Source organism: Tubulanus polymorphus, chromosome 3, assembly GCF_964204645.1.
Source record: "Tubulanus polymorphus chromosome 3, tnTubPoly1.2, whole genome shotgun sequence".
Taxonomy (NCBI): Eukaryota; Metazoa; Nemertea; class Palaeonemertea; order Tubulaniformes; family Tubulanidae; genus Tubulanus; species Tubulanus polymorphus.
The window spans coordinates 13296087-13584444 of NC_134027.1; the positions used below are offsets into that span (position 1 = coordinate 13296087).

At 30.8% G+C, this 288358-nt stretch overlaps 3 protein-coding genes and 4 long non-coding RNA genes across 17 annotated transcripts; 6 read left to right on the plus strand and 1 right to left on the minus strand.

The window, feature by feature from the left end:
• Positions 1-9638: 9638 nt before the first annotated feature.
• LOC141902649 (uncharacterized) lies at positions 9639-25965 on the plus strand. 5 transcript variants are annotated; one of them, XM_074790480.1, is made up of 12 exons: positions 9682-9699; positions 12933-13433; positions 13672-13898; positions 13995-14108; positions 14414-14455; positions 15366-15983; positions 16128-16294; positions 16367-16431; positions 17031-17125; positions 17258-17365; positions 23902-24001; positions 24908-25965. In XM_074790480.1, exons 3-11 carry the CDS (start codon positions 13676-13678, stop codon positions 23967-23969), a joined length of 1500 nt encoding a protein of 499 aa, XP_074646581.1. In that variant the 5' UTR covers positions 9682-9699; positions 12933-13433; positions 13672-13675; the 3' UTR covers positions 23970-24001; positions 24908-25965. The 5 variants fall into 5 exon arrangements, with proteins under 5 accessions (XP_074646579.1, XP_074646581.1, XP_074646577.1 ...); XM_074790478.1 differs by lacking the exon at positions 12933-13433 and having other exon boundaries at positions 9639-9699; XM_074790476.1 differs by lacking the exons at positions 9682-9699; positions 12933-13433 and having other exon boundaries at positions 13541-13898.
• Positions 25966-32377: 6412 nt separating this feature from the next.
• Positions 32378-33461, plus strand: LOC141902782 (uncharacterized). The gene is made up of 3 exons (XR_012618942.1): positions 32378-32517; positions 32663-32695; positions 32805-33461. It is a non-coding gene; the product is annotated as an uncharacterized LOC141902782 (long non-coding RNA).
• A 9160-nt stretch (positions 33462-42621) lies between these two features.
• Positions 42622-227044, plus strand: LOC141902693 (zinc metalloproteinase nas-30-like). 6 transcript variants are annotated; one of them, XR_012618918.1, is made up of 13 exons: positions 42622-42756; positions 42853-42922; positions 43039-43257; positions 52462-52600; positions 71616-71679; positions 71768-71853; positions 138085-138132; positions 140481-140602; positions 140716-140823; positions 203896-204090; positions 204173-204427; positions 225227-225344; positions 225704-225830. XR_012618918.1 is itself a non-coding variant. In XM_074790529.1 (12 exons), the coding sequence occupies exons 1-12, from the start codon at positions 42700-42702 to the stop codon at positions 225970-225972; spliced, it is 1632 nt and encodes a 543-aa protein (XP_074646630.1). In that variant the 5' UTR covers positions 42622-42699; the 3' UTR covers positions 225973-227044. The 6 variants fall into 6 exon arrangements, 4 of the variants coding, with proteins under 4 accessions (XP_074646630.1, XP_074646632.1, XP_074646631.1 ...); XR_012618919.1 differs by having other exon boundaries at positions 225227-225355; positions 225704-225798; XM_074790529.1 differs by lacking the exon at positions 225227-225344 and having other exon boundaries at positions 225704-227044.
• On the plus strand, positions 155808-160615 carry LOC141902694 (uncharacterized). 2 transcript variants are annotated; one of them, XR_012618921.1, is made up of 6 exons: positions 155808-157366; positions 157476-158060; positions 158647-158859; positions 158937-159398; positions 159630-159743; positions 159903-160615. It is a non-coding gene; the product is annotated as an uncharacterized LOC141902694 (long non-coding RNA). The 2 variants fall into 2 exon arrangements; XR_012618920.1 differs by having other exon boundaries at positions 155812-158060; positions 159903-160610.
• On the minus strand, positions 179594-179951 carry LOC141902696 (uncharacterized). The gene is made up of 3 exons (XR_012618922.1): positions 179918-179951; positions 179758-179842; positions 179594-179678 (listed from the first exon to the last, which is right to left on the minus strand). It is a non-coding gene; the product is annotated as an uncharacterized LOC141902696 (long non-coding RNA).
• Positions 227045-234990: 7946 nt separating the features above from the next.
• Positions 234991-235999, plus strand: LOC141902104 (uncharacterized). Its single transcript, XM_074789746.1, has 3 exons — positions 234991-235234; positions 235496-235639; positions 235796-235999. Exons 1-3 carry the CDS (start codon positions 235175-235177, stop codon positions 235997-235999), a joined length of 408 nt encoding a protein of 135 aa, XP_074645847.1. The 5' UTR covers positions 234991-235174.
• Positions 236000-236144: 145 nt separating this feature from the next.
• LOC141902816 (uncharacterized) lies at positions 236145-237471 on the plus strand. The gene is made up of 3 exons (XR_012618947.1): positions 236145-236412; positions 236500-236642; positions 237242-237471. It is a non-coding gene; the product is annotated as an uncharacterized LOC141902816 (long non-coding RNA).
• Positions 237472-288358: the final 50887 nt, after the last annotated feature.

Genomic DNA, 288358 nt, shown 5'->3' on the forward strand with positions numbered 1-288358 from the left:
TAAAGAGTATAATATAATGGCGACAGGTCTGCATTAAAACTGATATAGATAGAAAAAAAACTTCATGCTTTAAATTGATGAGTTGATTTAAAATCAGTCTCAATAAAATCAGTCTCTATAGTGCATTCGGCTCTTTTACATGTACATCATAAAGACAATGAATGTAAATAGTGAGACTTCAGGGGCTGGTTCCTCAGTTGAGATTTAAGTCAAAAAATGGTCTCAAATTTTAAGACTGGTCTTAAGTTGTTAGATTGGTTATAGTACTAAGATGGTCTTAGATTGGTCTTAAGTCTAAGCCATGACTATGGAACTGGGCCCAGGACTTCAGGACAGTGAGGAGTGTTGCCGAGCTGTGATAGTGAGCAGATAATTTTCAGTGTCTTATTGCGGAAACGAAATATCAAGACCTCGATTCATCTAGCGAAAATATTCTCTTATAATGTGCTCTTACTTCTACATTAATCAATTCATCTATGCCTGAAACTTATTTTTTCCCTTTAATACAGAAATAAGTCATAGTTTACACATAAATATTTTCTTCTTATAAATCAACCTTTCAAATGAATTATTTGTCAGAACATTTTCCTTATCGTTATTGTTGAATCATTTTCGATATTAACGACGGGTCAGAATATTCATTCAACTCAAAATGTTCTTCCATTCGTCTAGCACATGCCTAGATATTTCGCCGTTTCGTCAAATACTGTCATGAGTTTGGGTTTTTTCGGGACCTGACATGACAGGTTCTGGAAACTCTGCAGACAGACATCAATCAAATTTCGTTGGTAGGCCTGATCGCAGGTTGGTTAGAAGTGTCTCTTCTTATTCATCTAATGTAAAAACGTCTTTCATCCGAACCGGTGCTCCGTGGTACCTTGAGAAAGCAATTATTCCCCATTTAGGGCCGAATTCGCCGAGGCCTTTTAAAATTTTTGGTTAGAGAAGAAGAATTATTATTATTATATTAATACTAAACTTATTAGTAATGTCTGTATATATTTATTATTTGCGCACACCTATACACTGTGTTTCATCAACCAGTTGATGTTGACAGATATCGGAAGAAGAAGAAGAAAAAGAGATTATCTTCATTCGATTCAATCTAGTAAAGTAGCCTAGAGAATAGTTAGTTACCTAATCGTTGGTGGTAAGCTTTTTATAATCGGATGGGCATATACCAACGTTAGGGATGACAAGGACCAAAACACGGTTGAAAAAAGTAACACTTCAAAAATATACTTTATATTCACTTCAGTCCAAAATTAATGGCTTAATTCACAATCTAACACAGGTACCTTTCGAAATAATCCAATTTTATGTATGTTTCGAGTGGTTAATCAACATTATTTTGAGAAATTAATTAATTTCTCCAATTTCGCCATTGGCCGCCATTTCTCTGTATTGCACATGTGGCATGATAAGACAAGGGGACCTACAAGGATTTATATAAAACTTCCAAGACGAAACGACAATTTTTATTTTTGATGGTTTTCCAACTTATATTTCAAATCGTCAGGTTTTCCATATTAAATTATGAAATAATAAATTCTGGTAAAAGAAAAATGTGAATAAGTGTTGATTTCTTAATTTTTTTCAATTTCGTCGTTTCGCTTCGTTAGTTTGTGCTGTTGTCCTGGCCTCAGTCCACAGGTGCCAGCACCTCCAGTAATTTTCAAAATGGCAGCTGTTGACCCGACGGAAATTTACTCTCACTTTACGGCCGATTTGCACATGGATTAAGATCGTCAGGTGATGTGTTATAGGTATCAGACAAACTACGAATCTGTTGTGCGTCGATTACAACAAAAATTAGACGGATATCTTAAGAGGCAATGAAATGCCAGGCAAATTACTCGTCAGTCAAATTGGCTGACGAAGATTTCATACAAAAATGACCTTCCCATTCCTGACTGTGGTTTGTGAAAATATCCGATTGTGAAACTAAACCACAGACAGGTTACTGACTACCTAGAGAAGAGAGTGAGAGAGTGAGTATCGGCTACCGAGTAGGCTAAGCCGCAATGTTGCTTGCTGCATCGGATCCCATTATTGTGACCTAAAGTTTGTAAAGACCTATTTGTTTTCGATTGGCAGTGATCTTATTGGGATATAGGCCTATCACTTAATTTTCTTGGTAGGCATAAGCATCGGAATACAGGCGAAATCAAGTCTATCTTAAATAGGCCTAGCCCTAGGCCTAGTTCTAAAATCATGTTTGTCGGCTGATCGTTCTTGTCTATTCATTAATCTGATTGGTGAATGATTGTACTCGACGAAAAAGTCTACAATCCTGATTGACGACCAATTCTACTCGTCGACAATGTTTACAACCCTGATTGTGAAAATCAACTGATGGATGTAGGTGACCCTCGATCCCAGCCACTTCATAGACCCTATAAGGTTAATCCACACACACACACACGCAGAAATTGATTTACAGTCAGGATTGCAGACAGTGTCGACGAGAAGAATTGGTCGACAATCAGGATTGTAGACATTGTCGACGAGTAGAATCGGCCAAAATTTAGGATTGTAGACATTGTCGAGAAGTAAAATCGGTTGATGATTAGAATCAGTTCAATAGGCCTATAGTTCAGGCGGATTAATTTCAAATATCAGTCTATCAGTCTGATGTGATTAGATTCTGCACATAGGCCTATCTACTATTACCTGTTCTGGAGTTGAGCTATTGGACTAATTCTAATCGTCGACCGATTTTAATCCTAAATTTTGGCTGATTTTACTCATCGACAATGTCTACAATCCTGATTGTCAACCAATTCTACTCGTCAACACTGTCTGCAATCATTTGATTAACAGTCAATCAGGATTGTTGACATTGTCGATGAGTAGAATCGGTCGACAATCAGATTGTAGACATTGTCGATGGTAGAATCGGTCGAAAATTAGATTGTAGACATTGTCGAGGAGTAGAATCGGTAGAAAATCAGGAACCGAACCACTCACTTCATAAAAGAAAACCCACCATGACAGAACTAGGCTATATTGACCTATTCCGGAGTTGAACCGACACCATCTGCAGCCTAAAAACTGGCCCGATCATATTCAAGATGGGCGACTGGCAGCCATTGTTGTTTGCCGAAATCCGCAGTTTTCAGTAGTTTTTAAACCACTTGGACTTGAGGCTATCGCGTTCACCTAAAGTTTTCGTTTGTGCTTAGGCCTATGCGGGTCAGTAGTTGGACTCCAGCTATTTAAGAATTGGAAGAAGTTTCAATTGATCGTTTAGGAATTGAAATTCAACATGCATCTAGGCCTACCGTAGGTACATCTTCAGCCGAAAAAATTGGCACGGTCAGAAACAAGATGGCCAACTGGTGGCCATTTTGTTCACTGAAATCAGCACTTTTTAAACATTTTTGATGTTTTCAAGGCAAATGTTGCAATCGATTCATCGATTGTCTTAATCTTTCAGCGATAATTGTATCCCCCCAAGGCCCATCAGCATAAGGCAAATTGAGACGAGTGGATGTGTGGTGGTGGTCATTTGCCCAAAAAGGTCATTTTTGCTCTGAATGCTGAGACAGCAGCTTCCTAGTGGTTTTGCATTTTTTATTAGAATCTTTACCGTAATGGATATTCTTTGAGAAGAGATCATATTAGAGCTTTTTTGCAATCAGTCAATTATCGTGCAATTGGCCACCATCTTAAGTGTCATCAGTCTTGAAAATGACATCTGTTGAATTTCGATCACAATTTTGTTTCTGCAATCAATTGTTAAATTGTAAGCTTGTGACATGTTCTGAGATTATGGTTTCAATTAAGCACAGTATCTGCTCTCATGGCTCTGGCAGTTTGATAAGTAACTATGAGGAAGTCTCATTTGATTTCCTTCTGTATGAACAATGTTGTGCACCTCGGCCTATATTGGTACATGTAGGGCTATATGATGATTGACCATCATGAAGAGATCAAAAAGATCGGAAGGGAAAAGGTCTTGTCACCTCTCCCAAAACACAATTTCGACGTGAAAGTTGTCAGCCATGAAATAGGTAAGTCGTTACTGAGTCCTAGTTATACGCATTTTATACTAGTATAGAAATGACTCCTAGTATTTCCATAGTAGATTGGTAATGTGGCTTATTTTGTTATCACAATCAATTACAAAATCGTAGATGGCCACTCACACCATAATTCTACCAATTTCGCTTCTAGATCTTCAGTCGAGTCATCTGCCGTGCTGAAACTTTGGTGAACGTTTCGAAATACTTGAATTTGAAAGTTTATGACTAATAACGAATGACGCTAACTAGCGGTCATAATTTGTACTATGTATATGCGGCCTCTTATTGGCTGGAACCCTTGCGCTCAGTTCCGTCGCGTCGCAGATGAGCTTATGTCGGTTGTGATCGAAAGCAACTGTCCGCCTACCGTAGGCCTGAGTAGAACATGGGCAACTAGCCGGATATGGCTTGCGACGAGTCGGTAGGCGTCGGGTTGCCGTCACAAGCCGGCTTATGTCGAACCGATAGAGCAGCAACTGGCGGCCTCTCGTAGGCCGTTAGTTGCCGCTAATCGGCGATAAACCCAGTTGCGTCGGTAGGCGTCGCTTTGCTTGTCGACATAAGTCAGCCTTTATGAAATCACAATTGAATAGTGTAAATTATTAGCCTGGGATTGACTAGTCTATGAGCTGGGAGTGTATTTGGACAAATTTAACCCACAAAATGAATCATCATTTGCCATTTTATGAAAAGTTGACAGGCTGGCCATAGTGCCCCTTGGGGCTCTTGGAATTGTGTATAAATATTAGTTATCAAAAAACAAAGTCAGTTTATTTGAGATAGCCTAAGTATAGAAACAACTCCTAATATAGATTAAGTCTTTTAATAGTGTATATGTATTAATTATCAAACACCAAAGTCAGTTTACTTGAGATGAGTATAGAAACAACTCCTACTATAGATTAAGTCTTTTTATAGTGTATAAGTATTAATTATCAAAAACCAAAGTCTGTTTATTTGAGATACGTATAGAAACAACTCCTTGATTATCAAAAAACCAACAGTCAGTTTATTTGAGATGAGTATAGAAACAACTCCCTATTTGTTATAAAAAACCAAATAAGTCTATTTGACATGAGTAGAGTAACGGCTCATACTATAGATTATGCTTTTTATAGTGTATAACTATAGGCCTAAGTCATCAAAAATGAAAATCAGTCTATGTGAGATGAGTATAGAAACCATTTGAGATGAGTATATAAAAATGGTCTTTTTCATAGTGCATAATTATTAACCATGAAACACCAAAGTCAGTCTAGTTGAGATATGTATAGAAACGACTCCTACTATAGAGTAAACTTTTTCATTGTGTCTATTAGTCATCAAAAACTAAAGTCAGTTTATTTGAGATGAGTATAGAAACAACTACAACTTTAGATTAAGCCTCTTTATTGTGTCTATTAGTCATCAAAAACTAAAGTCATTTTATTTGAGATAAGTATAGAAACAACTCCTACTATTGAGTAAGCTTTTTCATTGTGTCTATTAGTCATCAAAAACTAAAGTCAGTTTATTTGAGATGAGTATAGAAACAACTACAACTATAGATTAAGCCTCATTATTGTGTCTATTAGTCATCAAAAACCAAAAGTCAGTTTATTTGAGATTAGTATAGAAGCTTTTTTATAGTGAATAAATATTAGTTATCAAAATCAGCAGTGAGTTTATTTGAGATATGTATAGAAACAACTCCTACGATAGATTAAGTCTTTTTATAGTGTATAAGTATTAATTATAAAAAGCCATAGTCAGTTTATTTGAGATGAGTATAGAAACAACTCCTACTATAGATTAAGCCTTTTTATAGTGTATAACTATTTGTCATCAAAAACCAAATCAGTGTATTTGACATGAGTATAGGAACGACTCTTTCTATAGATTAAGCTTTATTTATAGTGTATAAATATTAATTATCGAAAACCAACAGTTAGTTTATTTGAGATGAGAATAGAAACAGATACTCCTATAGATTAAGCCTCTTTATTGTGTCTATTAGAATCAAAAAACCAAAAGTCAGTTTATTTTAGATTAGTATAGGCCTAGAAACAATTCCTACTATAGAGTAAGCTTTTCATTGTGTCTATAAGTCGTCAAAAACTTAAGTCAGTTTATTTGAGATGAGTATAGAAACAACTCCTATAGATTAAGCTTGATTATAGTGTTGAATATTAGTTATCAAAAACCAACAGTCAGTTTATTTAAGATGAGTATAGAAACAACTCCTACTATAGATTAAGTCTTTTTATGGTGTATAAGTATTAATTATCAAAAACCAAAATCAGTCTATTTGAGATGAGTATAGAAACGACTCCTACTATAGATTAAGCTTTTTTATAGTGTATAAATATTAGTTATCAAAACCAGCAGTCAGTTTATTTGAGATATGTATAGAAACCACTCCTACTATAGATTAAGCCTTTTTATAGTGTATAAGTATTAATTATAAAAAGCCATAGTCAGTTTATTTGAGATGAGTATAGAAACAACTCCTACTATAGATTAAGCTTGATTATCGTGTTGAATATTAATTATCAAAAACCAACAGTCAGTTTATTTAAGATGAGTATAGAAACAACTCCTACTATAGATTAAGTCTTTTTATGGTGTATAAGTATTAATTATCAAAAACCAAAATCAGTCTATTTGAGATGAGTATAGAAACGACTCCTACTATAGATTAAGCTTTTTTATAGTGTATAAATATTAGTTATCAAAACCAGCAGTCAGTTTATTTGAGATATGTATAGAAACAACTCCTACTATAATAAATTTTCAAAAACCAAAAGTCAGTTTATTTTAGATTAGTATAGAAACAACACCTACTATAGATTAAGCTTTTTATAATGAATAAATTTTAGTTATCAAAACCAGCAGTCAGTTTATTTGAGATATGTATAGAAACAACTCCTACTATAGATTAAGCCTTTTCATAGTGTATAACTATTTGTCATCAAAAACCAAATCAGTGTATTTGACATGAGTATAGGAATGACTCTTTCTATAGATTAAGCTTTTTTTGTAGCGTATAAATATAAATTATCGAAAACCAACAGTTAGTTTATTTGAGATGAGAATAGAAACAAATACTCCTATAGATTAAGCCTCTTTTTTGTGTCTATTAGACATCAAAAAACCAAAAGTCAGTTTATTTTAGATTAGTGTAGAAACAACTCCTACTATAGAGTAAGCTTTTTCATTGTGTCTATAAGTCATCAAAAACTAAAGTCAGTTTATTTGAGATGAGTATAGAAACAACTACTTCTATAGATTAAGCTTGATTATAGTGTTGAATATTAATTTTCAAAAACCAGCAGTCAGTTTATTTGAGATATATATAGAAACAACTCCTACTATAGATTAAGCCTTTTTAAAGTGTATAAGTATTAATTATAAAAAGCCATAGTCAGTTTATTTGAGATGAGTATAGAAACAACTCCTATTATAGATTAAGTCTTTTTATGGTGTATAAGTACTAATTATCAAAAACCAAAATCAGTCTATTTGAGATGAGTATAGAAACGACTCCTACTATAGATTAAGCTTTTTTATAGTGTATAAATATTAGTTATCAAAACCAGCAGTCAGTTTATTTGAGATGAGTATAGAAACAATTCCTACTATAGAGTAAGCTTTTTCATTGTGTCTATAAGTCATCAAAAACTAAAGTCAGTTTATTTGAGATGAGTATAGAAACAACTCCTATAGATTAAGCTCGATTATAGTGTTGAATATTAATTATCAAAAACAAACAGTCAGTTTATTTGAGATGAGTATAAAAACAACTCCTACTATAGATTAAGTCTTTTATGGTGTATAAGTATTAATTATCAAAAACCAAAATCAGTCTATTTGAGATGAGTATAGAAACGACTCCTACTATAGATTAAGCTTTTTTATAGTGTATAAATATTAGTTATCAAAACCAGCAGTCAGTTTATTTGAGATGAGTATAGAAACGACTCCTTCTATAGATTAAGCTTGATTATTGATTATAGTGTTGAATATTAATTATCAAAAACCAACAGTCAGTTTATTTAAGATGAGTATAGAAACAACTCCTACTATAGATTAAGTCTTTATGGTGTATAAGTATTAATTATCAAAAACCAAAATCAGTCTATGTGAGATGAGTATAGAAACGACTCCTACTATAGATTCAACTTTTTTTATAGTGTATAAATATTAGTTATCAAAACCAGCAGTCAGTTTATTTGAGATATGTATAGAAACAACTCCTACTATAGATAAAGCCTTTTTATAGTGTATATGTATTAATTCTAAAAAGCCATAGTCAGTTTATTTAAGATGAGTATAGAAACAACTCCTACTATAGATTAAGTCTTTATGGTGTATAAGTATTAATTATCAAAAACCAAAATCAGTCTATGTGAGATGAGTATTGAAACGACTCCTATTGTAGATTCAGCTTTTTTATAGTGTATAAATATTAGTTATCAAAACCAGCAGTCAGTTTATTTGAGATATGTATAGAAACAACTCCTACTATAGATAAAGCCTTTTTATAGTGTATAAGTATTAATTCTAAAAAGCCATAGTCAGTTTATTTGAGATGAGTATAGAAACAACTCCTACTATAGATTAAGTCTTTTTATGGTGTATAAGTATTAATTATCAAAAACCAAAATCAGTCTATTTGAGATGAGTATAGAAACGACTCCTACTATAGATTCAGCTTTTTTATAGTGTATAAATATTAGTTATCAAAACCAGCAGTCAGTTTATTTGAGATGAGTATAGAAACGACTCCTTCTATAGATTAAGCTTGATTATAGTCTTGAATATTAATTATCAAAAACCAACAGTCAGTTTGTTTAAGATGAGTATAGAAACAACTCCTACTATAGATTAAGTCTTTTTATGGTGTATAAGTATTAATTATCAAAACCAAAATCAGTCTATTTGAGATGAGCATAGAAACGACTCCTACTATAGATTTAGCTTTTTTATAGTGTATAAATATTAGTTATCAAAACCAGCAGTCAGTTTATTTGAGATATGTATAGAAACAACTCCTACTATAGATAAAGCCTTTTTATAGTGTATAAGTATTAATTATAAAAAGCCATAGTCAGTTTATTTGAGATGAGTATAGAAACAACTATAGATTAATTCTTTTTATGGTGTATAAGTATTAATTATCAAAAACCAAAATCAGTCTATTTGAGATGAGTATAGAAACGACTCCTACTATAGATTAAGCTTTTTTATAGTGTATAAATATTAGTTCCCAGCTGGCAAATTACCGACAAACAACGTCGGATTTTGGTTGATGTTTGATTATGTTAGTAACATGACATTTATCTTACGTCGGATTGACGTCGCACAGTTCGACCAGGATAATTGGTTGTGACGTGACATCAATTCGACGTCGGTTCTTTGACGTATCAAGTATTGTGTAAGAAGAGTATTAATACGTCAATACAATAATGAATATTTGTAATTTTTAAGATGTCTTTCTATGGAATAACGATTCTGACCTCGAAATTGTATTGAAGAATAATAATGTATTCGGGATTCGAACCGCCTCGAACTCCGTGCATACTCTGCTGTCTGACGTCTAACCAGTGCTCGTACCAGTTGTCGTCTGCCATTTTATTTTCCTCGCTGCGTGACGCTCGCTCGCTGTTTCTTCAGCAGATTTATCATTCAGGTACGTGAGTTCTACATTGTGTTTACTTCCATTACTTGCAATTTAATATGTTCTTCAGTATAACAGTCCACTGTGCACGAGTAAGGAAACTACAATTGCCCCCAGCCAAATTACGGCTCTCGGTGTCCACTGCGCATGTGCAATTGATATGTCTATTATTTGTAAACATAAGCACATGGCTAACAGTGTTGACATTTCAATGTTTGCACGTGCTTTTCTGGCGTTTTACACTTTTAATTTCTTGGACGAATCCAGGAATTAAGAAAGGGAATTTAGACAGAGGCCCAGTGGCACTTCCCAAGAATGTTTGAAAACAATTCTGTAGGCCTATTGACATTGTTCATAAAACATAATTACCATGCAATAATGTTAGAAAAAAGTAGGGGGAACCCCTTCGCCCCTTATTAATCTGTCACTGGCAGCACTCGTTATATAGGCCTATTACATATGCCTACCAACAAGTAGTCTAGAAAACGGACAATTTCCAAATCAATTTTTTTAATTATTTTCCGAACTGTGTAAAAGATTTCCCAAAACTAGTACGATAAAAGTTGTAAATAATAATAACAAATTTTTTTAAAACTCAACCCATATCAATCTTTACGGGTATCCCATAAAAAACTATCAAGACCTCATCTTAGGCCTACCCGCGGTACTCTCGTAGGCCCATTGGCAGGTTGTCATAATTTTTTTAGAAACCATGGCTCGAATGCCGTCAAATTCCATTATTTTCCCGAAGATCTTTGCAAATTTTCATGAATTTTCTTTTCAAAATTTTCCTAACCACCCCCGCTTCACGACCTTCGGTCACAAAGGCTTCGCTGGTCTAGGCCTATGGGTCACGGGCTTGTTTCTTGTCAGCCACTCTCCTTTGGAAATTCCTAGCTAGGATCCACACCCCTGTTTAGGTAGGTCTTCCTGAAAATAGCATTAGATAGGCAGCTGCACAATTCTAAAACATTGATTAATATTTCATTTTACACTAAGTATTGAAAGTTTTATTTGAATGGAGTTGCATCATAGAAAAAGACATGGGTCTTAAATAGGCCTAATCAAGTTTAACAATATGTTTCCGTGCCTTCCGACTGAAATAAAATGTGCTGAAAACTAAAATAATGGCATGGAAACACAGGAAACATAGGCCTATTGTTAAACATTCAAAATTATGGTAGGCTATCTTATTTCAACTCCATTTAAAGAAAGACTTGCAATCCTTGAATACAGTGTAAAATAGATGATGTAGTTCAGCTGCCCATTTTTGCTGATCATATTAAATTACGTAGGCCCTATCTACAAAAACTGAGCTAGGCCACCTGATGTCAAGCAAAGTTGAAATAAATATCACATTTGAAAACGCCCTTTCAAGCCAAGTTGAAAACAAATAGTTGAGACTATTTCTATCTATTGTTTTATTTCTAACGTTTCGGGTGGAATACTTCAGAGATTGATATGAAATTGATGGTCACAATACCTAGCAACTGTAGTTTAATATTGTAGCCTACCTAATTTCATCTCTAAAGATTGGTGAAAGTATTTTTTAGATTTGGCCACCAGGGGGTGCCCCTGGGTGTGGGGCTTTAAATCAGATCATACATTACCAATTGGCAGTACCAGGTAATATTTTCTTGGGGAGAGTTTTTTTCTGTATTTTATATAGTCATTTAACACACAGCAGAGCTATTAGCCGATAGGCTCCTTGTTTACGTTGATGATTTAGAATTTGTCTTCAAATCCGTCCTCATTTTCAAATTTAATTAGGAAAATGAATAACTATAGAAGGAACTGGCGTAAACGTCAGGCAGATGTCAAGGAGTTGGTAAACATGCCCATCGAAAATAATCTAAATATAAGACATATATTTAGTGATGATGAGAACTTGGAAGTTCCTCATTTTAATGAAAATAACCTTGATGAGGCTGACACAGATGAAGAAAGTAATGTCGATGATGAAAATGATTATTTCCTATCAGATTCCTTCTCAAGTGTATCCGACTCTGATGTTGTTGCAGATTCCAGTGATTCGGATAGTATTCCTGAACCAGATTTGCGACAGGAGTTGAGTACGTGGGCCTGTGAAGCAAATATAAGTAGATCTACATGTGATAAATTGTTAAATATACTTCGAAAACATGGTCACGAAGAACTCCCTATAGATTCTAGAACACTCCTACAAACGCCGGTAGATGTATCAACAACTAATAAATGCGGTGGAAATTATTTGTATCTTGGCATAAGAAAATCAGTGTTGCAGCTTTTATCTTTGTGTAAAGGGCATTATGACTATGGAAATTCTCTTAATTTGACTATAAATGTGGATGGTCTACCTCTTTTCAAGTCCAGTGGATCTCAGCTATGGCCAATATCGTGTGGATTATTGCCTTACCCATCTGGAATTCAGCCAAGTGTGATAGCTCTGTACTGTAGTAATAAAAAGCCAAATTCAATTGATGAGTTTCTGTCAGACTTTTTACAAGAATATGAAATTCTCAAAGAAAATGGCATTTGGTATGCTGGGAAATTATACAGTATATATATTAAGGCTTTTATATGTGATACACCAGCGAGAGCTCTCTTAAAATCAACGATCGGACATACAGGATATTTTGCATGTGAGAGATGCACTGAAAAGGGTGAACATGTTAATCGTAGATGTGTTTTTAGAAGGAATGTTATGCCATTGCGTCATGATAATGATTTTAGTAGACTGCAATATGTCGGCACTCATCAGAAAGGTAGATCACCATTAATAGATGCAGGTATATTGTGCATTCGTCAATTTTCACTGGACTATATGCACCTTGTTTGTTTGGGTGTTACGCGGCGCCTATTATTTTTCCTCACAAAGGGACCACGGATATGTAAACTTTCCAATCAGCAATGTCAACAAGTATCTGATGCTCTAGTAAATTTAAGAGGTAAATTGCCTTCTGAGTTTTCAAGGCAACCAAGGAGTCTGCTTGAGCTCAAACATTGGAAAGCCACTGAATACAGGCAGTTTTTGCTTTACACAGGTCCACTCGTCTTAAAAGGAGTGCTGTCAGATAATGCCTATACTCATTTCATGTCATTGTCTATCGCAATTTCTATTATGTTAGATGAAAATCATGATTATAGAACTGGATACTTGGAGTATTCACGTCAGCTCTTAGAATTCTTCGTCTTCAATGCTGCAGCACATTATGGGAATTATTTTACTGTTTTTAATGTACATTCATTGATCCATTTGCATCAAGATGTTGAATACTTTGGTTCATCGCTCCATGCTGTGTCTGGATTTCCATTTGAAAACTTTCTTCAGATATTGAAACGAAAAGTAAAGAATGCAAAAAATCCAATCGCACAAATAGCAAAAAGACTTAGCGAGGAAGAAAAGTCATCAGCATCAGTCGTATCACGAGGCCGCTCCACCATTTATTCTGCCGCTAAAAAAGAGATAACTGTTTTTTGTTGTGTAATGGAGATGTTGGATTCATCCAAGAAGTGCGCGAGAACACGTTAGTTTGTGATATCTTGAAAAAGAGAAATGCTCAAGACTTCTTCATTCGACCATGTGAATCAAAGCAATTCGGGATTTTATATATATCACAATTTCAAATGCTTCATATGCACCGACGAGAGCTCCAGCTTAATCATCTTTTACGAAAAATGGCATGTTTGCCTTATAAAGAAGGAAACATTTTGATACCTCTACTCCAAGATGTAAATTTCAATTAAGGAATAACAATTGCGCTCAGGTAAAATATCAATCCAAAGGATCCTGCTAGATAATTTTAACTGTATATTTACTTTACAATGATTTCAACGTCAATTCACAGTTCAAGTTTACTATTGCAGGAAAACATTGGATAAAACAATTTATTTTTATTTTTTGATAGATGTGATAACTAGAAAATATCAATTACAATGTAACATACCCTGGTATACCTTGTGTTGATGTATGCAAATAATCTACCTAATTGTTATTTTTTTCAGTAACATGGACGATCAAAACCAAATGTGGGCGCGTGTCGTTTGGTTGGAAAATAACAATGGAACTGAAAAAGAGTTTGAAGATACGGTTCCGCACTCATGGATTGAAAAAGAAAAAGATGTTCTGCGATGGCCACCTGGCATTGATGCATCTAAATATCTCAATAAAATGGTCGTTCCAGGCAATAATTGGCGTGATTTCAAGTTGGTTAAAATAAAACACGTTTCCGGTCAGTATTTTAAAGATATTAATATACAGGTGCATGTACTTATGGTTTCATGATCTTCCTATTTAGTAACTCTGTTCCTTTTTCTTGTTATTGGAGTTGATCGTTCAGAGTGTGATAAATGTGAAGAAACTGATGTTACAACCGATCATTGTAAGAAAACCCTATCTGGACGTCATAGTAAGAAAAGAAAAAGGCACGAGTATTTATATGGTAAGAAATATTGTTTTTTTCTGCTTCAAAATTTAAAGGGTTCTCACTTCGATCAACAAGATCAATATTTCCTACATGTTAAAATAAGCGATTTAGAAATACGTGTAAATTGTCTGATTAAGAAATAGGTTTGAATGTTTCAAAATTAGAATTACTGTATATGAATATTATACAAATGCATTGATACAAATTTTGGATCAGGGGAGCCAGACACCTCCATTCTGATACCTGTGATTGGTGTGGAATCGGATGACTGGATTTTGTAAGGCCTTTATGTTGCTTTTAATGAGTTTGTTTTCATTTAGAGTCAGAGTCCGATCAAGATTCAGAAATTGATAGTTTAATGGGTATGTGGATATGTTACGTGTCTGGTTAGCCAATTTGGGACTTTAAGCAGCGTTCACACGACAACTAGTTAGACCAGTCTAAATTGGTCCGCACCAGTCCTATTCAAATCTGGTTCGCTCCTTTAGGTCGGCCCCAATTAGACCGGTCTTGAGCCGAACCAATTTGGAACATAATTTCTGTCCACGGTGAACGCTTGGTCCGGTCTAAATAAGGTTTTGTGAACGTGCCTTGTCTTAGCAGGCTATTGTTGTGTTCACTTTTTGTCCATTGGTTCGTCACCAATCCATAGTCGGATTCCAGTTAGTTTGGGAAATTTTGAAAATGCTTTCATCAATTTTCTGAAAGTTTGGTATGGGATCATTCATTTATTACGTACGCATAGAATTTAAATTTTGTGCACTTTACTTTCTATATACATTAAGCATTACTTACAGTTCGCATCAGGGGAAGATCCAGGATTTTGGATATGGGGGCGGGAGGCATCGGGCTTAGAATACCCGAAATACAGGATGCTGTATATGCGATTTCCAGGCAATTAGAGACACCTGTTGTCTTTTTCAAAGCCTATCTCAGTGATAATAGGGGCGGGGGGGCGTACACCACTTCCGCCCCTGCCCATCCCCCTCCCCTAATGCGTACGGAATAAATGAATGACCCCCTATATCGTAGCTCCGACATCTTTGGCCTTTGGATCAGTCGACAGAGCCAGCGGTCATATTGTTTTTTTCAATGTTTTTTTGTTGTTTTTTTTTAAATGAAAATATCCACATGTTTAGTTAAGTTAATTGTTTTGATATTAGATATTTTTTGTTAGCACTGTCACTGAGGGAATTTAAATTTTGAAGTTGTCAAGCATTTCACCAACTGGGCATAGTGTCTCTCGACTCCTAGTTTAATTTATACTTGTAGGGTATAAACCATTACCACTAGTACCCCCCGTGCCACCAATGAATCGGTTTGTTTCATCACCTCGTGATCAATTGCAATCAACAGATATGAAGCGTCACACAGCAACATATTCAGAAATGCGGCCTTCGCAAGAAAGTGTAAATGAGTACATTCTATCACCTCGTCCAGTCAGTGTAAATCAGGACATTCTATCACCTCGTCCAGTCAGTCTCAATCGTACGTTCGATCACTTCTCTGAACAATCGCAATCGAGGGATATTCCCCTGTTTAAGCGTCACACAGCAACGTATTCAGAAATGCGGCCTTCGCAAGAAAGTGTAAATGAGTACATTCTATCACCTCGTCCAGTCAGTCTCAATCGTACGTTCGATCACTTGTCTGATCAATCGCAATCAAGGGATATTCCCTTGTTCAAACGCCACGCAGCTACATATTCAGAAATGCGGCCTTCGCAATACAAAAAGGATAGGAAGAGTACTTCATCAACGTTAGATCGTTCATTTTCTCAGCAGTCCGATCAATCAATTGAATTAGCAGTCAATGTAGGCCAACTAGCAGGTGAAAGTATGGATGATGTTTCTTCAAAAACAACCCAAATATTTCCCATACCAGAAGGAAGTAAGTACAATGTGGAATTTAAAATATTGTGCATATATATTCAATAGTATGTTCATTGATACCTATAATGATTGTATAATACAAAGATATATTCCAAAGAATATTCAGTTAGTAAAAGTTCACATCTAATATTGTGTTTTCCAGAGTTTCAGAAGAAAGTGTTTTTCTTACTCGCTGAAATTCGAAGCTCGTTGCAGCGGTTTGAAAGAGAGAGAAATACTGAGGAATACAAGGTTGAGCAAGTGAAGGGTATGAATGAGTTTAATGAATTGGAGGAATTCATCCAAAACCCGGAGAATAGAAAATTATTGGTGAGTTGCTCTGATCTGAAATAAACCACGTTTTTTTTTCAATCTTAATGGGATTTATAATTTTTTCCTTAGGTTTTGCGATTGGAAAAGATAGGAGGTGAGACTGTCGCTAATAGTGTCTTAAAAACCATGCAGAGGTAAGCCACACAAATGATTTCTCAAATTAATTTAGTTATTTTTTAGATATAAGTCCTAAAGTTGGCTCTTGTGTTTACTTTTCAGCCATTGAAATTGTTTTTCGCCAAAATCTGCTCTTTTTGCACATTTTTGAAGTAATCAAGAGAAATTTGATGAGGGTCATTCATCTATTACGTACGGATTAGACGAGGGGGACGGGTAATGCTTAATATGAAAAAATGGCCGATTTTGCCTGTTGAAGTATTCAAATTCTATGCATACGTAATAAATGATTGATTCCAGAGGCTTGAACCCATTATCTCGATCTTTTATATATGTTTGGTCTATCAACATAAGAAACATTGAGTTTATTGATCACAAGATGGCGGTCCAGTTAGTTCAATTTTGGCATGAATTCCTGAGAACTGTAATTTTCCAATGGTTTGCCAATTTAAATTGAATCTTTCTATAATGGGTATTTTTTGTGAACTTTATCATTCATGTGTAGTAAGCGAGGGGATGTAGAATATTGAAATCGTCAGGTTTTTGTGCATTTAAGAAATCTTCCCTAATGGGTGTGGACCTCTAGTTGTTCTTATTTTGTCATTCTGTATTTTAGAGTTATGACCAATGATGTAATGTCAAAATTCAACATGAAAGGAAATCGTGGTAAGAGAGCTTTTGAAAAGACAAATATGTGCCTTGCAATAACAGGTAATAAAACACAGTATTTTACTGCTTAAATAGTGGATCCTGGAATTACATGTATTGCCATTTTAAATTGATCATGACGATTCAGAAGTCATAGCTCAATAACCTCAACTGCTTTGTTCGTATATTTTCCAGAAAGTGTTATGAAACTCTTTTCAACGGCGACAGAGGGTATGGTTTTAAAATCGATCGGTACAACTTTGAAGTATGCTCCAGATAGAAAGGGCGGACCAGGGCGAAAAGGTGATTAGAACTCTCGTCAACATTGTAAAGAATGCTAGGGACCAAAGCAAGTAATACTTGCAAAGCAGATTATAACGAATATAAAATTTTACACAAGTTTAAATGCTACTCAGCTGATAGTGATATTATTATATCATTATTAACTGAGTTTCCATCCCCGCTTGCCAGGGTCTGATTGGCTCCCGCTGATGATCACGCCAATACACACCCTGACTGCAGACTCTTCATTGGTCTATTACACCCTCAAGATTTCTTGTGCGGACTGGTGACCACTGGGCGGCAACCCGTCCACCCGAGATTGGACGTTGCAATAGCCCAATCACGGGTTTGTGGCCAGGGTTTGTGCTGGCGTGAGCTTCAGCGAGAGGCAATCAAACCCTGGTAAGCGGGGATGGAAACTCGACTGGAATGAAATAATATTATCACTATCAGCTGAGTAGCATTTAAGCTCGTGTAAAATTTGGTATTCCTTATAATTTATAGTTTTATTTGGTTGTCCACATTGTTTGATTTATGATTAGTTAAGTTAAGAAGTTTAAGTTACAAATTTTTTAAGGACAAAAACTTATGAGGGTGCATATTGGAAATTCTCTCTAGAGGGTTACTCTGTTTAGTTTTCTATTCAAGTCACATTTTCTATGACTATAACGTTTTGAAAAAAATGAAGTTATTCGTGAGTTTCGAATTATTTTTTAAACATTAAACCTTGCTAAACGTTGGCAAAATGGACTGGAAAAATAATATGAGTTAAGTTATTGTTTCCTTAAAAAGAAAACAAAATATATTGTTCAAAGTCCAAGTAAGCTGAGGTTTACTGTCAATGTGATTTATTGAGAATTATGTGTTAAAATCGGTATTGATCAAATCCTTGTGTGACAATTAGAATTTGTTTTTTAAGTTGTATGTAACAAGCGATGGTTGTAAGATGTTATTAACCTGCTTACTTTTTAGCCCATTTGGGACTTATGTCCCAGCGGGCTATTGCGTTCATTTTTTCGTCCTTCATAGCGTTCGTCCGTCCGTAGACGGAATCCAGTTATTTTGGGAACTTTTGATATTTGGTTTATACATGTATCTACTCTAGGTACATCTTCAGCCCAAAAACTTTTGTACCAAAAAGGATAATTTTGGTTTGAAATTCCGAGACCTGTAGCTTTTTACTGGTTTATAATTTTTCGTTGAAATTTGTGATGGGTATTGTATGAGGGGGATCTGTAAATATTTAGATCGGTTTTGCAATCAGTAAAATATCATGCACTTGGCGGCCATCTTAGTCCTCATTCGTTAGTTGTGAAAAGGTTTTTTGAGGAAAATGAAAACTGGTTTTAAATTGTAGTAATGATATTTGGAATTAGGATTACCCAGTTTTTAGTTCTCGCCACCAGGGGGAGTTAAATATTGAATCATAAAGTTGTAGCTCACGACATGTTATAATATGATTGTGGTAAGGTTCAATTTTGAATAGCGGAATAACTTTATTTCCTTATAAAATTGGCACCTTTTGATATTTTGTTACTACAATCAGTTGCGAAATTGTAGCTCATGACATGTTCTATGATTGTGGTGAGTTGCAAGTTCTCAACGTGGTTTCAGTCTTAAGTTCACCAGGGAATATTGAAATTGTTACATTGTTGAGCATTTCAAAGCACCCAAGTGGGCATGGTGTTCCTGGACCCTTAGTTAAAGCTTGCAATGTATTTTGTGCGCTCAGGACAATTTTTTAGATAAAGACCGTTATATTAGCAAGAGCTAATTTGTTGTATTTATGTAAATAAAGTTTATTTGAATATTTTAATTTCTAATCTCTTGAGTTAGTTGTGGTGAAACCGTAATTTAAACGTCTATGCGACATTGTAAAGTGGTTGGTATATTGATGTCTCGGATGAGTTGTAAAAATTACGTCGAAAAAACTTCCATTTTCGACCTGTTTTCCAACCAAAATCCAACGTCATATGCGTCATATTTTTACGTTTTTTCAACGTTGATAACACGTTGGAATGCCAGCTGGGTTATCAAAACCAGCAGTCAGTTTATTTGAGATATGTATAGAAACAACTCCTACTATAGATAAAGCCTTTTTATAGTGTATAATTATTAATTATAAAAAGCCATAGTCAGTTTATTTGAGATGAGTATAGAAACAACTAGGCCTATAGATTAATTCTTTTTATGGTGTATAAGTATTAATTATCAAAAACCAAAATCAGTCTATTTGAGATGAGTATAGAAACGACTCCTACTATAGATTAAGCTTTTTTATAGTGTATAAACATTAGTTATCAAAACCAGCAGTCAGTTTATTTGAGATATGTATAGAAACAACTCCTACTGTAATAAATTTTCAAAAACCAAAAGTCAGTTTATTTTAGATTAGTATAGAAACAACACCTACTATAGATTAAGCTTTTTATAGTGAATAAATATTAGTTATCAAAACCAGCAGTCAGTTTATTTGAGATATGTATAGAAACAACTCCTACTATAGATTAAGCCTTTTCATAGTGTGTAACTATTTGTCATCAAAAACCAAATCAGTGTATTTGACATGAGTATAGGAACGACTCTTTCTATAGATTAAAGCTTTTTCTGTAGCGTATAAATATAAATTATCGAAAACCAACAGTTAGTTTATTTGAGATGAGAATAGAAACAAATACTCTTATAGATTAAGCCTCTTTATTGTGTCTATTAGACATCAAAAAACCAAAAGTCAGTTTATTTTAGATTAGTGTAGAAACAACTCCTACTATAGAGTAAGCGTTTTCATTGTGCCTATAAGTCATCAAAAACTAAAGTCAGTTTATTTGAGATGAGTATAGAAACAACTCCTACTATAGATTAAGCTTGATTATAGTGTATAAATATTAGTTATCAAAACCAGCAGTCAGTTTATTTGAGATATGTATAGAAACAACTGCTACTATAATAAATTTTCAAAAACCAAAAGTCAGTTTATTTTAGATTAGTATAGAAACAACTCCTACTATGGAGTACGCTTTTTCACTGTGTCTATAAATCATCAAAAACTAAAGTCAGTTTATTTGAGATGAGTATAGCAACAACTCCTATACATTAAGTCTTTTTATGGTGTTTAAGTATTCATTATCAAAAACCTAAATCAGTCAATTTGAGATGAGTATAGAAACGACTCCTACTATAGATTCAGCATTTTTATAGTGTATAAATATTAGTTATCAAAACCAGCAGTCAGTTTATTTGAGATATGTATAGAAACAACTCCTACTATAGATTAAGCCTTTTTATAGTGTATAAGTATTAATTATAAAAAGCCATAGTCAGTTTATTTGAGATATGTAAAGAAACAACCCCTACTATAGATTAAGCCTTTTTATAGTGTATAACTATTTGTCATCAAAAACCAAATCAATGTATTTGACATGAGCATAGGAATGATTCTTTCTATGGATTAAGCTTTTTTTATAGCATATAAATATTAATTATCGAAAACCAACAGTCAGTTTATTTGAGAAGAGAATAGAAACAACTATTCCTATAGATGAAGCCTCTTTATTGTGTCCATTAGTCATCAAAAAACCAAAAGTCAGTGTATTTGTGATGAGTATAGAAACGACTCCTTCTATAGATTAAGCTTGATTATAGTGTATAAATATTAGTTTTCAAAACCAGCAGTCAGTTTATTTGAGATATGTATAGAAACAACTCCTACTATAGATTAAGCCTTTTTATAGTGTATAACTATTTGTCATCAAAAACCAAATCAGTGTATTTGACATGAGTATAGGAACGATTCTTTCTATAGATTAAGCTTTTTTATAGCATATAAATATTAATTATCGAAAACCAACAGTCTGTTTATTTGAGATGAGAATAGAAACAACTATTCCTATAGATGAAGCCTCTTTATTGTGTCCATTAGTCATCAAAAATATTAGTTATCAAAACCAGCAGTCAGTTTATTTGAGATATGTATAGAAACAACTCCTACTATAGATTAAGCCTTTTTATAGTGCATAACTATTTGTCATCAAAAACCAAATCAGTGTATTTGACATGAGTATAGGAACGACTCTTTCTATAGATTAAGCTTTTTTTATTGTGTATAAATATTAATTATCGAAAACCAACAGTCAGTTTATTTGAGATGAGTATAGAAACTACTACTACTATAGATTAAGCGTCTTTATTGTGTCTATTAGTCATCAAAAAACCAAAAGTCAGTTTATTTGAGATGAGTATAGAAACTGCTACTACTATAGATTAAGCCTCTTTATTGTGTCTATTAGTCATCAAAAACCAAAAGTCAGTTTATTTGAGATTAGTATAGAAATGACTCCTACTATAGAGTAAGCTTTTTCATTGTGTCTATTAGTCATCAAAAACTAAAATCAGTTTATTTTAGATGAGTATAGAAACAACTCCTTCTATAGATTAAGCTTGATTATAGTATTGAATTTTAACTATCAAAAACCAACACTCAGTTTATTAGAGATGAGTATAGAAACAACTCCTACTATAGATTAAGCCTTTTTATAGTGTATAAGTATTAGTTATCAAAATCCATCCTCCCCCGGCAGGGATTCGAACCTGATGGCATCGAGATTGCCACGGCACGAAACCCTGCCATAATCGACCGTATGCGCAGATACATGCGCAGTTCAGATGATGTGATTTTTAGCCAATCAGAAATCCCGTTTTATTTTAGCCTGGGTTTTCCCATTTATAGTTCTTCTATAGTTATAGTTGAAATTTGCCTCAACGATTATACAACGGGCAATCTGATTGGTGCCGCCAGTTTTCGTTCGGAAAGCTGCGCATGTACATGCGCACCCGGTCTACTGATGCAGGGGTTCGTGCCGTGGCTGAGTGTAGCGATGCCATCAGGTTCGAGTCCCTGCAGAGGGAGGATGTCAAAAACCAACAGTCAGTTTATTTGAGATAAGTATAGAAACGACTCCTTCCATAGTCTTTTGTATAGTGTATGAATACTAATTATCAAAAACCAAAGACAGTTTATTTCAGATGAGTATAGAAACAACCCCTACTATAGATTAAGCATTTTTAAAGTGTATAACTATTTGTCATAAAAAACCAAATCAGTGTATTTGACATGAGTATAGAAACGACTCATACTATAGATTAAGCTTTTTATAGTGTATAACTATAGGCCTAAGTCATCAAAAACGAAAATCAGTCTATGTGAGATGAGTATAGAAACGACTCCTATTATAGATTAAGCTTTTTTATAGTGTATAAATATTAGTTATTAAAAACCAAAATCAGTTTATTTGAGATGAGTATAGAAACGACTACTACTATCGATTAACCCTTTCAGTGCTGACTAATTAATACCCTATAGTGCTAGAGAAAATTTGAAAATTCTAAAAAATTCCACCCTAGTGTGTTGAACAATGGGAATACCACTATAGTGCGTCTACACCGCAGTGCGGTGTATCGTTAGTTACTAGTATTTCACTATGTTTGACACTTGCTGCCATTTTTCAATAGAGATAATTACAAGTTACGAATTACATCAATACACCGCAGTGCGGTGTACTAGCAAAATCCATCACTGATTTATTCACCGCACTGCGGTGTAGACGCACTGAAAGGGTTAAGCCTTTTTATTGTGTATAAATATTAATCATCAAAAACCAAAGTCAGTTTATTCGAGTTGAGTATAGAAACGACTCCTACTATGGATTTAGTCTTTTTTATAGTGTATAAATATTAATTATCTAAAGCCAAAGTCAATTTAGGCCTATATAAGATAAGTATAAGAATGTGTCCTACCATGGAATGGATTCAATTATAGTGTATAAGTTATAATCTTTAAAAAACAGTCTATTTGAGATTAGTATAAGAATGTATCCAATCATAGAATTAATTAATTTCAGTATTGTGTATAAATATTTATCTTTAGAACCAAAGTCAGTGTATTTGAGATAAATGTAAAAACGACTCCTATCGGTTAAGTCTTTTTCATGCTGTATAAGTATCAATCATCAGAAACCAAAGTCAATCTAGACCTATTTGAAATATGTATAAGAATGTGTCCTAGCATAGAATGAATTCAATTATAGTGGACGATAAAAACTACTACTTAGATTGAATCTCAGTAAAGTGTGCGAATATTAATTACCAAAAACCACAGTTCAATAGAGATGATTATATAAAAAAATGACCCTTAGAATAATATGATTCAGAGAATAGTGTAAAACATAAATCTTCAAGAACCAGAGTCATCACAAAGGAGATGATTGTAGAAAAACAACCCCCGTGTAGAATAATTCACAATAAAGCGTGTCCTGGTATCTTCAAATACCTAAGTCAGTCTGTTTGTGATGAGTACATAAAGGTGACACCTTGTATAGAATAAATGTAAATATAGTATTTCTGTATAAATACAGAAGGTATCTTCAAGCAGCAAATCTAGTCCATTTTATATTTAGGATATTGATGCCCAAGTTTATGCAATTTTGTTATTTTCTTTGTTATCTTTGTATATTCTTATCATTTAGGCCTGTGCCTAATCTGTAATTTGGTTATTTTCATAGTGAACAACATGGAGGAGATCGAGGCGAATAGTTTGGACAAAGGATTTGTCTTTATTTTCAAGATGTAAATTTGAAGTAAAAGGTGTCAGTAAAGAAATTGGTAAGCCATTACAGTATCCTTATTGAGCCCTCGGTTTTTTTCCCAATTGGATATCGACCATTTTAGTACTACTTCCCATTTTCGACCAGAAGATCTTCACCGATTCAGCGGCTATCATGAGCCTGGGCTAAGCAGGTGATTTTAAGTCACAAAATGGTAATATTCCCTGGGTTTTGTTTCTAAACATAAACCCTTCCGTATAACGATTCACAATATTTCTATATAAATATGTATCTTAATGTAGAACGACTGGCAGTAAAGTATTCCTATAGAAATATTACTCTTCAAAAACCAAAGTTGGTATGAATATACATTGTATATAAAAATGACCCCTACTATAAAATTATTCCAAGTGTAGTATTTCAACATGAATATTACTATTTAAAACCAAGTCAGTCCTTTTGAGATGATTATTAATCAACTGACCCCTACTTCACGTAGTATATAAAACATATAAAAATGACCCTTACTATAGAACTGATCCCTACTTCACGGTTTAGTTTTTACGTGTATTACTTTCCATAAACCAAATTCATTCCATTTGAAATGAGTGTATAAAATGACCCTTACTATAGAATTATTCTCAATATATATAGTATTCCTATATAAGTTTAATTTCTTAAATTACAACCTCAGTCTATTTGAGTTGTACGTTTGGGAGGCGTACATGAAAATGACCCATACTATTGAATGATTCACATGGTGATCATCCTGATAATCCCTAAAACCAACATATTGTTGTTCATTCCTTCAATTATTGCCGATATCGAAACATTTGAATACGACTCCCAGATGTGTGCTGCTACATCAGGAAATTGTTTTTCTTTAGAAAAGTGCAATGCGTATTAAAATTGAATGGGCTTTATTTTTTCATACTCATATTTGAAATTATCATATATTTTCTAGGGAAGAAGTGATGGAGCAAAACCGAAGAAACGCGTTTTACGGACCTTTTTGTAATTATATCGAGCAGAGGCTACTTTGTCCAACTTCTATTCTGTTTACACAACCTTTAGAATGTTGTCCATTATCATGCAGAATGACATTTGTTTTGATACACTTGGACTGTTTATCATGTTGTGATTATGTCATATAGCTAATTAACTCACTTAAAGATTGTTCATTCATAATTCCTTTAATGTTTAGTTGTTTTGCAGTTAAACAATTTTACCATATTGTGTTAAATGTTTGGTGGTTTACAGTGGCAAAAGATTAGTTCAGTGTATGTTCATCTGGGGTGTTGCATATAAAATTGTCAGATTGCAATTGGAACCTCTTCTTGATTGGGCATGGTGTGTCTGGACCCCTTGTTTTTCATACTATATACCTTTCATGAATGTATCTCTTTTGGATGAATACACTTACACAAAGACTTGAACCCATTTATTATTGCGGAAATTATGACTGCAATTTTAAGTAGTTTATTCTGCTATTTGCTCTGTAATTCTGAAGAAGTTAAGAGATTATGGTTAATAATATTTTATAGATTATCACAAGGGTTAAGTTGAACCACCTGTGTAATGTTTTTAAAATATATAATCAGAATTAATGTACTTTGTAATCTGGGGTCAGTTAATCAAAAGTTGGTTAGGGCAAACCAGTAGATAGTTGACACGGTAACAATTGAAAGTTCATTGTTACTACGGTATCTGTCTGCCATTTATCTTTATTGAACATTTGAGTTACTGACTTATGCGTTTCGCAAAGTTAAATAGATATAACTAGCTTCTGTATGCATACTCTGAACGGTTAGATTTTAAGACAAATGGTAATCGAAGGATCTCATATGCTCGCGAAATATGAGGTCATAGGTTGGAATTTTCAATGAGTATCGAACAAAGCACCATCACCTAGTTGCATCAGTCACACGATCACATATTATGTTTGTAATTGAAAATATTTTTTCTAATTGTAGTTGAAGACATGTACACTTAATTATATATAAATAAAAATAAACATGCTGTTTCCACCATAACTCGTGATAAAAAATCTTATAGTTTTATCGATAAATAATTTTAAAATGAAGCATCAGGCAGTGTAGAAAGATTTCCTAAAGGATATGTGCAGATTTATCCCAAAGTTTATCCAATCCCTACCAATACTCAACTTGATAGCAGCGTAAAGCATGAGCATGTATAGCAAGGATTGACTGACTTCTGGCAACATACTATGGACGTTACCGTACTTAAGGCCCCACTACCACTGTGTTATTAAGGAGCTTATCCGAGACCCTCAATCTCCAGTATCCGACAAAGATTTCAAGCGAATGATGCAGGTGACATAAGCGAAACTACCAATATATGTTTGAGAAGATTCCATCAGGCTGACGATGGTTGGAGAAAATATGTATGAACTATATGAGTCGTCCTATCCTACCCATCTTAAATACCGGTACTCATACCAAATACGCTGGGGTAGAGTCATTCTATACTATAAGCCATTAAATATGTCTTAAATTGGCCGACGATACGTGTTAGCCACAATTTAAAGTAAAATACAAGGAGTATATCTATGCTAGGAATCATTTAATACTCATTTCAACAGTGCGAAGATAGATACAGTAATCCCCATTATATTCTTAGTCAGTGTCGCGCATATTCTCGTGATATACAATATTTTACTGATATTGCGAGCTTGTGCCGGCCAGACATATTGCAAATAGTCATACTCATACTACATATGAGTATGTACATTTCATTCTAGTCGGTTGTACGACGATTATACGACGAGTGATCCTGAGTCGTTTTATACGTTATATACTCAATCCAATTAGGTTTATGTTGGTTTTAGGGGAAAATATGTATAAGTAGGCCTGTTACATATACAACGAGTCATTCAATGTTAGGAGTCAGTGTAGTACGAGTTTAGTGTACTTATTTAGTGTACTCATACTAGATCACGAGTCATCCTATGTGATCAGTTATTTGATATACTCATCTTGAATAGGCTTTGAATAATAAGATACTCATTTCAAAATTGGCTGACGTTGGGGTAAAAATGTATGTATATACATATTAGTTATACAACGAGTCATTTGATTGTGAGAGTCATTTATTATATACTCATATCAAATTAACATACAGTCATACATCGATTTAACACCATCCTTGGGGATTGCCGATTTTGTCGGTAAATTGCATCTGCGGGAAATCAGACTTTAGTTCCGGTTGATCAAATACCTAATATACCTGCTCAGAACGATCCATCGTTATTGTGATGGATTATGGCCGATTATTATTATCCAATTGTACTTTTTTTAGAATGAAATTTATATGTAAATCAGCCTTTCACAAACTTAAAACAAACATACATTTATGATACCCCTTGCTCCGTGAGAATAAAACACCGAACTAGGTTTGCCGTTACAGCCAATATGAATAAAAGCCACATCATAATCGATGTCAGATGGCAGACATCTCTTGAATGGATGATCGACGGGCAAAATAGTTGCGCCACGAAAACCAAGAACTGTATGTCAACGCGATTGGATTCGAATCCTTAAATAGGAAAGGATTAGTACTATTAGCCTGTGTATAAACGAATGATCGAGGACCACAATTCTAACTACCATGATTGAAATAAAACGTATGCGTCTAGGAAACTCAGACGGACTGAATCGCCACGAGGTTACTCAGTGGGCGGAGTTCAACAAGTGATAAGACACGTGTTAGATCACGTGATAGATAAACGACGCTGGCTCTCATAAAACATTTTCATTTCCTACCGTAAAGAAATTCCTTTATGAATCTATCGCTGATCGAGTTATACTTACTCTACCTAAGGACCCATTAATTATTATAATTAAAAGTTGTATATTGGCGAACAGTTAGGTCTCAAACTTGTTTTTCAGTTAACTTCGACGAGAGATTCCGGTTCTGAGGATAGATCTACCTATTTATACATTTTTGAGCATGAACAGATATGTTTCCGTGCGTCATTATATACTAGGAGCCATTGGTTTTTTTACCCAAATGGATTTTCTTTAATTTTTGGAGAAATTCTTGTGAAAAAGTGTTGCACTCAAATGGATAATTATGTTCTAGGAATCATTGTGTATACCGGTATTCATCTTGAGTGAACTGACATGATTTCTGTATATTATTCGAGCTCATATATATATTTAAATATATATACATATATACTTGACTGTGGGTCAGTTCAGGAGTCCTATACTCATCAATGGATTTTCGCTTTTGAAGATATTCAATTTAAGCATAAATATTCTTTTTTTTTTTCAAATGGACAAACTTAGGTCTGTGAACAATTATAATTGAGCAGGAAGATCTGCATACCTGTTTTAGTTGTATTGTTTTACTAGAAGAACATTTGTTATAAGGAATATGTAATCAGTAATGTGTTACAGAAGCAATAATCATGCTATTCTGCAGTACACCACATGTTGGCCACATTTTATGATTCATGTCTTATTTTAGGCTAGAAATGATACCTGTTTCCAAACATGACGGAGCTTTTTTGCGATCATTTACCGTAAAGTACATGGGTGCGTGAGTTTTCGACTAACGCTTGAGTTCAACCTTGGTAGGCCGTATAGGCGTGAGATAAATATATAGTTAATCAACTTTCAATCTCAAAATTGCCCGACACAATCACACAACAACCGATATCAAAATCAAACCTTGGTAGGTTTGTTAGGGACACCAAATCCAACAAATCAAATGATATCTACCAATCAAATGAATAACAGGATGAATCCCCATTTTAAGATCAAAATATCGTGAAGCTGAAAATATGAAATAGAACAGGTGGTTCATGTATTGGCTGCATCTCTTTTGATATCCACTACACGCCAGAAGATAAACAAGGTATTTGAATTTTGAAATCGGAAATGCAAGTACATAAAAGATGTCCATGTCTATGAAATCGAAGTGCAGAAATAATTATCATACTTTCTTTCGTGTTCGTTTTCACGTGTATGCTGGTACATCTGCATATTCCGAATGGATTGAAGTCTTCTTTTGAGTAGATCATGTAGAATGTTTTCGTTGAATATGTTACAACATCACTTATCGCACAAGCCAATATTATCTAGACGAATGCGCTACGTCTACGTGTGATTCAATCGGAAATGTCTACTATTACTTCGGTTAACTAACAAGACCGTGAATGTCAAGCATAAAGCCCTTGCTTCACTGATCACAGAGACAGTCGGGCCCTCAATTTAAACCACCACGAAAATCTCGAAGTCTTCTTTAAAAACACATAAAACCGATAAATAAAACATATTTTGATTGTGAAAATAATTTTGTAATGTAGTTAAATGAAAAAATAATTTATTATTATCATTGTACTGAATTTTGGCTAATTTCTGTTAAATCTTGTCGGAAATGAATACTGATGCGATCTTCAAGTATAGCCCTCCGCGTCAGTGATAGTGATATCCTTGCGCCATTTTGACGCATAACTGGGCCTCAAATCAAAACCCTCTATGTCGGTTTTAAGATGCAGGCGCGTATCTCAGGTAATTTCAGGTATATATATATATATATATATATATATATATATATATATATATATATATATATATATATATATATATATATATATATATATATATATATATATATATATATTGTGTTAAATTTAATATAGAATACAAATATTATATTTATACTCATACTATTCTTCCAATTCATGTGTTTAAAAGTAAAATATATATATCATTACACTCATCCACTCATCCATTCATCCACTCATCCATTCATCCAATTCATCCACTCATCCACTCATCCATCGATATGTAAATAGAAATTAATCTTTTTCATTTTCATATTTTTCTTTAAGCTTATTACGTTCTTACCCTATAATCCTTTTCAGTGTCATTGGTATAGTTCCTAAATGATTCCCGAATTTATATTTATAGAATGTTGCTCTTGAAAATATTTTTGGAATATAATTTTCGATTTCAGTTTTAGATGGATGTTTATTTAAAAATTCTCTAAAATCATCATATTTAAGTTCAAATAAGTTCATTGCATAAGTTACATTTGATTTAAAGTTATTTAACTTTTTCAATATGGTAACTATATCATTACCCGAGAAATAATCTATAAATGTTTTTCTAAACCACCGATAGTCTAATATATTCATTTTATTAAATTTCGGCTTTACAATTAATGGATTTTCTATTACATTATCTGTACCTATATGTTTAATTGAATATTTATGATTCAATTGTTTGTCATGTATTACATATTCTTTACATTTTTCACACCAAGACTTAAATACCTGTATTGCATGGGCTGAATCATTTCCACCTTTGGTTTTGATTTATAATGTTTTGCCGAATTAGCCTTTGTTATACATTCATTACAGAAGGCACAATAATTTTGATCCTCTTTGCATTTATCTTTATATATATTAGCATATGTTTTTACTAATTGTAAAATATGTTCATCTTTTTTGATGTGCAATAAATAATCATTATTATTATCAAAATCTTCTTCACAATACATACATCTGATGTTATCTTCTATTTTAGATTCAATATTATCTTCTATTTTAGTTTCATTATTAGCTTCTATTTCAGTATCAATATTTTCTTCTTTTTTTGTTTCAATATTATCTTCTATTTTTGTTTCAATATTCTTATTATTAGATGTAGAAGGTATATTATCTATATTATCATTATTATTATCTTTTTTAGTTATATCATAATTACGTTCAATTGAATATTCTTTGTATTGATTTAATTCATTTAATAAGATTGTTCAAATATATTCATTTATTCTTTTATAAGGTATTACATAATACAAATCATCATTGATTTCTTTATCAGCTTTGATTCTTTCATATAACTTACCTTCATCCATTTATTATATTAATTTTTATTTAAACTAAAATTTTAATACATAACACTATTAAATTGAGAATTAACAATATTTAATTGCGCGTCAGATATAATATAAATGTGCATTTTGAAATTTAAGCTTCCTTTTTTCTTTGCCATGAATAATTGTATTCCATCTTAAGTGTTCTGTAATTTTTTCCCAGAACCATGTAATAAGTTATCCTCTGTTGTTCTAAAATCTAACCATAATGCGTATTTATTACCGGTATAATAATCAATTTGATTAATATTACAATCTTCAGATGGTTTCATTTTTTCAAATGTTTTCTAATTTCTGGCCCCTGATCAATCATTCTCATTCCTTGACAGAATATCTTATTAGCTATGCCTTCAATTGTTATTTCTACTTTTGTTATTTCAGGATTATAATACTTATCAACCCGTATTGCACCATTTATATCCCATATCTTTAACAACGCTAGATAATACAATTTCATTAACAGGAGCAAATGTTATTTCAAATATAATATCTTCTTGAATTGCATATTTATATAAAGGTGCATTATTATTTATCAATTCAAAATCTAATGGAATTTTATATTTACTACCATAAATCTTTTTTATCAAATTATCTGCGGTACGAGTTACTATTGTGTCATTAGCTCCTGATCTTAATTTATTATGGTTTTCTGATTGGATGCCTTGAAATATCATATTATTTCTATTTTCTTTTGTTAACCATAAATCTTTATAATGCATTAATAAATTATAATCATCTAATGAAAAAACTGTTTCTGGTCCAATCTTTATGGTTAATTTTTTAATCAAATATCTTCAAACATTATCAACAACATGATTATTATCATGGCCAGTTACTTTTATATCGGCTGATAAATAAATACTATTTGGAACATAAAATCGTATTTTATGTTAATCGAGGGATTCTCATATATTAAGTTTCATCGGGATTAATATTAGAAGGATTATGAGTAATTATATGATGAGATCTCTCTGCTTGAATAGCATTCGATATAAAACCAACAATCGATGCAATAACTCCAGGTAAAACTGCAGCAGATTTTTTAGATAGTTCCCATAAATATTTTTCATTCTTTTTAACTAATACTAATGATGATTCAACTCCAATTATTTTGTTTTAAGATTATGCTAAGAAAAGCAATTCAGATGAAATCATGGCTCGACTGGAGGAACTGAAGAAAAAATGACTCAATAAGGTATAGGAATAAAGCCTGCCTAGAAAAATGTGCATCTAAAGGTTTTAAGTGAAGAGTATTTATCCAGAGAAAGTCGCTTTATATATATTTTCATTATTATGCACTGTCTTTTAGGACACGAAGGCCGGAACTGTCTGTAAAGCAAAGAAATTAAAAACAACCACCTCTTCTGATTCTGGGACAAAGAAGGTAGAGTTGGGGTGGAAGACTTTCGATCCATCAAAAAAAAACCTTATAAACAGAAAAGAGTGTTGGTGGAGCACGAAGCTGGGCATTTGGAAAAGCATCTACTTCAGATGTTATTTTAGCAAGATGTATTCAGCTGTACGATATTGAATCATCGATGTTTCAGTGCAATCTAGCTACTCCATCTGTAGGATACTGGATGATACATTTAGACTCGGAGAGTATATCGAAAAAGAAGGTCTCACTAATGCCCCATGCCGCTTAATTCTTTATACGCGTGAACAAAGGTGAGCAAATGGATTGAGTTTTTGTATATATTGATAAATTTGTATTGTCCAAATTTGAGCTTGATTTATACTTTCTTAAGATATAAACATGCGGCTTTTAAGATGTTTCATTTTCATTTTTTCATGACAACCCATTTTAATCAAGCACAGCGGAGCTATATCAGCTGATAGACTGCGGGTATATTTTTTCTCTCCACCATCTTGAAATGTGAAGACCATCAGTCAATTTAGAAAAAAAGCTATATCATTTGTTTTGTAGTAAAAAACCAGATCATTTGTATTTTTAGTAAAAAACCAGATGATGAAGAACCAGATGTTCAAATAGCTGATCATGATGAAAACGTTGGTGAACAAAGCAATACAGAAATAAAAGAGCGGAACAAGATATGACATGTACCTACATCAGTGTAGATATCGATGATGTAACTTATTATTTGCAGAATGAGAAAGACAAGGAAACAGAGCCTGTATATGTTGAAAACGACGTAAAAACATTTGAAAATTATGATAAAAATAAATATGTCCCCGTGTATAGTGAAGTGTCCCATGTTCACTATTTTCTTCAAAATCATGCGAAAAACAGTGCCGAAAAAAGTTAGCCCATGGGAAGAGTTTGTACTGCTTACCCATCAGGAGCTGCATGAATTGAACACCTTTAAATTAGGATTAGACATACGTACCCAACATTGTTCTGGTTACACCACCTTTAATATACTGTACATTTACTCTGCAGTTAATTAACTTGTATGACGATGTCACTATCCTTTGCGAGAAAGTCTGGAAGCTAAAGCCCTCTGCCAAGCAACGATATGATGAATGGGTGGCAGATCAGAAGTCGAAATTGTAGTTCATGTATAAGTGTTTATATCTATGCAGATATTGATATGTATGCATTTAACGTAAATGTACATGCTATGGTATAGGTCTCAATGGGCCAGTATTAACACAGGGGATTACAATGATTATAATATAATTTTTTAAGATGATACACAGTATTGCAATTTTCTTAGTTTTGTTTTTATGTTGCGTGTTATTCGAAAGTGATTAATAATAGATTTATACTAGTAAAAGCTTGTAATAGTTAAATTTACTTTCAGTCCACTTATTAATCTCTCGAGAATTTTGTAGAGAATTTATTTTCAAGAATAAAAGACATGTCGATGTCTCAGTATTTTTAATAAATCCCGTATAGGTCGGATCTTTTCAGAACAAGGGTTTTTCTTCGGAAACAACTGTTACATTGTAAATATGGTAAAAATGGTCACGATACAGCTTCAATGTAGTAGTAGAATCCTGTGGAAGAGTTAACTTCCTGTCATTTAATACAACCAAAACGGTAACGGTATGTGATTCATTATATTATTTTGAAAAATTGTGTACAATTTTAACGCATGTAGTCATCCCAAATGGGGTTTTATTTTTTTGTGATAGAAAATAAAGTAAACGAACTGTTCAATCGTTTTGTTTCTTCGTAAAATGGGTAAAACAATAAATCACAAAATATTTTGAAGAAATTTGCAATGAAGTTCAAGTGCTACAGAGCAGTAAGTTGGTAATGCCCAATCACTTAATAGACATATCTCAAGGTATAAAACGGCTATATCGTCCGAACAGCCATATGTATTTAATGGTGGTCCAGCAATAGCAAAACACTAATCGAATATCTCCCTGTCCAGTGGAAACTTATAGTCAATTGTATCGTATAGCACAGGCATTTTGTAGATCACACCGGGTATGCCAGCTGGACAACCCATATGCCTAGTTTCCCTAATCTTGTGGTTATTCCAAATGTTTACGACGTCATTAGCCTCTTTTCTTAGTAATTCTGTAAAACAAAACCGAAACAGGGTGCCCTGTATTTCATCTGCAGGATCATACAACTGAACTTCCACCAAATCTTGAAACAAGAAAATTAATTTTAGAAAATTATTTGACGCCTGGGAAAAAATGTAGAATTTCTGGGCTAAGCTAATGTGGAATTGCAAATTTGAAATCGAAGTTTTAAGAAATTTGGGGAATGATGAGATTTGGCGATTGGGTAGATAATACAGGTCTTCGACTCTAGTAGTGGTTTAAATTTTTTTATTGAAAATTCTCAATAATTGATCGCGAACTTGCGACCGACTTCATTTACTTATGCCTCTAAGCTGGTCTGCAACTTCATTGCCTCCATGGATGAAGAAAGAGCTCTTCTGATGTCTGCTTCATTATGACTTCGAGCATATCGTGTGGCCTAGCCAGCCGGCCCGGTCCCCGGGCCCGGGCCACGCGTTTGGCTGTCACTCGATTTCCTAGAGTCTTGAGTCTGGGTGGGTTGAAGTAGACATTGTCATTTAAAATAACATGCTTATGTTGTTCTGTATGAATTACCCGTGTGTCATGTATGTTGTATTAATTTATTTTAAAATTTGTATTTATTGAATTTGGGAATTTTATCCCGGAATTTCAATGTAATAAGGATCAATAAAGAATTGAATTGAATTGTCACCTAATACACATGCCATCAGAGGACACGGAGCCGTATATGACAGCTATGCTATTATAAATTGCTAATCTCACGAAACTTGCATACTCCTAATATCAAACATATTTTCACAAACGATTGAATATTGAAATTATGTGTTTACACATTTTCATATTAACCGCTTGTAGCCGCTGATGAAATTTACGCCGGCCCTACACACATCGTAGATAGCTTCGTCATTCCACCGGCATGCCCACGTCAGGGTCTGACTTTTATATCAGACTTCCGCATCGTGTATACATCCGCCATTTAACCGAATAATCCGATTTACTTATCATTTCTATTTATGCCTGCCGCTTCTGATATAATCATACATCCTTTACTATTACAATACGTCTTCTAATGATATTCAATGCAATATAACATTTCGACGTTCAAATATAGGTCATTATATAATCACAGGAAGCCATTCTACATCTATGTCAATAATATTTTGCCAGATAGCTTGTTTGTGTACACATAAACCTGTGACGTTTTGCACATCGATTTACGGCTGTCGTTTGTAAAATGACGCTGAATGGTTAGCATTGTTTAGGTTTCATAATGGTAACGTTTTATAAGGCGTCAAAAAATCCTTGCCAATATTCCGTAAAATGTTTATATAGGAAACACCGCCACGATTCTATTTTCTGATTATGCGGCGATTTACCAACAATATATGGCTTGGCTGACACTGCATCGTCATGACCCAAACGCAGCAATGAGTGCAGCATATTATTTTCAGTGCCTGGGTTACATCGCACTAACTTCGGAACGCCATTGATTGCATTAACAAAGTTAAGATATGACAGGGCGACGGTTCCACTATCTCTGTTCGAATTACCGAGTGTGAGCCATAACACTCGTCGGGTAAATCCATCTATGCATCCATGTATGCAAAAACCATAAAACCGTAGTTTATCGTATTGGTCCACGTGAATAACGTAATGGGGACGCCACATCATTTTAATTCCCATCAAACGAGCGCAGCCCTCCAATTCTTGACTTACAGCACTGATAATGTCGTTAAGTGGAGCTTCTGGACCTCGACGCCTAAGATGCATTGCTTTCAATCGCCTCTGAACCTGGCGAACGCTAAAAATCATGTAACAAAACATTAGGCATTTTTCTAATTACTCGAAGCACGTATTTTATAAAGAAGTGGAGGGCGGAGAGTGAAAAAAAGGAAAATAAGAATTTCTTTCTTCGTGGCGTTTTATGGAAGGGATCAGGAAAAAATACAAATAAAATTATTTTAATACTGGAGCATTTTCCACATAAAACCTGGGGAGGACAGCAGAAAAAAATAAAGCAGAGTGAAAATTCTGATTAATTTAATTCAAATGATGGGAGAAATGGAAAAAAACTGTTTTTTTTTGCAAATCAATAGATTGAAAATTAAGATGAACATAACTTTTACAAGTTACAGACTAGATTGAAAATCAAGACGGACATCAAAAAATAATTCTCTTTTTCATTGAAAAATTGTGGTGAAAACACGAAGGCCTTTATGCTTAATACTGAATACTTACGACGTCAACTTCCCTTGAAGTGATAGTTTGCATGTTGTTTCAGATGCGTTTAAGCCCTGCCGAAAAGCCTCCTCAATATTTGCATCAACTATAATCATTTCTCATTGTTAAGGAGCTGGCGCGACTAGGGGACAACGGGTGAACTAGGCGTGGACAGATATGCCATCTAAATGACCCATGCTAACTTCTATTTAACAAACAAAAACCACAGATACAGTAAACCTTGCGTAAGTCGGATCTATTGGGACCAAGAAAAATCCCCCGACTTTTGAATGAGTCGGATTTCCGGCCTTTAGTCCGAAAACTATGACTCGAGAATTACGAAAACTGAATCAACAAGAAATGCTTTAAAACTCTATTCGGGTTTATTTTTCTTTTCTAATACACTTATCGGAACTAAAACAACAATTGTTGATGTAGGCCTATATATCGTTTATTTCAAGCCAGGGAAGAAATCAAACTGCAATAGGAAAAAGATAGCCCTCCGACTTTCGGTGATTGATTTTTCATTTTGGGACCAAGAAAAGGCCACTACGAGATAAACGAGTTACCGACTTTTTGAATATAAATTTCTTCGAAAAAGAAAAGAAAAATAGAGGCGCAGCTGCCCCAATGTAAATTCAAATTATAAAAGGACCGACCTTCACTTCACAGGCGCAACTCGTAAAAAGTCGCACATTGTAATTCCGTGGTTTTTACTAAAAGTTTTAGCCTTTCACAAAATGTCAGATTAGGCTAAATAGTCTTTCTACATTTCATTAATAACTTGAATTGTATTATTGTAGTCCTAAGAAAAGGATACATTCCATTTTTCCCAGGAGTATCGGTAGCCGTTTTAAACGTGCATTTTTACCGCTGTGTTTCTTTTCAAATTATGTAGTAAAGTCGTAAAACGTAAGACGTAAATCGTAAGTACTAAGTCATAAATCGTAAGTAGTAAATCGTAAGTCGTATGGCGGTCCAGGAATTCCGTACTCCAGCGATGCACACTATGATCTTTAGAACCTGTCTCTGCTGACTGGGAATAAGATATTTCTATAAGGTCTGAGAATAAGCGACATTCAATGCTAGTGTTTAAGGCCCGTAAACACGAGTTCTCAGAGCGAAGGGGGCGGGTGCAGCATCACGTGGTCCCGCTCCGCGAATAAGCGTGAGCGCACCGCTCGCTAGATTTTCAAAGAAATGAGTGCACGCGTACGGCCGTGACCACTTGTTAGTGACGGCATCAAGAAGGATGGCCCCGAGAATCCCCAAATCACAGGTTACTGTGAACAAATGGGATTCAGATATGCGGTCCTTGGTTTCACATCGTCACTGTTCTCAATTGTTGCGTTCAAAAATTCCAAGAAACGCCAGCAAATATCTGCATTTCATTTCCTTTAAAATGGTGTATAAATTAATTTCATCGAGCAAGGGACTGCAGAACTATATGATATTCAATCTAAACTTATGTTTTAAAAATGAGCGCAAATTATCGTTACAATGGGGGCCTCGAGGGACCGCCACAAAATGGCGCCTAGAAACTGGAAACTTCTTTATTGATTTCAATCGTCCCTTCAAATAATTCTATGAACATTATTTCGGAAAATGCAGGTGGCGCACAATCATAATACATACAACTCATCAAGCTGACGAGTCGTTTCCGTAACCAATGTTACAGACGGGTAACCGATCTACTCGACTCCACAGACAACTCAACGACCCGAGTAACCCCTAGTTTGACTATAACTATAAATTATGTTATGTTAAACCGTATTGGTGTGACTTGACACATCAAATGCGTTTCCCGCATTGATATATTTCTATTATCCACTTTTCAAATTATGAATAGCACGCCTGCTCAGAAAACCCGTTATCGCTGCTTTGCAGCTATATTTGTATATTTCTTTTCTATCTTGATCAGTTAATTCTTTATTCAACGATTCAAAATCCCCATAAATTACAAATGGCACTATATTTCAATTTATAATCTTTTTTCGTTGGCATTATCAATTATCAAAAATCTGTATTATCACATAATTCTTTATGTTTTAATAATGCATTCTCGCTCATAAATTTAGATAAACATTTTCTACATAGATATATTTTACGATGGTGATCACTTTCTGTTCTAAAGAATAAATCTATTTGTTTTAACCAAATAAGATGTTCATTTTCATCTTTTTTGTAATATAACAAATCTATAACATTTTCATCATCATAATATTCTGTTAAATATAAAGCTTCTAATGTATAATCTTTAATATTTTCACCTTTTGTCTCTAGTAATTGCATTAATTCGAATACATTTATTTCTAAATTATTAACTTTTTCTATTTTAGGGATCATCTTTATAGTTACTGGATATTGATCAATTTTATATAATGTTTCATATTTCCGATAATCTGTTATTCTACAAACATTTTCCTTGGTTGGGTGTAAACAACTAATAATTGGCCGTAGAAAACATTTATTATCTTCATTTTGAACATTCATTACTGCTTTTGTTGTAAATGGTAATTCAATATGAGATGATGCTTTAATGTCCTTTTCTATTGTAAAGTTTGAATCATTTGTAAACATTTTATTACTTTTAGATGCTTTATTCCTTTTTGTATTATAAATATTTAAATCTAAAGATATAACTTCATTCAATGATAAGCCAGAACCCTCAAAATATCTTTCTTCAATATGACGTTTAAATTCATTAAATATTTTATCTAATTTCTCTTTTATTTGTGTTTTTGAAATTATTTCTTCAGAATGTCTTTGAATTCTATACTCCATTTTTACTTCTGATTTTATAAAACTTACTTTTCCAGAAATACAAATTTTTGGTTATTCAACATCTGTTACAAAGTCCATCATTTTTTCAATTATTTCAATATATTTGCTATAATCTTCTATTGTTGATCCTTTTAAAAATCTAAAAATCTAAATATAATAGCTGCCGGTCCAATTCTACTACGTAATGATTCTAAAATTTCAATTATTTCTAGAGTATTAATATAATTTCTAACATTTTCCATGTAAGGTTTATTTGAAATAGATTTAGTTATTGAAGCTGGTTTTTTTACTAGTTGAGGTTTATCATCAAAATATTTGTTATTCTGTTCCTAAAAATTTTTTATTTAAATTTTGTGTTTTTGTGATTCGAGATGTCTTTTATAATTCCTTTTTACTATAAATTCATTACAAACTTCACATTTTATTTCGTCTTTTTTCATATCATTTATTTGAATTTGAATTTTCTGGTGTTTCAAAATCCATGACATTTTTTTTTTGATTTGCAGTTTTTTCATGTCGTGCTTTATGAGATTTATCAATGTATTTTTTGCAATGTGTACAATAATATTGATTTTCATTAACATCATTTTTTTTCTGTTTGGTGTTCACTGTCCCCCATTTATCAGGGGAAAAAATTACTTGTGGTGATGAGTGCTGTGACGCCCTCTCGCCCTCTGATCTGAAACCCACATTTTCCATGTTTTACTCATATACGTATAACTTATGTCATCGTCTACAAATGAATCACCAAAACCATAGAAAGATAATTTTTCAAACGTAAACCCGCGAACTATCATTTTTATTTCTCGCTCAATATATTTTGTACAAATATCATTACAATCTAGAACGAGGCTCCGGCCGCATCAGCACGATAATTTATTTCAAAAACACACTTTAAGATCGCCTAAACCAAGAAGTGATACTTTTACAAAATCTTCATATTTGGAGTCTTAAAAATAAAAACCTGGGGCCAGTTGCACAGTCATGAATGACTTAAGTCCAAAAGTGGTCTTAAATCTTAAGGCTGGTCATAAGTTGTTAGATTAGCTATAGAGCTAAGTTGGTCTTAGACTGGTCTTAAGTCTAAGCCGTGACTATGCAACTGGCCCCTGGACGCAAGTGGCCTATAATAGAATCAGAATCGACACTATCGACGTGGTCGTTTGTGTAATTAACCGAACGCCTGTTTTACTAGTTTTTTACACCTACATATATATCCTGACTTCGACACTTTAGGTAGGTTCTGTTTTAGAATGTACAGGGATGACTGTCTATCAAAATTTGCATAGAACTGTCTGAACATTGTTATTTTGTATCACCACATACACATAGTTTACCGTTTCTGGTGTTTGGACTGTAAACTCAGACTCACTGCCGCGATAGCTGGAAAGCTGCCTCCGTTTTCGGCTTCAGGATAGCAAGCTCAGCTATTTGCACGTAAAACTACCAAAAACCCAAATATAACTATCGATTAACTGGGGTCGCCGCCTTGATAATTCACTGATGGCCTCTCATGGCGCATAAGAACTGTCGGATAATTATCAGAGCAGTATGCGCTTTGATCAAGACTGTAAATAAAACCGATCAAGACTGTACATGTGTATCATTGTATCAATCTAACTCGCGTGCCTGTGCCGCTCTCTCACTGGCAGTCTTTCAATGCGCTCAAGGTGTGTGTGTGTGTGTGTGCGTGTGCGTGTGCGTGTGCGTGTGCGTGTGCGTGTGTGGACAGTAACTGGGACCAGGTCCTGTCTTATTCGTAATTCTGAATCTCTGCGGTAGATGTCGCAACCTCTGCGTTAGAGTGTGAGTCCAGTTTATTAAGTTTTAGTTTTGAATGCTTTTTATTATCGTTTATATAATCATTTCTAAATACTGTGTTCCTTCCCTATACCATAGAAATGTTTGGAGCCTAACAAATATTCGTATTCGTAGGTCACGATCATCATCCGTTTCACCATCGGTTTGAATCGTGTTTAAACGACAGTTTCAGCGTGATAGAATAAAATCGATTCGCAAAAATGTCTAAACCTGACAGAGAATTGAATTGATCAAAGGAAGAATGTCTTGCTCTACTTGGAATCAAGAGAAAATCTGCATCTAGGCCCAGTTTAGCAGATGGCGAAATCTTGTGGGCCCGGTGTCAAGCGATTTTATCAACGCGTGTCAGAATGCCGTGTGAACGCTCGCCAGAATTTGGTCCGGACCGGTGTAACTAGTTGTCGTGTGAACACAAAACTGCCCCCGTGTACAACTTTTTCCTTAAGGCAAACTCAGCACCAGATGCGTTGGACCAACTGTACCTGTTGACGAAGATGCCAATCCTCACCGGAGCTGCACCGTCGATGTCATATAACAACACTTCGGATACCAGGACCGTACTCATTTCCGATTTCAAAATCAAACCAACAGTTTCGTTCCCGGCAGGTGTGGTGGGTTTGTAAGGGACACCAAATCAAAAAATCAAACGAAATCAATCAAACAAATAAATAACATGGTCAATCCTTATTTTAAGATTAATGACGATTGCACATACCACGAGGATGACACGCCACTTCGTCTAAGTGGCGTTTCATCCTCGTTCATCTCAGCTGGTTGTTTGGGGAATGCCATCGGTATTCCGTAAACAACCAATCGGAGAGCATCTTTTCTGTAATGACGTTAGAAGCACGATTATGTAAGGACCTATACCGTTGAAGAGCAGTGATTGGCCGAGGGAGCTACAGGGGGCATGGTACAAACCACTCCTTGAACATTTTTGTGAAATTCGATATAAAGTGGCGATTCTACCGATAAAAATTGACTTAAGAAAATCTGCTCCCATATAATCAAGCCTCGTATTCGTAATTTCGTGAAAAATTCATCAGTCAGTTGTAGCTTTCGGTTTATACAGTGTATATTTAATCAGATTCTCCAGATTTTATTGAAAGTAGATATCATTATCATAGATGTGTAAAATGTTGAAGATGATGAAAATGATGTGAGATCATGATTTTTGTGATTTATTGATAGAATATGAAATAAAACTTGAGTATTACTTAAAAATTAATGAGAAAATACTGATACTGCCAAATAGTGAAAGCTCTATTGGAGAGTAGGTTGAAACGTGATGAAAGCCGACCAGGGTCGGAGTATCGAAGCGTTGGAATTTAGACTATGCCCTTTTCGGTCTTAGCATTCCTTTGTCAGTGATACGTACTAGACTTATATGAGCTAACTTGTTAATATGCTTGACCCATTCACTGTGTTTGTTGTATGTACAATCTATTATATATTTCTTATCAACACGGATATGCAGCGATAACAGGGCCTTCTGAAGTTTATTGGACACGTGTGTATACGTTTTTAGTAGCTTTAAAAAGAATACTGCTATAAGAAACGATGTTTTGTACGGTACTGGTATATAGTTCCTTAACCTTAACAGTAATTCTGCTTACGGTAGGTAAATGATCTTTGTACGGAAATGTTTCTGATAGGCCTATACGTAGTTGGTTGAAATTGAATGAAATAAGTATATTTGTTTTTCTGTTGAAGATAAGAAACGGTGAAGGAGGAAATACTAGTGGTAAACTAATAATTGGAACTAGAAAACATGCTTTGGAAGGTAAAAGCTACATGATCCACTGCTTTGTACGCTGACAATTAATGGAGAACTATATTAAGACAGCAAAAATCATAAATTTCAGTCATTCCCGAATTGTGTCTATTTTTTCCGTCTAGTGATGATAATTCCGCACAGAAATTTCCACCAAATTTCAATGCGCGAAAGAAATAAAGCACAAGTAGTTGTTGGATTTGATATAATGCCAACTCTAAAACAATCGAACGGAAGACAGAGTTTGAAGAATACGCATCACCGATCAAAGCGGAAGGCCGTTCGCCTACCAATATATCACTGGCCTAATGGTATAGTGCCGTACAGTTACCACCCGTCTATAGGTAAGAATGCACATCTCATTAGGTAATGACCTAGTAATGAAGGCTCCTTCAAACCGACCCACTGAAGTCTATAACTACAAATGTATTAGACAGTGAGTCACAAAAGCCCGAGTACACTATTAGAATATTATCTAGATATGGGCTACTTCATTAGCCACCCAAATCATGGCCTTTCATACTATTGATTACTTAATGCATCATGCATCAATGACATCATCCTGCGTGAGATATTCAATCGCCCATGAACGTTGAAATGATGAAATTGATATATAGCTCATGGCGATATAGCTGTGGCCCTCGTGTAATGACCTCATAGGTAAACTGTAGCAGCTAATGCAATTACACCAATTAGTTTAATCAGCGAATACACTGATAAAGCGGTATTGCAACGCGATGTAAATCAAGCCAATAGAAAACTGATGGTCGGAACTACAGTGTTTCGCGATTGTGTGAAAAGTAAGATTAATACGTGAATGGGTGAAATTTCAAAATCGGTAGGGTCGGGCTTCGGGTCGACTTACTAGCAGGGTTGGGCTATGGGGTGATTTACTAGCAGTGTTGGGCTATGAAGCGATTCAAGGGTCGGATCTGGCTCTCACAGAGAACCTTCGTGTCAGTGATGCATCGCTGTTGTGACTCCTGATCCACGTTAGCTCGCGACGCAATATAACGGAGCGCCGCGAAGCGGCCAGTCAGGACTGGATAAAGGGCTGGCGATAAGCAGGCGGTGGGATCAGGCTATGGGGAAATTCTTTAGACGAAATCATGTGAATTTCTAGTTGGCCTATTCGCTGTTGTTGGTTCATATTTCAAAATTGCCATGAGGAGATGAGGGTCTGGCTTTCACCGTAAACCGATCGTGTCATCGCTATCGCTACCCATGTCTACACGAACGCTAATTAGTATACGCAACATACGGAGCGCCACAAACCGGTCACTCTCAGGATTGGGCTAAGATCTGACTATAAGGGGTGGGGTCGGGCTATGAGGAGATTCACTGCTAGGGTCTGGCCACGAGGGGATTTACTGGTAGGGCCTGGCTATGAGGAGATTCACTGGAAGGGACTGGCTTTGAGGAGAATGAATATATTACTATAGTGTCCACATTCCTTGGTCTGAGGCCGACAATTTAAGCCCTAGGGTGGGTGCCGGGTAGTTTCGAAGTCTTTTCCAAACATATTTTCCAATCAAGGTGTCGATACGTATGAGGTTAATTCCTCATACGGGAAGCATTAATAAGTGCGGGAGACATCGACAAGTAATAGAATTGATCGCGAACACCTAAACCTAACGCCAACAGAAATCCTTATATTTCTCATTTTTCACACTCTCATAACATTGAAACGTGACATTATCGATGTTCAATGAACGACTTTTTATTTGGAGATAGATATAACACATATAGTATCACGTACATGTCCCTCTCCCTCTCCAGGCTCCCCTTTTCCCTGCCCCTGTCCCTCTACTTCTCCCTCATTGATTTTCAACTACGGCCTCTTCAATCGTCCCGGCTAAAACCACCTGATACTCGAGTGTTGGGTGTTTAACACTCAGATAATCACCCAAAATATATTGATAACGGCTGTCGGGTCGGTATGGTGTATTCGGTGTTGGGTTGTTTATAGCTTCTTTGATAAGAACCTGTGGTTACTTCCAATGTCACCATAAATTCCATGCACCGCAGTCGGTCTTGGGAGTGTAAAGGAGATTTTCAACGCTTTTTAGCCCACTTGGGACTTTAGTCCCAGCGGACTATTGCGTTCACTTTTCGTCCGTCGTCCGTCCGTAGGCGATATCCAGTTATTTTGGGAAGTGTTGAAAACGCTTCAAGGTAATGTCTTGATATTTGGTTTACATATGTGTAACCCTCTTGAAATTCTGTTGATTATTTTCATTATCATTATTATAATAAATTTTCCATTTTCCAGCCAAAATTTTTTCATAAAATATAACTCCTCTTAGATTCGACCACTAACCGCTTATTAACGTAATTTTCATTTCTGTCAGAAATATAACTCACCTGACCATTTCGAATTTGCGTATAGTAATCTATCATGAAATATTTCCGGGTGTAGTTACCGGATCTAAACAGCGACAAGAATAACGCAAAGCATTGTCATCCATTGATAAAAGTACACCCCGAAAAGCCTGCAAATTACCGGACGACCTCGAGCATCAAACTCAACCGTAAATCGCGGATTCAGACTTACAACTAGTCCGGATCCGTCATTTACCGCGAACAATATACAGCCAACATGGTGGATGGTTGAAATGATTTTCAGCTTAAATTTATCGCAAATTTATGGCGAGTTTTAGGACTTTAATGAACTACGATCCCTATAATGAATTAATAGATTAATTCGATTAGTAAATCAATTTACGTTGGCTACATTTCCTGGAGATTTCTGGCTCAAATCAAGGTAATATGGACAGAAATGGTAGGGATTTTCGTATGGAATTTTACTTCCGCGTTCACTTGACGACTCGGATCAATCACAACGACAGCAGAGTTTATGTAATAATTTAAGGTGAGAATCCATTAACCAGGGAATGTTAGACATGATTTCTTGGTCAAACTGCAGTTAAGGTCACCTTCCTACTGGGTGGTGCTATGATATGAGTACATATGGTAGCAAATGAGTACTCGGCAAAGCAACGATCATTGTTGGCTGCCTACTTACCTAATGCCTAGCTTTTTGAGGGATACGCCTAGAATAGATTTAGGCCCTTAATGTAGTGTGTAGAGCCAGTGGAAAGTGAATTAGTTAGTAAGGGACTGGTTTACACTTATGTATATGACTATTTATTTCGATTACTTTCTTTCCAGCTATTAATCGTGGCGAACTGGTCAATACGGTCTTCAATTCCTTTGCCGAATCTTGCAGCTGGAGGGAATATATTTAAACCACAGTGTGCAAGTGTACGTTTCAGATTAAGCGTCTCAGATGCTGTAAGTACTTGATGTTTTGTGTAATTGTTTTTTTCTAATGTCATGTTTAAAATATTTGGATTAGTAATCAGTCGTGCTAGTGTACATGCAGAATTGGATTCATTGTTATTATGGGATGATAATTCACGGGCATCGAGAGTCCTTCGATATACCCGTGATATGAAGCTTTTAAAGTTTATCAGAGACTTACACCGAATAGCCCTTAAAATACCAATTCCACATGCTTAACGGTCGGTGTCTATGCTCTGCGAGACAGTAGTAATAGATGTTTCACGACATGCACGATTTAAATTGGTCTCCTAAGATATCTCTTATACTTTCTTTCACTCCTCTATTATATTGCTTAATAACAGGTGGAAAGAGGTCCGATGGCATGAAAATCGACTGTGGCTGACTAATTGGCACGAGTAGATAAAGCGCTGAGGTTTCAAAAGGTGTAGCAAAAATGCTTGTATCATCAGGGGTAGACGAATTATCCGAAGATAAATGAAAACTTCACCTTTTGAACTGTGATCGTCAGTTTATTTTGCTGTAATTATTTCGCCTGGATAAATCAACAAACATATCATTCATTTCAAAATCTGTGTTCACTAGGATTTCTTTCAATAAAAGGAAAATTTATTTGACTAATTTTTATGTATTCAAGATTGAATTTGAATTGATCTTTGAATTTACAAATCCGTAGACTCATAATGAAATTCTGTGAAGTCACTTAAGATCTTTTGCTCGAATTAAATTGAGGGCTCAGGTGCCTAAAATTCAATTTTTCAATGTCCCTGAAATGCTGAGTACGATGGAGTTTACACACTGAGAAACGATAGGCTGTGCAAGTGATTTAAGTGAGCAATATAATGACCGCCCTGCCCCGCTGCATCTGAGACATAAACAAGTTACACTGTATTGCTTTGATGCTTTGAAAAACTGACTTGAAAAGCAAGATGACCTTCCAAATCAAATATAAAATAGTTGTAAAGCGTGTTTCTATGTGTTTCCTACTAAAGAACATATAATGTAGATGAGTTGAAATTCATTGATGGAATGAAATAATTTTGAATATTACTACATCTATAAACACACATATTTGATGCTTAATACAGATTTTCCCGTGGGATTTTCCTTAGTCACTGCACATATACAGGTCTGTAAATAGTAGACTATTTTATTTAAGATATGTCTCTTTCTAATAAAGGTAAACTAAAATTGTTTCCTTCATTTTTATTGGTCATTTGAATTTGGAAAATCACGAAAAATATACTTTTTCACAGCTTAAATAACTTGGGTATGAGATAATGACTACCCTACATGGCCCAAGTTCGAGATGCACAAGCCAGTGCTGCCACGCTGTGGTCAAATAATTATGAACTAAGTTATTTTGAGATGTGATGTTTACCCGTCTCCATTTTTTGTTCACCAGGGGGTGTTGAATAATACAATATCTTAGTAAGCGCACAGCGAGCGCCGAAGGCGCGAGCTGGAAGCTCCTTAAGTTAATCGCGCGTATGAGGCAAATTCAAATTTTCTATTTTTCTCCATACCGTCCTGCTCAAAAAGTGGAGTTTACATCCGGGACAGATGGGCATTGGCTAAATCGTGGCAACGAAAATGACGGTCACGGACGGATTTTCGTCGAAACTCGCGGGCCGCGTCGCGCAGGTAGTTTAAATACGTGAATGAAGAATAACAAAATGATTATGTGTAATTTTCAGAATATTTACAAAGAATATTCACAAAATAATGTCAAAAAATTTTATTTTTAGTTCGTATTCCTCCGTAGAAACCGATTGGATGACTGGATTCGAATCCCACAAAAAGCACAGTCCCTTAGCAACGGGTCGAATTTTTAGAATAACAAGCGCGCCGGTTTCACAGCATCACTGAGGGTCGAGTCCCGAAGAATAAGGCGCGCGCGCGGTCCGCGTGTTACAAAAAGACCGTCCCGTTACACACAAGTACTGAATGATTAAATCAAAATTTTGCAAATCCCTGGGAGTAAAATGCCGTTCGTTTTTTAATATATCTTATCTTTATTTGTCTTTTACTCCCGTTTTTCAAACGTTATTCCCCTTTTCCGTTTCGAGTAAAATTCGTATACGCTATAATCCGTATTCAAAATACCGTTGTTCTATTTATTCCGTACCCATGCAACCCGTTGATATACTTAGGAACAAATCTTTAGTGTAAAACATATGAATATTGAAGCCATGAGATTTAATGTAGAAATCTGACGTTTTTTAACTACAGAAGAATTTATTTTCGTGTAATCGATAAAACAATAGGCTCTCAATATGTGATCAACATTCCCAAACTCCCACGTTGTTTTTCGCAGAAAATGAGTTTTTTCTTTTTTAATCATGGGTCCCTTAATTCGCTCGAAGATCTATCATGGGTGTTCTTCGGTCACGCCACCGGGTGCCTTCCTTCAGCAAAACCTACATTTTTTACAATGTAGAATTTGGGAACATTTTTGTTGTGTAAAACTTATAAAACTATAAAGACGTTCGTAAAACATATCAGATATGTGCATATATAATATCATATAAGATTTATTGTCGTATGAAAGATAAAACAAACAAGGCTTTCAATTTGTAATCAACACTCCCAAAGCATGTTTTTTCTATACATGAATTTGATCACGGCGAATCTTCGCTCGAATAGATCTTCGACATTTTCGGTGATTTTCTTTGGCCACGGACCACACCGAACACAGGTGCCCCCGCAAAACCTATGTTTTTTACAATGTAGAATTCTATATAAGTTGCCGAAAGGGCACTCGCCTCTGGCTGTGCGCTTCACCAAGTTTCGACTTTGACATATTATTTCTATATTATAGACGGACGCGGGCGCCGGAGGCGCCCGGAGGACGTCCCTTTGGTAAACGCGTATATGTGGATACTACGAAGTGTCTTCTTAACCGATTCTGACTAGCTGACAAAGTCAGAAAATAATGACGTCACTTGACGTCCGGTTTGAAGTTCATGGGGAAATCGGAAGTAGTATTACGTCACGCTAAAATCCGGCATTCCACTTACTAAAATACGGTAACTTATGGATCGGGTTATTTGAGAATGTATCTATTTCATGAAATTTCGAACAAGATTGGGTCGATGAATAGTTTAACAATGAACCGCGTTGATCGATCGAGTTGAAAATAGCTGAAATTCCCTTAGCAACAGGAGCGAATTAATAATAAAAAAACGCGGCCGCGGTCCGGTGCCACGCGGTTCGGCGCGCAGGTTCGAATCCCGGAGAATTACGCTCTCGCGCGCGCAGCCGCAGCACTGAAATTACACTTTTTTAATCAAAAGTAATGACCCTAAAAACTGCGGTGAGAGTCGCGTTAGAGTCGTAAAATTTCTCGGCCAGCGCGGCGGCGGATCGGCACGGCGTAGTCTCGCTCTCGAGCAGCAGCAACAACATCGCGGTCGGCAAAATCATTAGTCTCCGCCCCTTCTTAACCAAATAAGGAATTCGGAACCGCTGGCCGCGTGCACTGCTTATTTGAACCGTATTCCCGGCGGATTAGAAAGAAATGTATATTTTTCGCAAGAGAAATCAATTTTTGTACGGACATTCGCATTTCCTGCTAATTCGAGTTTTTTCTAGCAGAAAATAATTTTCCGATTTGTGCGTTTCAACGGGTATTCGATTTTTTTCTTTTTAAAGGCAATTAAGAAATGCGTTGTAATCTTCTCATCTTCCTTTTATTTCCAAATGGAGTTAATTTCTAAATTAACTACCAGGTCAAAATTCTTCAATATTGCAAAACCCCTCTCAGTTTCCACCATAGAAATGTCATTGGTTACATTATGGTTTCACAAAGAGTTTTAAACCATTAAAAAATGACACTTTATCTAAATCGAAAGAATAATCTTTTTAGCAGACTGTGGTACCGAGACCTAATTTATAAGAAATTTTTCAAGTTTTTTTCTCGCAAAAATTAAAATATTAAATTTAATTTGATCTTATAATATAAGATTAAAGAATTATGAGGTTTGATTCATTTCTGAAATTTGGGCTTATAATATATCAAGCCCAAATTTCAGAAATGAATCAAAACTTACAGTTACAGAGTTACAGTTTCATCTTCTTTCTTCCCACCCCTTAACTCGAGCATTAATTTTAAATTTTCCAAGTTTTGACAAAGAATTGATTTAATTTCTTCATTAATTCATTGCTTTGGGTTAAACTACAGTACAATTTCAATACTGCAAAGCAGCGATAACGGGTTTTCTGCACAGTCTTAAAATCCTGTTCAACGGTGGATTTCGACAAAGCATTTGATAAGGTACAACATCAGCCATTACTAACTAAACAGGCTATTAGGAAACAGTATCAATGATAGGTCGGCCAAATGGCTCAGCAGTTATCTCTGAACGAAAACTTGTAGCCGAAATCAACGGAATGTCTCATTTTGGAATAAGTCGGTCTAACTAGTAGAGTCACGCAAGGTAGTACCCTAAGTCGTCTTCTGTTTATTGTCCTGACAAATGACATACACTGTAATCCAAAATATACCTGACCGAGTAAATTTCCAAAACGAACTTAACACGCTGTTCGACCAAAAAACTTAATGTTCCGACAAGAAAATCGTGTTCGAGTGAAACAATTCAGTTTGGTTGAACAATACGCTTTTTTTGAACCAAAACTTTCTTCATTCTGACAAAAAAATGTGTTCGAATGAAAAGCTATGTTATTGTTGAAATGAAAAACTTTTTGTCCCGGCAAAAAAATTTGGTTGAGCGAAAACAATTTGTTCGAACGAATGTTGTGAATGAAAACAATTCTGTTCGATTGAACGAAATACTTAATACTTTTGGTTCGGAGAAAAAACTTTTTACAATATACTTGTTCGAACGAAAAACTTAATGTTCTGACAAGAAAGTTCAAATTAAAACGATTCTTTTCGATCGAACGATTGTTCGAACGAAAAACCTTTCGTTAGGAAAAAAAGTTTGTTCAACTTTGTTCTAACGATTTTTCAAATTGGTTCAATCGAAAAGAATATTATTGGTTGGAACGAAATAAATTTTGTTCCGACGAGAGGATTTTCAAGCGAAAGGTCTTTTGAACGAAAAAAAGATATTTCTGGGGCTCCGCAGTAACTTAAAGCCGGACGTAGGTCGGCCTTGTGACGCGATGCGATCCTCGCATTGCATCGCAAGTTTCGGTGCAAGTCGGTTGCGATACGATTGTGTGCAACTAGTTTCTGCCAGTCGCAAGAGCGCGAAGGTCGGTTGTGACAGTCGGGTCGCGTCGCAGAAAGTAGAACACGTGTGACTCCTTGTGACTGGCGTTGCTGACAGTCGCAACCCGTCGCAAGGGAGCGTAGGTTGATGAGTCGTTGTGACACAATCGTCACTGGCGGTCGCAGTGAATGGCGTCGCAGTGAGTCACAAGCCCTTTCAAAGCCGACCTACGCCCGCCTTAACTCATTAGGAATTAATGAAATACCAGTTTCATTTATGATGAAAAAACTCAAATGAAAAGTCTGGCTTATAAAGCTGTCTGCTCAGACGAAATTTTCAAAAAAAAATCATCATTTTTGCCAATAAAATAGATAATTGTGATTGATCGTTGCAAGTCAGAACCAGTTAATCACTAATTAACATGCATTTTAATAAATCAGGTTCCTCCTATACAGTGAACTTACTTTAACCTAGTGAGGCTACTAGCCTATGTAGGCCTATGTATATGCGTAGGCCTAACATCCGGACTGATTTGTCGTAGGCCTATTGAATAACAACCCTCCTAAATATCGTAAATTTTGTTTTGAAGTTCAATCCAATGAGTCCGTTAATAACCGCAACATTTATACTGTGTTTGTTTGAGACATTAAATGTCAGTACCGGTAGGCCTAAAGCCTTAAGGTCGCGTAAAACTTGATAAACACTTCAAGCGACACAGCAAACGATCTCCTTTCCCCCACAGCGAACGCTTACCCCGAATGTCAAGTGTGAGTCCAACATACGGATAGGAGTGTGTTATATACTTGTATTTAGTAAATACCTTCCTCCCTCCCTCCATGAAAAAGCATATCGTTTTCCATACATGGCTCTTGTCATGTTGGCTAGATGGAGATAGGACAGTCCCCGCATACCAGGGCATTGTATCTTCATTAATTCATAATAAACATTGCAACAACTGTGCAAAACACTTTACGTAATTCTCTGGGTAGCATAGCTACTCGGATAAAGGCATCACGCAAAAAGTAAAATCTTGCTTATGACAGAAACGTTTCTTTAAAATATTTCTAGAATATGCCAACAGAAGAATACCGCATGTTATACGAGCAGCTATGAATCATTGGGAGAAACATACTTGCATCAAATTTGAAGAACAACGGTACAATATGCCAAGGATAAGGGATAGATTGATTGTAAAGCGCGGAGAATGGTGAGCAATGATAATTAGTTTTCTGTTTTTAAATTCATTGATTTTATAACACTGTAATTAGGGTTTCGGGATTTGCAGGGACCCATATTTTTATTTCGTTTCCTACTACAAATTACTATCGACGCAACACCAATTTCAAAAAGGACTAGATAACGTTCTATTCGAACACCATAGTGTCCTGAAACATTTACTGGTTCTATTGCAAAGTTAGTAATTAGTTGTGGATTGTATTCCAAAGTTGTTTTTTTTGCAAAGTTTGTAATGGAAGGTGTACCCATCCACATTCACCCCAAATATAGGCAAACCCTAACCAACCCTAGACAAGTGTGGCCTAATCACCTACACCCAACGCTGCCTGCCACACACAACCATTCAAAAACATTTCACATACGCCCATAATCGCTTTTACCCACCCAACATATCAAACATCGGAATGGCCGATTGGCGGCAATATATGTTTGCAAACATTTTAAATAATTTTATTCTTTCAATGATATCTCAGAATTTGGTTTTATCAACAAATCTTTAAAAAAAACTTTTAATCTATTAATATTATAATCATATAATCATATGATAACATTATAATCATATGATTTTAATAATAATTTAATTTCTTCTTTCCGTAATTCTATGTTATATTCTAAATCATCTTTTTCTTTTTCTAAATATGCATTTCTTTTTTTAAATTCAATTTCTTCAATAACTTTATTATCTCAATCTAATTTTAATTGTTCTATTTCTTTAATTTTATCAGTTCTATCTTTTTCTAAAGTTCTAATTTTAAAATCTCTTATACTTTTATCATGCGAAATTTTATCAGATGCAAGACTTATACTAATAATTTCTCTAATTGCTTTATCAGAAAATATATTTAAATCTTCTAATTCTTGATCTGTTGCATCTAGTAACCCATTTGGTAAAAGTTTTTCAATTGGAACTTTATTTGATTTAAGTTTACTAGTTTTGGAAGTTATATTCTGTTCAGAAGTTGTTTCTGGTTCTAAATTATTATTGATTGTTTCAAATAATTCGTTAATTCTTTGTTTAAATACTCTTTTATTTTGATTTATTTCTGTGTCGGTAACATTTTCTATTTCATTACTATTACTTATTCTTTTAATTCTAGATGATTCTAAATTACTCAAAGTTGATTCTGCCAATATTTTGTTTTGATCTTTATAAGTGATATTAATATAATAATCATCTTTCAAATGATAGTCATATTCACCATCTAAAGATTTTAATTCTTGTATTAAATATCTGGCACCTCTATCGTTTATATTATATCCAGATTTTTCAAATATAGGTTAAAAATTATTTATATATTCATTATATTCTAAATTCTGTCTTACTAAATCTGGATTTTCATTTTCAATATTTATTCCCCGTCCCGCTCTTCTATCAAAATCGCCTGTTGTTATTATATTATCATTAAAACCACTATCTGCTAAATTATTATCATATTCTGGCTCATTACCGTCATTAAAACTTGTTTAATTAAAATCAGGCGGTTGTTCTTCAGTTATGCTGGGTTCATCAAAAGTATCTATTCCAATATCTTCTCCAACTTCTACATCCATTAATATGATAAAAAAATTAAAATTAAAAATAAAATATTCCTCCTATTACAATTCCTATACAAGTAATAGCTAATTTAGCATTTTCATGTGATTTATTATTATTACTTTTAATTATTTCATGTTGAATATTATCAGTTTTTATATTTTCTGTAGTATTGTAATCTTTTATTTTAGAATCATTATCCAAACTAATATTTTTAGTTTTAGTTTCTGTTGATTGAATATGTTTTTTAATTTTTTCACCTTCCATTTGTTTTGGAGCAGTAATAATCTGTTTATTTATATCATTTAATCCAAACCTGTTATTTATTGTTGCAGTTTTAATTAGATTATAATAACCAATTATATTTCCCATCTTTAATATTAAATCATCAGAAATAATAAATAAATTAGGTCCTATACAATAATTTAATCTCACATGAGATTTATCTAAATAATTTTGGTACCTGACTATATTTTCTGGAATCGATCTATTTTTATCATTATGAATTGAACCTTCAAATGAAACTTTTAATTGTTTTTGTGTATCAAATGATGTATTTAAATTTCCAATTATTGGGGATCTTGTTTCAACTTGAGCGCCTAGTATACATATCAAATAAAATCTAATTGATTGATTTATTCTTTGTATACCAGCTTTAGTAAATCCTACACTATTTTCTAAAATAAAATAAACCCAACCATTATTATTGTCTTGTTTTAAATTATCATAAAATTTCGGAAATTTATTGAAATTTAATGTTTCTAAATCCAAAGTTTCTATTTTACCAATATTAATTTACCAAATTTAATTTATGATTATAGATATAAAAACTATTAGATGGTATGGGAAGTGCACAATGTTCTACAATTTTTTTAGGGCAAGGAAGTGATCTTATTGTTCCAATTTTTGTTCTAAAATCAGAATTATTTATATCTATATTAAATTCATTACAACTTTTATAAAACTTTGATAAATTAATATTATTATCTAATTCTTTAAAATACCTAGATCCTGGTAAAGGGGTCTCTAATTCATTTAATATTAATCTTATTTGAAAGTATGTATGGAATCTAAATAAACTTTGAATTAATTTATATTTACAATTATTCAATTGATCATTCCAACTTATTCTACAACCTGTTGTTGCACAATAAACAGCAAAATTTAATTGGTTCTGCCAATATTTTCATATTAGATTTTAATAACCATTGTTTTTCATCTTTCAATTTTTTAAAATTAATTAAATATACATGAAATATATTTTCCATCTTTGCATTAAAATTATTAGTTTCAGTAACATAAATATCTAAATTAATTAATGAATCTAAAACTTCATTTTTGTATGAAATATCTTTATAAAAATCTATTGCAGGAATATTATATCTAATTGATTTGTTATATTGAAAAGCTTTTGGAAAACTAATTGCCGTTTATATAATAAAAAAATTAATAATTTATTAATTATTTTAACAATTTATCCTGCTCTTGTTAATTCTGCAATTCTTATATTACCATTTAAACTTATTATATAATCTAGTGTATTTTTTAATTTATTAATTTCTTATATATTAGATTCTATTTTTTCTTTATTACTTTTTATATTCAACTTTGAACTTATTCCGGTTAAAACACTTGATGATAATCCTAACACGCCACTTGATATAGCTCAAGGAGTTAATGGACTGAATATTGCTAGAAATGTTATTACAGAACTTATTGTAACTGAACTACTAATTATAAAATAATATATAATTTTACTAATTTCTAAATATTTTTTCTTTTTAATTTTCAAATCATTTTCGAATTCTAATATTTGTTTTTCCAAATATAATTTTAATTTAGTTTTATTTATATCATGCGGAATAATATCAATATTATCAACTTTATCATCAATTTATTTAGAAAAGAAATTACTAATTAGTAAATTTATAAGCAACAAATAATACAATAACTGTTCCATCTAAAATCCAAATTATTTCATATTTTTGTTGTTCACTACTTGGTGTATAATAAGCTGATAATTTAGGTTTATAAAGATGTAATTTTTCTTATATAGATGTAATTTGTTACTGCGTTGTATAAACTCATAGCTTCATCGACTGATTGCATATCTCTATGTGTAATTTTCTGATTATTTAATTCTTTATTAATGTAATCCATGTAACTTTGTCTCTTTTCTCTGTAACCTTCTGCAGCTTTATTGTATTTCTCTTATGCTAAGTTATGTCTTCTTTGTTCTGCTAACGAACTATTTTTATCAATATGCTTAAATAAATACCCACCACCTGTATATGCTAAAGTGTTAACAATTGCCGATCCTATAATAGTTATAATTGCAGATGCCATTCTAATTTAGTAAAGAAATTACGCATTTATATAGGAGGAATATATTTTTGTTTTCCAAATAATCAATAATTAAATTAGATAAAGTAACTGCTAATGTTAATTTTAGAATATCATTGATATCAAATCTATCAACATTAACACTTCCCGTTTTAAATACTTTTTTTAATACCATTGTATAACCAACAGTTCCAACTGATAGTAAGGCACCATTATATAATCCATTTATTATCCACTTATTATCACTCATTTATTAATCAAAAAAAATACCATCTTCAAAATATTTAGTTATCTTATTTATGATTAATTCAACATTTATATTATTATTAGTTTCATTTTCATATATTTCAGTTATTATTTTTTTAATATCATTAATAATAAAATCTTCATCTAATTCATAAAATCTTAAAGAATCTCTTATTAAATCAGTTATCTTTTCTATATTAAAAGTTTCTTTATTTATTGTTGTTTCATATTCAAATGTTGTTTCATTAGTAAATGCAATATTTATGAGTTATTGCATCATTAATATCAAATTTCATTTCTTTCTCACGTTTGAAATCAAATCCAAAACATATACTCGGTCCAACAGTTATATTCATTTATATAATGCAAAAATTACTCTCTACATCTTATAACTAATTCATAAATTACAGGAAAACTATTCAAATCAATTAAGTATCCATTATGATTTCTAATTTCTAACTTATAATTATTAAATTTTGGAATACAAGGTTTGAAATCACATTCAGCTAAATTATAATTTATTTGCGTTTAAAATTGTTTAACATTTCTTAATGGTAAAATATTTAATATACTAGAATTACAAATTGTATCGCTTAGTTGCTTCGAAAGTTTTTACAGGGTCAATTTAATTGCAATAAATATAAAAGTTTGTAAAAGGCATTAAGTTTGGTGTAGATTAGGCATTACGTATCCTTACATCTGGGTTAATTCCTAACAGTTTAGCTATAGGTTTTTTAACCACAAATTGATGTTCATCATTAGCTAACTTTATTCTTACTTTATTATTGATATCACTTTTTAAAGATTTAATTCCAAATCCAACAGACCCTCCTCCCATTTTTAAACGAGCTCTTTTATTAATTTCTTGCGCGAATGTTTCTAAATTATATAATCCAGGATTTAAAAATAGATGATACCATTTGTTCAAATTTCTAGCATGAACTAAAAAAGCTAAATGATCAAGACTTTTATTCGTTATATTGTAAAAAGAGTTACATAAACTTACATTTACTAATTTTAAATCTACACAATTTTTAGATTATCTATCTAATTGTACTAGTAAATTATGTGATTTATAATTTGTAAGTTTTCTAGAATCAACAAATATTCTATATTCTTTTAATTCACCCATTATTTATAACGCAAAAAAATTACCTCGAACCATTAAAGTTAATTCCAATAACATTTTTCCTAAATAAATGGATGAGAAGGTAGGATGTGAAATTTGTGGTGAACTTCAAAGAAAAAGTAATATGGCTCGACGTATGAAAAACCATGATAAAAATTATAAAACTCCTAAAATAAACTGCCCAAATTGTAATAAGTTATTCTCAAGAAATTATGTTAAAACAAATTCAGAGAAGTGTAAAATTAATGACTCAACGGTTAATGTTGATAGTGACGAAAGTAATAATAATTCTGTTAAAGTTGAACCTGAAATTATTTGGAAAAGACCTTACTTATTCTATGACAAGAATAATATAAAAGATCATTTCTGTGAGCCTCGTCGAATATATTTTAGCCCTGAAAATATAGAAGATTGGGAAAATCATCAATTTCGTAAAGCACATATAGATAAAATTTCTAATAAATTTGAAGCAGAATTCAATGAAAGAAAAAATAATATATTAGAAAACATAAAATATGAGAAAACGTTACCAGATAATGAGGAAACACTTGAAAAGTTGGAAAAACAATATAATCAATTAGTAAGAAAAACATATTATTGCAAATATTGTAAATTGATTATTACAACAAGTAATTCAAATCTACATAATAAAACAATAAAACATAAAGAAAACGTAAGAAAATACCAAGAATTTAATGAAGATCTATTACCAAGATATGATAGAAAAAAAATGTATTTATGTGTACTCAAGACAAGAAGATTCTGTGATATTTTGTAATGAATGTGGATGGCAAAGAAATTTATGGGGTGATGAAAAAACTAGAGATATTCTTATAGAACCAAAATTAAAATATCTAGATGAAATTTTTAAGATATTTTCTATGGAAGATCATACACCAGAATATAAGCAATGGCTTGAAAAAATGAAAATGATAGAAAATAAAAATGGTGAAATAACTAAGAGAGATATAATAAAAACAATTATTCCATCAACATGTAACACAAAAGAAAAGAAAATTTATTTATGTTTATTATTTAACGATTATTATAAAAAACCTAAATTAACAAAAGAAGATATGGAAAATATAAAGGATACATTCACAAACATGTTAAAATTTTATGTGGATAATAAAATAACAGATTCAATTAATTATGAATTCTTTTTAAATAGGATTGTAAATTTTTTAAACGTCGATATTATAATTCCATTTGATGAATTAACAAACAAAAAGAAACAAAGAGAGCGGGGTGAAATGTGGTACAATATAGAACTCTATTTAAATGAGAAAAATGAAATGAAAGAACCTAAACAATTAAATGAATATGAAGAAACCAATAGTGATTTTGAGTATGATGATATTGATTTTCTGTTTTAATGACCGTAAGGTAATGTTTTTATTCCATCACCCAAAATATATCTTTTCTCATCGAACGGATTTAAGCTAGTTTTTTCAACTTCATTAATGTACATCTCGTGATCTTCTGATCTTAAACAATTCATTTTATGTTTCATTACAATTGAGTTATATAAACACTTTTATATGATCTTGAAATTCTATCTGTTTATCAACCACATGTTTTGTTATTCCTTTTAACTTTTTAGCTTCATGATCTTTTGTTCTATAACTATACATTTTACTTATCATCCCAACAAATTCAATCATTTCATCGCCCCCTAATTCATCTTTAAATTTACCATGAATTTTTTTATTATCATTGCTAAATAGTTCCTGATCTTTTGGATAATTGCTTAAGTCAAAATGATGTTTGAATGTTTTTAAGTCTTTTGTTATGTCATTTGTCTTGATTTTTAGTATGTATGCATCCGTATTAAGCAAATTAATGGAAATCCACAGTTAAATGTTCCATCTTCAGTTGATAAATCATAAACATAATCTGATGGGTTAGATGTTTCAAATAAATCTTTAACTTCTTCAGTTATTTCTTTTTCTGTATGCCTTAGATTAAAACAATTTAGTTTAGATCTAATCAATCCAATATTCATATTAAAACCTAATGAATTACATAATAGATTCAATCCTGATATACCAATTTTTCCTTTTTCTGCAAATGTTATTGCTGGAGAACTCGTAAATTTTCGTACCATCTGCTGCGTAGAATCCAATGGAGATTTTCTAAGATTATATTCTGCATTTAATACATAATCTGGCACTATCTTTTCTTAAGTTGAAGTATTACTTTTCACTATTGCATGAATATATAATTCATTATTATATTTTGTAGCAAAATCTTTAGGAATATTTACAAATATTCTATAAACCGCTGATGATTTCATACGATCCACGATTCTAAATATTTTATGTGAATAAACTTCTTCACATTATTTCTTTATTCTTTCTAATAATTTCAAATCTTGATTGCATAAAAACCAACAATATTGAGTGCGACTAACATAATTACACACAACTGCTGAACCATCACCCATGAAAAATCCTTTGATAAAATATTCGTTTTCTTCTAATGTTTCAGGTTCTATATTATAAATATTATCAATTATTTCATCAAATGACATATGATTCATTCTTTGGAAAAACCTTTTATGTAATAATTCTTCTCCAATTTTTATATCAGTTGGTTTTATTTTATCACCATTATGTTTTCTAATTAAACCAACTGATATAAAAATTGGAGAAGAATTATTACATAAAAGGTTTTTCCAAAGAATGAATCATATGTCATTTTTAAACATTGTATTACTTTTTGATGCTTTATTCCTTTTTGTTTTATAAATATTCAAATCTAAAAATATAATTTCATTCAATGTTAAACCAGAACACTCAAAATATCTTTCTTCAATATGACGTTTAAATTCATTAAATATTTTTTCTAATTTCTCTTTTATTTGTGTTTTTGAAATTATTTCTTCAGAGTGTGTTTAAATATTATAATCCATTTTTTTTTCTTATATTACAAAACTTACTTTCCCAGAGATACTAATGTTTGGATATTCAACATCTGTAATAAAGTCCATTACTTTTTCCATTATTTCAATAAATTTACTATAATCTTCTATTGTTGCTCCTTTAAAAAATCTAAATACAATAGCTGCAGGCCCAATTTTACTACGTAATGTTTCTAAAATTTCAATTGTATCTTTTATTTCTAGTGAATCAATATAATTTCTAACATTTTCTATATAAGGTTTATTTGAAATAGATTTAGTTTTTGAAACTGGTTTTTTTACTTGTTGAGGTTTATCATCAAGATAATCTGTTCCTAAAACATTATTACTTAAATTTTGTTTGTGTTTTTGCGATTCGAGATGTCTTTTATAATTCCTTTTTGCTATAAATTCATTACAAACCACATTTTATTTCATCCACATTCATATTTTCTAATTGTTCTTTTCTTTCATTGGAATTTTCTGGAGTTTCAAAATCTATAACATTTTTTTTAATGATTTGCAGTTTTTTCATGTCGTGCTTTATGAGATTTATCAATGTATTTTTTACAATATGTACAATAATATTGATTTTCATTAACATCAATTTTTTCTGTATGTTGTTCACTCTCTCCCATTTATTAGAAAAAAAATTACTTGTGGTGATGAGTGGAGTGTCGCCCTCTCGCTCTCTGATCTGAAACCCACATTTACCAATTACTAGAATGGTGCACCTTTAAGCCACGATTTTTCAGATCAGGTTATAACCATAACTACTACTATTCAAGGGTAATCGTACGGTTCGTTTTATTTAAAACTACTGTTGATGCTGTGACAACTGCCTCCTCTCAGATAATTATAGAAAATACATGAATATTATTTGATGACGGCTCACAAATGTCATTCATAACCAAATCATTAGTTCATCAATTACAATTAAAGACGAAGAGACGAGAATTTTTGAACTTGTCTGGTTTTGGTGCTAGATCATCAGGATTCAAAGAAGTTGATATTGTTTCTTTGAATGTTTATTTCTGTCGACAAAATAAACCTATGTCAATCCCAGTTACATCGTTTCTAGGATTCTTGAGTTCAAGGTTCTAACATTAGCACATAGTGTGAACGGTGGTTCAAATTCTTTCAATGTGGCGTTATTAGTTGGTTCAGATTTTTACTACCACTTCGTATATAAATCCAATGTTCTGAATCTGGCCTGGTTGCTGTAAGCACCAAATTAGGCTATGCTGTGACCGGTCCGTGGTTGGCTATACCTGGTAGCGACGTCCATATGTTGAGTGTAATTGCGGAACCAAACTTTTTCCTGACTTACAGAAGTTTTTGGGCTTTGGAAAATGTGGGTTTTCAACCAAACAATGACTATTCTAAAAAGTGATTTCTCGATTAGTATTGTGATACCCATATATCTAAGGGCTATGTATTTATTTGGCTAAATTACCATGGAAACCAAATCACGGATCACTACCAAGCAACTATGGTATTGCTTCCTGGTGGTCTCTTGCACATAGTTTTTCTCCGGAATTACGTATTAGATACAATGATATCTTTCAATACCAATTAGATAAGGACATTATCGAGAAAATAGACGATCCCCGAAAGTTTTTGGCAAGGTTCACTCTATACCACATCACGCAGTGTTTCTGCAATCCGCTACTACGCAGATTAGGATTGTCTAATTGTAGTTCTCGTTCATTATCAAATCCAGTTTCATTGAATGATTGTTTAGATAGCGGACCTCCTTTATTGAATGGCGTAACCTCAATTTTGATGCTTTTTAGACTTTTCCGATACGGTGTCTTTAATGAAATAGAGAAAGCGTTTCTCCATGTCGGGCTGGACATGTTGTGTTTTTATGGTGTCTCCACCAATTTTATGATTGCTGTTTCCATCAGTGTGTTTCTTCACCAGTGTTGTGTTGGCGTAATCTCTACCCGTGATGTAGTGAGGGATCTGTCTTAGGGCTGGATCTTCAGTCCTCGTTCTTGACTATCTTCCAAGGCTCCCGTATATAACTTAACGACTTCTTAAATTATATATCCGTTTATCATCTCTTGACTAGATGTATACTATCTCTTCCTGGAGCTCTGTTCTCTTAAGCTCTAAAAACTTCTAACTTTCTTAAACCCTTTTTGAACCTTTCTTTAACAACTATAAATGCTCCCTTTTTATACCATTTTCTCTTTAGTAACGTGTGCAGGCCCTCTTCCACACATGGTTTGGAATTCGTGGATTGTGACGTATTCCTACGTCACAACATTCCTCCAATCCATGTATGGGTGATGACGTATCAGCACATTTCACAATTATCTAAATATTTTTTTTTGCACTCACCAGAGTCCATGGCCCACCATATTAGGTTTTCCTACGTAGACACATACGTCACTTCCTGACTTTTTATTTATATTACTTCTATTTATGTTTATGTTTGACGTACGAATCCACGCATGTTGTCTGGTAACTGCAGCACTGGCCATGAACACCAGCTTCCGTACATTACTTGTTGGTATAGTTTAACTGCTGATGACTGAAACCTACTAATATGTTCCCTAAAAGCTTGTTGATATAATTCATAAAGTCTCCACAATAGACCCCTGCGACAGGGATGTAACCAGGTTTTTGGCTCAGCGATCACACCGACTCGGAGAGTCCTTTAAACTGTTTTCGTTTTAGGCGTGTCCTGTTCGGTGCATGTTGTTGTATGTTTATGTCCATTTCACTTATTCACCATTTACGAAATTACGTTGGTGAATTTGCTGATCAGATATTGCGCGATATATATAATGTAAGTTTTAGCATCCAGAGCGAATGTGATGTAGTTAAGTTTTATCACGAGTGTCGTGGTTTCAAATCGAAAGCTATTTTCAATTTCAGATGCTGGGCTTCGAATTGTGCGGAATGGGAAAATCGTGCAATGTCTGATCAGGCAGCCGAAAGTTCAAATTGCATCAAGAATCTAGGCTTGTTATGGGATGTGAACGGGGACCATCTCAAATTTCCAGATAATTCAGTTTTATTGGGAAAAGCGAACTATCCTCCATGTAGCTAGCAGTATTTACGACCCTCTAGGGCTACTATCTTTTGAAACTGTTCGATCCAAAATTTTATTGCAGGATATATGGAAACAATCTTTTGATTGGGATGAGTTGTTACCAGCAAATATTTGTTTAGAATGGGGTTCAATTGCTAACATTCGAATATTCCGGAATTGCATGTCTATTCTGACACGAGTTCAAGGGCTTACGGGGCAGTCTGTTATTTTAAATCAGGTTCGGAGTATTCTTTGGTCATCATGTCGAAGTCACGGGTAGCTCCAGTTCGAATTCTAACAATCCCTAAACTCGAACCTATGGCCGCAACTGTGGCTGCGCGTTTGGTTAACCACGTTCAATCGACCACATCAGTGGCACTTAAAAGAGTACTGAACGTACGTTTTTGGACAGATAGTATGATTGTCCTTGGGTGGCTTACTTGTGACAAGACTTTACCTGTGACAAGACTTTAATTCGTGCCGTATTAAGCTATTTAGATTTATCGCAGCTGTCTTGTGAAAATTTGTAAGCAGTCCTTATGTATTCCCTGTGTAATCAAAACTTAATTTCTATGTTATACACGTGTTTTGATTACGATTTCCCCTCTACATGTTTATCGAGAAGCGCCTGATTACAAGCTGATTACAATTGATTGTCAACAGAGTTACAGCGATTTACTGTGAGACAAAGAAAATACTAAATCTATTTAGTTTTCTAAAATTTTGTGTATGTCTCATACCCTCTCATTACCTCGAACACTGTGTATCGTATCACTCGAAATTCATAAATCTACCTGGCTTTATTGGGTACTGTTTAAAAGTTATAAAACAAATTACACCCAAAACACCAATACCTATCTTTCTAATTCAGGTTATAGCGTTTAGTGGTGGGAGAAATATTCCTCCCTAAATCAATATACTTTGAATCTAAGACTTAGGTCCATTTTCCATCAGTTGACATGTGACAATATTTCGAATATCGGACCAGGTCCATTTTCCTACGTTTGACATAGGGAGGAAGATTCCCCCCGAAGTCAATACTTTGAATATCAGACCTGATGGTCGAATTCTCTTCGTTGATCTTGGGACGAATATTCCTCCCAAAGTCAATTGTTTGAATATCGAACCCCTTGGTCAAGTTTCCATCGATTGACTCTGGGAGGAATATTCCTCCAAAGGTCAATTTTCACAATAGCGGTCCTCTTAATTGGTGACATTCAAAGAACGTGCGGCTCAGATTTCTATTGTGCGCCTATCGTGCACTGCGCGTGAATCACTTACGTAATATTTTCTGTAAATGTGAAGACCTTGGGGGCATTATGTTCACTAAAGCCCGACATTATCCCACATTCCGGACTGTTAATAGGTTGATTTTACGGCAGAGTCGACAAGTTTCAACAATTTTTAACTGTTCATTTATGAATATTTGAGGACTTATGGACTAAAAATTCTAAATTTTCGATACATTTTGAGAAAGTCACAAAACATTTGAGACTGCATTGCCAATGGAAATGTACGTGCGCCACTCTAATTGGCTAGAATCCTTACATTCAATAGAAACTGGCGGCATCAGTGATTTACCGGGGAAATTAGAATTGTATGTTTGACCACGGATTCTTCGTTTTTGAGTCTATGGCTTGGCTCTGGTTTTATCATGAGTTTGAACAACGTACATAGAAAAAAATGGTGGGGATTCGACTAACGTGCATCTTTTATTCAGAAAAGAGTATCATAATATAAATACATGTAGAAATTAATATTATTTAATGACTCTAAAACGATTTGGGTTTTAGAGTCCATGGTTATATGAATATCTAATTATTTCTCAACTTTCATCAAATACTTAGGAACGCCATTGACAGATTGTCAAACCATTGAACGTTTGGGTAAAAAGTTCTGCTAGAATTGATTACGATCGGCTTTTTAGATAATCTCCACGAAGGTCACAATTTTAGTGATTTGACCTTGGGAGGTTTAAACCTCTCGAATCCAATTAGCGAAATATCGATCCTCTTTGTCGGCGGTAATGAAAGAATAGCGCGAAGTTTCTAATGTGCAGCGGTCGCATTTTGTTCACGAATAGCTTACGTAATTATAATTGAAAGTCGAGATCAATGGCGGATATAGCGCTCTATGGCCCACGCTCAATTCATAAACTGGTCCACAAATAAAGTGTTTAGAAGTATAATTGACACGTATGGACGATATTACGCTGTAAATTTATCATTTTTTCAGGACTTAAGGACCGGAAATTGGCAATATTTTTGATACAAACTGAGAAGGTATCAAAACATTTGGGAACGTGTTGCTCGATGAAAACCCGGAAATCGCCTTTGATTCCGTCAAATATCAGGATAGTTATCCGCTTCATTTGGTTACACAAGTCCCGGTCTAACGATGATTTTTCGTGTTTTGATGATGAAATATCTATAGAATTATTTATTTTTCTTTCAACTTTGGGGGCGACGTGTTGCGAAATTCTTCTCCTCACCTCAGCAACGGTTTTGTCATATGAACGCTGAATATTCTCCGCCTCGTGGTCATAGGCAGCTGAATTTCTGGTGTCGTTCGCTGAGAGATTATCTAAGTTTTTAATACGAAGGTAGTTTCATGGAGTAGTTGTGATTCGACCAGTAAAATTGTTATGTTACTTACATCTTTTTCTGCAATTAATGATGTCTTGAGCTTTGTTATCTTTGTTTTTAATTTTCGTTTTTCCTGGATTTGATCCGAGAAGGAATATTCCTTGTCCTTCACTTCCGGCTCGGCATCCTCGATTTGGTCCACGTCATCCATTTTGACAAGCGATGTCAGTCTATTTCGGAACGATTTAGAACGATTTTTACGATATTCACGATTGTCACGATGTATACTATCCGGTTCGAGGGACCGTGTGGGGACGATTGTCCACCAACACGATATCCTTAGGATTGAATTTGATACGAAAGAAGAATAACGAAAGAAAACGATGTATACTGTACAATGCTACGATGATGACTGTTTTTATTACTGATAACACGTGACTAAAAAGAAAACCTATTAGTATAGGAGATGGAGCTTGTAAAAATTAGATTCATACAATCGGCGAGCCATACGGACTTTCTTGGTACCGATGGAAAGACAACATCTTGGGGCTTCGGACGCTGGGTGTTGTAACCCTGACAACAGATGCAGCGTTGCAATAATCGCTTGTCAAGGTGACGACGGTGCTTTTCTTTTTTCTTTTTACCTTATTTCTAAGCATCAACAAAATCAGCAATAACTGGAAAACTATGATATGTAGCCTTAAAATTTCAATAAAAAATATTATTGTGGATAACTGTCAACCATTATCTATAAAATATAAATACTTCATGTAGGTATTTACCACTGAACTAAGCGGTTCTTTCCGTAATTTGCGTTTTTCCCATGGTTCGGTCAGATTGATTATTCCTATAAAATTAACTCAAAATACTAGGATAACTTTGCATGGATTAAATTATAGTCTATGATTACAGCTTCATGTCCATCGTTGGTAAAAGATGAAAAATAGTCGTTTCCATGGTTACATAGACAACAATAGATGATAAGATATATTGATCAGAAGACCGCAGAGCAGTAACGCGCGAAATACCTCGGGATAATCTCGGGAACAACAATCATAATCATAATCATAATCATAAAAATAATCATAGTAATCATAATAATCATGATCATAATAATCATGATAATAATAATCATAATAATAATAATCATAATGATTATTACATTTATTACATTCCAATCTTAATTATTATGATAATAATAATTAGATAATAAAGAGGGTTTTCACGAGAGCAGCAAGATCACGAAATGTATATTAGTGAAGTTGAAAAAACTAGTTTATATTCCTTTGATGATAAGCGATTTATATTGCATGATGGAATAAAAACATTACTTTATGGTCATTAATTAAATAATGCTAATCTTTTCTTTACTTATTCTATTTCTATATGATTATGTTTTATAAAATAATCACGATTTTCTAGATTACTTAATTGTAAATATTAAGTACTCATATGTAAATTATTATAGTTTTCTGGGTTGCTATTCTCTAAATTTTCATTGAACTTTCTTGTTTTTTCATCACCCCATGAAGTTTTTTTGATAACCTCATTCATTACAAAATATCGTAGAACTATCTTGGAATAAATTATTATGAATACATCTTGGACATTTATGTATATCATATTTTCTATTAGATGTGAGTCAAGTTTTTGATATTTGCTCACTTTTTTACGTTGTTTTTTTTATTTATTAAGTAGATTTTAATTACTTGCTGTAATAACCAACGTCCAATATTTACAATAATATGATTTTTGGTTTACCTATGTTATGGCTGTTGGTTTGCAGTCTGCCAATAGTATGTTAAATCGTGGCACAAAATTTAGTGGTAATACTTACGGCCGTTAAGCTTCGAACGGCCGATGCAATATTTTCGAGAAAAACGCGAAGAACATCGAAAACTCTTCGCTTTCTATAAGTAACTTGTGTTGACCTATATTTGTGTGTCGACACTTATATAAGGAATAGGATGAAAATGACGGGAGGCCACAAGAGAAAACAGATACGACGGACAAGAGAAGCGGGATTGGTAAGGGTGGGGAAAAAAGAAATAAAACAGGTTAGCCAGACTAGGAACCAACATCCACCAAGATTACTTGCCCAGTTCACACGCATGGATGCCCGAAAACAAATGCGTGTTTCGTATGTTCGCCGTAGGTGACGCTGGTTTTCACTTAGGACATGGTCATATCTTAAGTGATACCATATCTCCCTGTGGCTCACATTTATATAAGGAATGGGATGAAAATGACAGGAGATAGCTCACAAGGGAAATAACACGTGGCGGGATGTGGAGGGTGCAATCGACCCCACTGACTCTCCCAAAACTCACAACAAGAAAAAAAATGAAAAAGACGTGGCTCACATATTATTATTTTTAGCCCACTTGGGACTTTAACCTACTAGTTACCGCTTCAACGTCAATTAGAAAGCATAAAATTCTTTTGAATTTGTACATTTGCAGATGAAACATTTAACTGGCTTTCACCAGAGAATAAATAAACCATAAATCAAGCAGAGACTTAAGTGACCAAAGGAAAAGAAAAAGGAAAATAGTTGATTTCCAAAAAAATTTAGAAATTTTTTAGATTATAGGAATTTTAAGTGTTCTCAGAGCATTTTTTGACCAGGAAAATGAATAAAAAATTGGAAATCCGTCGAAAAACGGAAGTCTTACATCTCTGATCAAAGGGAGTTTTATTGAAAAAATCTAGACTTAATCAATGGGATACCGGCATCGCTACAGTGGCAAGCGATGATGCACTAGGATCGCTAGTGGCACTGGGTTACCGTGAATCAACTTCTCTCATTAGTTAATAAATTGACCATGGGCAAAGTGTGGTTTACCTTGAAAGTTAGAGGTTGTTTGGTGTAAGGGCTTTGCTTGAAAAAAACTTATTAATTCGTGAGTTCAAAGATCTAGAAGTTTATATTGTATTTTATCTTTCTTAAATAATCATTTTGTAGTCAAATAAGATCGAAGATAAACATTTGTTTATCGTCTTCGTCCAGAATATCGTAGGGTCCAAGTAGGCGCAGCAGCGGAAACTATTTTATATTTTCCAAAAAATATTTTTCACAATATGAAAAATTTTCAAATAAAATTCATATGATGTCACATATCAGGCTGAATATTGAGTTTTGGAAACGAAACCTCTTCCAATGTATAGCCGCAGAAGCTTAAACACCGGGCCGTAGTAATAGATCGTTTTAAATCCTGGAATTTACCACTACAATATTCAGACCTCGACTAATACCTATACTGCTTAGTATTTTCAGGTCACAAGAAATTACAATTTATAACAAATTCTATCAAACAGAAAACACAGCGCTCATCTTCTGCTACGACGATTATTCAGCCTTTTATTATATCAAACGTACACGCGCCAAGCAGCGTTACAGCATCACCATATAGTAGTCTGTATGAGCGTGTGTTTGTGAGTGCAACAGTCTAAGCACTCCGCGCACGTGGAGGCCTTGTGTAGTGAACGTTCGCTTTACTTCAATCTCAATCAACACAATCACCGGGTATTAAAATAAAACAATACCTATGGCGATATGTGAAATGATTATATTCTCACCAGCAATGAGCATTTAAAATTTGTACATATACGGCACCCAGGAAGAAAGACACTAAATATTTGGATGGATATATGAAAGCTGTGGGTACTGGAGTGTGTAATGGGTAGTGTAGTGTGATATGTGTGCATTTGTGGCCAGCACACAGATCACATTGTTCATTGGGGTTTGGTCCAGGACTCGCGAGATTTTCAACAACACGGAAGTAACGTGTAATAAATGATGACTTGAATTGCATGACTACCTACCACCCCTCATTATTGTTGGAAAACTAAACGTTCCGCACTGACTAAAAATTAGTAATAACAACTTAGAAATGGCCAGAATTTTAACTTAGGTTCTATCCCATTTTTATTTTACAATTGCGATTGGTATATTTTTTTTAACGGCCGTTAAGGCTTCATGTTTCGTCTGCAATTCACTGCAAATAGTTACGCAACTACGCACATTTCAGTGTTTTTGGCAGCTCAATCGGCACCGTTCGTGACTAGCTTCACTGCGGAATTATCATTAATTAACATCGCCATATCACATCATCAACTTATATTGTGCCTTAAAACCCAAACAGCCGAAATAATTGAAATGCACACACGATTTCTATCATTGAAAATTGAGAGAGTGGCCATGTTTGTGTTCTGTTGCTTCGCGTAAATCTCGCGCGGTGGCGCAACCGCGCGGAGTGGGGCCGATACGTCTAGTCCAATATGTGAAATGATTATATTCTCACCAGCAATGAGCATTTAAAATTTGTACATATACGGCACCTAGTCCAATGAAACGTTCGCCAAACGCTTTCCCATAATTATTTTAGTAGCGCCGGAACGTATATCCCAAAAACAGCCTCGCTCGTAGAGACGACGCCCCCAACGAGGTCATTGCAATTTTATACGCAAGAGCTAAGAATTTTCCCGCCAAAACCAGTTTTCCGTCGAATTTAAACAAAGTTGACCATGTCATCGAAGGAGGTTCGTCATGTCTTCAATCGCATCGATTATACGTCGCTTTACCCGAGAACCAATGAAAAAAATGCTCACATAAAAAAAAGTACCGCCATTTTACATGAATTGGCTCAATGCCAACCTCATTCTGCTGACAAAGGTAAACCAAAAACAGCAATGTTACCGCGCAGAAACGAAACAGACGAAGTAAGGAAGTTCTTTTCTGCGGGGTGCCGAAATGACTGCGCAGAAACTGGTTCATTTCTGTGCTCGTTTCTGCGCGGAAAATTTCGTTTTTGGGCCGCGCAGAAACGGACGAAAAAACGAAGAAATATATTTTTTGCACGTTATATTGCACGGATTTTTTTTCAACTTGGACCGAATCACCCACCATAGAATAGCTATAATTATAGTTCTATTCAACTATCTATCAGTAATGTTTTTCGGCCCGTTGTTCTTGCTCCTCATCCTGCAAGCTGAGTTGTTACTGAGCACTTGTACCTGTTTTGGTCAGCCATGTTGGATTACATCCCATTCCGCACACCATCTACCCAAGATGAAATCACTGACATTCCCCATTCTGCTTATCACCTGGCTTGCCCTGGCCAGTTGCGACTATTAGTATTCATATTGTTAGTCTACATTTTCATAACATATTTTGCATGATGATTTTTTTTGTTATGTAGGTGTAGTTCACATTTAGGTAGAGTTGGAGGAGATCAGTTTTTATATGTACACAGGGAATGTTTAGTAAGTTCTCACTTAAATCTGTAGTACCGTGCTCGTGAATAATGAAAATTCAGCTACATGTATGCTTATACTTTTAATCGATTTTTAGACAGTGGGGACAATAATACATGAGTTAGGACATACAATTGGATGGATACATGAACAGGCTCGGCCAGATAGAGATCGTCATATCAGGTACCGGTAAACGGAGATAATAGAATAACAGAATAAAGTTCACTAGGCTTATTTACTGGCGCTTTCACAGATAATAGGGTTTTCTAGTGTTTTTGTAGAAGGGCCTATTGTTATTCTGCGGACCATACATGCGGTGACAGGCAGCAGAAAATTTATAGCCATATAGGTATTTGCGTAACTATCTACTGCCACGTCAGTCACCGTGGAGATCATTGGTAGGTCACCGAAGCAAAAAATATTGACTCGAGATCGTGTCACCTTAAAATCAATAAAAAGTAGCGGGTGATATTCCGTACTTTAAAAAAAAATTTTCTTGAAGTAATGATATAATCAGTAAGCATTGGTCTATTTGAGTTCTTCGGTTCAAGCTTTCTACGATGATAAGGCTACAGGCGAAATGTCGTCATTTTGATGTATCGGTACTTGAATCAGGTAGGTGCATTTAGTTTTCCGTGCTGAATATCATAGAATAATCTAATCTAGCATACGAACTAGTAAGTGAAGCAATACTGGGTCCATGCTTGATAGAATTCTGACTTAGATATATAAAGTCGATATCTAAATGACAGTTTTTTACCTTGTTTAAAAAGAAAACAATGGCAACGGTTCGTCGTACCGGTGCTTAGGTTCGTTCGACCCCATGAACCACCGTCGCGCACGCCATGTCCGCATAATAACCTAAGCTATTGTGTTAGAGATTTTCATTGAACCGATTTTGAAATATTTAGGGTGGTTTATTTATTTCGGTATGCGTATTTCTTCCACCACGCGCTTGACTATCAAGGTTACCATGGTTATCAAATTCAATTTAATTTATTTTGCCTTAATAATCCGCCGATCATCTGCTTATTATCATGTAAACCTTGGCCTACTGATGCTATACGTCAAATGGGTAAAATATTTAATCGGCATGTGTTCCCGTCAACCTTGTTTTGCTTTACTCCATGAAATTAAATATTTCAGGATCGATGTGTGAACTCCTGAGATGATTTGGTTTTTGGGAGGAATTTTTATTGGCACTACAGAAAATTCATCCTCGACAATAGTGCAAGGTTCGGAAAAATAAGGGTTTTCAAATCGGATGAATGACCTTAATATGCTGATAAGCCATGTGATTGAATTGCAAATTCAATCAACTTTTATTCTACAAATGAAAAGAAAATCCAATTTAATTTTATTGAACGAATAACGTCCAATCCAATACAATTTTTTTATTGGACAAAATCAAAACAGTCCAATTCAATTTTATTCTGCAAACGAATCAATAAGACAAAGGGAAAGGATTCATATGAGCTATTCGTTCCTGTCGTCTGTGCTATTTTGAATAACACGATTGTATTGTTTAAATTACATGGGATTGTGGGGAGTGTGGCCAACATTGCATTATTTACAAAAAGCAAATGTGACAGGCTGGCCTCGGTACCCGGTGGGGGCTTATGTTTAATGTTTTCATTTCTTTGAATATGGGATGGAGCAAGCTAGTACTACAGTTGTCGTAGACTTGCATGGGGTTGGGGGATGAAACGCATATGGCTTTGCCCGGGAGAGTTTTTTTTCAGATCTTGACACGGATTTTTTGCAAGTAACAGGGACGTGAATGAATGTTTCTTATAATGCTTAAAGGTCGAGTGCCCTCCAAATAGAATATTGTATAAAACCTATTTTCTAAATGTGATATGTGTATAAATGATGTATGTGATATGTGTATGAATGAAGTGTGTTACTAATTCTGATTTTAGTAAAGCCATGAAATAGATTTCGAATAAAATATGTAAAATAAATGGTAGAATTAAAAGAATATAGAATATTTGTTGATTCTAGAAGACTGACAAATTATAAATCACGTAATTTACTAGTACTATTAGATAGAGAATTTAAGAATTGTGTTGATTTAAAATTAGTAAATGTAATTCTTTTTATAATATATCGGATAAAAGTATTGAACATAGAGTCTTTTTAATTCATGACAGAAATAGGAATAGATGGTTTCATCTTTATCTTAAACCAGGATTATATAATTTAGAAACATTAGCTCAAGAAATTAATCAAAGAGCTCGTTCAAAACTGGGTGCATCTGCTGGATTTGGATTAAGCCTTATTAAAAGTGATAGCTCTGATAAAGTAAGAATAATATTAGGAAATGAAGATCAACATCAATTTCTAGTTAAAAAACCTTTAGCTAAGATTTTAGGAATTAACCCAGATGTAAGGATACGTAATGCTGATGCTACACCAAACTTAATACCCTTTACACACTTTTATATTTATTGCAATTTAATTGATCCAACTAAAGATACAATTTGTAGATCGAGTTTATTGAATATTTTACCATTGAAGAATGTTAAAGAATTTGGAACGCAAATAAATTATAATTTAGCTGAGTGTGATTTCAAACCTTGTATTCCTCAATTTAATAATTTTAGATTAGAAATTAGAAATAAATCACAATGGATACTTAATTGATTTAAATAATTTCCCTGTAATTTATGAATTAGTTTTAAGATGTAATTGTAATTGTAGGAGTAATTTTTCACTATATAAATATGAATATAACTGTTGGACCGAGTCTATGTTTTGGGTTTGATTTTAAACATGGTAAAGAAATGAGAATTAAACTAAATGATGTAATTACTGATACTGACGTAAATCATTTAATAATGCACCAATGATTAATAAAGGAAATCATGATATAGAAAAAGTAATTGATTTAATCAAAACACCTTAAGAATATTATGAATTAAATGAAGATGGAATTATCGATGATATTAAAAGAATAATAACTGAAATATATGATAATCATAAAAGTAGTAATGAAATAAATGTTGAAATAATCATAACTAAGTTAACTTAATATTTTGAAGATAGTAATTTTTTTGATTAATAAATGAGTGATAATAAGTGGATAATAACTGGATTATATAATGGTGCCTTACTATCAGCTGGAACTGTTGGTTATTCAATGGTATTAAAAAAAGTATTCAAAATGGGAAGTATTAATGATGATAAATTTGATATCAATGATATTCTAAAATTAACATTAGCAGTTACTTTATCTCATTTAACTATTGATTATTTAGAACAACAAAAATATATTCCTCCTATATAAATGCGTAATTACTTTACTAAATAAATGGCATCTGCAATTATAACTATTATAGGATCGGCAATTGTTAACGCTTTAGCATTTACTGGTGGTGGATATTTATTTAAACATATCGACAAAAATGGATCATCAACAGAACAGAAAAGGCATAATTTAGCGTTAGAGAAATTAAATAAAGCAGCAGAAGAATATAGAGAAAAAAAGACAAAACTATATGGATTACATCAATAACGAATTATATAATCAGAAAATTACACATAGAGATTTTCAATCAGTCGATGAAGCTATGAGTTTATATAACGCAGTAACAAATCGTGAAAAATTACATCTATATAAACCTAAATTATCAGATTATTATACACCAAGTAGTGAACAGAAAAAAATGAAATAATTTGGATCTTAGGTGGAACAGTTATTGTATTATTTGTTGCTTATAAATTTTCTAATTAGTAATTTCTTTTCTAAATAAATGGTTGATAAAGTTGATGATATTGATATTATTCCTCATGATATAAATAAAACTAAATCAAAAACATATTTGGAAAAACAAATATTAGAATTTGAAAATGATTTAAAGGTTAAAAAGAAAAATATTTAAAAAGTAAAATTATTATTTCATTATCAGTGGTTCAGTTACAATTAGTTCTGTTATAACATTTCTAGCATTATTCTCACCATTAACACCTTTAGCTATCTCAATTGGAGCTTTAGGTTTAAGTTCAAGTGTATTAACCGGCGTAAGTTCAAAATTAAATATAAAAAGTTATAAAGAAAAAATATAATCTAATATAAAAGAAATTGATGAATTAGAAAATACATAAGATTATATAATAAGTTTAAATGGTAATATAACAGTTGAAGAACAAGATAAATTATTAAAAGAATTAGTAAATTATTAATTTTCTTATTATATAAATGGGGTTTCCAAAAGCTTTCTAATATAATAAATCAATTAAATATAATATTCCAGCAATAGATTTTAATAAAGATATTTCATATAGAAATGAAGTTTTAAATTCATTAATTAATTTAGATATTTATGTTACTGAAACTAATAATTTTCATGCAAAGATGGAAAATATATTTCATGTATATTTAATTAATTTTCAAAAATTGAAAGATGAAAAACAATCGTTATTAAAATCTAATATGAAGTGTTGGCAGAACCAATTAAATTTTGCTGTTTATTGTGCAACAACAGGATGTGGAATTAGTTGGAATGATCATTTGACTAATTCAAAGTATAAATTAGTCAAAGTTTATTTAGATTCCATACTTATTTTCAAATAAGATTAATATTAAATGAATAAGAGACTCCTTTGCCAGGGTCTAGATATTTTAAAGAATTAGATAATAATATTAATTTATCAAAGTTTTGTAAAATTTGTATTGAATTTAATATAGATATAAATCATTCTGATTTTAGAACAAAAATTAGAACAATAAAAGAAAATGTTTCAGCATATTGTACACTTCCCATACCATCTAATAGCTTTTATAATATCTATAATAATAAATTAGGTTATGGTAAAATAGAAACTAAAGATTTAGAATCATTAAATTTCAATAAATTACCGAAATTCTATGATAATTTAAAACAAGAAAACAATAATGTTTGGGTTTATTTTATTTTTGAAAATAGTGAAGGATTTACAAGATCAGGTATACAAAGAATAAATCAATCAATTAGAACTTATTTGATATGTATTCTAGGTGTTCAAGTTGAAACAAGATCCCCGATAATTGGAAATTCAAATACATCATTTGATACACAAAAACAATTTAAAGAATTATTTGAAGATTCAATTCATAATGATAAAAATAGATCGATTCCAGAAAATATAGTTAGGTACCAAAATTATTTAGATAAATCTCATGTAAGATTAAATTATTGTATAGGACCTAATTTATTAATTATTTCTGATGATTTTATATTAAAGATGGGAAATATGATTGGTTATAATAATTTAATAAAGACTGCAACAATAAATAATTCATTTGGATTAAATGACATAAATAAAAAGATTATTACTGCTCCAAAACTAATGGAAGGTGAAAAAATTAAAAAACATATTCGATCAACTGAAACTAGAACTAAAAATATCAAATTAAATAATGATTCTAAAATAAAAGATTATAATACGTCAGAAAATATAAAAACTGATATTATTCAACATGATATAATTAAAACTAATAATGATAATAAATCCCATGAAAATACCAAATTAGCTATAACTTGTATAGGAATTGTAATTGGAGGAATATTATATTTTAAATTTTAATTTTTATATGGTATAAATGGATGTAGAAGGTGAAGCTTGTGAAATGGGAGAAATGGGAAATAATAATGAAGGATTTATACCTGATGAACCACAACCTGATTTTAATGAAACTAATATGGATAATGATGATGGATCAGCATATAATTCTAATTTAGCAGATAGTGGTTCTAAGGCCCCTTCAACAGACCAATTGATAACTAGATCGAGAATAAATCCTGAAAACGAAAATCCAGTAAAACAAAATTTAGTAAAACAAAATTTAGAATATAATGCATATATTTATAATTTCAAACCTATATTTGAAAAATCTGGATATAATATCAATGATAGAGGTGCTAGACTTTTAGTAAGAGAATTAAAACTTTTAGATAGTGGTTAATATCATTATCATTTGAAAGATGATTATTATATTGATATCTCTTATAAAAATCTAAATAAAATATTAGCAGAATCAACTTTGAGTAATTTAGAACCATCTAGAATTAAAAGAATAAGTAATAGTAATGAAATAGAAAATGTTACACAAGAAGAAATAAATCAAAATAAAAGAGTATTTAAACAAAGAATTAATGACTTATTTGAAACAATCAATAATAATTTAGAAACAGAAACAACCTCTGAACAGAATATAACTTCCAAAACTAGTAAACTTAAATCAAATAAAGTTCCAATTGAAAAACTTTTACCAAATGGGTTACTAGATGCAAGACATCAAGAATTAGAAGATTTAAATATATTTTCTGATAAAGCAATTAGAGAAATTTTTAGTATAAGACTTGCATCTGATAAAATTGCACATGCTAAAAGTATAAGGGAATTTAAATATAGAACTTTAGAAAAAGATAGAAGTGATAAAATTAAAGAATTAAAGTTAGATAGAGATAATAAAGTTATTGAAGAAATTGAATTCAAAAAAAGAAATGCATATTTAGAAAAAGAAAAAGATGATTTAGAATATAACATAGAATTACAGAAAGAAGAAATTAAATTATTATTAATTAATTATTATTAATTAATTAATTATTAATAATATTAATAGATTAAAAGTTTATTTTTAAGGATTTGTTGATAAAACCAAATTCTTAAATATCATTAAAAGATAGAATAAAATTATTATTTAAGTTAGAAGGTATAACAATTCTTTCAATTCTAACAGCTGTAACTATGGTATTCACAACAATAGGTTTAGCAATATTAAATTCAAAGTGAAAGATGGTTTGAAAAAATTAGCAAAATATTTATGGGAACTATCTAAAAAATCTGCTGCAGCTTTACCCGGAATTATTGCATCTATTGTTGGTTTTGTTTAAAAATCTGCTGGGAATATTCTTAACTTTGCTGCTGAACATATTATTTCATTTTTTATAGTTGTAAGTGCAATTATTTTCGGTTAGTGAATATGATCAAAAATAAATAATCAATTTTTTTCTCTTAAATAAATGAGTGGGAGTTACATAAATCCCTCTAAGAATTCTAGAATATCTAATGCTATTCAAGCAGAGAGATCTCATCATATAATTACTCATAATCCTTCTAATATTAATCCCGATGAAACGTTATATGTTAGAATTCCTCGATTAACACAAAATACTTTTTATGTTCCAAATAGTATTTATTTGTCAGCTGATATAAAAGTAACTGGCCATGATAACAATTATGTTGTTGATAATGTTGGAAGATATTTGATTAAAAAATTAACTATAAAGATTGGACCAGAAACAGTTTATTTATTAGATGATTATAATTTATTAATGCATTACAAAGATTTATGGTTAACAAAAGAAAATAGAAACAATATGATATTTCAAGGCATCCAATCAGAAAACCATAATAAATCAAGATCAGAAGCTAATAATGCAATAATACAATAATAAAACTAATGCTACGGATAATTTGATTAAAAAGATTTATGGAAGCAAATATAAAATTCCATTAGACTTTGAATTGATAAATAATAATGCACCTTTATATAAATATGCTATACAAGAAGATATTATATTCGAAATAACATTTGCTCCTGTTAATGAAATAGTATTATCAAGCGTAGTTAAAGATATGGGTTATAAATTATCGAATATATGTTTAGAATATGACACAGTAACTAATGAAAATTTTTCAAGTATAATTCAAACTCAATACAATCAAGGATTTTCATTATTATATGATTATAGTGATAAATTTAAAACTGTAACTATTAATGCAAATGATGAAATAATTAATGAGAATATTAACTTCCCAAGGAGATCTATTAAAGGCATATTAATATTTTTTATCACTGCTACATATTCTAATGGTGCAATACAGGTTGATAAGTATTATAACCCAGAAATAACAAAAGTAGAAATAACTATCGAAGGTATAGCTAATAAAATATTTTGCCAATGAATGAGAATGATTGATCAATGGCCAGAAATTAGAAAACATTTTATGAATCAAAAAGTAAAATCATCTGAAAATTGTAATATTAATCAAATTGATTATTATACCGGTAATAAATACGCATTATGGTTAGATTTTAGAACAACTAAAGATAATTTATTACATGGTTCTGGGAAAAAATTACAGAACACTAAAGATGGAATACAATTATTCATGAAAAAGAAAAAAGGGAGCTTAGATTTCAAAATGCACATTTATATCATATCTGACGCGCAATTAAATATTGTAAATTCTCAAATGAATAGTGTTATGTATTAAAATTTTAATTTTAATGAAAAATTCTATAATAAATGGAAGGTGGAATATATGAAATACAAACTACAAGTGAAATAATGTCAGATATCTATTATATAATACCTTATGAACATAGTAAGTATTTTGGAGAATTCTATAATCAATTCAAATATAGAATAAGTAAAATTGATAATAATAAAAGTGGTGTTGTTGATAATGTAAGTAATGAAATTGATATGTTATATAATAATGTTTTACCTTCTACATATAATAATAAAATAATATTAGATTATAGTGAAAATAGAAATTATTGTGGTTATTGTAAAGGTGCATTTTCAAACAGCCCATCAAATTGGAATAACCATATGAATACAGCTGTACATATTACTAATGTTATAAAACGCGTTGGTTTAAGAGAATTTATAGAACACCCATTTAGATATGTAACAAAGTTTGTTTCAAATAAAAAAGTAAATGGTAAAGATTTATATAAAGATTTATTATGTGAATTTTTATCTAAGGAACCTGAACACAGTAAAGATGAATTAGATTTAATTGATGCTAATAAAATATTAGGATCAAACATTGTAAATAAAATATTAAGGTCAAACACTAAGAAAGAGGATATAGTTACAGATAAGCATATTGATAATGAAGATTATTTAGATACAGATTGGACGAAACGTAAAGTAGTAACTATTAATGATGCGGTAGATCGGATGAAAAAGGATTATATTGAAAAAACTTATGATGATCCGGTAGATAGGGTTAATAGATTGTTAGAGTCTGATGATGAATTGGAGGATGATGATGAAAATGATGTTAATTATCTCACATTCACATAAGATAATAGTTGAAAATGGTATAAAATAATAGTTAATAAAAAAGGGGTTTTAAGCATTTAGGTATCTAATACGTATTCAATACGTATCTAATACGTATTTAAGTATTTATGTATCTAATATGTATTAATCTAAATAACCTTTATTATTTTCAAACTTAGTTGAAAAATTAAAATATATTAGTTGAATAATTAAAATAAATAATATATTTTAAAAAAGGGGGTTTTAAGCATTTAGGTATTTAATACGTATGTAATACGTATTTAATACGTATCTAATACGTATTTAATACGTATCTGATACGTACCTAATACGTATCTAATACGTATTTAATACGTATCTAATACATAAATGCTTTAAATGCCTTATTTTATAAATTTATATTCATAAGGAAATTGAAGCTTCAGAAGTAATTTTGAGCCTTTATTATTCTTTAATTTATTCATATATTCATCATGTAATTCAGTAGGTATAATTTGATTCTCTTCCAATAATTGTTGCATAGATTTTCTATCTTTGTTATAAAATAAAACTAAAAATCTTATATTCTCCCTAAAATCTTTCACAATTGAATTATAACCCATGTTGTTATCCCAAAATGTCTCCCAGAGAAAGCTAAATAGCATAACTCACTTTCTCTTACTTTTGAATCATGTAAATTTGCACAATCATCTATAATGAATAATGTATTTCATCCTTTATAAATATCCATTGCTATTTTAATCAATTATCTAAATTTTCTTTTACTGTTTTAGGATTTAATATGATAAACTTTTTTATCTTAACTATATCTCTATTATATGTTTTATTCATTTCATAAGTAGGGCATAATAATATTATATTATCAAAATGATTCTTATAAATAGTTTCTAACAAATCTAATATGAAATGTGTTTTACCACAGTTGGTTACTCCAGTAACTAACATATTATGCGGTTCAAATATAAATTAATCTTTATTCATTTATTCTTTTAATTTTACTAGATGAAATCCATTCATTAAATTTATCATCATACCCTTTATATTTCACCAAAGAATACTTTTTTCCTTTAAGAGTTTTTGTTTTCAATACTTTTTCTATTTTGTATTATATTTCATCTGGATTCGGTACACGTGATAATTCTTATTCATAGAAATAACCTAATATATCTTCATCTTTTAAATATTCTAATATATAAACAAAAGGTTTAGTAAGTATTATCTTTTTAATTTTAAATATATCTTCGGTAAAATTAGGAGTATAACCTTTATAAAATGTTTTTCGATATTTAGATATTCTTACATGCTGTCCTATTTTGAATTTAGGTTCACCAAAATCATGTGTAACAAATGCTCCATATAAATTATTCCAAACTATTTCTGAATTATCTTCTTTTCTAGCTTGTATAGGTTTCATATTTATAGAACTATGTTTAGAATTATTATAACCTTTCACTAAATCATCTAACACATCGATATATTTATATGTTTCAGTTGCTGTAAAATATTTCCACATTCTAGTTTTCAATGTTTTATTAAATCTTTCAATGATAGCTTTTTTATCTGAATGCGTTGAAAAATATTCTACATCGTTATCAGATAATAGTTTTTTAAAATGTTTATTATAGAATTCCTTACCTTCATCAAATTGTATCCTACCTGGATTAGCTTCTTTAAATATTGATTTAAAAGCATTAGTAACCTCTAAACCTGTTTTATTTTTGATTGGTATACTCCATGCGTATCTACTTAATATATCTATAACATTTAATATCCAGAAATATCCTTTGTTGTATTCCTCTAAGTTCTTCATGTCAATTAAATCTGCTTGCCATTGTTGATCGATATATGAAACCATAACTTTCCTTGTTAAATAATTTTTATCCATTTTCTTATGGATTTGATATCTTGGTTGATTTTGTAACCATAATTTTAATTCACTATATTTTATATTTTCTTTATCAGATTTAATTTTATCCCATAATTCTGAAACGCTAGAATACGATACTTCACTCTCTGGGTTATAATATAAATCTCTTAAATATTGTTCTTTTTTCATCTTCTTTTAATCCATTAATAATAATCTGGGTTTATTTTCAATGGTTTTATCATTTGACTTATTTTCTGGTATAATAGGTTTATCATCGGAATCATTATTATTAGATTTGGATTTATGTTTATATATTACGCCAGAAAATATAATAACTGTTACTAATCCAATTGTAATATATAATTTATTATTACTTCCTGCATTAGAAGAATCAGACGGATTATCATTCGAATCAATAACAGATAATTTCTATGGTTCATTTAATTTGTTTTTCGGATCTAGGTTTCTTCTTAATATCATCACTCATTTATTTTAGTTAATTTTTGTTCTGATTCAATATCTTCTGATTTACTTTTATCTTTGTATTCTATAGGTTTGATGTTAGAAAATGTTATAAATCCAGTAGAAATCAATGTCATTATTCCTCCTAAATGGAATGAAGCGTATCCGACCCATTTCTGTAGTTTTGTCATAACTAAGTAGTCATTTTTTAAATCACTATATAATTTGTTTTCATCATCAATTGGTATAATCCGGTTACATAATTTAGAGTAACATTTATAATACCATCTCTTATACAGTCGTTTATTCGAGCTAATCTAGCTTCTTCATATATTTTGAAATGTTTTATTACTTTATCTGGTTTCATGGGATCTAGTTCTTGATAAGTTATAATTTCTCCCAAGAAGTCCTTAGATTTGCCGCCGGCAATTATTAACTCAAGATGATGCTTACATGTTAAATAGTATTCATAATCAATATTATTATCAACTTGAGCACAATTAGAAACAACTGTATCATTATTGCCAGTAATGCCCAAATCCTCAATTGTCTTTTCAATATCAGATTTCTTTGACTTTTATATTAGAGAAAAAAGCGAAAAAAAATACTATAAGTATTATAGAATGATACAAGTAACTCTTTAATTAACACTAGCTTAGTTAAGTTAAAGAATTCTAGGATTAACTAGATTTGAATAGCTAGTTGAAGTTATTGTTTTTTTATTCAATTCTATTCAAAATATAAAGTATTCTCCTTTTAAAAAGAAATATTAGATTTTGAAAAAAATCAAAATAGAATTCACTAGCTAGTTGAAGTTATTGTTTTTTAAATACTTTTTATTTAAATTAGGATTCAATATCTCACTACTTTTGTCTATCTATTAGGAGCAGTAATTATAACAGTCCAGATAAGTCATTTCGGATCCTCGATAATAAATCCTCAAACTGAAAATCAATTCAACGAAAACGTCGGGTGGAATTACTATTTCATAAACACATGTATTTTATTCTACAGTCAGTATCGATTTCAACATTCCAAGCCGCTCATTTCATGAGCGGTAAGGTATGCGCGGAATGCAGGAATCAATTCAAGTATAATACAACATCTGTCACTGTAACCATAAACAACGACTGAATGACGCAATTGAAATTCCGGCAAACGTAATGCATTGAAAGTCTATACAGTATGGCTAAACTGCTTCAGTCACATAAGTTGAAATATCCGTAATTTCTGATTTCACTTCCTTCCATATTCACTTTCATGACTCAAATAGCAATTGTCTTCTTGTTTCGCGTAGCATTTTGTTATCTAAAAGATAAATATCTAGCGTAGAATAAAACTAACTTGAAGGTGTAGTTGTCAAATATGAATTACAGCACTTAAACATGTTTAACGTTTCCCAACACCTTAATAACAACAAAAACGGTACTTACATTTATAACTGTAAACTCCCAATTGTGTTTCTAGCGAGAAATCCTATGCGTTCTGTATATTCCGTCTGTTCAGTTCGGTGCTCCAATGTGTTGTAATGCGTCTGCGCTATGGAACGCTAGTGACAGCTGTTCTTTTATGATGAAATTGATTAGGCCTAATTCTTTTCAACTGAAAGCGTTCGATCAATATTCAAATGAGGTACTCCCCATTCAACTAGCTGCGACACAGATGCAAATAGCTAATACAATTGCATATAGGCAGTTTGACATAGATCGAGAGATACCGGTTTTCTAAGCACTTAAGATTCAACGTATTTTTCATTATGTGTTGAGTAATTCCATAATTCAACAAATGTCTTTGCTTTACACAGCTGATCCAAATATAACTGAAAATCTAGTTTATTTCCTTTCCTAATATTTTCAACTTTTTCTAAAGGTCTTAAGTTTTTCCAGCTCCAGATTAATTTCTGTTTGTCTTCATCATTCATGTTGAATTTAGATATTGGTAACACATGATCAATATGAAAATAATCTCCATAATTATCTATATTCATTTCACCATTGAACTGATCTATAATCTATGATTTTAAGAATTCATCTGAACAACCCAACAAATTAGATAGTGTTTCTGAGTGTTTATCTTTACCGAATAGTTGTGATAATCTAGAACTTAAACATCTTCTCATTTTAAAATTAAAATCTGTTTTATACCTTTCATTTTGATAATTATTACTGTAATCATTATAATGTCCACGATTATTATTTCTCCATTCTCTCATATATTCTGTCATATAATCTGGGTGATTTGTAAAATATGTTTTATTATTCTGTTTCCAACATGTTTTACAATTATTTCTTAAACTATCTTTCTTAGTTTTTGTGTGTAATATTCTGTAAATGGCTTATTCAACTCACATTTTGAACATTTCTTATAGTATATATTAACAAAACTATTTGTAATATTGATAGTTTGTGATTGTTCTGTCTCCATTTATTATACATATTTTTTTTACTAAAATTTGATATTTCCTTTTCTTTCTCTTCTTCTCTTTTAAATATTAAGTATTCTTCTAAACCATACGCGACTGTATGAATTCCATCATCCAGAATATATCTTTTATCATCGAATGGGTTTAAACTTATCTTCTCTATCTCTTCAATAAACATTTCGTGGTACTCAGATCTTAAACATTTCATCTTATGTTTTCTAACTTCTTTATTAAATATACAATTGATGTAATCTTTAAAATGAATATTCTTTTCAACAACGCTTTTGGTTATTCCTTTCAATTTCTTTGATTCATGAGTTTTAGTTTTATATTAATACATTTTAGATCTAATTCCAATGAACTCTATCATTTCTTCACCTCCTAATTCATCCTTAAACTTCCCGGGCACCTTTTTATTATCATTGCTAGACAATTCATGAACTTTTGGATAATTACTGAAATCAAAATGATGATTTAATGTTTTTAAATCATCTGTTATGTTATTAGTTTTTATCTTTGATACGTAACTGTCAGTATCAAAATATAAGATTTCTATATGCTTTTCTCCAAAATGAGGTTGTAATACGTTATAATAGAATTTATACATTAATAGTTTTGATATTTCTAAAACTGTTGCTCCAACATAAATTGGTTTATTAAATTTCATAGAAGTTCTCATTTTAACTGCAGCTAAATTTTCATCAAATATTCTGTTACCAGTAAATTTAGGATATGTTTATAAATGCCTTATCCTTTTACCATTACTAACTAACTCAATATCATTTCTATTTCTAATATTTTCACAAGTCTTACCATAGAATGCATTATTCATTAGTTTGAAGAAATCTTTCTCGAAATCAGTTTTAGCTTTAGTTCTCTGTTTCGTGTTGAAATCTATATATTTTTCTAACCATTTTGATTGACTGAATGAAATATTCCTATGTACCTTTTTTTTAGAATCATTTTTTAGAATCATTTTTTAGATTTAAATAAAACTTCAACATTCTATAATAAACTACATAATTATATTTATCTTCCTGAGTTACCATTAATTTTTCTGTATGAATATGATTTTCGGGTTTAATTCTTTTTTGATAATTTGATAATTCTTCATGTGTTACAGTTTTATGTTCGGGACAGTATGCTAGATTTCTGGATTTAAATTTTTTATCTTCAGGATATTCCAAGTCTACAACAAAGAAGTAACAAGTATCTGAATCATCTGCAATATCTAGAATTCTTTTCTTCCAATCAAATTTAACATTATTTTCATGTTGTAAAACTTCACTTATTTCAAATACCACATAAGGTTGTGGTTCCATCATTGCCCAACCATATAAATTCTTTGCATCTATATATAATAACTTATATCCAGGGTTATCATTTACATTGAAATATCTATCACCTAATACACCTGAAACTCCTCCTCTTATTGATTTTTCAAATAATAATAATTGATCTATATTTGTGAACAAATCCATTTTTATATCTGTAAATTTTAAACCACAGTCCCAAGTTAATCCTGGACTAGAATAACAATGGCAAGGATCAATATTGAAATATTTTAGATTTACATCTCTAAACCTTTCAAATACATCTGATTTTAAATATAAATCTACTAATCCTCCATGATTTTTTATTTTGAAATGATTCCAAATATGCAATGTGCTATTATAAACTCCATCTTTAACATATTCATTTTTTAATTATCATAGAATTGTTCTTTTAATAATTCAGTTATATTGAAATCATTATGCGATTTATAAAATGAATATGGAATTGCTCCTTTATATTTCATTAATTGAAAATCATCATTATTTGGATAATGTTGTTTTAATATTTTTAATTTATCATCAACTAATGATTTTGATAAATTATCTAATGAACTGCTTAAAAATCTATATGAATCTATAAATCTTAGACACCCAAATTGGAAAGATATATAATTCTCAGATGTTTTAGCTAACATTTTGAATTTATAAGTTGGTATTTTAGCAACACCTTTTGATCTATTTGAATTTAATCTTTCTATTTCATTATTGATTTCTTCTATTTTATGACATAGCTGTTTGATGAATAAATGAGCATCATACCCTGGTAAATTATGAAATATTACTGGAACAAAATTGATTTTCTTAGCTTGTAAGTTACAATTCTAATGCGCTGCACCTCTAAACTTTCCGTTCAAATGATTATGGTCTCTAACGTTTTTATCTTTAAAATTAAATGTCTTTTCACAATAAAAACATTTATCTGCAAACTAAGATTCTTCTTTATCTTCTTCTGTCATTATAATTTCTATATTTGTATTTAATAGTTTACTAAATTTTATTTCATACTCAATTAATAAGTCACAAAAATGATTTATGACATGTTCATTTCTATAATGATAATATTCACTTTTAATTAGTTCTGGATAATCAGATTTTATATATAATCCAAAAGCTGCAGCAATTTGATGAATCTTTTTAATAGTATTCGTTATCAGAGGATCTGAATAATCAATTATATCATTTTCAGAATTTAATTTCTTTCTTTTATAATATATTTCTTTTCTATCTTGATCAGTTAATTCCTTATTTAATGATTCAAAATCTCCATATATTACAAATGGCACTTTATTCTTGTAATCATATTTTTTGAATTCTAATACTTTATCCTTTTCATTTGGTAAAACTATTTTACAATAATCATGATTATCGCATAATTGCTTATGATTTAATAATGCCCTTTCATTACTGAATTTAGTTATACATTTTCTACATAGATATATTTTATTGTGGTTATTTTCTGTTCTAAAAGATAATTCTATTTGTTTAATCCACACATAATGATTTTCATAATATAATATATCTATAACACCATTTGAATCATAATCTTTTGATAAATACAAAGGTTCTAATGTAAAATGTTCAATTTTATTGCCTTTTGTTTTTGGTAATTTGACTAAATCAAACACATTTAGCTTTATTCTATTATCTCTTTCTATTTGTGGTATTTGTTTAATTCTAGCAGGATAATTATCTATCTTATAATTATTTTCAAATGGTTTATAATGCGTTAATCTAAAACTATGAGTAATATCTTCTGTTGGATGTAAGCAACTTATAATTGACCATAGAACACATTTATCATCTTCATTTTGTACATTTATAACAGCATTAGTTTTAAATGGTAATTTTATATAACTTGGTCCATTTATATTATCATCTATATAATATGATAAATTATTTTCATCAATTGGGTTCGATTTAGTAAATTTATTATATTTTGTGTTATAAACATGTAAAGTCATAAATATTATTTCATCGAATATCAAACCAGATCCTTCAAAATATTCCTCTTCTATCTTATTTTTTATTTCATTATAACATTTATTTAATTTATCATCTATATGTTGTTTAGATGTGATATATTGTGAATGGGAATTTATATTATATATTGGTTTATCTTCTGATTTTAAAAATTTAACTTTATATACTCATTTTAGGGTATTCTACGTCTGTAATTATTTTTACAATATTTTTCATATTTTCTAAATGTTTTTTTTTTTCTTCTAATGTTTTACCTTTATGAAATTTAAACTCGATAGCGGCTGGTCCTATATCACTTTTGAATGCTTCGGTTATTTATATTTCCTTTTTATTATCTAATGAATTAATATAATTTCTTACATCTTCCATGTATGGCCTTTTATTGTCTATTTCATTTTTTATTCTTTTAATTGTCTTCTGTTTCTCATCATTATCATTATCAAAATAATCTTCACCTAAAATATCATTATTCATATTTCTAATACGACTTTTAGATTTTAAATGTTCTTTATAATATCTTTTGTTACTAAATGATTGATTACATGTGTCACATTTATATACTTCTTTTTCATTCTTTAATTCATCTAATTTAGTTTCTAATATATCATCTTTATATTTTAACTTTGATTTATTTTCTAAATGTGTTTTAGTTTTATTATGTCTTGCTTTTTGAGATTTATCTATATCAATTTTACATGTTGAACAGTAGTACTTATTTGCTTCCATTTTAATATCCAATTTTTTTAATTAAAATTGATTTTACATATTTTATTCGAAATCTATTTTATTTTGCCCTTTTTCATTCTAACCTTTATATATGAAATAGAAATCACCAGAACATAATTCTTCTAAATCTTCACTTGATAATCTATGAAATCTATCTGGTAAATGTGTTCTGAATTTATATTTATTTCCTTTTAATCCTTCATATTCTAAGTGAATAACTAATTTATCTCCATATTTATTAGTAACTGTATCAATATTTGTAATTAAATATTTCTTATGAATTGTTAATTCTGTTAACTTCTTAAATGATTTGTTGTTCTCACTGTGTACTTGTTTACTCTCCATTTTGATAACATATTTTTTATTAAAATTGCTTTTAGAAAGTATTAGATTAATATTTGAAGAGTAATAGGGATAATAGGTGTTCATAACAATGGTTGAAAGGTCGAAAAATAAATTCGAGTGTGCGAGAATTTATTTTTCGACCTTTCGACCTTTGGTATGGCGTAGTAGTAGTCGTAGTCGTAGTCGTAGTCGTAATAATAATAATAATAATAATAATAATAGTAATAATAATAGTAATAATAATAGTAATAATAATAGTAATAATAATAGTAATAATAGTAATAATAATAGTAATAATAATAATAATAATAAAATATAGCTGCGTAGCAGCGATAACGGGTTTCGCTAATAGTAATTGTAGTAGCAGTAGCAGTAGCAGTGGCAGTGGCAGTGGCAGTGGCAGTGGCAGTGGCAGTGGCAGTGGCAGTGGCAGTGGCAGTGGCAGTGGCAGTGGCAGTGGCAGTGGCAGTGGCAGTGGCAGTGGCAGTGGCAGTGGCAGTGGCAGTGGCAGTGGCAGTGGCAGTGGCAGTGGCAGTGGCAGTGGCAGTGGCAGTGGCAGTGGCAGTGGCAGTGGCAGTGGCAGTGGCAGTGGCAGTGGCAGTGGCAGTGGCAGTGGCAGTGGCAGTGGCAGTGGCAGTGGCAGTGGCAGTGGCAGTGGCAGTGGCAGTGGCAGTGGCAGTGGCAGTGGCAGTGGCAGTGGCAGTGGCAGTAGCAGTAGCAGTAATAATAGTAATAGTAATAATAGTAATAATAATAATAGTAATAATAATAATAGTAATAATAATATTAGTAATAATAATAATAGTAATAATAATAATAGTAATAATAATAATAGTAATATAGTAATAATAATAATAATAGTAATAATAATAATAGTAATAATAATAATAGTAGTAATAATAATAGTAATAATAATAATAGTTATAATAATAATAGTTATAATAATAATAGTTATAATAATAATAGTTATAATAATAATAGTTATAATAATAATAGTAATGATAATAATAGTTAAATTAATAATAGTTATAATAATAATAGTTATAATAATGATAGTTATAATAATAATAGTTAAATTAATAATAGTTATAATAATAATAGTTATAATAATGATAGTTATAATAATAATAGTTATAATAATAATAGTAATAATACTAATAGTTATAATAATAGTAGTTATAATAATAGTAATAATAATAGTAATAATAATAATAATAATAATAAAATATAGCTGCCTAGCAGCGATAACGGGTTTCTGCCTAACTGGTTTACATGTCGCCCTGGGAAGCGTATAAAGATTTCATCGAAAAATTCTAATCCGTCCATAACATATGACTATTTCCAAGAAGCGCAACCTGGGTCAACGTAATGCTGGATATGTGGATCCGTAAGGACTACCACGTAAAAAGTACTGATGGACCAAGTCTAGTCAAAATGGCTTTGAGGATACCGAAGATATAGTACCCTGGTGGCAGTTGCATGAACTCGAAAAAGTCTCGTGACGATGCAGGTGGTAGCCGAGAAAAAGAAATATTTTCGAGGAAAATTTTTGAAGACACAATGCAAACACACTTATTGTTCACTTTCTTTCCTATCACTATTTTGGAAATTGAAGTATTGTAATAAACAATAGATTTTGTTTGGCAGGTCATCTTGCTCAGGATTCTGTTTATCAAAGCATCGGAGCAATACAGACTAACTTGTTTAAGTCTCCGATGCTGCGAGGCAGGGCGGTCATTATATTGCTGGCTTATCCAAATTAAACCAACAGAAGTAATAAATGGAGAGTAAACAAATACACAGCGAATTCTTAAATAGAATCAAAGATACTACAAATGTCAAATCTGTAGATTATAAATTCAAAAAGTAAACAGAATTAACGTTACATAAGAAATATTTAATTACAAATATTGAAACAATTACCAATACATATGATAATGAATTAGTTAGTCACTTAGAATATGAAGGATTAAAAGGAAATACATATGAATTCAGAACATATTTACCAGATAGATTTCATAGATTATCTAGTGAAGTTCTAGAAGAAGTGTGTTCTGGTGATTTCTATTTAATATATAAAGGTATGAATGAAAATGGGCACCATGATATAAATTTCGAATAATATAAAATCCATTTTAATACAAAATTTGATATCAAAATGGAAGCAAATAAGAAGTACTACTGTCCAACATGTAAAATCAATATAGACAAATCTCAAATAGCAAGATATAATGATACTAAATCTCACTTAGAAAGCAAATTGAAATTAGAATATAATAATGATATATTAGAAACTAAATAAGATGAATTAAAGAATGAAAAAGAAATATATAAATGTGATACATATAATCAATCATTCCGTAACAAAAGATATTATAAACAAAATTTAGAATCTAAAAGGCATATTAGAAATATTAATAATGATATTTTAGGTGAAGATTATTTTGATAAAGATATTAATAAGTAACAAAGCATGATTAAAAGAATTTAAAAAAGACCATACATGGAAGATGTTAGAAATTATATTAATTCATTAGATGATAAAAAGATATTGAAATTACTGAAGCATTTAAAAGTGATATCGGACCAGCTGCTATTGAATTTAAATATGATATTTTAACATAAGAAGAAAACAAAAAAAATGTAGAAAATATGACAAATATTATAAAAATAATTACAGACGTAGAATACCCTAAAATTTGTATATCTGATAAAGTTGATTTTATAAAATCTGTAGATAAACCACTATAATATAAATTCTCATTCACAACATAATATTTAAAAACAACATACTGATGATAAATTACATAAATGTTATAATGAAATATTTAGTAGAAGAGAAATATTTTGAAGGATCTGGTTTGATATTGAAACAGAACAAAAATTAACTAAAATAAATGAGTGAAGATGTTAAGAAGAAGCCTAGATCCGAAAAACAAAGTAAATGGGCAAGGGAATTAGGCAAAAGATCTTCAGAATTAAAAAGAGCTAAGAAAAAGAAATTAACTGATATAAATGAATCACAGAAATTATCTGATATTAATTCGAATGATAATCCATCTGATTCTTCTAATGCAGGAAGTAATAATAAATTATATATTACAATTGGATTAGTAACAGTTATTATATTTTCTGGCGTAATATATAAATATAAGTATAAATCTGATTATTAACCTATTATACCAGAAAAAAAATCAAATGATAAAATCATTGAAAATAAACCAAGATTATTAATGGATTAAAATAAAATGAAAAAGGAACAATATTTAAGAGAGTTATATTATAACCCTGAGAGTGAAGTATCATATTCTAGTATTTCAGAATTATGGGATAAAATAAAATTTGATAAAGAAAATATAAAATGTGAAGTGAATTAAGATTATGGCTAAAAAATCGACCCACATATCAAATACATAAGAAAATGGATACAAATTATTTAACAAGAAAAGTTATGGTTTCATATATTGATCAACAATGGCAAGCAGATTTGATTGACATGAAGAACTTAGAAGAACACAATAAAGGATATTTCTGGACACTGAATGTTATAGATATATTCAGCAGAAGTATTGGAGTATTCCAATCAAAAATAAAACTGGTATAGAAGTAACCAATGCTTTTAAATCAATATTTAAAGAAGCTATTCCAGGTAAGATCCAATTTGATGAAGGTAAGGAATTTTATAATAAACATTTTTTTAAACTATTATCTGATAACGATGTAGAGTATTTTTCAACACACTCAGATAAAAAAGCATCTATTATAGAACGGTTTAATAAATCATTGAAAACTAGAATGTGGAAATACTTTACTGCTAATGAAACATATAAATATATCGATGTATAAGATGATTTAGTGAACGGTTATAATAATTCCAAACATTCAAGTATTTGTATGAAACCTATACAAGCTAGAAAAGAAGATAATTCCGAAATGGTATGGAATAATTTATATGGAGCATTTGTTACACTTGATTTCGGAGAACCTAAATTTAAAATTGGACAACATGTAAGAATATCTAAATATCGAAAAACATTTTATAAAGGTTATACTCCAAATTTTACTGAAGAAATATTTAAGATTAAAAAGATAATATTAACGAAAGCTTTTGTATATAAATTAGAAGATTTAAAAGATGAAGATATATTAGGTTATCTTTATGAACAAGAATTATCACTTGTACCAAATCCAGATGAAATAGAATACAAAATAGAAAAAGTATTGAAAACAAAAACTCTTACAAGAAAATTATTCTTTGGTGAAATATAAAGGGTATGATGATAAATTTAATGAATGGATTTTATCTAGTAAAATTAAAAGAATAAATGAATAAAGATTTATTTATATTTGAGCCACATAATATGTCAGTTACTGGTGTAACCAACTGTGGTAAAACACATTTCATATTAGATTTGTTAGAAACTATTTTTAGAAATCATTTTGATAATATAATATTATTCTGTCCTACTTATGAAATGAATAAAACATATAATAGAGATATAGTTATGATAAAAAAGTTTATTATCTCATAAATTGTGCTAATTTACATGATTCAAAAATTAGAGAAAGTGAGTTATGCTATTTAGCTTTCTCTGGAAGACATTTTGGAATAACAACATGGGTTTTAAATCAAAAATGTAATTCAATTGTGAAAGACTTTAGAGAAAACATTAGAATTTTAGTATTATTCTACAATAAAGATAGAAAATCAATGCAACAATCATTGGAAGAAAATAAAATTATACCTACTGAATTACATGATGAATGTATGAATAAATCAAAAAGTAATAAAGGTTCCAAATCATTACTGAGACTACAATTTCCTTATGAATATAAATTTATAAAATAAAATCATAATTTGGAATATGTTAGAATTTTGAATTGTGTATGAATGGATGAGTGGATGAATTGGATGAATGGATGAATGGATGAGTGTAATCATATATAATTTACATATGTTTTTATTTAAAAAACACTAAGAGTTTGATTTTAAGTTATTTATACTATATTTAAATATTATCTTAATGAAGTGAATGTTGCTCTTGAAAATATTTTTGGAATATAATTTTCGATTTCAGTTTTAGATGGATGGTTATTTAAAAATTCTCTAAAATCATCATATTTAAGTTCAACTAAGTTCATTGCATAAGTTACATTTGGTTTAAAGTTATTTAACTTTTTCAATATGGTAACTATATCATTACTCGAGAAATAATCTATAAATGTTTTTCTATACCACCGATAATCTAATATATTCATTTGATTAAATTTTGGATTTATAATTAATGGATTTTCTATTACATTATCTGTACCTATATGTTTAATTGAGCATTTATGATTCAATTGTTTATCATATATTACATATTCTTTACATTTTTCACACCAAGATTTAAATACGTATATTGCATGGGCTGAATCATTTCCACCTTTTGTTTTTAATTTATAATGTTTTGCCCAATAAGCGTTTGATATACATTCATTACAGAAGGCACAATAATTTTGGTCTTCTTTGCATTTATCTTTACATATATTAGTATATATTTTTACTGATTGTAAAATATGTTCATCTTTTTTGACGTGCAATAAATGATCATTATTATTATCAAAATCTTCTTCACAATACACACATCTGATGTTATCTTCTATTTTAGATTCAACATTATCTTCTTTTTTTGTTTCAATATTATCTTCTATTTTTGTTTCAATATTCTTATTATTAGATGTAGAAGGTATATTATCTATATTATCATTATTATTATCTTTTTTATTTATATCATTATTACGTTCAATTAAATATTCTTTGTATTGATTTAATTCATTAAATAAAAATGTTCCAATATATTCATTTATTCTTTATAAGGTATTACATAATACAAATCATCATTGATTTCTTTATCAGCTTTGATTCTTTCATATAACTTACCTTCATCCATTCATTATAGAATTTTTTATTAAAACTGAAATTTTAATACATAACACTATTAAATTGAGAATTTACGAAATTTAATTGCGCGTCAGATATGATATAAATGTACATTTTGAAATTTTTGATTCCTATTTTCTTTTTCATGAATAATTGTATTCCATCTGTAGTGTTCTGTAGTTCTTTCCCAGAACCATGTAATGAATTATCCTCAGTTGTTCTAAAATCTAACAATAATGTGTATTTATTACCGGTATAATAATCAATTTGATTAATATTACAATTTTCAGATGATTTCATTTTTTCATTCATAAAATGTTTTCTAATTTCTGGCCATTGATCAATCACTCTCATTCCTTGACAGAATATTTTATTTGCTATACCTTCGATGGTTATTTCTACTTTTGTTATTTCAGGATTATAATACTTATCAACCTGTATTGCACCATTAGAATATGTTCCATTTGTAAAAAAATATTAATATACCTTTAATAGATCTTCTAGGGAAGTTAATATTCTCATTAATTATTTCATCATTTGCATTAATAGTTACAGTTTTAAATTTATCAATATAATCATATAATAATGAAAATCCCTGATTGTATTGAGTTTGAATTATGCTTGAAATATTTTGATCAGTTACTGTATCATATTCTAAACATATATTCGATAATTTATAACCCATATATTTAACAACGCTTGATAATACAATTTCATTAACAGGAGCAAATGTTATTTCAAATATAATATCTTCTTGAATTGCATATTTATACAAAGGTGCATTATTATTTATCAATTCAAAATCTAATGGAATTTTGTATTTGCTTCCATAAATCTTTTTTATCAAATTATCTGTAGCATTAGTTATTATTGCATTATTAGCTTCTGATCTTAATTTATTATGGTTTTCTGATTGGATGCTTGAAATATCATATTATTTCTATTTTCTTTTGTTAACCATAAATCTTAATAATGCATAAATAAATTATAATCATCTAATGAATAAACTGTTTCTGGTCCAATCTTTATAGTAAATTTTTTAATCAAATATCTTCCAACATTATCAACAACATAATTGTTATCATGGCCAGTTACTTTTATATCAGCTGATAAATAAATACTATTTGGAACATAAAAAGTATGTTGTGTTAATCGAGGAATTCTAACATATAAAGTTTCATCGGGATTAATATTAGAAGGATTACGAGTTATTATATGATGAGATCTTTCTGCTTTAATAGCATTAGATATTCTAGAACTCTTAGAAGGATTTATGTAACTCCCACTCATTTATTTAACAAAAAAATTAATTATTTATTTTTTATTATATTCACTAACCCAAAAATCATTGCACTTACAACTGTAATTGAAAAAAAAAATAATATGTTCAGCAGCAAAGTTGATAATATTCCCAGCAGATTTTAATATAAAACCAACAATCGATGCAATAATTCCGGGTAAAGCCGCAGCAGATTTTTTAGATAGTTCCCATAAATATTTTGCTAATTTCTTTAAACCATCTTTAACTTTAACTTGTATAGAATTATTATTATTCGGTGGTTTATCAGGTGGTTTAGGATTTGGTGTAGGAGTAGATTTTAATGAATTTGACATAGCTAAACCTATTGTTGTGACCATAGTTGCAGCTGTTAGAATTGAAAGAATTGTTATACCTTCTAACTTAGATAATAATTTTATTCCATCTTTCAATGATATTTTAGAAGAATCTGGTTTAATTATTAAATCTTTAAAAATAACTTTTAATTTTTTTAATATGATTAAGATCATATGATTTTGATAATATATCTCTTTCTTTTTCCTGTAATTCTTTGTTATATTTTAAATCATCAATTTCTTTTTCTAAAGCTAATTTTCTGCATTCATATATAACTTCATCAATTACTTGAAGATATTTATTTAATTCTAATTGTTTTAATTCTTCATTTGCATTAGTTAATTATTTTTCTAACATGGTTATTTTAGAAAATCTCATCTTAATATTAGCAATTTCACCAGCTGATTCTTGCATACCTTTAATTTCTCTACGTGCTTGTTCAGGAAATATTTTTAATTGTTCTTCATTTAAATCAAGTAATCCTTTTTTAATAAAGATTGCATTCGATTTGTCCCAGTTTCAGTACCAGGTGTATCTAAAACACTAATCATATCTTCTTCAAATGAATTCATTGTATCCAGTAAGTTATCTAAATGTTTTCCTAATTGTAATTGACTTGAATCATTATCAAGTTGTTGAATATCTCTTCTCGATGTTTCTGGTGTTGAAGTTCTTAATTTATCTAATCGATCTCCATACTCTTCCATTTCTGGATCAACATAAGTAGGATTTAAATTTGGATTTTTAAATGGTGAATATTTGTTAATATCAATATTCGGATTTGGTCTTTCTTCATTTATTCTATCGAGTGAATTCCATATAATTCTGAGAAATTCTGAACGACCTTTTGAACATTCAATTGAAGATCTTGCTAGCATTCCAGGTTCAAATATATTTTCTTGACCCATTCTAGATAATAGTATTGATACAGTTCTGTTATTTAATTCAACATTATAAAACCATGCATCATTTTTAAATTCTAAATTATTCATAAAAAATGGGTCATCTTGCAAAAAAATTTGCATTACAACACCTTCTGAATCAACTTTATCTATTACATCTTTTGGTAATAGTTCGTTAACAATTGTAACTATTACTCTACTTTTCATTAATTATAATTATTCTTTCAATTCAGGGTTTTCTGTTTTTTCTAATCTATCAATTAAATCTTTTCTAAATATTATGGGTTTAATTACTCCCCTTTCGTGAGCTGTCATATATTCTTCAAATTTTTTGCGCGTTTCAGTATCATCTTTAAATTCATCATAATCATATAATATAGGCCCACTAGAATCATCTTAACCTAAATTATTATTATATGCTGCTCCATCATCCTTATCAATATTAGTTTCATTAAATTCAGGTTGTGGTTCATCACTTATACCAGGGGCGTCACCAAAAGTATCCAATGGAATTTCTTCTCCACCTTCTACCATTTACATAATAAAGAAAATTAAGATTTAAATTATAATATTCCTCCAATTACAATTCCTATACAAGTAATAGCTAATTTAGTATTTTCATGTGATTTATTATCATTATTAGTTTTACTTATTTCATGTTGAATAATATCAGTTTTTATATTTTCCGATGTATTGTAATCTTTTATTTTAGAAACATAGTTTTAGTTTCTGTTGATTGAATATTTTTTTAAATTTTTTTCACCTTCCATTAATTTTGGAGCAGTAATAATCTTTTTATTTATATCATTTAATCCAAATGAATTATTTATTGTTGCAGTTTTAATTAGATTATTATAACCAATTATATTTCCCATTTTTAAAACTAAATCATTAGAAATAAATAATAAATTAGGGCCTATACAATAATTTAATCTAATATGTGATTTATCTAAATAATTTGATATCTAACTATATTTTCTGGAATCGATCTATTTTTATCATTATGAATGGAATCTTCAAATAAAAATAAATTGTTTCTGCGCGTGAAATGAAGTATTATCATTTCCAACTATTGATGATCTTGTTTCAACCTGTAAACGTAACAACTTAAATCAAATAAGTTCTAATTGATTGATTTATTCTCCGTATTCCAGCTTTAGTAAAACCTTCACTATTTTCTAGAATAAAATAAATCCATCCATTATTGTTTTGTTGTTGTATATTATTATAATATTTTCGTAATTCATTCCAATTTAGTTTTCTAGTATCTGTATTTGTTATTATTTTACCAAATTCTTTAATATATAATATTCCTAATCCACCCATTGTACCAATTTTTGCTCTAAAATCATTATTTGAGTTAATATTGAATTCATTGCATATCTTATAAAACTTAGAAAAATTGATATTATTATTTAGTTCATTAAAATATTTTGAAGCTGGTAAAGAACAATCTAATTCATCTAATATTAATTTTATTTGAAAATATGTATGAAATCTAAAAAGTGATAATACTACTGGTAAACTTGGTTTATTTAAATGATCATTCCAACTTATACCACACCCTGTTGTTGCACAATAAACTGCAAAATTTAATTGGTTCTGCCAATATTTCATATTAGATTTTAATAACCATTGTTTTGCCTCATTTAAATTTTCAAAATTAATTACGTAAACATTGAATATATTTTCCACCTTAACATTAAAATTATTAGTTTCAGTAACATAAATATCTAAATTAATTAATGAATCTAAAACTTCATTTCTATATGAAATATCTTTATTAAAATCAATTGCAGGAATATTATATTTAATTGATTTATTATATTGGAAAGCTTTTGGAAACCCCATTTATATAATTAAAAAATTAATAATTTATTGATTCTTTTAATAATTTATCTTGTTCTTCAACTGTTATATTACCATTTAAACTTATTATATAATCTAATGTATTTTTTAATTTATTAATTTCGTTTATATTAGATTTTATTTTTTCTTTATTACTTTTTATATTTAATTTTGAACTTATACCGGTTAATACACTTGAACTTAAACCTAACACACCAATTGATATAGCTAAAGGCGTTAATGGACTGAATATTGCTAGAAATGTTATAACGGAACTAAGTGTAACTGAACCACTAATAATAAAATAATATATAATTTTAGATTTTAAATATTTTTTCTTTTTTATCTTTAAGTCACTTTAAAATTCTAATATTTGTTTTTCCAAATATGATTTTAATTTAGTTTTATTTATATTATGAGGAATAATATTAATATTATCAACTTTATCATCCATTTATTTTGAAAAGAAATTACTAATTAGTAAATTTATATGCTACAAATATAACAATAACAGTTCCACCTAAAATCCAAATTATTTCATATTTCTTCTGTTCACTACTTGGGATATAATAATCTGATATTGTAGGTTAATGTACATGTAATTTTTCTTTATTTGTTACTGCGTTGTATAAACTCATAGCTTCATCGACTGATTGTAAATCTCTATGTGAAATCTTCTGATCATATAATTCTTTATTGATGTAATCCATATAGTTTTGTCTTTTTTCTCTATATTCTTCTGCTGCTTTATTATATTTCTCTAATGCTAAATTATGTCTTTTTTGTTCTGATAATGATCAATTTTTATCAATATGCTTAATATCCACCACCAGTAAATGCCAAAGCGTTAACAATTGCTGACCCTATAATAGTTATAATTGCAGATGCCATTTATTTAGCAAAAAAATTATGCATTTATATAGGAGGAATATATTTCTGTTTTTCCTAAATAATCAATAGTTTAATTAGATAAAGTTACAGCTAATGTTAATTTTAAGATATCATTTATATCAAATCTATCAACATTAACACTTCCCATTTTAAATACTTTTTTTAATACCATTGAATAACCAACAGTTCCAAATGATAGTAAGGCACCATTATATAATCCAGTTATTATCCACTTATTATCACTCATTTATTTATCAAAAAATCACCTTCTTCAAAATATTTAGTTATATTATTTATGATTAATTCAACATTCATTTCATTACTACTTTCATTGGTATATATTTCAATTATTATTTTTTTAATATCATCGATGATAAAATATTCATCTAATTCATAAAATCTTAATGACACTCTAATTAAATCAATAATCTTTTCTACATTAAAAGTTTCTTTATTTATTGTTTTTTTATACTCAAATGTTGTTTCATTAAAAAATGCAATATTCTTAATATGTGTAATTATATCATTAATGTTAAATTTCATTTCTTTCTCACGTTTAAAATCAAATCCAAAACATATACTCGGTCCTACTGTAATATTCAGTTATATAATGAAAGAATTACTCTCTACATCATATAATTAATTCTTAAATTGCAGGAAAGTCATTCAAATCAATTAAATAACCATTATGATTTCTTATTTCTAATTTGAAATTATTGAAATGTGGAATGCATGGTTTAAATACGCATTCTGTTAAATTATAATTAATTTGCGTTCCAAATTGTTTAACATTTTTTAATGGCAGAATATTTAATATACTAGAATTACAAATTACGTCTTTAGTTGCTTCGAATATTTTTGTTGGATCAATTAAATTGCAATAAATATGAAAATGCGTAAAAGGTATTATATTTGAGCTACCTCCTGCGTTTCCAGTAACAACATGCGGTTTAATTCCTAACATTTTAGCTACTGGTTTGTTAACCATACATTTAGGTTGATCATTAGCTATCTTTATTCTTATTTTATTAGAACTATCAATTTTATTAAATTTAATTTCAAATACAGAAGTACCACCGATTTTCAACCGAGCTCTTCTATTAATTTCCTGCGCTAATGATTCTAAATTATATAATCCTGGTTTTAAAAATAGATGATACCATTTATTTTTATTTCTCAAATAAACCATAAACCCTCTATGTTCGAAAGTTTTATCCGATATATTATAAAAGAATTACATAAACTTACATTTACTAATTTTAAATCAACACAATTCTTAAATTCTCTATCTAATTGTTCTAGTAAATTATGCGATTTAGAATTTAACAGTTTTCTTGAATCAACAAATATTCTATATTCTTTTAATTCTGCCATTTATTTTACATATTTTTATATTATTCAAAATCTATATCATGGTGCCCTTTTTCATTCTTACCCTTATATGTGAAATAGAAATCACCTGAACATAATTATTCTAGATCTTCACTTGATATTCTATGAAATCTATCTGGTAAATATGTTCTGAATTTATATGTATTTCCTTTTAATCCTTCATATTCTAAGTGGATAACTAATTTATCTCCATATTTGTTAGTAACTGTATCAATATTTGTAATTATATATTTCTTATGAATTGTTAATTCATTTAACTTCTTGAATTTATAATCTACAGATTATAAATTAATCTACAGCATTTGTGATATCTTTGATTCTATCTAGAAATGATTTGTTGTTCTCACTGTGTACTTGTTAACTCTCCATTTTAATAACATATTTTAAATCAAAACTGAACATAACACTTACCTCTCAACGCGTCCCGCCGCCACGTATGAGTCCCACCACGTTTGCGTCCCGCCTATTTATACTACTATATATATACAGTGGGGAAAACCCAGTTGCGTGTTGAGACTTGTAAATTATGAGGCTTGTGATTGGCTATTGCAATAGGGAATACTCAACTGTGATTGGATAGACTAATACTCAACTGTGATTGGATAGAGTAATAGGGAATACTCAACTGTGATTGGCTGGAAATACTCAACTGTGATTGGCTAGAGTAATACTGAACTGTGATTGGCTAATAACACATTATTATTCGAAAATGGAATTATTAAATTCATGAAATCAATTGTTAAGCTGAAAAAAGAAAAACGGTTATGCTTCGGTCAAAGGAATGATAGAGAAATTGTTACCTAGCAGTGCGGGTTTGCGTAGAACGTGTGATTCAGCTGTTAGCACTGACCGAGGCTACAATATTGTAACCTAGGTCAGTTCACTGCACAACTTTTTTTGTAAACACTGACCGAGGCTACAATATTGTAGCCTAGGTCGGTTCACTGCATGACCTTTGCTTGCGATTACTGGCCCAACCCCAGTCGGTTGTTTTTACAGTATTTGAAGTACTGGCTAATTGGATGTTACCATAAATAAACAGTATTTTGAAGATGGACAGAGAGAATCTATTTTTCATTTCGTCTTGAGAAGGTCCTACTGTTCAAAATATGAATTGAAATATAAAGGATGGAGTTAGTTTCCTTTCCCAATACTGTATTTATGCTTTTAATCACGAAGGATAATTGTGTTATAGCAATTATAGTGATAACCTACGACAGTTTCAAATTCACGTATTAGAAAACGACAATTATCTTTAAATTCCAAATTTCATTTGGAAAGCGGCGTTTATGCGCACAATTCCTAATATGTCAGAATTCCGAAAACTATGGATTCACACGGTTAGAATGTTAACTAAATAAGTTTCGTCCGAGCAACGGCGAAACTTCACGGGTTGGTGCGGTCTGTGCGCTGTATGAACGGGTTTTTGGTATCAAATGTAAAATACCGGCCGTGTACATGTTCGGATTTGTACCGATACATTGAGTTTAGTTCAATTTTTGGATCATTATAGTTTAGGAGCTCTGTGTGACGTCACTGAGCGCGCTGATCAAAAACAGTCTGCACACTGTGAGCATCACATGTTGCTTGGTTTTAAAGGACAGTGTGCTAATTGACTATACATGAAAATGGGCTTGACCAAAATTTTCTTCCTGACAGAGGAATGTATAATCGCACTGATATAGCTGTCTTGCAAGGTTGAAGGGTGTTTGAACTTCGCCGAATTCAGTTAAAATTCAATTAAACACAATAATTAATAAAATCTTATTGACGGAAATTTACCGCTATATTTAGGTTATTTTTCAGTACGTTTTAAAATTACATTGATTTCATCGTTCGAGAGGTCACTGATGGGCGCAAAAGAATTTTAATTGAGTCCAGTTGGGAGAATATTCCCTTACTTTAGGGTGATTTAGTATTTTATGAATCAAGAAATTATTTACAATGGACTAATTTCCGCTAGCAGCAAAACAACACACTGTTATCTGAACTGTCAATCATTACGTCGTGTCTAAATAAATATGCGTGATTTCCACGCGAGAACCAAACAAGACGGTTGTTAGTAGACGTACTCAAGTTGGATGGTCAGGAGTCAACAACGGTTTAAATAATTTATAAAAACAGATGTAAGCACTTGTAAACTTGTGAACAGAGGAAATATCAACATATATACATAATTGTGTCTAACTTTCTCCTGTCTGGTTTTATGTTAAATATATCCCGAACAAAGATTTTGTTTGAATGAATATTCAAATATCGATCCGGAAGATAAATTCGGCCAACAACATTTTATTTTGAGTTGAAATAATGACCTGTTGACTCGGTAAGACAGCTGTTCGATTTACCGGGTGCGCACTACTATGTTTTAAATGGCTATGAAAACGGAGTCGAACCAAGAACAGCAATTAAGCTTGATGTCTCGTTTCCCTCACAGTTGACATATCAGAATCAGTTTTCTCAAAATCTGTTTCTTACCGAAGTCCTTAGCTTGATTCGTGCTTGAATATGTACATAAGATTTTACAAATGAACACAAAGATATAACAAGAATTGAGGTCTTGGTTATTCGGTGACAAGTCGAATCGTTTGGAACTAAGAAAAATCCTCAGACTTAGAAAAGTCTGGCTTAAGTTGAATTTCCGAAAAGTACGACTACTAATTGTTTCTGTTATCGGAAATTAAATCAACATCTACATCTAATGTATCTATTGATACGAAACGGTTTTAGGAACGTAGATTGATTGAAAGTTACGGAGAGGGAGGGGTAGCTAGCTCTATCGCATTAAAACGTTATTGCTCAGTTATACAGATGGCATTCACCCATTTAGCTCAAACAACAAACACATTTCTGCGCAGAAAAATACCAAGGCTATATATGCTTAATTATGTATTTTATTGATACAGACAATAAAATCGCTGTCCGCGTTTTGTCCCCTTGCTTAAGTCAATTACGTTTGTTGTCGAATACAAATTAATACAGGTCAGCAGAATTTAAGGGCTTTCACCGTTGAGTAGTTGCCTATCTGTCATGAGGCCTGATCAGGCACATGTGTTATATTAGAAATACAATATGACTTTTCAATTTTTTAGGCGAAACGATGCCTTAAATATATTCCCCGCGTCTTGATTTTCTTGAGGGATTTCTCTTGATTGTTAAAACAATATCAAATCATCCTGTCTCAAAAAGTATGAAATCTAGGCTGAAATATGTAGCCCATTTGGAATTGTATGAAATGTTCAAAATAAGCCATTCGACCCTGTTATCAAACATATCATTGTTCTTTAAAACACTTATCAAATATCTGAGGATTTTTAAGCCGAGCTTCAAACATTTCGATTCCTGAACTAAAATAATTATGTGGCAGGTAATTATCGAAGCCTATATGACTATGAATATGTTTTTTAGGTGACTGTTTAAGGTGTTCCTTTTATCCGGGAAGGATTTGTTTCAATCTCACTTTTAAGATATCAACTATGAAAAGTAACGGTATCGAGTAATCGCTGGCAGATTTAGCAGTTAAAATCGTCACATTTTTTAAATGTTTGCGTTGATGAAGGCGATTAGAGGGACACATGGCATCCACTGCTTATAAAACAGTAGATAGATTTCTGGAGATTTAGTTTGGATGCTCTGATGAACTCTATCAGCTGTTGGTTGGTTAAAGTATAGCAGTGCTAAATTTCTATGGTTATAGTACATTGCAGGTGACCCAAATGATTCGCCTGCTGCCTGGATACTATAAACCTGGTACCTACGAGCATGGACTCGTTTAGATGGATGTCTGGACGTTATAGTACAGTGTTCATGACTATAGACCCGGGTGACCCGAATTCCCCACCTGCCTGAAAATCTCGTAGCGGAGGTAACGCGTATATCTTTGCTGCACACCGATCTCCTTGAAAGGTCAAAATGCTATTTTTGTGAAGAAGTACACGGGCCTCTCCATACTCTGATACTTTTAACGCAGGATACATAAATATTTAACCAATACTTTTAAACAAGATTTCTTCAGGATAAAAACTACGTCCAAATATCTGGCTAAAGTACTCCCCGGCTCTGGGTACTTTTTCTGATTCTCACATTCGGCACAATATGATTCTTTTAGACAAACTCAAAAATCTCAAACCTGATTGCCAAGAATTTATATCTTTCGACGCTATATCCTTGTTTACAAATATACCATTGGAACCAACTCTCAATTTATTAAGAAGAAATTACTCCCGGACTCCAATCTTGATCTCCCGATTCCTGTAGATTGCTTACTTGAACTTTTGGAGCTCTGTACAACCAATCTATACTTCCAATTCAAAGACAATTTCTATGAACAAATTTTCGGTTTCGCTATGGGTAACCCATAATCCCCCATTTTGGCTAATCTTTTCCTTGAACATTTTGAATCCGAAATTCTTCCCAATTACGCTGGCTCTAAACCTAACTTTTAGAGATGTGTTGATGACATTCTGTGCTTAGTTTCTGATGATTTTGATCTTAACTCTTTTATTGACTTCATCAGCTCTCAATATCCATCTTTGAAATTCACATTTGAATGGGAACAAAATGACCAAATTCCGTTTTTAGATGTTCTAATCCACAATAAATACTCTCATTTGTTTTTTCAGTCTACCGTAAACCGATCAACGCTGAGGCATATCTCCATTTCTTTTCGTTTACTGCTAAATCAATCAAAATTGGTCTCGCTCAAGGCCTCTTTCTCCGTGGACTGCAGATCTGCGATGAAACCTTCCTTTCGGCTGAATTTGACCATATATCCAACTCTCTTAAAAAATTGGCTTACCCTGATCACATTTTGAAAATCGCTATTTCTAAGGCTAAACGTACTTTCTTTAACTCTAAACCTCCAAAAAATAAAAAACACATTTCAGAATTCATTGTAGTTCCGTATGTACCTGTTTTGGAAAAGTTTCGTCACTCTCTCCCTTAAATGGATAAACAAATCATTTTCACGTATGAAAACAAAATTAGCAAGACTTTGGTAAAAAACAATCAATCTAAACCTTTGGACTGCGGAGTTTACGAAATTCCATGTTTTGGCTGTGATAAAATGTACTTTGGAGAAACTGGTCGTGATTTAAAAACTCGAATTTCGGAACACAAAAAGGATATAATAAATCAAAAACCGGCTAGTGGCGTAGCCAATCACGTTTGGAACACTGATCATCGTTTTAATTTTGAAAGCCGAAATTATTTATACTTCCAGCAATTACACTAAACGCCACACAGTTGAGTCTGCCCTAATTACTCGTCACTCAGATATTAGTACCAATCTAAATAATGGCTTTTCTTCCAACAATTCCATTACTCCATGCCTTGCCAAACACTAATTAGTTACTCACTCACCAATTTACTCAATTAACCTGTTCTCCTCTTTATATATACCCCTGTTTTTAGTCAATATCTCACACCTGACGATGATCTCTAGTGTGAGATTGAAACGTCGTGTTCTTAAATTTTAGATTGTTTCAATAAATAATTCTCGATTTTAGATTTCTTTTAATTTTTAAATAGTGGGTTTTTATCTTACGTCTGATAATATCATCATTTTTTTATGCATGTTGCTTGCTAAAAGTCACGAATTATGTCATCTTATATGTACGCAGCTTAGTAAAAGTCACAGATTATTCAAGATGAATGTTGGGAAAAACAACACCGAAAATTTGAAATTTTTGAAACGATTTAAGCTTTTCAAAATCAGAATATTGAAGTATTTTATTAAATTTATTTAGGAGGGACAGAGGAGATTTTTACCGGGGGGGGGGGGATATTTACTGGGGGATTTTTCCGAATATAAACCATTTTAATGGCAAAAATAATCAAAAATAATGTTGACCTATACTTGAAAAAGCTGCATTTCTTCCAATTAAATTTTCATTAAATTATTGCCATGAAATAAAGGCAATTACGATTAATCTTAAAACTTCAAAACTTATCACATCATACAAACAGATTTAGCTCGATGGTTATCGGTTAGAGTTTTATCGCTCATATATTTCACATCCTCAAAGAGCATATTCAGAATCTTTAGATTTTAACTGCCCTGAAAACTATATAGCGTTTGCATACAGTTTTGCACTACTGTTTATACACTGTTTATATTGTCACGAATCACTGCAAATCTGAAGCACATGTCGCTATTTATAACAGGGAATCTGGCAAGCGAATCCAAACTGAAAAGAAGATGCTTATGGAGAATGGCATGATCGCGGGGGGGGGCAGACTTGAAATAAATGCCATTGAGAAATTTAGATAAATGTTCGAGAATCTAGCTTTTGAAGGGCCACAGGTGCGTAAGGCACAAAAGGGGTATGGTCTTTAAAGAATGAGATGCGTTTAGGTGCTTTCTGAGCACTTTCTTAGTTGAAATTAGGAATGGTATATGCTCACGATTTCAGGCATGTTTTATGTAAAAAGGACAATAATAACAATAGATTCAAGGAGGCTAAGAATATATAATGTATAAAATGAAGGTTAAAATCTATCTAAGCCCACGAACTGTTGAAGAATTTCAGAATGTAACGCTATGCAGAAATACGACAATAACGGTTTTACACTGGTATCCTTTAACAGCAGGCGATGAAAAAAATTGTCAGAAAAGTGGATGAGGGCCTGGCCCCATGTCTATGTATTGTTCTCTGAATCCAAGAACATGTCTATCGCACATTTGAGCCTAAACGTCTACTTTTATTTAGTAGCCATTTAAGATTTGCGGTGATACGTGACAACATGAACACACTGAGAAACTAGTGGAAAATTCTATACTCACGCTATAAGTTGGGGTACAGTTGTATTTTGAGCGACTCAGTTAAGTTCTGAAGATACTCTGACCAATAAAAATCGAGATTGGAGTAAATTAGTTTACAAATTGTCATTGGTTATGCAGTTTTACGATGAATTGAAATGTCCTTCTTTTTATGGCGATATTAGTTTAATGAAGAATTCGATTTTAACAAATGCAGCTATTTTCGAGCATGTCTGCATTCATTTTTGATTTGATTTCTTAAATTAAAAGCGTAATCATAAATTCAGGCTAACCTCTCATTATTGAAATGGTCGTTTATTTTCAAAGGGGGTCTGGATGTCTTTGCATCATAAATTAAGATGTGCATTTTGGAGTGTTCGAACCTCCCATGATTTTATATTAATTTCGCTGAATCGTTGATTCAAAAAATAAAATATGCTGTATCTATAATGGATTGATGTGGATCTATCAATGCATTCTAAAGAAATCTTCCGAACTGAGGCCGAATTTAATAGAAATAAGAAATTTCGTATAGTATTCAAGATTTCATTTGGATTACGGTAACGGCCTTTGGTGATCTTCACCGTGGGGTCATGAATGAAGAAATACCGTAATAAAACTCTTCATATGATAACATGTGTTAAGACGAAGCCGCAACGTTTTGACTGTTGACTAACAGCCATCATCAGGTGGAATGTAGACATTCCAGTGATTTGAGCTTTAAGTCAGATGGCAGTCACTGAAAATCCGAACGTTGTTGTGGTTTAACTTTGATAATTAAATGTCATCGTATAAAATGTTATTGCGGAATTTCTTCATTTATCGGATTAGTGTTCTATTCGACTACTTCGGGTCATGTAGTCGTTTAGATAGAAAATTATTTACTTGTCGGCACGGAAGGTATATACAACCGTGTCAGTCGCTTTGGGAGAGATTCTCTGTATATCGGCATCTTAAATCAGCACCTTTGTTGGTCCTAGCCTGCATTCACTTCCAAATTAACGCATTGGTAACGTTATTCCTACTCTGAATGCACTTCTGTCGTAGAATATGGTGCCACTGATATAAAAGTAGTTTTTATTTTACGATAATTTGAGAAAATGAGTTATATTGGAAAAATACTGATGAAGTACCTTAAAATTCAGCGATTCATTGGCATTCTATTTCATTGGCATCTTTAAATAGAGTTTTGAGGTGCTAAGTCTATTACTATTAAGAGGTCGCAATTTTGGTTCGTGGTCAGTGCAGTTTGTTTATTTGTTCATCAATCACTGTCTAGTTAGCCAGTGTAATTCACCTGTTGACCGGGCTTTTGATAACCTATACAAACAATTCACTGAACAAAGTAGGAAAGCATGTGAAACTGAAATTTCAGCCTTGCATTCTTTTAGTTAGACCAGAAGAGGTTTTTTTTATCAAGTTGAAATAACTGATTTCAAAATTACGTGAACATCTCAACTGAATTTATTTCAGTATTTCAATCAATAATGATAATTGTTAGGCTTATTCTCACTGGCATACGCTCAGTGAGTAATAGGTATTAGATTATAATATAATGCACTATTATTTTAATCTTATATTAGAAGTTGTTATATCATTTCAACCAAACTGTATAACTATGAAATGAAATTTCGGTTAAGGTATATCAATTCTAACAAGCGATAAAAGGGTTCAATATTCATAAACGAACAAGCAGAGAACAGCGTGACAAAGTGAACATCACATGGATTACTTAAAAATTGATTGTCTTTCATCCAAGTAAAGAGATCTAAAGACATAATCCATTTCATGAACATATGATTTTATTTGTATTTTCGTCTCTCATATATCCTTGAAGACAAATTCATTTCTACAGAATCAAAGATTTATGACAGTATGAATGCACGAGCATGTTTTATTATCGCAATTATAAAACAAAAATCATAAAATTCCAAATTAGATCTGGCACAACACTTGTGTTAACGGATTTAATCCATAATGATGTTATATAAATCAATAGTTTTCCTACTGGTTATTCCCATTTTGTTGAGCGTGATATAATTTAGGGGGTTCTTAGCAACTCAGAAACTAGGATTTCTATTGACAGAACTGTATTCAAAGCATACAGAGTTCTGTATACAAGGCATATGGGGTTTAACAGTACCTTTGACCCTGTCACGTATCACTGCAAATTTTTAACAGATGTGGCTATTTTGACCAGGAAATTACCGTGCCATCTCAAAATGGTCATTTTTCACTAGTTGACTTTTAGAAACGATGTGTTTTGAGAGTAGCTATTGTGGTAGGAATTACTATCACTAAGTCGCTGTTTACAATCGGTTGGTTACAGTCACATCTACTGCCAGTGTGCACTATCAAAATGCTAGCACACTAGCACATCAGATGTTTTACAACAGTCACTTTTCAGCAGTAGACTCTTTCAAACAGCTTCTATGGAAAACCAACTGAATTGAAAGGTAGACTATTTCGGCGTCAGTTTATTTGTTATTTGTGATTACATCCAGCAGTCAAATGATTTCATTTCAATCGTTGCCTCAACTTACAATCGTCACGATTTTTTATATATTTTTCTGTCATATCTGAAACTCGGGTCCCCAGGGCGAATCCCTATCAAAGCCGTAAGACTACATCGAAGTACCGATGACGTAAGCCGAAAGCCGTTACCGCTCTCCGCAAAATAGATTCGTTACCGTAATCCAACTGAATTTTTATAGAATATATGTAACGAAATTTATCAATGAATCGGTCAAATGAAACATTTTCTTTAGAATATGTAAAATGTGCATGGATTCAGCGTAAATTCAAATCAGCGAAATTAATATAATAATCAACGATTCAGTGATTCAGCGAAGTTCGAACACCCCCAAAACAATGCACATCTGACTCCAATTCTATATAAATTGTCATCCGATTCTAGAAACGTTTTCGTATCAATCATGGCAATTGCGCAATTATAAGGCTCTCACTTAAACTTCTTTTAAACCCTTAATTTGGAATGTGTACGATGTACATTCCTAACTGTTCAAGTCATTCCTCAATGATAGGAGACGTTTGACTGAAACACTTTTGGATTCCTCGTTAGTCAAAACTACAAATCAACCGACTGATATCGGACCAGCAATAACTTCAAAAACTGATCAAGTTAACTGACTGATCTTAATCTTGGATTAGTGAATACTGCAAATATAATGCAGTAAACCGACCTAGGTTACAATATTGTAGCCTCGATCAGTGTATGCAGATAAATCCGCGCGAGTCAACCGACCTAGGTTACAATATTGTAGCCTCGGTCAGTGTATGCAGATAAATCCGCACGAGTCAACCGACCTAGGTTACAATATTGTAGCCTCGGTCAGTGTATGCAGATAAATCCGCGCGAGTCAACCGACCTAGGTTACAATATTGTAGCCTCGGTCAGTGTTCCACTGATGAATCATACATTTGCCTCAACCTAGTCTGCCAGGTTACTTATTGCTTTGTCTTCATCCTGGCCCAATCATAACGGTATTTCTTTTTTCAGCTTTACAACTGATTCCACGAATTTAATAATTCCATTTTCGAATAGTGTTTAATGTAGTTTTCTAGATGGATGGTTCTAGAATCAACATGTATTACGCAATACTCAACGTGTTGGGGCTTGTAAATTTATGAGACTCGTGATTATATAGAAGTAATAGGGTATTTGTTGTTTTGTATCAAAGGTTGAGGGGTCGAAAAATAAATTCGAGTGTGCGAGACCCTTTTGCGAGACCCTTTTTCGACCCTTCGACCTTTGGTATAGTACAACTAATACCCTATTACTAACATCTATATCTAATGAATGCTCCTGTACTTTCTTAAGAACAAATAGAGGCTTTCGTAGCTTGCTCAGACAAACTCCTGCGGCATTTGGCAAATGTCCCATTATGGGCAAACAGGATGCCGAGGTACTTAAATCGATCGACAATTTCGATGATTTTATCACCAATGTGGAAATCCGGCGTCCTTCTAGTTTTCCTTTTTTTGGAAAATGACCGCTTTAGTTTTTAGCATTGGTTGACGTCTATGACGTCATGCCAATGCTAGTAAAATGGATCGAAAATAGTAGTACGAAAAAATAGCGCCGACTCTTCTCATTTTCATAGTAACTTCAAATTGTCACTCCGTTCACGTAAAACACTAGAAACAGCTGAAAATGACTAAAAAAATGTTTCAATTATTCCCCATAACATAGCGTCGCCAGATTTCTGATTTAATGGTCCAAAAAATTATTCCATCGCATTTTTCTCGTTCATTATCTGGTAGATGAGAGCGGGTTAAACAATCGCGTAGCGATATGTCAGCATTGACATTGGCAGTAAAGAATGGGGAACAGCCTCTTCTGAATAGAAAAACATAAAATTATATACCGCCGGTTAATAAATATCACAGTGTTTGGATATCACTGTTTTTCCAACTATCAGTATCCATGGGATTATTTGGGATTCATTCTCGGCGTCAGAATACGTATTTCTAGAGCAGTGGAACGGCAGCCTACTCGTGACTGAAACCCGTATGTGATCGTGCGGGAACGCCTTTATAAAGTTAAAACCATTTCATGATGACACGAAACATCAAACGGTAAACGGTAGGCTACCACCATGATACGATATCACCAATAAAGATAGATCATTTTTATTCAATTTTACCAGAGTTGTTTATTGGAGGAAAATATCATTGTTAATATCATTGTTAAGTACGCCAAGAACAACCATGTTGTATCATCAATCAGTTGACTGACATTGTAAAATTCGATTCGGCTATATTCTAATATAAGTTTTCACTTTAGGACGCCCTACCCACCTGCTGCGCACTCATAAGGCGGTAGCACCCTCTTACGCACTCGGCAGAGATTCGCTTTGTAATGCGCGTCGGGAAAAAATACCTTTTATTATCTTTTCCATGCGTTAAACAACAGTGATTGAATTTACGCGTTGTTTGTCGTAAATTGCAATAATGCGATGGTTATTTGCCGCTGCTGTAGTTTTTTGGAATTGAATCGAGCGGCCTCGGTAGCTCAGTGAGATAAGGCGTGATGCTGTTGAATCCACTATCAATGCTACTAATGAGTGACAAATGGGTTCGAGTCCTGCTGGCTGCGAACAGTGTGCGGGCAACACTTCAAAGACCGTCGTACCGTCGTGAGGTTAAATGAACAATCCAATAGGAATAGTCTTGGAAAACCAAGATCCAAACGATGTACGTAAAGGCAAACGAACAAAAAGACAAACAAACAATCATCAGCCGGCCGCAGTGACACCAACGCCGACATCGCTCTCTGCGACGTTTTGCATGCGTACATGCATCAGAGCTTGCCGCTCTAAGATCAGAGGGTCTTGCAAATGCATTCAGAAAAATCGTTCTGTTTTTGTTTTCATTATTCAGTGGGGCCTAACAGTTCATGCGTAAAAATAGGTTTTTGTATCCAAATCTTGATTGATATAAATATCTTGGCTGAGACATGAATAATTGGAAAAGTAGGCTTTCATACCAGAGGACGCGAGGACGAGACACCACTCATCACCACAAGTAATTTTTTTTCCTAATAAATGGGAGAGAATGGACACCAGACAGAAAACAATAATGTTAATAAAAATCAATATTATTGCACATATTGTAAAAAATACATCGATACATCTAATAAAACACGACATGAAAAAACTGCAAATCATATAAAAAATGTAATAGATTTTGAAACTCCAGAAAATTCCAATGAAAGAAAAGAAAGATTAGAAAATATGAATGTGGATGAAATAAAATGTGAAGTTTGTAATGAATTTATAGTAAAAAGGAATTATAATAGACATCTCGAATCACAAAAACATTATAAAAATTTAAATAAAAATGTTTTAGTAAAAAAACCAAGTTCAAAAACTAAATCCATTTCAAATAAACCTTACATGGAAAATGTTAGAAATTATATTGATTCATTAGAAATAAAAGATACAATTGAAATTTTAGAAACATTACGCAGTAAAATTGGTCCTGCAGCTATTATATTTAGATTTTTTAAAGGTACAACAATAGAAGATTATAGTAAATTTAATGAAATAATAGAAAAAATACTAGATTTGATAACAGATGTTGAATATCCAAAAATTAGTATCTCTGGGAAAGTAAGTTTTATAAAGTCAGAAGAAAAAATGGATTATAATATTCAAACACTCTCTGAAGAAATAATTTCAAAAACACAAATAAAAGAGAAGTTAGAAAAAATATTTAATGAATTTAAACGTCAAAATGACAAAATGATTGAATTAGAAAGTGATTTTGCAAAATTATTAAACAAAAATAAAAGAATAGTTATGACAAAAGAAGATGAAATTGATTTTAATTATGCAACTCATTGTTGTTATTGTGAAAAACGTTTTTATTCATTTGATAAAAAAGTTAGAGATCATGATCATTTAAATTCAAAATATCGTGGAGCTGCTCATGAAGATTGCAATTTACAAGCTAAGAAAGTTAATTTCGTACCAATATTATTTCATAATTTATCAGGCTATGATACCCATCTATTTATAAAACAATTATCGGGAAAATTGGGTGCAATTAATCAAGAAATAGAAGAATATAATGCTATGAATGGTGTAAATGTAAGAAAATATGATTTTAAACTATTAGCTAAAACATCCGAAAATTATATTTCATTTCAATTTGGTTGCATTAGATTTTTAGATTCTTATAGATTTCTAGCAAGTTCATTAGATTATTTATCAAAAAGTTTAGTTGATAATGATTTTGTTATAACTCGATATTATTATCCAAATGAACAAGATTTTAAATTATTGAGATATGAAGGCGCAATTCCTTATTCATTTTATAAAACACACAATGATTTTAATGTAACAGAATTATTAAAAGATCAATTTTATGATCAATTAAAAGAGGAGTATGTGAAAGACGAAGTGTTTAATAGAACATTAAATATTTGGAGCCATTTTAAGATGAAAAATCATGGTGAATTAGTTGATTTATATTTAAAATCAGATGTTATGATATTGGCTGACATATTTGAAAAATTTAGAGAAGTTAATTTGAATCATTTTAATGTTGATCCTTGTTATTGCTACTCTAGTCCTGGTTTAACCTGGCAATGTGGTTTAAAATATACAAATGTAGAATTAGATTTATTAAAAGAACCAGATATGGTTTTATTATTTGAAAAATCAATTAGAGGTGGAATTAGTGGTGTTATGGGTGATAGATATTTTAAAGCAAATGATGAATATAAATTATTATATATTGATGCCAATAATTTATATGGTTGGGCAATGATGCAACCCCAACCATACAAAAATTTTATATTAACAGAAGTTGAAAATGATAACAAAACTGATTGGGAAAGCGCAATTGCGAGTTTAAAAGATGAAGCACCAATTGGTTATTTCTTTGTAGTTGATTTAGAATATCCTGAAAATATAAAGTTTAAAACAAGAAACTTACCTTATTGCCCAGAACATTTAACCGTAGATGATAGTTATTTAAGTGAATACCAGAAGAAAATAAAACCGAAAGATCATGATTTTACAGAAAAATTAATACTTACTCAAAATAATAAATACAATTATATTGTTCATTATAGAATGTTAAAATTTTATCTAAAGCAAGGAATGAAATTAAAGAAAGTACATAGATATATTGAATTTAATCAATCGAAGTGGTTAGAAAAAATATATAGATTTCAATACTCAACAGAGAACCATATCAAAAACAGATTTTGAAAAAGATTTCTTCAAATTAATGAACAATAGTTTTTATGGTAAAACATGCGAAAATATTAGAAATAGAAATGATATTGAATTAGTAAATAATTCTGAAAGATTAAGACATTTACAATCAAGTCCTAGACATTTAGGAAAAAAAGATTTGAAGATTATTTCACAGCAGTTAAATTAAAAAGAACGTCAATGAAATTTAATAAACCTATATTCATTGGTTCAACTGTTTTAGAAGTATCAAAATTATTAATGTATGATTTTTATTATAATGTTTTTCAACCACTTTTTGGGGAAAAGCATATTGAAATATTATATTTTGATTCTGTAACAGCTGACACCCCAATATTATTAAAATGTAATGATAAAATATTAATTAGAAGAATTTCAGAAATAATTCCAAAACAAAATGAATGTTATATTTCATATGGTGAAAAAGAATTAATACAAATAAATGGATTAATGGATGTTTGGACAAGAAATGGATGGAAAAAATTAAAGAATATTATTAGACATAAAACAAATAAGAAAATCTATAGAGTTAGAACTAAATTAGGATTTGTAGATGTTACAGAAGATCATAGTTTAATTAAACGAAATGGCGATGAAATAAAACCAACTGATATAAAAATTGGAGACGAATTATTACATAAAAGATTTTTCCAAAGAATGAATCATATGACATTCGATGAAATTATTGATAATATTTATAATATAGAACCCGAAACATTAGAAGAAAAAGAATATTTTATCAAAGGATTTTTTATGGGAGATGGTTCAGCAGGTGTGTATAAATATGTTAATCGCACTCAATATCGTTGGTATTTATGCAATCAAGATTTGAAATTATTAGAAAGAATAAAGAAATTCTGCGAAGAAGTTTATTCACATAAAACATTTAGAATCATGGATCATATGAAATCATCCGCGGTTTATAGAATATTTGTAAATAATCCTAAAAATTTTGCTACAAAATATAATGATGAATTCTATATTCATGCAATAGTGAAAAGTAATACTTCAACAAAAGAAAAGATAGTTCCAGATTATGTATTAAATGCAAAAATTAATTTAAGAAAATGGTTCTTCATTGGGTTCTATGCTGCAGATGGTTTAAAAAGTTTCAAAAACCGCAAAACGATATCTTTAGCTCAAAAAGGAAAAGTTGCTATATCAGGATTGAATATATTATGCAATTCATTAGGTTTTAATATGAATATTGGATTGATTAAATCTAAACCAAATTGCTTTTATTTAAGCCATGTAGAAAATGAGTTAACAGAAGAAGTTAAAGATTTATTTGAAATATATAACCCAACAGATTATGTTTATGATTTATCAACTGAAGATGGTACATTTAACTGTGGATTTCCATTAATAGCGGTCAATACTGACAGTTACATACTAAAAATCAAGACAAATGATATAACAAAAGACTTAAAAACATTAAAACATCATTTTGATTTTAGCAATTATCCCAAAGATCATGAACTATTTAGCAATGATAATAAAAAGATTCCTGGTAAATTTAAAGATGAATTAGGGGGTGATGAAATGATTGAATTTGTTGGGATAAGAAGTAAAATGTATAGTTATAGAACAAAAGATCATGAAGCTAAAAAGTTAAAAGGAATAACAAAACATGTGGTTGATAAACATATAGAATTTCAAGATTATATAAAGTGCTTATATAACTCAATTGTAATGAAACACAAAATGAATTGTTTAAGATCAGAAGATCACGAGATATACATTAATGAAGTTGAAAAAACTAGTTTGAATCCATTTGATGATAAAAGGCATATTTTAGATGATGGAATAAAAACATTACTATTCTGCCCGTGCGGCAGATAGCGAACCGGAAACCGACGAAAACGCAAACAAACAGGCAATTCCGGAGAAGTCTGTATTTATTGATACGCCGTCGATTCGAGACGGTAAAAAACTGAAATAACAGAGATAATTTTAATTATTAACTGAAACGACTAAATAAACTAAATCTCAGGACAATGAATAAAGGATAAATGCTTACACTGTACGTGGGCAAGTTCCAAGGTAGATACGCGAAGAGATACAGATACGCGGATGTATGGAAGATTTTCCTAGTTACAGCAAGTATTAGCAGACAATAAAAATAGACACGTATACGGAAGTAAACAAACTCCGGGGAACTAAAAAATACGTATATAGACTCTGGAGCTAAACCGCGGTTACAGACTCACTAAACTGACTGTATAAAAAAGTGTAGATCTCACTACAGACAAGCACTAAATCTAAATGCATGCATAACGATGTAACCATGTTACAGCACAATTACCTTATGGTTATTAAAACATAAAATCAATATCATCGAACTCGAAATCACTATTGGCTTCTTCATTTTTATTTAATTGTTTAGGTTCTTCTTCCATTTCATTTTTCTCATTTAAATAAAGTTCTATCTTGTTCCACATTTCATCTCGCTCTCTTTGTTTCTTTTTTGATGGGTTTCGTCGTCAGACGAACCCATCTATGGCATCGTCGTCATGTCTGTCTGTCTGTCTGTCTGTCTGTCTGTCTGTCCGTCTGTGGATGTTTCTTTATGACACGATTTAAGCTGTTTGTGTGGACCGACAATTCTGTAATTTCACACAGGTATTCTCTACTTGATGTAGATGGTGCAGCTTGGTTTATATTTGATTCCGATGGTTATAAGTGCTCTAATTTGGTTAAAAGATAATTAACGTTACTCGCTAGTTCAAGCCGCTGTATAGCGCGTTGCTACGACGACGCTCGATCAACATACTGGTACTCGCTGTGTAATACTGAACACGTGATCGTACTAGCACCGGTTTTAGATAGCGCGCGCGCTGATCGGTCTTAACACTTCTCGGAACTGCTGTGCTAAATGCTGATAGGCCGAATCTATGCGCAATCATTTATTGGGCTCGTCACATTTGATAGTGAATGGATAAATAACCGGTGTCAATGACGGTCGCTACTCCCCATCAGTATAACTCATCAGTATAAGAAATAATTCTTTCGAGTTTTTTTTTTCAATCCCCGAAGTTGTTGTTACTATGTTGACCTCGCCGTTTTATAAGCTTACCGATGATTCTTCTAGTATTTTCAGGGTCACAAGACATGACGAAGTCGCAAAGTTTTGTACAAATTTCACGAAACAAACAATTATTTAGGCGGCACCTGATCTATTGATTAATTATGATAAATAATGTTTATTTCATTAAAAATTTGTTTTATTCAAACACTACTTTCATCGCACATAGCGTGATCGGTAGGCCCTACTATTCTACGGTAGGCCATGGACTCTTTCATGTGGTAGGCCTATTACAAATGATACAATCCGCGTGTCCGTGAATAAGTGACACGTGGTGGGGCGGGTTGTGAGGAGCATCGAAACTAATCCGTCACAAATAATAGATAGAAAACAATACCTTAAGTGGTTAACTTTTATTAACATCATTACCAAATCAAAACCTGCACATCCTATCATAAATAGAAATTCTAAGAATTCATTTCAAAGAATAATAAATTACGTCTAAATTTTGGGATTCGAACTCGTAGCATCGATTCAGGTGCCTTTCCCAAAGCGGGTATCCCGCGGGGAAAACCCATTACTATTTATATCGAGAATCGCCTTTTTGCGACAGCGCCACGGCGCTGGAGCATATTAAGTTGATCGAACCACCTGGTGTCTTCCAATACCACCACCTAGTGGGCTCAAATTCAAGTTCAAATATACTTTATTGATACTCATCAAATATACTTAATTGTTACTTTATTCAATACTTTATTGTTCCCAGTACGGCAAATACATCGGATTTCCGCAATTAAGTAGACAGAACACAAATAAAATCAAGAATCTTTTAGTATTCAGAAAACAACGTACATGTTATTTTTCAATTTTAATTAGCAATGAGATAATTTTTTGCGACACTCACGGATGATGCGCATTCCCTTTCTGGAAGGCTGATCGGCTCTTCCCTGAAAAATTAATTTCTGAATCGACGTCCCGTAATGATGAATACTATTTTTAGATCCCCTGATTTCAAAATTCAAAAATATAGATTTATATGAACCTTAGGGGTACCCTTGTAATTAACAAATTATTCGAAAGCAAAGATCTTGCATTTTAAGCATTTTCTTTATTTCAAGCCGCCGAATTGATTGTCTAAATCTCTTTGCTCTTCTCGGAACTTGTATTCAATTAAATTTTCTATTCTCATTCTACAATTTGTACATGAATACTATCAACGGTAGCATTTGTTTCTTTTCATTTCGTTTTTCATAATGATTTTGTAATATTTAAATCTTCATTTTATCGCGACGGGTGCTTCCGCTTTTAAACTGTTCGTTTGTTACTTCCGATTTTGTAATCTTCTTTAATTTATTCATTCTTTATGACTTCTCTCTCTCCAAAATCGGAATAATTGTATCCTTAGATACAATAGGATCTTGATTTTTAATGACTTTGCAAAACCATCTGTCGCAGTATATTTCCTTTTAGAAATATACCTTGTTGACAGCGAGTTCGGTGAATGAAACAGAAACAATTACACAGAAACCCATCATGGAAAGTTTCTTTCTGGTGTTTGTTAATTCATCAAATGGAATTATAATATCTAGGTTTAAATAATTTACAATCTTATTTAAAAAGAATTCATAATTTATTGAATCTGTTATTCTATTTTCCAAATAATACATTATTATTTGTTTGAATATTTTTTTTATATTTTTCATATCTTCTTCTGTTAATTTAGGTTTTTCATAATAATCGTTAAATAATAAATATAAATACATTTTCTTTTGTTTTGTGTTAAATGTTGACGGAATAATTGTTTTTATAATATCTTTTTTTGTTATTTCACCATTTTTATTTTCTATCATTTTCATTTTTTCAAGCCATTGCATATATTCTGGTGTATGATCTTCTATAGAAAATATTTTAAAAATTTCATCAAGATAATTTAATTTTGGATCTATGAGAAAATTTCTAGTTTTTTCTTCACCCAATAAATTCTTTTGCCATCCACATTCATTACAAAATAACACAGTACCTTCTTGCCCTAAGGTCGTATAACTACATTGTGGACATTTTCGTTTATAATTTATTGGTAATAGATCTTCATTAAGCTCTTGGTATTTTCTTACGTTTTCTTTATGTTTTATTGTTCTATTATGTAGATTTGAATTACTTGTTGTAATAATCAATTTACAATATTTACAATAATATGTTTTTCTTGTTAATTCATTATATTGTTTTTCTAACTTTTCAACTGTTTCCTTATTATCTGGTAACGTTTTCTCATATTTTATTTTTTCTAATAAATTATTTTTTCTTTCATTGAATTCAGTTTCAAATTTATTAGAAATTTTATCTATATGTGCTTTACGAAATTGATGATTCTCCCAATCTTCTATATTTTCAGGGTTATATTTTATTCAACAAGGCTTACAGAAATGATCTTTTATATTATCCTTGTCATAGAATAAGAAAGGTCTTTTCCAAATAATTTCAGGTTCAACTTCAACAGAATTACTATTACTTTCATTACTATCAACATTAGCCGTTGCACCATTAATTTTACACTTCTCTGAATGTTTTTTAACATAATTTCTTGAGAATAGTTTATTACATTTTGGGCAGTTTAGTTTAGGGGGTTTATAATTTTCTTCATGTTTTTTCATATGTCGAGCCATATTACTTTTTCTTAGAAGTTCACCACAAATTTCGCATGCTATCTTCTCATCCATTTATTTAGGAAAAATTTTATTAAAATTAATTTTTAGTGATGAGCGGTAATTTTTTTATGTTATAAATAATGGTAGAATTAAAAGAATACAGAATATTTGTTGATTCTAGAAAACTTACAAATTATAAATCACATAATTTACTAGTACAATTAGATAGAGAATTTAAGAATTGTGTAGATTTAAAATTAGTTAATATAAGTTTATGTAATTCTTTTTATAATATATCGAATAAAACTATTGAACATAGAGCCTTTTTAATTTTTGATAAAGGTAAAAATGAATGGTCCTATATATATTTAAAACCGGGGTTATATAATTTAGATACATTAGCACAAGAAATTAATAGAAAAGCCTGGCACAAGTTAGGTAGTAGTTCTGGGTTTAGTATTAGATTTTTAAAAAGTGAGAGTTCTGATAGAATAAAGATAAGGTTGTCTAATAGTGAAAAACATAAATTTATGGTAAAAAAACCTATAGCTAAACTGTTAGGAATTCTTCCAGATAGATCTTTTAAAAATATTGACGCTACTACACCAAACTTAATACCTTACACACATTTCTATATTTATTGCAATTTAATCGATCCTACAAAAACATTCGAAGCAACTAAAGATATAACTTGTAATTCTGGTTTACTAAACATTTTACCATTGAAGAATGTTAAAGAATTTGGAACGCAAATAAATTATAATTTAACAGAATGTGATTTCAAACCTTGTATTCCACATTTCAATAATTTTAAATTAGAAATAAGAAATCATAATGGTTATTTAATTGATTTGAATAACTTTCCTGTAATTTATGAATTAGTTATAAGATGTAAAGAGTAATTTTTTCACTGTATAAATGAATAGAACTGTTGGACCGAGTATATGTTTTGGATTTGATTTTAAACGTGAGAAAGAAATAAGAATTAAACTAAATGATGTAATTACTGATATAAAAAGTAAATCATTTAACAATGCATCAATGATTAATAAAGAAAATTATAATATAGAAAAAGTAATTGATTTAATTAAATCACCTTTAAAATATTATGAATTAAATGAAGATGGAATTATTGATGATATTAAAAACATATTAACCGAAATATATGATAATCATAAAAGTAATAATGAAATAAATGTTGATTTAATCATAAATAAGTTAACTAAATATTTTGATGATAGTAATTTTTTTGATAAATAAATGAGTGATAAAAAGTGGATAATAACTGGATTATATAATGGAGCATTACTATCAGTTGGAACTGTTGGTTACTCAATGGTATTAAAAAAAGTATTTAAAATGGGAAGTGTTAATGTTGATAGATTTGATATAAATGATATTTTAAAATTAACATTAGCAGTTACTTTATCTAATTTAACTATTGATTATTTAGAAAAACAAAAATATATTCCTCCCATATAAATGCGTAATTATTTTACTAAATAAATGGCTTCTGCAATTATAACTATTATAGGATCGGCAATTGTTAACGCTTTAGCATTTACTGGTGGCGGTTATTTATTTAAGCATATTGATAAAAATAGTTCATTAGGAGAACAAAGAAGACATAATTTAGCATTAGAGAAATATAATAAAGCAGCAGAAGAATACAGAGAAAAGAGACAAAACTATATGGATTACATCAATAAAGAATTATATGATCAGAAGATTTCACATAGAGATTTTCAATCAGTTGATGATGCAATGAGTTTATATAACGCGGTAACCAATAAAGAAAAATTACATCTATACAAACCTAAATTATCAGATTATGATACCCCAAGTAAAGAACAACAGAAATATGAAATAATATGGATTTTAGGTGGAACAGTTATTGTTATATTTGTAGCATATAAATTTAATAATTAGTAATTTTTTTTCTAAATAAATGGAAGATAATATTGATATTATTCCTCATGATATAAATAAAACTAAATTAAAAATATATTTAGAAAAACAAATATTAGAATTTGAAAGTGACTTAAAAGTTAAAAAGAAAAAATATCTAAAAAGTAAAATTATATATTATTTGATTATAAGTGGTTCGGTTACAATTAGTTCTGTAATAACATTTCTAGCAATATTCAGTCCATTAACACCTTTAGCTATATCAATTGGTGTGTTAGGATTAAGTTCAAGTGCTTTAACTGGTATAAGTTCAAAATTAAATATAAAAAGTAATAAAGAAAAAATTAAAACTAATATAAAAGAAATTAATAAATTAAAGAACACACTAGATTATATAATAAGTTTAAATGGCCATATAACAGTTGAAGAACAAGATAAATTATTAAAAGAATTAATAAATTATTAATTTTTTAATTATATAAATGGTAGATAGTTTTCCAAAAGCTTTCCAATATAATAAATCAATTAAATATAATATTCCAGCCATAGATTTTAATAAAGATATTACATATAGAAATGAAGTTTTAGATTCATTAACTAATTTAGAAATTTATGTTACTGAAACTAATAATTTTAATGCAAAGATGGAAAATATATTTCATGTATATTTAATTAATTTTAAAAAATTGAAAGATGAAAAACAATGGTTATTAAAATCTAATATGAAGTATTGGCAGAACCAATTAAATTTTGCTGTTTATTGTGCAACAACAGGTTGTGGAATTAGTTGGAATGATCATTTGAATAATTCTAAATATAAATTAATTCAAAGTTTATTTAGATTTCATACATACTTTCAAATCAGAATAATATTAAATGAATTAGAGTGCGCTTTACCAGGATCTAGATATTTTAAAAAATTAGATAATAATATTAATTTATCAAAGTTTTATAAAATTTGTAATGAATTTAATATAGATATAAATAATTCTGATATTAGAACAAAAATTGGAACAATAAGATCACTTCCTTGCCCTAAACAGATTGCAGAATATTGTGCACTTCCCATACCATCTAATAGTTTTTATAATATCTATAATAATAAATTAGGTTATGGTAAAATAGAAACAAAGGATTTAGAAACATTAAATTTCAATAAATTACCGAAATTTTATGATCATTTAAAACAAGAAAACAATAATGGTTGGGTTTATTTCATTTTAGAAAATAATGAAGGTTTTACAAAATCAGGTATACAAAGAATAAATCAATCTATTAGAACTTATTTGATATGTATTCTAGGTGCACAAGTTGAAACAAGATCACCGATAATTGGAAATTTGAATACATCATTCGATACACAAAAACAATTTAAAGTATTATTTGAAGATTCAATTCATAATGATAAAAATAGATCGATTCCAGAAAACATTGTAAGATATCAAAATTATTTAGATAAATCACATATTAGATTAAATTATTGTATAGGCCCTAATCTATTAATTATTTCTAATGATTTAGTATTAAAGATGGGAAATATAATTGGTTATAATAATCTAATTAAAACTGCAACAATAAATAATTCATTTGGATTGAATGATATAAATAAAAAGATAATTACTGCTCCAAAATTAATGGAAGTTGAATAAAATAAAAAACATATTCAATCAATAGAAACTAAAACTAAGAATATTAAATTGGATAATGATTCCAAAATAAAAGATTACAATACTATAGAAAATATTAAAACTGATAATATTCAACATGATATAATTAAAACTGATAATGATAATAAATTACATGAAAATACTAAATTAGCTTTAACTTGTATAGGAATTGTTATAGGAGGAATATTATATTTTAAATTTTAATTTTTTTATTATATAAATGGATGTAGAAGGTGGAGAAGATATTGGAATGGATAATTTTGATGAACCTGGTATAACTCATGAACAACCACCTGATTTTGATGAAACAAGTTTCAGTAACGAAAATGAAACAGCATATAATTCTAATTTAGCAAGACCTGATACTAATGAATATGTTAATAAAGCACGTTCAAGATTGGACATTGAAAATGAAAATCCAGATTTAATGAAAAAAGAACTAGAATATGACGAATTAACTGATAAATTCAAACCAATATTAGAAAAATCTGGATTCAATATAACAAATAAAGGTGTGAATTATTTAGTAAAAGATTTGAAATATTTAAATGGTGATTATTATTGGCATTTGAAAGATGACTATTATTTTAAGATATCTTCTAATAAAAGTCTCGATAAAATAATAACAAAACCAACTTTAATTAAATTAGAACAATCTAGAATTAAGAAAATCAACAATGATGTTATAACTGATGTTACAGAACAAGAGATTAATCAAAATAGAAGAGAATTTAATCGAAGAAATAATGATTTTTTGAAGATAATTAGTGAAAATTTAGAACCAGAAACAATTCCTAAAGAAGATATAACTTCCAAAACTAGTAAACTTAAATCAAATAAAGTTCAAACTGAAAAACTTTTACCGAAGGCATAACTTGATGCTACAAAACAAGAATTAGAAGATTTAGATATATTTTCTGGTAAAGCAATAAGAGAAATTGAAAGTATAAGACATGCATCTGATAAAATTGCGCATGAAAAAGAAATAAGAGATATTAAAATCAGATTTTTAGAAAAAGAATTAACTGATAAAAATAAAGAAATAGAACAATTAAAGTCTGATTTAGATCATCAAGTAATTGATGAAATAGAATATAGGCAAAAAGAATTACGTTTAGAAAAAGAAAAAGATGATTTAGAATATAACATAGAATTACAAAAAGAAGAAATTAAATTATTATTAAAATCATATGATTATAATATAAATAGATTAAAAGATGTTTTTAAAAGATATCTAATAAAACCAAATTCTAAAATATCATTGAAAGATAGAATGAAATTATTATTTAAGTTTAAAGGAATCACAATTCTTTCAATTCTAACAACTGTAACTATGTTATTTACAACAATAGGTTTAACAATATCAAATGCTTTGAAATCTACTCCTACTCCCAATAAACCAGATAAACCCCCGAATGATAATAATTCTATACAAGATAAAGATAAAGATGGTTTAAAGAAATTAGCAAAATATTTATGGGAACTATCTAAAAAATCTGCTGCAGCTTTACCAGGAATTATTGCATCAATTGTTGGTTTTATACTGGGAATATTCTTAACTTTGCTGCTGAACATATTATTTTATTTTTAATTACAATTGTAAGTGCTATTATTTTTGGGTTAGTGAATATGATATCAAAAAGATATCAAGAAAAAAATAATAAAAAATAAATAATTAATTTTTTTGTTAAATAAATGAGTGGGAGTTATATAAGTCGTTCTAAGATTTCTAGAATATCTAATGCTATTAAAGCAGAAAGATCACATCATATAATTACTCATAATCCTTCAAATATTAATCCCGATGAAACTTTATATGTTAGAATTCCTAGATTAACACAAAATACTTTTTATGTTCCCAATAGTATTTATTTATCAGCTGATATAAAAGTAATTGGTCATGATAATAATTATGTTGTTGATAATGTTGGGAGATATTTGATTAAAAAATTAACTATAAAGATTGGTCCAGAAACAGTTTTCTCATTAGATGATTATAATTTATTTATGCATTATAAAGATTTATGGTTAACTAAAGAAAATAGAAATAATATGATATTTCAAGGAATCCAATCAGAAAACCATAATAAATTAAGATCCGGAGCTAATGACGCAATAGTAACTCGTGCCACAGATAATTTGATTAAAAAGATTTATGGAAGCAAATATAAAATTCCATTAGACTTTGAATTGATAAATAATAATGCACTTTTATATAAATACGCAATTCAAGAAGATATTATATTTGAGATAAAATTTGCTCCTGTAAATGAAATTGTATTATCTAGCGTTGTTAAAGATATGGGTTATAAATTATCGAATATATGTTTAGAATATGACACAGTAACTAATGAAAATATTGCTAGCACAATTCAAACTCAATACAATCAAGGATTTTCATTATTATATGATTATATTGATAAATTTAAAACTGTAACTATTAATGCAAATGATAAAATAATTAATGAGAATATTAACTTCCCAAGAAGATCTATTAAAGGTATATTAATATTTTTTACCATTGCAACACAACATATACTAATGGCGCAATAAAGGTAGATAATTAATATAATCCTGAAATAACAAAAGTAGAAATAACTATCGAAGGAATAGCAAATAAAATATTATGTCAAGGAATGAGAATGACTGATCAATGGCCAGAAATTAGAAAACATTTTATGAATGAAAAAGTAAAATCATTTGAAAATTGTAATATTAATCAAATTGATTATTATACCGGCAATAAATATGCATTATGGTTAGAACAACAGAGGATAATTCATTACATGGTTCTGGAAAAAAACTACAGAACACTAAAGATGGAATACAATTATTCATGAAAAAGATAAGAGGAGACAAAAATTTTAAAATGCACATTTATATTATATCTGATGCCCAATTAAATATTGTAAATTCACAATTAGATAGTATTCAATATTAGAAATATAAAGTTAAAATTAACGATGTATAAATGGGAGGTAAAAAAACTACTAATACTAAAGAACAATATTTAAGAAATTTATATTACAACCCTGAGAGTTCGGTTGCTTATTCTTCTACCAAAAATATATGGCGCCAAGTAAAACAAGATAAATTAGATAAGATAATCCCACATTTAGTTAAATATAAAGATATAAATGAATTTATGTTAGAACAACCAACATATACAACACATAAAAAAATTGTTAGAAAATATAAAACTCGTAAAACTATGGTAAGTTATGTATATCAACAGTGGCAAGGAGATTTAATTGATATGAAAAATGTTAAGAAAGATAATGATGATTATTGGTGGTTATTGAATATAATTGATATTTTTAGTCGTTATGTATGGAGTTTCCCACTTTATAGAAAAGATGCTGTACAAACATCAAATGTTTTAAGAAAATTTCTTTCGGATGATAAACTAAAACCAGAAAAAATACAATTTGATGATGGAAAAGAGTTTGATAATTCACTTGTTCATGAACTCTTAGATAATCATAATATTAAATATTTTTCAACAAAATCGGATAAAAAAGCAGCAGTTGTTGAACGATTTAATAGAACATTAAGAACAAGAATGTGGAAATATTTTACAGCAAATAATACTTTTAAATGGATTGATGTTTTACCAAAATTGATAGAAGGATATAATAATTCTTATCATTCTTCTATTGGAATGAAACCTATTGATGCTAGAAAACCTGAAAATGCTGAAATTGTTTGGAATAATTTATATGGAGCATTTCTTGTAGATGATTTTGGTGAACCTAAATTTAAAGTTGGTCTAAATGTTAGAATTTCTAAGTATAAAAAGATATTTGGTAAAGGATACGATCGAAATTTTACTAGAGAAATATATGAAATAAAAAAGGTAATAACAACAAAACCATATGTCTACTTTTATGAAGAAGAATTAAGTTTAACTACAGAAAATCTAGAACAAGAATATAAAATTGAAAAAGTATTAAAAACAAAAACTATTAAAAGAAAAAAATATTCTTTAGTAAAATGGGTTGGATGGCCAGATAAATTCAATGAATGGATATTGTCAAGTAAAATTAAAAATATATAAATGAATGAGGAATTATTTATATTTGAACCTCATAATATGTTAATTTCTGGTGTAACAAATTGTGGAAAAACTTATTTTATATTAAATTTGTTAGAAACTGTTTATAAAAACTATTTTGATAATATAGTATTATTTTGTCCAACATATGAATTTAATCAAACTTATGATAGAAATATTACTAGAAATAATAAATTTATTATATTAGATCCTAAAACAGTAAAAGAAAATTTAGATAATTGTATTAAAATAGCAATAGATATTTATAAAGGATCAAATACATTATTCATTATAGATGATTGTGCTAATCTACATGATTCAAAAGTTAGAGAAAGTGAGTTATGTTATTTAGCTTTTTCTGGTAGACATTTTGGGATAACAACATGGGTTTTAAATCAAAAATATAATTCAATTGTTAAAGACTTTAGGGAGAATATAAGATTTCTAATTTTATTCTACAATAAAGATAGAAAATCGATGAAAAATGCACTTGAGGAAAATGATATTATTCCACATGATTTACATAATGAATATATGGATAAGTTGAAAAATATTAAAAGATCAAAATTACTATTTAGATTACAACACCCATTTAAATATGAATTTATTTAAATTCAACTAGCTTGTTAATCTATTACATATTTAGTTACATTCTAGTTGAATTCTAGTTATTAGTAGTTGGAACAAAAATCAACTAGATTTAACAATATTTTAACTAGCTTGTTAATCTAGTTTAATTCTAGTTACATTCTAGTTGAATTCTAGCTGTTAGTAGTTGGAACAAAAATCAACTAGATTTAACAAGAAATAAACAAAAACAACGATATTTCAACTAGCTTGTTAATCTGGTTGAATTCTAGTTACATTCTAGTTGAATTCTAGTTGCAACATCACAAGTAATTTTTTTGTTATATAAATGGTAGGTGAAAAGAAAATAAAATCTAAAAATGGTGATGTTTCAATTGAAAAAACTTTAGATGATTTAGGAATAACAGAAACAAAATTAACTCCAGATGATGGTGCTTTAAGTAATGTTACAACAAATAATAATTATGAATATTATCTTTACTGTAAACATCAATTAGAAATATTAATAGCATCTGGAAAATGTAAAAATTTTGTCGGTAAAAATTTAACTTATAATGAATTAGACACAATGAAATCAGATGAAATTATTAGATTATTTAAGATTTATGAAGCCGCGAGAACAGCTAGAATTAATGACGCGATATCAGAAAATGTAGTAAAAGGTTATAGTAAATTATGTAATTATATACTACCAATTGAAGATGAAAATAGATTATATTCCGATTTAAAAAATGACTATTTAGTTATGACTGAATTAAATAAATGGATTGGATATTTATCATTTCAATTAGGCGGATTTATGACATTATTATCAACTGGAGTTATAACATTTTCAAATATTGAAAGTAAAAATATTTCTATAATAAATGAGCGAGGTGGAAGAAGTGAAGGAATTAACTGTGAAGAAAAAACCGAGATCACAGAAACAAATTGAATGGTCTCGGCAATTAGGAATTAAATCACAAGAATATAAAAAAGCTGTAAAAGAAAAAATAAGTAATAAAAATGTTAATAAAAATAGTGAAAATATTGTTATTTCTACTCCTTCTAATGATAGAATATTTGATAAATGTCTATATTTTACAGTTGGATTTGTAATTGTATTCATTTTGATCGGGTGTAATTGGTATAAGAAATCAAATAAAATTCATGATATTTATAATTCTGAAACAACTGCTATCAAAAATGAAAATACTTCTGAAATTCCAAAATTGACAATAAAAAAAATGGATTAATATTTTAGAAAAAAGCGAAAACAAATAATTGAATATCACCATGTGGGTGCCGTACGACACCATCTCACTACTTTTGTCTATCACTGTGTGGGTGCCGTTTATGGCACCATCTATGCGGAGCAATTAAATTGTCCAGATAAGTCATTTCGGATTCTAGATATTCATTATTTTTATTAATTTATTTTGTTTTTACTTGAATATTGTATTACAGTCATTTCTTATTATTAGTTTTTTCTTAAATTGAAAGATGGCAGCACTGGGTGGGGTGTGATGCTAAAATGAATTATTTGAATTTGAATTTGTTAATCAATTAACATGGTAATCGATTACTAATTTGATTAAAAATTATATCATAATTAAGTTAAAAATCCATAATTCATTTATCAGTTTTCATTCTTATATTCTTTTCATTCGGAATAATTTATAATTTCAAATTTCATATATTTTTTGAGCACCAACAACATTTACTTAGGTGTTTTAGCTAAGTATATAAGGCAATTCATTCAACCACTGGAGTGCCGCCGGGCTTGGCTTGCAGGGGCATTTCGAAAATGCACCTTTGTCCACCCTCCGTGGTTCTCCTTCAGTTTCGACTTTCGATCCTCCTTTCGGGGGTAAGGGGTTGATAGGAAATGCATTAGGCGCCTTTAATATAATGTGTTTCCTGTCAACCATTGAAGGAGAATTGGTGAGGTTTGGGTCACAGGGGTGTAATTAGAAATGCTTGGGGATAGGTATCTCGTGGCGCCTCTCAATAACGGGATGCTTATCCCCTAAAAACTCTGCGAGTCAAGTCGGGTGGTTTTGCTAAAACTTACCGTAAAAACATTGAAATATTCCTTTTAATCACGAGAGAGAATGACTATCCTCCTGTCCTGTGTGTGTTGTATGTACTGCGTGCTTATTATATAACTGCTAGCTATCTAATATAACAACAACGTTGTGCAACACCTGTTTGATTGATCAATATTCAAATGAAGCACTCTCTTATAATAACATGTAACAGATGTTTGACTGTATGATTGTAGTTGTTTATAAAACGACTAAGGTCATTTTGGATTCTAGATATTCATTATTTTTATTTCTTATTTAATCAACAATTTCTAAATCATGATGACCGTCTTCATTTTTCCCATGATAGATTATTTTAAATCCTACTAAATCTTTCAATTCCTCTGTACTCAATGAAACCCATTTATCAGGTAAAAATACTTTAAATTCTCGCGATGTACTAACATTACAGTAGCTTAAATTTGCTGATACTTTCTCTCCATATTTAGTTTTTATCTTTTCTAATTTCAATATTTTATGTTCCATTTCTTTTGTAACATCAATTAACTTTTTTATTTCAAATTGTTTTTTTGCTGGTTTAATTCTGTTATTTATTGTTGCTAAGAATGCTTTTCTATCTCCCATTTATTAGGAAAAAAATTACTTGTGGTGATGAGTGGTGTCTCGTCCTCTCGTCCTCTGGTATGAAAGCCTACTTTTCCAATTACTGACATGATGGAAAACATCAGAATAAACTAGTTTCGACTTTTTAACAGAATCGCATTAATGAGGTTTAACAGTACAAATAGCCTAGGCTAAATCGTTCGGCAGAAAATAAATTCATTTTCAGGAATAAAATCGTACTAGACAAATAGACCTTTAAGTCTGTGGTCCTCCCAATCAACATCGCCATAGAAGATTTGCCGGCAGATCCACTTAATACCACAGTATAATCTACCAATGCTTCAAGGCCCATGGGCCTCTTGTAACACAATTAATTACTAATTTCCATTATTTACAATATACAATTAGCTGGTCTATCATACATTGATGCCCTTCCGGACTGTCAGCCACCACGACCATATCGTCTGCGTACATCAAAATAAATAATCTAAACCATAGCTCAACTTGGCCATCATCGGCCAAAAAACTTAGTGAAGGGCAATTATTTTCCTATAGATGCTGTTGCAGGTCGTTTACATATATTGAAAAGAGTACCGGGGACACATTTTCGCCTTGCCTTAGGCCCATAAAACTCTCACAGACACACATGACTTAACATGCTGATACATATTGTGGATGACTTTTAAAATTTTGCATTTAATTCCTGTCTGAATCAGCTTGTGCCAAAGAGCTTTCCTCCAAATGCTATCAAAACATTTTTGGTAATCTGCGAACACACAATACAGCCTGCGATTTGATTTCAAGAACAAGTCAATTAAGGTTTTCAACGTGATACGTGGTCGAGTATACTATGATTTTTGCGGAATCCCGCTTGATTATTTAGTAACAAGTTATTTGATTCCAAGAAGGACGCTATTCTTTTATTTAACACGCTAGTAAAAAGTTTGCCCATACACGATAGTAGGGAAATACCCCTGTAGCTATCCGGCCCTTTCTGTTTGTAAATTTGTAAAATGATTCCATTTAACCAGTTTTCAGGTATACAACCAGTTTCAAGGACGTTATCGAAAAGGTTAACAAGACTAGTTAAAAGAAAATGGTCTGAGTTCTTAAGAAACTCGTTTTGAATTTCGTCAACACCAGGTGACTTAAAGTTCTTAAGTTTTCTTAAGTGTTTTAAGACCTCTTCACCAGTTACCGGTTGATTTAGTATGGAATTATCGATATCATTTTCACTGAAATCATCAACGTCTTCCAGGAAAGGTTCTTCTCCCGACAATTCCGGGCTTCCGTTTAAGGCCTTGAAGTGTTGGAGGAATTCATTAGCAGAGATTTTACAGTTATCATCATTTTTGCCTTTTTTAGAATTTTCCAAAACTCGTTATGTTCTTTAGTTGCCATGCCTCGAAGAGTACTGTTGAATTTTTCTATCTTGTCTCTATTTGCCTTTTCAGTGCTTTCTTATAGCGCCGAAATCTTAGATTTACGTTTGAATGATTTTCTCTTGTCGGCATATACGAATACAAACGTTTGGCTCTACGGTAGTCAGCACGGGTCTTATTTCTCTACTTAATATTGGTCGTTTTTTTGCTTTACTGACATTGATTTTGATTACTCTTTTACCCATGACTTTTGTAGCCGATTGTGTTATTACATCACACAGTCGGTGATTGGCGGTATTAATAAGATGTTGTTCCAGGTCAGAATTTATATCATCAAGTATTGGTGATTGTTTGGACAAGGTTTCAGTATACTGGCCATTGCGATTAGGGTATCATTTAATTTTCTCTTGGGTTTTATAGTCATTATGGATATCATTTGTTTAAGATTTACTGCCAGAATCCTGGCTCCTTTTTATCCCGCATACAACTGGGGAATGTACATCCGAAAATAGCTTTTCGAATTTAGCAACCTCAAACATACAGAGTTTATCCAGAAGTTGTGGGGAATAAATAAACCAATCCACAACGTGCTTATATTCTGCCTTAAAACAAGTGTATTCACCAATGTTTTTATCTTTTCCCACACGCCCGTTTAGTATGAAAACATTCTGCCCTACACAAAGATCTATTAAGCGATATCCATAATTATTAACCACTGGCTCTTTGTTAACACGGTTCACAACTTCATTTTCTTTAAGGTAATACAGACTCTTACGGGGTTCAGTAAAAACCTCATCTAAGTCGAGTGAATTGATACGAAACTCATCTATATTTACTAAGTCACACAAGCACCCAGTATGGGAATTAAAATCACCACACATACATAGACAATGATTATCACTAGAATAATTTTCCAAGGTATTGTGAATTAATTCATCGAACAGATTAACTCCACCTCCAAGGGCTAGCTTACTACTAGATGAAATTAACTTAACACTTTTTCTTAAAGAATTTCGTACCGCAATTCCAACGCCTCCTGACCGGAACGGTGAAATACTTTTACGATTATTCATATGAAAATCATAACCCAAATCGCTGAAGAAATTTTTTGCCCAAAATTCATCTGTGTCGTCTAATTTCGTTTCGGTCAGGACAAGGAAGTCATAAAATTTTACAAAATTTTGGAATTCTGTAATACTTGCTTTACTTTTTAGACCACAGACATTCAATGTCACGATAGATAAACATTCTGGCCCTGCGCTTTCCTATTTGTTAGTAAGTTCCGAAACCGTGACACCCGAGTCCATATCAAGTACTAATCGTGCTGACGCGAGAACGGCACCGATATCGCCGCCCAATGATGAGTTTTTGTTCTGCGAGATCTCGTCTGAAGGTGAACTCGGTCTCTTTGCCTCCGGTCGTCCCGAATTCCTCCGCTTCATCGTTCTTTGCGGACGCCTACCAGTGTTGAATAAAGGCCTGCACGATTCTCTGTCTAATGCTTCCACAGCAGCCGTCGCGTTTAACTGTACCGTCGACGAGGCCGCAGTACTAGCCTCTTTGGATACTGACAGGTTCGTTTCTTTCGCATCCGACATTGTGTTTAAGTTTGCCCGAAATGAGAACCCAGGTGCGGGGCTTGGACCAGTAAAGTTAAAAACACGGTGTTCAGTCGCTGTTTTCTCGCACGGAGCTATTTCAATGTTGTGCCCTTTCTCAGAGGATGATGACCGATTGATCAATCGACCATTCCTAGCTATCTTTAACTCTTTCTTTGCTCGCAGGACGTAATCCAACAACTTATTGGAGTTGATGTCGTTCAGCCTCTCGGCATGGGACTGACTTGAACGCAGCCAGACGTTACTGAATCTTTTAATTCTACGCAGCTTCTCTTTTTTGCGGAGTATATGAATCTTAATTTCCTTAGTTTTTACCGAAACTTTGACCAGCGGGCATTTCTGTTTTCCTCTGGCTGGTAGCTTTTTGGCGTCCACGACGACGTTTTTATGGCCAAGATGACTAAATATTTCATCACAAGTGTCCGTGGGTTTGTTATTCACCCCTAGTTCCAGACCACTTATAATTATACAGATTTCCGTGTTGTCTAGAGGTTTCGGTATCGCGCAACTGGACTGAGTAGCTAGTTTTTTCTGAAGATCTAAACACTCCGACGTTAAGCTCGCTATTGTTTTGCTGGAGTCTGCCATGGCAGCAGCAAAGCGCGTATTCTCGCTTTTTAAACTATCATTAGACGTGCTAGTAAATTCCACTGAACCAGAGAGTTCGCCAACTGTTTTTGCTTGGGCTCCTAATTTTTCTTTGATTTCGTTTATGTCTCGGCCGTGCAGGCAAACTGTAGTGTCTAGCTTTCCGAATCTTTCTGTGACATTTTTATAGTCCGCCCGCATTTTGGACAAATCTGACTTAATTTCCGTAATTGATTGTGTCAGAAACGTATCGAACTCAGACGAGTGATTGACCATTGATGCTGCCTCTGAATTCATCGCTTATATGTTTCCAGTCCCACTCACTTAAGCAGAGTGTACGCATTTAAGCCCATTTAATTTGGGATATACTATATGCCGAGTTGAATTGGCTTTAACACATATGATATCACACAAGCGAGACGGTAAGAACAGAGTATGTTTGGTCTGGTCAAGCGGAACGGTTACCCTTCCGTATGCTTCAAGCACTAAAGTTGGGTGGTTTTACAACAAAATCAATCCAATTCAAAAGCGATGTTGGTATATAACTGTTCACTCATTGGATAATGGCCTTTCCATTTTTCATACAAGCTAAAAGTTCTCCACTTGGTCTCTCCAAATAGTTCAAATAATTTGTCCAGAACTGGTGAAATTAACTCACAATATAGAGTGCAGAAATTGAGTTATTTTCCCTGCCGTTACACCAGCGCTTGTACTCCAATTGCCATCTTGGATCACGTATGTATGGCCAACACATAACATCATAAATTGGTCCGCTAATATAGTGTTTTGTGGTATAGATGACACGTTTGTATGAATTTGTGCTGAACATAGATACTTTTTCAGGACTTAAGGACCGAAAATTGGCAATATTTTTGATACAAACTGAGAAAGTATCAAAACATTTGAGAACGCGTTTCTTATGATTCACAGCTTGAACTAATTAAGCTTTGCAGGCGGTAAATGATATAATCGACTTTAATTCTAATAATGTTCTCCGGTAATCTTGGTACGATTTACATATCTTCTAACAGCTCCTCGTCGATGACAACAACTCGAACAATCAGCTCTAAACTTTTTCGGTGAGTACAACATGGTTCAACAATCGCTTAAACGGTGTCGACGTAGACAATGGCGCGGAAATAAGTCCTGATGATTGGGAGAAATCTGCTGTTAGGCCTTCTGATAACTGAGACCCAGAGATGTTGGGTACTGTAGTGCGTATTATTAACATCCACCTGACAAAATCAGAAACAATAAAAAATGTATCAATATAGTTTCTGCCTAATCAGAACACAAATAAAATAAACATTGTCGGGGCTTGTCAAGTTAGGATATCTAAGGCCGGCACTGGAATGATCTAGTTACCGTTGGCGTTGCATACCAACAAATCTAAGTCAAGAATAATTTTGGCAGACGTTAACGCCCGGCCAAGCCATTTTCATTCAGCAAAAGCAGACCGTCTCCCAGGCAAAATGAATTAGGTTGAAATTTGAATTTGAAATAAATTATTATTAGAAAGGCACACAAATGCGGTTGAAAAAGAATCACATGCGACTAAAATTACGATGTATACTTTGATATCGATGCAATATACCTCGGTTACACATAAGCCTAGGTAAATGACGGTTTGCCGCTAGATAAATCGAAAGAAAACACCAGCTAATGTCACAGTTGTTAAAATTGTTCTAAGAATGTTGCGGGCTCGACTTTTACGGAATATATCATTCAGTATTCCATCAAAATTGGACCCAGCATTGCCACACTTAACTGGGTTCTTATTCTGGATTACATAATTCTATCATATTCAGCATCGGTAAAAATTCTGCGATTTCTTGTTCATCTAAACTGGTTGTTTGGAGAATACCCCAGCTGCTGAGGGTATTCCTTAAACCAGTAACCAATCAGAGCGCAGCTTTCTCACAATGACGTGGAAAGCGGGATTATGTAGGCCGTGGCCTGAACAGTGATTATTTGAAAGAGCTTACGTGATCTCCGCATAATAAAAGTTTTAATTTTCGGGATGGAGCATATACGTATTCGCGAAAAATAGTGAATTTTGACTGTTTACTGCGTAACTGGAACGATCACCGTTTCACCTTCTTACCGTTTTATCTATGCTTGCTAACGTTTTAAATGGCGCAAATCGTATAACGAAAGTGTACGGTACAAAAGACGAGTTAACGTGCACGGCAATTTGTGAGTAAGTTATTTCCGGAAAGGTCCCCAGAGCCATTATTGAAGACTCCGTCGACATACAACGAAGTCAAAAATTGGGATAATTTGTTGTTGTTTGCTTAGTGCTATTATTGGTGTATTTTTTGCATTCTCGCAATTTCGATAAAGGTGGGCCTCGGACCCATTTAAATTCGTGGAACCCTAGTTCATTCCGGAATTCTCCTGAAAACCTGGGCATGCAGCCACTAAAGGATGCCCTAGAGAAGGGACGGTATTCCATAATGTTGAAGTTTGTACTGTAATCCCTCTGGCCGGCTGGTTTTATTCTCTTATCCTTTTATCCTCGCATACCGCTACCGGTTTCACTGTCCCCCAACATAGCCTGACATATATTTCCAATATCTCTTATCTTATTATTTTGTTCTGGTCTAAAACAGCCGAATATAACCCGGTAGCTTTATGGACTGCCATACAGCCAAGTTCGACTGCTTTATAGTGGCAAGTTTCTCTTTGAGTTCCCCCAAGACCAAATTGTCGAATTTTATGTTTCTCTCCATTTGGAAAAGCTCATCTTCCAAGAGAAGTATCCAAGAGTGAGTTGCTTCAGCTTTAGATTCTCGTTTCCCTAAAAGAGCGCATCATTCAAACAATGAATCGGGCGACAAAGACATAACGATCATGAAAACCTATCGAATTATTCTTAACAACCCAATTTAATAAAAAGTTTTCATGGCGATTTGCAAAAATGAGTGATGTCATTTTCGTCACGATTCATGATTATAATCAAGGGTAGCAAATTTGCCCCCCCCCCCCATTAAAGGGTGAAATGGGTGCATTATCAGAACCAAATGTTTTAAAACGGTCACTTGTCAGTAGACCACAGCTACTATAGAAAACCGACTGAATTGAAAGGTAAACTATTTCAGAGTGGCTGTTTTGAAATGTATACTACTGGAAAAGTAGCCGATATTGTTAATTGCTTATTGTTCTCAAGTAGCTACTAAGTAGAAGTAGACCTTTGAGTTCAAAAGTGCGATAGACATGTGCTTAAATTCAGCCTTTCATTCTGTGTATGGTCTTAAACATCAGTAACCATCAGGTGTTAGTTACACGAGCGATGGCAATCTTATATATCATCAGTAGATATTCGTTAACGTGGAATTTGGATTACCTAGCTTATGTCCTCCTCACCAAAAGATATTAGCAAATGTAACTGCTGGTTATTCATTGCTGCTTTTTCTTATTCATTGAGAGTGATATTTGATCGAATACCGAGAGCTTATCGAGATCAATATCAAAAAGAACCTTGGAAATTCGTCGATACAAAAGATCTGCCGTACGATTACGATTCGATAATGCATTACCCTGATAATGGTAAGGGCTTTACAAATTGATTGAATTAAATCTAATTGATTACTCAACGAATATGCTAGGTAATGATGTCAATTTTGCGTTATTTTCTTCGTATTGTAATTTTCTTTTTCTAGATGGCGAACTTATAACAGTTGATCGTCGTGCCCAGCATCGAATCGGACAAAGAGAAAAATTGAGTTTTTACGACAAGAAATTAGCCAACATTATGTATAACTGTAACGGTAAGGGCTTAGTACCAAATTTTTTGACGCCTTATAAAACGTTACCATTATGAAACCTAAACAATGTTAACCATTCAGCGTCATTTTACAAACGACAACCGTGAATCGATGTGCCAAACGCCACAGGTCTATGTGTACACATACAAGCTATTTGGCAAAATATCATTGACAAAGATGTAGAATGTCTTCCTGTGATTATATAATGTGCTCTATTTGAACGTCGGAATGTTATATTGCATTGAATATCATTAGAAGACATAGAAGCTATCTACGATCAGTGTAGGGCCGGTGTGAAGTACTCTCGAATTTATTTTTCGACCCTCCAACCTTTGACTTAAAACAACTTATTCCTATTAACCTTATTAAACAACTTATTCCTATATATATATATATGTATGAATAACTTCTGAAATCAATTTTAATAACAAATTTGATATTAAAATGGAAGCAAATAAGAAGTACTACTGTTCAACATGTAAAATTAATATAGATAAATCTCAAAAAGCAAGGCATAATAAAACTAAGACACATTTAGAAAATGAATTGAAATTAGAATATAAAGATGATATATTAGAAACTAAATTAGACCAGATTATTAAACCTGAAAATCATATTCTTACAGAAAAGTTAATGGTTACTCAGGAAGATAAATTTAATAATGTAGTGCATTATACAATGTTAAAAATCTATTTGAATCAAGGAATGATTCTAAAAAAAGTGCATAGATATATATCATTTAGTCAATCTAAATGGTTAGAAAATATATAGATTTTAACACCAAACAGAGAACTAAAGCTAAAACTGATTTTGAGAAAGATTTTTATCAAGTTCATGAATATTGCGTTCTATGGTAAAACTTGCGAGAATATTAGAAATAGAAATGATATTGAGTTAGTTAGTAATGGTAAAAGAATTAGACATTTACAAACATATCCTAAGTTCATTGGTAACAGAATATTTGATGAAAATTTAGCCGCAGTTAAAATGAGGATAACTTCTATGAAATTTAATAAACCAATCTACGTTGGCGCTTCAGTTTTAGAAATATCAAAACTATTAATTTATGAATTTTACTATAACGTATTACAACCTCATTTTGGAGAAAAGCATATAGAAATCTTATATTTTGATACCGATAGTTACTTATTAAAGATCAAAACTAATTACATAACAGATGATTTGATAACATTAAAACATCATTTTGATTTTAGTAACTATCCTAAAACTCATCAATTGTTTAACAATGATAATAAAAAGGTGTCCGGTAAATTCAAAGATGAATAAGGTGGTGAAGAAATGATAGAGTTCATTGGAATTCGATCTAAAATGTATAGTTATAGAACTAAAGAACATGAAGCTAAAAAGTTAAAAAGGAATTACAAAAAGCGTAGTAGAAAAAATCATTCATTTCAAAGATTACATCAATTGTATATTCAATGAAGAAGTTAGAAAACATAAGATGAAATGTTTAAGATCTGAGTACCACGAGATGTTTATTGAAGAGATAGAGAAGATAAGTTTGAATCCTTTCGATGATAAAAGATATATTTTAGATGATGGTATACACACAGTCGCGTATGGTTGCAATTTAGATGAATACTTAAACTTTAAAAGAGAAGAAACAAAAGAGAATGAGATTATGAAAAGGATTCTAACATGTTAATCGGTTTTAATAAAAAAATATGTTATTAAAATGGAGAGTAAACAAGTACACAATGAGAACAACGAATCATTTCTAGATAGAATAAAAGATACTAAAAATGCTAAATCAGTAGATTATAAATCTAAAAAAATAAATGAACTAACAATTCATACGAAATATTTAAATACAAATATTGATACAGTTACTATTAAATATGGAGATAAATTAGTTATTCACTTATAATATGAAAGATTGAAAGGAAATAAATATAAATTCAGAACATATTTACCAGATAGATTCCATAGATTATCAAGTGAAGATTAAGAAGAATTATGTTCTGGTGATTTCTATTTCATATACATAGGTAAGAATGAAAAAGGGCACCATGAAATAGATTTTGAATAAGAAAATTTGTAAAATTAATGGTAGAATTAAAAGAATACAGAATATTTGTTGATTCTAGAAGACTTACAAATTATAAATCACATAATTTACTAGTACAATTAGATAGAGAATTTGAAAATTGTGTAGATTTAAAATTAGTAAATGTAAGTTTATGTAATTCTTTTTATAATATATCGGAAAAATCTATTGAACATAGAGTCTTTTTAATTCATGATAGAAATAAAAATAGATGGTTTCATCTTTTTCTTAAACCAGGATTATAATATGTAATAGATGAAATCCAAGTGACGGACGCTTCGTCACAGCTTGATGATTTAATTTTTTATACTAACAAATCATTTCGATTCAAAAACAACCTCGTGTATTTTGATATTGTGTATTGTGTATGTATTGTGTATTTTGAGTATATAACGAAATACACTCAGAATATTGTCAGTGACTAGGAACACAGAGAAAATTAATTGTAGTCAATCCTATGGAACTGGAAAGTAACTTTGATCAATTTTATTTCAAATTGAAATTGTACTTTGGCCCGAAGCATATTAATTCTTAGATAAAACTTGGGAAAATGAAAAATAATGCCAGAGGGTTGGCGGAGGGGGAAAGACAATTAAACTGCAACTCTAAGGTTTGATTCATATCTGGTTATAGAAAATTTGGGCTTTTAGGATTAGGAAATTCAATTTTCTGAAAAAGACTTGACCCAATTTCCCAACTGAATTGTTTATTTATTTTAATTTTTGGTCTTTGGCTTACCCGTGGCTCTGTTTATTACTGCTAAAAACTATTTCGATTTAGATTAGTGTATCAAGAATTATTCAATGGTTTAAACCACTTTGCAAAACCACTATATAACCGACATTTCGAAGTGAAACTGAGTCAGAATGAGACTGGTTTTTGCAAGATTGAAGAATTTTTGACCTGGTTGTTGATTTAGAAATTAACACCATCCGAAAAAAGGACAAGAGGGTTACTACAAACTTTTTGATAACGGAGAAAAATGGAAGACGCGTTGAAATGCATCAATCGGAAAATTATTTTCTGCCAGAAAGAATCGAATTAATCAAGATGGAAAATTCAAATGTCAATACAAAAATTGATTTCTCTTACGAAAAATACTTATTTGTTTCTAATCATCCGATAATGTCGAATACCGGGAATCTACGGCTCAAGTAAATAAGCAGTGCACGTGGCTAGCGGTACCGAATTCCTTATTTGGTGTAAGAAGGGGTGGAGACTAAATGTTGTTGCCGACCGCGATGTTGGGGCTGCTGCTCGAGCGAGACCGATCGGCGATCCGCCGCGCTGTCGTGAAATTTTAAGCAAATCGTACGACTCAGTCTAACACGACTCGCTGTTTTAGAGTCATTTAATTTGATAAGATAATTAAATATTTCAGTGCTGTGGCTGGGGTCGACTGCTGTACGTGCGCGCTAGAGCGTAATTCTCCGGGATTCGAACCCGCGCGCGATTGTTATTATGAATTCGCTCCAGTTGCTAAAGGAATTTCAGCTATTTTGAACTCGTTCGATCAACGCGGTTCATTGTTAAACGATTCAACGATCCAATCTTGGTCGAAATTTCACGAAATAAATACATTCTGAAATCACCCGATCCAAAAGTTGCCGGATTTTAGTTACTTCGCTGCCGGATTTTAGCGTGACGTAATTCTACTTCCGATTTCCCCATGAACTTCAAACCGGACGTACCCTGACGTCATTTTTTTCTGACTTTGTCAGTAAGTCAGATTCGGTTAAAAAGACACTTTCTAGAATCCACATATACACGTTTATCAAAGGGACGTCGTCCGTCTATAATTTAGAAACATTAGCTCAAGAAATTAATAAAAGAGCACGCTCAAGAATGGGCGCATCTGCTGGATTTGGATTAAGACTGATTAAAAGTGATAGCTCTGATAAAGTAAGAATAAAATTAGGCAATTTCTAGTTAAAAAACCTTTAGCTAAAATTTTAGGAATAACTCCAGGTGTAAGCATACGTAATGCTGATGCTACACCAAATATAATGCCTTTTACACACTTTTATATTTATTGCAATTTAATTGATCCTACAAAGACATTTGAAGCAACTAAAGACACAATTTGTAATTCTGGTTTATTTTATATTCTACCATTAAAAAATGTTAAAGAATTTGGAACACAAATAAATTATAATTTAGCCGAGTGCGATTTCAAACCATGCATTCCTCAACTTAATAATTTTAGATTAGAAATTAGAAATCACAATGGATATTTGATTGATTTAAATAATTTTCCTGTAATCAATGAATTAGTTATAAGATGTAAAGAGTAATTGTTTTGATATATAAATGAATATAACTGTTGGACCGAGTCTATGTTTTGGGTTATATTTTAAACATGGTAAAGAAATGAGAATTAAACTAAATGATGTAATTACTGATATCAAAAGTAAGTCATTTAATAATGCATCAATGATTAATAAAGAAAATTATAATATAGAAAAAGTAATTGATTTAATTAAAACATCTTTAGAATATTATGAACTAAATGCAGATGGAACAATCGATGATATTAAAAACATATTATCTAAAATATATGATAATCATAGAAGAAGTATTGAAATAAATGTTGAACTAATTATAACTAAGATAACTAAATATTTTGAAGGTGATTTTTTTTAATTAATAAATGAGTGATAATAAGTGGATGATAAATGGATAATATAATGGAGCATTATTATCAGTTGGAACTGTTTGGATATACAATGGTGTTAAAAAAAGTCTTTAAAATGGGAAGTGTTAATGTTGATAGATTTGATATAAATGATATCTTAAAATTAACATTAGCAGTTACTTTCTCTAATTTAACTATTGATTATTTAGAAAAACAAAAATATATTCCTCTTATAAAAATGCGTAATTTTTTTGTTAAATAAATGGCATCTGCAATTATAACTATTATAGGATCGGCAATAGTTAACGCTTTAGCATTTACTGGTGGTGGATATTTATTTAAGCATATTGATAAAAATAGTTAATTAGCAGAACAAAGAAGACATAACTTAGCATTAGAGAAATACAATAAAGCTGCAGAAGAATACAGAGAAAAGAGACAAAACTATATGGATTATATAAATAAAGAATTATATAATCAAAAAATTACACATAGAGATTTTCAATCAGTTGATGATGCAATGAGTTTATATAACGCAGTAACAAATAAAGAAAAATTACATCAATACAAACCTAAATTATCAGATTATTATACCCCAAGTAGTAAACAGAAGAAATATGAAATAATATGGATTTTAGGTGGAACAGTTATTGTTATATTTGTAGCATATAAATTTACTAATTAATTATATATTATTTTTTGTCAAATAAATGGATGATAAAATTGATAATATTGATATTATTTCTCATGATTTCAGTAAAACTAAATTAGAATTATATTTTGAAAAACAAATATTAGAATTTGAAAATGATTTAAAAGTTAAAAAGAAAAAATATTTAAAATCTAAAATCATATATTATTTTATTATAAGTGGTTCAGTTACAATAAGTTCTGTAATAACATTTCTAGCAATAATGAATTTAATATAAATATTAATTCCGATTTTAGAGCGCATGGTAAATTACATGGCGTTGGTGAACAGTTTGAAATAAAAAGAATTGATTATATGCATATAGTTGGAGCTTATCATCATTATAAAATTGATAATATTAATGGATGGATTAATTTCATTTTAGAAAATAGTGAAGGATTTACAAAATCAGCTATACAAAGAATAAATCAATAAGAATTTATTTAATTTGTATTCTAGGTGCGTAAGTTGAAACAAGATCACCAATAGTTGGAAATGATAATACTTCATTTGATGCGCAGAAACAATTCAAAGATTTATTTGAAGATTCCATTCATAATGATTAAAATGGATCGATTCCAGAAAATATAGTCAGTTACCAAAATTATTTAGATAAATCTCACGTAAGATTAAATTATTGTATAGGACCCAATTTATTAATTATTTCTGATGATTTAATATTAAAGATGGGAAATATAATTGGTTATAATAATTTAATTAGAACTGCATTAATACATAATAAGTTTGGATTAAATAATATAAATAAAAAAATTATCACCGCTCCAAAATTAATGGAAGGTGAAAGAATTTAAAAACATATTCAAACAACAGATAATGCTAAATTAGCTATAACTTATATAGGAATTGTAATTGGAGGAATATTATATTTTAAATTTTAATTTTTATAAAATATAAATGGAAGTAGAAGGTGGAGAAGCTTATGAAATGGGAGAAATGGGAAATAATAATGATGGATTTATACCTGATGAACCACAACCTGATTTTAATGAAACTAATATTGATAACGATAATCAAACAGCATATAGTTCTAATTTAGCAGATAGTGGTTCTAAAGCCCCTTCAACAGAGGAGTTTGATAAAAAAAACTAGATCGAGAATAAATGCTGAAAATGAAAATCCAGATTTAGTAAAACAAAATTTAGAAAATAATGAATTTATATATAATTTCGAACCTATATTTGAAAATTCTGGATATAGTATAAATAATAAAGGTTCTAGACTTTTAGTACAAGAATTAAAATTTAGATGGTGAATATAATTATCATTTGAAAGATGATAATTATATTAATATCATTTATAAAAATCAAGATAAAATATTAGCAGAGTCAACTTTGAGAAAATTAGACCCATCTAGAATTAAAAGAATAAGAAATAGTAATGAAATGGAAAATGTTACACAAGAAGAAATAAATCAAAATGAAAAATTATTTAAACGAAGAATTAAAAATTTTTATGAAATAATCAATAATAATTTAGAAACAGAAACAACCTCTGAACAGAATATAACTTCCAAAACTAGTAAACTTAAATAGAATAAAGTTCCAATTGAAAAGCTTTTACCGAAATGATTAATAGATGCAACAAATCAACAATTGGGAGATTTAAATATATTTTCTGATAAAGCAATTAGAGAAATTATTAGTATAAGAAATAAAGCTGATAAATTTGCGCATGATAAAAGTATAAGAGATTTTAAAATTAGAACTTTAGAAAAAGAGATAGAACTGATAAAATTAAAGAAATAGAACAATTAAAATTAGATAGAGATAATAAAGTTATTGAAGAAATTGAATTTAAAAAAAAGAAATGTATATTTAGAAAAAGAAAAAGATGATTTAGATAATAACATAGAATTACAGAAAGTAGAAATTAAATTATTATCAAAATCATATGATTATAATATTAATGGATTAAAAGTTATTTTTAAAGATTTGTTGATAAAACCAAATTCTGAAATATCATTGAAAGAAAGAATAAAATTATTATTTAAATTAGAAGGTATAACAATTCTTTCAATTCTAACAGCTGTAACTATAATATTTACAACAATAGGTTTAGCTATTTCAAATTCATTAAAATCTACGCCTACTCCTTAAAAACCAGATAAACCACCAAATAATAATAATTCTATACAGGATAAAGTGAAAGATGGATAAAAAAAATTAGCAAAATATTTATGGGAACTATCTAAAAAATCTGCTGCAGCTTTACCCGGAATTATTGCATCAATTGTTGGTTTTATATTGAAATCTGCAGGGAATATTCTTAACTTTGCTGCTGAGCATATTATTTTATTTTTAATTACAGTTGTAAGTGCAATTATTTTTGGATTAGTAAATATGATTAAAAATAAATGATTAATTTTTTTTTGTTAAATAAATGAGTGGGAGTTATACAAATTCTTCTAAAAATTTTAGAATATCTAATGCAATTAAAGCAAAAAGATCTCACCATATAATTACTCATAATCCTTCTAATATTAATCCTGATGAAACTTTATATGTTAGAATCCCTCGATTAACAAAAAATACTTTTTATGTTCCAAATAGTATTTATTTGTCAGCTGATATAAAAGTAACTGGTCATGATAATAATCATGTTGTTGATAATGTTGGAAGATATTTGATTAAAAAATCAATTGTAACGATTGGAACAAATTTTTCATTTTAAGATTATAATTTATTTAGGTATTATAAAGATTTATGGTTAACAAAAGAAAATAGAAATAATATGATATTTCAAGGCATCCAATCAGAAAACCAAAATAAATTTAGATATGAAGCTAATAATGCAGTAGTAACTAATGCTGAAGATAATTTAATAAAAAAGATTAATGGTAGTAAATATAAAATTCCATTAGACTTTGAATTGATAAATAATAATGCGACTTTATATAAATACGTTATAGAAGAAGATACTATATTTGAAATAACTTTTGCTCCTGTTAATGAAATTGTATTATCAAGCGTTGTTAAAGATATCGGTTATAAATTATCAAATATATCTTTAGAATATGACACACTAACTGATGAAAATATTGCGAGCATAATTAAAACTCAATATCATCAAGGATTTTCATTATTATATGATTATATTGAAAAATTTAAAATTGTACCTATTAATGCAAATGATGAAATAATCAATGAGAATATTAACTTCCCAAGAAGATCTATTAAAGGCGTATTAATATTTTGTACAATTGCAACATATTCTAATGGCGTAATAAATGTTGATAATTATTATAATCCAGAAATATCAAAAGTAGAAATAACCGTCGAAGGTATAGCTAATAAAGTATTTTGCCAGGGAATGAGAATGATTGATCAATGGCCAGAAATTTAAAAAAAATTTATGATTGAAAAAATGAAATCATCTGAAGTTAGTAATATAAACCAAATTGATTATACTGGTAATAAATATGCACTATGGTTAGATTTTAGAACCACTGAAGATAACTTATTACGTGGTTCTGGGAAAAAAACTACAGAACACTAAAGATGGAATACAATTATTCATGAAAAAGAAAAAAGGAATCAAACATTTCAAAATGCACATTCATCTTATATCTGACGCGCAATAAAACATTATAAATTCTCAATTACACAGTGTTATGTTTTAGAATTAAAATTTAAATAAAAAATGTTATAATAAATGGAAGGTGGAATATATGAAATACAAAGCCCAAGTGAAATGATATCAGATATATATTATATAATACCCTATGATGAATACAGTAAGTATTTTGGAGAATTCTTTAATCAATTCAAATATAGAATAAGTAAAATAGAAAAGAATATTGAAACTAAAAAAGAAGATAATATTGAATCTAAAATAGAAGATAATATTGAATCTAAAATAGAAGATAATGTTATACCTTCTACATCGAATAATGATAATTATAATACAAAGATTGAACCTGATATCAAAACCAAAAAGAGAAATGAAAAATATTGTGACGTATGTAAGAAATATATATCATATAAAAATTGGGCATCACATAAGAAATCAAAGAAACATGAAGAAAAAGAAAAGAATAATAATGATAATAATATATCTGATAATAATATCATAGATATTGTTAATACAATTGAAACTAATGATACCATAGATAATATAACAGATAATGTTAATACATATGAAACTAATGATGATATTAAAACAGATAATGAAACAATTGATGATTCTAAAAAACATTGTAATGTTTGTAATTTAGATATCTCTATAAGTATTTTTCTAAGCATAAAAAATCTCAGGCGCATATAGAAAATGAATGGGAGTTAGAAGAACATGAAAAAGAATTAGGTGAAATAGAAAGAAATAAAACGTGCCAATATTGTAAACTGAACCTGTTGATGAAAATACATCTAATTAATGTTTATAAAAATGTGAGTATGATACCATTGTTAAATAACCCAAAGAAATATATCCAATAGTTTGATCCTAAAACTAAACAATATTATATATTCTATAAGTTGTTATTTGATAAATTATTAGCTTATGCAGAAGATAATCCTAAACAAATATATAAATTATTATATTTTAGAAATATGGATTTAAGTTATCTAATGAAAAATTTTGGATATCATTTTGATTTCGATTTTGATGAATACTTTGAAAAATTAAGAAAAGAAGCTTAGATATATCCTTATTAAAAACTGATGCTTCAACTAAAATAAATAAATCTACCTAAGAATTATTATGAATTAGATATAAATAAAGATGATTTTATAAACTTATTAGAAACAAAATTAGAATAATCATTATAAAAATATTTATGATATCTATGTACTAGACGTACGAGTAAGAATCCAAGAATCCAAGAAAGTAAGAAAGGTACGAGAGGTACGAGTAAGAATCCAAGAATCCAAGAATTCTTACTTTCTTACTTTCTTACTCGTACGTCTAGTACATACATATATAAATTAGTTAATCTAAGTATAGAAATAGTTATAATATAATCTATTTTTAATTTTTATTAAGTGAAAACATATAATTTTTTTCATCTTTATATTTTTAATTATTATTTAACTAATTCATATACCCAAGTACTAGAGGTTCGAGTAAGAATCAAAGAATTCTTACTTTCTTACTTTCTTACTTTCTTGGCAAGAATCTTGGTTTCTTATTCGTACGTCTCGTACTTAGATATATATAGTTATTTAAAAAAAGGGGTTTTAGGTATTAAGGTATCTAATACGTACCTAATATGTATCTAATACATAAATGCTTAAAGTAGCTTATTTTATAAGTTTATATTCATAGGGAAATTGAAGCCTCAGAAGTAATTTTGAACCTTTATTACTTTTTAATTTATTCTTATATTCATCATGTAATTCAGTAGGTATAATTTGATTTTCTGCCAATGATTGTTGCATAGATTTTCTATCTTTATTGTAGAATTAAACTAAAAATCTTATATTCTCTCTAAAGTCTTTAACAATTGAACTATATTTTTGATTTAAAACCCAAGTTGTTATCCCAAAATGTCTCCCAGAGAAAAACGTTTACGGCATTTACTAAGCCCAGATGGGTTATCTTCCTGAGGTTGGACTATGCCGTCTATATGACTCCAGTATGCGCGACGCAGCCCTTTTTGTACTATTCTCTTCAATGCCTTGAATTTAGCTTGATGAGAGTGGTGGCCACTTTTTATGTATTTCTTGTGGATACGGTCCCTCTTCTTGATGAGCTTCTTTAGTTCTATAGTAGTAACCCACGGCAGTCCATCCTTTGGTTTTGTGACTTTGTGGGGGACATTTTCTTGCACGATTTCTATGACCTTGTCTCTAAAGAAGTTCCACATGTTGGTGGCAGTACATCCTCTCCGATACATCTCCTGAACCCTGGCACTTATGGATGTCGCACTTTCTTTCATCCTGGCCCACTTCGCATGACGATATAGTGGGACCTTCCTTGGTTTCTGTTTCAGTTTGATTGGAGCATAACTCACCTCCAAGAACACTATGTCATGCTCAGCAATTGCTGGCATTGGTTCAATGCGCATTACTTTAGATGGGTCATTGGTTACTATGAGGTCAAGTATGTTGTCTCCTCTTGTGGGAAATTCAACCATTTGTTGTAGTCCATTATCATCTAACATGTCACTGAAAAAAATGTGGTGGTTGACATAAGGGGCGCCTGGTTTGATGATCTTGTTGCACCAATCCCAGCTTGGTAGATTAAAATCCCCGCCAACCAGGAGCACACCATTACGAATGGAGCATACACGATCCATGATTGTCTTCAGCTCGTTATATCCGTGTTAGTTCGATGTTTTTGGGTTGTAGAGCGAACAGAGGTAGAGTGACTTCTGGCCAGCCATCTCAATTTTGCACCACACAATCTCGCAATCAGTTTGGAGTTCCACAACTGGAGAACGAATGTAGGTGTTACTTACTGCAATCAGGACGCCACCACCTTCCATGTTTCTGTCCTTCCTAAATAGTTTAAAGCCAGGTGGAAAGACTTCATTGTCCTTCATGGAGTCGTCAAGCCATGTTTCGGTCCCTATTATGATATCAGGTTTGCAGCTTTCTACCAGGTTTTGAAGATGGGGCCTCTTGTTTCTCAGGTTTTGGTAGTTGACGTTGAGAATTTTCAGTGGCTTAGCGAGAGATGGACTAGGCCAGTCAGAGCGTCGGTTAGTTGATGCGTGTGCTGGTTTCATGTGTTTGGGGGTCGACGAAAGCGATGTATCTGCGATCAATGAATCGTCGCGGTCTGTTAGCGCTTGAAATCTGTTGTGAGTGCTAAGGTTCAGGTTGAAGCATACACTCGAGTAGTGCATTCCGTCACAGATCAGGCAGTTCCAGGCCACTGCACTATCAATCAGGTCATCATACGATCTGGTATGGACTTCCTGGCAGTTAGCGTGATACCATTGGTTACATGTATCGCATACTATACCCCTGTCCTCCCAGGTTACAGGTTTTTCGCATGTTCCACATGGATATAGCGATGCCGATGAGGGCTGATCGCTGATGACTACAGCAGGTCCTGGATTTGGGTTCACATCGTTAGACAGTAGCAATAACAGGAGTGAGATCCGTAGAAACATACCTGTTCTGCTGCGCGTCTTGTTAGGTGAGTGTTGTGATAGGAATTCAGACAGACTACTCTTCAGTGTAAGCAGAGATGCAGCTTTGAACAGCAATTTTGTAGAGGCTCTACATTGAACAATACTTGTATCATTCCCGGTGGTGTCAGCCCTGTACAGTAGCAGGCGACAGATGAAAAGATTGAGTAGAAAACACAGTCCTATCAGTATCAGCATCGTGGCAATGTTTTTATCGTCTTTTCTCATCAACTACTAGTTAAGTTTCTCCCTTGAGTAATGGATTCTTATGCGAAACAGCCTTACCCACATTTACAGTGACCGATAAAATACTTTTGGGACCCGAAAAGACTCCAAGATAGCAAAAATTTGTTGGAGTTATTTTGGAACAGCAGAGAAAACCAACATGTCCGCCGCGCGCATGCACCTCTCTAGGTTCTTGTTAATATTTCTTCATCTTTTAAATCTTCTATCTTATATACAAAAGGTTTAGTTAATATTATGTTTTTAATCTTAAATATTTCTTCAGTAAAATTTGGAGTATAAAATGTTTTTCGATATTTAGATATTCTAACATGTTGTCCTGGTTTAAATTTTGGTTCTCCGAAATCATGCGTTACAAATGCTCCATATAAATTGTTCCAAACTATTTCTGAGTTTTCTAATTTTCTAGCTTGTATAGGTTTCATACCAATACTTGAATGTTAAGAATTATTATAACCTCAACTAAATCATCTAACACATCGATATATTTATATGTTTTATTAGCTGTAAAATATTTCAACATTCTAGTTTTCAATGTTTTATTAAATCTTTCGATGATAGATGCTTTATTATCTGAGTGTGTTGAAAAATACGCTACATAGTTATCAGATAATAGTTTTTTAAAATCTTTATTATAAGATTCCTTACCTTCATCAAATTGTATCTTGCCTGGAATAGCTTCTTTAAATATAAATTTAAAAGCATTTTTTTCTTCTATACCAGTTTTATTTTTGATTGGAATTGACCATGCGTATCTACTGAATATATCTATAATATTCAATATCCAAAAATATCCTTTGTTGTATTCTTCTAAGTTCTTCATATCTATCAAATCTGCTTGCCATTGTTGATCAATATATGAAACCATAACTTTTCTTGTTAAATAATTTTTATCCATTTTCTTATGGATTTGATATGTTGGTTGATTTTGTAAGCATAATCTTAAATCACTATATTTTATATTTTCTTTGTCAGATTTTATTTTATCCCCTAATTCTGAAACACTAGAATATGATACTCTCTGGGTTATAATATAAATCTCTTAAATATTGTTCTTTTTTCATCTTATTTTAATCCATTAATAATAATTTAGATTTAGTTTTGTGTATAATAGGTTTATAATCATCACTACTATCATCATTATCATAATCATCATTATTATTAGATTTGGATTTATACTTATATTTATATATTACACCAGAGAATATAATAACTGTTACTAATCCAATTGTAATATATAATTAATTATTACTTCCAGCATTAGAAGAATTGGATAAATTATTATTTGAACTAATATCAGGCGATTCATTTATATCAGTTAATTTCTTTTTTTTAGCTCTTTTCAATTCTACAGATCTTTTACCTAATTCCCTTGCCCACTGTATTTGTTTTTCAGATCTAGGCTTTTTCTTAATATCATCACTCATTTATTGTACTTAATTTTTGTTCTGATTCAATATTATCTGATTTATTTTTATCTTTAGATACTATAGGTTTAATGTTAGAAAATGTTATAAATCCAGTAGACATTACTGTCATTATTCCACCTAATTGAAATGAAGCGTACCCAACCCATTTCTGTAATTCTGTCATAACTAAGTAGTCATTTTTTAAATCAGTATATAGTTTATTTTCGTCATTGATTGGTATTATCCTGTTACATAATTTAGAATAACATTTTATGATACCATCCGAAATAGAGTCATTTATTCTAGCTAATCTAGCTTCTTCAGATATTTTGAAATGTTTGATTACTTTATCAGGTTTCATGGCATCTAGTTCTTGATAAGTTATAATTCTATTTAAGAATTCTTTAGATTTTCCGCTGGCAATTAGTAACTCAAGATGGTGCTTACAATATCAGTAGTACTCGTAATCAATATCATTATCAACTTGAGCACAATCAGTTACAACTGTATCTTTATTATCTGTAATACCTAAATCTTCAATTGTCTCTTCAATATCAGTACTATTTCTTTGACATTTATATTAGAGAAAAAGTGAAAAAAAATATTATGATTATTCTAAAATGATACTAGTAACTCATTAGGTTAATAATAGTGTTAGCACTAAGAATACTAGCTATTCGAAGTTATTGTTTTTTTATTTGAATCTATTCAAAATCTATTTAATCTAGTGTTAATTAAAATTGCATAAGAAAATATTAAAAATATAATAGATTTCAATATCTATTTGAAGATATGTAATTTTCATTAAAATCTATTCGAAATCTATTAAATCTAGTGTCAATTAGAATTGCATAAGAAATTATTAAAAATATAATAGAATTCACTAGCTAGTTGAAGATATTGTTTTTTTTAATACTTTTTATTTAAATTAGGATTCAATATCTCACTTTTTTGTCTATCTATAGGAGCGGTAACTATAACTGTCCAGATAAGTCATTTCGGATCCTCGATAATAAATCCTCAATCCGAAAAGTAATTTAACGAAAACGCTGGGTGGAATTACTACTTCATAAACACATATATTTATTATGGAAATAGTAGCGATCGAAGATAGAATAATTGAGAAAAATAGAAAAGCGGTCCTAAAGGACCGGTTATTGCGTTATCACAGTTAAATTTTTATTCTGTAAACAACAACACTCAAACACAGAACTGTAACCAATCAATACAGAACAGTTGTTTCCATCAACAACGACCGAACGACTAATGTAGAAAAGCGGTCCGATAAGACCGGTTATTGCGTAATACCAGTTAACAGTAACCAATCAATACAGAACGGCTGTCACCATTAACAACAGCCAAACGACTAATGCATAACAACACAATATTAAAGCAGATTCTGTAGTGATTTACACAATCGCGATTACATCATTTGATTTCTATATACAAAGATCGTCAGTGTTGTAATGTACATATAAAATTTATAATTTCGACCAGAATTCTTTAATTACTGAATGGTTTTCAATCATTTCTTCAATTTCTGGCAAATATTTGACAACATCAATAAATGCCAAACTTAATAATTGGAATTTTTCGTATTTTATTAACCTACCTACTCTTCTCAGTTTTCTTTCAAAGCCGGCACTGATATCTATGTTTTTTTAACCCAAGCCCCTATATTTAAATAACCCCCGAAAATGATATGGTCCCATAGGTGCTTTGCTTTTCTATTTAATATGGTTTTATAACTTGTTTTTAATATATTAGTAATTTTGGCAAATGAAATAACTTCTTCACTTTGTATTTCTGGAAAGCTTAATATATGTTCTGTTTCAATGATTAATTAAGATTTTTAAAACTCATTCAACTCATATCCACTCATTTTTCGTAGTTTTCAATTCAAGGTGTGTTGTTGGTAATTGTGGTAATGATGATACGCGCGGTAATTGTTTATTACGTATTACATCGCTCAGCATTTTCCCCATTTCTTCATAATCCAAATGTTTTTGTAATTTTTGTAAAGTTTGTTCGTCAATCTCTTGAGTTACATACTCCATTCCTGTTGATTCCTGGGTTTCAATATCCATCGTTTCTGGTTCCTCTTCCGGTGTTTGACTTGAAAATTCTGGTTGATTTCTGTATTCCATTTTAATCTAAAAGATATCTATCTAACGTAGAATAGAATTAACTTATGAAGCGGTTGTTGTGAAAACGAATTACTGTACTTAAATATAATTAAAGGTTTTATATTTAGTAACCCCCTTCCCCTACTTCATAATAACTACAAAAAAACGGTACTTACATTTAGATTTAGAACTGTAAACTGTAAACTCCTAATTGTGTTTCGAGAGAGAAATCCTATGCGTCCTGTATATGCGACCCAGGATGATGTAATGCGACTGAGGTGGGTGATTCACTATGTCTTAATACGTCCAGGCACTGTCTGGTGCTATGGAAACGCTGGTGACGGGTGTTCTTTTATAGGCTTAATGAAATTTATTAATTCTTTACAGTTGAAATGTAAGCGGGTAACAGATGTTAACCAAACTAGAGCTAATACAACCAGTTATATAGGCTGAGTGTTATCGGGCGTTTATAAAGATTCAACGTATTTTTCATTATGTGTTGAATTCCATAATTCAACAAATGTCCTTGCTTTAACCAACTGGTCTAAATACAACTGTAAATCTAGTTTATTTCCTTTCCTAATATTTTCCTTCTTTTCAAGAGGTCTCAGGTTTTTCCAATTCCATATCAATTTCTTATTGTATTCATCATTCATATCAAATTTCGATATTGGTAACACGTGATCAAATGAAAGTATTCACCATAATTATCTATATTCATTTTATCATCGAATGAGCTACCGGCTATGCGTGCACCTGACCGCAGCTGACTGTCAACTCGGTTATAGCGACCCCACGTGAACCCGGAAGTAATTCAATAGCGTGCGGCTTTGAATGGGGCACTTTGAACCGTTTTTCTCTTCTTCTGAATGAAAGTTGGCCATGCCGACTGAATGCTGTGTTCCGTTGTGCGGGCAGCTCGGAGGACACGCTTTCCCGAAAGATGAGACTACGTTGAAATTACCACTTCAGGTTTGTTTACGCTTAATGCTCACAACAGGTGTTACATACAAGGTGTTACAATGAATGAAATCAATTTGATATGGGATATTTAGAAGATTTTTTAGCCTGATGGGTCGTTAAAAAAGTGTGAGTAGTCATTCTTCAATAATCTGGTAGTTGGGCCTCATCAGGCCTAAAAAGTGAAATTCAAGTATCAGTTTACCGTCACCCGCCACGTGTTGACTGAGGACCGCTCTCGCATGAAAACTTTCAATACGTACGTTTCAATTCTATGTTCTAAAAATCCGGAGAGTGGATTTATAATGTACAAAACTTATAAAAGTAATCGAGAAACGTTTTTTAAATCAATATTTAATGTGTTGATTGCCTTTTGAGGTTTGGATTGCAATGTTTATGTCTTGAAATTTAGGGATTATTATCGGGTGTGACTGCTTTAAGTCAGCTAACTTATTTTGATAGCTGAGCTACCACTAGCGCCATCCATTGAACAAAAGTTGAAGTGTTGACAAATTTTACTGCCAACGCTGCCATAATCATTGATTATGACTAGTCTCAGTTGAAGTTTAATATATTTTTTGAATTATTCTATGTACAGGTACATCACCTCTGCAAAATCGACTGAAGAAAGATGCGGTACCATCAGTGTTTCCCTGGAATTCAGAAATTTCACCAGCAGGACTTAGCAGGAATGATAGATACATGAAACGTAAAAAGCTTCTGTCGGAACAAGAATCTGCGGCCAAAAAACAATGTAAAGTGGCACTTTATCAAGTAGCAGCGCATGTAACAGTGGGGGAAAATTGTCAATGTAAGGACCTTTGAGTGAGAAATTGTGAAGATGCATTCCAAATTTACACTCAACAAAAAATAATCTTGCCTTTTCAGATCTTCCCGTTACTGTGTGTGAAGATTTGCCTGATTCTGCACCACCGATCACCAGTATTGGAGTACAGTGTGAAATTGTTTCGGTTTACTCTCCCTTGGACCATTACGGGAAAAATGATGACTGTTTTCATTACTACACTGGGTTGGAATCACGAAAGAAATTTTATCTTGTGCTCAACGTGCTAGGATCTGCAGCTTACCAGTTGAACTACTATCAGGGAATAACACCGATTATATCTGTCGACGAACAATTTTTAAAATTAAGTGTCTCATTAAATTAAGGCTATATAAATGTGACTTTGAACTATCTCAAATGTTCAATATATCTGAAAAAAATTGTGCGGAACATTTGCATAACATGGATTAATTTTATGGCCAATGAACTGGATGAAATCAATTGGTGGCCAGAGAAGAAGTTAGTTCAGTTTTACATGCCAACCGATTTTCCCATCAAATTATCAGGTACATTAATCTGTTTTACAGTCAAATTTATTTCCACATGTCGAACCTGCGCCTACATCATGTGTGTACATAAAAATTACCAAACGATGCCAATAAAATGCACTCGTCCATCTCAGGGTCTGTGAACATAGGGTGTTGAAAAAATCTGTTTTGAGTGGTCGTATGGAGTATTCTAGAGTGTGAAGCTAATTCATTTAATTAAAAAGGCTAATGTTCAGTTGCATTCTCTAGTTACAGTATATGCCATTTCTGCAGTTGTGAGAACCAGATAATCCATACGCTGCTGAAAATGACCTTATGTACATGAAAAAATCTGGTGTTAAGGAATTTTTAATTAGGGAAAAGGTAAGATAATCATAAAATACATGTTTTTGCTCATTATGACGGCAGTGGAACCTCATTATAACGAACTCATGAACGGAATATAATGTTTTATTTTTCAGTCAGCAATACTGTTTGGTCAAGATGGGTACACCTAATTTCATTTTTCTGACTTAATTTTAGATTTTACCAGGATCCGTGTCTGATACAGATATAGAAGTAATAGAGAATGCTACACGTTGGCAATCTACAAACAAGACTTGGATTTCTTCAAGACTGAAACGCATGACAGCATCCTCATTTGGAAGAATATGTAAAGCCACTGCTGCCACTGATTTAAAAAAAAACTAGCATCTGATTTATGTTCCCCGCAGCCAGAACTCAGCGTTTCATCCATCGTACATGGGAGAAAATACGAATCAACAGCTATCACAAAGTTTGAGTCAGTGTTTGGCGTTAAAGTTAACAAATGTGGATTGTATATTTCAAAGGACAGGCCGTATATAGCTGCATCTCCTGATGGTACGATTGACTCATTGATACATTGATTGAAGTTAAACGCCTTATGCCGCACGCAATCAAGCTATTTACGAGTTAACTGTAGCGTATTTGATAAACGAAAATGGCTCACTCGAACTGAAGAAAGATAAACCCTACTATTACCAAGTTCAAGGACAGTTATTTTGCACAAATGCAACAACGTGTTATTTTATTATTTTTACATTTAAAGACATGAAAGTGATAAAAGTTATCCTGGAAGTCTTTGTCCAGGATCAGATGTTCCAAGAATTAGATTTTTTTTCGATGTATATTTCAAAGATGCTGTGCTGGAGCGGTACTTCTTCACAAATTATTCAAAATATATGTAAATGCATTATTGCTGAAATATGTCTTTATCCTGTCTATGCATCTCGTGAAACAATAACAAGTAATTTAAAATTACAGAAATAGAAACAAATTATTTTTTGATTATGCTTCCAGCCATCACTGTTTTCGTATAGTTCATTGGATGTGTTAAGATCTTGAAGGTTTTAGCAAGTCCAATGATTCTCAATGTGGTTCAAGTACATGTAAAACAAAGAAAAACTTCTTGCGCGACTCTAATCCTGTGAAGAAATGAATATTCTCATCTGTTTTTCCATAGCGGTCCAATGGGGTACAGTCAGCAAGAAGTTCACACCACTGGACACCCGAACTAACGGAAGATCGAACTTCATTTCAATTTCGCCAGAATAAATATCTGAAAAACGTTTGAAAAATAAGTTAAAATCTGTAAATATTTTTTTGCTTTCAATGTTTTACTTAAGCTGTTTTATTTACTGTACAGTTTAATTTCCAAAGTCACCATTAACTTATCAATATTTACCTTCAATTTGCTTTTGATCGTCCAAATCAGTGATCGTTTCATTGGCTGAAACTTGGTTAAGGGCCTTCTTCCTTTGTTGTTCGGCTTCATAGGCCTGGGTCTAGTTGTACAGTTCCGAATCAAGATTTAACTTTTGAGGTAACTCATTGAAAATGAACTAACTTTAACTCAGAGTTAAATCTAACTCACAACTGTGAAACTGGGTCCGCAGCAGCAAGTAACTGTTTGCGCTTTATCATCCATTCCTCTCGACTGATATGTGCAGGATGTGAAAGTTTCTTTGACCACGGAAATATCTGAATCATGTCTTTATCATCAATGGATGGCAGAGAGTACTAAATTCCATTTCTGCTTGATGCCTCATTTCTTCGATACTATTCTAATCTGAAAGACAAAAGTTATTAGGAAATAAGTATCTCCATTATATAGTTGTTAACATTCACCGTTGTTAAGAATCGATATTACACGTCCATTTTAAATGTTTTATAAACAGCTAGGCTACTAGTAGCTACTGGCTAAGAGATTTAATTACAGACTAGATGTAGCCGCCAGTAGGCTTATAGATTAACCTTTTCAGCAGTTACAGAATAGTTCACAGATCATTTAACAAAACGGGCAATATTAACCGTAGGCTATAGTACGTCTTATTTATGGCATCTGTTACAAATTTTATACCGATGTTAAAAACCGATACCGATAAAAAAAACCGGAGCCCGGAGACGAGAAAGCGTGTCAGGTATAAGTGCAGATCCGCACCTCTCGTGATTGACGCAATCTACTAAATGAAAGAATCCAGGCTAAAAATCTACTTTCTAGTGAGTATATCTTAAAATTAACCAATGTACTGAATTGCTGATGATATTTTGAATCTGAAATACGCCCGGTAGTGAACCACCCGGAGAGGTGCGGATCTGCACTTTTTACCGACACGAAAGTGTATCCTGTTCTCGCGATTTAAAGCAAAAAATCGAATAAATACCTTTCGATCAGCTACTTTTTTCTCCCAGACACTATAACAGTAATTGGAATATCAGGGGTTCAGATCAGAGGACGAGAGGACGAGAGACCACTCATCACCACAAGTAATTTTTTTTCCTAATAAATGGGAGAGAATGAACACCAACCAGAAAATAGTAATGTTAATAAAAATCAATATTATTGCCAATGTTGTAAAAAATACGTCGATACATCTAATAAAACACGACATGAAAAAACTGCAAATCATATAAAAAATGTAATAGATTTTGAAACTCCAGAAAATTCCAATGAAAGAAAAGAAAGATTAGAAAATATGAATGTAGATGAAATAAAATGTGAAGTTTGTAATGAATTTATAGTAAAAAGGAATTATAATAGACATCTCGAATCACAAAAACACCATCAAAATTTGAGTAATAATGTTTTAGGAAAAGATAAACCTCAACAAGTAAAAAAACCAACTTCAAAAACTAAATCCATTTCAAATAAACCTTACATGGAAAATGTTAGAAATTATATCGATTCACTAGAAATAAAAGATACAATTAAAATTTTAGAAACATCACGCAGTAAAATTGGACCTGCAGCTATTATATTTAGATTTTTTATAGGTACAACAATAGAAGATTATAGTAAATTTAATGAAATAATAGAAAAAATACTAGATTTGATAACAGATGTTGAATATCCAAAAATTAGTATCTCTGGGAAAGTAAGTTTTTTAAAGTCAGGAGATAAAATGGATTATAATATTCAAACACACTCTGAAGAAATAATTTCAAAAACACAAATAAAAGAGAAGTTAGAAAAAATATTTAATGAATTTAAACGTCATATTGAAGAAAGATATTTTGAGGGTTCTGGCTTAACATTGAATGAAATTATATATTTAGATTTAAATGTTTATAATACAAAAAGAAATAAAACATCAAAAAGTAATAAAATGTTTAAAAATGATTCAAACTTTACAACAGAAAAGGATATCAAAGCATCATCTTATATTAAATTACCATTTACAACAAAAGCAGTAATAAATGTTCAAAATGAAGATAATAAATGTTTTCTATGGTCAATTATTAGTTGCTTACATCCAACACAAGAAAATGTGCGTAGAATAACAGATTATCGGAAATATGAAACATTATATAAAATTGATCAATATCCAGTAACTATAAAAATGATTCCTAAAATAGAAAAAGTTAATAATTTAAAAATAAATGTATTCGAATTAATGCAATTACCAAAGACAAAAGGTGAAAATATTAAAGATTATACATTGGAAGCTTTATATTTAACAGAATATTATGATGATGAAAATGCTATAGATTTGTTATATTACAAAAAAGATGAAAATGAACATTATATGTGGTTAAAACAAATTGATTTATTCTTTAGAACAGAAAGTGATCACCATAATAAAATGTATCTATGTAGAAAATGTTTATCTAAATTTATGACTGAGAATACATTATTAAAACATAAAGAATTATGTGAGAATAAAGATTTTTGTAAATTAATAATGCCAACAGAAAAAGATTATAAATTGAAATTTACTAATCATAAATTGAAGTTGAAAATGATGATAAAACTGATTGGGAAAGCGCAATTGCGAGTTTAAAAGATGAAGCACCAATTGGTTATTTCTTTGTAGTTGATTTAGAATATCCTGATAAAATAAAGTTTAAAACAAGAAACTTACCTTATTGCCCAGAACATTAAACTGTAGATGATAGTTATTTAAGTGAATACCAGAAGAAAATAAAACCGAAAGATCATGTTTTTACAGAAAAATTAATAATAAATTCATATATATTGTTCATTATAGAATGTTAAAATTTTATCTAAAACAAGGAATGAAATTAAAGAAAGTACATAGATATATTGAATTTAATCAATCGAAGTGGTTAGAAAAATATATAGATTTCAATACTCAACAGAGAACCATATCAAAAACAGATTTTGAAAAAGATTTCTTCAAATTAATGAATAATAGTTTTTATGGTAAAACATGTGAAAATATTAGAAATAGAAATGATATTGAATTAGTAAATAATTCTGAAAGATTAAGACATTTACAATCAAGCCCTAGACATTTAGGAAATAAAAGATTTGAAGATTATTTAACAGCAGTTAAATTAAAAAGAACGTCAATGAAATTTAATAAACCTATATTCATTGGTTCAACTGTTTTAGAAGTATCAAAATTATTAATGTATGATTTTTATTATAATGTTGTACAACCACTTTTTGGGGAAAAGCATATTGAAATATTATATTTTGATTCTGTTACAGCTGACACCCCAATATTATTAAAATGTTATGATAAAATATTGATAAGAAGAATTTCAGAAATAATTCCAAAACAAAATGAATGTTATATTTCATATGGTGAAAAAGAATTAATACAAATAAATGGTTTAATGGATGTTTGGACAAGAAATGGATGGAAAAAATTAAAGAATATTATTAGGCATAAAACAAATAAGAAAATCTATAGAGTTAGAACTAAATTAGGATTTGTAGATGTTACAGAAGATCATAATTTAATTAAACGAAATGGCGATGAAATAAAACCAACTGATAAAAAAATTGGAGATGAATCATTACATAAAAGATTTTTCCAAAGAATGAATCATATGCCATTTGATGAAATAATTGATAATATTTATAATATAGAACCCGAAACATTAGAAGAAAAAGAATATTTTATCAAAGGATTTCATGGGAGATGGTTCAGCAGGTGTGTATAATTATGTTTGGGGTAATAAATATTGTTGGTATTTATGCAATCAAGACTTAAAATTATTAGAAAGAATAAAGAAATTCTGTGAAGAAGTTTATCCAAATAAAACATTTAAAATCATAGATGTTATGAAATCATCGCAATGTTATAGAATACATGTGAATAATCCTAAAGATTTTGCTATAAAATATAATGACGAATTCTATATTCATGCAATAGTGAAAAGTAATACTTCAACAAAAGAAAAGATAGTTCCAGATTATGTATTAAATGCAAAAAATAATTTTAGAAAATGGTTCTTCATTGGATTCTACGCAGCAGATGGTCCAAAAAGTTTCAAAAACCGCAAAACGATATCTTAAGCTCAAAAAGGAAAAGTTGCTATATCAGGATTGAATATATTATGCAATTCATTGGGTTTTAATATGAATATTGGATTGATTAAATCTAAACCAAATTGCTTTAATTTAAGCCATGTAGAAAATGAGTTAACAGAAGAAGTTTAGGATTTATTTGAAATATATAACCCATCAGATTATGTTTATGATTTATCAACTGAAGATGGTACATTTAACTGTGGATTTCCATTAATAGCAGTCAATACTGACGCCTACATACTAAAAATCAAGACAAATGACATAACAAAGACTTAAAAACATTAAAACATCATTTTGATTTTAGCAATTATCCCAAAGATCATGAACTATTTAGCAATGATAATAAAAAGATTCCTGGTAAATTTAAAGATGAACTAGGGGGTGATGAAATGATTGAATTTTTTGGGATAAGAAGTAAAATGTATAGTTATAGAACAAAAGATCATGAAGCTAAAAAGTTAAAAGGAATAACAAAACATGTGGTTGATAAACATATAGAATTTCAAGATTATATAAAGTGTTTATATAACTCAATTGTAATGAAACATAAAATGAATTGTTTAAGATCAGAAGATCACGAGATGTACATTAATGAAGTTGAAAAAACTAGTTTAAATCCATTTGATGATAAAAGGCATATTTTAGATGATGGTATAAAAACATTACCTTATGGTTATTAAAACATAAAATCAATATCATCATACTCGAAATCACTATTGGCTTCTTCATTTTCATTTAATTGTTTAGGTTCTTCTTCCATTTCATTTTTCTCATTTAAATTAAGTTCTATCTTGTTCCACATTTCATCTCGCTCTCTTTGTTTCTTTTTGTTTGTTAATTCATCAAATGGAATTATAATATGTAGGTTTAAATAATTTACAATCTTATTTAAAAAGAATTCATAATAATTAATTGAATCTGTTATTCTATTTTCCAAATAATACATTAATATTTGTTTGAATATTTTTTTTTTATTTTTCATATCTTCTGTTAATTTAGGTTTTTCATAATAATCGTTAAATAATAAATATAAATACATTTTCTTTTGTTTTGTGTTAAATGTTGACGGAATAATTGTTTTTATAATATCTTTTTTTGTTATTTCACCATTTTTATTTTCTATCATTTTCATTTTTTCAAGCCATTGCATATATTCTGGTGTATGATCTTCTATAGAAAATATTTTAAAAATTTCATCAAGATAATTTAATTTTGGATCTATGAGAAAATTTCTAGTTTTTTCTTCACCCAATAAATTCTTTTGCCATCCACATTCATTACAAAATAACACAGTACCTTCTTGCCTTAAGGTCGCATAACTACATTGTGGGCATTTTTGTTTATAATTTATTGGTAATAGATCTTCATTAAGCTCTTGGTATTTTCTTACGTTTTCTTTATGTTTTATTGTTCTATTATGTAGATTTGAATTACTTGTTGTAATAATCAATTTACAATATTTACAATAATGTTTTTCTTGTTAATTCATTATATTGTTTTTCTAACTTTTCAACTGTTTCTTTATTATCTGGTAACGTTTTCTCATATTTTATGTTTTCTAATAAATTATCTTTTCTTTCATTGAATTCAGTTTCAAATTTATTAGAAATTTTATCTATATGTGCTTTACGAAATTGATGATTCTCCCAATCTTCTGTATTTTCAGGGCTATATTTCATTCGACAAGGCTCACAGAAATGATCTTTTATATTATCCTTATCATAGAATAAGAAAGGTCTTTTCCAAATACCTTCAGGTTCAACTTCAACAGAATTACTATTACTTTCATTACTATCAACATTAGCCGTTGCGCCATTAATTCTACACTTCTCTGAATGTTTTTTAACATAATTTCTTGAGAATGATTTATTACATTTTGGACAGTTTAGTTTAGGGGGTTTATAATTTTCATCATGTTTTTTCACATGTCGAGCCATATTACTTTTTCTTAGAAGTTAACCACAAATTTCGCATGGTATCTTCTCATCCATTTATTAAGGAAAAATTTTATTAAAATTAATTTTTAGTGATGAGCGGTAATTTTTTCATGTTATAAATAATGGTAGAATTAAAAGAATACAGAATATTTGTTGATTCTAGAAGGCTTACAAATTATAAATCTCATAATTTACTAGTACAATTAGATAGAGAATTCAAGAATTGTGTAGATTAAAAATTAGTTAATATAAGTTTATGTAATTCTTTTTACAATATATCGAATAAAACTATTGAACATAGAGCCTTTTTAATTTTTGATAAAGGTAAAAATGAATGGTCCTATATATATTTAAAACCGGGGTTATATAATTTAGATACATTAGCACAAGAAATTAATAGAAAAGCCTGGCACAAGTTAGGTAGTAGTTCTGGGTTTAGTATTAGATTTTTAAAAAGTGAGAGTTCTGATAGAATAAAGATAAGGTTGTCTAATAGTGAAAAACATAAATTTATGGTAAAAAAACCTATAGCTAAACTGTTAGGAATTCTTCCAGATAGATCTTTTAAAAATATTGACGCTACTACACCAAACTTAATACCTTACACACATTTCTATATTTATTGCAATTTAATCGATCCTACAAAAACATTCGAAGCAACTAAAGATATAACTTGTAATTCTGGTTTACTAAACATTTTACCATTGAAGAATGTTAAAGAATTTGGAACGCAAATAAATTATAATTTAACAGAATGTGATTTCAAACCATGCATTCCTCGTTTTAATAATTTTAGATTAGAAATTAGAAATCATAATGGATACTTAATTGATTTAAATAATTTCCCTGTAATTTATGAATTAGTTATAAGATGTAGAGAGTAATTTTTTTCACTATATAAATGAATATAACTGTTGGACCGAGTTTATGTTTTGGGTTTGATTTTAAACATGGTAAAGAAATGAGAATTAAACTAAATGATGTAATTACTGATATAAAAAGTAAATCATTTAACAATGAATCAATGATTAATAAAGAAAATTATAATATAGAAAAAGTAATTGATTTAATTAAATCACCTTTAGAATATTATGAATTAAATGAAGATGGAATTATTGATGATATTAAAAACATATTAACCAAAATATATGATAATCATAAAAGTAGTAATGAAATAAATGTTGAATTAATCATAAATAAGTTAACTAAATATTTTGATGATAGTAATTTTTTTGATAAATAAATGAGTGATAATAAGTGGATAATAACTGGATTATATAATGGCGCATTACTATCAGTTGGAACTGTTGGTTATTCAATGGTATTGAAAAAAGTATTTAAAATGGGAAGTGTTAATGTTGATAGATTTGATATAAATGATATTTTAAAATTAACATTAGCAGTTACTTTATCTAATTTAACTATTGATTATTTAGAAAAACAAAAATATATTCCTCCCATATAAATGCGTAATTATTTTACTAAATAAATGGCTTCTGCAATTATAACTATTATAGGATCGGCTATTGTTAACGCTTTGGCATTTACTGGTGGCGGATATTTATTTAAACATATTGATAAAAATAGTTCATTAGGAGAACAAAGAAGACATAACTTAGCGTTAGAGAAATACAATAAAGCTGCAGAAGAATATAGAGAAAAGGGACAAAACTATATGGATTACATCAATAAAGAATTATATGGTCAGAAGATTTCACATAGAGATTTTCAATCAGTTGATGATGCAATGAGTTAATATAACTCAGTAACCAATAAAGAAAAATTACATCTACATAAACCTACAATATCAGATTATTATACCCCAAGTAAAGAACAACAGAAATATGAAATAATATGGATTTTAGGTGGAACAGTTATTGTTATATTTGTTGCTTATAAGTTTACTAATTAGTAATTTTTTTTGCTAAATAGATGGAAGATAAAGTTGATAATATTGATATTATTCCTCATGATATAAATAAAACTAAACTAAAAACATATTTAGAAAAACAAATATTAGAATTTGAAAGTGACTTAAAGATAAAAAAGAAAAAATATTTAAAAAGTAAAATTATATATTATTTGATTATAAGTGGTTCGGTTACAATTAGTTCTGTAATAACATTTCTAGCAATATTCAGTCCATTAACACCTTTAGCTATATCAATTGGTGTATTAGGATTAAGTTCAAGTGTTTTAACTGGTATAAGTTCAAAATTAAATATAAAAAGTAATAAAGAAAAAATTAAAACTAATATAAAGAAATTAATAAATTAAAGAATACACTAGATTATATAATAAGTTTAAATGGTCATATAACAGTTGAAGAACAAGATAAATTATTAAAAGAATTAATAAATTATTAATTTTTTAATTATATAAATGGTAGATAGTTTTCCAAAAGCTTTCCAATATAATAAATCAATTAAATATAATATTCCAGCAATAGATTTTAATAAAGATATTACATATAGAAATGAAGTTTTAGATTCATTAACTAATTTAGAAATTTATGTTACTGAAACTAATAATTTTAATGCAAAGATGGAAAATATATTTCATGTATATTTAATTAATTTTAAAAAATTGAAAGATGAAAAACAATGGTTATTAAAATCTAATATGAAGTATTGGCAGAACCAATTAAATTTTGCTGTTTATTGTGCAACAACAGGTTGTGGAATTAGTTGGAATGATCATTTGAATAATTCTAAATATAAATTAATTCAAAGTTTATTTAGATTTCATACATACTTTCAAATAAGAATAATATTAAATGAATTAGAGTGCGCTTTACCAGGATCTAGGTATTTTAAAGAATTAGATAATAATATTAATTTAACAAAGTTTTATAAAATTTGTAATGAATTTAATATAGATATAAATAATTCTGATTTTAGAACAAAAATTGGAACAATAAGATCACTTCCTTGCCCTAAAAAGACTGCAGAATATTGTGCACTTCCCATACCATCTAATAGTTATCTTTATAATATCTATAGTAATAAATTAGGTTATGGTAAAATAGAAACTAAGGATTTAGAAACATTAAATTTCAATAAATTACCGACATTTTATGATAATTTAAAACAAGAAAACAATAATGGTTGGGTTTATTTCATTTTAGAAAATAATGAAGGTTTTACAAAATCAGGTATACAAAGAATAAATCAATCTATTAGAACTTATTTGATATGTATTTTAGGTGCGCAAGTTGAAACAAGATCCCCGATAATTGGAAATTTGAATACATCATTTGATACGCAGAAACAATTCAAAGTATTATTTGAAGATTCAATTCATAATGATAAAAATAGATCGATTCCAGAAAACATTGTAAGATATCAAAATTATTTAGATACATCACATATTAGATTAAATTATTGTATAGGCCCTAATCTATTCATTATTTCTAATGATTTAGTATTAAAGATGGGAAACATAATTGGTTACAATAATCTAATTAAAACTGCAACAATAGATAATTCATTTGGATTAAATGATATAAATAAAAAGATTATTACTTCTCCAAAATTAATGGAAGGTGAAAAAAATAAAAAACACATTCAATCAACAGAAACTAAAACTAAGAATATCAAATTGGATAATGATTCCAAAATAAAAGATTACAATACTACAGAAAATATTAAAATTGATAATATTCAACATAATATAATTAAAACTGATAATGATAATAAATTACATGAAAATACTAAATTAGCTTTAACTTGTATAGGAATTGTTATAGGAGGAATATTATATTTTGAATTTTAATTTTTTTATGATATAAATGGATGTAGAAGGTGGAGAAGATATTGGAATGGATAATTTTGATGAACCTGGTATAACTGATGAACAACCACCTGATTTTGATGAAACAAGTTTCAGTAACGAAAATGAAACAGCATATAATTCTAATTTAGCAAGACCTGATACTAATGAATATGTTAATAAAGCACGTTCAAGATTGGACATTGAAAATGAAAATCCAGATTTAATGAAAAAAGAACTAGAATATGACGAATTAACTGATAAATTCAAACCAATATTAGAAAAATCTGGATTCAATATAACAAATAAAGGTGTGAATTATTTAGTAAAAGATGTGAAATATTTAAATGGTGATTATTATTGGCATTTGAAAGATTACTATTATTTTAAGATATCTTCTAATAAAAGTCTCGATAAAATGATAACAAAACCAACTTTAATTAAATTAGAACAATCTAGAATTAAGAAAATCAACAATGATGTTATAACTGATGTTACAGAACAAGAGATAAATCAAAATAGAATAGAATTTAATCGAAGAAATAATGATTTTTTGAAGATAATTAGTGAAAATTTAGAACCAGAAACAATTCCTAAAGAAGATATAACTTCCAAAACTAGTAAACTTAAATCAAATAAAGTTCAAACTGAAAAACTTTTACCGAAGGGATTACTTGATGCAACAAAACAAGAATTAGAAGATTTAGATATATTTTCTGGTAAAGCAATAAGAGAAATTGAAAGTATAAGACATGCATCTGATAAAATTGCGCATGAAAAAGAAATAAGAGATATTAAAATTAGATTTTTAGAAAAAGAATTAACTGATAAAAATAAAGAAATAGAACAATTAAAGTCTGATTTAGATCATCAAGTAATTAATGAAATAGAATATAGGCAAAAAGAATTACGTTTAGAAAAAGAAAAAGATGATTTAGAATATAACATAGAATTACAAAAAGAAGAAATTAAATTATTATTAAAATCATATGATTATAATATAAAAAGATTAAAAGATGTTTTTAAAAGATATCTAATAAAACCAAATTCTAAAATATCATTGAAAGATAGAATAGAATTATTATTTAAGTTTGAAGGAATCACAATTCTTTCAATTCTAACAGCTGTAACTATGTTATTTACAACAATAGGTTTAGCAATATCAAATGCTTTGAAATCTACCCCTACTCCCAATAAACCAGATAAACCCCCGAATGATAATAATTCTATACAAGATAAAGTTAAAGATGGTTTAAAGAAATTAGTAAAATATTTATGGGAACTATCTAAAAAATCTGCTGCAGCATTGCCAGGAGTTATTGCATCAATTGTTGGTTTTATATTGAAATCTGCAGGAAACATTATTAACTTTGCTGCTGAACATATTATTTTATTTTTAATTACAGTTGTAAGTGCTATCATTTTTGGGTTAGTGAATATGATATCAAAAAGATATCAAGAAAAAAATGATAAAAAATAAATAATTAATTTTTTTGTTTAATAAATGAGTGGGAGTTATATAAGTCCTTCTAAGAATCATAGAATATCTAATGCTATTAAAGCAGAAAGATTACATCATATAATTACTCATAACCCTTCTAATATTAATCCCGATGAAACTTTATATGTTAGAATTCCTCGATTAACACAAAATACTTTTTATGTTCCAAATAGTATTTATTTATCAGCTGATATAAAAGTAATTGGTCATGATAATAATTATGTTGTTGATAATGTTGGGAGATATTTGATTAAAAAATTAACTATAAAGATTGGTCCAGAAACAGTTTTCTCATTAGATGATTATAATTTATTTATGCATTATAAAGATTTATGGTTAACTAAAGAAAATAGAAATGATATGATATTTCAAGGCATCCAATCAGAAAACCATAATAAATTAAGATCTGAAGCCAATAATGCAGTAGTAACTAGTGCCGCAGATAATTTGATAAAAAAGATTTATGGAAGCAAATATAAAATTCCATTATACTTTGAATTGATAAATAACAATGCGCCTTTATATAAATATGCAATTCAAGAAGATGTTATATTCGAAATAACATTTGCTCCTGTTAATGAAATTGTAATATCTAGCGTTAATAAAGATATGGGTTATAAATTATCGAATATATGTTTAGAATATGATACAGTAACTGATGAAAATATTTCAAGTATAATTCAAACTCAATACAATCAAGGATTTTCATTATTATATGATTACATTGATAAATTTAAAACTGTAACTATTAATGCAAATGATGAAATAATTAATGAGAATATTAACTTCCCAAGAAGATCTATTAAAGGTATATTAATATTTTTTACCATTGCAACATATACTAATGGCGCAATACAGGTTGATAAGTATTATAATCCTGAAATAACAAAAGTAGAAATAACTATCGAAGGAATAGCAAATAAAATATTTTGTCAAGGAATGAGAATGATAGATCAGTGGCCAGAAATTAGAAAACATTTTATGAATGAAAAAGTGAAATCATTTGAAAATTGTAATATTAATCAAATTGATTATTATACCGGCAATAAATATGCATTATGGTTAGATTTTAGAACAACAGAGGATAATTCATTACATGGTTCTGGAAAAAAACTACAGAACACTAAACATGGAATACAATTATTCATGAAAAAGAAAAGAGGAGACAAAAATTTTAAAATGCACATTTATATTATATCTGATGCCCAATTAAATATTGTAAATTCACAGTTAGATAGTATTCAATATTAGAAATATAAAGTTAAAATTAACGATATATAAATTAGAGGTAAAAAAACTCCTAATACTAAAGAACAATATTTAAGAAATTTATATTACAACCCTGAGAGTTCGGTTGCTTATTCTTCTACCAAAAATATATGGCGTAAAGTAAAACAAGATAAATTAGATAAGACAATCCCACACAATTTAGTTAAATATAAAGATATAAATGAATTTATGTTAGAACAACCAACGTACACAACACATAAAAACATTGTTAGAAAATATATAAAACTCGTAAAACTATGGTAAGTTATGTAGATCAACAGTGGCAAGGAGATTTAATTGATATGAAAAATGTTAAGAAAGATAATGATGATTATTGGTGGTTATTGAATATAATTGATATTTTTAGTCGTTATGTATGGAGTTTCCCACTTTATAGAAAAGATGCTGTACAAACATCAAATGTTTTAAGAAAATTTCTTTCGGTTGATAAACTAAAACCAGAAAAAATACAATTTGATGATGGAAAAGAGTTTGATAATTCACTTGTTCATGAACTCTTAGATAATCATAATATTAAATATTTTTCAACAAAATCGGATAAAAAAGCAGCAGTTGATGAACGATTTAATAGAACTTTAAGAACAATATTCAAATGAAGCACTCATAATAATAATAATAACATGTAACAGATGTTTGACTGTATGATTGTAGTTGTTTATAAAACGACTAAGGTCATTTTGGATTCTAGATATTCATTATTTTTATTTCTTATTTAATCAACAATTTCTAAATCATGATGACCGTCTTCATTTTTCCCATGATAGATTATTTTAAATCCTACTAAATCTTTCGTTCCTCTGTACTCAATGAAACCCATTTATCAGGTAAAAATACTTTAAATTCTCGCGATGTACTAACATTACAGTAGCTTAAATTTGCTGATACTTTCTCTCCGTATTTAGTTTTTATCTTTTCTAATTTCAATATTTTATGTTCAATTTCTTCTGTAACATCAATTAACTTTTTTATTTCAAATTGTTTTTTGCTGGTTTAAGTCTGTTATTTATTGTTGCTAAGAATGCTTTTCTATCTCCCATTTATTAGGAAAAAAAATTACTTGTGGTGATGAGTGGTGTCTCGTCCTCTCGTCCTCTGATCTGAACCCCTGATATTCCAATTACTTATAACAACCCGAAATCGAAGCTCTGAGCAAGCGTTAAATCCGCACAGACTTCGAACAATCCATGAGTTTAAACAGGCCATCGCGAATCGATTTTGTATAACAACCGCCACTGCAGGCGAAGCGCATACTGCCAAGCGCGCTATAACCGAGTTGCTTAGCAGCGCCGCGGTGCGGAATAGTACGCCGACTCCCCATTGATATATTATCCATGATTTTAAGAATTCATCTAAACAACCCAATAAATTAGATAGTGTTTCTGAATGCGCTTCTTTACTGAATAAATGTGATACTTTTGATCTTAAACATTGATATCTTTCTCTAATATATTCTGTCATATAATCATTATAATGTTCTCTATTATCTTTTTTTCCAATTTCTCATATATTCTGGATTATTTGCTCGCCATTGTTTTTTCAATTCTTTACATTTTTCTAGATTATTTGTATAATATTGTTTACTATTTTGATTATGACAGCTTTATCTCGTAAACCATCATTACCAATCTTACGTTTATAATAGTCTGTAAATGGCTTACTTTTTGGTTTACCTATGTCAGCGATATGATGTTGGCATTGAGCCAATTCATGTAAAATCGCGGTACGTTTTTTTATGTGAGCATTTCTTTTATTGGTTCTCGGCTTAAACGACGTATAATCGATGCGATTGAAGACATGGCGAACCTCCGTCGATGACATGGTCAACTGAGTTAAAATTCTACGAAAAACTGTTTTTGGCGGGAAAATTCTTTGCTCTCGCGTATAAAATTGCAATAACCTCGATTGGGGGCGTCGTCTCTACGAGCGAATGGGATTGGCTGTTTTTGGGATTTACGGGGAATTCCGGCGCTACTAAAATAATTATGGGAAAGCCGTAGAATGGCGTACGTTTTATTGGACTAGGTGCCGTATACGTGCGAATTTCAAATGCTCATTGCTGGTGAGGATGTAATTATTTCACACATCCGCCATAGGTATTGTTTCATTTTAATACCCGGTGATTGTTTCGATTGAAATTGAGGTGTAAGCGAATATTCACTCATACGAGGCCTCCACATGCACGCGGAGTGTTACACTACACACACAAGCTCGTACAGTACACTACTCAAGGTGATGCTGTAATGCGTCCACCACGTCTGACATGAAAATAGGCTGAATAATCGTAGGAGAAGATGAGCGCTGTGTTTTCTGTTCGATAGAATTTGTAATAAATTGTAATTTCTTATGACCTGAAAATACTAAGCAGCAAACTATAAGGTCTGTCGAGGTCTGAATATTGTAGTGGTAAATTCCAGGATTTTAAACGATCTAATAGCCGATTTCTTCTGTACCGGTATTTTAGCTTCCGCGACCAAGGAAGACGTTTCCAAGACCTCAGCCACCCTCTGATGTGACATCATATGAATTTTAGGCCATCCCAAAATATTGCTATATTTGCCGTAACCCGACCGACCCTACTTCAAAGGAACCGAGTGAAAACTTTTTTTTCTGGGATTCATTAAAATAAATTTTATTTTTGATAAAAACGGCCGACCGACCGACCCACTGCCGACGTATGAGCTACATATGTTTGAATTCAAGTGTGCATCGTGTAAAAACATGCCTTGACATGTGGCCTAGTTTAATTTTTCCAGGAAACTGGCAGTGTTCCAATAAGCTGCCATTCATTCTAATAGTGACTATATTTTAAAGCTGGTAACGTAAAAGCGCGCTGATATTCAATGTACTGTTTCATTTTTAACACAGAGATGACGCTCTGGACGAAGTTATAATTTTAGAATAATTCTCGAAATCTAGACTATTAGACAAATTTCCCGTGCACAACGTAGATGATTTTTTTGCGATATTGTTTCCATGTAAAAAAGCCCAAAGGTGAAAAATGTGTTTTTTTGGCCAAAGATTTTGCCAAAAAAAATAATTTCTACCTACCTACCGACTCATCCTGAAAAGTTGAGTCGGTGTTACGGCAAACAGACAATTATTTTGGGATGGCCTTATTAGGGTTTTCTGTTACATCACAGAAAATCCTATTGATATTCGCGTGTTTCTTATTAGGGTTTCTGCTGCCTTCGCAGAAACCCTATTGTATTCCTGCTGATTATTAAAACCCTCTTGTAATTCTGTTGATTGTTATTATTATAATTTACATATTTTCCACTTTTTTCGCACATAAAATACATCTTCTATCAGATTCGACAACTAACAGCTTCTAATTGAAATGTAGAATTCTGATAGTAATATAACACGCAGTCGCTCCGAGTAGATTATATCTATGCACTCTCCGTCCTATTTTAAACTTAAAATTACTGACTGAAAGATAACACCGGATGAAAGTAGCAATCGCGACTCGCCCTGTCCGGTACTCCCACTAACGATAAAAACAGCGTCCTGTCTTGTGGCATGGTGGATAAGGTGTTTGACTCCCAACTGAGAGGTCGAGGGTTCGAATCCTAGTGAAACCATGCATTTAGGTAGGGCACGTAGCTGCGCCGGCGCATAACAATTTGTTTATTAATGAAAGAACATGGTGGATGGTTGAAATCATTTTCGGCTTAAATTTATCGCGAGTTTTAGGACGAATTTCACGAAACCATGATTTCTAAAATGAGTCAATTGATTAATTCTATTCGTAAATCAATTTACGTTGGCTACATTTCCTGAAGATTTCGGGCTCAAATCAACGTGATATGGACAGAAATTGTAGGAATTTTCACACGGAATTTTACTTCCGCGTTCAGTTGACGACTCGGATCGATGACAACGTCAGCGGAGTTTATGTATTTTAAGGTGAGAATCCGTTAACCAGGGAATGTATTAAATGATTTCTTTAATAATATGAGTATGGTAGCAAATGAGTAGGCCTACTCGGTGAAGCAATGATCATTGTTGGCTACTTAGAATAGATTTAGGCCCTAAATATAATGGGTAGAGCCAGTCAGTGGAATGCCTTAATAGCAGCTAGTTATGGCCTGGTTTACACTGAATGTGCATGACAATTTATTGTGATTACTTTCTTTCCAGCTATTATTCATGGAATGAACTGGTCACTACGGTTTTCAATTCCTTTGCGGATTCTTGCAGGAATATTAAACCACAGTGCGCAAATGTATGTTTCAAATTAGGCTTTTTCGACATTGACAGCCAAAGACGTAACTTAACACTCTAACTGAAGCGCAACTGTCTCAGATGCTGTAAGTACTTGACGTTTTGCGTAATTGTTTTTTTGTAATGCAATATTTGGATTAGTCATCAGTCCTGCTAACGTACATGCAGAATTGGATTCATTGTAATTATGGGATGATAATTCATGGGCGTCACGAGTCCTCTGACATACCCTTGATATGAAGCTTTTTTAATGTTAATCATTGACTTGTTTTGGAGTAAACTGAATTGCCCTTAAAATACCAATGCCACGTGGCTTGGTGTCTATGCTCTACGAGACTGTAGTAATAGATTTTCACAACAAACTCATGATTTCAAATAGTCTCCTAAGATATCTATATATTATTTCGCTCCTTACCTAAGTAATTCTTACATATGATTGCTTAATTACAGATGGAAAGAGGTCAGATGGCATGAAAATCGACTGTGGCTGACTAATTGGCGCGAGTAACCAAAATGCTTCGATCATCAGGGGTAGACAAATTAGCCGAATATGAATGAAAACTTCACCTTGATGATCATCAGTTGATTTTGCTGCAATTATTTGCCTGGATATATCCTTCATTTCAAAATCTGTCTTCAGTAGAATTTCTTTCAATAAAATATTTTGAAGATTGAATTTGAATTGATCTTAAAACCAGAGAAAGCATTCAGAAATTTAGAAAATCCTTGACTCATAATCAAATTCTGTGAAGTCAGTTAAGGTCATTTTGGTCCAATCAAGCCCAGGGTTCAGGTGACTAAAACTCAATTCCTCACTCTCTTATAATGCCGAGTACGACGGAGTTTACACATTGAAACACGTTGGGATGTGTAAGTGTAATTTGGATAAGTCCACAATATGATGACCGCCCTGCCCCGCTGCATCTGAGACGTCAACAAGTTAGAGTGTATTGCTTCGATGACAAACTGACTCCTACGCAAGATGACCATCCAATTCAAATGTAAATTAAGAAAGAAAACAACAAAACTAGTTGCGTTGATCAACAAAAATAAATCAATAGTTTATTACAATACTTCAATTTCAAAATAAGGATAGGAAAAAAGTGAACAATAAGTGTGTTTGCCATGCGTCTTTAAATATTTCCCAAGAATATGTCTTTGTCTGGCCATCACCTGCCTCGACGTCAGACTTTTTCGAGATTTTCGCTAAAAATACGAAACAAGACAAAATTGATGGATGGGAATCATACATGCTACATTCACTTTTACTTTAACATTGGAATCAGCTAAGGCAATTTTCTAGGAGGAAAAATGGAGTCAAATGATGTTTCAAAATCTGGACGGGAAAAGTTTTACAGAATTGTATGGCTAATGGCAAATACATGTTTATATTGATAAGGTAAATATCTGTATAAAAGGTTGTATAGCAACTTGAATTGAAGGATTAATGCAATAGGTCTCTTATTCTAAAAGACGAGTGAGCCATACTTACTAGATTGGTCATGTGAATCAACATCAAATTTAGAGCTATCATCCATTTTTAGTTTTCAATCAAAGACCAACCTATGAAATAAAGTACATATTTTTCTGATAACAACCTGGAATAAATTAAAATAAGTCTGAGGAATTCACTAAATTTCTGTATCGAACCCCTAATAGGGCCTATATAACCTATAGATTGATACTTACATACGACAAATTGACGAAGAAACTTCATTTGACAGTATACAAACTCGCGGACAAACTCCCAAAATGAATCATGTCCTATTCACCTAGAATCAAACAAAATACAACTAAAAAATTCACAAGACAGATTTCGGTTTCGAATCCTTCAAATAGCTGTTTACTTACATGAAACGAATTATCAAACTACTTCTGCCGACAGCATACCAACTCGCTGACAAACCCCCAAAATGAAACGTGTCATGATAAACATCTGGAATTAAACGTAATAAAGCTACAAAATTTACAAAATGTCGGTTTCGAATCCCTCAAATAGCCTTACACTTACAAATGATGGATTATCAAACAACTATGAACTCCCACAACGCCACATGTCTTTAATAATCTACAGTGAAAACCTGGAATTAAATGAAATAAATCTTAAAATTCCGATTTGAACCCAACGTAGGCCCTCTCTCTACTTGTAGGCTTAAGATCTTGAAATAGGATAAATAATGTTATGATGAGAGGCATAATGGTTCGGAAAAATTGAATTCAATATGGCTCTTGGCCCGGCAAAGTTTGCTTTTGAAATATCCTTTTGATTAGGCCTAGTTACACATTTTAAAAGCAAATGACATTTTGCATCAAACTAAAAGCGGCTTTGTTGAGGAAAAGATTCGTTTGAGTCGTAAAATTTATAGCCTAGAACCAATTTCTTCGTCAAAGCGTGATGCACAATTTTGACTGGGTCTTTTTTCCACGTGGTAGTGGACAGAAAATTTGAATAGGCCTAAATAATAGAATAATCTTTCTTAGGTTTCATGATAAAGATGCAGCATTAACTTAGATTAATGCTTATCTTTTACAATTAGGCTTATGTTTCAAAGGAAAATGCCCACAGTTGGTCGAACAGGGGTTAGGCATTGATGGTAGGTAGAGGGGCTGTGTGTGTGTGCTGAAACAGAGATAAAAATGCACGGGAACGAGTTTGTCGAGTGGAGCTTATTATTCCATGAGGGATAGTGTACTATAGTCATATTATATATCAAAATGTTCCTTATTAGTTCCGCTGCATTGCATCGCTAAAAACAAATTGAGGTAGGTTTCCCTGTATTTTTTTACATATTACATCACTTACAACGATAAACGTCCGTCGCCGACTGAAAAATTCGGAATGACAAAAACTTCGGCATTGAGAGCGCCACCGCACCAATTCAAATTCAATTATATGGATCGGAAACCCTCCAGCGATGCACTCTATGATCTTTAGAACCTGTCTCTGCTGACTGGGAATAAGATATTTCTCAGCGCGAAGGGGGCGGGGCGCAGCGTCACCAGGTCCCGCTCCGCGAAGAAGCTAGATTTTCAAAGAAATGAGTGCACGCGTACGGGCGTGACCACTTGTTAGTGACGTCATCATGAAGGATGGCTCCGAGAATCGCCACATCACAGGTTACTATGAATAAATGGGATTCGACCATTCAAAAGTTCAAAATGTGCTTTCTTGTTTTGTAAAACAAGTTTATTCATGTCGTTATATAAAGCATTTTGTTTGAAACATTCTTTAATAATGTTTGTTGAGTTTAAAGCCAATTGTCGTTGTGTAATTCGATACTGGTCACTGACATCAAAGTTTTAGTTTCTGTTCACATGTTTCGACTTTTAAATATCCAACTTGTATGTTCTATCTTTTAATACAGGCCATGTGATTAATTGCGTATCACTCCGTTAGTTTAAAAAGAGAGCACATATTTCGATATTGTTAAATAATTAAATACATTTTTTTCTGTCACACGTTGATTTTTACACATCACTTATAAAATTCAAATGTACGTGATGTATTATGTAAGCTTGTTCTTAAAAATACACTATGAATTTTCAATTTGTACTGACCATAATAGTTTATTTTTCGTAAATAAAATTTATATTTTAATCAAATAATTTCAAAATCTTTTCTATGCCCTCTGCAACAGAAAGTTACTAAGGACTATTACATATTCAGATGTACGTTGATAATTGATTTCAATCGTCCCTTGAAATAATTATATGAACATTATTTCGGAAAATGCAGGTGGCGCACAATCATAATACATACAACTCATCAAGCTGACGAGTCGTTTCCGTAACCAATGTTACAGACGGGTAACCAATCTAACCAACTCCACAGACAACTAAACGACCCGAGTAACCCCCAATTTGACTATAACTATAAATTATGTTATGTTAAACCGCATTGGTGTGACTTGACACATCAAATGCGTATCCCGTATTGATATATTTCTATTATCCACTTTTCGAATTATGAATAGTACGCCTGCTCAGAAAACCCGTTATCGCTGCTTTGCAGCTATATTTAGGGTTTCTACTGCTTTCGCAGAAACCCTATTGTAATTCTGTTGATTATTAGGGTTTCTGCTGCTTTCGCAGAAACCCTATTGTAATTCTGTTGATTATTATTATTATTATTATTATTATTATTATTATTATTATTATTATTAGGGTTTCTGCAGCCTTCGCAAAAACCCTATTGTATTCCTGCTGATTATTATTATTATTATTATATTCTTTTTCACACTGGATCTTACTGAAGGATAAAAACAACTGCAACTTACTTTCATTGTCGGCGAAACCATTCTGTATCACAAGTACTATGCTGCATTGACAAATACTGTATATAATATTAATCAGAATGCCACTGTTTACTCACTGTGAGCCTCTAAACATCGAAATTTAAGCCCGATTCAAACAGTATCCATCTACGTATGTGTATTGCCTACGTGTCTTATTCCCACAGTGCGGCAGTGCGTGTATTTGTGTGCGTATCCGTATATGCAGTGATAGACAGCCCTGTTCTAGATCAGTAGTAAAAAGTATTTTTATCACTCTACGAGTCGATTGTTTTGCCGTTGAAATTGGACATTCTCGAGTGAACGCAACTGAGGAGTTTTTATAGCCTTGTTTGTGCCGCATATACGTACGTACAAGCAATAGCATCCTTGCAGTAACTTTCCTGGATAGAGGAATGCAGCTACGGTATCTATACGCGAGAGCCTGGATGGCTATATTCTTCTGCTAGCATTACAATATTCCTTGACGGATTTACTTGCAACTTTCGTGAGATGTACGGATCACAGGTACCTTGAGGTAAGTCGAAGGGATCTTTGATTGGGGACCCCGTTCACCCACCAGGGGGCGTTTTACTTTTGAAAATTCTGACATCGAAAAGTTACTGTGTGAGAAAAATTTTTGTCTTTGAGTTTTCAGCTTCGGCCGAGCACGAAAGTTGTTCATAACAGCCTGGAGGCTAAAAAAGTCAATGGAACGCCCTATCTACGATTAACCGTTTGGGCGCTACGGGCTCGAAAATGGACCCACATATTTTTTAAAGAGATTTTTGCTCCTAGCTCCTTAACCGGTGGAGATAGAATTGTGGTTACAACGAGTGACCAGTAGCCCTTGACAAGATGCTTGTATTGATGTATGGTATAACTATGTAACTCATATGGTTCTCCGGTAGCGCCACCTATAAGACGCTGGAAAACACATTTTCATCTATATCGACTAAGGGTATCAATGGATTTCTATAAAAATTGATACACATGTACCTGGTTACTAAATGCAACGAACCCCTCACATGATTAGTTCCTATCTTAACCACTAGGGGGCGTAAATTTTGAATCGATTTCGGCATCCATTTTTCGTATGTAATGCGGTCTGTTTATAATGAAAATCACAAAACTTGGTATAAGTACAAAGACATGTGTATAATACAATAATATGTGTAAATATATAGTATTGATGTATGGTATAACTATGTAGCTCATATGGATCACCAGTAGCGCCTCATATAAGACGCTGGAATACGCATTTTCATCTATATCGACTAAGGTTATCAATGGATTTCTATAAAAATTGATACACATGTACCTGGTTACTAAACGAAACGAACCCCACATATGATTAGTTCCCATTTTAACCACTAGAGGGCGTAAATTTTGAAAAATCGATTTCAGCATCCATTTTTCGCATTTAATGCGGTCTGTTTATTGTGAAAATCACAAAACTTGGTATAAGTATGAAGGCATGTGTGTAATATTTCCTTCCTGCATAAATAGTTCATACAACTGCCACCAGGGGACTGTGACAACAACAATTTTTGCTCCTAGGTCCTTAACCGTTGGCGATAGAATCGAGGTTGCAATGTGTGGTTAGCAGCCCTTTTCAAGATACTTGAAGTGATGTATGGTTTAAGTAGGTAACTTATATGGTTCTTCAGGAGCGCCACCTACATTTTGCTGGAAATACATTTTTATTCATATCTACTAAGCGGATAAAGGGATTTCTATAAAAATTGATACACGTATACCTGGATATGAGATACAACGAACCCCTCACATAATAAGTTCCTATTCTAACCAGTAGGGGGCGTACATTTCGAAAACTCATTCTAACATCCGTTTCCTTACGTGTAATTCAGTCATTTTATGATAGACCTAAACAAAAACCTGGTGTGAGTACAAATACATAAGTATCGTACGCTAACCACCAAAATTAGTTCATACAACTGCCACTAGGGAATGGTAAAAATACTGTATCTTCGCTATTCTCGATTTCCTCTAAACTTTGTACATAAGTACTTTGCGCGTAGTAGCCCTTGTGGGTCAACATATCCATGTCATAAGTTGACCCCTAGGTGGCACTCCTTTCGGTGAAATGTTTGCACGCACCCTTGTACGACATTGTATCCAGCAAGGCAGAAACCCGTTATCGCTGCTTTGCAGCTATATTTATTATTATTTTATGTCACACTATTTTCGCTAAAAGAACTAAGGCTTTGTTACCTTGCCACTGTTGTCGATACAATCCGTATGATATCGTTCGGCTCACTGAGATCTACAAATACATCGCGTGTTTTTTCACGAATCATCGTTACAAAAGCACTGTCGGGCCGTAAACATCGTTAATTTAGCCCCATTCAATGGGGCGACATGTTTTTCGAGTCGTCATCCCGAAATCAACCCGCAGGCCGATTGTCACTTCGATTATCAATTCAATTATAAATGAACGAATTTATTGCCGCAGACTTCACATTCAGCCGCGGTCTTCAAACAGTAATTTTAACAATACCCCATTTTCCTCATCAAATCATATTACCGATACACAGGAAATTTACTACTTTAGATTTAAAAGCACTGTCGAGCCGTAAACATCGACGAATCGACGTGTGTCATTACATCGTGGTTCCGGGTATCAGCTGCGAGTTTCTCCTCATCATGAGAATCAAATCGAGTACAAATTAATTTATTACTAGCAGTGATTTGGCTGCTGGTTTCAAGGAGTTAGTTTAACAATACCTATTTTTCTTTACCAAATTAACCGTGTATTTACTAAGATAAATCATTAGTGTACCGGGGAGTCGTAGGCCTAAACTAAACACGCCGAAGAGATATAGCGGAGAAAAGCTGTTGTGTCGACGAGGTATCAAAATAAAAGAATATATTACATTATTCGGCCGCGGGCTTCAACCTCTATATCAATACCATCAATACTCTATATTTCCTACAGTACATACCGATCATTGTCAAATGCACAAGGTATTTACTAAATAACGGTATATAACACACTCCTATCCGTATGCTGGACTCACACTTAACATTCGGAGTAAGCGTTCGCTGTGGGGGAAAGGAGATCGTTCGCTGTGTCGTTTGAAGTGTTTATCGAGTTTTACACGGCTTTCGGCCTACCGGTACTGAGCTTTACTGTCTCAAACAAACACAGTATAATTGTTGCATTTATTAACGAACTCATTGGATTGAACTTCAAAACAAAATTTACGATATTTAGGAGGGTTGTTATTCAATAGGCCTACAATCAATCTGTCCAGATGTTAGGCCTACGCATATACATAGGCCTACATAGGCTAGTAGCCTCTACTAGGTTAATGCTAAGTTCACTGTAAAGGAGGAATCAGATTTATTAAAATGCATGTTAATTAGTGATTAACTGGTTCCGACTTGCAACGATCAATCACAATTATCAATTTTATTGCAAAAAATGAAGATTTTTTTGAAAATTTCGTCTGAGCAGAAAGCTTTATAAGCCAGACTTTTCATTTGAGTTTTTTCATCATAAATGAACCAGGTATTTCATTAATTCCTATTGACTTAAGCCGGGCGTAGGTCGGCCTTGCGACGGCTTGTGACTCACTGCGACGCCATTCACTACGACCACCATCGACCTACGCTCCCTTTCGACGGGTTGCGACTTTCGGCAACGCCAGTCACAAGGAGTCGCAAGTGTTCTACTTTCTGCGACGCGACACTACTGTCACAACCAACCTACGCGCTCATGCAACTGGCAGAAACTAGTCGCACCAGTCGCTGACAATCGTATCGCAACTGCACCGAAACTTGCGATGCAACGCGAGAATCACATCGCGTCACAAGGCCGACCTACGTCCGGCTTTAAGTTACTGCGGAGCCCCAGAAATATCTTTTTTTTCGTTCAAAAGACCTTTTGCTTGAAAATTCTTTTGTCGGAACAACATTTATTTCGTTCCAACCAATAATATTCTGTTCGATTGAACCAATTTGAAAAAATCGTTAGAACAATGTTGAACAAACTTCTTTTTGTCGAAACGAAAGGTTTTTCGTTCGAACAATCGTTCGATCGAACAGAATCGTTTTAATTTGAACAGAATTTTCTTGTCAGAACATTAAGTTTTTCGTTCGAACAAGTATATTGTAAAAAGTTTTTTCTCCGAACCAAAAGTATTAAGCATTTTGTTCAATCGAACAGAATCGTTTTCATTCAAACATTAGAAATAGGGAAAGTGGGCTTTCATACCAGAGTACGAGAGTACTAGCTCTCATCACCACAAGTAATTTTTTTTCCTTATAAATGGGGGGAATGAACAACATACAGAAAACAATAATGTCAATAAAAATCAATATTATTGCCCGTATTGTAAAAAATACATCGATAAATCTAATAAATCTAAACATGAAAAATCTGCAAATCATATAAAAAATGTAATAGATTTTGAAACTCCAGAAAATTCCAATGAAAGAAAAGAACGATAAGATGATATGAATGTGGATGAAATAAAATGTGAAGTTTGTAATGAATTTATAGTAAAAAGGAATTATAAAAGACATCTCGAATCACAAAAACACCATCAAAATTTGAGTAATAATGTTTTAGGAATAGATTTTTTTGATGATAAACCTCAACAAGTAAAAAACCAGCTTCAAAAACTAAATCTATTTCAAATAAACCTTACATGGAAAATGTTAGAAATTATATTGATTCACTAGAAATAAAAGATACAATTGAAATATTAGAAACATTACGTAGTAAAATTGGTCCTGCAGCTATTATATTTAGATTTTTTAAAGGTACAACAATAGAAGATTATAGTAAATTTAATGAAATAATAGAAAAAATACTAGATTTCATAACAGATGTTGAATATCCAAAGATTAGTATCTCTGGGAAAGTAAGTTTTTTAAAGTCTGAAGAGAAAATGGATTATAATATTCAAACACTCTCTGAAGAAATAATTTCAAAAACGCAAATGAAAGTTAGAAAAAATATTTAATGAATTTAAACGTCATATTGAAGAAAGATATTTTGAGGGTTCTGGTTTAACATTGAATGGGATTATATTTTTAGATTTAAATGTTTATAATACAAAAAGGAATAAAACATCAAAAAGTAAAACAATGTTTAAAAATGACTCAAACTTTACAACAGAAAAGGATATTGAAGCATCAAGTTATATTAAATTACCATTTACAACAAAAGCAGTAATAAATGTTCAAAATGAAGATAATAAATGTTTTCTATGGTCAATTATTAGTTGTTTACACCCAACAGAAGATATGACGCATAGTTTTAGAATAACAAATTACCGGAAATATGAAACATTATATAAAATTGATCAATATCCAGTAACTATAAAAATGATTCCTAAAATAGAAAAAGTTAATAATTTAAAAATAAATATATTTGAATTAATGCAATTACCAAAGACAAAAGGTGAAAATATCAAAGATAATACATTGGAAGCTTTATATTAAACAGAATATTATGATGATGAAAATGCTATAGATTTGTTATATTACAAAAAAGATGAAAATGAACATTATATGTGGTTAAAACAAATTGATTTATTCTTTAGAACAGAAAGTGATCATCATCATAAAATTTATCTATGTAGAAAATGTTTATCTAAATTCATGTCTGAGAATTCATTATTAAAACATAAAGAATTATGTGATAATAAAGATTTTTGTAAATTGATAATGCCAACAGAAAAAGATTATAAATTGAAATTTACTAATCATAAATTTAAGAATATTGTTCCATTTGTAATTTATGGGGATTTTGAATCGTTGAATAAAGAATTAACTGATCAAGATAGAAAAGAAATATATAACAAAAAGCAATTATTGAAATCAATGGATAAAGGAAATGAACTAAATGAAGATATAATTCCCACCATAAGACCCACCAATTATAAATACAATTACAAAAGTTCATCAAAGAGCTGCTGCTTATGGAATTTACATAAAATAAAATTATCCTGAATTATATGAAAGTCGATATATTTCTTTTAGAGGTGAAGATGTAGTTAATAATTTTTGTACCAAAATAATTGAATTAGAAAGTGATTTTGCAGAATTATTAAACAAAATAAAAGAATAGTTATGACAAAAGAAGATGAAATTGATTTTAATTATGCAACTCATTGTTGTTATTGTGAAAAAAACGTTTTTATTCATTTGATAAAAAAGTTAGAGATAATGATCATTTAAATTCAAAATACCGCGGAGCTGCTCATGAAGATTGCAATTTACAAGCTAAGAAAGTTAATTTCGTTCCAATATTATTTCATAATTTATCAGGCTATGATACCCATCTATTTATAAAACAATTATCGGGAAAATTGGGCGCAATTAATCAAGAAATAGAAGATGTAATGCCATGAATGGTGTAAATGTAAGAAAATATGATTTTAAACTATTAGCTAAAACATCTGAAAATTATATTTCATTTCAATTTGGTTGCATTAGATTTTTAGATTCTTATAGATTTCTAGCAAGTTCATTAGATAATTTAGCAAAAAGTTTAGTTGATAATGATTTTGTTATAACTCGATATTATTATCCAAATGAACAAGATTTTAAATTATTGAGATATAAAGGTGCAATTCCTTATTCATTTTATAAAACACACAATGATTTTAATGTAACAGAATTATTAAAAGATCAATTTTATGATCAATTAAAAGAGGAGTATGTGAAAGACGAAGTGTTTAATAGAACATTAAATATTTGGAACAATTTTAAGATGGAAAATCATGGTGAATTAGTTGATTTATATTTAAAATCAGATGTTATGATATTGGCTGACATATTTGAAAAATTTAGAGAAGTTAATTTGAATCATTTTAATGTTGATCCTTGTTATTGCTACTCTAGTCCTGGTTTAACCTGGCAATGTGGTTTAAAATATACAAATGTAGAGTTAGATTTATTAAAAGAACCAGACATGGTTTTATTATTTGAAAAATCAATTAGAGGTGGAATTAGTGGTGTTATGGGAGATAGATATTTTAAAGCAAATGATGAATATAAATTATTATATATTGACGCCATTAATTTATATGGTTGGGCAATGATGCAACCTCAACCTTACAAAAATTTTATATTAACAGAAGTTGAAAATGGTGATAAAACTGATTGGGAAAGCGCAATTGCGAGTTTAAAAGATGAAGCACCAATTGGTTATTTCTTTGTAGTTGATTTAGAATATCCTGATAACATAAAGTTTAAAACAAGAAACTTACCTTATTGCCCAGAACATATAACTGTAGATGATAGTTATTTAAGTGAATACCAGAAGAAAATAAAACCGAAAGATCATGTTTTTACAGAAAAATTAATACTTACTCAAAATAATAAATACAATTATATCGTTCATTATAGAATGTTAAAATTTTATCTAAAACAAGGAATGAAATTAAAGAAAGTACAAAGATATATTGAATTTAATCAATCGAAGTGGTTAGAAAAATATATAGATTTCAATACTCAACAGAGAACAATATCTAAAACAGATTTTGAAAAAGATTTCTTCAAATTAATGAATAATAGTTTTTATGGTAAAACATGCGAAAATATTAGAAATAGAAATGATATTGAAATAGTAAATAATTCTGAAAGATTAAGACATTTAAAATCAAGTCCTAGACATTTAGGAAATAAAAGATTTGAAGATTATTTAACAGCAGTTAAATTAAAAAGAACGTCAATGAAATTTAATCAACCTATATTCATTGGTTCAACTGTTTTAGAAGTATCAAAATTATCAATGTATGATTTTTATTATAATGTTGTACAACCACTTTTTGGGACAAAAGCATATTGAAATATTATATTTTGATTCTGTTACATCTGACACCCCAATATTATTAAAATGTATTGATAAAATATTGATAAGAAGAATTTCAGAAATAATTCCAAAACATAATGAATGTTATATTTCATATGGTGAAAAAGAATTAATACAAATAAATGGTTTAATGGATGTTTGGACAAGAAATGGATGGAAAAAATTAAAGAATATTATTAGGCATAAAACAAATAAGAAAATCTATACAGTTAGAACTAAATTAGGGTTTGTAGATGTTACAGAAGATCATAGTTTAATTAAACGAAATGGCGATGAAATAAAACCAACCGATATAAAAATTGGAGATGAATTATTACATAAAAGATTTTTCCAAAGAATGAATCATATGTCATTCGACGAAATTATTGATAATATTTATAATATAGAACCCGAAACATTAGAAGAAAAAGAATATTTTATCAAAGGATTTTTCATGGGTGATGGTTCAGCAGATGTGTATAATTATGTTTGGGGTAATAAATATTGTTGGTATTTATGCAATCAAGACTTAAAATTATTAGAAGGAATTAAGAAATTCTGTGAAGAAGTTTATTCACATAAAACATTTAGCATCATGGATGTTATGAAATCATCAGCAGTTTATAGAATACTTGTAAATAATCCTAAAGATTTTGCTATAAAATATAATGATGAATTCTATATTCATGCAATAGTGAAAAGTAATACTTCAACAAAAGAAAAGATAGTTCCAGATTATGTATTAAATGCAAAAGATAATTTAAGAAAATGGTTCTTCATTGGATTCTACGCAGCAGATGGTGCTAAAAAATTTTAACTGAAAAAGATTTAACTGAAAAAGTTCAAGATTTATTTGAAATATATAACCCAACAGATTATGTTTATGATTTATCAACTGAAGATGGCACATTCAACTGTGGATTTCCATTAATTTGCTTCAATACGGATGCGTACATACTAAAAATCAAGACAAATGACATAACAAAAGACTTAAAAACATTAAAACATCATTTTGATTTTAGCAATTATCCCAAAGATCATGAACTATTTAGCAATGATAATAAAAAGATTCTGAAATGTTTAAAGATGAATTAGGGGGTGATGAAATTATTGAATTTGTTGGGATAAGAAGTAAAATGTACAGTTACAGAACAAAAGATCATGAAACTAAAAAGTTAAAAGGAATAACAAAACATGTGGTTGATAAACATATAGAATTTCAAGATTATATAAAGTGTTTATATAACTCAATTGTAATGAAACATAAAATGAATTGTTTAAGATCAGAAAATCACGAGATGTACATTAATGAAGTTGAAAAAACTAGTTTGAATCCATTTGATGATAAAAAGGCATATTTTAGATGATGGTATAAAAACATTACCTTATGGTTATTAAAATGGATCAATATCATCAAACTCGAAATCACTATTGGTTTCTTCTTTTTCATTTAATTGTTCTTGTATAATTTGTTTAGGTTCTTCCATTTCATTTTTCTCATTTAAATAAAGTTCTATCTTGTACCATATTTCATCTCGCTCTCTTTGTTTCTTTTTGTTCGTTAATTCATCAAATGGAATTATGATATCGATGTTTAAATAATTTTACAATCTTATTTAAAAAGAATTCATAATTAATTGAATCTGTTATTCTATTATCCACATAATATCTTAATATTTGTTTGAATGTTTCTTTTATATTTTCCATATCTTTTTCTGTTAATTTAGGTTTTTTATAATAATCGTTAAATAATAAATATAAATACATTTTCTTTTCTTGTGTGTTAAATGATATGTTAAATGATGTGTTGATGGAATAATTGTTTTTATCATATCTTTTTTAGTTATTTCACCATTTTTATTTTCTATTATTTTCATTTTTTCAAGCCATTGCTTATATACTGGCGTATGATCTTCCATAGAAAATGTCTTAAATATTTCATTTTATATATTAATTATGATATTTTAATTTTGGTTCTATAAGAATATCTCTAGTTTTTTCATCACCCCATAAATTTTTTTGCTATCCACATTCATTACAAAATATCACAGGACCTTCTTGTCTTAAGTACTCATAAATACATTGTGAGCATTTTTTTCTATCATAGCTTTGTAATTGATCTTCATTAAGCTCTTGGTATTTTCTTACGTTTTCTTTATGTTTTTATTGTTCTATTATGTAGATTTGAATTACTTGTTGTAATAATCAATTTACAATATTTACAATAATATGTTTTTCTTGTTAATTCATTATATTGTTTTTCTAACTTTTCAACTGTTTCTTTATTATCTGGTAACGTTTTCTCATATTCTGTTTCAAATTCATTAGAAATTTTATCTATATGTTCTTTACGAAATTGATGATTCTCCCAAGCTTCTATATTTTCAGGACTAAATTTCATTCGACAAGGCCCACAGAAATGATCTTTTATATTATCCTTATCATAGAATAAGAAAGGTCTTTTCCAAATCATTTCAGGTTCAACTTCAACAGAATTACTATTACTTTCGTTACTATCAACATTAGCCGTTGCGCCATTAATTTTACACTTCTCTGAATGTTTTTTAACATAATTTCTTGAGAATAATTTATTACATTTTTGGGCAGTTTATTTTAGGGTGTTTATAATTTTCATCACGATTTTCATATGTCGAGCCATATTACTTTTTCTTAGAACTTCACCACAAATTTCACATCCTATCTTCTCATTCATTTATTAAGGAAAAATTTTATTAAAATTAATTTTTAGTGATGAGCGGTGATTTCTTTATGTTATAAATAATGGTAGAATTAAAAGAATATAGAATATCTTTTGATTCAAGAAAACTTACAAATTATAAATCTCATAATTTACTAGTACAATTAGATAGAGAATTTAAGAATTGTGTTGATTTAAAATTAGTTAATATAAGTTTATGTAATTCTTTTCATAATATATCGAATAAAAGTCTAGAACATTTAATGTTTTCAATCTTTTACAAAAAAAGGAATAAATGGTTTTTTATATATTTAAAACCAGGATTATATAATTTAGATACATTAGCGCAAGAAATTAATAACTCGAGCTAAATTAGGAAGTGATTCCGGATTTAACATTAATTAGATTTTCAAAAAGTTATAGTTCTAATAAAATAAAGATTAGGTTAGCTCATGATGAACAATTTGAATTTATAGTAAGAAAACCTTTAGCTAAACTGTTAGGAATTAACCCAAATATTGTTACAGTAAACGCAGAAGGTAGATCAAACTTTCACCTTACACACATTTCTATATTTATTGTAATTTAATTAATCCTACAAAAACATTTGAAGCAACTAAAGATACAATTTGTAATTCTAGTATATTAAATATTTTACCATTAAAAATGTTAGACACTTTGGAACGCAAATAAATTATAATTTAGCTGAATGTGATTTTAAACCTTGTATTCCACATTTCAATAATTTCAAATTAGAAATAAGAAATCACAATGGATACTTAATTGATTTGAATAACTTTCCTGTAATTTATGAATTAGTTGTAAGATGTAAAGAGTAATTTTTTTGATATATAAATGTATATAACCGTTGGACCGAGTATATGTTTTGGGTTTGATTTTAAACGTGAGAAAGAAATGAAATTTAACATTACTGATGTAATTATACATATCAAAAATATTGCAATTTCTAATGAAACAACATTTGAGTATGAAACAACAATAGATAAAGAAACTTTAAATGTAGAAAAGATTACTAATTTAATAAGAGAATCTTTAAGATTTTATGAATTAGATGAAGATTTTATCATCGATGATATTAAAAAAATAATAATTGAAATATATACAAATGAAACTAGTAATGAAATAAATGTTGAATTAATCATAAATAAGTTAACTAAATATTTTGAAGATAGTAATTTTTTTGATTAATAAATGAGTGATAATAAGTGGATAATAACTGGATTATATAATGGAGCATTACTATCAGTTGGATTTTATAATGGAGCATTACTATCAGTTGGAACTGTTGGTTATTCAATGGTATTAAAAAAAGTTTATAAAATGGGAAGTGTTAATGTTGATAGATTTGATATCAATGATATTTTAAAATTAACATTATCAGTTACTTTATCTAATTTAACTATTGATTATTTGGAAAAACAAAAATATATTCCTCCTATATAAATGCGTAATTATTTTACTAAATAAATGGCTTCTGCAGTTATAACTATTATAGGATCGCTAATTGTTAACGCTTTAGCATTTACAGGTGGTGGATATTTATTTAAACATATTGATAAAAATGGATCATTAACAGAACAAAAAAGACATAACTTAGCATTAGAGAAATACAATAAAGCAGCAGAAGAATATAGAGAAAAGAGGCAAAACTATATGGATTATATAAACAAGGAATTATATGATCAGAAGATTTCACATAGAGATTTTCAATCAGTTGATGATGCAATGAGTTTATATAACGCGGTAACCAATAAAGAAAATTACATCTATACAAACCTAAATTATCAGATTATTATACCCCAAGTAAAGAACAACAGAAATATGAAATAATATGGATTTTAGGTGAAACTGTTATTGTTATATTTGTGGCGTATAGTATTACTAATTAGTAATTTTTTTGCTAAATAAATGGATGATAAAGTTGATTATATTGATATTATTCCTCATGATATAAATAAAACTAAATTAAAAATATATTTAGAAAAACAAATATTAGAATTTGAAAGTGATTTAAAAGTTAAAAAGAAAAAATATTTAAAAAGTAAAATTATATATTATTTTATTATTAGTGGTTCGGTTACAATTAGTTCTGTAATAACATTTCTAGCAATATTCAGTCCATTAACACCTTTAGCTATATCAATTGGTGTGTTAGGATTAAGTTCAAGTGTATTAACCGGTATAAGTTCAAAATTAAATATAAAAAGTAATAAAGAAAAAATTAAAATTAATGTAAAAGAAATTAATAAATTGAAGAATACACTAGATTATATAATAAGTTTAAATGGTCATATAACAGTTGAAGAACAAGATAAATTATTAAAAGAATTAATAAATTATTAATTTCTTAATTATATAAATGGTAGATAGTTATCCAAAAGCTTTCCAATATAATAAATCAATTAAATATAATATTCCTGCAATAGATTTTAATAAAGATATTACATATAGAAATGAAGTTTTAAATTCATTAATTGATTTATATATTTATGTTACTGAAACTAATTATTTTAATGTTAAGATGGAAAATATATTTCATGTGTATACAATTAATTTTAAAAATTTAAATGAGGCAAAACATTGGTTATTAAAATCTAATATGAAGTATTGGCAGAACCAATTAAATTTTGCTGTTTATTGTGCAACAACAGGATGTGGAATTAGTTGGAATGATCATTTAAATAAACCAACTTTACCATTGATGTTATCACATTTTAGATTTCATACTTATTTTCAAATAAAATTGATATTAGATGAATTAGAATGTCCTTTACCAGGTTCAAAATATTTTAAAGAATTGAATAATAATATTAATTTTTCTAAGTTTTATAAAATATGTAATTAATTTAATATTAATTCAAATAAAGATTTTAGAGCAAAAATCGGAACAATGGGTGGATTAGGAATATTATATACTAAAGAATTTGGAAAAATAATGAAAAATTCAGATATAAGAACACTAAATTAGAATGAATTACCAAAATATTATAATAATATACAACAACAAAATAATAATGGTTGGGTTTATTTCATTTTAGAAAATAGTGAAGGTTTTACTAAAGCTGGTATACAAAGAATAAATCAATCAATTAGAACTTATTTAATTTGTATTTTAGGTGCGCAAGTTGAAACAAGATCACCAATAGTTGGAAATGATAACACTTCATTTGATGCGCAGAAACAATTCAAAGTATTATTTGAAGATTCCATTCATAATGATAAAAATAGATCGATTCCAGAAAACATTGTAAGATATCAAAATTATTTAGATAAATCACATATTAGATTAAATTATTGTATAGGCCCTAATCTATTTATTATTTCTAATGATTTAGTATTAAAGATGGGAAATATAATTGGTTATTATAATCTAATTAAAACTGCAACAATAAATAATTCATTTGGATTGAATGATATAAATAAAAAGATTATTACTGCTCCAAAATTAATGGAAGGTGAAAAAAATAAAAAACATATTCAATCAACAGAAACTAAAACTAATAATATTAAATTAAATAATGATTCTAAACCGGATTATAATACATCAGAAAATGGTGCCGTACGGCACCCACACGGTGATATAAAAACTGATAATATTCAACATGAAATAATTAAACTAAATGATGATAATAAATCCCATGAAAATGCTAAATTAGCTATAACTTGTATAGGAATTGTAATAGGAGGGATATTATATTTTAAATTTTAATTTTTCTATTATATAAATGGCAAAAGTAGATATTCCATTGGATCCTTTAGATGACGCTCCTGGTATAAGAGATGAACAACCACCTGATTTTGATGACACAAGTTTTAATGACGATAATGAAACAGCATATAATTCTAATTTATCAAGACCTGATACTAATGGATTTGTTAGTAAAGCACGTTCAAGATTGGACATAGAAAATGAAAATCCAGGTTTATCAAAAAAAGAATTAGAATATGAAGGATTAACTGATAAATTTAAACCAATATTTAAAAAAATCTGGTTTCAATATAACTAGTAAAGGTATGAATTATTTAGTAAAAGATTTGAAATATTTGAATGGTGATTATTATTGGCATTTGAAAGGTGACTATTATTTTAAGATTTCTTCTAATAAAAGTCTCGATAAAATAATAACAAGACCAACTTTAATTAAATTAGAACAATCTAGAATTGAGAAAAATCATTAATGATGTTATAACTGATGTTACAGAACAAGATATAACTTTAAATAGAATAGAATTTAAACGAAGAAATGATGATTTTTTGAAGATAATTAATGAAAATTTAGAACCAGAAACAATTACTAAAGAAGTTAATAATTCCAAAACTAGTAAACTTAAATCAACCGAAGTTCAAACTGAAAAACTTTTACAAAATGGGTTACTTGATGCAACAGATCAAGAATTAGAAGATTTAAATATATTTTCTGATGAAGCAATTAGAGAAATTTTTAGTATACGAAAGGAAGCTGATAAAATTTCTGAGATAAAATTAGAACGAGATAAAAAAATTCTGTTTTTAGAAGATAAATTAACTGATAAAAATAAAGAAATAGAACAATTAAAGTCTGATATAGATCAAGTAATTGATGAAATAGAATATAGGCAAAAAGAATTACGTTTAGAAAAAGAAAAAGATGATTTAGAATATAACATAGAATTACAAAAGAAGAAATTAAATTGTTATTAAAATCATATGATTATAATATTAATAGATTAAAAGTTATTTTCAAAGATTTGTTGATAAAACCAAATTCTAAAATATCATTAAAAGATAGAATAAAATTATTATTTAAATTAGAAGGAATAACAATTCTTTCAATTCTAACAGCTGTAACTATGTTATTTACAACAATTGGTTTAGCAATATCAAATGCTTTAAAATCTGCACCAAATCCTAATAAACCGGATAAACCCCCGAATGATAATAATTCTATACAAGATAAAGTTAAAGATGGTTTAAAGAAATTAGCAAAATATTTATGGGAACTATCTAAAAAATCTGCTGCAGCATTACCCCGAGTTATTACATTTATATTATATCTGACGCACAATTAAATATTGTAAATTCACAATTAGATAGTATTCAATATTAGAAATATAAAGTTAAAATTAACGATATATAAATGGGCGGTAAAAAAACTTCTAATACTAAAGAACAATATTTAAGAAATTTATATTACAACCCTGAGAGTTCGGTTGCTTATTCTTCTACCAAAAATATATGGCGTCAAGTAAAACAAGATAAATTAGATAAGATAATCCCACAACATTTAGTTAAATATAAAGATATAAATGAATTTATGTTAGAACAACCAACATATACAACACATAAAAAAATTATTAGAAAATATAAAACTCGTAAAACTATGGTAAGTTATGTAGATCAACAATGGCAAGGAGATTTAATTGATATGAAAAATGTTAAGAAAGATAATGATGATTATTGGTGGTTATTGAATATAATTGATATTTTTAGTCGTTATGTATGGAGCTTCCCACTTTATAGAAAAGATGCTGTACAAACATCAAATGTTTTAAGAAAATTTCTTTCGGATGATAAACTAAAACCAGAAAAAATACAATTTGATGATGGAAAAGAATTTGATAATTCACTTGTTCATGAACTCTAATAATCATAATATTAAATACTTTTCAACAAAATCGGATAAAAAAGCAGCAGTTGTTGAACGATTTAATAGAACATTAAGAACAAGAATGTGGAAATATTTTACCGCAAATAATACTTTTAAATGGATTGATGTTTTACCAAAATTGACAGAAGGATATAATAATTCTTATCATTCTTCTATTGATGCTAGAAAACCTGAAAATGCTGAAATTGTTTGGAATAATTTATATGGAGCATTTCTTGTAGATGATTTTGGTGAACCTAGATTTAAAGTTGGTCAAAATGTTAGAATTTCTAAGTATAAAAAGATATTTGACAAGGGATACGATCGAAATTTTACTAGGGAAATATATAAAATAAAAAAGATAATAACAACAAAACCATATGTCTATAAATTAGAAGATTTAAATGGTGAAGAAGTTGATGGCTACTTTTACGAAGAAGAATTAAGTTTAACTACTGAAAATCTAGAACAAGAATATAAAATTGAAAAAGTATTAAAAACAAAAACTGTTAAAAGAAAAAAATATTCTTTAGTAAAATGGGTTGGATGGCCAGATAAATTCAATGAATGGATATTATCAAGTAAAATTAGAAATATATAAATGAATAAGGAATTATTTATATTTGAGCCTCATAATATGTTAATTTCTGGTGTAACAAATTGTGGAAAAACTTATTTTATATTAAATTTATTAGAAACTGTTTATAAAAAACTATTTTGATAATATAGTATTATTTTGTCCAACATATGAATTTAATCAAACTTATGATAGAAATATTACTAGAAATGACAAATTTATTATATTAGATCCTAAAACAGCAAAAGAAAATTTAGATAATTGTATTAAAATAGCAATAGATATTTATAAAGGATCAAATACATTATTCATTATAGATGATTGTGCAAATTTACATGATTCAAAAATTAGAGGGAGTGAGTTATGTTAGATAGACATTTTGGGATAACAACTTGGGTTTTAAATCAAAAATATAATTCAATTGTTAAAGATTCTAGAGAAAACATTAGATTTTTAGTTTTATTCTACAATAAAGATAGAAAATCGATGAAAAATGCACTTGAGGAAAATGATATTATTCCACATGATTTACATAATGAATATATGGATAAATTGAAAAATAATAAAAGATCAAAATTACTATTTAGATAACAACACCCATTTAAATATGAATGTATTTAAATTCAACAGGTTTGTTAATCTATTACATATTTAGTTACATTCTAGTTGAATTCTAGTTATTGGTATTTGAAACAAAAAATCAACTAAAATTCAACAATATTTTAACTAGCTTGTTAATCTAGTATATTTTTAGTTAAATTCTAGTTGAATTCTAGTTATTGGTAGTCGGAACAAAAATCAACTAGATTTAACAAGAAATAAATAAGAACAACAATATTTCAACTAGCTTGTTAATCTAGTTGAATTCTAGTTACATTCTAGTTGAATTCTAGTTGCAACAACACAACTAATTTGTTTGTTATATAAATGGGAGGTGAAAAGAAAATAAAATCTAAAAATGGTGATGTTCCAATTGAAAAAACTTTAGATGATTTAGGAATAACAGAAACAAAATTAACTCCAGATGATGGTGCTTTAAATAATGTTACAACAAATAATAATTATGAATATTATCTTTATTGTAAACATCAATTAGAAATATTAATAGCATCTGGAAAATGTAAAAATTTTATCGGTAAAAATTTAACTTATAATGAATTAGATACGATGAAATCAGATGAAATTATTAGATTATTTAAGATTTATGAAACCGCGAGAATTAATGACGCGATATCAGAAAATGTAGTAAAGGTTATAGTAAATTATGTAATTATATACTACCAATTGAAGATGAAAATAGATTATATTCCGATTTAAAAAATTATTATTTAGTTATGACTGAATTAAATAAATGGATTGGATATTTATCATTTCAATTAGGCGGATTTATGACATTATTATCAACTGGGGTTATAACATTTTCAAATATTGAAAGTAAAAATATTTCTATAATAAATGAACAAGGTGTAAGAAGTGAAGGAATTAACTGTGAAGAAAAAACCGAGAACTCAGAAACAAATTGAATGGTCTCGGCAATTAGGAATTAAATCACAAGAATATAAAAAAGCTGTAAAAGAAAAAATAAGTAATAAAAATGGTGAAAATATTGTTATTTCTACTCCTTCTAATAATAGAATATTTGATAAATGTCTATATTTTACAGTTGGATTTGTAATTGTATTCATTTTGATTGGGTGTAATTGGTATAAGAAATAAAATAAAATTCATGATATTTATAATTCTGAAACAACTGCTATCAAAAATGAAAATACTTCTGAAATTCCAAAATTGACAATAAAGAAAATGGATTAATATTTTAGAAAAAAAGCAAAAAAAATAATTTATTTTAATTAATTGAATATCACACTACTTTTGTCTATCTATGCGGAGCAATTAAAAAAAGATAAGTCAGATAAGTCATTTCGGATTCTAGATATTCATTATTTTTATTAATTTATTTTTTTTTAAATTAAATCAACAATTTCTAAATCATGATAGTTTTTATCTTTTCTAATTTCAATATTTTATGTTCAATTTCTTTTGTAACATCAACTAACTTTTTTATTTCAAATTGTTTTTTGCTGGTTTTATTCTGTTATTTATTGTTGCTAAGAATGCTTTTCTATCTCCCATTCATAAGGAAAAAAAATTATTTGGTGATGAGTGGGGATTACTTCCCCTTGTATATAACAAGCACGCTATTAACCGTTCTCACCCAAGCCTCACAGCATCTATTTATCCGAGCACAGCTGACGCGCAATCACTGTACTACAGTAATAGCACACACGTTAATAACCGTTCTCAGTACCACCTCGCTGTATCGATCTATCCGCGCGCAGTTGTTGTTACGCGCACTCACTGTATATGTGTATCACAGAGCAATCGTCCGTTCTCACTAGCGCCTAGCTGTGATGAGAGGTGTCTCATACTCGGTTGAATTGAGTTATGATATTTTGAATTAAGATGGTGGGATTTATTGCTTCGAGTATAATATTTTCCACAATCACATAACACTTTTTCATTAGGTTCATATTTAGGCGTAACAATTTCATTATCTAAGTTACATTGAACTGCAACATCTTTGAATGATTTTTCATTATCTAATTCACATTGAATACCAATATTTGATGAATTTTCATTATAGATAATTTGTTTATCATCAAAATAATCTATTCCTAAAACATAATTACTCAAATTTTGATGGTGTTTTTGTGATTCGAGATGTCTTTTATAATTCCTTTTTGTTATAAATTCATTACAAACTTCACATTTTATTTCATCCACATTCATATTTTCTAATCGTTCTTTTCTTTCATTGGAATTTTCTGAAGTTATAAAATCTATAACATTTTTTATATGATTTGAAGATTTTTTAATGATGAGATTTATTAGATTTATCGATGTATTTTTTACAATATGGGCGATAATATTGATTTTTATTAACATTATTGTTTTCTGGCTGGTGTTCATTCTCCCCCATTTATAAGGAAACAAAATTACTTGTGGTGATGAGAGCTAGTACTCTCGTACTCTGGTATGAAAGCCTACTTTCCCTATTACTAACATTCCTTCGAAAAAATTGTTTTCGCTCAACCAAATTTTTTTGCCGGGACAAAAAGTTTTTCATTTCAACAATAACATAGCTTTCAGAATGATGAAAAGTTTTGGTTCAAACAAAAAGCGTAAAAGATTTTCTTGTCGGATCATTAAGTTTTTTGGTCGAACAGCGTGATAAGGTCATTTTGGATATTTACTCGGTCTGGTATATTTTGGATTACTGTGTATGTCATTTGTCAGGACATTAAACAGAAGACGACTTAGGATACTACCTTGCGTGACTCCACTAGTTAGACCGACTTATTCCAAGATGAGGCGCTCCGTTGATTTCGGCTACAAGTTTTCGTTCAGAGATAATGCTGAGCCATTTAGGCAACCTATCATTGATACTGTTTCCTAATAGCCTTGTTTAGTAATGGCTGATGTTGTACCTTATCAAATGCTTTGTCGAAATCATAAAGAGTAATTATCGCCTAACAGTCGATTTTCCAGAGTCAAATAGGACATCTGGGCCAGTTGTCCATGGTTTCAAGTAGGTCTATATGAATGTTTGTCGAGCTTCCTCTTATAAAACTGTGTTAAACATTGAACAGGATTCTAAGACTGTGCAGAAAACCCGTTATCGTTGCTTTGCAGCTATATTTTTAATATTTTTTTCATATTGTGAAACATATTTTTTTGAAAATATAAAATAGTTTCCCTGCCGCGCTTCCCTGTACCCTACAAAATTTTGGACGTGGAACGTAAACAAATGTATATCTTTGGTCTTATTTGACTACAAAATAATTCAAAATTAAAAAATACAAAATAATAAGAAAGATAAAATAAATATTAACTTGTGGAACTTTGAGGTCACGAATAAAAAAGGTTTTTCAAGCAATGCCCTTATTCCAAACATCATCTAGCTTTCAAGGTAAACCACACTTTGCCCATGGGCAATTTATTTTACATTTGCAACATGTTTTCTGATATATATTTATAGTTTGTGTCTGTTTACTCTCCATTTTAATATCAAATTTTTTATTAAAATTGATTTTAGAAGTTATTCATATTCATATATATGAATATTATAAGAGTAATAGGGAATAAGTTGTTTCAAGTTAAAGGTTGAAGGGTCGAAAAATATATTCGAGTGTGCGAGAATTTATTTTTCGACCCTTCGACCTTTGGCTTGAAACAACTTATTCCCTATTACTGCGGTCAATATAAATCTGTAGACATATAATTTCAATATTCAAATGTTTTAGAAAATATGTTCGATATTAGGGGTATTTTGGTTTCATGAAATTAGCGATTTTCTAATAGTATAGCTGCAATATACGGCTCCGGGTCCTCTGATGGCCGCATGCGTATTAGGTGAGAATTCATTTAAGTTACACATTTTAAAATAAGAAAATACAAAATACGAAATACATACGCAAGTCATACAGAATTACATTAACGAGTTATTTTAAATGACATTGTCTACTTCAACCCAGACTCAAGAGGATATCGAGTGACAGCCAAACCGCTGACCGGGCCGGCTGGCTAGGCCACACGATATGCTCCGAAGTCATGATGAAGCAGACATCAGAAGAGCTCTTTCCTCAACCATGGAGGCAATGAAGTTGCAGACCAGCTTAGAGGCAAAAGTGAATGAAGTCGGTCGCAAGTTATCATTATTGACAATTTTCAATTAGAAAATGAAACCACTATTTACAGTCGAAGACCTATATCACCAACCCATTTGCCGAATCTCATAATTAATTCCCCAAAATTTCATAAGACTTCGAAATTAGATTTGCAATTCCACATTACCTTGTCCCAAAACTTCAATATTTTTTTTCGCAGGCGTCTAATAATTTTTTAAAATTAATTTTCTTGTTGAAACTTTTATTGTATAATGACTAACAATTTTCGATTTGTAGAAAAATGTTCACCAGAAATTAAATGTAAATCTCCTGGATTCGTAAATTTTCGGTGTGCTTGTATCTGTCCACGTGAGGAACCAAACGACTGCCAGCTTGGAGGACCAACACCGGCACCCATGCCCAGTATGAAACCGTTACCAGCAACCATACCAACTATTGACGGTATGAATGATAATACCGAATCCACAAATGGTAACGATAGCATTCAATATTTGATTTTCTTTCAAAATCATTTCTTATTTCTACATACAAAGATATTTTACCTGTGTTCTAGAACCTTTGTACAACACCTGCGCCTGGAGATATTTTCGTGGAAAAGCTAAAAGTTTTCAGAGTCAGAGAATGTTTGTAGCCGGTTCGATAGACGCTTGTAAATTAAGATGTTTGGAAGAGAGGGAATTCAATTGTAAATCCTTTCATTTTTCACCATATATTGGCTTGTGTTACTTGAACAAATATTGGGAACAAGCTCGAGAATTCGAACCTTCTGGATATTTCTACTTCGAAAAACCACAATGTCTTATGAACGGTAAGATTCTTAAAACTCACTCAATCAAAAAACACGATTTGTCCCGTGTCTGGTCTTAGTGTTTAAGCTACAGTTTATCCCAGGTTCCGAAGACTAATATAGGCATTAACAACGACAAGAAAACTTACGTTACATGGTGCAATAAGGGCAATTATTCTTGAGCTAAATGAGTCTCGGGTAAACGTCATGTAGATGGTACAATGCGCAATGACGATAATGAACGCAGATTTCCGTTCACATTTTTTGTTCACATCTCAACCAAGAGGGATTGACTGAAATGTAACAACATGTAGCAACACCCTCTGGATATTTGGATAGGCTTTACAATACCGGTATGGGTTTTCTGGAACAGAAACGGCCTGTAGGTTGGGGGGGGGGGTCCTTGCGGCTGCCCCTACTCGCTTTGTTATAGTTCCACTAAAATCAAATCAGCTAGGGGAAGCTGCAACCCCCTAACTCCACCAATATATAATGGCGTAAACCAAAAAAGCATATGGTAATTGGTCTTAAACAGCTAAAACGGTATCGGTGGTAGGCTTATAGCCAAAGGCCTTCACGAAATCTGGTATTAGTTTTTAGCATCGAAATTTACCGATCATTTATTATCAGGGCTCGGGACTAAAATTGTATATCATATGATTCAAAATATGAATTATCCGATGATCTGCGAAGATAATATCAGTAATAGGGAATAAGTTGTTTCAGATCAAAGGTCGAAAGGTCGAGCGCATATAATTGAACTTTACCCTCGCAAGCTCGGATTTATTGTATGCGCTCAACCTTCAACCTTTAACCTGAAACAACTTAATCCCACTCAGTTGTGTTAGTAAAATAATACAGATTTATAACATTAAATGTTTATAGTTATATAAGTTAGATTTTTAAATATAAAATATCTAAAAAATTCATTTTAATAAACATTTGTTATAAAAATGAAGAAAGAAGAAGAAACCGAATATAGAATTGAAATAAAAGGAACAAATAACTTATTTTCACTGTTAAACATTAAAAATTATATCAAAGCAACAAATCTAGTGTATGGAAGATTCTTATAACTCACTCTATCAAAAAGCCCGATTTGTCCCGTGTCTGGTCTTAGTGTTTAAGCGACAGTTTATCCCAGGTTACGAAGAATAATATAGGCATTAACAACGACAAGGAAACGTACGTAACATGGTACAATAAGGGCAATTATTCTTGAGCTAAATCAGTCTCGGGTAAACGTCATGTAGATGGTACAATGTGCAATGATGATAATGAACGCAGATTTCCGTTCACAGAATTTTGTTTACATCTCAACCAAGAGGGATTGACTGAAATGTAACAACATGTAGCAGCACCCTCCATGGAGTGTAAAACAATTTGTATAGGCTTTACAATACCGGTATGGGATTTTTGGACAAGAAACGGCCTGTAGGTTGGGGGGGGGGGTGCTGGGGCTGCCCCTACTCGCTTTGTTATAGTTCCACTAAAATCAAATCAGCTAGGGGAAGCTGCTCCCCATAATTCTACCAATATATAATGGCGTGCACCAAAAAAGCCGATGGTAATTGGTCATAAACAGCTGAAATGGTATCGGGGTAGGCCTATAGCCAAAGGCATTCACGAAATATAGTATTAGTTTTTAGCATCGAAATTTACCGATTATTTATTATCAGGGCTGATTCAAAATATCAATCAGTAATAGGGAATAAGTTGTTTCAGATCAAAGGTCAAAAGGTCGAGCGCATATAATTGAACTTTACCCTCTCAAGCTCGGATTTATTTTATGCGCTCAACCTTCAACCTTTAACCTGAAACAACTAATTCCCTCTCAGTTGTGTTAGTTAAATGATATAGATTTATAGCATTAAATGTTTATAGTTATATAAGTTAGATATTTAGATATAAAATATCTAAGAAATTCATTTTAATGAAAATTTGTTATAAAAATGAAGAAAGAAGAAGAAGAAACCGAATATAGAATTGAAATTAAAGGATCAAATAACTTATTTTCACTGTTAAACATTAAAAATTATATCACAGCAACAAATCTAGTGTATGGAAGACATTATGAAATTAATAATATTACTGTAATTGATCAAATTTTAATAAATGAATCATATTTAATTACTGAACAAATGGATACTTTAGATATTGGCGTCAAATAATCCTAAAATATTTAACACAGTTTTAAAATTTAAAGGTGATTTAGATGAAAAAATAATAAATAGTCTTGAAACTCCTTTCAATGAAAGAAATGACGATTTAATACTTTCAAAAGGTTATGATGATATTATTAACTTGAGAATTAATGAACGACAATTACATTATTTCAATCAATTCACATTGAATTCCAATATTTGATGAACTTTCATCAAAAATAATTAATTTGTTTATTATTAAGATTGAAATAATGTAATTGTCGTTTTTAGATTCAGCGCAGCTGAATCAATTAGTATAAAACGGAGTGCTGAATTCGTGTTGACCACTATCTCCTCCGAGTGTGAAATGATTCACGGGCCAGGGTCTGCATTCAGTTGGCTGTTATAATGGCAGCAAAGTGACGACTGATTTTAATGCTACTGATGAAGCCTAAATTGGGTAAATTGGCAATTTTATGCCGTTTTGTGGATTTTTAGTGATGTAGTGTGACGGCATCTTGATCTGCTAACGTAAACATATGAGCGGAATTGTACATTTGCTGTCGATGCGCGGTGTAGTTTGCAGTATTTACTGCGATTAGGATTAGGATTAGGATTAGGATTTTATTTACACTCCAACCATTTCTATGGTACATGGAGGGAGACTTATACAAAGTATGCAATATTTACAATTAACAGAGAGTATAAACATGTTTTGATAAAATATAACAAAGTTATTAACACTATATACATAGACTATTTACAGCATACTAATTATTGGAGGGATCTATATACATCTAAGCATTTTTAATGAATTTTGCAAAGTGGATTGTAGGATTTTTTAGAATATCAAGATTGCCAAAAGAGTTCATATTCAAAATATTTTCACGGATTTCATTCAATAGGTTGCAGTTAAAAATAAAATGCAATTCATCACCTAAAACATTACAAGCCGAACATAATCTATCATTTCTATCTAACGGAAGATTTGATAATTTATTTACAGGCAAGAGATAAGAACCAATTCTAAATTCGAATAAACTTATTATTAAATCTTCATCAAGTTCACTAATATAACTTTCTAATTTAATATCATTTTTGTATTGTCTATAATTAATGTATGTCGGGCATCTATTGTGGAAACGGTATTGAAGATAAGAAGATAAGTTTATTCATCCTGACAATGTCTATTGTATAAGGATATAGAAAAACATTATTAAATGTTTACTATTTAAAAAAACAAAATATTTACAGAACATTTCAACATATCAATAATATTCATTAATAGTTTCTGATCCTTCGTATTCAATAACTCGTAATATTTTAGCTCGGAGGGAATATCGTAATGATAACTAGTTATGTGTCTTCTTCTCAGATTGGTGTGAGAATGACAGATCATTAAGTAGTGGTATTCATCACCAATCTCGCCTGAATTACACATTGTACATAGTCTTTCGTCTTTCTTTTTCGTATATCTATCCTTTTCAATCGGTAAATAATGATTATTGGCACGGTATCGTAGCAATTAGTTACAGTATTTCGACGGTAACTCAATAAAGTATTTTTCAAATTCAAAATTCTTTTTAATCATTCTATAATTACAAATGGTATCTTTGGTAGCCATTTCGTTCCGCCAATGTTGAATAAATTGATCTTTAAGGAATAATTTCATATAATTGTTTAAATCATTGACATCTACTGGATCTTGGATCGTCCATATGCAACCTAAGTTACAATCATTCAATATGTTATGAATGGATTCAATCCATTTTGAGCTAAGTTGGTTATTTCTATACAGATTGAACAGATTACCATACATCATTTTATTGATTTTCGAATTTTTTTTACACGTTACCACTTTGCACCAGTAATTAATCATACGTAGTTTTATCTGAATGTTTAATGGTAATCTACCTGTTTGACCATACACAATAACAGAAGGAGTTGTCGTTTTCAGATTCATTGCATACTTAAGAAATTTCAGATGTAAAAGTTCGATTGATTTTGTGTCTTCAAACCCCCATATTTCGGATCCGTATAGAATTATTGGAGTAACTAGTGCATCAAACAACTTAAATTGAATATCTAAGGGCAATTTGAGATTCCTAGTTTTATTTATCAGTGCGAACATGGCGCGCTATGCTTTGTCATATAAGTTCTTTCTAGTCTTAGCGAAATTACCTTTTTTTTAAATACGATACCTAGGTACGGATTCTGATCGGTGACTTCAACAGTTTCATTATTAAGCGTGAATTGTAGTAATTCATTTGTTTTGTGGGTTCCTTTATTGAATATAACAATCTTTGTTTTTTTCACATTGACCGCGATCTTATTTTCTGCACAATATTGGCCTAAACAATTGAGTCCTTGTTGTAGATTTTTAGCACTGTCTGACATTATTATTGTGTCATCAGCGTACAAAAGGATTGCCAATTTGAGCATGTTAACCAACTCATCTATTTCGTCACCCATTTTAAAACAATACGGGAAATGTTCTAAATTTTTGAAGCCATTCTCCAAGAAATAGTTCTGTATACCATTGATATAAAGTGAAAATAAGAAGGGTGACAAATTCTCGCCCTGCCTGACACCAATGTTGCAACTAAAGAAATCCGAATATTCATTACCATTAAAAACGCAAGATTTCGCGATACTATACATATTCCTGATAACTGTAAATACTTTTCCGTCCAAATTATTTCTCAAGAGCGTAGACCATAGTTCAGAATGGGGAACTGTATCGAACGCCTTTTTATAATCCACAAAGCAACAATAGAACGATTTTTTGTAGGCTGTTACGATATCAACAAGTGCTTTCAGTGTGAAAATATGGTCTGCGGTAGAATATTTACTCCGAAAACCAGCCTGATTTTCGTTTAACAACCGCACGCTTTCGGAATACTCATTTAAACGTGCATTTATATTGATGTAAATAATTTACCAACACAACTCAGCAAAGTGATGCCACGGTAGTTGTCCGGATCACGACGATTACCCTTATTTTTATACAATGGCTTAATTCTTCCTGTTACCCATGATTGTGGAACTAACCCCGTTTCAAGAACTAAATTGAAAAATTCTGTATATAGGGATAACATTTTTCGCTACTAAATTTTAATTGTTCGTTTTGGATTGAGTCTATACCGACGGCCTTAATGTTTTTGAGTTTTTTGATTGCATTGAGTGTTTCACTCTCACTTATCGGACAGTTAATTTGGGTATTTGTTTCGTCAGCGTTTCGATGTCGATGTTACTTTCGTCGCCATTCATCTGATCTCTGTTCAACATCGACCAGAATGTTCTCGGGTTATTCGACTCGGACGTACGTAGATCGTTATGGAACTTCGTATCGCACTGTTTCTTATATTTCCGCGCGGTTCTTTTGTACGCGTTACACGCAACAATCATATTTTGACGATTCTCGCCCGTTTTGTTCTTACAATAAATATTCCTGATTTTTTGGTATTCGCGCCTTCTACTCTTACATTCGGGGCCAAACCAAATCTTGTTATCCTGTCGGGTGGACTCTTAGGTTTCTTTCGAGACACCGGCTTAGTTTTACGGGAACAACCGTTAAGCAAATTAGTTAAATTACGCGACAAATCCTCGATTGCTTATCTATCTGCTCCAATGCCCATGTTGCGTAATTCCTTGATTCGTGTTTCAAGACGATCGATTTCGGTATCGGGCAGATTTTCTACAAAAGCGTGTTCGTCACGTAAATCGAGTTTTGGTGTGCGGTTTCGTGTCGCGGCAGGGTTTGGCTTTATTATCTCTTCGATCGCAAATTTCGTGGCTGACATAAATAATGCGCAGTGAGAATCAGAAAACAAAGGGTCAAAATCGTCCACTTGAAAGTTATTGAATAATTTATATGAGTCCCTAGTAACAATGGCGTAATCGACGACTGACTTGTCTTTCCAAGTTAGTTTTCCAGAAAGTGTCGCTTCCACGCCCGGCGATTACCGTAATTATTTACGACAGTATCTTTGGAATTTCTGGGTTGAATTAAATCTCGATTTTGTGATGGCGCTTCTATTACATAATCACTATGCTCAAGTATGTATTGTAAATTTGATGTTCTAGCGTTGAAATCGCCCAGTAAGCAGACCCTATTCGAGCAACGAAAATCGATAATATCTGCATCAATACTTCAATTCTGGAATATCGATTGTTCACGAGGAATGTACACCGAACCAAATACTATGTCCTTCTCGTTATTGATTGCTGATTTCGGTACATTTATCCAGACACAGGTTGAGGTGCTAGTATCAATAATTTCACATGTATCGCATAGATCCTGTCGTAAAATTATTGCAGTCCCGCCAGATCTTCTATTCGTGAGTTCTTGTCTATTTTTGAAAAATATTTCATAACCGGGAACAAAACATTAAAGTTGTCAGCGTTGTCACACTTCGTTTCTTGGACGGCAACGATATCAAATTTCCTGATAAACTCGAGAAACTCTTGACGGCGATTCTGTAGTTTGCCTCGTAACCCACAGACATTGATACTAGCGATTTTAATTTCACTGCAATATGTTGAATTTGTCGGGGAATTTTGAGTTTCCAAATTGGTGGTGGGACTACGAATATTTTCCGAGTTAGTTGTAGAGGTGACAATACCGTGCCATATGGCCAGGGCGGTGACATCTGTTACAATGGACGGGGTTGCGATGTCTACACTCGACTGTTCTGTGATTTCTGTTGCCACATTTTTTTTCACGGTTTCACGAAAAAGGTTAATATCCTGCTCTTGGGTCGCATGTTTTACTGTACTTGGTTTGTGGGTATGAGCGCGCTTGTAGTGTTTGTGCACCGTATCTTTGATCTTTGGGAGTACACTTTTTCTCTCCACAGATCTACTAGAGCCTGTGACCCTTTAGGAGACAATTTGTCATTGTGGCTTGTTTTCATGGAATGATCGGTTTTTTCATTTTTATATGACATAACTGACGATGGATCTATGAATGTAAGGTTTCTGCCTCTGCAACAGTTTTCAATTTTCGTATTTGTTTCAAGAACCTTTGTGTTGTTGTTTCCGTTGATACTAGGGCATATTCCGCTTACAATCGCGTTAGGTATTTTATCCGTCAATATTTCTAGCGGAAGAACAGCGTCGAATTCGTTTTCATCCACTTGCCAGTCGTAAGCTCCAATATGTATTAGCACAGTGTCATAATCCGTGATCTTGTTATTGCGATTTTCCTCCCGGACATCTACAACGAACTTATTTTCAAATCCTGGGCGGATAGATGATATCTGGGCATCATCAGTCACAATTTGGGTCACGTGCTCTAGTTTCGCCGCACCTATCGATAGGATATCAAGATCCGCGTCCATATGCTGCTTTATGGCGTATCGTGTGTCTTCACATGTTATGAGTAGAACACTTTTGTCTTTGTTAGCTATAGAAGTGGTTTCTTCGTCAGTACGTATGTCCACAGGGTTCTACATTACCTTTATCTTATCTTCCATAACGCTAATTACTTTTTCGGCCGAGACAAGTCTTTCTTTTAAGATCGCATTTTCATTCCTTAGCTCTGTTGAACCTTTCAATAACTCCTCGACAGTTTTGTTGAGCCCTTCATATTTGTGGGAGAATACACCCAACTCTTCGCTCATCTTTACTACCTCCAACTGAAATCTAGCATTTTCATTTTCAAGAGCTTTACTCATACTCGCTGTATTTTTCATTACTGCTATACAATCTGAACAACACCAAAATTCTTTAGGAACACTTGCTTTACCGACGCAACCTAGATGGAAGCGAGTGCTACAAACAGAGCACGTTGCAACTTTAGTGATCAGTTTGTGCTTTTTAGGACTCTGACAATTACTTCCTAAGCATTTCGGAGGATTCACTCTGAACGTAAAGCTCCTCGGTGCCGCGCCTTGGTGGTAGTTAGATATGATGGGAGTACTTGCATGATTTGGTGCGGGTGCGGTGAATTCGATGGACTCGAAACTGTCATCATATTCATTGATACCATATGATTCATTTCTGTTAAGCCCACTATCAACTGTTTGCGTAGAAATTCCAGTTTTCGAGTTCGCGAGGCTTTGATCACTCATTTCCCCCGTCTAATTCTTGTGGGAATCTTATTTTGACTTTAACTTCGTTCACCATATTGCCGGCGTTATTTCTTGGTTCTTCTGATGAGACTGACGTTATTTTCTTTACTTGATTTCCAGCTCCACTGCAGGTGTTTTTTAACGTCGTAGATTTCGTTGTCGTAGGATTTCGCGTTCCAGTGAAGGTAATTTTCTTAGTTGTTTTCGAAGACATTTTGGTAATTAATTAATTATTCAATCATGCAGAGCGACTCTAAAACACGTCCGTGCTGTATGAAAACCCTCGTATGGTATTGCGATTACGATTACGATTACGATTACGATTACGATTTTATTTACACTCCAACCATTTCCATGGTATATGGAGGAAAACTATTACACATGTATATACAAATATTTACAAAACAACACTGAAGTGGTTAAAATTTAGAGAATGAGAACGTATATATATATATATATATATATTTACAATACTATATATACTATTGGAGGGACCTATATACATCTAAGCCTGTTTTAATGAATTTAGCTAATTTGACCGTTGGGTTTTTCAGAATATCAAGGGTATTAAAGGTTTTCAAATTCAAATAGTTTTTGCGCGGTTCGTTAAGTAAGGTACTGTCAAACAGAAAATGGGATTCGTCACCTAAAGTATTACAAGTGGGGCATATTCTATCAGCTCTGTCTAAATGAAGGTTGAATCAATGGTGGAATATTTCGATCTAAAGCCAGCCTGGGCTTCACTTATAATGCCATTCGTATCTAGGAATGTTGACAATCTTTGATTTAGGATACTTGTAAATAACTTACCAAGACAGCTAACTAAGGTAATACCTCTATAATTATCAGGATTAGAGTGATCGCCATTCTTTTTGAAAATGGGTTTGATGACGCCTATAGACCACATCTCTGGAACATATCCTGTTTTAAGAACTAAATTGAATATTTTTTGTAATATATCAACCAAAAACGGATACTGACTAACTCCCAACAGCTCATTCGTGATTCCATCAATGCCTGGGGCCTTATTGTTTTTGAGTAAAGAGATAGCCTTAATTACTTCATCACTGGTTATATCACTGTTCAAAATATAATTGTCATAGACAGGAGGGTCACCCACGTCTGGGGGCTCATCACCGTCATCGGTTTCATTGTTGAACATTTTATGAGATTAAATGATTTGAACAATGTTAACAATGAAACCGATCAAATCATTTAATCTCATAAAATGTTCAAGAAAATATCAATATCTATATTAGCCTCATTATTTTTTGTTCCGCTCGCAGAGTTTAGCATCGACCAATACTTTTTTGGGTTATTAATTTCGCATTCTCTCAATTCCTTAATAAATTCATCTTTTTGTTATTTCTTATTTCCTCGGATGACCTTTTTATAGTTTTTAGATGAGTTCTTAAGAGATTAAAAATTGGAAGGGGTAGGGCAACCCCTATATCTTTTTTTCATATAATTATATCTCTTCTGTGCATCTCTACAGTCCCTGCCAAACCATCTCTTGCGAACCGTTTTTTTGCAGTTATTACTTTTCCTACTTTTTCTATGGTACATCAAATTACGCTCATCAGCACTGATAATAAAGAAGATACAAATCTATCGGTAAGTCCATTAATGTCATCTGGCGATTGATTTCCTAGATCTTGTAACCCATCCAAAAGTAACTTATCTAAATCATTACCTCGTAATTTTGATTCTACATTCAGGAAAAATTGATTTGATCTAGGACTGTCCCACCTAATTGAAGTGTTAAAGTTCGCGTGTTCATTAGCCCTTTCATTATCGCTAGCAATGGGGTGCCTAGAATTCGTATACACGCACAAATTAATTGGATTATGTCCATCAGATAATAATGGGTCAAAAGGAATTATTTCAAAGTCCAACATAACCAAACAGTTCTAAATCACACACAAAATAATCGATGACACTGGTGTTCCTAAAAGTATAATTACCTGTCCGATCATTGCCACATCTGCCATTGAGGATAATAAGTGAATGGTTCTTACACAAATCTATTAGTTGATAGCCTGTATTATTCGTTCTTTTGTCCTGATTATTTCTAGTAGTGGGAACGCCTTAATTAATCAACGAGTCAACAATAGGGTCTAAGTTATCATCTTGAATTATCTGCTTATCAGGTTCCAAAAAGTCTAGCAAACAAGCGGTGTGAGCATTAAAGTCACCAGTAATTAATACATTGAAATCATACTCAACTTTCAATCGTAATAACTCTATTTCAATTTCTCTGATAGGTATTTCTGAATAATATTAATACTAATTAATTATATTGAATACTATTTTCTGGAGGAATATGAATTACACCTAAAAGTACATGTTTGTCGCGATTAAATAAATCTTTATCTAATACATACCAAGATACAAACTGAGAGTCAGTCGAAATTGGTTTTATTTTATTTTTCAAGAACTTCCTATATATGATACCGACGCCACCTGATCCTTTTTTTGAAAACTTTTTCCTATTTTTAAAGTGCGCCATATGGGAGGCGGGCAAGAGCGCCCTCGTTTTAGTTACACGTGAAGCTCACCAACATCAACGAAGCCGGTAATCTTGGATAAAGGATATTCTCTTAATTTAAAAAGATTTGTTTGAAAATACCTGAACTAAAATTAGTTATGCATACACCAGGGATTATCTTGACGAAAAAACGTTTGTATCGGTATGCAGATGAATTTTAAACAATTCTAATTCACATTAAAAAAACACCATACAGGTCGACCGATATTGTGTAGTATATAGTTGATTTCGAACGTTGCGGTAATGTCACTACGATCCTGCCTTAGCGTGGAATTTTTCTAGTCGACCAATGTGTATGGCGCTACTGCTTGACGCTAAGGTTTACGATGAGACGGGTACATCGCTGGGTGGCCTCGACCCGCTCGCTTTCTCATACGGATTGTTTAAATGCGATGCCGTAAGAATGATTACGGAGGAACGTTGACTGCCGTTTCTGCCCAGCGTATCATTATCGCTCATGTCGACCTGAGCTTTGATTTAAGAAGAAATAGCGATTGGAAAGTCGAATTTGTTACCGGCCCGAGCACACAGGTTGAAGCCTTTTAGTTGTTAAATGTTTGTCGGTTCATTTCTGTTACAGCAAAATATCATTGATCATGGTTTAGAAAAGTAATGCATAGTAAAATAGTATAATATTCTCACCATCCGTTGTGCGGGCATGCTGCAGATATATAGATATGGGGTACAAGCCGGGGCTGCCATTCTTATCCCACCTAATAGCATTAACTAGCATTAATCCAACCTACCTCCAAATGTCGAGAAAGGCAAATAAGGGTGGTAGGAACCCTACGAATCCAGCTGTTGGCCGAAAAGTTTTTTATTCTAAGTTTAGGTTATTTTAGTTTATTGCTCCATATAAAATGAATATAATGAGCACAGATAGTACATATGAATAATGAAAATACAATTACAGTGACAAGATGGTAGCATACAAAATACACACATTTACCTACGTACACGAACCCGTCCAGCTATACATGTTACACATTAATATTGATAAGTGGTTTCACAAAATACGGGTTTGTCTAATATAGACTGATAACCCGTGTACACATTTCGTCACACTGAAAATTGTTTGCAAAGCTTATAAGCTTTTAAGAAGTAGCCAGGATGATAACGTTGTGTAATTTGGTTATAAAAGTCGCGCTGGAAAATAAAATGATACTCGTCACCCAGTTTGTTTCTATTACATGAGGTGAAAATTCGATATTCCCGGTTAATTTGTCATAGCGACCAATTTCGATTGGGAGCTTAAGGTTTGAGTATCTAAATTTACAGATGGGAATGAAATTCGTGCAGATAAAAAAGAAAAATACTCTGCCCCAATCTAGTTTAATATTCCTATATATCTGTTACATTTTTCCACGATCAATCAAACGCAACGAACAGTCTTATGTAAGTTAATACAAATCATTTAATGAACAGGTAAACTTAACTTATGTACAATTAATATATGGGTTTAACATGATTTGAGGTGCCGTTCATTACAGGAGGTTTCAGTCGTCAAGCAGCGGGCTGTCCGTCGCACGAGGTTTCTCGGTCTATCAGCGTGCTGTTCGTCGCACAAGGTTTCTCGGTCTACCAGCGTGCTGTCCGTCGCACTAGGTTTTCTGATCTATCAGCGTGCTGTCCGTCGCGGAAGGTCAACTGATTTCTCGGCGTGCAGTTCGTCGCACGAAGTTTTCCTTCAGCGTCCGGTGTGTTTCGACCAGTCTTCTCCCTCTCTACCAGCTCAGGAAGCTACTTATACACATTTGGTGTTCACACCATGAAAATGACAACAGGACCGTGAAGAGCATTCCACAACTAAATAAACCTCGTTTTTAAACTTTGTTTCTTGAAATTATAATATAATAAATACACTCTGGATCTAATTGTATCCGCCACATCGGCTTAAGTAATCGGCTGTAACGTTTTCGGTTCCTTTTACTACTTTCACCCTGAATTTGTACTGTTGTAATTCAAGTGTCCATCGTAGTACTCGATCATTATCAATTCTCGCTCTATTTAAGAATTGGAGAGGTTGGTGGTCCACTTCTAGAATGAATTCACTCCCAATCAAGTATCTCCGTAATCTTCTGATTGCCCAAATAATAGCTAGACACTCTTTCTCAATCGTAGAGTATCGTGTCTCAGGAGGTTTTAATTTTCTACTCACGTAAACTATTGGCAACTTTTCCCCTTCAAAGATTTGCATTAGCGAAATATCATGCCCTGATTATTTTACTTAGATGTTTAATTCATTCATTCCAGTTAATCACTGAACAACATGTTGTGCCTTGCAAATTTAAACGTCACCAGTTGTTATATGAACAGTATTTTGCAATGCTTTAACAATTTGCCCGAAATCAGAAGCAAACTGGAAGAATAATCTGCTGTTTGTAAAGTGATGTCGAATTGGTACATTACTGGATAATTATCTGCTTTGTAAAAAATGTTATTTCAAGTATGTTTTAGGTACTAATGTGACACAATTAATACGACGACACAATCTGAAAATATGATTATAATTTGTGTAATATAAATCAGTATCTTTTTTTATTCTTTAAAATTTACGTTTGCTATCGGTGGTTGGTTTTAAATTCTATCTATCATGATGTTCTGTAATATCGGATCGGAAAAGTAATAAAAAAAGAAAATTTTAGACTATGTTCGTCCCCGGGACCGATAAGCCGGTGACTGGTGATCGAGTGTACTGTATTTTCTAGTTTAAACTCTGAAAATATAGGGAAAGATTGGCATTGCATTCTCAGCATAGCCAATAATAACGTCGTCAATGATTAATTTTGTAGAATTATGCTGATAGAATGTCCAATAAAATTAAATTGAATTTTAGAATTCAATCTAATCAATCTAATCTAATCACAGAAATAAAACGAATAAAAAAGTTAATGATTTAAATGATATTGAGGATTGAAACAGCATCATTTAATTTAATTCATTCTATATATTTTAACTATAAAAATGAGTGAAAATAAGGTATCAGAAATATTACATCTAATATATAAAAATCAACATAATATTAAATCAATTATTATGATTTCAGGTTTATTTTCATTCTCAGTTTATACTATAAAACAGTTGTTAGAATTCTATGATAGCTGTAAAATTAGATACGCTGAATTGAAAGATAACATAAATTATATTTCAGATCGAATAAATAGTATTAAATGCTGTGAAATATGAAATATGTAATAAAAGATATAAAAATAAAAAATCATTAAGGAATCACATGTATATTCATGAATTGGATGAGAAATTATACGAATCAAATTAAGCAATAGACTGTTAAATTGGCTGAGATATATAAAAATAGACTATATTATAACCATTTCTATATTTAGATTAATAATTCATATTTATAATTTTTATAAAAACTAATTTATACATCTATGTACTAGACGTACGAGTGAGAAACCAAGATTCTTGCCAAGAAAGTAAGAATTCTTGGATTCTTGGATTCTTACTCGTACCTGCCTTAATTAGTTTTATAAAAATGAATAAATTATATGTTTTCACTTAATAAAAATAAAAAATAGATTATATTTTAACTATTTCTATACTTAGATTGATAATTTATTCATTTTTATATAATCTAAACTAATTTATATATGTATGTACTAGAGGTACGAGTAAGAAAGTAAGAATTCTTGGATTCTTGGATTCTTACTCGTACGTCTAGTACATAGATATCATGAATATTTTTATCATATATTTCTGTTTCAATATTTATTTATCTCACAGATTTATTATAAATATTTGGAAAAGTATAAATCATATTCAATTATATATTTACATTTATCATTATTAAAAGAGTATTACAATGAATCCGCTACATTGTTAAACTGTATTAAATTGTGTAGATTGTATATTCATAAACTAAATGATAAATCATGAAATGGACTGTTAAATTAGCTGAAATGTATGAAATATTGTATGAAATATTAGTTAATCAAAAAGGGGGTTTTAGGTATCAATGTATTTGATACGTATTAAATACGTATTATGCTTTATTTCTGAAATTTCAGTCTCAGAAGTAATTTATTCATACATGAAATTAAATTTCTTTACATTTGACTAGGTTTCTTTAACTAAGTTAGTTGGTTTATTGTTTTTCTAGTTGAATTCTAGTCAAATGTAAAGTAATTTAATATCAATAAGAAATATTAGAAAAATATTAGAAAAACAATACATAAGCTCCATTTTTCTTGAATAATCAGATTCTTTACGTATGTCACATACATTAATGAAATCATTAGAATTTATCTTCAAACATTCAGTATATTTTTTCATCTATTCAAAATCCATTTTATCAATTATTTCAAAATGATTGTGTGTTATCTTCTTTACTTGGAAAATAGGTTTTCTAATTTTGATAAAATAAAGTGTCGATCGGGGCTATGAACTCCTATTTTTAACTTTTCGATGATTTTTTCTATCGAAGACAATTCAAAGTAAATATTATTTAATATTTAATTGTAATGTTTTTATCAATAATTCTCTTAAATCAGTTGTAGTTTCATAAAAGCCTTGATCTGTTAAAAAATAGCGCGAAATAAAGATCTGTCATACATTTACACTGAGTTGAAAAACCTCTAATTTCAAAATTGTATTATTTTAAATTCCAGATATTTTAGGAGTATAATCATTTAATTTTACTTCAGGAATTATTTCAAGTTTTTTAAATTCTGTCTCAAATAATTCATTATCAATTTCTAATTGTTGTTTTAATTCATTACAAATTTTATTTCTATTTTTATCTATATCTTCTTGAAATTGTTTAAGTTCTTTCATTTCTTCTAATCTTTCAAATTCACTTTTAGATAATAATTTTATATCAAAATCTTCTTCAATATCAAGTGCATCTAATTTATAAAAAGGTTTAGATTTTATATCGTATCTCTTTTTTAAAGTTGTAAAACTAATTCCTGTTTCACGTAATTTAAATCTAAATATAAATTTATTCAATACTGTAAACATTGAATTAGTTGAAGATATAACAGTTGCTCCTTCAGTTTTAATATATTTTTTTGCTTCAATAATGAACTCTGATTTATCCTCATTTTGATTAATTGTGAGGTATAAACATGAAATATTCTTAATTGTAAACATTGATAAAATGAGTAAAAAGGAGGACTCTTCAATATTTTTACTTACCCTAGATTTATATCCTATAAATTTCCTAGCTAATAAATCACCAATAAATAATCAAGTTGTAAATAAGCAGGTGAATAGTTAATATTTTCTTTCTTGAAGTATTGTTTTATTTTTTCCATCATTTTCAATTCTCGTTTAAATGAAATACTTGTTATTTCAATTCTAATCAATCCTGTTTCAATTGATTTTTCAAATGATTCTTTTAACCTCTCTTGATAGCAATTTATGTAACTCATTAAATTTGAACCGAAAATTATATTTACACTAGGAGATTTGAATTGACATGCTGTTTTATTATAAATCTTTATTTTATCATCCATATGTAATGCTGAAACACAACTATAGAGAATTCTTTTAGAACTTTATATTTTCTATTTTCGAACATTGATTTTATTTCATCTGAATTAAATGATCCTTTAAAATCTTGTGTAACATCTACATCTGATATATTGTAATTTTTTTCATTTAATAATTGTTCAATATTATCCATATTCTGTATCAATTCATTTAAATTTTGATTGTATAATGAAATTTTAAATACTGCAAATAATCGGTTAATTTTAATTCTTGATTAATTTTACTCAAGATATATGATTTTGAATTATCATCATGAATTGTTAAAACACGTGTAATTTTTATAGCTAAGTTATCTAATATAATATTTCCTTGATTAAAACAATCTTTAATTTCATAATGGGTTATCTTTCTCTGATAGACGTTAAGAAAAATTGTCCTATTTTCTTTAATAATTTCTTTTTCTAACATGATTTTATATAGCATTATATTATCGCAAAATATATCTGACGTTTCAATTAATTCATTATTTTCAGATTTATAATACTTATTCATATTTACTCCTGAAATATCAGCTAAATCATTATTCACAGTTAAATTATATAATATTGAATTTACGTATTTATTACTCATGCCTTTCGCGGGAACTTTAATTAACTTTGAGCACATTTATATATCAAATTTTTATTAAAATAGGTTAAAATTCAAAAAGAGTTAGAGTTCGCTGAAACCTTACGCTTTGAAATATTTTTTGACCCTTATTGGATCTTATTTTTCTAGATTATGCTAACACTTTACTCACACTTTTTAGATATGAATATTTTAAGAATAATAGGGGTTTAGTTGTTTCATATCAAAGGTTGAAGGGTCGGGTGAGTAAAAAATAAAAATAAATTCGAGCGTGCGAGAATTTATTTTTCATTTTTTATGTAGGTTGCGGCTGGAAGGTACCCGGTGTTTGGCGTGAAAATCACCCAAAATATGATAGATCTTCGAGCGAATCAAGGGACCCGTGATTAAAAAAGAAAAAATCATTTTCTGCGAAAAAAAAACGTGGGAGTTTGGGAATGTTGATTACATATTGAGAGCCTATTGTTTTATCGATTGTGCGATAATAAATTTTTCTGTCGTTAAAATCGTCAGATTTCTACATTAAATAGTTCAATAGTTTCAATAGCTTCAATAGTTTTTTATGTTTTACACTAAAAATTTGTTCCCAAGTACTACAACGGGTTGCATGGGTTCGGAATTAATGGAAGAACGGTATTTTAGATACGGATTATAGCGTTATGTAGGCCTATACGAATTTTACTCGACACAGAAAAGGGGATTAACGGGAGTGAAAGACACATAAAAAGATAAGGTATGTTAAAAAACGCACGGCATTTTACTCCAGGGATTGGCAAAATTTTGAGTTAATTAATATGTACTTGTATGTAGCGGGACGGTCATTTTGTAACACGCGGATCGCGCGCGCGCGTTATTCTCCAGGACTTGACCCTTAGTGATGCTGTGAAACCGGCGCGCTTGTTATTCTAAAAAATTCAACCCGTTGCCAAGGGACTGTGCTTTTGTGGGATTCGAATCCAGTCTTCCAATCGGTTTCTACGGAGAAATACGAACTAAAAATAACATTTTTTGACAATATTTTGTGAATATTCTTTGTAAATATTCTGAAAATTACACAAAATAATTTTGTTATGCTTGATTCACGTATTTAAACTACCCGCGCGACGCGGCCCGCAAGTTTCGACGAAAGTTCGTCCGTGACCGTCATTTTCGTTGCCGCGATTTAGCCAATGCCCATGTGTCCGGATGTTAACTACACTTTTTGAGAAGGACGGTATGGAGAAATATGGGAAATTTGAATTTGCCTCATACGCGCGATTAACTTAAGGAGCTTCCAGCTCGCGCCTTCGGCGCGCGCGGTCCACGTGTTACAAAGCTGACCGTCCCGCTCCACACAAATACTGAATAATTAACTCAAAATTTTGCCAATCCCTGGGAGTAAAATGCCGTGCATTTTTTAACATGTCTTATCTTTATGTGTTTTTTACTCCCGTTTTTCAAACGTTATTCCCCTTTTCCGTTTCGAGTAAAATTCGTATACGCTATAATCAGAATACCGTTGTTCCATTAATTCCGTACCCATGCAACCCGTTGTGATACTTAGGAACAAATCTTAAGTGAAATACATATTGTTGTGACATAGGAATTTTAATCAATTTAACTACGTATCACTTTCTGCTATTACGCTATCTCCAGTTCGTGGGACAATTCCTGCTGTCTAGTATTATGGAATAATTAAAAGCTTTCTAATAAAACCCGGAATTAGATAACGATAAATTTATAGAATGTTATGCGGCCCGAAGAAGGAACCGAAATATCGTGGGAGAGCGTATCCTTCCTCAGCTCCGCACAACGACACAAATTGAATTTTGACCCGAGACCAAAAATAAATAACTCAGGTGTATATACTGTTATCTAAATACTCACAACTATTTATTATCTTAGTGGTTCCTAAGCATCGACACCTTTTACAATTTTCGTTCCTAGTTTCTTCCGTTTGTTCTTCCCCGTTGTCCCTGTGCTCTCCCGGAGCTACCCCCGTTGCTCTCCCGGGTACTCTTCGACTAGTTCAGCTATTTCTCTTATTTTTATACTATCAAAATTTGGTTTCCAAAGAACTATTCTCGTGACCAACGCCACCACATTTGGGGAGGACCGACGACCAACCTCGGGACCTGATTCGCACACCAGGCCCCCAAGAATTAATGTTCTTAGCAACCTGGACCCAGTTGCACAGTTGTGACTTAAGTCCAAAAGTGGTCTTAAATCTTAAAGCCGGTCTTAAGTTGTTAGATCGAGTATAGAACTTAGTTGGTCTTAGACCAGTCTTAAATCTAAGCCGTGACCATGCAACTGGCCCCAGCAGATAAATGTCACTCCGTATTGATATGTAAAATGCATCCGTGGTCTTCGATGAAATGGACTATTGGATCAACTTAGAAAATAGCAAAATTATTCATCCTCGTAGGCCTACTATCAAACATAGAAACCGCCTTTATTTCAATTTGTAAAGACACTGGGGCCAGTTGCATAGTCATGGCTTAGACTTAAGACCAGTCTAAGACCAACTAAGTTCTATAGCCAATCTAACAACTTGAGACCAGTCTTAAGATTTAAGACCACTTTTGGACTTAAGTCACGACTGTGCAACCGGCCCCTGGTTAAGAAACAAGCCCGGAGTTGTCTCGGGTCCCAAACATGTAGACATTAACACTTGACTAATCCCTTAGGATTTTTACAATTGTCTTGAAAACTAAATCCAAAATATTTCTTAATAATCCAAGACATAAACTGAACCAGTAACAAAGGCAAATAAACATTAAATGATCGTTAAGCCAAACTTGCCCGTTTACGAATTCTCCGTGAATAGAGTTGTATGTATTATGAACATACAACTGCTATCGATTTACGCATGTTTTATAAAAATAAAAAATTGCCTATCATAACAGAATAAATGCAGGGTACAAACCGTACTCTGGGGGAAAACAGGGAGAGCAACATTGGTGGCAACATCGGCCGGAGCAGAGGCAGTGCAACACGCGGGGTAAGGGTGATATGATATTGTCAGTTGTCATTTGTTAAAGTTCATGCAATAGCATCCTTGCATTTTTTATCAACCTGAGTTAAGTCGTTGGTTATGTTTGGTCTCTGGTTTCTACATCGCCGTGCAAGACAGGAGGGGAAGTGCATGCGTCCCGGACAAGAACAGCGGCGCTCTCCCACAGCAATTTCGGGCTTCCCCCTCCCGGTCGCACGACAATATAAAACTATTGAAGCCATGAGATTCAATGTAGAAATCTGACGTTTTTTAACTACAGAAATATTTATTTTCGTGTAATCGATAAAACAATAGGCTCTCAATATGTTATCAACATTCCCATACTCCGACGTTGTTTTTCGCAGAAAATGATTCTTTTCTTATTCAATCTCGGGTCCCTTAATTCGCTCGAAGATCCATCATATTTTGGGAGATTTTCTTTGGTCACGCCACTGGGTCCCGTCCATCAGCAAAACCTACATTGTTTTACAATGTAGAACTTGGGAACACATTTCTTGTGCAAAACATATAAAACTATTAAAGCCGTTCGTAAAACATATCAGATAAGTGCATGTATAATATCATATAAGATTTAGTCGTATGAAAGATAAAACAAACAAGGCTTTCAATTTGTAATCAACACTCCCAAAGCATGCTTTTTCGCAAAAATGAATTCCTTTTCTATACATGTATCTGATCGCGGCGAATCTTCGCTTGAATAGATCTTCGATATTTTGGGTGATTTTCTTTGGCCACGGACCACGCTGAACACAGGTGCCCCCGCAATTTTTTTTTTTACAATGTAGAATTCTATATGAGTTGGAAAGGGCACTCGCCACTATTTATTCATTAAAACTTAAGACTGGCTGTGCGCTTCACCAAGTTTCGACTCTGACACATTAACACTGGAATAATGATTACTTATATAAATGTCGAATAAAATTTAATTGAATATTCCTCGTCCGGTTTTTAGCATTTACTCTTATTATGTCTTAGGTAATACGCAATTTTGGAAGAGAATTGGGGAATCCCTACAATAATCCTGGACTTCCTTACAATCCGGAGAATCCGGACATTCTACCGAGCTAATCGCTTGGCAATAACTTTAAATCAAGTCAGTATAAAGTAACTGGCCTTTTCTATCTTTTACCGATACTAATGATTAACGAAGATGCGCCGTCAATGCATTAGGGACGCATTCGGTTCAAACAGATCTTGAAATGTTTTATCCAAATTTAATATACGAAATTGTACTACAATTTCTCAATTGGACTGAGCTATTTCAAGTCATACTCATGAAATCCGACTTATTCGGATATTTTGTACTATCATATTCCCAAATTGACCGGGACTTTAGAAATATGCGTGTATCCGAATTGAGCGTATCCGACTTATCCGCACTCTACTGTTTAGGGAGTGAAATTCAATTGTTTTTTTGATTAACTGTTAATAAGTGTATTATGTAATTTTCAGTTGATATGTGTGGATGGCAAAAAGTACCCATGTCTTACGTAGCCATGGACGATGAAACTTCTAATGTTAGCTACGATACAACACTAAATCAATGTAAATTAGTCTGTTTGGAGGAACAACAATTCAGATGTAATTCTATAATGTTCCGCAAATTCCGCACGGATGGTGGTACTATATGTGTCCATACTCAAGCCAATAGAGCTACGCATGAAGAAAAACATGATTCAAGAATTGACTATTACGAAATCATGCAATGTAATACAAATTAAATGAAAGCAGACGATGTACATGAATCAGGGTTCGATTTAAGCACTGGCCCGCTAGCCCGAGACCAGTGGATTGCCTGTCGGGCCAGTAGATTCTTTATTCCTAGAAGTCCGTATGGCCAGTGGATATTTTAGCTACAACAATATATAAATCAATTGATTTGTGCGCAAACATCTGTTTGTCCATGTCTCGGTACATTTTTACATCGTGCGTTTCACAGTCGGCTCTCAGTATGAATTTTAATCTTGGCTTCATTTCTTGGAACTGCGTGTGGAGTCCGGGGAATCCTCAGCTGATCAGAATAGAAGGCAGAGTATGACGAGCAACTGGCAGCGTTTAATGAGGTCAAACTACTGCAGACGCTAGACATCGTCAGTAGGCCTGGCTTACGACGTAGAGTAGTGCTATAATTTATCATTCTGGCAGGCCACTAATGGACATGAATTAAGCTTTAAGTTTGACAAAATTCGAAATTTATTTCAATTCGAATTGTTGATCACAATAAGTAGAGAAATGCACTATGAATATCGGGAGTTCCCCTGGAACGATGCTTGCTTGTTATCAAAACAATTTCTGCAATTATATAGGACTAAAAACTCAATCGATTTATGAATTTGTAGTTTTCCTTTAATTGGTTGTCTTTGTATATACAGCAACTTGAATTCGTAAAAAAGGAAATGATCGGAGGGCCAGTAACACGGTGTCGTCATATCGCTGAACAACTGAATTGCGGAATTTTTCAAAAACACGGAATTTCTTCACTTTCACTTTAAATAGTAACCGGGTTTTCCCGTGGGTATACGCACTGTTGGACAAGGCATCGGACCCATGTTTTCAATACCGGATACCAGTATGTGATGATCTATTATATCGCCTGTCAACAACTAAATCTGTGATGCAGAGTATCGGTTACTGTACTGAGTGAAGGAATCCAAATCGATGGAAAATAAACAAATAGACATGTTTATTTCATTTCATTCGGGCTTTAGGGTTGTTCATGCGTGTTGTTTTTCAGCATTGTTATAAGCGAAAGTAGCGTATCAGGAAAAGTATATGAAAATAAAATGGTATTAGAGGTTGAAAAATGCTTTCGTTCTTTTAAATGTTTTCTTTGTGACAGCTATTAAATTTGTTCCTACATGCTGATTTTTTGGATCAAATAAGAATGAATGGTACTGAATCGGTCGTTTCGTCGTAGTATCTAATGTTTGGAACTATCCACGTAGAAAGAATTACGTACGACCCGACCTACCGCGAACAAGCTCAATAATTCAACTGATAATATTCGTTTCTGAAGTTCGCAAACCTCTATAAGAAGTTTGCCTAGGGTGGTCTCTTTTTTTCTACTTGATTCCAACTGCTACCGCAGGTGGCAGCCAGTCAATTGTATCATAAAAAAATTTCTGATGAAATAGCCTACAAATAAAGGGATTCGAACCTAACTCATTGCATCGATCGGTACGGTGCCTTGTCCGACAGTGAGTATCCCCGATGGAAAACCCGGTTACTATTTATAGTGAAATTGAAGAATTTCCGTGTTTTTAGAAAATTCTGAGATTCCGTTGTTCCGCGTTATGACAACACTGCAGTAACAAAAGAAATCCACTGGTCGTCCGGGCCAGTGGAATTTTTTCCTTATGCGAATACAGAAAGGGGAAGCACCATGTTATGGCATTGTATCGATTAGTCCTAATCATCCACTTACCTATTTTAAGCTACACAAAGAAATACCCTAGTTTCTCACCAGATTCTTTTTTCTGGATAGTGCCGAGTGCGGGCGAATTTTATTTTTTTTTTTTAAAGATTGACATAAAATGCTCGAGCAGAGGATTAGGGGGAAGTTTTTTTACCATTGCCACGAACAAATACTAGTTATGCGAGTAGAATATATGCGAAAAACTTTATTCAGAATTAATAAGCTCCCTTGACCTAAAAAAATCAAACCGTATTGTCACATTTCAATGATCAAAAATGAGATTTTCATTTTCGCTATTTTCACGCTTCCTCGAATTAAGGTGAATCTGCCGCTGTTGTTGTCACCGTAAAATGCTGATTACCGTGAAGTACGTGAAGGATGAGCATATAAAAGCCCTCAGAAAGTCACACATTTAACAGTTATCTGCGGGTTGTAATTATCATTAAAAAAAAGCTAAAGCATGTCTTACCGATGCGATGAGCGCATTTAATACTTGAAATCTCATCGGGGACTTTTTTATGACGAGTTTAGCATTTGACTTTCTTGAGAAACTTTATTTTTCAATTCAATATATTTTATTTTACATTCATCAAAAAAATGAAACAATTGTTTCAAACTATAAGTTGAAAATGAAACTAATCCTGAAATCGTTATGATAACTCAGTGATAGTACGGCCTGGGTCAAACTCGAGCGAGTTGCAGATGGTGAACAGCGCACCATACGGCTTGAAATGTAATTGTGAACTGATACAGATAAAAATAGACTGTCGAGGAAAGTCTCTGTCTTATCATCTGGGTTATGGCACCTCACTTCCCACAGGTCGTTATTTCCACAGTTAATTGAGGGTATCAGCTTACATAGTAAGTGCTAATACATGAAACTATTTCACTGCTTTTTGACTGAGAAGTTGAATCCGAGAACGAGAACAGACTTTGAAACAGATCGACGCAATATATCGGCTAAATCAAGATACCTTTTTATTTTCATCATCGCAATAAATGTAATCACAGACATTCAAAATCACAGATATAATTGATAACAATTCAATAGTTAAAATTATAATCAGTTATAAATTTGATACATTCATATTCTCAAATTTTCATACATCATTCATATTCTATAAACAATTTCAAGTTATACCACTTTCGAGAAACAGTTTTAAGTTTTAAGACTAGTCTTAATGAATTTTGGTTTTATCAATAAAAACCCGATTCAAATCATTTCAAATGATATTCAAGTCTTTTGATCACGTCTTGATAAACAAGTGACAATTGAAATTTGCAGAATCTACGAATCTACTTCAAATTTTGAAGAATTTCTACCAATCTTATCAACTGCGGCCACGACAATAATCTATCCGCATTTAAAGTCATGAAAGTTTTACTAAGTGTAGCCTGATGACGAAGCTCATCATATCTGGTGACGCATTCGGCAGGCCCGAGTACCTCAAACAACAACTTCCCCCATGATGTTTGTATTACTGGGTAATCTGATAGTTCTTCCTGAAAAAAAAAAATTCAAAACTTTAGTTTCATTCTTATAACATATGAAAATATGTTAGGCCTAGAAGCTTATTACCTGATGTACTTCTGATGGGGAAGGTATCAGTTTTATCTGGCAAACTGGGTCTTCTGGTTCCAACTGAAAATAATAGAAACACAATAAGAAAAGCTTAATGATATTGAATGGAAGTAGTGTTGAAACATGTTTAATGTCTACTAAATTTCTTGAATTTCCCACAAAAGAAAATAATGATTCGGATTTTCATCAGATGAGGGTGGAATGACCCAACCAGTCAGCTATTAGCTATTTTTATCATCGGGGGAGGTACTTTCTATTAATCAAACTCAATTTAAGATGACATACCTGATTTGATATATTTATTTCCTACTCTTGTTCTTTTTCGGTGTCGGCACTTTCTTCGATTGTACTTGCCGGTAATGTTTCATGATCCTGAAAACCCAAAGTTTCAATAGACCTTCTATTGCTACAGTTTGAAAGGTTTTTGAACAATCTTTCAAGATAGATAACTTACATTCGGGGTTTGTGCTTCTAATTGAACATTTTGAGTTTGTTCGTTTTCGTCATAACCGATCTCCGCCTGAAACAAATAGCATTTCACGTGAATATAGCTTCAATTCAAAAAAGCTTGAACAACTTTATTTCTTGAAATACAGCAAACCTACGTCATTTTCTAAGCCCGAATCATCCAAAGAATCTCTCCGAAATGATATCTTCTCACCATTATAACGGATCCACAAAGCTAGGATATCAAATACGCCCTCTGCAAGTATAAAAGAAAGAAAGGATTATTCAACAAATTAATTTTTAGTTTTGATAAGATAAATCTAAGTATATCTATATGTATATGATATTTGGGCTCTTCACACACCTAGACTCTTCTCAACACAATTATGCCAGTATTCGTTAATTATATCAGATTCTTGATGAAGGGTCGTACTACGGAATGACATCAATGACGGTCCTTCCGGTTTAAAATCATCTTGATCGTCACCATCAAAGAAAATAATATCGTCGCTATCCCAACTCCACCAGACACCTTCACCACAGTTAAGAAAATCAGAAAGTCGTTTAATATGGTGTTGCCACGAAGCTGCATCGATTTCGTGACAAGAAAATCTAGAGTTCGACGATTTAATATCTCCGGCTATTTTCGATATATTTCCAATAGTATGCTATAGGCTTTGCAAGCCTCTTTTGCGGAGAATATCTTTCGCTCCAAGTCTAATAAAAACATTCATGGCTAAATGATCACTTTGATAATTTGTACTGTTTGTTGTATTTCCAATTTCATGAAACATAGCTTCCTGTTGTTCCGTGTTGCACGAAATGAGTGATATGATTCGCAGTTGACGCGGTGCTTCGACGGTCACATTATGGAAATATATACCATATAATTTGCGGAATGTGTGTTTCTGAGGTATTCCCATAACTTTCGACATTAATAAAGCATGTTTATAAGTTAGATTATAGAACTGTAGAATAAGTCTTGGCGAACGATTGTTTTCGGATATATACATACAACGGTTAATTAAAACAAGCGTTTTAAGTAATTGTTCGACATCAGTAATAGGGAAATGGCGCTTTCAGATCAAAGGTCGAGAGGTCGAACTCATAAAAAAATGAAAAAATAAATTCTCGCACACTCGAATTTATTTTTTCATTTTTTTATGAGCTCAACCTCTCAACCTTTGATCTGAAACCACCATTGCCCTATTACTCTTAAAATTTTCATATATATATATATATGAATAACATATAAATGAATAACTTTTAAAATCAATTTTAATAAAAAATTTAGTATTGAAATGGAAGCAAATAAGTATTACTGTTTCAACATGTAAAATCAATATAGATAAATCTCAAAAAGCAAGACACAATAAAACTAAAACACATTTAGAGAATAAATTAAAGTTAAAATAAAAAGATGATATATTAGAAACTAAATTAGATGAATTAAAGAATGAAAAAGAAATATATAAATGTGATACGTGTAATCAATCATTCAGTGATAAAATGTTAATCAATTTTGATAAAAATATGTATTATAAATGGAGTCAGAACAATCACAAGCTGTAAATATAAACAATAATGGTGTTATAAATATTTATCAGAAGTCATGTTGTAAATGTAAAATAAATAAATCATTAGCAGAATTTAATAAAGATAAAAATTCTAAAGATGGTTTACGAAATATTTGTAAAAGTTTCAAAAAAGCATATGATAAACAATATTATATAAATAATACTGAAAAATGCAAAGAAAAAAGTAAACAATATTATCTAAATAATCTAGAAAAATGTAAAGAAACGAAAAAACAATGGAGAGAAAATAATCAAGAATATATTAGAGATTGGAAAAGAGATAATCGTGATTATATAACAGAATATATGAGAGAACGATACAAAACAGATCTTAATTTTAAATTGAAACAATGTTTACGAACTAGATAATCAAAATTATTCAGTAAAGAAACGCATTCAGAAACACTAACAAATTTATTGGATTGTTCAGATGAATTTCTCAAATCATGGATAATATATCAATTCGATGATAAAATGAATATAGATAATTATGGTGAATACTTTCATATTGATCATGTGTTACCGATATATAAATTTAACATGATGGATGAATACAATAAAAAACTTATTTGGAATTTGAAGAATTTAAGACCTTTTGAAAAGAAAGAAAATAAAATTAAACATGATAAACTAGATTTACAGTTATATTTAGAACAGTTAACAAAGGCAAAGAAATTCATTGAATTATGGAACAATGATCCGAATAATGAAAAATATGTTGAATCTTTATTGAGTGGTTAAAGAATAATAGAATTGAAATAAAAAATATTAAAAAAACAATAACTTCAACTAGCCATTATTTCTATTTTAATTTTTTTCAAAATCTATTATTTCTTTTCAAAAAGGGAATACTTTATGTCACAAATAAAAAATACTAAAAAAACAATAACTAATACTAAAATTCTTTAACTTTAACTATCTAGTATCATTTAGTATCAATAACTTAACTAACTAGCATCATTTTATAATACTTATAATATTTTTTGTCGCTTTTTTCTCCTATATAAATGTCAAAGAAATCTAATAAGAATAGTATTAATATTGAAAAAACATTAGATGATTTAGGCATTAGTGATAATAAGGATATTCCAACCAAAATTGAAAATAATTAGTTGTCAAGAATTAGATGCTATGAAACCAGATAAAGTAATAAAATATTTTAAGATTTATGAAAAGGCAAGATTAGCTAGAATAAATGATTCTATTTCTGATGGTATTGTCAAATGTTATTCAAAATTATGTAACCGGTTAATGTCAATTGATGATGAAAATAAATTATATAGTGATTTGAAAAATGACTACTTAGTTATGACTGAATTACAAAAATGGGTCGGATACGCTTCATTCCAAATAGGATCGGTTATGACATTAATCTCTACTGGTGTCATAACATTTTCGAATATCAAGCCTATAGAATAAAAATCAGGTAAGAACGGAACAGATGGCGCCGTACGACACCCAAACGGTGAAACAGAAAATGAATCAGAACAAAAATTAACTAGAATAAATGAGTGATGGCGTTAAGAAAAAACCTAGATCCGAGAAACAAATTAAATGGGCAAGAGAATTAGGTAAAAGATCTGCAGAATTAAAAAAAGCTAAGAAAAAGAAATTAACTGATATAAATGAGTCACAGACTTTATCTGATATTGATTCAAATAATAATCCATCTAATGCTTCTAATGCTGGAAGTAATAATAAATTATATATTACAATTGGATTAGTAACAGTTATTATATTCTCTGGTGTAATATATAAATATAAGTATAAATCTGATGATAACAATAATGATTCCAATGATAATAAATCTATTATACCAGAAAATACATAGAATAAAATACATGTTTTTATGAAATAGTAATTCCACCCGGCGTTTTCGTTGAATTGATTTTCAGTTTGAGGATTTATTATCGAGGATCCGAAATGACTTATCTGGACTGTTATAATTACTGCTCCTAATAGATAGACAAAAGTAGTGAGATATCGAATCCTAATTTAAATAAAAAGTATTTAAAAAACAATAACTTCAACTAGCTAGTGAATTATATTTTAATTCTTTTCAAAATGTAATATTTCTTTTCAAAAGGAGAATACTTTATATTTTGAATAGAATTGAATAAAAAAACAATAACTTCAACTAGCTATTCAAATCTAGTTAATACTAGAATTCTTTAACTTAACTAAGCTATTATTAATTACAGAGTTACTTGTATCATTCTATAATACTTATAGTATTTTTTTCGCTTTTTTCTCTAATATAAAAGTCAAAGAAATCTGATATTGAAAAGAAAATTGAGGATTTGGGCATTACTGGCAATAATGATACAGTTGTTTCTAATTGTGCTCAAGTTGATAATAATATTGATTATGAATACTATTTAACATGTAAGCATCATCTTGAGTTACTAATTGCCGGCGGCAAATCTAAGGACTTCTTGGGAAAAATTATAACTTATCAAGAACTAGATGCCATGAAACCAGATAAAGTAATAAAACATTTCAAAATATATGAAGAAGCTAGATTAGCTCGAATAAACGACTGTATAAGAGATGGTATTATAAAATGTTACTCTAAATTATGTAACCGGATTATACCAATTGATGATGAAAACAAATTATTTAGTGATTTAAAAAATGACTACTTAGTTATGACAGAACTACAGAAATGGGTCGGAAACGCTTCATTCCAATTAGGAGGAATAATGACACTGATTTCTTCTGGAGTTATAACATTTTCTAACATCAAAACTATAGAATACAAAGATAAAAGTAAATCAGAAGATATTGAATCAGAACGAAAGTAACTAAAATAAATGAGTGATGATATTAAGAAGAAACCTAGATCCGAAAAACAAATTAAATGGGCAAGGGAATTGGCTAAAAGATCTTCTGAGTTAAAAAGAGCTAAGAAAAAGAAATTAACTGATATAAATGAACCACAGAAATTATCTGTTATTGATTCGAATGATAATCCATCTGATTCGTCTAATGCAGGAAGTAATAATAAATTATATATTACAATTGGATTAGTAACAGTTATTATATTTTCTGGCGTAATATATAAACATAAATCCAAATCTAATAATAATGATTCCGATGATAAACCTATTATACCAGAAAATAAGTCAAATCATAAAGTCATTGAAACTAAATCTAAATTATTATTAATGGATTAAAATAAGATGAAAAAAGAACAATATTTAAGAGAGTTATATTACAACCCAGAAAGTGAAGTATCATATTCTAGCGTTTCAGAATTATGGGATAAAATTAAATCTGATAAAGAAAATGGTGATATAAAATATAGTGAATTAAAATCATCGTTACAAAATCAACCAACATATCAAATCCACAAGAAAATGGATAAAACTTATTTAACAAGGAAAGTTATGGTTTCATATATCGATCAACAATGGCAAGCAGATTTAATTGATATGAAGAACTTAGAAGAATACAACAAAGGATATTTCTGGATATTAAATGTTATATTCAGTAGATACGCATGGTCAATTACCATCAAAAATAAAACTGGTATAGAAGTAATAAATGCTTTTAAATCAATATTTAAAGAAGCTATTCCAGATAAGATACAATTTGATGAAGGTAAGGAATTTTATAACAAACATTTTAAAAAACTATTGTCTGATCACGATGTAGATTATTTTTCAACACATTCAGATAAAAAAGCATCTATTATAGAAAGATTTAATAAAACAATTTATCATGAGTAATACATTAAGTTAAGTTTGTTATAGGTTATATCAAGTACTTCAGACAAGGCATCCCCAAATCAACGCTTGTACCGTATACATGCGGATGGAAGTAACCTTGTTAGTGAGACTGTTAACTGGATATCAGTAGAAAAACGCCCGTTGTATTTCATTTCTGATCCTCCTCATTTGATGAAAACCATCAAAAACAACTTAGAGAAATCCAAGCCAGGTGGTACCAGATGTCTTTGGGTAAATATATTACCAATTGAATTTTTTAACGACCTTGTACTGGCACAGAACCAGAGGGGGGTTTGAGGGGTCCGGACCCCCCTCCCCTCTTCTGACCAAGTGCCCTTTTGAAAATCACATGTGAAAAATTCCACCAAACATTTATCTAGTACTTCTTAAAGCTGTAATATGCACTAAAATTTTCTGGGGGAGGACCTCCAGACCTCCCTACCAGGGCATTTCTAAGAAAGAAAGTATAGATTATGATTCATTTTTTTACAGAACAATGGTCAACATCTTTGGTGGAGTAGTATTTACAACGTGTATCGAGAAGACGGTACTAATCAGCGCAGAATGACAAAATTGAGAGATGAGCACGTACGGCTTACACCAGCAGCCAGAATGTCAGTTAGACTTGGAGTGCAGGTGGGTAATTGTTGCCACGCTAGATTTAGTAAACGTAGATGTAGAATAATATTTAGGATCTACGTAGTTCCACGAAAGATTTTAATTCAAACTTTTTCATGAAATTGACACCAGGTCCCTTAAAGTCACCATTAAATGGTATCTCTCCAATTTTAGGTCCTTAGTCGTTCAGTTGGACTAGTTCTCCAACAGTATGGCGGTCCTGATGTTATTGAACTCTCGGAGTTTATTGTGATGTCCGACCGGTTCTTTGACTGCTTAGATGTGAGATCTTTCAATGAACATATCAACAAAAGAAAACCAGACTTGGCCCCATATCGAAGACTTGATGATGAGCGTTTCCAAGTAAGACAAATTTGAACAAAAATTCCTGAATTGTGGTACCTGCTTTAAAAATTGTGATGATAATCTATATTTTCCAGTTCCTTGAATCCTACCTGGAATACCTTGATCTATGGAAGACTTTAGTTAGTAACAGGGAGGGATTTACCAAGGCAGAGAAAGAGAAGATGTTTTTGTCAAATCAGACATATGATGGAATTTACACTACGGGTCATAAGACTTCATACTGCAAACATAACTTATAACATGTCTCCAATGAATTTATTCATTGATTTGTAGTGAAGGGGTATATTGCAGCAGCAAGATTTCTCTTGTCACACAGTGTTCCCTGTGTTCAGCGACATATTCTGCCAAGATCCAATAGAAGAGCATTTTGGAAGACACAGGGGACTTGGCAATAGATCTTGGAATCCATCAGTATATGAATTTGGGTATGTCACACTCCATTCCATTTGTATTCAAAACTGTTCTGAATTCACGAAGTACTGGTAAATGTAAACAATTTCTAAATGTTCTAGGCATCAAGAAAACAAGTTACGTATTCAAAGATCCCTGGCTTTTAAGTTCCAGCCTAAGGGTAATACTACTGGAAGAGCTGCAGGTGACAATCGGATAGACGAAATTGATGAAGAGCCTTTTCCAAAAATCAAAAGACACTGATGTATGTATCTCAAACCAAAAATTTTCATAGCAAAACAAGTATAAAAAAGCATCGGTACAAATTCTATAAAGGGATCATTCATTTATTACATACGGATACAATTTGACTTTTTCAACCTCCCCCTGTACAGAAAATCTGCCATTTTTTCATATAAATTAAGCATTACAGTACGCAATTGCACTTACCCCTCCCCTCCCCTAATGCGTACGTAATAAATGAATGACCCCAGAGATATCAGATTCAGAAACATGAGAAAGATATGTTACAAACTGTCCCTTAAGGCTTTCGATTTTCGCGACAACTTAGTAGCTCTAACCAATTTTTCAACAATGTATCGACATTTTTGATGAGCCCTTACAGCAAAAAACGTGTTGACAAAGCATTTATACAAATTTTCAATTGATTCTACAGAGGTATCAGATTCAGAAACAAGCTCCAAAAATTTCGTTGCGAGATCAGCATTTTTTACCAAGTTGCAAAATTCATATTTATTTACAGATTCTCTGGTACTCCAGGCACCAGGCACTCGACTTCGGATCTTGTTTTGTATTTCTTCAATAGATACCCTGCTATGTAAAATACCACTTCTTCTTTTTCAGTTAAAGGACTGGTTGTTTTTTTCATGGTAGCCTCAGGAAAGGTCTGGTGAAGGAGTTGCTCCATACAACGGAGGGCCAGTATTGACGATGCTTGAGTCACGGTGGTCACATTTGCAGTTAGGACAGAATGAGATCTACTCCAACACTTTTCCCGCGCATTGGCTGTAGACAGAGAGTTTGAATTTTGGAGTACATCGCGATTTATCCATTCCAAGCGGTTTGCTAGTTCACCAGCTGTAAAATAAAGCACTTTATAAATTTTTCATGATTATTATAAACTACAGTGTAGGCAATATAAATGTAAATACCTGTGTTCTTTTTTAGATGATCTTTAACCTGATCTGAAATTATTTGGTCCTCCAAAATCTTGGAAACTTCTCGGCTAACCAATAGCTCTGTCAAGATGTTTTTCTGGAATTGTGATATTATTTTCTTTTATGTATATATGTACATATTGTAAATAATAGTGATAAATCTAGTGATACAAAACTTTGATTTAGCTGTTTTACCAGAGACCTGTCAATGTCACTCGGTTGACTAAGTATAATCGTCTATAATCATTGCATGACTTCTTAAGAATTAATTTTTGTCCATGAAATACTTACATCAGATTGTTGGTCAGGCACTGCAATATCTTCATTAGGGTCAAAGTAAATATCATCCCATTCCTACAGAAAGATTAATAGCTGTTGATGCTACTTCTTCAGTCTTGCTAATTTTTATTCTAGAGGCCTACCCTTGCCTATCTATTATACTAATTTTATAAACCATTCAAACTGTTTAAAGTGTTTTATGTCAATGGAATTTGTCTTTGTTTTGTATAATATTATTAATGGAAGGTCGGTTTTCTTATATTACAAATGTTTTCTTATTTGTATAATATTAACATATTATATAATCAACACACGAGCATCAAGATATCAAATTCTAGTTGAAGATAGTTGCAACTAACTTTAATTACAATTCAACTAAAATATAACTAAAAATTCATTAGATTAACAAAGTTGTCTATTTTAGTATAATTTTAGTTGTAGTTGAAATTATTTCAATTTTACACAATAAATGAGATTTTCTTTAAATTCTTTACTTTAATTTTTCATTTAATCATTCTAATTTATGCCTGAATTTATGATTTCTAAATCCTTTTTCTGTCATGTATTTTTTGCTACAAATTTCACATCTTTTAATATTATTCATTCTATCTGAAATGTAATTGAAATTATTTTTCAATTCAATATATTTTATTTTACAATCATCATAAAAATGAAACAATTGTTTCAAACTATATACTGAAAATGAAAGTAACCCTGAAATCATCATAATTAATTTCATTTTCTCTTGATTTCTGCAACTTTTCCCAGTTGGAATGAAACCATCCATTTATTTAAGAAAGAAATTAGAAAAATTAATAAATATTTGCTAGTTTTTAATTAAATATTTTATAATCACTTTTTAAATATTAAACTTTTAAATGATTAAATCAAATAACAATTAAATTTACAGCCAAACAATTTAATATTTCAACAGTCTCACAATTTAACATTTCAACAGTCAAACAATTTATCATTTTAACAGTCGAACAATTTAACATTTTAACAGTCTAACAATTTAACAGTTTAACAATTTAACATTTCAACAGTCAAACAATTTATCATTTTAACAGACGAACAATTAAACATTTTAACAGTCTAACAATTTATCATTTTAACAGTCGAACATTTTAACAGTCTATTAATTTAACATTTTAACAGTCTAACAATTTAACATTTCGACAGTCTAACAATTCAACATTTCAACAGTCAAACAATTTATCATTTCAACTGTCAAACAATTTATCATTTCAACTGTCAAACAATTTAACATTTCAAATGTCAAACAATTTATCATTTTAACAGTCTAACAATTTAACATTTCAACTGTCAAACAATTTATCATTTAAACAGACTAACAATTTAATATTTCAACTGTCAAACAATTTATCATTTCAACAGTCTAACAATTTAACATTTTAACAGTTTAACAATTTAACATTTTAACGGTCTAACAATTAAACATTTCAACTGTCAAACAATTTATCATTTTAACAGTCTAACAATTTATCATTTAACAGTCTAACAATTTATCATTTTAACAGTCTAACAATTTATCATTTAACAGTCTAACAAAGTAATTGGAAGATGTGGGTTTCAGATCAGAGGACGAGACACCACTCATCACCACAAGTAATTTTTTTTCCTAATAAATGGGGGAGAATGAACACCAGCCAGAAAACAATAATGTTAATAAAAATCAATATTATTGCAAATATTGTAAAAAAATACGTCGATATATCTAATAAAACACGACATGAAAAAACTGCAAATCATATAAAACATGTAATAGATTTTGAAACTCCAGAAAATTCCAATGAAAGAAAAGAAAGATTAGAAAATATGAATGTGGATGAAATAAAATGTGAAGTTTGTAATGAATTTATAGTAAAAAGGAATTATAATAGACATCTCGAATCACAAAAACACCATCAAAATTTGAGTAATAATGTTTTAGGAAAAGATTATTTTGACGATAAACCTCAAAAAGTAAAAAAACCAACTTCAAAAACTAAATCCATTTCAAATAAACCTTACATGGAAAATGTTAGAAATTATATTGATTCACTAGAAATAAAAGATACAATTGAAATTTTAGAAACATTACATAGTAAAATTGGTCCTGCAGCTATTATATTTAGATTTTTTAAAGGTACAACAATAGAAGATTATAGTACATTTAATGAAATAATAGAAAAAATACTAGATTTGATAACAGATGTTGAATATCCAAAAATTAGTATCTCTGGGAAAGTAAGTTTTATAAATTCAGAAGAAAAAATGAATTATAATATTCAAACACACTCTGAAGAAATAATTTCAAAAACACAAATAAAAGAGAAGTTAGAAAAAATATTTAATAAATTTAAACGTCATATTGAAGAAAGATATTTTGAGGGTTCTGGCTTAACATTGAATGAAATTATATATTTAGATTTAAATGTTTATAATACAAAAAGAAATAAAACATCAAAAAGTAATAAAATGTTTAAAAATTATTCAAACTTTACAACAGAAAAGGATATTAAAGCATCATCTTATATTAAATTACCATTTACAACAAAAGCAGTAATAAATATTCAAAATGAAGATAATAAATGTTTTCTATGGTCAATTATTAGTTGCTTACATCCAACACAGGAAAATGTTTGTAGAATAACAGATTATCGGAAATATGAAACATTATATAAAATTGATCAATATCCAGTAACTATAAAAATGATTTCTAAAATAGAAAAAGTTAATAATTTAAAAATAGATGTATTCGAATTAATGCAATTACCAAAGACAAAAGGTGAAAATATTAAAGATTATACATTGGAAGTTTTATATTTAACAGAATATTATGATGATGAAAATGCTATAGATTTGTTATATTACAAAAAAGATGAAAATGAACATTATATGTGGTTAAAACAAATTGATTTATTCTTTAGAACAGAAAGTGATCATCATCGTAAAATTTATCTATGTAGAAAATGTTTATCTAAATTTATGACTGAGAATACATTATTAAAACATAAAGAATTATGTGATTTTAAAGATTTTTGTAAATTAATAATGCCAACAGAAAAAGATTATAAATTGAAATTAACTAATCATAAATTTAAGAATATTGTTCCATTTGAAATTTATGGAGATTTTGAATCGTTGAATAAAGAATTAACTGATCAAGATAGAAAAGAAATATATAACAAAAAGCAATTATTAAAATCAATGGATAAAGGAAATGAATTAAATTAAGACACAATACAAGACCCACCAATTATAAATACAATTAAAAAAGTTCATCAAAGAGCTGCTGCTTATGGAATTTATATAAAATCAAATTATCCTGAATTATATGAAAGTCAATATATTTCTTTTAGAGGTGAAGATGTATTTAATAATTTTTGTAACAAAATGATTGAATTAGAAAGTGATTTTGCAAAATTATTAAACAAAAATAAAAGAATAGTTATGACAAAAGAAGATAAAATTGATTTTAATTATGCAACTCACTGTTGTTATTGTGAAAAACGTTTTTATTCATTTGATAAAAAAGTTAGAGATCATGATCATTTAAATTCAAAATATCGTGGAGCTGCTCATGAAGATTGTAATTTACAAGCTAAAAAAGTAAATTTCGTTCCAATATTATTTCATAAATTATCAGGCTAGGATACCCATCTATTTATAAAACAATTATCAAGGAAATTGGGCACAATTAATCAAGAAATAGAAGAATATAATGCTATGAATGGTGTAAATGTAAGAAAATATGATTTTAAACTATTAGCTAAAACATCTGAAAATTATATTTCATTTCAATTTGGTTGCATTAGATTTTTAGATTCTTATAGATTTCTAGCAAGTTCATTAGATATAGATGCAATGATGCAACCTCAACCATATAAACATTTTATATTAACAGAAGTTGAAAATGATGATAAAACTGATTGGGAAAGCGCAATTGCGAGTTTAAAAGATGAAGCACCAATTGGTTATTTCTTTGTAGTTGATTTAGAATATCCTGAAAATATAAAGTTTAAAACAAGAAATTTACCTTATTGCCCAGAACATTTAACCGTAGATGATAGTTATTTAAGTGAATACCAGAAGAAAATAAAACCGAAAGATCATGTTTTTACAGAAAAATTAATACTTACTCAAAATAATAAATACAATTATATTGTTCATTATAGAATGTTAAAATTTTATCTAAAACAAGGAATGAAATTAAAGATAGTACATAGATATATTGAATTTAATCAATCGAAGTGGTTAGAAAAATATATAGATTTCAATACTCAACAGAGAACCATATCAAAAACAGATTTTGAAAAAGATTTCTTCAAATTAATGAACAATAGTTCTTATGGTAAAACATGTGAAAATATTAGAAATAGAAATGATATTGAATTAGTAAATAATTCTGAAAGATTAAGACATTTACAATCAAGTCCTAGACATTTAGGAAATAAAAGATTTGAAGATTATTTAACAGCAGTTAAATTAAAAAGAACGTCAATGAAATTTAATAAACCTATATTCATCAAAATTATTAATATAAGTATCAAAATTATTAATGTATGATTTTTATTATAATGTTTTACAACCACTTTTTGGGGAAAAGCATATTGAAATATTATATTTTGATTCTGTAACAGCTGACACCCCAATATTATTAAAATGTAATGATAGAATATTGATAAGAAGAATTTCAGAAATAATTCCAAAACAAAATGAATGTTATATTTCATATGGTGAAAAAGAATTAATACAAATAAATGGATTAATGGATGTTTGGACAAGAAATGGATGGAAAAAATTAAAGAATATTATTAGGCATAAAACAAATAAGAAAATCTATAGAGTTAGAACTAAATTAGGGTTTGTTGATGTTACAGAAGACCATAGTTTAATTAAACGAAATGGTGATGAAATAAAACCAACTGATATAAAAATTGGAGATGAATTATTACATAAAAGATTTTTCCAAAGAATGAATCATATATCATTTGATGAAATTATTGATAATATTTATAATATAGAACCCGAAACATTAGAAGAAAAAGAATATTTTATCAAAGAATTTTTCATGGGAGATGGTTCAGCAGGTGTGTATAATTATGTTAATCGCACTCAATATTGCTGGTATTTATGCAATCAAGATTTGAAATTATTAGAAAGAATAAAGAAATTCTGTGAAGAAGTTTATTCACATAAAACATAGGAATAATCCTAAAGATTTTGCTATAAAATATAATGACGAATTCTATATTCATGCAATAGTGAAAAGTAATACTTCAACTAAAGAAAAGATAGTTCCAGATTATGTATTAAATGCAAGAAATAATTTAAGAAAATGGTTCTTCATTGGATTCTACGCAGCAGATGGTACTAAAAGTTTCAAAAACCGCAAAACAATATCTTTAGCTCAAAAAGGAAAAGTTGCTATATCAGGATTAAATATATTATGCAATTCATTAGGTTTTAATATGAATATTGGATTGATTAAATCTAAACCAAATTGCTTTAATTTAAGCCATGTAGAAAATGAGTTAACAGAAGGAGTTAAAGATTTATTTGAAATATATAACCCAACAGATTATGTTTATGATTTATCAACTGAAGATGGTACATTTAACTGTGGATTTCCATTAATAGCAGTCAATACTGACGCGTACATACTAAAAATCAAAACAAATGACATAACAAAAGACTTAAAAACATTAAAACATCATTTTGATTTTAGCAATTATCCCAAAGATCATGAACTATTTAGCAATGATAATAAAAAGATTCCTGGTAAATTTAAAGATGAATTAGGGGGTGATGAAATGATTGAATTTGTTGGGATAAGAAGTAAAATGTATAGTTATAGAACAAAAGACCATGAAGCTAAAAAATTAAAAGGAATAACAAAACATGTGGTTGATAAACATATAGAATTTCAAGATTATATAAAGTGTTTATATAACTCAATTGTAATGAAACATAAAATGAATTCTTTAAGATCAGAAGATCACGAGATGTACATTAATGAAGTTGAAAAAACTAGTTTGAATCCATTTGATGATAAAAGGCATATTTTAGATGATGGTATAAAAACATTACCTTATGGCCATTAAAACATAAAATCAATATCATCATACTCGAAATCACTATTGGCTTCTTCATTTTCATTTAATTGTTCTTGTATAATTTGTTTAGGTTCTTCCATTTCATTTTTCTCATTTAAATAAAGTTCTATCTTGTACCACATTTCATCTCGCTCTCTTTGTTTCTTTTTGTTCGTTAATTCGTCAAATGGAATTATAATATCGATGTTCAAATAATTTACAATCTTATTTAAAAAGAATTCATAATTAATTGAATCTGTTATTCTATTTTCCAAATGATACATTAATATTTGTTTAAATATTTTTTTTATATTTTCCATATCTTCTTCTGTTAATTTTGGTTTTTCATAATAATCGTTAAATAATAAATATAAATACATTTTCTTTGGTTTTGTGTTAAATGTTAATGGAATAATTGTTTTTATAATATCCTTTTTAGTTATTTCACCATTTTTATTTTCTATTATTTTCATTTTTTAAGCCATTGCTTATATTCTGGTGTATGATCTTCTATAGAAAATATTTTAAAAATTTCATCAAGATAATTTAATTTTGGTTCTATGAGAAAATCTCTAGTTTTGTCTTCACCCCATAAATTCTTTTGCCATCCACATTCATTACAAAATAACACAGTACCTTCTTGTCTTAAGGTCGCATAACTACATTGTGGGCATTTTTGTTTATAATTTATTGGTAATAGATCTTCATTAAGCTCTTGGTATTTTCTTACGTTTTCTTTATGTTTTATTGTTCTATTATGTAGATTTGAATTACTTGTTGTAATAATCAATTTACAATATTTACAATAATATGTTTTTCTTGTTAATTCATTACATTGTTTTTCTAACTTTTCAACTGTTTCTTTATTATCTGGTAACGTTTTCTCATATTTTATTTTTTCTAATAAACTATTTTTTCTTTCATTGAATTCTGCTTCAAATTTATTAGAAATTTTATCTATATGTGCTTTACGAAATTGATGATACTCCCAATCTTCTATATTTTCAGGGCTATATTTTATTCGACAAGGCTCACAGAAATGATATTTTATATTATCCTTATCATAGAATAAGAAAGGTCTTTTCCAAATAATTTCAGGTTCAACTTCAACAGAATTACTATTACTTTCATTACTATCAACATTAGCCGTTGCGCCATTAATTTTACACTTCTCTGAATGTTTTTTAACGTAATTTCTTGAGAATTATTTATTTCATTTTGGGCAGTTTATTTTAGGGGGTTTATAATTTTCATCATGTTTTTTCATATGTCGAGCCATATTACTTTTTCTTAGAAGTTCATCACAAATTTCACATCCTATCTTCTCATCCATTTATTTAGGAAAAATTGTATTAAAATTAATTTTTAGTGATGAGCGGTAATTTTTTTATGTTATAAATAATGGTAGAATTAAACGAATACAGAATATTTGTTGATTCTAGAAAACTTACAAATTATAAATCACATAATTTAATAGTTCAATTAGATAGAGAATTTAAGAATTGTGTTGATTTAAAATTAGTATATATAAGTTTATGTGACTCATTTTACAATATATCGGATAGCATTTAATTTTTTCAATCTTTTACAAAAAAAGGAATAAATGGTTTTTTATATATTTAAAACCAGGATTATATAATTTAGATACATTAGCACAAGAAATTAATAGAAAAGCTCGAGCTAAATTAGGAAGTGATTCCGGATTTAGTATAAGAATTTTAAAAAGTGATAGTTCCAATAAAATAAAGATTAGGTTAGCTAATGACGAACAATTTAAATTTACAGTAAGAAAACCTTTAGGTAAACCATGGACTCTAAAACGAAGGGACGTGAAACGAAAAACGCCGCCTTTGATCTCCCCTGTAGCATCCGAGCTACGGCTCTCTGCAGTTCGTCATTCGCGTGGCAACACCTGTCAGTGTGGTTAATTGCAGTTTTGTTGCGCGCGCAGCTAAAACAGCGACCCATATGGACGAAAACACTTCCATAGTAATCTACACGCTGTGAATTATCAGCAGCTAGGGCGCCATTGAAATGGTTGTTAAGGGGATAGAATCTCAGTGCAATCATGGACTCTAAAACACCTGCATTAATTGAATATTGTTAATAAAATCAATCTACTTTACTTAATTACAACACATGTCTCAATATATGACACGGCCTCATCATCTGATTTTATTTCAACAGCAATAATTAGTAGGTCAATAATTAGTGTACTACACGCATAACTTATTTTAACTAGGGGTCAGTCACCTATATTTATGAACAATGTCTAAGTAAGCATATAAGCAAACATATATAGCGTATACTAGTCAGAAGTAATTTTACACCTGGTTACAACGGACTTATGATGGAAAACAACCCGACCAAACGACGACTGAATAATGACATTTTTGATTTGGATAAGGAAATACGCTGGGATAATTTGATAAGCGATGATGAATTGCTAGCTGAATGCCCTGTGTTGATGGAATCTTTTTTTAAATGTCCTTTTTGTGGCAAGACGTTTAAAAGTTCATCAGGATTTACCGGGCACATTAAAAAACAGCACGACGCAAACCCCAAGGAATATGCTGGTAATTATATATTCTAAACTCTATTGTATTTACTGATAACATATATGAAAAGTTCCTTATTCTTAAACTTCACATTTCATATTTCAGCATCTAAGCATAAAATGAATCAGGTTTTAAAGGAGAATGATCATGACCATTCATCAATTTCTTCGAGTACGTAGCATTTTCTGCCTGGTGAAATGAAATTATCGATACGTATATGCATCTATACCGCTCTTTCAATTATTATCTTTCAGAGCCATACCTGGATGAGAATGAATTCTTGAAATCGTTCGAAAAAACTGTGTGCGACGCATTAAGAGAAGTGAAGAGCGATCCGATAATAATGACGTCTCCTTTTGGCGGTATCTTTGAAAAATTGATCGAAGAATCGCACAATGCGCAAAAAACAACCGAATTGTGCAATGTTTTAGCACCTCGAGTCGAAAAGTGCATACGTGCAGGAGAAACCAGCAAATTTCCCAGTATCAGTCGGGAATTGATTTGGAATCAATTCCATAATCTGAGGACGGATGAACTTCTAATCGATGAACTGTGTTCCACATTTTCGCGTGACAAAATGAGAAAAGCACAAGTTCGCATGCTTGTAAGCTGCTGGTTGTCACAAGTGTTTAAACTGTCAGTGATTTGGCATTTCAGCAGCGATACTGAAAATTCAGTCGAGGGGGACGAGTGCGATTTAACGAAATCTGAGGAGGGTGTCTTGCGTTTCATCGCTGGTTATATATGTCGAAAATTGACAGATCGTTTTCAAAGGAGTAATTCACCAGTTTCGGCGATCTACCTGGAAGTATTGGGAGAAATATCCCAGAAAAGCGAATCGTTTGAAAAAGAGGACCTTTTCCTTGAACACACCGAGACGTGGCTAACATTAGTCAACCGTGGGGGATTGACGTTCGTGACCGATGCGTTTTATTTAATGATATTGAGTATCGAGAAATTAGTAAGGAAAGACTACAATCGCCATGAAGCAGACTCTAATCTAAATGCTCGTGTGAGAAAACGTATTATAGAAGACCGGCCGGTACATGTGTACCTAGATGAAATAACGAAAAAACTATCTGACGAGGAGAAGCAGGGTTTCCTCTCCGTAGTTGTGAACCTGTATCTCAACATCCGCAGTCATGCATATGCCAAAGGAATTGTTGATTTCCACGAACAAAGAACTTCAACGACAAGCAAAGGCCAGAAAGGACTGAGAAAATCTTTAAAGGATTGCACCAACAGGTATATATAATCTTATAGGACATTTCTTTATTATAAACATCAATTCTATATTTACAAACTAATACATACAAAAACAAGAAAATACATTTTCATGAATGGATAATATGACAGTAACATTTTCAATATTCTAATTCTCAATGATGGCGTTTCTTTTTTGGAAGTGGAGTATTGTCGTTTACATATTGCACCTGATAATCAGCAGTTACATTTCCTCTAATAGGCGCCAATGCGTGTGATTTTAATGTACATATTGCACTGGAATTATAACAAAATTGATATACATTCGGATTATCATTTCCACCCCCCCCCCCCCCCCCCACTGTCTCTGTTTCCCAAAGAACTGCTCAAGTGGGTCCTGATTAAATTTTTCTGATAACACGAAAGTTGCCCCATGTTGTAATAAGTATGTACAGCACTCAATGAATGATTTAATTGTGATCTCAATACCATCAAGAGTTTGATAAGAAAGAATCATTCGTGCTTTATCGGATTTCTGAATATTTACATGTGTTTCATCAATTTCAGCCTTCCAACGCTTTAAATCATCCAAGAACCATTGGAGCCAGGTAAGCCGATCATCGTCAACATCAGTATATGCATTAAGATCTTTATTCAGTGACCTTTCACCTTGTCTGAGGTGACGCACATTAAGACAATCAAAGAACTTGTTTATATTTCTAATAAATACGACCGTTTCTGAAGTCTCATCTCCCTGAGTTAATTGCAGGGCATTTGCAACTGACGAGCTAAGAATTTGAGCAGCTAATTTTACCCGCATTTTTGAAAATGATGTTAGGTAGACATGCGCACGAGTCAACTTGGGTACAAGTTTTAAATGGTTTCTGGCTTCATAATTCTGAAGCTCAACAATCTGTTTCCATGAAATGTGTTTCCCCCTTCGCCACATATAACGTGTATTGCTGTTTGCACCAGAGCTATAAAAACAGTTTCTGACAGTTTTAATGAGATGAGGGGCATCCGATATAAAGTACAAATCTCTGTCAGTAGCGAAAGGGTTTTTTGTTTTATACACAACGCCTTCAAAACCTTCAATTCGATGCATATTAAAAAATCGTCTATTCGATGATGCCCCATCACATGTGAGGGAAAGGACTTTCATACCATACAGTTCTAAATACATAATTGTATCCCATACCAAAGGATAAAGAAAATCCGCTGTAATGCCATTGCAAGGAAAGCTTGCAATTGGATATGAAATATTATTCGTAAGTCCCCTGACCATGAAAGTTAACATATAAGTTGCTAAGGGAGGCTTTGATGTGCCTTCTGCCATATTGCGTTCATAGTTAATAATACAATTGGAAACATCATCCAAATTCGTATACCCAATAAGCTCACCAGATGCTTTATCATACACTAAATCAGCTTTTATTTTAACTTCATCGTGCAGCAAACCTACATAACGAACATGTTCTAAATATGAATTTTCATTTTCAGATTCCTTCAGCAATTCAACAAATGACTCTACTTGAAAACCAGACTGTGGTTTAAATGAATGCGTATAGTCTATCAACGTTCGCGAAGATGGTAAACTTATGAAACCGGAACGACGCATTGCTTCATATGATCCGGATGATTTTCCTCGAAGATACAGGCACCACTTTATTATCAGAGGGTGCCATCGGATTGATTTCTTGCTGGACGTCTGTGCGCACTTCAATTGCTGGTCCCAGAATACTCTCGAAAATGTACCTTCAGCAAATGCCGAGTTATTTGGATGAGTCATTTCTTCGTTGTGATGTTCCATAATCGATTGAAAATCATCAGAACTTAATTGATCGAGTTTAGTTCCCTCTCGGTCAATTCTCTTTTGAATTTGAATTTCCAATCTTTTAATTTTTAGTTGGAGTCTATCAATTTCGCGCTTCATTATTCTTAGTTTACTATCTTTTTCATTTGCCGATAAATTTGAATATGTACAGTGTGACGACAAGCCAATTTTTTGGGTAGAGTCACTATTCTGCAATTTTGACATTCTGGCACGCAACCTAACACGAAATTTGCTGCAGTTACTGCACCGGGCGCTGAATCGGTCAATAAGTAGATCGCAATTAGAAGAACGAATTGTTGATGTGTACCGGTTTCCAAAACATGTTTGTCCATAGTCTCCTTCTCTGATTGCAGAAATAGTCTCTGAACCTTTCTCGGTTATTCCGGATCCTACCGCTATCAGACTATTGAATTTTTCATCACTGTTGCCGCTGCATATAAGATATGATTCTACAATTTTTGGTAAATGTAGAATTTTCGCTTTAATCAATGTCTTTGAAAGAAATTTCAAGTTCGAATAATTTTTGTATAAATAATGTTCAGAATCTAGAACTTGATTGTGCACCTTAATTGTTATTTCATATTCGTTCGTAATTTGAATCCAAATCGATACAACTGGACCACTATCCGTGTCAGTTAATTTGACCAGCGTTAACCCAACATCATTTAACGTATGAACTTTCCATGAATCCAACGCTAGCTTCGATTCCGAAATTTCCTTCAGTATTTCATTTCTACTGGCATTTTGTATCTGTAAAAACAAATTAGATCAAAATCATTATGTAAAATATCGTGAAATCCGAAGATATATTCCTCCAAAAATTTGTTCTGATGTTAATAAACTTAATAAAAATCATATCTTACCGTCGATGAATCGTCTGTTTCATGGTTTAATGAAATTTCTGGTTCGATTACATCTTCACATACCTGTTGAAATGGCAAAAAAGATTTGATTTACTGACAAGAAATAAACTACATGTATATATAGACTGATGTGAGTGCATTTTATATGCTGAGGATATCTTACCTCACTCTGTTCTTGCTGGGGTTGGCCAGGATCTGCAGGACGTTTTCGAATCCTGCCTATTCTCTTACGTCTCGGCTTTTTCATACCTAAAAAAAATTGTTACATTGAAAAAATTTATCTTCCCAACAAATAAACACTTGGCCTGGATGTGGGATATGGCCTAGATACACACTGCTGCATTATCATTCGGTGTGATCATAACACTGGCAATGCGGAAGTAAACAGACCCGTATCTATGGAACAAGATCTCAATCTCTGTAGGCCTATACACAATAGTGACGTCACATCGAGTTCCGGAGTAATAATTACGTTAGTATTTCAATAAAAAGAATACTTTTCAAATCAGAATTATAGACCAGATAAATGATCATCTTCAATACAAATGTAATCAAGCCAGAAATTAAACTTTCGTTGTTTCGATATTGTTTTCATAATGAATTAATATTCTACGGATGTTGAATAACTTGGTTTACAAATTTTATTATTTTCATATCATTTATTTAATTTGGTCGAGAAAATGAAAGGAAGACTGGGCAAAATATTGATATACCAACAAATCTATCGAACCGATTAAAATATAAAGTATATCAAGCCATACGGTTGGGATTCATAAATAACAATTTGGCAATTCGATTAATATCTGAAATTTACCCTCTAACAGAATTGGTTTACTAAATGAACATATCGCGAAGTCTTGGTTCGAACTCGCGGAAATCATTGAGGATAATTTGATTGCAATCAACAGCTTGCGTGTTTCGAATATGTGTTAAATTCAGACGACCCCGATAAAAATAGAATTTACCTTATCGATCTTAAGTATCTCTAGAGTGTAATCCTTTTTATAAAATGGGAGTTAAACACACACGAATCGACAAATCTGAAGATTTATGTCACGTACAAAATCACGCCGCTAAACACTGCAGTCAAATATGGCGGTTCTCCTTGCTCAGAGCTGTTCGGCTATAATCGGAAACACTCGGTTTCCGATTACAGCGTAGCTACGATCCAACGCGCGTCGACAGCTGGCCCTTTGATCTTTAGCTGCGTTTCACGTCCCTTCGTTTTAGAGTCCATGGGTAAACTGTTAGGAATTAACCCAGATATTGTTACAGCATACGCAGAAGGTAGATCAAACTTAATACCTTTTACACACTTTTATATTTATTGCAATTTAATTGATCCTACAAAAACATTCGAAGCAACTAAAGATACAATTTGTAATTCTAGTATATTATTTTTGCCATTAAAGAATGTCAAACAATTTGGAACGCAAATAAATTATAATTTAACTGAATGTGATTTTAAACCTTGTATTCCTCAATTTAATAATTTTAAATTAGAAATAAGAAATCATAATGGTTATTTAATTGATTTGAATAACTTTCATGTGATATATGAATTAGTTATAAGATGTAGAGAGTAATTTTTTCACTATATAAATGAATATAACTGTTGGACCGAGTATATGTTTTGGGTTTGATTTTAAACGTGAGAAAGAAATGAAATTTAATATTAATGATGTAATTACACATATTAAAAATATTGCATTTTCTAATGAAACAACATTTGAGTATGAAACAACGATAGATAAAGAAACATAAAAATGTAGTAAAGATTACTAATTTAATTAGAGAATCTTTAAGATTTTATGAATTAGATGAAGATTTTATCATAGATGATATTAAAAACATATTAACCAAAATAAAAGTAGTAATGAAATAAATGTTGAATTAATCATAAATAAGTTAACTAAATATTTTGAAGATAGTAATTTTTTTGATAAATAAATGAGTGATAATAAGTGGATAATAACTGGATTATATAATGGAGCATTACTATCAGTTGGAACTGTTAGTTATTCAATGGTATTTAAAAAAGTATTTAAAATGGGAGGTGTTAATGTTGATAGATTTGATATAAATGATATTTTAAAATTAACATTAGCAGTTACTTTATCTAATTTAAGTATTGATTATTTAGAAAAACAAAAATATATTCCTCCCATATAAATGCGTAATTATTTTACTAAATAAATGGCTTCTGCAATTATAACTATTATAGGATCAGCAATTGTTAACGCTTTAGCATTTACTGGACAGCGTCGTACAACGGTGCCCGTGGCGGCGTTTCTTGCTGGTGTAGTTTTTTTACTATTCTGCCCGTGCGGCAGATAGCGAACCGGAAACCGACGAAAACGCAAACAAACAGGCAATTCCGGAGAAGTCTGTATTTATTGATACGCCGTCGATTCGAGACGGTAAAAAACTGAAATAACAGAGATAATTTTAATTATTAACTGAAACGACTAAATAAACTAAATCTCAGGACAATGAATAAAGGATAAATGCTTACACTGTACGTGGGCAAGTTCCAAGGTAGATACGCGAAGAGATACAGATACGCGGATGTATGGAAGATTTTCCTAGTTACAGCAAGTATTAGCAGACAATAAAAATAGACACGTATACGGAAGTAAACAAACTCCGGGGAACTAAAAAATACGTATATAGACTCTGGAGCTAAACCGCGGTTACAGACTCACTAAACTGACTGTATAAAAAAGTGTAGATCTCACTACAGACAAGCACTAAATCTAAATGCATGCATAACGATGTAACCATGTTACAGCACAATTACCTTATGGTTATTAAAACATAAAATCAATATCATCGAACTCGAAATCACTATTGGCTTCTTCATTTTCATTTAATTGTTTAGGTTCTTCTTCCATTTCATTTTTCTCATTTAAATAAAGTTCTATCTTGTTCCACATTTCATCTCGCTCTCTTTGTTTCTTTTTTGATGGGTTTCGTCGTCAGACGAACCCATCTATGGCATCGTCGTCATGTCTGTCTGTCTGTCTGTCTGTCTGTCTGTCCGTCTGTGGATGTTTCTTTATGACACGATTTAAGCTGTTTGTGTGGACCGACAATTCTGTAATTTCACACAGGTATTCTCTACTTGATGTAGATGGTGCAGCTTGGTTTATATTTGATTCCGATGGTTATAAGTGCTCTAATTTGGTTAAAAGATAATTAACGTTACTCGCTAGTTCAAGCCGCTGTATAGCGCGTTGCTACGACGACGCTCGATCAACATACTGGTACTCGCTGTGTAATACTGAACACGTGATCGTACTAGCACCGGTTTTAGATAGCGCGCGCGCTGATCGGTCTTAACACTTCTCGGAACTGCTGTGCTAAATGCTGAGAGGCCGAATCTATGCGCAATCATTTATTGGGCTCGTCACATTTGATAGTGAATGGATAAATAACCGGTGTCAATGACGGTCGCTACTCCCCATCAGTATAACTCATCAGTATAAGAAATAATTCTTTCGAGTTTTTTTTTTCAATCCCGAAGTTGTTGTTACTATGTTGACCTCGCCGTTTTATAAGCTTACCGATGATTCTTCTAGTATTTTCAGGGTCACAAGACATGACGAAGTCGCAAAGTTTTGTACAAATTTCACGAAACAAACAATTATTTAGGCGGCACCTGATCTATTGATTAATTATGATAAATAATGTTTATTTCATTAAAAATTTGTTTTATTCAAACACTACTTTCATCGCACATAGCGTGATCGGTAGGCCCTACTATTCTACGGTAGGCCATGGACTCTTTCATGTGGTAGGCCTATTACAAATGATACAATCCGCGTGTCCGTGAATAAGTGACACGTGGTGGGGCGGGTTGTGAGGAGCATCGAAACTAATCCGTCACAAATAATAGATAGAAAACAATACCTTAAGTGGTTAACTTTTATTAACATCATTACCAAATCAAAACCTGCACATCCTATCATAAATAGAAATTCTAAGAATTCATTTCAAAGAATAATAAATTACGTCTAAATTTTGGGATTCGAACTCGTAGCATCGATTCAGGTGCCTTTCCCAAAGCGGGTATCCCGCGGGGAAAACCCATTACTATTTATATCGAGAATCGCCTTTTTGCGACAGCGCCACGGCGCTGGAGCATATTAAGTTGATCGAACCACCTGGTGTCTTCCAATACCACCACCTAGTGGGCTCAAATTCAAGTTCAAATATACTTTATTGATACTCATCAAATATACTTAATTGTTACTTTATCAATACTTTATTGTTCCCAGTACGGCAAATACATCGGATTTCCGCAATTAAGTAGACAGAACACAAATAAAATCAAGAATCTTTTAGTATTCAGAAAACAACGTACATGTTATTTTTCAACTTTAATTAGCAATGAGATAATTTTTTGCGACACTCACGGATGATGCGCATTCCCTTTCTGGAAGGCTGATCGGCTCTTCCCTGAAAAATTAATTTCTGAATCGACGTCCCGTAATGATGAATACTATTTTTAGATCCCCTGATTTCAAAATTCAAAAATATAGATTTATATGAACCTTAGGGGTACCCTTGTAATTAACAAATTATTCGAAAGCAAAGATCTTGCATTTTAAGCATTTTCTTTATTTCAAGCCGCCGAATTGATTGTCTAAATCTCTTTGCTCTTCTCGGAACTTGTATTCAATTAAATTTTCTATTCTCATTCTACAATTTGTACATGAATACTATCAACGGTAGCATTTGTTTCTTTTCATTTCGTTTTTCATAATGATTTTGTAATATTTAAATCTTCATTTTATCGCGACGGGTGCTTCCGCTTTTAAACTGTTCGTTTGTTACTTCCGATTTTGTAATCTTCTTTAATTTATTCATTCTTTATGACTTCTCTCTCTCCAAAATCGGAATAATTGTATCCTTAGATACAATAGGATCTTGATTTTTAATGACTTTGCAAAACCACCTGTCGCAGTATATTTCCTTTTAGAAATATACCTTGTTGACAGCGAGTTCGGTGAATGAAACAGAAACAATTACACAGAAACCCATCATGGAAAGTTTCTTTCTGGTGTTTGTTAATTCATCAAATGGAATTATAATATCTAGGTTTAAATAATTTACAATCTTATTTAAAAAGAATTCATAATTTATTGAATCTGTTATTCTATTTTCCAAATAATACATTAATATTTGTTTGAATATTTTTTTTATATTTTTCATATCTTCTTCTGTTAATTTAGGTTTTTCATAATAATCGTTAAATAATAAATATAAATACATTTTCTTTTGTTTTGTGTTAAATGTTGACGGAATAATTGTTTTTATAATATCTTTTTTTGTTATTTCACCATTTTTATTTTCTATCATTTTCATTTTTTCAAGCCATTGCATATATTCTGGTGTATGATCTTCTATAGAAAATATTTTAAAAATTTCATCAAGATAATTTAATTTTGGATCTATGAGAAAATTTCTAGTTTTTTCTTCACCCAATAAATTCTTTTGCCATCCACATTCATTACAAAATAACACAGTACCTTCTTGCCCTAAGGTCGCATAACTACATTGTGGACATTTTCGTTTATAATTTATTGGTAATAGATCTTCATTAAGCTCTTGGTATTTTCTTACGTTTTCTTTATGTTTTATTGTTCTATTATGTAGATTTGAATTACTTGTTGTAATAATCAATTTACAATATTTACAATAATATGTTTTTCTTGTTAATTCATTATATTGTTTTTCTAACTTTTCAACTGTTTCCTTATTATCTGGTAACGTTTTCTCATATTTTATTTTTTCTAATAAATTATTTTTTCTTTCATTGAATTCAGTTTCAATTTATTAGAAATTTTATCTATATGTGCTTTACGAAATTGATGATTCTCCCAATCTTCTATATTTTCAGGGTTATATTTTATTCGACAAGGCTTACAGAAATGATCTTTTATATTATCCTTGTCATAGAATAAGAAAGGTCTTTTCCAAATAATTTCAGGTTCAACTTCAACAGAATTACTATTACTTTCATTACTATCAACATTAGCCGTTGCACCATTAATTTTACATTTCTCTGAATGTTTTTTAACATAATTACTTGAGAATAGTTTATTACATTTTGGGCAGTTTAGTTTAGGGGGTTTATAATTTTCTTCATGTTTTTTCATATGTCGAGCCATATTACTTTTTCTTAGAAGTTCACCACAAATTTCGCATGCTATCTTCTCATCCATTTATTTAGGAAAAATTTTATTAAAATTAATTTTTAGTGATGAGCGGTAATTTTTTTATGTTATAAATAATGGTAGAATTAAAAGAATACAGAATATTTGTTGATTCTAGAAAACTTACAAATTATAAATCACATAATTTACTAGTACAATTAGATAGAGAATTTAAGAATTGTGTAGATTTAAAATTAGTTAATATAAGTTTATGTAATTCTTTTTATAATATATCGAATAAAACTATTGAACATAGAGCCTTTTTAATTTTTGATAAAGGTAAAAATGAATGGTCCTATATATATTTAAAACCGGGGTTATATAATTTAGATACATTAGCACAAGAAATTAATAGAAAAGCCTGGCACAAGTTAGGTAGTAGTTCTGGGTTTAGTATTAGATTTTTAAAAAGTGAGAGTTCTGATAGAATAAAGATAAGGTTGTCTAATAGTGAAAAACATAAATTTATGGTAAAAAAACCTATAGCTAAACTGTTAGGAATTCTTCCAGATAGATCTTTTAAAAATATTGACGCTACTACACCAAACTTAATACCTTACACACATTTCTATATTTATTGCAATTTAATCGATCCTACAAAAACATTCGAAGCAACTAAAGATATAACTTGTAATTCTGGTTTACTAAACATTTTACCATTGAAGAATGTTAAAGAATTTGGAACGCAAATAAATTATAATTTAACAGAATGTGATTTCAAACCTTGTATTCCACATTTCAATAATTTTAAATTAGAAATAAGAAATCATAATGGTTATTTAATTGATTTGAATAACTTTCCTGTAATTTATGAATTAGTTATAAGATGTAAAGAGTAATTTTTTCACTATATAAATGAATATAACTGTTGGACCGAGTATATGTTTTGGATTTGATTTTAAACGTGAGAAAGAAATAAGAATTAAACTAAATGATGTAATTACTGATATAAAAAGTAAATCATTTAACAATGCATTAATGATTAATAAAGAAAATTATAATATAGAAAAAGTAATTGATTTAATTAAATCACCTTTAAAATATTATGAATTAAATGAAGATGGAATTATTGATGATATTAAAAACATATTAACCGAAATATATGATAATCATAAAAGTAATAATGAAATAAATGTTGATTTAATCATAAATAAGTTAACTAAATATTTTGATGATAGTAATTTTTTTGATAAATAAATGAGTGATAAAAAGTGGATAATAACTGGATTATATAATGGAGCATTACTATCAGTTGGAACTGTTGGTTACTCAATGGTATTAAAAAAAGTATTTAAAATGGGAAGTGTTAATGTTGATAGATTTGATATAAATGATATTTTAAAATTAACATTAGCAGTTACTTTATCTAATTTAACTATTGATTATTTAGAAAAACAAAAATATATTCCTCCCATATAAATGCGTAATTATTTTACTAAATAAATGGCTTCTGCAATTATAACTATTATAGGATCGGCAATTGTTAACGCTTTAGCATTTACTGGTGGCGGTTATTTATTTAAGCATATTGATAAAAATAGTTCATTAGGAGAACAAAGAAGACATAATTTAGCATTAGAGAAATATAATAAAGCAGCAGAAGAATACAGAGAAAAGAGACAAAACTATATGGATTACATCAATAAAGAATTATATGATCAGAAGATTTCACATAGAGATTTTCAATCAGTTGATGATGCAATGAGTTTATATAACGCGGTAACCAATAAAGAAAAATTACATCTATACAAACCTAAATTATCAGATTATGATACCCCAAGTAAAGAACAACAGAAATATGAAATAATATGGATTTTAGGTGGAACAGTTATTGTTATATTTGTTGCTTATAAGTTTACTAAGTAGTAATTTTTTTTCTAAATAAATGGAAGATAAAGTTGATAATATTGATATTATTCCTCATGATATAAATAAAACTAAATTAAAAATATATTTAGAAAAACAAATATTAGAATTTGAAAGTGACTTAAAGATAAAAAAGAAAAAATGTTTAAAAAGTAAAATTATATATTATTTGATTATAAGTGGTTCAGTTACAATTAGTTCTGTAATAACATTTTTAGCAATATTCAGTCCATTAACACCTTTAGCTATATCAATTGGTGTATTAGGATTAAGTTCAAGTGTTTTAACTGGTATAAGTTCAAAATTAAATATAAAAAGTAATAAAGAAAAAATTAAAACTAATATAAAAGAAATTAATAAATTAAAGAACACACTAGATTATATAATAAGTTTAAATGGTCATAAAACAGTTGAAGAACAAGATAAATTATTAGAAGAATTAATAAATTATTAATTTTTTAATTATATAAATGGCAGATAGTTTTCCAAAAGCTTTCCAAAATAATAAATGAATTAAATATAATATTCCTGCAATAGATTTTAATAAAGATATAACATATAGAAATGAAGTTTTAAATTCATTAATTGATTTATATATTTATGTTACTGAAAGTAATAATTTTCATGTAAAGATGGAAAATATATTTCATGTGTATACAATTAATTTCAAAAATTTCAATGAGGCAAAACAATGGTTATTAACATCTAATATGAAGTATTGGCAGAACCAATTAAATTTTGCGGTTTATTGTGCAACAACAGGTTGTGGAATTAGTTGGAATGATCATTTAAACAAACCAAGTTTACCATTGATGTTATCACTTTTTGGATTTCATACATATTTTCAAATAAAATTAATATTAGATGAATTAGAATGTCCTTTACCAGGTTCAAAATATTTTAAAGAATTGAATAATAATATTAATTTTTCTAAGTTTTATAAAATATGTAATGAATTTAATATTAATTCAAATAAAGATTTTAGAGCAAAAATTGGAACAATGGGTGGATTAGGAATATTGTATACTAAAGAATTTGGAAAAATAATGACAAATTCAGATATAAGAACACTAAATTGGAATGAATTACCAAAATATTATGAAAATATACAACAACAAAATAATAATGGTTGGGTTTATTTCATTTTAGAAAATAGTGAAGGTTTTACTAAAGCTGGTATACAAAGAATAAATCAATCTATTAGAACTTATTTGATATGTATTTTAGGTGCACAAGTTAAAACAAGATCACCAATAGTTGGAAATGATAACACTTCATTCGATGCACAGAAACAATTCAAAGTATTATTTGAAGATTCCATTCATAATGATAAAAATAGATCGATTCCAGAAAACATTGTAAGATATCAAAATTATTTAGATAAATCACATATTAGATTAAATTATTGTATAGGCCCTAATCTATTAATTATTTCTAATGATTTAGTATTAAAGATGGGAAATATAATTGGTTACAATAATCCAATTAAAACTGCAACAATTAATAATTCATTTGGATTAAATGATATAAATAAAAAGATTATTACTGCTCCAAAATTAATGGAAGGTGAAAAAAATAAAAAAAATATTCAATCAACAGAAACTAAAACTAAGAATATTGAATTAAATAGTGATTCTAAACCGGATTATAATACATCAGAAAATATTAAAACTGATAATATTCAACATGATATAATTAAAACTGATAATGATAATAAATACCATGAAAATACTAAATTAGCTTTAACTTGTATAGGAATTGTTATAGGAGGAATATTATATTTTAAATTTTAATTTTTTTATTATATAAATGGATGTAGAAGGTGGAGAAGATATTGGAATAGATCCTTTTGATGAACCTGGTATAACTGATGAACAACAACCTGATTTTAGTGAAACAAGTTTAAATGATGGTAATGAGCCAGAATATAATAATAATTTAAATATGCCTGATTACATTAAAAATGCAGAATCACAATTAAATCCTGAAAATTTAGACCCAGATTTAGTAAAACAAGATTTAGATAATTTAAACAAAATACCTAAATTAAAACATATAATTGAAAATTCTGAATTTAACATAAATGATGAAGACGTTGGACCTTTAGCATATAAATTAAAATTTTTAGATAATGGTAAATGTTATTATCGCTTGAAAGGTGATTATTATATTGATATCACTTATAAAAATAATAAAAAGAAAATATTAGCAGAATCAACTTTAAAAAAATTAGAACCAGATAAAATCAAAATAATAAGTAATAGTAATGAAATAACTGATGTTACGCAAAAAGAAAGAGATGATAATATAGACGTATTTGAACAAAGAATTAATGAATTATTTGAAATAATCAAAAAGAAATCAGAAACAGAAAAAACTTCTGAACAGAATATAACTTCCAAAACTAGTAAACTTAAATCAAATAAAGTTTCAATTGAAAAACTTTTACCGAATGGATTAATTGATGCAACAGATCAACAATTAGAAGATTTAAATAATATATTTTCTGTTGAAGCAATTAGAGAAATTAAAAGTATAAGACTTGCATCTGATAAAATTGCACATGATAAAAGTATAAGAGATTTTAAAATTAGAACTTTAGAAAAAGAATTAACTGATAAAAATAAAGAAATAGAACAATTAAACTCTGATTTAGATCATCAAGTAATTGATGAAATGGAATATAGGCAAAAAGAATTACGTTTAGAAAAAGAAAAAGATGATTAAGAATATAACATAGAATTACAAAAAGAAGAAATTAAATTATTGTTAAAATCATATGATTATAATATTAATAGATTAAAAGTTATTTCTAAAGATTTGTTGATAAAACCAAATTCTGAAATATCATTAAAAGATAGAATAAAGTTATTATTTAAATTAGAAGGAATAACAATTCTTTCAATTCTAACAGCTGTAACTCTGTTATTTACAACAATAGGTTTAGCAATATCAAATGCTTTGAAATCTACTCCTACTCCCAATAAACCAGATAAACCCCCGAATGATAATAATTCTATACAAGATAAAGTTAAAGATGGTTTGAAGAAATTAGCAAAATATTTATGGGAACGATCTAAAAAATCTGCTGCAGCATTACCAGGAATTATTGCATCAATTGTTGGCTTTATATTGAAATCTGCAGGAAACATTATTAACTTTGCTGCTGAACATATTATTTTATTTTTAATTACAGTTGTAAGTGCTATTATTTTTGGGTTAGTGAATATGATATCAAAAAGATATCAAGAAAAAATAATAAAAAATAAATAATTAATTTTTTTGTTTAATAAATGAGTGGGAGTTATATAAGTCCTTCTAAGATTTCTAGAATATCTAATGCTATTAAAGCAGAAAGATCACATCATATAATTACTCATAATCCTTCAAATATTAATCCCGATGAAACTTTATATGTTAGAATTCCTAGATTAACACAAAATACTTTTTATGTTCCAAATAGTATTTATTTATCAGCTGATATAAAAGTTATTGGTCATGATAATAATTATGTTGTTGATAATGTTGGGAGATATTTGATTAAAAAATTAACTCTAAAGATTGGTCCAGAAACAGTTTTCTCATTAGATGATTATAATTTATTTATGCATTATAAAGATGTATGGTTAACTAAAGAAAATAGAAATAATATGATATTTCAGGGTATTCAATCGGAAAACCATAATAAATTAAGATCAGGAGCTAATGACGCAATAGTAACTCGTGCCACAGATAATTTGATAAAAAAGATTTATGGAAGCAAATATAGAATTCCATTAGACTTTGAATTGATAAATAATAATGCACCTTTATATAAATATGTAATTCAAGAAGATATTATATTTGCTCCTGTAAATGAAATTGTATTATCTAGCGTTGTTAAAGATATGGGATATAAATTATCGAATATATGTTTAGAATATGACACAGTAACTAATGAAAATATTGCTAGCACAATTCAAACTCAATACAATCAAGGATTTTCATTATTATATGATTATATTGATAAATTTAAAACTGTAACTATTAATGCAAATGATGAAATAATTAATGAGAATATTAACTTCCCAAGAAGATCTATTAAAGGTATATTAATATTTTTTACCATTGCAACATATTCTAATGGTGCAATAAAGGTTGATAATTATTATAATCCTGAAATAACAAAAGTAGAAATAACTATCGAAGGTATAGCAAATAAAATATTTTGCCAGGGAATGAGAATGATAGATCAGTGGCCAGAAATTAGAAAACATTTTATGAATGAAAAAGTAAAATCATTTGAAAATTGTAATATTAATCAAATTGATTATTATACCGGCAATAAATACGCACTATGGTTAGATTTTAGAACAACAGAGGATAATTCATTACATGGTTCTGGGAAAAAACTACAAAATACTAAAGATGGAATACAATTATTCATGGCAAAGAAAAGAGGAGACAAAAATTTCAAAATGCACATTTATATTATATCTGAGGCTCAATTAAATATTGTAAATTCACAATTAGATAGTATTCAATATTAGAAATATAAAGTTAAAATTAACGATATATAAATGGGTGGTAAAAAAACTCCTAATACTAAAGAACAATATTTAAGAAATTTATATTACAACCCTGAGAGTTCGGTTGCTTATTCTTCTACCAAAAATATATGGCGTCAAGTAAAACAAGATAAATTAGATAAGATAATCCCACAAAATGTAGTTAAATATAAAGATATAAATGAATTTATGTTAGAACAACCAACATATACAACACATAAAAAAATTGTTAGAAAATATAAAACTCGTAAAACTATGGTAAGTTATGTAGATCAACAGTGGCAAGGAGATTTAATTGATATGAAAAATGTTAAGAAAGATAATGATGATTATTGGCGGATATTGAATATAATTGATATTTTTAGTCGTTACGTATGGAGTTTCCCACTTTATAGAAAAGATGCTGTACAAACATCAAATGTTTTAAGAAAATTTCTTTCGGATGATAAACTAAAACCAGAAAAAATACAATTTGATGATGGAAAAGAGTTTGATAATTCACTTGTTCATGAACTCTTAGATAATCATAATATTGAATATTTTTCAACAAAATCGGATAAAAAAGCAGCAGTTGTTGAACGATTTAATAGAACATTAAGAACAAGAATGTGGAAATATTTCACAGCAAATAATACTTTTAAATGGATTGATGTTTTACCAAAATTGATAGAAGGATATAATAATTCTTATCATTCTTCTATTGGAATGAAACCTATTGATGCTAGAAAACCTGAAAATGCTGAAATTGTTTGGAATAATTTATATGGAGCATTTCTTTTAGATGATTTTGGTGAACCTAAATTTAAAGTTGGTCAAAATGTTAGAATTTCTAAGTATAAAAAGATATTTGATGAAGGATACGATCGAAATTTTACTAGGGAAATATATAAAATAAAAAAGGTAATAACAACAAAACCATATGTCTATAAATTAGAAGATTTAGATGGTGAAGAAGTTGATGGCTACTTTTACGAAGAAGAATTAAGTTTAACTACAGAAAATCTAGAACAAGAATATAAAATTGAAAAAGTATTAAAAACCAAAACTATTAAAAGAAAAAATATTCTTTAGTAAAATGGGTTGGATGGCCAGATAAATTCAATGAATGGATATTATCAAGTAAAATTAAAAATATATAAATTAATAAGGAATTATTTATATTTGAGCCTCATAATATGTTAATTTCTGGTGTAACAAATTGTGGAAAAACTTATTTTATATTAAATTTATTAGAAACTGTTCATGAAAACTATTTTGATAATATAGTATTATTTTGTCCAACATATGAATTTAATCAAACTTATGATAGAAATATTACTAGAAATAATAAATTTATTATATTAGATCCTAAAACAGTAAAAGAAAATTTAGATAATTGAATCAAAATAGCAATTGATATTTATAAAGGATCAAATACATTATTCATCATAGATGATTGTGCTAATCTACATGATTCAAAAGTTAGAGAAAGTGAGTTATGCTATTTAGCTTTTTCTGGCAGACATTTTGGGATAACAACTTGGGTTTTAAATCAAAAATATAATTCAATTGTTAAAGACTTTAGAGAAAACATTGGATTTCTAGTTTTATTCTACAATAAAGATAGAAAATCGATGAAAAATGCACTTGAGGAAAATGATATTATTCCACATGATTTACATAATGAATATATGGATAAGTTGAAAAATATTAAAAGATCAAAATTACTATTTAGATTACAACACCCATTTAAATATGAATTTATTTAAATTCAACTGGTTCGTTAATCTAGTATATTTTTAGTTACATTCTAGTTGAATTCTAGTTATTAGTAGTTGGAACAAAAATCAACTAGATTTAACAATATTCTAACTAGCTTGTTAATCTAGTATATTTTTAGTTACATTCTAGTTGAATTCTAGTTATTAGTAGTTGAAACAAAAATCAACTAGATTTAACAAGAAATAAATAAAAACAACAATATTTCAACTAGCTTGTTAATCTAGTTGAATTCTAGTTACATGCTAGTTGAATTCTAGTTGCAACAACACAAATAATTTATTTGTTATATAAATGAGAGGTGAAAAGAAAATAAAATCCAAAAATGGTGATGTTCCAATTGAAAAAACTTTAGATGATTTAGGAATAACAGAAAACAAATTAATTCCAGATGATGGTGCTTTAAATAATGTTACAACAAATAATAATTATGAATATTATCTTTATTGTAAACATCAATTAGAAATATTAATAGCATCTGGAAAATGTAAAAATTTTGTCGGTAAAAATTTAACTTATAATGAATTAGATACAATGAAATCAGATGAAATTATTAGATTATTTAAGATTTATGAAGCCGCGAGAACAGCTAGAATTAATGACGCGATATCAGAAAATGTAGTAAAAGGTTATAGTAAATTATGTAATTATATACTTCCAATTGAAGATGAAAATAGATTATATTCCGATTTAAAAAATGATTATTTAGTTATGACTAAATTAAATAAATGGATTGGATATTTATCATTTCAATTGGGCGGATTTATGACATTATTATCAACTGGAGTTATAACATTTTCAAATATTGAGAGTAAAAATATTTCTATAATAAATGAGCGAGGTGGAAGAAGTGAAGGAATTAACTGTGAAGAAAAAACCGAGAACTCAGAAACAAATTGAATGGTCTCGGCAATAAGGAATTAAATCACAAGAATATAAAAAAGCTGTAAAAGAAAAAATAAGTAATAAAAATGTTAATAAAAATGGTGAAAATATTGTTATTTCTACTCCTTCTAATGATAGAATATTTGATAAATGTCTATATTTTACAGTTGGATTTGTAATTGTATTCATTTTGATTGGGTGTAATTGGTATAAGAAATCAAATAAAATTCATGATATTAATAATTCTGAAACAACTGCTATCAAAAATCAAAATACTTCTGAAATTCCAAAATTGATAATAAAAAAGTGGATTAATATTTTAGAAAAAAAACAAAAAAAATAATTGAATATCTCACTACTTTTGTCTATCTATGCGGAGCAATTAAATTGTCCAGATAAGTCATTTCGGATTCTAGATATTTATTATTTTTATTAATTTATCTTGTTTTTTTAATTTGAAGTTTTTCTTGAATATTGTATTACAGTCGTTTCTTATTATTAGTTTTTTCTTAAATTGAAAGATGGCAGCACTGGGTGTGATGCTAAAATGAATATTTGAATTTGAATTTGAATTTGTTAATCAATTAACATGGTAATTGATTACTAATTTGATTTAAAATTATATCATAATTAAGTTAAAAATCCATATTTCATTTATCAGTTTTCATTCCTATATTCTTTTCATTCGGAATAATTTATAATTTCAAATTTCACATATTTCTTTAGTAAACACCAACAACATTTACTTTAGCTAAGGTGTTTTAGCTAAGTATATAAGGCAATTCATTCCAACGCTGGAGTAGCTCTGACCAGCAGAGGCATTTTGGCACAGGGGTGCTCACCGTGATCTGGAGATAGCATCAACCGCAACGTATTTCTGAAGATAAAATCAACCGCAACATTTACCGTGATCTGGAAGGCTGGGCTAGCGCAGAAGCTACCCGCGATATGGATTTAACTAGAGCCAAGTCGTGGTCGAACGACATGGAATACGCTAGATCGATAGAACTTTTTCTTGTTGTCAGGAAAATCGGACTTAATGTGAAAGATGTTCAGGAATTTTTTGGAAGAAGCCTTGAAAGATAGAACCTTTAAGGCTTGCGTTAGGAAAGCTGAAGACTTCACTCCGTTCAATTATGGAATTCATTGCAAAGATCAAAACGCTTTTGACCTCCTTAAGAACCACGATTTGCAGATCAAAGATAAAACGGTTACACTTCGTGCGCCGAAGGAAACGCCGACAATTATACGGATAGAGGGAGTACCATCCAACTGCCCTCACAGTGTAATCGATGAAATTCTGAGTGGATACGGTACTATATTAAACAGAACATACCACCCGACTTTTGCGAAGACAGACATCGAAAATGCCGCAAAAAGAATTACCGAGATGTCGATATCTAAAGCTATCCCTAGGAATATAGCAATGAAATCAGCTAACGGACTTGTGCTAATTCGAGTTTACTATAGCGGTCAGCCGGAACATTGTTTATTGTGTAATAACTTCAACCACACGTGGGTCGAATGTAAGGAAGCAAGTTGTACGCATCCTACCCATCCACCGCATAAATGCCGCCAATTGTTTCACCGAAATGCTCAACAGAATCGACAGTACGAACTACAGTACCCGACGATCGAACAAACTTCAACGAAACCGACAGTGGAAGATTGCGAAAAACGTAAAAGGGCTTCGCTTTCTTCATCCGACGAATCTGCGCCACAAACACCAAGGAAAAAATCGATACAGGACAAAAATACCGTCAATTGCGATAGCGGACCATTGAACGAATTACAGAATAAGTTACATTCTGTAATCAACCAAAGTTCGAACACTTCTCTTAATGGAACAGACCGCGAAAGTGACTTTCTCCGCAGCGCAAGTTTTGAAGGGCTAACGACCAACCAACTCAACAGAGAACAAGACACTGACAATAAACGGTTAAAGGAAATGTACAAAGTAAGGGGAAAATTAACGTCGAACCCCTCGTCAGAAGACATTAAAACGCTGAAACATCGTATCTCAGCGAGAGAAGAGGAAATAACCCGCCGTAAAGCCAAAATCAACAAGAAGAAATGACTAAGCGGTAAGAGAATTGTACCAAAGCGCACTGATTTTGCCATTGAATACTTGAACATTAGACCTTTTAGGTATATTTGGGAAACTGAAATGCTAAACAGATTAATTGAACAGGCTTCGAAAACTCTCTCGGTTTGTGATATTAGGAAAATTGTTACAAAGTATGAAATGATTAATTCTTGTAAACCTCTGTAAGATGGCTACTGATGGTATGAAAATAGCGAGTCTCAATTGCAATGGACTCGTAGCCTCCAAAATCAAAAGACTCAATATTTTTGATCGGCTAAAGCATTTTGATATATTTCTCCTCCAGGAGACGCATATAAGGAATGAGGACGAGGCAAAAACCCTCTTTAAAAGTATAAGTAAAGAATACGAAATTTTCACCAATAATAATATTAATCGTATTAATGGGGTAGCAATCGGGATAAGTAGAAAATCTCATTTCGACCTGGGGCATTGTACCAGAGATACACAAGGTCGCGGAATATGCTTAAAATTATTGATCGGTAATGAGAGATATAAAATAATCAATATATACGCTCCAAGTAAAGATAGGCAAAAGAAAGAGTATTTTCAATCAATTCCTGATCTTATTGGTAACGCTGAAAACACGAAGTTAATTATCGGTGGAGACTTTAACTGTATAGAAAATTATTCCCTAGATAGACAATCAGCTCATTCCAACCCTAAGGCAACATATGGCGCTGAACAATTAGCCCAATTGTGTAGTTCATATTGTTTAGAGGACCCATTCAGGGCCTTAAACCCTGCAAAGAAGGTTTTTACTAGATTAACTAATGTCAATAATACAATTACTATGACTAGAATCGATAGATTCTATGTCTCTCAATGTGTCACTAGCGATATAGAAACAATAGCGCACTTAAATTCAATCCATTCAGATCACAAACTAGTGTCAATGACTATTCGCACAAACCAACCACCAAAAGGCAAAGGATTTTGGCATCTAAACAATGACCTTTTGAATAACGAAGAATATATCGAGCTAATAACCAACACTTGGAGCAAGTGGCAAAAACACAAAGTTTTGTATGATAACATCCTTCAGTGGTGGGATGACGGTAAAAAGTTAATCAAATCTAAGTCTACCCAATTCTCTAAAAAACTTGCCAAATCTAGAAACGAACTGAAACGCAGACTCGAAAATGAACTTTATGTTTTGGAGAGCCGAGCAAGTGAAGGTCTGAATTATAATCGTAATAGACTAAAAGATATTATAACAATAATCAAACAAATTGATGATAATAAAACGAAAGGTAACATGATAAGAGCCAAAATAGAATGGAGAGAGGAAGGCGAAAAAACATCCAAATTTTTTGCAAATTTAGAAAAACGAAGAGGAAAAATTAATCGTATAAACGGCCTTTATAACGATTTCGAGGAACTTAAAACTGACCAAAATGATATAATGGATATTGAGGTTAGCTTTTATAAAAAACTATACACTAGAGAAGTAACCAATCCCGTTACTCAAGAACGATTCTTACACAATTTACCACAAGTCCAAAACCCAGAGATAATCGATGGACCGATCACGCTTGAAGAATTAACAAATTCGGTTAAATCGTTTAAGCTAGACAAGTCGCCGGGTATTGATGGATTGTCTAGCAATTTTTATGTTCAATTTTGGCCAATTCTGAAATACGATTTCCACGAAGTCGTGTGTGAATGTATTCGTTTAAATACAATTACAGAATCTATGAAAATTGGCGTAATCACTCTCATACACAAAAGGGGGGAAAGAACACGCTTAGGAAATTGGAGACCGATTACTTTACTTTGTACAGACTATAAGATTATAACTAAAACTATTTCAAATAGGTTAATTACTGTTTTGACAGATATTATTGATCCTGATCAAACATGTAATGTTAAAGGTAGACGGATCCATGACAATTGTCACATAATCCGTGACCTAATCCAGTATACCAACGATGAAAATATTGAGGCCTTTCTATTAGCGATCGATCAGATGAAGGCATTTGATCGAGTAGATTGGTCATATATGTTCAAATCCCTGAAATCGTTTGGCTTCGGCGAAAATATAATCAAATACATCGAAATGTGTTATTCTGATCCCAAGTCTTTGATTAAAAGTAATGGTTTCCTTACAAATCCATTCTCTCTTGAACGAGGAGTAAGACAAGGATGCCCAATGAGTGCGCTTCTCTATATTATTGTAGCTGAAACCTTAGCAATTAGAATAAGGCGCGATCCAGAAATTGAGGGTATCACCTTGCCAAACGGGGAAGTGTGTAAAATGAAACAATATGCTGACGATACAACCCTAACCGTAACAAGTATTGAATCAATCAAGAAACTTTTCCATGTTTTAACGGAATTTGAGCAATCTTCTGGAGCCAAAATAAATAAAGAAAAGACGGAAGGTTTATGGATTGGTGCCTCCAAGAATAGAACGGATAAACCCCTAAACCTAAATTGGTCAAACAGACACATAAAAATATATGGCATGTATTTTGGTCTTGGTGACATCGATAAACTTAATTGGGAACGAAAGATTAACACAATTACAAACATAATAAATCAATGGCGACAGACTAAACTGTCGTACAAAGGCAAACGGGTAGTTATTAATTCGTTCATTTTACCTGTCTTATGGTATGTCTCAGAAATTTATCCTATACCCAATATTTACGTCGAACGTATTCAGAAAAAAATTAACGATTTTCTTTGGTCTTATGGTAAACATTATGTAAGAGCGGAGATAATCTATCAACCCTTAAGCAGTGGTGGATTAGCAATTAATAACATTAGTTGTAGAGTAATGGCCCAAAGGGCACGAACTATCCTAGTAGAAATGAATCGAGGATCTAAATGGAGAACATTACTGAATTATTATCTTAATCAAGTGCTAGGACAGGGCTGGTCGATAGATTCCCTTATAAATGAAAATTTCATAAATAGAGAAACTCGGAATTCATACTACAAAAGCCTTTTAACCGCGTGGAAGTATGTTATGGCTCTCGTTGAACCGAAATGGTCGAAGCACGATATTAAGAATAACTTAGTGTTTAATAACCCCTCAATAACTGTCAATGGTAGGACCTTGAATTATCCAGAATATACTGACATAGGTTTAACAAATATCAAGCATTTCTTCGATGAATATGGTAATTTCAAAGATATTGATAATTTTACGCCGATATTAGTAGACGAAGGAAAACACAGCCGAATTTACGCTGCTATACCTCGCGAATGGCGGGTCACCCTGGGTGACGAAACCATTGATGATAATAAAAAATCAGCTTACACAATTAAAATACAGAACTATAGAAAACCATTAGCTGATACTTCGATGCGCGAAATATATAATGCCATAGTCCATGCAAAATTCGGCCACATAAAACCAATTAGTCAAAATAAAATCCAAACAATTCTAAACGAACATAACATAAATTGGGCTCAAATATGGGGAGACATTTATCATCCAATAACTGAGAATAAATTAGGGGATATGCAATGGAGGTTTCTACACGATACCCTAGCTACAGCAACTAAACTCGTGACATGGCAAGTTTCTAACGACCCTACCTGTAAAATATGCGGCCGTGCAGCCACTAATACGCATGTCATAATTGAATGTCCGGCAGCTGTAAGACTTTTTACTAGATTTCAAACGATAATAGCTCAGGTAGCAGAACAACCAGCCCTCTTAACTAAACGTACAATTTGTTTTGGTTTTTCTAAACAAGCGATCATAAATCCACACAGTAGGCGTATATGTAACTATTTGATAACGGTCTTGAAATGGACACTGTATAAGAATCATCGCAAGGCATGCGCAGGAGAAACTGAACTAGATATGAAAAATTATGCTCGTAATTTTATAGCCAAACGATTGAAACAGGAGATTACGGCCAGGAAAAATATTAATGTTTGGACTCAAAATGAAACACTGATCAGATGCAACGGAAATAATTACTTTATAAATGAAATAGCACTCAGTACGATTAATGATATTTTGTAAGGCCAGAAAAGAGCGTTTAGGTTTCTGTAAATAGCAATTAAATCGTTTTATACATACTATACATGTGACTGTGAATGATGACTTGATATCTCTATACTAGACAAAAGTATTCCTATTTTGTAAATATAAAGAATAATTTGTGTCATTACGGATAATGTGTAAATATTGGAAAGAATTAAACGATGTATGTATGATGTGTAGTGAAATGTTCCAGTTAACGCAGTTTGAATTGTCTTCTTAATATACATATACGACTGTTACTAACCAGTGTTAATGAATAACGTTTAAATCGAATTGAAAAGAATTAAATATACATTTATGATTGCTTGGAATATGATGTAAATACCTCCAGTCCCCCACCTGACTCCAGTGGGTGTGATGTAGTTGTTATGGAGCCTTCCTTTTGTTAAATAAAGTTAAAAAAAAAAAAAGAAAAAAAAAATTTTGAAAATGCACCTTCGTCACTCTCCGGGTTTCTCCTTCGGTTTCGAATTTCGAGATTGGTAGAAATTACATTAGGCGCCTTTAATATAATGTGATTTCTGCCAATCATTGAAGGAGATCCCGGTTGACGTGGGTCGCGGGGGTGTAAGTAGAAATGACGGGGGATAAGCGTCCAGCAGCGCCTTTCAATAATGGGATGCTTATCCCCTGAAAACTCTGTAGGTCGAGGATAGGGCAATTTTGCTAAAACTAACCGTAAAAACATTGAAATATTCCTTTTAATCACGAGAGAGAATGACTATCCTCCTGTCCTGTGTGTGTTGTATGTACTGCGTTATAACTGCTATAACAACAACGTTGAATTGCAACACCTGATGTTTGACTGTATGATTGTAGTTGTTTGTAAAACGACTAAGGTTATTTTGGATTCTAGATATTCATTATTTTTATTTTTTATTTAATCAACAATTTCTAAATCATGATGACCGTCTTCATTTTTCCCATGATAGATTATTTTAAATCCTTCTAAATCTTTTAATTCCTCTGTACTCAATGAAACCCATTTATCAGGTAAAAACACTTTAAATTCTCGCGATGTACTAACATTACAGTAGCTTAAATTCGCTGATACTTTCTCTCCATATTTAGTTTTTATCTTTTCTAATTTCAATATTTTATGTTCAATTTCTTTTGTAACATCAATTAACTTTTTTATTTCAAATTGTTTTTTTGCTGGTTTTATTCTGTTATTTATTGTTGCTAAGAATGCTTTTCTATCTCCCATTTATTAGGAAAAAAAATTACTTGTGGTGATGAGTGGTGTCTCGTCCTCTCGTCCTCCGATCTGAAACCCACATCTTCCAATTACTTAACAATTTATAATTTTAACAGTCGAACAATTTAACATTTTAACGGTCTAACAATTTAACATTTTAACAGTCTAACAATTTAACATTTCAACAGTCTAACAATTTAACATTTCAACAGTCCATCAATTTATCATTTCAACTGTCAAACAATTTATCATTTTAACAGTCTAACAATTTAACATTTCAACTGTCAAACAACTTATCATTTTAACAGTCTTAACAATTTAACATTTTAACAGTCAAACAATTTATCATTTCAACAGTCTAACAATTTAACATTTTAACAGTCCATTAATTTAAAATTTCAACAGTCAAACAATTTAACATTTCAACAGTCAAACAATTTATCATTTTAACAGTCTAACAATTTAACATTTCAACTGTCTAACAATTTGATATTTTAACAGTCTAACAATTTAACATTTCAACAGTCAAACAATTTAACATTTTAACGTTCTAACAATTTATCATTTAAACAGTCTAACAATTTATTATTTAACAGTCTGACAATTTATCATTTTAACAGTCTATTAGATATTTAAATCATTTAACTTAATTCAATAATTATTTGACTATTTAATTTATTTTTAATGTAGAATTGTTACTCTTTACTCCAGTTTTTATGTTTAATTGTTTGGTAATGCTTTGATTTATGTGAATTTGAATATTTACCTCCGCAATAACAATGAATTTTTTCATTAGGATTAAATCTTTTGAATTCATTTTCTAAATCACATTGAATTGTAATATCTTTAAAAGATTTACTATTTCCTAAATCACGCTGAATTGCAATATCTTTAAAAGAATTATCTTTTTCTAAATCACATTGAATTGCAATATCTTTAAAAGAATTATTGTTTTCTATATCACATTAAATTTCAATATTTGATGTATTTTCATTATAAATAATTTGTTTATCATCAAAATTACAATAATATAATTGTCGTTTTTCAATTCTTAAGTCTATCCTATCATTACCTCTTGAAAGTATTATATCACTTTCTCTTTCATTAAAAGGAAATTTAAGAATATTTATTATGTTTTCATCTAAATTACCTTTATAATTTAAAAACTGTATTAAATATTTTTGGATTTTTGGCACCATTATCTAAAGTATCTATTAGTTCAGTAATTAAATATGTTTCATTTAATAATATTTGATTAATTACAGTAATATCATAAATTTTATATTGTCTTCCATACACTAAATATTTTGCTGAGATACAATTTTTAATGTTAAATAGTGAAAATAATTCATTAAATTCTTTTATTTCAATTTTAAATTCCATTTCTTCTTTCATTTATATAGCAAAATTATTACTCACGCTTTACTCACACTTTTAATATTGAAAATCTAACTTATTTTACTCACACTTTACTCACACTTTTAACATTGAAAATCTAACTTATTTTACTCACACTTTACTCACACTTTTAATATTGAAAATCTAACTTGTTTTACTCACACTTTTAATATTGAACAATTTTATCATTTTATTAGTGCTTTTATATTAAAAAGTTTCTTTATTTTTGGAAAAGAGCAAAAAAAAATTTGATTTTTTCTAAACTTATTTTTATTTCTTAATTTGCTGATACTTTCTCTCCATATTTAGTTTTTATCTTTCCTAATTTCATTTATTCTGTTATTTATTTTTGCTAAGAATGCTTTTCTATCTGCCATTTATAAGGGGAACAAATTATTTGTGGTGATGAGGGCTGTCTCGACCTCACGACCTCTGGTATGAAAGCCTACTTTTCCTATTACTTCTTTTAACGACTATTATTTGCAAGTCTTTGAATGTATATATCACAAAATAGCAGACTTCAGCCTGGGTGCACATCAGCTGTCCTTGTACTTGATAGTAGTAATCATTGTTTTTTTTTTTAAGTTGGAGTTCTCCATTGACAAGCGCAAGGTAAGGCACAGTGACCTCCGAGATAAACTTATCACGCGCGGTATATGGACATTTTACTTCGACTATTGTTTTGGAGTCAATAATGCCATCTGGAGATGCAGCTAACCAAGGTCGTTCCTTGTAAATAAAGAGGCCGCACTCTTTAGCTTCCTGAATGCCTGGATAATCTGAGCGAAATTTCAGATATTTGGCTCGGATGTACTGGCATACCTGTACTGGGATACCCCTCCTTTCTAAAGGTTTGATTATTTCAAAAAGTTAGGTTGGGTACGTGGGGCGAAAACCACTTCAATGCGTAGCTAAGATGCTGGCCTATGAGCCATAAGCAGGATTTCCCCTGAATGTACGCGCTTATATATGAACTAAACTCTCGAATTTCCGGTTTTTACTATAGGATAGAAGATTTTGGAATAGTGGTCTGAGCTCTGACAGCCAATACAGCCAAAATAACAAATTTTGAAGTTTTGATGAAATTTCACAAATAATTTTTATCTTATACATCTTTTGCACATATAAGTCGTCTTGAGGCATTCATTGAGACCTAATTCGCTGATTTTAATCAGTTTCATGGTAGGATTTGGTAATGTTTTTGTTTGTAGAAGGCTAGAATCGCAGATTTCGGTCAATTTTTAGGCATGAACCGTAAGATATTTTCTCGTAGGAGGCTCGGTTTAGGCTCATAAATCTATTTCATAAAGGCCATCCTTGCCCATGCAGAATAATCACATTAATTCAGCTTTCTTTGATTAAGTTATCTAGTTTGGCTGACTTTTTGGTGCCAGATACTGTCAGGAATTTAAGGGGTAGGGGAAATGCATATTTTCGTTGAAACCATGGCAACCGAAAGGACATTGTCAGAGGCCAGTTGTGATATTTTTCCTAACTAGTACTGGTGACAACTACGCTTGGTATATAAAATTCGTCCCGGCCGAAGGCCTGTGGACGTAGTAGGGTGCATTCGAATTAGGCCTTCAGCGCAAGAAAACTCCAAATCTAAAGCTTTCAGCCAATTCGATGATGAAAATGGCATTTTTTTCAAAAAATGCTTAAAGATTGTGTTTCTGATTTTTATCCATAGCCATATATTTATATCCATCAGTGAAAAAAATCTATCAAGTATTCAGAAAATGTTGTATAATTGTTTTATTCATATTTTGAAATGAATGTTTGACTTAGATGATATTGATAGAAAACTTGGATTTTGTCGCATACGCACGATTTGTGCATTAGCATGTATTTCCATGTGTAATTGGTCTCCACTCTTTCTAAAACTGTACAAAGACTAATGCTATTCTTAAGTTTGGGTACTAGTCAGGCATCAGACCACAATTAGGTTAGTAGCTCGAAGATGCGAAGGGCCGGACCCCAAAAATAGTACCTAGAGTGAAGAAGAGGTCCCCCATAAATGTTGCCATAATTTCTGCAAATGGGATAGGTAACGAATTTCGGTTATATGTATGAAATCCATTGATCCTGAGAGACAGATTGATGATGAAATAAGGGATTCCCTGGGCTTTTTTTGCTTGGAGTAAGGGTACCAAACACGGTGGGGGATTCCCTTAGATATTTGGCTCGGATGTACTGGCATACCTGTACTGGGATACCCCTCCTTTCTAAAGGTTTGATTATTTCAAAAGTTAGGTTGGGTACGTGGGGCGAAAACCACTTCAATGCGTAGCTAAGATGCTGGCCTATGAGCCTTAAGCAGGATTTCCCCTGAATTTACGCGCTTATATATAAACTAAACTCTCGAATTTCTTGTTTTTACTATAGGATATAGAAGATTTTGGAATAGTGGTCTGAGCTCTATAAACCGGACGTAATCTGACGTCATTTTTTTCCTGACTTGTTAGTAAGTCAGAATCGGTTAAGAAGACACATTCTAGAATCCACATACACGCGTTTATCAAAGGGACGTCCACCCGGCGTCCGTCTATTAACTGTATTTTGTCAAATGAATTTATTTAGACATAAGAATTTGTTTACTTGTCACTGCTCAATGACCTTGAGATAATTAACATTTAAACTTTGTTTGTAACCAAACTCGTGACCGGTTAGTTCGAACCCCAATAAAATGAAAAGAACGACACCCGCACGAACAGTTCTTAAGAACCGTTCGGGCGGGTGTCGTTCTTTTTTATAAACCAAGAACGGAACTAATTTTCAGCCGCCCGGTTGGCAGGTTTTTATTTTACTGGCCGGAAATTAGAAAGAAGTAGCCTATTTTTTGACTGCGTGTAAAAAACCGAATTACATTTTTCAAAAGTTAAGTGGGCTAGGCCTAAAATATACTGTCTTGCCAGGGTTTTGATTGCCTCCTGCCCGATTGCCTCTGGAAATCATGCATTTTCAAATGCCGCTACGTAGGCCTATAGGCTAAACAAACCTGGACAAGACTGAGAGGATTATGCCTAGGCCTAGGCCTAACGGTGTAGTAGATTTCTTTTTTTTCAACAGGGACCTTTTTTCAATAACGAATAAGGGCTGTTTTCAAACACAGATTGACAATTAGGCCTACGGAATTAAGGTATCAGTTTACCGTTACCTCAAATAGCAAAAGTTTATGAGGGTTTTTTCATTATTGATTATTCATTATTTTGAGTCACAAAATAGGCCTATGCAAAACCAAAAAGCTTGAAGTCCAATGATATTGGCTCTATAAGCTGAATAAAGCTTAAATTTATGTTCGATAGATGGCGATAGTAGTAGCTCAGCTGTCAAAATAACTTCACTGACAATGCAGTCACATTCCGAAAATTATCCCTAAATATCAACACACAAACATTGCCATCTAAACTTCTAATGGCAATCTACATCTTAGATATTGATTTGTAAAACATTTTGTCAATGATTTATGTATGTCTTTAGCATTATGTTCATTTTCTGGATCATAACAAACAAATTAGAACATAAAAATGAAAAATAATGAAATAATGAAAATTTTCATGAGGGACCTGACGATCCATGCGGCCGGGTGACGGTAATCTGATACCTCAATTCCATAGGCCAATCATTCGAAACTCACTCTCAAAAATAGCTCTCTCTAGCATAATACCTAGGAAAGCTGTCACTGCTTCCGCTGCAGATTTCAATGCTGCATCTGAAACGGTGAATACATATATGGACAAATTCTGTTCTAAACAGAACATCGTGTATATAAACAATGATATCGTTTTCAAACCGTTGGGAGCGATATGAGAGCGTTTCTATAATATCAGTGACAACACTGGTATACATCTAAACGACCTTGGGAAATCTGTACTCTCCAAAAACTTCATAGATGCATGGAAGTCTGAATCGGATGCAGATGTTTTCGTTACTCCAAAGAAGCGAAGAGGCCGGTCATCAACCGAGACCCCACCTAGCGCTGAGAAACAAGCCAAAAAAAACAAAATGTGGACGACAGTTAAACGTCTTATGAATTCGCATAGGGCAAGACTAGCGCCCTATTATATAACTGTATCTTGTGACAAATCGTTATTATCCTGGGACATCCGCTCATCCCTATAGATCGTGTCTTATGGAAACCGAAATTAAACACCGTAAATACTATTCGTCTACCGAATTTAACGCAAATTCGGAAATACATACATGTAGTAATAATGTTCCTCTGACTGTTTTTCACGCAAATGTGCGTAGCGCTAGTAAAAACTTTGATAGTCTAACGGATTATTTAAATTTATTAAATTATACATTTTTTATTATTGGATTAACAGAAACATGGACCGACGGCAATGTTCCTAAAGAGTCTCTGTACCACCTTCCTAATTACGCTAGTATTTTCTGAAGCAGATCTAATAAAGGAGGGGGGGAGTTGGTCTTTTGATCAACGACTCAATTCCCTTCAAAATTAGGGAAGATCTATCTATAGCTGAAAACTTATTCATAGAGATCAGTGGTCAAAATTCTAGAAAGATATTAATAGGTGTGATCAACCGACCACCAGAATCAGATCTTAGTACATTTTTAAGTGAGTTTGAATCCTTAATGGTAAAAATTTCCAATGAGAAACTCAATGTTATTTTGATGGGTGATTTCAATATAGACTTTGGTAATTATGGAAATAGTGCTATATGTGACTCTTTTATAAACGAAGCAATTTCTAATTCTTTTGCTCCGCTTGTTAATCTACCTACTCGGGTCACTGACCACTCAGCGGCCATTATTGATAACATTTTAGTAAATTTCCATGAAGAATTCCAGATATCTAGCGGTGTATTTTTGGTTGATATCACGGATCACTACCCCGTTTTTGCTATTATCACTGGAATTTTACATGAGGCTAATTCATCGACGCCTAAAATTCAGATCCGTAATATAAACCCTAGATCGATCGACCATTTTTCACGCTGTCTTTTAACTAGTAACTGGCAGTGTGTTTACAATAGTAACGACCCCGAAATCTCATACAATGAGTTCTATAATATTGTAGATAGTTATTATGAAGCTTGTTTTCCTTATAAGTATATTTCTCCAAAATCCGGTAGCATTAGTAAACCTTGTATCACGTTTGGAATTAAATGTTCTATAAAACGTAAGGAAAAATTATACAGAAAGTATACAAAGTCCAGGTCTTTACAAAGCATAGAAAATTACTGTAAATATCGTAATATTTTAAATTCAATTAGAATTGCAAAAGAAAATATTGAAAATATAATAGAATTCACTATATAGTTGAAGGAATTGTTTTTTTTAATACTTTTTATTTAAATTAGGATTCAATATCTCACTACTATTGTCTATCTATAGGAGCGGTAACTATAACTGTCCAGATAAGTCATTTCGGATCCTTGATATCAAATCCTCAACTGAAAATCAATCAATTCGGAAACGCTATGGCCTATTGAATTGAGGTATATTAGTTTACTGTCACCAACCTAGATATTAAATATCGACTTAAAAAACGTTATCGATGACATTTATATCTTTTTTTGAAAAACAATGAAATAAATGACCATTTTCAAGCGGGTGACAGTAAACTAATATACCTCAATTCAATAGCCATAGCGTTTCCGAAATGATGCCGCATCGGTAAATATCCACTTCCCCTTAGAGAAAATAGATTACGAACCTGATGTAGTTGCCTCAACATAATCACTCATCGTAGAATGGCTTTTACAAATAACGCTGTGTTTTGATGGTTGCCAGTTCGCCTCTCCCCTTCGAACAGCGGTGATCCAAATCTTGCGTCTCTTCTCATCTCTCGGAAAGGCATGCCCCCAAGCGTTCCACAAAGTGGAACACAACACTCCGTGGGCATTGTTAGATATAATACAACGCTTTAAAGCGTTCAGTAAAAGTGGCGATGCGCGGTGGTGAATGGCGCCATTGTTCCGGTTCAAAATAACCGAGTTGACGATCAACGCCGCCTGGGAGCAGGTGCGCGAAGGCGGGAGCCCCATTCATTTTCACAACAACGCTGGGTTATTTGTATTTATATATATTTAACAACAGCTATGTGACTTTGGAATACTCCGAGCTGTAATAATGTGAAATTCAAGCCACTTCCCAAACTCACAAGCTATGTTTTGACTTGTGTTAAATTTTAAGCGTAAACCTGGTTCAACTTCAAGTTAATTATGTTCTACGCTAGATATCTTTTAGATAACAAAATGAAGACGATTGAATCAAGAAGGTGAAGATGGATTCTGAATCAGAAATTATGGATATTTCATCACAAGAGACTGAAGCTGTTTCATCATGCTGTATTATATATGCCGGAATTGCGCAGTTGCGCGTACATTAGTCCTTCGGCCGTTATTAATGGTGACGGCTGTTCTGTATTGATTGGTTACTGTTAACTGGTATTGACGCATGCGCACTGAGCAAAAGCGGTCGTCTAGGACCGGATTTCTATTGTTCTCCATTGTTCTATCTTCGATCGTTGTTGATAGAAACGGCTGTTCTGTATTGATTTGTTACAGTTCTATGTTTGAATGTTGTAGCTTACAGAATAAATTATATAATTGACGCATGCGCACTGAGCAAATGCCGTCTTCTTGGACCGGGTTTCTATTGTTCTCCATTGTTCTATCTTCGATCGCTACAATTTGCATTATAAATATATGTGTTTATGAAATAGTAATTCCACCAGGCGTTTCGTTGAATTGATTTTCAGTTGAGGATTTGATATCAAGGATCCGAAATGACTTATCTGGACAGTTATAGTTACCGCTCCTATAGATAGACAATAGTAGTGAGATATTGAATCCTAATTTAAGTAAAAAGTATTAAAAAAACAATTCCTTCAACTATATAGTGAATTCTATTATATTTTCAATATTTTCTTTTGCAATTCTAATTGACGATAGATTAAATAGATTTTGATAAGATTTGAATAAAAATTACATATCTTTAAATAGATAGTGAATTCTTCTATTATATTTTTATTTAAAATCTATTATTTCTTTTCAAAAGGAGAATACTTTATATTTTGAATAGATTTGAATAAAAAACTATAACTTCAACTAGCTAGTATTTAAAATTCTTTAACTTTTTAACTAGCTAGAATACTTATAATATTTTTTTCGCTTTTCTCTAATATAAATTAATGTAAAAATAATACCGATATTGAAAAGACAATTGAGGATTTAGGTATTACAGATAATAAAGATACAGTTGTTTCTAATTGTGCTCAAAATAATAATAATATTGATTTTGAATATAATTTAACATGTAAGCACCATCTTGAATTACTAATTGCTGGTGGAAAATCTAAGGATTTCTTGGGGAAAATTAAAACTTTTCAAGAATTAGATAACATGAAACCAGATAAAGTAATAAAACATTTCAAAATATATGAAGAAGCTAGATTAGCCAGAATAAACTATTCTATAAGTGATGGAATAGTAAAATGTTACTCTAAATTATGTAACCGGATTATACCATTTGATGATGAAAATAAATTATATAGTGATTTAAAAAATGACTACTTGGTTATGACAGAATTACAAAAATGGGTTGGATACGCTTCATTCCAATTAGGAGGAATAATGACGGTGTTGTCATATCGCGGAAAGACGGAATCGCGGAATTTTCCAAAAACGCGGAATTTCTTCATTTTAACTATAAATAGTAAACGGGTTTTCCCACGGGGATACCCACTGTCGGACAGGGCATCGGACCCAGGTTTTCAACCACGGGAATTAGTATTTGATAATTTATTATATCGCCAGTCAACAACTTAACGATACTGTTCCAAATAATGTAGAACCTAGGCAATACGTGCTTTGCGAATTCAGTGATACAGAGTATCGCTGCATTAACTGAAGGAATACAAATCGATGGTACGTAAACGTAGGATTTTCGACGACACCATGGGTCATTCTCCAGGACTCAGTTCCGAGTTAAGATTTGACTCTGGTCTCTGGATTTAAAACATTGGAAATGAATTGATTCTAAGTAACTCAGAGTTAACTCACAACTGTGGAACTGGATCGATGTCAGACGAAAATAAATAGACATTATGTACATTTCATTCTGGCTTAGGATTGTTCATGCGTGTTGTGTGTCTACATTGTTGTTATGAGCGAATGTGGTTTATCTTTTAGAATTAAATGATATGAAAGATTATAAAATGGTTTCGTTTTTTTTAATGTTTTCTTTGTGACTGCTATAACATATATGTTCCTATGCTGATTATTTGGATCAAAAGAATCTCATTGGTACCGGTACTGGACGAATTTGACGAAGGAATTTGAACCGCTTCTTGTTTGGTCGTAGGATTTCATGTTTGCAACCATCTACAACTACGGTCCGACACCGCGAACGTGCTCAATATTTATCTGATAATATTCGTTTCTGAAGTTCTCAAAAAGTCGATGAACTTCGATAACCGAAGTTTGCCCAGTAGAAATAGACATTAGGTGCCTGGTCTCTTTCACCCCACTTGATTCTGACTTCTTCTACAGGTGGCAGCCAGTCAACGGTATCGTAATATAATAATTCCATATAAAATTGCCTGCAAATAATGGGACTCGAACCTAACTCGTTGCATCGATCGGTCCGGTGCCCTGTCCGACAGTTGGTATCCCCGTGGGAAAACCCGTTTTCTATTTAAAGTAAAAATGAAGAAATTCCGCGTTTTTTGAAAATTCGTCTTTCCGCGATATGACAACACCGGAATAATGACATTGATTTCTACTGGAGTTATAACATTTTCTAATATCAAACCTATAGTATGTAAAGATAATAAATCAGAAGATATTGAATCAGAACAAAAATTAACTAAAATAAATGAGTGATGATGTTAAGAAGAAGCCTAGATCTGAGAAACAAATTAAATGGACAAGGGTATTGGGTAAAAGATCTGCAGAATTAAAAATAGCTTAGAAAAAGAAATTAACTGATATAAATGAATCACAGAAATTATCTGTTATTGATTCGAATGATAATCCATCGGATTCTTCTAATGCTGGAAGTAATAATAAATTAAATATTAAAATTGGATTAGTAACAGTTATTATATTTTCCGGTGTAATATATAAATATAAGTATAAATCTGATGAAAATGATAATGATGATTATGAACCTATTATACCAGGAAATAAATCAAATGATGAAGTCATTGAAACTAAATCTAAATTATTATTAATGGATTAAAATAAGATAAAAAAAGGACAATATTTAAGAGATTTATATTATAACCCAGAGAGTGAAGTATCATATTCTAGCGTTACAGAATTATGGGATAAAATTAAATCTGATAATGAAAATATAAAATATAGTGAATTAAAATTATGGTTACAAAATCAACCAACATATCAAATCCACAAGAAAATGGATAAAAACAATTTAACGAGAAAAGTTATGGTTTCATATATTGACCAACAATGGCAAGCGGATTTAATTAACAGGAAAAACTTAGATGACACAACAAAGGATATTTCTGGATATTAAATGTTATAGATATATTCAGTAGATACGCATGGATTATTCCAATTAAAAATAAAACAGGTATAGAAGTTACTAATGCTTTTAAATCAATATTTAAAGAAGCTATTCCAGGTAAGATACAATTCGATGAAGGTAAGGAATTTTATAATAAACATTTTTAAAAATTATTATCTGATAACGATGTAGATTATTTTTCAACACATTCAGATAAAAAAGCATCTATTATAGAACGGTTTAATAAAACATTGAAAACTAGAATGTGGAAATATTTTACTGCAAATGAAACATATAAATATACAGATGTATTAGATGATTTAGTGAAAGGTTATAATAATTCCAAACATAGTTCTATAAATATGAAACCTATACAAGCTAGAAAAGAAGATAATTTAGAAATAGTTTGGAATAATTTATATGGAGCATTTGTAACACATGATTTTGGAGAACCTAAATTTAAAATAGGACAAAATTTTAGAATATCTAAATATATAAAAACATTTTATAAAGGTTATACTCCAAATTTTACTGAAGAAATATTTAAGATTAAAAAGATAATACTTACTAATCCTTTTGTTTATAAATTTGAAGATTTAAAAGATGAAGAAATATTAGGTTACTTTTATGAACAAGAATTATCATTTGTACCAAATCCAGATGAAATAGAATACAAAATAGAAAATGTATTGAAAACAAAAAATCTTAAAGGAAAAAAGTATTCTCTGGTAAAATATAAAGGGTATGATGATAAATTTAATGAATGGATTTTATCTAGTAAAATTAAAAGAATAAATGAATAAAGATTTATTTGTATTTGAACCGCATAATATGTTAGTAAGTGGAGTAACAAATTGTGGTAAAACACATTTCATATTAGACTTATTGAAACCATTTATAAGAATCATTTTGATAATATAATATTATTTTGCACTACTTATGAAATGAATAAAACATATAATAGAGATATAGTTAAGATAAAAAAGTTCATTATATCAAATCCTAAAATAGTAAAAGAAAATTTAGATAATTGTTTTAAAATAGCAATTGATATTTATAAAGGTAAAAAACAAAAAACAAATACATTATTCATTATAGATGATTGTGCTAATCTACATGATTCAAAAGTTAGAGAAAGTGAGTTATGCTATTTAGCTTTCTCTGGGAGACATTTTGGGATAACAACATGGGTTTTAAATCAAAAATATAATTCAATTGTTAAAGATTTTAGGGAGAATATTAGATTTTTAGTTTTATTGTACAATAAAGATAGAAAATCAATGCAACAATCATTGGAAGAAAATCAAATTATACCTACTGAATTACATGATGAATATATGAATAAATTAAAAAGTAATAAAGGTTCCAAATTACTTCTGAGGCTTCAATTTCCTTATGAATATAAATTTATAAAATAAGGTATTTTAAATAATTATGTATTAGGTACCTTAATTACTTAAAATTTGAAATATTATTGAATTTTGAAGTATGGATGGTACGAGTGTACGAATTGTACGAGTTGTACGAAAGGTACGAATGGTACGAGTAAACGAGGGCAACATATATAATTTACATATGTTAGTAATAGGAAGATGTGGGTTTCAGATCAGAGGGCGAGAGGCGAGACACCACTCATCACCACAAGTAATTTTTTCCCCTAATAAATGGGGGAGAATGAACACCAGCCAGAAAATAATAATGTTAATAAAAATCAATATTATTGCACATATTGTAAAAAATACGTCGATACATCTCATAAAACACGACACGAAAAAACTGCAAATCATATAAAAAATGTTATAGATTTTGAAACTCCAGAAAATTCCAATGAAAGAAAAGAAAGATTAGAAAATATGAATGTGGATGAAATAAAATGTGAAGTTTGTAATGAATGTATAGTAAAAAGGAATTATAATAGACATCTCGAATCACAAAAACACCATCAAAATTTGAGTAATAATGTTTTAGGAAAAGATTATTTTGACGATAAACCTCAAAAAGTAAAAAAACCAACTTCAAAAACTAAATCCATTTCAAATAAACCTTACATGGAAAATGTTAGAAATTATATTGATTCACTAGAAATAAAAGATACAATTGAAATTTTAGAAACATTACATAGTAAAATTGGTCCTGCAGCTATTATATTTAGATTTTTTAAAGGTACAACAATAGAAGATTATAGTACATTTAATGAAATAATAGAAAAAATACTAGATTTGATAACAGATGTTGAATATCCAAAAATTAGTATCTCTGGGAAAGTAAGTTTTATAAAGTCAGAAGAAAAAATGAATTATAATATTCAAACACACTCTGAAGAAATAATTTCAAAAACACAAATAAAAGAGAAGTTAGAAAAAATATTTAATGAATTTAAACGTCATATTGAAGAAAGATATTTTGAGGGTTCTGGCTTAACATTGAATGAAATTATATATTTAGATTTAAATGTTTATAATACAAAAAAGAAATAAAACATCAAAAAGTAATAAAATGTTTAAAAATGATTCAAACTTACAACAGAAAAGGATATTAAAGCATCATCTTATATTAAATTAACATTTACAACAAAAGCAGTAATAAATATTCAAAATGAAGATAATAAATGTTTTCTATGGTCAATTATTAGTTGCTTACATCCAACACAGGAAAATGTTTGTAGAATAACAGATTATCGGAAATATGAAACATTATATAAAATTGATCAATATCCAGTAACTATAAAAATGATTCCTAAAATAGAAAAAGTTAATAATTTAAAAATAAATGTATTTGAATTAATGCAATTACCAAAGACAAAAGGTGAAAATATTAAAGATTATACATTGGAAGCTTTATATTTAACAGAATATTATGATGATGAAAATGCTATAGATTTGTTATATTATAAAAAAGATGAAAATGAACATTATATGTGGTTAAAACAAATTGATTTATTCTTTAGAACAGAAAGTGATCATCATCGTAAAATTTATCTATGTAGAAAATGTTTATCTAAATTTATGACTGAGAATACATTATTAAAACATAAAGAATTATGTGATAATAAAGATTTTTGTAAATTAATAATGCCAACAGAAAAAGATTATAAATTGAAATTTACTAATCATATATTTAAGAATATTGTTCCATTTGTAATTTATGGGGATTTTGAATCGTTGAATAAAGAATTAACTGATAAAATAAAAGAATAGTTATGACAAAAGAAGATGAAATTGATTTTAATTATGCAACTCACTGTTGTTATTGTGAAAAACGTTTTTATTCATTTGATAAAAAAGTTAGAGATCATGATCATTTAAATTCAAAATATCGTGGAGCTGCTCATGAAGATTGTAATTTACAAGCTAAAAAAGTAAATTTCGTACCAATATTATTTCATAATTTATCAGGCTATGATACCCATCTATTTATAAAACAATTATCGGGAAAATTGGGCGCAATTAATCAAGAAATAGAAGAATATAATGCTATGAATGGTGTAAATGCAAGAAAATATGATTTTAAACTATTAGCTAAAACATCTGAAAATTATATTTCATTTCAATTTGGTTGCATTAGATTTTTAGATTCTTATAGATTTCTAGCAAGTTCATTAGATAATTTATCAAAAAGTTTAGTTGATAATGATTTTGTTATAACTCCATATTATTATCCAAATGAACAAGATTTTAAATTATTGAGATATAAAGGCGCAATTCCTTATTCATTTTATAAAACACACAATGATTTTAATGTAACAGAATTATTAAAAGATCAATTTTATGATCAATTAAAAGAGGAGTATGTGACGAAGTGTTTAATAGAACATTAAATATTTGGAACCATTTTAAGATGAAAAATCATGGTGAATTAGTTGATTTATATTTAAAATCAGATGTTATGATATTGGCTGACATATTTGAAAAATTTGGAGAAGTTAATTTGAATCATTTTAATGTTGATCCTTGTTATTGTTATTCAAGTCCTGGTTTAACCTGGCAATGTGGTTTAAAATATACAAATGTAGAATTAGATTTATTAAAAGAACCAGATATGGTTTTATTATTTGAAAAATCAATTAGAGGTGGAATTAGTGGTGTTATGGGAGATGTTATGGGGTATTTTAAAGCAAATGATGAATATAAATTATTATATATTGACGCCAATAATTTATATAGCTGGGCAATGATGCAACCTCAACCGTATAAAAATTTTATATTAACAGAAGTTGAAAATGATGATAAAACTAATTGGGAAAGCGCAACTATGAGTTTAGAAGATGAAGCACCAATTGGTTATTTCTTTGTAGTTGTTTTAGAATATCCTGAAAATATAAAGTTTAAAACAAGAAACTTACCTTATTGTCCAGAACATTTAACTGTAGATGATAGTTATTTAAGTGAATACCAGAAGAAAATAAAACCGAAAGATCATGTTTTTACAGAAAAATTAATACTTACTCAAAATAATAAATACAATTATATTGTTCATTATAG

Bases quoted from the DNA above. Each gene is read 5' to 3' on its own strand.
- LOC141902104 (XM_074789746.1), top strand. From the start codon at position 235,175: ATGAAAACCATCAAAAACAACTTAGAGAAATCCAAGCCAGGTGGTACC. The intron at 235,235-235,495 runs GTAAATATATTA...ATTTTTTTACAG, and splicing joins GTGGTACCAGATGTCTTTGG to AACAATGGTCAACATCTTTG. The intron at 235,640-235,795 runs GTGGGTAATTGT...CTCCAATTTTAG, and splicing joins CAGTTAGACTTGGAGTGCAG to GTCCTTAGTCGTTCAGTTGG.
- LOC141902649 (XM_074790476.1), top strand. From the start codon at position 13,637: ATGCAAATAATCTACCTAATTGTTATTTTTTTCAGTAACATGGACGAT. The intron at 13,899-13,994 runs GTCAGTATTTTA...TTGTTATTGGAG, and splicing joins TAAAATAAAACACGTTTCCG to TTGATCGTTCAGAGTGTGAT. The intron at 14,456-15,365 runs GTATGTGGATAT...TTATACTTGTAG, and splicing joins AGAAATTGATAGTTTAATGG to GGTATAAACCATTACCACTA.
- LOC141902693 (XM_074790529.1), top strand. From the start codon at position 42,700: ATGTTTTGTACGGTACTGGTATATAGTTCCTTAACCTTAACAGTAATT. The intron at 71,854-138,084 runs GTACCGGTAAAC...ATCTTCTAACAG, and splicing joins GATAGAGATCGTCATATCAG to CTCCTCGTCGATGACAACAA. The intron at 204,428-225,703 runs GTAAGATTCTTA...TGTAATTTTCAG, and splicing joins ACCACAATGTCTTATGAACG to TTGATATGTGTGGATGGCAA.